The sequence below is a fragment of the Chroicocephalus ridibundus genome, chromosome 9 (assembly GCF_963924245.1).
Source record: "Chroicocephalus ridibundus chromosome 9, bChrRid1.1, whole genome shotgun sequence".
Taxonomy (NCBI): domain Eukaryota; kingdom Metazoa; phylum Chordata; class Aves; order Charadriiformes; family Laridae; genus Chroicocephalus; species Chroicocephalus ridibundus.
In genome coordinates, this window is record NC_086292.1 from 37,025,512 (window position 1) to 37,313,869 (window position 288,358).

Consider the following 288,358-nt stretch of genomic DNA (forward strand, 5'->3'; position numbering starts at 1 on the left):
AAGGATTTGGTTTAAGACCTGACGATTTTCTACTAAAAGAAAAAAACTCAATTTAGACAGCGACAACATATAATTTAGACAAAGTTAATTACAGCAACTCAGATCAAAGCAGCCCCAGAAGGCACACTTCCCACTCAAAAACAAAATAAAAACCATTTCTGTAATCTTCTACTTACATGGTTTGAAGAAAAATGCTAGAAAATGAATTAAGAATTTACCTGTGTCGTCTTGTTACTTCTTGATTTTTACCAGTGAAGAGTGCTATCGTCGTTACTGATGTGCTCCCTTCAAAGATCTGAATAGGTTTTCTGGTGATCACTCTCTGTGGCATCTTTTATGCAGGTGCTTCTTGTTGCTAAGAGATCAGTTGCTTAGAGATGGAAGTTTGTTTTTTGTAATAGATCAGGGGCCATTGCTATTGAAAAGAAAATTTTGTAATTTTACCTCTGCTGCGAAATAGCCAATGATAGAGATACACATGCCTAATGCTGATTAGAACTGTAACTGGAGAGTAAAAGAGAAAAGTAAACAAAGTTTGTAATTATGTTTGATGGCCCTGAATATCAAGGAAATAGATTTGTCATTTAACAGGTGCAACCAGCAGAAATTATATTAACGCTTTGCCTAGCATATCTAAATGTATTTTTAATTTCTGACAGAAAGGAAGAAAAGTCCGAAAGTTTTATTCTAAAATTGTGATGCACAAAGTTGTTGATAACCTTTTGTAAGATACAATCCTGCACTGCATTGGAAAGGCTTACTGACTATCCTGTATATTTTTGTATATACTGTTTCCTTTATATTCCCACTTGGTTTGCTAACTCTTTAGAAAAACTATGCAAACTAGAGGCTGGTTTCTCTGCTTTGTGATGCTTCTCTTTTTTGCTGTAGCCTTGGGCAACTTGAAGAAACTTAACTTAGGAAATTCCAAATGTTTTCAAGAACTGCATTAAGCAATTACAGGAAACATTAAAATAATGACCAAAGATTTATAGGAAAAGGTGGTGATGTATGAATAAGGTAGTTGTGCCTGTTACTTACTCTTTTGACACACCAACAGAAGTCTGAATTTTCTTGTTTTCTGCTATGAAAAATCCTTAGCTGACTCAGCTGCCTCTTCTATGAACTTATCCCTAAGAGTCCAAATAGACTGTGTTGTGAAATAGGTCAAAATCATCTTTTTTGGCTTAGTGCTCTCACATTTAGGAAATCCAGTCACTCGAGTCTGTTTTCAGCAAGGCTGTGTTACGTCCTCTGGCAGTGAGACACTATGCATCCTTGTCTTTCGCTATCAGCCCACAAGTGTAAAAGATTCCCGTAAAATGTTTTCATTCTTCCTTTTCTGAATTCACTTAAGGCTTTAGCATTAGCATTTAAAAGGAATAAATAAAAACAAAATAAAACACTTTTAATAAGAAAACCCATCTAATGGGTAAAAGGGTCTTATATCTAAAGGACTATGATCTCACTTGGAACAAAAGGTATTTAAGAGTTACGCACAGTAGTTCTAGTGATTGGAATATTTTTAACGTGGGGAAGGATGGAAGAGGCCTAGAATTTTATTGAATGTGAAATCTCTTTTGAGAAGCCTTTCTTAAAGTAAGTAAAGAAATAAATAATGCAGACAGTTTGGGGAGAATAAGGACTGAATTCATGCGGAAATGCTTCCGGCATTACTGCAGCCTCATTGAAGATACACAGCTTGCACAAGCAGAAGCCAACATAATTTCAGTCTGAGAACTGAACTCTTGTTCTTTTTGCATGTGCACACACTCTTCCCTATCTATTTATTATGCAGAGAATTCTTTTTCAGAATAATTTCTCTGTATAATTTTCCTGGAATTGAAAGTACAAGCAGAAATGGGCGGAACTTTAGTGAACAATTCTATTGTGTCCTGTATTTAGAGCTGGTCACAATAATGATTAAAACCTGTTGTATAGTATCTGATGTTCTGAAAGGGATAAAATTACTTTGTTTTATTTCAAAAAGAGATGATAGCTAGTTTTAATCTTTATGCCTACCTAAAAATTTTGGGGGAAGTCATGCATGAATATTTTTTGTTTTAACAAGCCAACTGTATGATTTACTGCTTGTAAACAAAATATATTAACATTCTGGAGGAGCTAGATTTGGAGGCTGGTTTTGGTCCATTTCATGTTATTTTTCTTCCAGATTGTTAATGTGGACAAAGTAGTATGAGTGATCAGTAACTGTTCCATGGACACTGAATCAAGAAAGCCTTATGTAGCCGCATAAGAAAGTTACCGTAGAAAGGTTTTAGCTCTTTCCCATAGTTTGAAACTAGTTTACTGCATTTAGTGTTGCTTTGGTTTCAGCTGCTGAGAAGAACAGCTTGTGTTGAACTTTGCTTGTGAGTTTTCTTGTTGTGTTTGCCACTGCAAGCACATCTAATGCTTTGTGTGTTTTGTCTAGGTTATAAAAGGAAGTTATGATACCTCAAATCCTTGTGTGCTTGCAGCTGTCGCTCACTGACTGTGGAGATGGTATATTGTTTTATCAGCGTTGGGTCAGGCTACACTGTATTACTGTATAGCCTGTACTACTGACAGCCTAATACTGTACTGTACAGCCTAATACTACTGTATTAGACCGTATCATGGCTATTGGAAAAAGAGCTCTGGGAGGAATTACTTTAATTATTGCTGAATTACAATTAAAACAAATATTAGCTTAATTTGGAAACACCTATATCCTTAGATACTCTTTATTATGCGTGCAAATGGTAAGCAAAAACTAATTAATTAGTCATGTTCTTTTAAGAAACTTCAGCACGAGGAGTTTGTGATCATTTATTTAATCAAAAGTCTTGATTTTTAAAAGGAAAAATCTGGTAAAGTGTTTGTTGGGGCTCCTTCTTCTGTTAGTGCTTTGTATCTACTCACTGATATAAAGAATTTGTGCATGAATCGTAATTCAGGGCCAAGAAGCCGGTTGAATTGGTGATGAAGAAGTCACAAGAGTTAAATAATGTGAAAATACTTGTTGTAGTTAAACTAGGTTTTGTCAACACTGACTTCTGTGGGATATATCTTTAAATCAAATATTATTTCCATATACCAGATAAAATGTATTTAAGTTCTTTCATGCCAAAGAATTCCTGGAACTTTGTATAATGCAACTGGAATGATTGGACTTGTTGTTCACTACAAAGATCTATGGTTGAATACTACAAATTCTTCAGAGCCTGAGTAGGCATTCACTGAATTAACAAAGTTCTTTTTTATGCTATTAAAAATAAGCCAGGGTTTTTTTCCCTAAATATTTTACAATAGACTTTTGAGGAAAAAAAAACAAATGCTCTTCACAGTTGAGCAGAAGGGCATGAAACCCTGTAGAGACCATGTGGCTCATATGATAAAATTGATTAAAGTTGTGCTTTAGTAACAAGGGCTTGAATTTGATCTACTAACTAGCTGCGTAGAAAGAAATTAACTTCAGTTAAATCAGTAGAAATGAAAATCACTAATACAAGAATCCTTATTGTGAAACTAGTAGGATGGGATCAGGGTCAGATCTTAATTCTTTTTATGTCCTGATGGTTTCACTGCAGTCATTAGGGTATGAGATAAATGCTCGCCTTACCCCAAGGATGGATAGCCAGTGGTAAATCTGTCCCTAATATACTCCGTGTTGGTTTAGGATAAAAGGAAACAAAGACATGTGTATGAACGTAGACTCTCCGCACAAGGTCACGCTAAAGATCCGTCTAGCGTGGTGCTGCATCACAGAGCCAAAACCAGATGCCAAGTGGCCAAAACCAGATGCCAATTGGTGAGTATAAGTATCAGGCAAATATATATACTTTCCTCTCCCTGACTTCCCTCCACTATTTAAGGATAAAGGAATTTAAAGTGACAGTCTTAGTCATCCCTGTGATTGCAGTAATGGTTACCTGTCTTTTCTAGGAACTTCAAGAAAGTCATTGTAGTAATTTAACCAGGCATTTTACTCCTACCTTTTCTCTTAACTTTTACCATATGTACTATTTTCTTGTTCTCCTAAACAAGTCAGTTGTCAAGTACTGAGAGAGCTGAGACTACTGCAAGTATCTGTATTCAAATACTTCCTGTAACTACTTTATAATTTAGAAGTGTGTATCAGCCGTGGAACAACTAATAGTAAAACTGTCCTGACAAGCAAAATTGTTCAACAAAACATACACTGGATATGTCAAAGCTTTATAATTCCCTTAAAATTGTATCAGGTGAACTGCTTGCAATTTTTGTTTGTTTTGATTCTGTTTCAGTCCACTGTTAAAGTAATTATTACTGGTAAAGTGCAAAGTCCAGCAGAATGTTTGCAGGCAATCTGCTTTTAGCCATTGTCTTCCATTTCCAGTCACAACTTGCAGCGCTGCCTTGGCAGGTGCCTGAGTGCTTCTTCTAAGCAGCTCCTTCATTTGGCCGGCATCCACTGCACTCTGGAACTTGCTTGTATCTTTTCCGTTAGCATTTCTGCAAGTTACTCTTTCATCCTTTTACAATAACATATCTATTCATTGTCATAAATTCACCCTTTCAAAGAACAGTGCGTACACATGCAGGTGAATTTTGAAGGAGTTAGTAGCACACAATATTGGAAATCACTCATTTCACATTTTGTGCATAAATTTTTCTTATTCAGTGTCTCAGAAGGAGCTGGCCTATTTGTCTGTTCTAACATTATGCTCTCAGAGATGATCCCCTTTTTTGCCACCCCAGCAAGTTTTTCTTAGTGCAAATTAAGAGTTTGGCTTCTCTAGCTAACACCATTTTAAAAAGATCACCTAAGGACTCTTGTATCATGGGCTTGACTGAATCCATTTATACTGCCCACAGTTTTTCTTCAACGCCTAGCTTTAGAAGATCTCTATTGCTTGCGGTTCTAACACCAGACTGATTTGGCAATTCTGTTTCTCAGATCTTCACAACTCGCTTTCTCAAGTATCTTCCAAACCCCCCAAACTTTAGAGGGTGTTGGAAAGTGTTCTATGTGATGCTCAACATCTGGAGTGTCATGGTGGCCCGTCTGTTTCAGTAAAGTACATTAGCTGTTACTCTGGTTGTTTAATGCTAGGAAATGAATTTTATTTATTTGGGGGGTTTTGTTTGTTTTTTTAGTGCTGGGTGAACAGAGTAATAATGGCAGAAAATACACCTGCTTTAAAGCAAAATGTAGTTGGGTAGGGAATTCCATTTCTGGAGAAAGCGAACTTTTTCTAGAATTCAATTAAGAAAATAATCATTGGTGGGTAACTTTGACTTGTTATTTGGTCTATCTCAACTAGACACAATGGATTTGTTGTATGTGGTGATTGCTAGCCAGGTTTATACAATCTGCCAATTGTATTAAAATAAAAGTAATCTACCTTGTAAATTAGATTAACAAAGAATGGGCTAGATGTGTGCCGTAAGCCCCTTGTTTCTGCTCTTTCCACAGCCGTCTAGTTATTTCCATAACATCTAAGCCGTAAGTGCTTTCTGCCTTTTATGTTTCTATTTTGCATTTAAATTGGTTAGAAAAAAGCCCAGATCAGCCAAATAGAAGTCAGATAATATGCATCTTTGTGTCTCCCCTTGAAGAATAATAAATAATAGAAGAAAAAAACCCTACTTCTCTCTGCAACCCCCCAGGTAGTCTGCATCTACTGTGGCATGGAAAGACCACTGTATTGGAACAAGAAGGCAATCCAGAATGTGTTCTATTTTGCTCCCTCATCTGATGAAGCCGCTCTATACAGCATTGAGTTCTGTGAAGCGAACACTTCTCCATGTAAAATCATCCTAAAGCTGCCCCTGCATTAGGCAGGAGGCTCGGCTACACAACCTCCTGAGGTCCACTTCAACCTTAATTTTTCTGTGTTCCTATTATTCTGACATCTTTCTGGCAGCATATCTGCTTCTCTGGTCCCAATCCAACCTGTCTCAACCTTACACCTGCGGCTTGGAAATGGAGGGGGTTTCAGATCCCATTCTTCTGTCATCCGTAATTCAGGATTCTACTTAGTCAAAAATTTTGACTACTATCTCCTACTCCTTCCTCTTTAACCGACGAAGAGAAAATTTCTGGGTAAGTTTGCTGTAACACTGCTTCGCGTAGCAGCTGAATATTTGTGGTGGCTTCTACTCTGTTAATATATCAAATCAAAATGTCTTTGTGTTCGGTGCAGTGGTCTTAAGTAGACATTCCACATGCTTCCACGAGTTACAGGATGCTTCCACAGAATCTTTGCTTGCTGAAAATTCTTTAGAAATGTTTAAAGAGTACAAAAAAGAAAGAAAAGCTTTGGGAGAAGCTCATTATACTGTCAGGTACGAAACAGTTGATAAGTGCCTCTTGAAATCCTTTCTGCCTATACTGCCTTGAGATAGGCACAAGTCTTCAGAGATTATCAACTTTGTGGATTTGGAGTTTATGTTTTTGTTGGGGCTTTTTGGTTGCTTCTGTTGTTGATGAAAAGAAAGTTCTATGTGGGCTTGAGCACTCAGAAGGATCTCTTCAGTAATTGTATCTGTCTGGAACAGATGCAGGAAAAACTGTAAGTGGTATGGCTGAATGCAGCTTCTTTAGGAGACACTTGTGTACATGTGGTTTTATTCTCTTAAAACTAGGTCTCACTTGGTGTTTGGGTGCTCTGTGCTTCATTACGGCCGTTCTTTCCTGAATAATACATTTGTGTGTAGCTGCACAGGAGCCAGTGGGCTAGTTCAGCTTTTCTTTTGAGGGTCGTTTTCACCCCAAACCTGTATCACTTAGCTTAAAGGAGAAGCTGCACACACCACATTGCAGTTTTGATGACTAGCTATTTTACTTACTGATAAAAAATATGTAATTCACTGTGGCATTGTATTACTATCAGAATGTTAACTGTTACTTGATAATTGCCTACCTCAACCGTTACTGCATGAACTGATTACTATTTTGGATGGTACTTTGGAATATTTTGACTGGATTTTGAAAAACATTTGAATATCTAACAGCCCTTCTGCGAAGGGACTAGTGATGATGTTCATTGATAAGTCTTTTAGAAACACTTGTAGAGAAAAACTGCCTCTTTTCTTGGCAGTATTGTCTGTAGGAGGTGGTGAGAAACCCATTGTCAGGCCTCCAAAAACATAAAAACTTTTCTGAAGCTACAGTATAACGATAAGGAGGTGGCGGGCTGCTTCCCCAGTATTTAATCAGGAAAGATGGTAGTCCATATCAAAATACCCGATTCTGACCTCTGAAGGTTGTATCGGTGTACTACTTGAATATCAGATTGGTGGATTCTTTTGTTTGATGAATAAGGAAATAATTTTGACATTTCTTCTAACTTTTGAGAGTTTGACTTATTGGTAACTTTCACTAGTATTTTGTTATACTCCTCGCGCTTATGGCAGTTAACAACAAAATAGCTTTTTCTTAACACTAAATATATGTTGTAATTTAGAAAAGGCCAAAAAATTAATGGAAAGCTTTTGAGAAGAAATGGTAGGGTATGAAAGAGGGAGGGAATGGATAATGGAAAGATTATGTATTTGTATGTGGTTACACTACTATGTGGTGCCCATCTACCAATTTGAAAGCATTTTGCTTCAGCGCTCACACAAAACATGATTGAAGGGTGTGGTAAAAAGTCTCTCTGTGCTAAGGCATACGTAAGGCATAATGCTGTTGGCTCCGTACTTATAGTTTTCCTGATATAAAATATAAAAGTCTATATACTTAGAGGAGCACTAAGAAGACAGTAAAGTTCAATGGTGTTTCCACTTGAAATGATGGACCTTTTGTCCTAACTTCAGTAAGAATAGGATAGGTGTCCTTTAAAATATAGGCACCGATGATAAGGTAAGGTTTCAGGAAAAGGTTTTTGATTGAAGCTTGATTGCTAAGGCTTTACTTATCTCTGCCTATTTTTACCTCATAATCTTCTCTCAGAAATCAATCATATGCTAGTGGGGTGCATTAGTAACTTATCCTTCAGCCTAATTCACGGTTTTCTAGAAAACAATTTCACTTACCTGCCGTGTTTTCCAAATATATCTAATAAGGTTATTATTCATTTTTTAATGATCAAAGGGGTCCTAGGGCTGAAGGGATGTACTGGGCTTTGAGATCCTTGAAGAAGAAAAAAAAAAAAAAAAGAAAAAAGAGTATTTTGTATTTCTGTTGCTATTGCCTTTTGAAATAGGCATTGGGTAGCTGTTGTTCATCAATTTTCTTGCCTATTCAGAGGATTCAAACCTTATAATAAAATTAAGCTGTGTTTTTCTTGGTGACTGCGCCCCCCAAAATCACTCTTCTCATTCTGTCCACATCAGGTTGCTAGAACAGCATTAAAAAAACTCCTAATGAAAGTCAAAATGCAAAGAGTTAACAATATGGATATTTTTCTCCTATTAGTCTGCCTGCATAAGTTCAGATCTTCAGACTATGGTAGACTACACTTGTTAATTCAAGAAGTACTACTTATTTTGAAGATGGGGACAGTGTGTTCTTGTCACAGGCTGAAGCAGCTGTAATGAAGTATTATAGGAACAGGTCACAGATGTGCTGTGTAAAACTAACTCTGTATTAAGTATCTGAGCATCTACAGTTTCAGCTTGTTACCTGTTCAACTTGTTTTCATTTTTTTTTATTCTCCTGAACTTGTATTGCAGCGGGCAAGAAAAAAGGAAGAGGTATATGAAGACTTCGTCCCTGATGGGCAGGAACTAGTGAGGACTGTCTCAGATTTTTCTCTCTTTGTCCATCTATATAAGACTAATTAGAGAGCAGCTCTTTGGCGTATGGGGAAAGGTGCTTTGAGAGACAACCTGTTCTCTTGTCAGGGAAAAATGTGCAGGCTATTCAGATAGTTTAGGATGAGTCTTCAGATTCGTCCAGGTTTCTTTGACAGCTAAGTACTTTTTTTTTCCACCTCTGGTTTTTGTGGTTTTTTTGGTTGGTTGGTTGGTTGGTTTTTTTTGGTTTTTTTTGTTTTGGTGAGTAAGCTCTGCTGCCACAGTGGAGTGACTATCTCTGCAAGTCTTGTGCAGCATTCTCTTATGTGATGCTGACAATAAAAGTGATACAGAACTTGTACTTGGACGTGCAGCCATAGGCAGAGTAGGTTCTGCTGAACTCTTAAACCACTTCCCCCATTTTTTTCCCATTTTAATTTCTTTGAAGTAATATGCATGCTATACAAGTATTTCTTATTATTGTTTATAAGAACTTGGTTTACTCAGGATTTTATCACATTGATTCAATGTTAATATTGTCTACTCCACATTGTAACTGCTTGAATGACTGAGCACTTCATGCCGGTAAATTAATTTATTTTTTTGCACAACACGAGGTTTAAAATAGTTCTTCATCACAGTTAGAAAATGCAAGAGTCGACTTGTTCTTTACAAAATGACAAAAATGATGTGCATGTATGTGAGAACACGTATGAATAAAAGCTTGTCCCGGGTTACATTAATATAACTAAGCACATATATACGTGGGCCCACTGCAATGGTTGCAGCCTCCTCTTCTGCAGTACATAGTTTGAAAGCATTTTTCTCAGCCTGTTAGCAGGATTCAGTTTCTTCTGTCTGTCTTTGAGGGAAGTTCCCAAAGAGATAATACACCGTGCTGCTAGGTATCTCTTTCTTCCATTGTTAAGATTTTCCCTTACTTTTGGAGCTTGTCTGTTGCTACTTACCTCTTCAAAAGTTTAAATTGCTAAGCACTGTTTCTGTTGCTTTAATTACTCATACTTGATGGACTTGTGAACAAACCTCCTCCCTTCCCTAACTCCTATCGGTTCATCCTATAGAGAACTAGGGAAGGCTGGGGATATTTGTCTCTCTCAGCTCTCTTTGCACTATAATTCCAGTTCCTTGGCCTGTTTTTAAAGGAGATGTAGATGTTTCAAGCAGTTTTTTAACAAATAGGGATACTTTCTACCAAAAGTTCAAAACAAAAATGTTAAACTTTTGCTAAAAGGGAAGTATAGTCAAGCCTCTAGTGCATGTAATCCCAACCAGTCAAAGCAGTCATTTTAAGAGTGCTTACAGAACAGAACATCTTCAATGCTGAAGGTGCTGCAGGCATTTCCTCAGTAGAATTAAAATGCTCAGTACAATACTCGAGTTTAGCTTGGAAAGAAGATACGCAATAATCAAATGAAAATGCTATTGACCGCTTTGGGTTGTTCTGAATCCTCTAAACTGCTTTTTCAAGTGCTGATGGTTCTTTTGCTAATGGTACCAATTTCTCTGTCAAGACAGCCTTGGCTGCACAAGCTCTGAAATGGACAGGGTTCAGAGAAGTCTCTCCACACCTGCTTCCTAACCACCGTACTGCTTGGAGGCATAGCAGGGCTGCGAAAGCATTTTCTGTGCACGGTTCTTGTTGCTTAACTAAAAAGGTTTTTCAGTAAGTGGTTTTTTACTGTTATATAAATTTGCCTGTACATCAGTCCAAGTTATGAAGTATTTTGTGACTGATCAGCTTCTCATAAAAGGCTGGAGTTTTTCCATTTGTGCTGTTTTGGCAAATACAAGAAGCAAATATTTTGAAGCGGGCTATGGATAGAAAAAATACCATGAATCCAACTTAAAGCTCTGTAGAATTTCAGGTTGAAAATGCTCCTTTAAAATAATTCCCTCTGTGATGAAATATATTGTTCTAAGCTTCTGTATTACCTTCACCTTGTAAAGACTGAAAGTCAGTTTTGTAGAAACACACCTGTTGTATGTTTAGGCCCTCTCATGTAAGTATTAGATGGAATATTACAACTTCATGCTGTACAACAGTGTGATAGTTGTAGTTTTCTGCAGAAGCAGCTGCTGGTAAAACCAAAATAGTTACGTATGGTTATGTACCAAAACAACCAAAATTGCCCTTTGGTTATGAGCTCAGAATTCACAAGCTCTGAGGGAATCTCTTATGTGACCCAGAATGTATCCCAAGTGCTGGGATCTATAAAATATTATTTTTTACTTTGAAGTTATATGAGGTAAGTATGCTTAATCTGGGTCTTTTCTTATAGGCTGTGAAATGCAAACAAAGCAGAATTTATCATAGCCTGCACTGGTAAGACTTCTGAATTGTCAAGATTCACCAAGTCACAGAAGGCAAAGGCAGGGACTGGGAGAATGAGGGACTGCCCATTGTAGAAGACCAGGTTCAAGGCCACCAGAGGAACCTGAAGGTGCACAAATCCATGGGACCTGATCTGCAGGTCTTGAGGGAACCGGCAAATGAAGTTGCTAAGCCACTCTCCATCACATTTGAGAAGTTGTGGCAGTCTGGTGAAGTTCCCACTGAATGAAAAATAACTGTAATTTTTAAAAAGGGTGGAAAAAAGGAAGACCCAGGGAACTACAGGCAAGTCAGTCTCACTTCTGTGCCCAGCAGGATCACAGAGCAGATCCTCCTGGAAACTACACCAAGGCACATGGAAAATAAGCAGGTTATTGGTGACAGACAACATGGCTTCACTAAAGGCAAATCACGCCTGGACAAATTTGTTGGCCTTCTACGACGGCGTTACAGTGTTGTTAAGAGAAGAGCAACTGACATCATCTACCTGTACTAAGCATTTGACACTGTCCTGCACAACATCCTTGTCTCTAAATTGGAGAGACATGGATTTGACGGATGGACCACTCAATGGACAAGGAATTGACTGGATGGCAGCACTCAAAGTGTTGCAGTCAACAGCTTGGTGTCCATGTGGCAACCAGTGATGAGTGGCATTCCTCAAGGAACTGGGACCGGTGCTGTTTAACATCTTTGTCGGCGACATGGATAGTGGGATTGAGCACGCCCTCAGCAAGTTTGCTGACAACATCAAGCTGTGTGGAGCAGTCAACACACTGGAGGGATGGGGAAGCCATCCAAAGGGATTTGGACAGGCTTGAGAGGTGGGCCCGTGCAAACCTCATGAAGTTCAACAAGGCCAAGTTGCAGGGTCCTGCACGTGGATCGGGGCAACCCCAAGCACAAATACAGGCTGGGCTGCTCTCAGGTTTCCTAACGGCCCTTCTCATTGTCACAGATGAACTCTTAAGCTCTTCTCTTAGTATAGCCAACAATTAACTGCAGGGTTCTAAAAAGAAACTTTCTGTCTGAATAGGCAGTGCTGATTGCTTTCTTTATAAAGCGCAGGATACAAATACAAGGCCCTGGGTCAGTCTCAGTACTGTTCTTCTGGATTCTTGGTAATGCTGCTTCGATAAGACAAATATCCGGTAGACATATTTTGTTTAAACAAACAAGAAAAAAAGAAAAAAAAAAAAGCAGAGCTCATACTAAGGCAGATTTTATTGAAATGTATCCATAAACTAGCTTCTGCAGGAACAATGCAAAATTTTCAAAGCGACAGTGAAAAATAACCGTACAATAAGAAAACTGGGGGAACAGAGGAAACAAACAGCGGGGCTGAATGTCCTGGGCAACTGTCCTTAGCTCTCTGGTTCCTCTTTTAGGGAAACGCTGACTAGCATAGAATAGGTTACAGAGCAAAAAAATGTTAGCTTAAGGCTAAAAGACTATAGAGTAAATAAGGCTGGATAGCAGAAAAGTTTGAGCTCAGCTGCCCAAATATCCTGTTGCTGTTGTCTGTAATATAAAATGTGCCTGCCAATACAACCTCTTACCGTTACCGAGAATATTGTTAGATCTGGTTATTACTCCCAACCTCTTCCTTATAAGAGGACCTCTGCACCCACAGAAGGTATAGATTCTCAGCGCCTTTGAGACTGCAGTCCTATCGCATCGCATCTCATCCAAAAGTCTGATAAAATTACTCTTTTCTTAAAAGTCTTTCTGACTTGATCTACTTGTTTAGAAAATTCCTATTTTTTAAGTCACGATTTGTGGCATTTCTTATCCTTTTGTGGTATCTTCAGATCTTTTAATGAGGAGACAAGAAACATAAATTCAGAGAGTGCAATCTGAGGAGGTTCTTCCCAGACACGGAATGTGCCAAATTGCTTGCTTGTTGCCGTGGGCTGTAGCTACAATGCCTGTAAAGGAACTGAGCATTCTGCCAGAGTGCCCCCTCCATCCTGTATTCCCAGAACAATTGGAATGTTGTGTCATAGCCATGTGCCATTTTGAGATCTGCACAGACTTGCACATTTTCTACTTTGCAAATTAAGACATACGCAGCTCTGAAACAAGAGCGTTTGGGGAAGGGGAGGGAATGAGCCCCTTCTTCCCCCTGGAAAAACCTCAGTCCCTTCCATGCTTTCTCCCTAAATAAGGCAAAATATTCAAAATGCAGTTTTATGTGTGTATATTCTGTTATTGAGCTGTGTGCACGGCTTTCCTGAAAATTGTGCATCTAGATAATTTATATAAAAAACCCGACTTAAATTTAAAGTCTAATCTAATAATAAAAAAATCTAATATATGAGGACTCCATCTCTTGCTTCTTTGCTTGGATGCTGTTCCTGTTCTGTGATGACTTGAGATGAGGTAATGAAAATCTTTGAAATTGAGACTATCTTCTAAGAAATGTGTCTGAATAAGGTCTATCCTTAGTATCCCCATTTCCCTGAGTGGTAATGCTGCTATGAATACAATTAATCTTCCTTAACTTTAGAACTGTAAGTCTAAATCTGTCTTCTGGACTTGCTTTGTTAGCCATAGAGGAGTAGAAGTCATCTCTAGGACGTGATTCCTCTTGTTCTGAGGTAGAAGTCTGGGTGGTTGCTCAGTTTCCAAACCTGTCTGTAAGAGGCATTGAGGTATCATGGAGAAGTTCATATAAGGTTCCTTGTTAGTTAATCCAGCATATGTGATTTTTATTCTGATTATGGGTAAATATTTGGTTACTAATGGAAACTCTAACTCTTCAGACTGAAGAAGATCCAATTCTAGATTATTAGTAGACTTTAAAGATGAAAATGGCAGGTTAATTTAAATTGCTTTAATATAGTTGTTTTTAACGTCACTCTAACGCATGATTTCACTGCTATTTTTAATAGAGTCTTTCAGTTACCTTTCCATCATTCTTCTGGATCTTTAACATTACAATATGTTTTACTATCAGGACCTCAACGAATATGTTCTGTGGTTTTGACTCGAGTTGATATATAATGTTGATAATAATAATCTACCCAATATGGCTAGCAGTTCTCTTTTTCTTGGGCACATTCTGAGATCACGTTGCCATCTTCTCCATTTTTATAAATTATCCCAGTGCAGTTGGAGCATTTCTTTTGCAGCTGTCTTTGCTGCTAATATTGTGTTTAGTTTTCTGAAAGTTGTAGATACCTGTAACAAATTCATTATTTGAAATTTCTTCTGTATGAGTTGTTAAACAGATTATATAGTGCTATTTCTTTCTCTTGGCTTTATATAGTCTTAGGATGTATATTTATGTGTGATTAGTAATATATCAAAGTAATATGTTACAAGTGCTCAAATAGACAAAAACCAGTTTTAATTCCCTGTGAATCGTGGTAATTAAAACGAATGACAGAAAGGCGAGGGGGAAAGAAGCTGGAATGCTGTTTGTATTCAATATGGTCTGATTGAAAATTACCAAGAGATACAGACAGTGCAATCTAACAGAGAGCTGATTAAAGCCATGTGCAATACTAGCTGTAAGAGGATGGACGCAATGTACGCGTGATATAACGTGGAGAGGAGGAGACATTTCTGAAGTAGAGAGGCAACCTGAATGCTGCTCTACTTTATATCCAGATATTTTTCTTCTTCCAGTCTGGTATCCTTGGGCCACAGAGATATCCACGCTTTCTCCTTGGACAGATTCCTGGAAAGTGGATGACGTAAGAGGGCTCCCATTGTATACAAACTCCAAATTTTTCCTTTGCTGTTGGAATGCCTTTACCCAAAATATTTTTTGTTATTTTCTCTCAATATAGAGACAATTTAGGTTTGATAATTTGTTTGATAATGATTATTCAGTATTTCATTCCTGATTGGGTTTTGGGGTGGTTGAGGAGCATCCTCTTCTTCCTTTGATTCCTTACTGAACTGCAGGACCCTCTGCAAAAAGCAAGGCCTATTTTTCAAGGGTAGCTATCCATGGATTTCTCCAGTTCTATTACTCGTTTTCAGATTCCGGTGGTGTTATGAAGATGTGCTAGATCTGTTGAGCTGCTTATCATTTGTCATGTGTTTTGATCAGTTGCTTTTGTTCCCATAGTTTAAATTATGAATGGGAGGTTGTAGCCATGGTGTTTGAATCATTCTGTTTGACTTTGCTCCTTAAGTCATCTTTTTCTATGATTCAGCTTTGATTTTTTTCAATAACATACGTATGTGTGTTGGAGGAATTCTGAGCAGTTTTCTGGGAAAATAGTCTTTAACTGCCAGTGCCCCAGTGATGCATCTCTAAGGCATCTTCCTCCAAGATTATTGAATGTTCACTCAAAGACAATGAAATATTCTGCTGATGCCATTGAGTAGTACTCTTTGTGCTGTACTACTTGCAGATATTTATAGGTTTTATTTTGAATTTTAAACACTGGCTTGGCTTACCTAGGAAGAAATTGTTTTTCATTCACTCTTAACTTATGATTTATCATTAAGACCAGATATTCCAAAATAACACCTGGTACATCTTTGCTCTGCATAAATTTATTTATTCTTGCAACTCTGTATTATGTAGGAATTTCCTGAAATCAGAGCCGGTACTTAAGGTATATGTTGCTGATTCCTTAAGGAGCTTTACGTCCTTGTGCCACTGATACACCCAATGGAAGCTTAAAGGGGTTGGGGTATAGCTCCAGCTTTTTCAGATAGTAATTTGTTTAGCAATCTTTTCTTGCAATTATCTAGCTTATCTAGCAATTCCAACTCTTTCCATGCTATTGCTTGAAAGGATGTTACCCTATCTAATTAAATAGTCATATCACCAATTTCACTTATTCCAGTACTGTTCAATCTGTAATTGGCTGCTGTTTTGGTAATAATATATATTTGTTTAGGGCCTGTCCATTTTCTGGAACTGAATTAATGATTAAGTCTTCCTGACTAAGTATTGCAATGAAAAAATAAAACTACTTGCGTTAACCTTTCTGCAGTACTATATAGGAGCATCCAAGGCTGCTTCCAAGAAAAAAACCACCTGCCTCCTCTGATATAAAATGGTCAAAATTATACTATTTTCTGTATATTTTATTTCCTCTAATTCTTAAAAAAACCTTTTCTTTCTTCTTTTTTTTTTTAATCTCCTTTCTTGAAATGCAAGGCTGTGTATCCAATATGCTATAATCTGTGTGGAATGCATGTGCAGAAATGGAGTGGGTTGCGTTCTGGTGTCTGTCTGATACAAGCCTGGAGTAATTCTGTGGGGTGAGGTTAATCACGGAGCTTAGTGTAGTCTGAATGACAAGTCTGCCATTGTAGTTGACCTATGGTCACTGCAAAGACATTTCAAACCTACGTATTCCATTTTTTCCAAACATGAATAGACTAGGACCTAATATGAATTTCAAAATCAAGCCTTTCCTTTTGCATGTGGTCAGAAGCCCTTTAACATTTTAAAGCTAAGCCTTTGCTATAGGCACAATGTTGGTTTCAGTGCCAATATTGGATTGCAACTGTGATTGGGATGGAGGAACTCTGCAGCTGCTCGGCTGCCAACGTGTCACATAGTTGGAGCAGTGGTAACAGAGATGAAGAGAAAGGGCATGTCTAGCTCTTACTGGGGCTTGCCTTCCTGAGTATGTCCAGGCTGAACATGGAGTTGCAACATGTACCAGTATCAACTGTTGCAAAGGAAAGCACAAGAAACTGGAAAGCATTAACTGATCATCAGTTTGAGAGTCCAAAGAATGGTCTTTCCCCTTCTACTTTGTCAGTTTGGAGATTAGAGAAGATTTGGAATACATTGAACCACTATGATGTTTCCTGAGAAGGAGGGGATTCAATAAAATCTGGCCATTATAGGAGGTTATGAAAGCTTTGTAAGACCTTTTTTCACTTTAAGTAGTTCAGGAAAAGAGAATACCTCCTTCCTAATGGCACTCTCAAAGATTATAATCTGTATAATCTTTAAATGGCATCATTAGAGGAAGTTTGGTTCTCTAATAAGAGCTTCATCCTCAGCAACTCAGCCCATCTTTCAGCATTAGTTATCCAACTGAAAACAACATGCTGGTCTCCAGTGTGCTGTTATCACTGGGACAGCTGCCTAAATAGATGAGATTTTCAGTAATAACCGTTTTTGCAAAGTAAAACATCAGTGGGAGCATTAGTTAAGCGTGACATGATGTGAATACATTCGCAGCCTCAGAATAATCAAGTGATATTCTTCATTATACTCAAAGTGTGTAATTTGGTTACAGAAATACCTCTTGTGGTGAAGCTATGTTTTATCTCCTAACAATTTATTTCAACTGTACAGCTAAGCTGGAATCGTGAAAAGCATAAATGTGATGTCAGATCTGTAGTTTGCATATTTATATTGATAGTTTCTTTCTAGTTCCTGTATAACACTGGCAGATTTGCATCATCTTTATATACCATACTTCACTGCATGTCAGTGATGATGCACATTTGTGTTAGGACGTGCTTTAGAGAAACAAATGCTGAAATGCCAGGAAATAATTGAAGTGCGGCTTGCTGGCATTCTGCCTACCTGAAAAAGAAAGACTGATGGGTATATGGGATAACAGTTTTCTCACATTGGTTGAGATTGCTACTGAGCATATTTTTTCTGTCCTTTTGGTAAGGAAATAGTAAGGTCTCCAGAACATATCAGCAGCATTCCCAAGCTTCCTCTCTGCTTTGCTAATCCCCAGTCTACCAATGGGACCTTTGATTTTCTTCATGGAGAAGGAATGGAGACATCAAGCACGAAGCTGCATTGCAGCTGATGACAAGTGTTGTATGGATGGACCAAAATTTCAGGTGTGTTATACAGGGATAGGAGATCTAGAAGGAGACATTGGATTATAGGGCAGCAGCAGAGGGTGAGAGGATATGGATACATTTGGTTATATGGTATGGGGAGAGAGACTCAGTAGAAAGCTGGGAAAGGCGTGTCCACAGCCCAGTAGGGCACCTGCTTCTGCCACTGGAGGAGCTGATAGGACTTTCTAAGCAGTCTGAGCTTGGGAACCCCTTTACCGCAAAATTGTGCTGTCAACTGATTCCTGACTTTCAAAAATCGGGCAATTCCTTGACAGAGGTGAAGCTCCTTGTGTCCTAGCAAACGAAGCGCCGTACTGCCCAGACTGCCATATAACCACGTAACCTGTGGTAGAGCAATTAACAGCCTGGGGAAGAATCCCACAACTCTGCCAACTGAGCAGGTTCCGTACCGCAGCCTTGGTCAGGGTCTACACAGTGATCCAATGGCTCCTTTTTTTAATGAGCAATGTTCAATTTCTTTTTGACTGTGATGCAGAGAAAATCCTGCAAGATTAGACAGATGGGGAAACAAGAGTGCTGTATTGCTTCTGTTATTCTCCAAATGGTAGCTCATGATTATTATAATCTTTTTACTCAATCATTATGCTCTGAAATGGACAATAAAGATGAAGAATTGCTGTTTGTTATGCTATATGGTCTCTGGAGTGCCGTTCTATTTATGTTCTCAGAGAGAAAGCTTTATTTTCCTGTTATGATAGATACTTACTTGTTTTATTATATCTATGAAATTATACACTAAGGTTGCTTAAGACATAATGTCTTCTGGGAATTCTATGCAAGGTTGTATTTCTTTTTTTTTCCTTCACAGGATTAATACTATAAGTAAAACTGAAATATGCACTTCTGTGCTAAGCTAGGATATCAACTGCAGAGTAAACAATTATTCTTGTAATCTTTGGCGTCAGAAAGACTCTCCGCATATAAGTAGAACTTCGTGATAACTTCAGAATAAGGTGTCAAGGCCCAAGGCTTCAGACGTGATTTTTCAGGAGGTTTTTACATCTTTGGTTTTGTTATTATTCCTTAGAATGTCAATGCTTTACTGGTGGAACACATTCTAAGAGTGTTCATCCTGCAAAAAGATATACACATGTGTATGATGCCAGTCCTCTTACGTAAAATAGATTATCTGCAACAAAGTATGGTAAAGAGCTCAAGCAGTAATTTAAACTTCAGTGAGATTCTTCTTTTGGTGAACATCTCATAGGAGGCTAGTAGTGGGAATACAAATAGAATCAGATAATGAAGTTGCAATTTTGTCAAGATGTTTGGGTTTTTTTTTTTTAAATAGTCAAATTAAGTTTTAAATAGCGTACTCTTTTCTGGAAATAGTGATGGAGCCAGTAAATTCCTGATTTTGTAAAACATACAAGCTGAAAAGCTTACTGTGATGTAGGAAAAGTTGAGCAGAACAGATCTAAGACAGGGAAACTGGTGAAACTTTTTTTTTTTTTTCCCCCCACAAATCTGTCTGCCGTACAGGGTGAAATGAAAAAGGCATTTTGTATATATTTGCAATGTGTATGTGCTACCAAAGAGATCCCCGTGATCCTGTGTTACAGCACACGCAAGAGTAGACATTTAAGATTGTGCAGTGATGTTACAGGACATCTGTTCAGAATTTTGAGAAAGAGATTAGCATTGTTGGAGTGGGCCCAGAGGAGGCCACAAAGATGATCACAGGGAGATTCCTGTGAGGACAGGCTTGAGAGAGTTGGGGTTGTTCAGCCTGGAGAAGAGAAGGCTCCGCTTATTGTGGCCATTCAGTACTGAAAGGGGGCCTACCAGAAAGACAGGGACAAACCTTTTGGCAGGGCCTGTTGAGTTAGGACAAGGGGTAATGGCTTTAAACTAAAAGAGGGAAGATTCAGACTACGTAGAAGAAAGATGTTTTTTATGATGAAGGTGGTGACACACTGGCACGGGTTGCCCAGAGAGGTGGTCGATGCCCCATCCCTGGAAACATTCAAGGTCAGGTTGGACGGGGCTCTGAGCAACCTGATCTAGTTGAAGATGTCCCTGCGTACGGCAGGGGGGTTGGACTAGATGGCTTTTAAAGGACCCTTCCCACCCAAACTATTCTGTGATTCTGTGCTGGTGAGCCTTACATCTTTGGATGTATGATGATTTTCTTCTGTCTCATCTGTTATTACGGGAGGAGATGGAATGATGTTTGTCCCCTCTACTTTCACCCTGCTCTACCTAAACCTATCATGGCTGTTCCAGAAGGAAAGTCTCCAATGCAATGCCTGAGGACATCAATGCTTTTTGCAGTAATTTTTTATTTCAGAGAGATGAGACCTTTAATATGATGGAGTTGTTTCTCCTCTGTTGGCTTCTCTACTGTGTTTAACCAACTGCAGCAGAACTGCATGTATTCAATTCAAATTTGACTTGACTTCGGTGCACCGTGGGATTAGTGTGATTGCAGGTTGGTGGCATGGTTTGAATGAAGACAAAATGTACCTGATCAGCTGCAGAGATCTGCAGAAAACTGTCACTTTGACAAAGTTGGGATCAAGAACTCGCTCTTGTAGGAAACTTGGTGTTCAAAAAGCTGTGAATTTCTTGAGATCGATTTGAAGTAGTAACAATGTAAGAAAGCGCATCTGCTTTGTCTTTGAAATTAAAATGTCAGCATTTTAAATAACTCTTCTAAAAACTATTCTGAGTTTAGTAACTTTTGTATTCTTCATGAAGTCTTCACTCAAATTCTGCTGTTCTTTACAACAGTGAAATTCTGGATAATTCATTTCCTTTTCTTTACTATGAATTAATTGGGAGCAAAGCCTATTATATTAGACATCCCATGTCACAGAAGGGTTGGCAGGAATAATTTGGGAAAAGCTTGTGCTTGAGCATGCAAAGCCAACAGGTAAAGTGTTATTAGTGACTGACATGCGATGTTCTTAAAGCAGGAAAGTGCCTGTGTGAGCTGCAGAACGAGGGTCTGCGTACCCGGGGGGGTTCTGACCCTGCGCCGCCATCCACCGCCTGCATCGCAGCTTCGGGGAACGAAGCGGCCGAGAACCTTCGTACCCGCGCCAAGCCATGCGCCATTCCAGTCGTTTAAAAGCCTGCCCTGACTCCAGGCAGGGGCAGCTAAAGGCCGTCCCGGCCGTTCCCCTCTGGAAACGACTGACCGCAGCCCCCCGCCTCCCGCCGGCGCCCCCGCCGCGGCTGGGGGGTGCCCGGGCCGCGCTCCCTGCCCTCGCCCCCGGCCCGGTCCCGCCGCCACTCCCCTCCGCCCCGCCGGCGTCCCACGGCCCCCGGAGGGGGGGACATAAATCCCTCCCCGCTCGCCGCTGGGCTGCCGGCGGCGATGGCGGGCGGGCGGGCGCTGCCGTGCCTGCTGGCCGCCCTGGGGCTGCTCTCGGCGCTCAGCGCCGCCGGCACCCTCTTCCTCCTGGCGCAGTGGCGGCAGCTGGGGGCGGCGCTGCGGCAGCTGGAGGTGGCCAACGGCGACCTGCGGGACCCGCCGGGCCACCCCGCTCCCCTCGGGCCCGGCCCGGCTCCCCCCGCCCGCAGCAAGCGGAGCCGGCGCGGGGAGCGCGGCCGCGGAGAGGTGCGCGCCGAGAACGAGGAGATGCTGATGCTGCTGACCTACTCCATGGTGCCGGTAGGGCGGCGCTGCCCTCTGCGGGCACTGCCCGCGAAAGGCTCCCGCTGGGGCCGGGGCAGCGGCGGGGGTGTCCCGGAGGGGGCCTGCGCAGAGCCGGGGCGCGGGTGGGAGGGAGGGGACCCGGCAACGACACCCTTCGGTGCCACCGGGGCTGGGGGCTTTGGGGACAGCGGAGCTGAGGCTGGTCCCAGCTTCGGCCTGAAGAGTCTGCTGGACGTGGCATGCTGGCAGCTGCGGTGCCAGGTCTGGCCCATTCCTGCTGCTGCAGGGTTTGTGTTGAGCAAAAATACCTACAGGATGCTTTCAGTAGGTGCCTACTGAATATGGTACCTAAGAAACAGCAGTTGCCTGCTGTTCATAGAATCATAGGGTTGGAAGGGACCTCTGGAGATCATCTAGTCCAACCCCCTGCCAGAGCAGGGTCACCCAGAGCAGGTGGCACAGGAACGCGTCCAGGCGGGTTTTGAATGTCTCCAGAGACGGAGACTCCACCACCTCTCTGGGCAGCCTGTGCCAGGGCTCTGACACCCTCACAGGAAAGAAGTTCCTCCTCATGTTTAGGTGGAACTTCCTATGTTCAAGTTTGTGCCCATTGCCTCTTGTCCTGTCCCCGGGCACCACTGAAAAGAGCCTGTCCCCATCCTCCTGACACCCACCCTTTAAGTATTTATAAGTGTTGATAAGATCCCCCCTCAGTCGTCTTTTTTCCAGATTGAAGAGAGGAGGTTATCTGAGGTCTTGAGAGTCCATGGGCCACGTAGCCTACAGGTTATGATTAAACTGTTAAAATGATAGTCACATAGGCAAATGGAGTCATTTGTAGTAGCATGGATTTAATGAAACTTCAAAAACTTAGTTACAGTAAAAAGTCAGCCTTCCAGTTTCCAAGATTTCAGATTATTAAATCTCTGCACCACTAATGGGCATCCCCCCAACCATGTTTTCTGCTCCTCAGCACCCCAGCATGAGGTGCTGGTTGTTACTTTACCATCATATTTCTTTGGAATTGATCCGTGGCCTTTCATTAAGTGTTAAATGTAAGGCAGTTTCTGACGGGTCAGAAGAGGAGAGCTGTATGTCCTTTCTCTGGCAAAACTGCGTAGTTTTTTGCACTTCAGTGAGAAGATTAGCCTTGCTCGGGAGGAACTAGGTCATGCGGTTGAAAAACTATACAGGTCATACAGTCGAAAAACTTCGAATAGATTGAAAAGCTTTTAAGTTCTCAGTCAGAAGAAACGCAAGAAAAATATTACCCATTGAGGGAAACGTAGCGCAAGTTCTGTCCCAGTAAGGATTGTGAGCCTAGGCCCCCCAAAAAGCAGGAAAGGCTGACTCAAGCTGTTACTGATGTAACTGATATTACTGGTATAAAAAATTACTTACAGAAAATACCTTTTCAGCGATGTTCTGCTGGCATTTTTGTTAATATACCATTGCAGTGATGATTTAACAGTGCTAACATCTCCAGTAATATTAGAGCTAATGAGATTGTAGAGCACAGGTGTTTGTAGCATAGAGATTTGATAATGCAGGTTTTTGGGGTTTTAGAATAAATAATTATTACTTTTACCTAAGGCTATTTAAGTCCTTGTGCTTTGAGTTTAGAATTTGCAGAACAAGAAATCTGCAATCCGAAGAATGTCTTTTTTATTGAGAGGCAAAACTGAAAGGTACTGGATATTTGGTTCTAGTTTCTAATTACACTTACCAAACTAGCAACATTTTTCACTGGACTATGTGCATCTTATGGGAGCATTTAATTTCCTGAAGTCTTAAAATCATCTGGTTTTGTACTCAAAATGGTCTTAAAAATAATATCAGTAATACACATTTCAGCTCTTTGTCAATTCAGAAAAGAAATGATACATCATTTTAGGTCAAAGTGGAATGTAAACGATTATTTTTTGAACCATAATGCTCAAGTTACTGTTACTGAAGAGGACTATTTCAAATGTGAAAACTTAAATGACTTTCTAGAAACATATACCAAAAAAATTTGTAAAGAACCAGTATGTTTTCTTTAGATCTTTTTGGATCAGGCAATGTTGAAAAATTTGCTGCCCCAGTGAAATACTTCTGTGCGCGGTACCTAAGCTTTTCATCAAAACGTTTAGTCAAAGCTTCGTCCTGTTTCTTTTAAGAAATCATCTTTGCGTTTGGCAGCATAGCCCATTGTGTTCCATCCACTATGAATCCTTTCTTTGAGTCAAAGGGATCCACAAATAAAATTATCCAGAGGAAAGATTCAGATCCTGACAGGGGCTGAGCGCTGTTAATGCCACTTACTGCTGGGTGCTCAGGCTTCAATGGCAGTTGGCTGCGTGGGTCATGTCGACAGCGGCAGTTCAATATGCTTCTCTGCTGTCGTGGGGTAGCATGTATGGATTAAATGAATTTTATTGCCCTCTCCAAATAGCACCGAGTGACACGGTGTGTATTGTAACAGCGTGGGGAAAGACTGTTCACTTGTGCTGCTCCTCCGTCTAAATCATGGCCGTGAGTATTGCCGTGTGCCGCGTGCTTCATTTAAATCTGTGTATCCTGCAGGGAGTTGCTTGAGGCTTTTTTTGTGCCTTTTTGTTCTTGCAGCGTGCCCGTCAAATGGTTTTTCATTCTGGCTGCTGCTCAGAAGCATGTGTCGCTGTGCGCAGACCCGCTTGCTCAAGGGGAAAAAGTCCGTAGAAAAATTTTCAAGCGTCCCCCTCCCACCCCTTCAGTTCTGTATTTTGTGTCGAACTCCCACTAATGCGAAGCCCTGAACACTTCTGTAGGGTGAGACAAAGCTCCTTACGGGTGGGAAGACGATCCCTGCGGCATTGGTGGGCCTTAGAGCCATGTCCCAGCCGCTGTTGAAGGTGGGCTCTCAATGGAGGCTTTGCCTGAGCAGGGTCTCTCCTGTGGTGGAGGCACAGATTTCTTTGAAATAACTTTGGGCATCAAAAATCATATTTTACCTTTAATAGCGTGAGTATATTTTTGGTTCCGTGCCTTTTGTTTATTTATTTCTATATTTATATACATATATATATTTATCTTATAAGAGAATAAATATAGGAAATTGGCAAATCCGCTGCTGTAGAAAGGCTGGCGAGGCTAACGCTCCAATAAGTTTGTCAGCAGTAAGTTTGAAAGTGCGATGTAAAACAGCGCAAGAAGTGGTGGTTTATGGACATCTAATTATCTGAGTAGTGGCCCCATAGTTTAAGTTGTCTTTTTTTTTTTTTTTCTTTTTTCACCCTCTCTTCATGAGAAAACTAAGCTTTTAGCCTTTAAATAAGATACTTTTATCTGTAGCTTTTCTCCGTGGCAGAGGTGATGCTGGCTGGTTGGATGACTGACGTACCCATCTTCCGTAGCTAAGCTGGAGGTTCTGCTGTAGGCTGGGTGCCCCCTGCTTGAGGGCCGTGTTTTTTAATTGTCACCTGAATTGCAGGGATCGGTAAAAATAATGCTGCTGAGCTAATTAGAGGGCCCCAAAGCAGGTTGTAATCACTTCAGCAACCTCAACAAAACCATTTAGTTTAAAATGCAGTTTGAATTAGAGCACACACGGATAATGTGTATTTTACAAATTACAAGGTAGAAGCCAAGTGTTTTTGAGAGGTGCGAGGGGAAAGAGAACAAGCAAATTCTGGTATTCAAAACCAGTTAGTTCTTCTCAGCCAATTTAAATTGAGTCTAAAACTTCTAAATAGAAGAGCTGTTCCAGTACAGTCTGCAATCCAGTAAATTCTCGGTATGTATCTGGCAGAATTGAAATCCATAGTCAAATATAGTTTGATTTTGCAGCAAAGGAATACTTGCCATCAAAATAATTGTCCTTTATTTGAGTCTGTAAGATTTGTCACTTGAAGCTAGTGATGCATTAATTTTAAAAATAAAGATTGATGGCGGCAAATAACCTTGCTAGGATTAAACATCGGTCTGCCTTTCAGATTAACTTGCACTTCTTCTGTCTTTTGGGACTAGTGCATTCCGGTATTTGTAAGTAGAGTAACTGTACAAATGTGCAAATACATGTGCAACTCTGGGTAAATGTGGTCATAAATTATCATATATTGCACAGCCCTGAAATAATAATCTTTTTCTTTTCTGACTATAAACATTAGATTTTCCCATAAAGAGTTGAGGCACTTCCAGTGCTCATGTTCATAATATTCTTATTTCTGCTGGATGTTTTGATGAGTTGCGAAACATTTTAGTGTGGACTCTTGGCATGCAGGACATGTGACATGAATGTTTGCCCAGCCAAACCCCATGTATTTTGTAAAGATGACTTTTTAATTCATAAATTTTAGTCTACTCTAGATTAAAAGCATCTGTATGAATGTCTCTTCCAGCTTGATTTTTATGAAGTCAGGATTTGGGATTGGTATGTTGGGATGAAGTATTTTGAATGGACAAAGGTCCATTCTAGATTTGCAGATCTTGGTTATTCTAAGAAAAGAAATCGCTTACTTGGAACACAGGTCATCTTTCTCAGTGGATATGCTATGTTTGAAAAGTTTCTGTCACTTGATAAGAATATAAAATAGAATTGAATGTAGTTTTTATTAGCTGATGTTGCCTCTTAATACCTTCTACTGACGGAGTCAATGCATGGACAACCACACGTGTTTTACAGTAACGTGTGAACTTTAATGTCTAGATGATGTGTGGAGTTGGCTGCCCGATATTTTCTTATTTTCAGTAAGGTTTAAAATGAGGTATATTGGACAGATTCCTGTGAGAGAATCACTGCCGTGAAAAGATGGATGTTGTCACAGTGTTAAAGGAGTTCTAAATAGTTTATTCGTATAAGCACAGAGTGGACAGTTGTATCCTTATTTTTGGAATAATTTCTGTAGGCAAAGTAAACTAGATACTTTTATGGCACGTGTTGTTTTCAACTTTACTTTCTTTGCAACATTAGGTGCGAGTGATGGTGGATTTATGTAACAGCACAAAAGGGGTATGCTTAACAGGTATGTTCATTGCCTTACGCGTTACACCTACGTTACCTTCAGGAATAGAGAATTACAATGTTTTAAAAGAAGTTGAGGTCAATGACTTCGTCAAAGAACTATGCTGTTTATCAGAATTACATATCAATTGAGTTATTTATTTAAAAAAGATAATAGGTGTTGCTCTGGGACTTACCTATACCTACTTACTATAAATGCTGGAGCTCAGTTGATGTTACTTTCTTTTCTGAGCTATTTCTTTCCCATTTTCATAAGGAAATCTTGTAGACTTGGGCGTTTCAAATACTAGTTGAGGTTTAGTCTTGCTATTTCTCTGTGTGTCCCCACACTTCAAGGCTAACATGATGAACTTAGAGGGTGTAGAACCTTGCTTCCGCTGTTGTAACCGCTGTGGAGCAGCGGGACTTCGATGAGCAGCGTGTTTGTCCCCCCTGCCTTGGATCACGGTAACAGGACGGTGGGTTTCACGTGTTACCGGTGGGGAGCTGGAACAGCTGGTGCCTGGGACAAGAGATGATGTGAGACATTTCTATTTGATTTGCTGAAGAAAATGTCAGGTCGTAGCAAATTTAACGGCTACGGTCCAGCTTTGAAGTCTATGACACAGAGTCACGTGTTCTTTTTGGAAATGAGAAAATAAGAAATAAGCCACTTTTTATGAGTTTAAGAAAATGCTTCACTTGCTGTCAGTCTTGTATTTTCAAATGGCTGTAAGGTCCATTTGGCTCAACTGACTTCAACACCAATGAGAATTACCCTGGTGCACACAGATTTTAGGCACTACTTCTGAAACTGTAGATTGGCTCTGATTGCAGCTGGGGCTGAACCACAGACAACCTGAAAGTGTTTCTTTGGGCTCCAGACTTCTGAATTCGTGCTATTTGGTGTCTTCTGCACCTTTTTGCTCTCTTGACGCTATCAAATTTTGTCTCTATTACTGCCTTTCTCTGCTATGTGACATTTGCTACTTTTCAAGCACCTTTCTTATTTATCTTGTGCTTATGCAAGGAGAACCCAGATCCTCAGGTTTTGAGATGAGGAAGTAATTGAATGCACTAATGGAAGTAACATTGTAGTGTGGAAAAAAAAAGGTCATTTACTGGAAAACTGGCAGGAAGATGTTAACTGATGTCACTGCCTGTACTGATTAAAAGGGATAATTGCTGTAATGGTATTATAAAATGGTTTTCACTTTACTCATAATGCTTTCTAATTAATGCTGAAAATTGTCATCTTTAGGGAAATCTGGTAATTACTGTTATTTTCTATTGTAGAGAGTTTTGTTGAAACAAGACAGTACTTTGTTGGCTGGATAAAAACGTTCACAGAACTAATTTGATTCTTTAATTGCAACTACCACCTATCTTTGTGTTCTCCTAACCTGCTTCTCCTGTTTGGTTTTTGTGGTGTTTTGGTTTTGTGGTTTGGTTTTTTTTTTGTTTGTTTGTTGGTTTTTTTTGTTTTATAAAATGTGTATTGGGGATCACATAAGATAAATCTTATTAGAGAAACATTTTCTGGCTTACTCTTGCTTTACTCTTGCCTGCTATGCTCTCTTCTCGTTACGGCCCTACACTTGACCTAAGTCAGAGAGAGCGAGACAGACTTTATTGTGTTACGTGTAGCTGAATAACTGAAGCAAATGCCATTTCTGTTACACCAGCCGCGTTCTGTGGGGAGCTGGGTCCAGTCTGGAGAACAATTACACGTGAAAAGCCCGATTGTGATTTAGGTGTAGTTAATAGGAATGACAAGACTTTTCTTCTTTTCCTATTTTAAATAGTCTGAACCCTGAACTGCAATGAAATATCCATAAAGCCCAGAGAAGTGTAGCATGTGTTTTTGTGTGTACTTTCAACAGGATTTTTAATTGTGACTTCATCAGTATTGCAAGGCTAGTCTTCTACTATAACAGGATCTTGGAGAGTGCTTACATAAAAGAAATGTAGTGATTCTTACGTGCCTTGTTATGTATAATACAAAGCAGTTAAATCTGTAGGTGTTAATTTTAAATTTTAGGGGCTTTCCTCCCCTGTTACTGTTCTGATCTAGTGTTAATCAATTCAATTTGGAATTGCTTTTTGTCTTCTTGCCAGGTTTAACTCATCATTTCTTCTTTCTTTTGCTTGTTCTTGTAGGCCCCCCAGGTCCCCCAGGTAAGATGCTTGGACAATTGCCGTAACGTTTTTGGGTAATTGAAACAGCTGCCGGTACAAAATGTTGAAATGTAGAAATGTGTCTTTTATGGAATAGTCTTCCTTTGCTAATTGGAATGAGGGAGGGTTGAATGACTGCCTGCCTTCATAATTTTTGTATTTAGGTCAACTTGTGCCCCTTCTGAGGGGGGAGGTTTTAGACATCATACTTTTCTAGTGGAGGGAATAGAATAGTTTCGCATTTGCTAAAATCTAGTTGATCAAAACCAAATGGAATTAAGAGTGTTTAAGTAGCATTTAGCTGAAGAGATGAGTATATATATAAAAAACCTCCCAAGTAACCTGATATTATAATTTTAACACTTAAAACATCTCTTTAAAAATGTTGGTTACTGATTCCCCCCTCCCACCTCCCCCATCAACTTTCCTCCTTTCTTATTTAATTCTCTCTCTCGGTTCTCACTCGTGTGGTTGCTAGGCTATACGAACGGTCACTTCCTTTCTCTTCCAGTGCTTTAGCTGTGGGTCTGCTTAGAATAATTCTCTGTATCAGAAAAGTATCGGGTACTTTTTGTTTGTGGGGTTTCAAATAGCGACAAAGAGGGAGCCATACCTTCTCTATCAACCAAACGTGGTTTGGCACTGCAGTGCTCTGGACAAGTAGGTAAATGCTTTTCCTGTTAGATGAGTCTGGCCACATTATACGCAGCATTAAAGCTTTTGTGGCTTGTGGAAGGTGTTATAGCCCCTGTCAAATTCAGAAACAGGATGGGTTCTGCAGTGTTTGTCCTTCAGCTGGAACCCAAAAGGCTGGTCTGCGCTGGCCTTGATGCAAAATGCATGCAGTATTCATTTCGTCCGGTTTTCTTACGCTAAGGCCAGGGCAAACCGGCACCGTACCTAGTGCACCCTACTTAGTGTACCCTATCAAAACCCATACTTTTTTGTTTGTTTGTTGTGGGTGGGTATTTTTTGTTTGTATTGTTTGGTTTGGTTTGGTGGTGGGTTTTTTGTTGGTGTTTTGGTTGTAGCAGTGGGGTGTTTTTTTTTTTGTTGTGTTGTTTTGTTTTAAGGAAGATATTCTATTCACATGGAGAACATAATGGCCAATTAGAGGACTTGGTATGTCTAAGGAATATACATATATATATATATAAAACACACTATATGTAAGTATGGTAGATTTAAGGATAAATTGTGTTTAACAGTGAAAATTCAGTTACGCTGTTTGGTTTGTTCAGGGCCTCCTGGACTTGATGGACTGCCTGGCTACAATGGATCAGATGGAGTCCCAGGTATACCAGGACAAAAGGGAGAACCAGGAATAAATGGAAAAAGAGGAAAAATAGGTAATTTTTCTTTTTGGGTGTGGGGGTGTGTTTAAAGAAGAAATCCTTTCTTACTGTTTATTCAGATGTAGCTACTTCTAGGTCTTTGTACAGGGAGAAGGGTTTCAGTATTTACAAAGTTGCATGTTACAGAATTCTACACAAGATGGTATATATACGCTACAGAATATTGCAAATATCAGAAATAAATTATAGCTACCCAGTTAAATACAGGTGAACAAAACAAGTAGAGTGAATACATTTTGTATTAAAAAAAAATGTGTTGATTGCTACTTAATACTGCAACAGTTGTTCTTGGTACGAAAATGCTTTTTATTTCTAGGTGTTCCAGGACCAAAAGGTGATCAAGGACAGAAAGGAGAACCTGGAGAAATGGGTTTACCTGGCAAGGATGGGATGCCAGGAGGAAAAGGTGCGAGAGGAGCCAAGGGTGAAAAGGGGGATGCAAGCAACGATGTGATATTAGAAGGTAGGAAGAAGTGCTCTCAGGAGCTCTTTCGCAACAGTGACCTTGACAAAGAAATATATACTCTGCTTCTGAGGCATGAATGGGATCTGCAGGAGCAGGACCAACCAGCATAACCATGTCATCCACAGTGAAGTTTGAGTATCGCTCTGCCCAGGAGATTATGTTCTCTTTTTAATGCAAGTCTTCACAAAATCTTCTCTGCTTGGGCTTTGGGTTGAGGTGTACGTGAATTCCACTCTGTCCAGTACACTTCCAGACAGTTGACCTCCTCCTGCACTTTCTTGCAGTGTAGTTTTATTTTTCTGTTAGAAAATGAGGGGCAGATTTCCACTCAGGAATACATGAAGCAGCCACAAATATAAGCCGTGTACAATTATGGCACTGTAGCATCTGAAGTTGAGGTCTTAGAATACAGTAAGTAAAAGACAACAGTGCTTTATAACTCTCTAATGTGCCTATAATCCAGACAGATAAATTGCATTGATGTCCTTCAACTTGTGAAGTTCCGTCTTGTTCACCTTCTGACAAACAGCATCCCACTGAGTTTATTGCACCGTATTTCTGTAGGCAGAAACCTCTTCAGAAGAGAGAGGCTGTTTTAGAGATCTGTCAAAGTCCATCCCGTGGGCACGTGCAGTTCTCTGCAGGTTGCCTGCAGGGCCTGCGACGTCGTACTCTGTTTTGTACATAGGTGCAAAAGGTGAACCTGGACCGCCAGGGCCCCCTGGACCACCTGGACCCCCGGGGCCCCCAGGAAAACGTAAAGTTAAAGCAAAGCTTCAGGAGAAGATATACAGCAGCAAATGCACAGGTTAGTTCTTTCTAGAATTATGAACAGGTTGAAGATTAAAGCCATGGCTCCAAGTCTCACAAAACCATAAGCATGTGTTTCATTTTGCTGGCATCAGTAAAACTGCACAAACTTAAAGGTGAGCATGTGCTAAGGTGTTTTGCTGAAATATGATCTGGGAAAGGCAGCAAGCTATCTGCAGTATATCGTTAGCCTTTTAATTGTGCTATGCTAATGCTCAGGCAAAGTATTTACACACGTTATTTTCTGCTAGGTGGGGTATATTTGGAAAGTAAGAGAAATGTAATTGAAAGTTTTAGATTTTAAATGCTGAACTTTAATTTTACATGTAAATAGAACACCTGTTAATCAGGCAACATTTCACTGTATTCTACAAAACAAAATTACCTGGTCATTGGCAGAACTGAAGCAAGCTTGAACTAGCAAAGACTTTTAAAAGCTGGAGGAATACAAAAGGATTCTCTGAGACTTTGAGTCCATTGGAATATGTAAGTTTGGGAGCAAGGTGATCTTGAGTTCTTTTTCCATTGTTGCTGTTTGTCATTATTGTATCCTGAATGACAGCTGGATCACAAGTCCCTTTTATTTCCTTTACTGTAGCTGTGTTGGTGAGATATATGGCTAATATTAAGAAAGGAAAAATTAAAGACAGAGTAGATTCTCTTCAAACTGGGGCTGCAGATTTCACATCAGCTACTGTTAGAACCAAAATATGAGTATCCAGACTGCCAGGTCATAGGCTGTATGCTGAAGTGTAGCAGCTGCTACGCGCTTTTTTTTTTTTTTTTTTAATAAAATCACTGATTAGAGTGCTGACATAATTAAGAGTTTGTCATGAGATATCTCTGGTGTGATTTTCAGGCGTGCTGGATACCAGTAAATACTCATGGATTGCACTTGATACTGTGTGTTGTTGGAAAAATAACGTCAGTGTTTCACATCACAACTTCTATCCGTGTTTTAGAAAATCTTTTTCTCAAATAGATTAAAACTGTGCCTCAGATAAAATCTGCGTTTGTGTGTGCATGTGCCTGTGCGTGTGTTTTAGTGAGTAAAATGCTGTCTCCGCTGTGTGGAGCCCATCTGGAGAAGGTTAGTTGGCACGTACCTCCTCCTCCCGCAGGTGACTGGTTGGAAGTAGTCTGCTGTCTTGAACAGTATGTTGTAAATACATTGGCAGATATAGTGTACTGAGCATATTCTTCCATGCCTGAAGTTTATATGGATTTAAATATATTAATAGTAGCTAAATACTTTGTGGAAGAAAGTGTTGGTGTCAATGTGATAGCAAAGACTATATTAATGTTCTAAAACCCTTCTATAGTACGCACAGTTCTTACTGTGTTTTTACAGATGTTAGTATTTATCATAGAAAAATTTCATTTTAAACTGGATTTTTCAGATAGGCTTGAATTTCTTTTTGCATGTTTGAGTGGGAATAGCTTCTGAGAGGTTAACAGGGACATTGAGACTCTCTGAAAGCATTTGCAACTTTTGTAATCAACTTTATTTTCAGCAACATTGAAAAGAAAATGTAATTTCTGTAATCTTTGATCTCTCTAACGCTGTGAACAATTCTGTTTTGAATTAGAAGTATAAAATGAGGGTTTGATTTTTCTAATGCTTCTAAATGCCACTTTGGGCACATTGAGGGGGAAGAATGGTTGCAGTTGGGAAGGCTGGTGCTTGGAAATCAAGGATGTTCTTACTCATCTTGTCGTGAAAACCAGCAGACGTGTTTTAAAACAATTTCAAGATGAAAAGTCTGAAGTTGCTGGACTTTTGAAACTTCTGGCCAAAAATGTTATCATACATTCCTGAAAGCTCTCCCTCCAAAAACATACTGGTTTTGAGGCTTGCATTTCAAATCATCTCTACATACTGGAAGAGGAGAGCCTTTTTTTTTTTTTTTTTTTTTTTGGCCAGTGAAGAATTAGCGGTAGAAGACGAGAGGAGCTGGTGGTTTGGCTGCTCAGGCCATGGGGTTCTACAAACATTGTGGAATAGTGATAAGTCGAAAACTTTGGTTCAAGCTATTAACTGATTATGGAAAGCAAAGAGAAGCTACATCGTATTTCTGGCTTACTCCAGCTTGAGAAAGGAAGCAAACTTTTGGGTTTGGATCTACATACTGGATCTGTCTGTCCTTGCCCTTTACCCCTGGATGGTGTTGCATTCCGGATGGTTGTGGCTTTCAGTGGCTGTTGCTACCCCTGCAGATCTGGGACGAATTAATGGGGTGATAAGTTTTTATGTCACCGCCATTCTGCACAGTTTGCTGAGATGAAAAACACTTTTTTATTATTATTATAAATGCTGTTAGCCAGAGGATATTTAATACCGAGTGGAACATATATCAATTACTTCTGCCTCTTATTTTTAATATAGCATGTAATTGTAATTGTGGTAGCATGTAAGAACCTCAATCAGGAGATGCTGAGTATTGAAGTGTTAGAACAGAGCCCAAAGAGCCTCCTTAGAATGGAAAGTAGGCAGCTGGGGCAGAAATCTCATCCTGTTTGAAATTCAGAAATGCATCGACTGTTATCCAAGATAGAATTGGACCGTTTACTCAGGTAGCCTCTTCTCAAGTGTTGAAACAGACTGAAGTGCTTTGGAGGGTAAGCTGTCTGATGGATTTCTGAGGGGTTTTAAATCCCAGAGTGCAAATGGGAGTTATACGCAAATAACTCTGCAAAGAGAGGAGATCTTCCTCAATGAGCATTTATGTTTTATGAGTCAGTGGGCTGTGAGATCTTATCACCAAAATGCAAAGTATAAAGCAGCTTTTGTAATTAAATATTCATATTCCTTTGAAGAAGAGAGAATACGCATGCTGATTTACAACTGTAATTAACTTATTACATAAGAATACAAGCATGGTTTCTCTAAACTCAATTTTGAATGGGGTAAGACTTTATTTCTGGAAGAGAAGAGAATAATTAGTTGGAATCTCAGGTGTATTTTTCCTCAGTGGTAGTTAGCTGATCCTGAAGGAAACAAAACATCCCTGCTCCACAGTCCCTCGCTCCATCCTTCCCACCCTCTCCAGACAAACCGGATCAATGGTTTTAATGTCTTGTAAACTCCACGAACTCTCAGCCAGAATATTTTATGATCAGAATAGTAGGTTACTTATCTTTTTTTGATGGAAAGAAAGCAGTGAAAATTCCACGTGAGAGTCTCTGTATTTTTAATGTTAGTTGCTTTCTGTTTCAGGCACCTGCAAGTTCTCAGAAAACATTGCAAATATTCTCAAATCCAAATAGCGCACTCGGCTTCATTACAAACACTGACCCAGTCCTTGACTATTCTATAGTCTTAGATAAACTACTGTATGGGGAACTGCTCATTCAGTTAACTCTATCTATTGGACTCAGCACAAGAAAATGAACTTGTGCATTGTGCAGCTTATAACTTCTGCGTGTGGATTCCTTTTTTGAGATATTTTGAGATCAGAAGCTGGAAAGGGATCTAGACGGATTGCTATCGGCTTTCACCTTCCTGTGGTTGTGCTGACTGTTTGTGCCTTATTTTGGAGATCCGCTGTGACACTTACAAACTTTTAAAGTCATATCACCAAATGTCCTGGATAAATGGGTGGGAGGAACACGTGGTGTTCTTCCTCTATCTGGGACTAGTTTTCTTCTGCGTGAACAGAGAGAGGATATAACCTGAAGGAGAAAACAACAACGCAGTATAATCTGCCCTTTTTTTCCTGAACGTCACACTACCCTTTCAGCGTTACTTTATAGTTATTTCATAGTTTTACTGTCTGTCTCATTTAAACTACATCACAAGCCTGTAAATCCTAGAAATATATTGGAAGGCAACAATTAAAATGCATGTGCAAAAGAATTTGCAGCCTGCATGTCAAGCAGCGTGAAATGCGTAAGGAGATGAAAGTTAAGAATGGAATGAGAAAACAAGGCTACAATGAAATCAGGATGCCTTCAGCAAAGAGCTGAGAACTGTTCTCTCTCACTATTCATTCTAAGCAAAATGAAACGTGTCACATTATTTTAAAGGCAGAAGAGGCATCTGGGTTTATAGAAAAAGGTCCATAAGTATTTTCATTCAGGCATTGTTTTAACAGTAAATGCTAAGAGAAAACCCAACCAGTTACTCTTTGATAGTTGAGGGGTGGGGAAAAATGTTTCTGGAAAAATGTTTCTAGAAAGATGTTTCCACATTTGTTTCTGATGTGAACCATTTCTCTGTGTGTAAGGAATACAGTGGGATTTCCCTTAGTCTTTCGTATTCCTTCTTTAATGCCATGGGTGACTGACCCGCATTCTTACGCGTTATGTGCTCAGTGCATGCGCCAGTGCTTTGTTACTGTCTCGGGCATTAACAGTTTAAGCAAAAGTTGCAGTGTTGCCTGCAGGATGCACCCCCGCTGCTGGGGTACGGGGATTTGGGCATGAAGCTTTTGAGTGTAGCCATCACTCATTCCCAAGAAACCATTTTTGGTATTACTGCTAAGTCAGCCAGCTGCCAGCTATCTCAGCTGTCTGACGTTATCTAAGGAAAGGGACAACCCTGTCTTTCTAAGCAGCTACTCCGAAATTCACGGCTAAGGAATTGAATCTGTTGAGCAAAATTAGTTACTCCTCAACGTTGACTGTCAGCCTGACAATTTTAAGGAGACAAACCAGCCCAAACACTTCATTTCCTGGGTAGAAGTGAGAGCAAGTTTTTTTAATCTCAATTTTTGACCAGACCAACCTAAGCTTTTTTCCCCCAGATGAAACAAAATCCCAGTTGTCATTCCTTTATTTTAGTGGTGTCACTGATGTGCACATCTGTCACATCAAATATGGAAAAATGACACGTGTTACCCTTTCTCTCTGAACTCTAGGTGACACGTGTGCTGTACCGAATGATGATACCCTGGCTGGAAAAGCTGAAGACAGAACCTCTGTTCCTTCAAAAAAAGCCGGTAACCTGCTACAGAGCGTGACTAACTGCGACTTACTGTTTTAATGTCACAGATGATGGACATGTGCTTTTTCTCTATTAGAATGTGTCATAACATCTGTAGGAAGTCCTGTTCACTTTGTCAGTGTACAGCAAACGTTTGGAACTTGGATGCGGGAACCTGCAAATATAAGCGATGAAAGGATTTGGCTTACCATGCACTTTTCAGGTACGCTAGTCCTAGTCACTGATCAAAAATGAGTTGTTACGCTAACAGCGCTTTCTTAATTCCTTCAACATAAACTAGGATTTCTAATCACGTATGATGGGTGTTTTACCCACATCTGTTTCAGAATATTTTCCATATTACCTGTATAACACTTGACTGTACATATGGTTATAGATATTTGTAGTATCTTTAGACATTTTCAGAGACAACATCCGATTTTGAAAATAGTTTGAGGATTTTAGGTTTTTTAACTAATCCAGGTTTAAATGGCTGTTGTTCATGCCTTTTTATTCTTTTCTTTCAGCAGTTTCCTATGGCTTTACTTCCCTCAATTGTAGCTAGAATTTTTGCCTTTTCATTTAGCCAGGCATGAAAACGAATCAGATGCTCCATGAACTACATTTAGTGCAGGAAAATTTCCAGGATCTATGTGGAAAAAGGAAATAGTTTCTGTATATTTACCAATTATGTTCAGAATTAGGGCCCGTCAGGTCAGTGGGAAGCAGGCCCTTGAACACCTCTATAGATTTTTTGGGGTGTTTGTGGATTATTTTATCATGTTCTAGCAAGTTGAATCACTATTGAAAACGCAAATACAATTGTTGTCTGTCAGATATTTGATTGAGATTGACTTTTATTAGAGATTGAATTTTAGGGTAGAGATTTCAAAATTAGATGAGCCAAATGATAGTCCTTTTTTCATGTTTTCCCCTTCGTTTAGGAAACTCTATAAAAGAATATGAGAATTCCAATGCCTTGCTGAATGACAGCTACAGGATCATTAACATCACAGGATTCTTTTATGGATGTGGTCATGCAGTACAAAACAACTACCTGTACTATCAAAAGGGAGGAACCAATGTCATTCTGAAGTAAGTCAAACACAGCTGGCTTAAGGCAAGTGATGTTGTGGAAGAAGGAGCAATGGGTTAGAGTGACAGAGGTCAACCTGGGAAAAGCAGAGCACTTTCCTTGTACCATTTTATATATCTTTTTGGTCCTACCTAGAATAGGAAGAATGGAGGAATGGTTCAGAATTTGTAGAACAACTAATTTTTTCCAATCTGTAACTGGAATGTGGGCCACCGGCCTTCCATCAGCGTGTGCAGATGCTGTGGGAGGAGAGGAGCGGGGAGGGTAGTCCAGGTCCATTACTCTGCCGTGTCCGTCAGTTCTTTGAGCATTGCTCAGCTCTGTGTCCAAGCGGCGAACGTGAGCAGTTTAGTACGTGATAGGACAACTGGGCCTCCAGATTAACAAGACACCAAGTGCAGAGGTGACAAGAGATTTTTCTTTTGTTGATCCTGGGGTCCAGCAGGTTTCTGTTATACGTTACATTGCTGTGGGTGTTGTTGCGCTTGGATTCTTTGCTGTGTTCGTAATTGTGAGAAAGAAAAGGGAACTGACTAAGGAATCTGGAGGTCAGAAAAAAGTATTTGATTAAAAAAAAAAAAAAAGCTGTGTATCCACCTGCATCAGAGTAAGAATTGGTTCAGCTGCATTTTGGGGGACCCAGATGAGTGGTTAAATGATTGTAGCCTACATGTGGAACTTGGCTTTCTACAGCTTCTTGCTGGGCTGGTGCAGGTGCCTTGCACTGGTCTGAGCCGGCAGGGGTTGAGTTAATGCTGCTGGTGCAGAGGAGTGCACTCGGGCACCAGCTGAGGACATGGCGACCTGGTGGATTGCACATTCCGTTGTGGAGGGGTGGCTCTGCTGTCTGATTTCCTTGTAATAAGAAGCTCCTACAGTTCCCCCAGTGTATCTCCCTGAATTGGACCTGGGAATTACATCTCTATTTCTTCAGCTTCTACCGAGGACAGAGACAGACAATACAAATCAAAAACAAAATCTCATCTTGTGGGAAGAGCCAAAGAAAGACAGGCCAAGGGCAAGTGCAAGACTGCATCTGCTTTCAAGTCCTCTTACACGACTCTGATGTTAGAGCCAAGAACGTTACTGTACCGTACTTTGATGTCTAGTCCCAAGCAGGTGTGAGTGCTGCCTTCCTATATTCATTTGGATGCCAAGGAATGTGAGCAAGCTGCTTGGATTCTATAATGTTTATTCTGTCAAAGACAAGCCCACTTTTTGGCAACCTCCTTTAAATATCTTTGGGGCTTTTTGTTTATACATCTGTAAAAAACCATCTTCTGTGTAAGCAATACAGTGTGATAGGACAGAGGTTCCATGCCTTTGCTTGGGCGCCGTTAGTTGGGAAACGCCTTCACGTACAGATGAACGCAAACTATTCGTTGAATTTTCAAAACCTCTCTAAAGCTGCTGAGAGATGGCCTTTCTGTTCAGTTATTCACTCCAGGATTATTTACCTTCAGCACAGATAGGATGAGGCACTATGAATTCCGTGGCAGTCCTTGGTTTTGGGCTGCAGAAGAGCTTCTGGGAGTTTTGTATGGATTTAATAGAAAGAACAGATGAGCACCTGGTTGGTTTGTTTTGCAAATGTTGAAAAAAATATTTAAAAGGAGTTTCCAGTCATATTTAAAAGCTGGTAAAACTAGGTTTGTCTGACATTTGGCAGGTTTTCTCATGATGGTCAGATCCCTGACATTGATTGCTTCATCCTTCCTTTTTTTTGTAACAAAGGATGTTTTGTTCTGATGGGTGTTTTGTTCTCACCTGTTATTTTTGGTTAACTTTGTTCATCTGCATGATCAGAGAAGTGTTTGTAGCTTGAGTCCCCTGCAGTTGATGAAAATATTACACTATATCTCCTCATTTACCCCAAGGTGCCAAAAGATTAAGGAATCTCTGAACCAACGGGAGTTTGAGGCTAGACTGCCCTTGACTGGAGGAGTGGAAGAGAACCTTCATGAGTGAAACCTCACTTTTCTGCTCCCTTCAGAGCAGGATTTTCAAATAAAAGAGGAAAAGACAGGGTGTTCTGTGTTGCAGATCTGTCATGTTTCTAATGAATCTTGAGATGCTTTTTATCTTGTTGTCTCTTTATAGAAAATAAATCCAGAAGAAAATCTGCATTTCTCTGTGACTGTTCCTGCTAAGGGCTGTCCTTCTAGCCCTTGCATGAGGTTATTTACAAATGTGAAGCAGCTAACCAGATTAACTGGGTTGATACATGTTTCTCAGAAACCTCCAGCCTTGAAGCCTTTTTCTATTGCACATACGTGCTGCTGGAATAGGGAGTTGCTGCAGACATGAGTTTTACAAAAGCCGAGGGGAACCATCTAGTTAGTCATTCTTGACTTTTCTTAGGATGATTTTTCCACTATAGGCTGTCAACGCCGCTTCCACAGAAAAATTATTCTTCCAGTATTTTTTCTTCTATTGTTCCTCGATCTGAAAAGTTCCTGTCATTAAGCCTGTTTTTTTCAGAAATCTTTTGTAACTGTATTGAGTAATGTTTTTGCTTTATTTGAGGAACGTGGAGCTCTACAGGTAGATGAAAGTCAGACAATGCAATGTGCTTCATTACAGAAGGCATTACTTAAAAGGATAAAGCATCCTCTCTCTGCCTTTGCTAAAGCACTGCATTTTTCAGTGATTAAATGCTCACTGCAAATGTGTCTTGATAGTAGCTGATTACCCTCTTAAACTACTAGAGGAACTCAGTGTAGCTGCTCAATGCCGCTGTCCTCAGATTATCTTCCTATTAAGGAATTTCAAGGAATAAAAACAATTTTATACATCAGAGATGAGACATTCAGGCTGTCCTGTTGGAGGCCAGCATGAGGTCAGCGTTTTGGCTCTGCAGAAGTACAATTTTTATTCCTTTGATGTTTGCTTGAGCAAATCACTGCATTATCTGAACTGTTTTCAAAAGAGGAACTCTAAGACTAGGTGAACCTGCCCAGAATTCACGCTGGTTTGGTGAATCACATTTTCTGCCTTTAGTTCCCACCTAGTAGAAAGCAAACTTCTGTACAGATTTTATTTCCCAAGTTTGGGCCTTCACCTGGTATCGAATTCTTTTTCATACCCATTCTTTTTAGTTGCCTCTTTCATCCTAGTGATAATAAAGCTCATAGACTAAATAAAGTGAAACCTACCAAAGGGAGTTCATGCTCTTGGGCATCTTTTAGGCTGGTTATTACCTTGGAATTTTCTCCTGGTGTTTTGGAAGGTGCTTTGAGTGTAATACTTCATTTTAAAAGACATTAGAATGCTCCTTGAACTCGAGTATTTTCAACAATGATTTATCAGTAACGCGCTCTGAATTGATTCAACCAACCGGTGTGTACACAAATGAATTTTTAACGCAGCATACTGAATACTTACTTTATCTCATTTCAGACTCGGGCTCGATAAAGCATCGTTGGGCACACTGCTAATTGAAAATGCCTTATATCATGGTCGTAACTACCTCTTTTCTAACTCGAAGACATATTTCAACGTAGCAGTGGATGAGAAAGGTCTTTGGATTATATATGCCTCAAGCACTGATGAAAATATAATAGTAGCACGTGTTGATGAAGAGACATTTTCAGTCATTCGGCATATCAATACTACGTATCCGAAGTCCAAGGCTGGTAATGCGTTCATAGCGTGTGGCATTATGTATGTCACCGATACTAAGGATATGACAGTAAGTTTTGCTTTTGATTTATTGAAAGAGAAGCAGATTGATGCAAGGTTTGAGTTACGGTCTTCACAGTCTGTTCTTGCTATGCTTTCATACAGCCTAAGAGATAAGAATTTGTATACGTGGGAGAACGGGAGCTTAATGGTATACCCTGTACGTTTTGGCAGATGAATGTATTTTAAAATGTCATGTATGGCAGCCACGTTTGACTAAATAGATTATTTAAAGCTATACGCTATACACACGGGGGTCTCCTCACTTGGTATAACTTTCTGTTCACCGATGGTGGTTTGTGAGCGTGCATAAAAGGGAGATCAGGGGCCTTTGTACAAACACACTTCAATTATATAGGCCATTCTCGTCTTTTAAAAGAATAGCTGTTGAATATTGCAGCTGGCACACAGTTAGCACAGACTTGCTTTTGTTTTTCCCCTGATATTCAGCCAATAATTATATCTAATGTACGTTGATTATTCCATGGTTATATGCTCAGCAGAGACTATTTATAACTTTCAGTTGCAATCATCTTATCTGCAGTCATTTTCTAGTCAGTGATTATGGTCTAGTATAAATGTCTAAATAATGAACTTTTGTGTACAAATACCTTTGTCATTTTCACTTAATACTTTCCACTGATTTTCTGTGAACATTTTTCTGGACAAAGATACACAGCTGTTAAAAATAAATGGGATGGAAATAGTTGTTTAAATAGAAAAAAAAAAAAGGCATAAAGCTTCAAATTTGACAAGTCCAGTGAAATAAAAAGGAAAATCCAGCCGAAGTACTTGGAAAATGGGAATAATGGCATTATTAAATATTGAATAGATACGAAATTGTGTTTAGTGAATGGAGTGTGGGAAGAAAAGTAACAAGGTATAAAATTGAAGATGTAAAATTTATGATTAAAATTCCCTTTTTAACAGTTTGAGTTGCTTGTGTTGCTACAGATGCTTCCTTGCCCCCCACCGCCATGTAAACTATACCACTACAACTTGCTTCTAACTATACTTAATTATAGTAAGGTATATGTCTAAAAAAAATTTTTCCCACGTTCATCCATACAAATGGAATCCTAAAATGAAGGGTATACTTTTTTGCTGCTATTCTTAGAAAAATGAAATCTGGAGCAGGAATGCATGTATTCATCATAGTGCTTGGTGACTTCATTTGTTGTTAATTCAGAGATTGCCCACTCACATTCCAATTTTTGAGAGAAATAATAGGAGTTTTTTGATTTTAATTTTGTTCTGATTTTTATTTCAGATTTCTAAATTCAACATTGAAACATAAATCCCTACTGCTGCTTTGTGTATCTGTATTCAAAAATCACACTCTCAGAAAACCCCTACCTGAATTTCTAAGTGATATTGTTAAAGTTCATGGAACTCATCCAAACGTTTAGAAGCAAAGTATCACTTAAACCCTGAACTGCACTGAGCTGTTTAATACCCGTGTGACATCCAGGCACCATCACGGGGATTAGTGAGTTTGGGCATGTCTGTGCTGCAGAACCTTGTCTAGCAGATGTGCTGGAAAAATCCCTGTGTTGCAGCTAAAGCTTCTGTGTGTGACACGGTGACGGCTGGGCCTGGGCTGCATCCTCTCTTCTCAGCATATACTTGCTGCTTTCGCTACGGCCAGGGTTCAGGCCTTGCGTGCTATGGAGAGAGATGCAGAGGGAAACAAAAATGTGTAATTAATACTTTGAACCAGTATATACATGAAAACTCGTATACCAAGAATTCTGTCTATACCTGTAAAGTGCAAAACTTCACAGTCCAGAGCTCCAGTTTGTGTACGTGGGCTTCTTTTGACTTTTGTGGGGTTTCTTTTGGTTGGTGGGCTTTTTCATGGGGTTTTTGGTTGTTGCTTTCTTTTTTAAATTGAATTATGGTACTAAAATAGACTTTTTGGCTAAAAAAAAAAAAAGCTCGGCTATATACTTGGGCAAATACAGTTCATACCAGATGTGACAGGTTCTAGATCACATGCCTTCCTTAAATTATGTTAAATTTCTGAACGTCATTGTTGAGCCACTCAGCTCAACCTCTTGGAGAAGGCAGGCCACCAAATTCTGCCTCTTGTCTCAGTGACAGAACCAGGCTGCGTTTCTTGCAGGTGCCTTTGTTGGAGAAGAACTAAGTTCTGTTAACCTTATGCTTTTCTAGGACAGCTGAAAATAAAGTGCAAACAGCTAATCCTTTTTATCTCAGTACAGTCTGAGGTCAAGTTAAAGCTAGCTCAGATACCATCCAGTCACTCTACTGGAGGTTTAGTTAAATCTTTAAATGTAAAGGAGAGTTCTGGAATGGACTGTTCCACGAAATAAAAGTAATTTATTTAACTTACAAAGGGAAAACTAAACAATGACATTTACTCGTCTTTCTTTTCATACTTCCCATACTTCACAGCCTGCAATTTAAAATCACCTTTGGAGAAAGGTGCTTTTTGTTCTAGTATATTTTACAATACAGCACAGACATCAAAATTTTCATTGGAGGAATAAGACAGTTTGTTAACATTTAAATACGCAGACATCCGTTCCAGTCTCTTAAGAACATGGTTTTTGTTTACAACAGAAAAATACATCTGACAACAGTAGCTAGTTATATTACAAGCAAACAATATTGAACTCTGCATAGTTTATACAATATACTGTGGTAATAATTTAATTACCAGTTTTATCCACTATTTACTAGCTGGCCACATAAAGCCTGACATTCATCTGAAATGTGGCATTATACGTTCCATTGGTATTCTCTTAACAGCTTCATTTAATGAAGTATTTCCTGGACAAATGAATTTCAAAACTAAAAGCTGACTAGAATCATGGATGTCTTCACTACAAACATTTAGTGCTTACGATACATTCCTAAAGTAAAGGCAGGTTTCCAGTAGAAAACATAGCTGTCAGAAAGAAAGGAAAATAGTGTGCAAATTAAAAAACATCGCATTTAAAAATGTGTTGATGTGCAAGTTACAGTATCAACTGTGTATTAATACTAACTGGGAAAAATAATATCTCAGCATAAAACGATACATGTCTCAGTACGTTCTTGATTGCACATGTTCCACGGCATTTGCATCCATTACACTTTCTTGCGAAAATCAAATACACTGAGTACCCTTAATTAAAACTAAACTATTTTACAATGAGAAGTTGTACACATGCTTCAATTAGTGGGAAAAGTGGAATAAAAATAATCAGAATCACATCAGAAATGCTTACTGACTTGTAGAGCCACAGTGCTTGTTAAGTGACTGACAATCGTCAGAATCTTTACAATACACCTACTAAATGCAGCTCGGGGGTTACTGAGCAGTAACCCCACCTGCGACTGACTGCACTGGGTTTAAGTCTTTGCTTTTACAATACCCTACATGCATTTCCACCCCAGTGATCCCTAGGGGCATACTCAAAATACACCTGTTGTAAAAGTATTTTTTTTTTTAATCTTTTTTCCCCATAATACTTAATGCTGCAGTAACTGCTCTGAAAGGAAACAGAATGTCTCCTTCCCACAGTTGCGTATCACCGTGATTTTAGCTACTTAAAGGGACATTTATAGAAACCCAGGCTTAGCTCACATAACACTACAGAATGTCAAAAATGCCCGAAGGTACATTGAAAGCATTGGGAAGAACCCTCATTTTCAGTGTGCCATCTGCTCCACAGGAGAAGATACGATTCCCTTGCACAGTTTCAATCTGGGTGACACCAGCACCGATGTTTCTGAAAATGGACTGCTTAGCATGTTCATTTTTAAATGAGTGAATTAAATTATAGCCAGTCAGCCTCCACACCTGTATCAAAAGAATGACAAATAACAAAAGGAGATTAAAATTAGGATTTGTATTTTTTCCTAATGTTTCAGATTCCTGCCTGTTTTAAACCTTATTCAGCAAAGATAAAGGGTATTTTTTGTTGTCTATTAACAACAATTACAACAAGTCCAAGAATCTTGAGAGGCTCCTGATGAAGCATAAGGCTACCTTAACGCGGGCCAGCTGGTTACCCAGCAGGCTGAAGCTAGTGCCTCTCCCAGCTTCCCCCCAGCAACCTGCAGAAATGGCCAGGGTGCATTTTTATCCAAGCTGGTATTGTCAGCTTTCCAGCAGGTGGAAATGCTTTTCTGCTAAGAAACGCTGCAGAGAATAAGCTGCATAATTAGAAAGCCTGCAGAGTGGTGGTACGGCTGGCTGAGCTCCCTGCTCTGTCCTCATCAAGACCAGGCCACGAAGCGTGTGGAGGCACAGAAAGCACCTATTAAACAGTTGCAGCCCAGGTAAAAGGAAAGAAACTGTATTCTCCTTCTCTTTACCATATTCTTGTATTTCCTTCCTTTCGTATTCAGGAAATGCACCCTTTAAAACTGTATTTATGGGGGTTTTTTTTGTTCGTTTTTGTTGGGTTGGTTTTTTTGGGGTTTTTTGGTTTGGTTTGGTTTTTTTTGTTTCTTAATACTATGACATCTCAGTATCTGTCTGGGGCTACAGCACCAAGAGAAAAACCACTCTGGTGCTACAGAAACTTTACACAATGTGTAAGTTACTGAGCGCCCGCTGTATTACAAAGAGAAACATCCAAAGGCAAAACCAGAACATTTTAAGAGAAAAAAAAAAAAAGTTAAGGTTTTGGAGTCATGCACTTTGCTTTATGCACTTAAAATTCAGTCACACAACTTTAAAAAGACTGTTTAGTCTTCTTTAGCGGAGAACAAAACCTACTTGTTTTAGGAAGGATATTAGGATATTGAAGTTTATGTTATACATGTAAGGCAAGCATCCTGCATATCAAGTGTAGGTTTGGGCTTTTGGGTTTTTGTTTTGTTACTGCGTTCATCTGGCTATTTACAGCATGCTGATCAACATATGTCAATGCATTACTTCAGCTAAATACTCCCCTCTACAACTCGGCTCCTCCGATACCTTACCTTCATGTTACCTTCCGCTGAGCCTGTAACAAAATAGTCCTCAGAAGGATCCAGTGCAAGGGCCTTAACGGCTGATTCATGTGCTTGGAAGGTGTAAAGGATTTGCCTCTGTCTGATGTCAAAGACGCAGATATATCCCTTCCTGCCTCCAGAAATGAGCAGCTGATGTTTAGGTGCGTACTGAAGTACTGTGGCACCGTGATCGTGACAAGTGAAGGCTGAAGAAGGAGGATGCCAGAATTTAATAGACTTGAAACTGTAAGTACCTTTTGATCTTAAAATGCATTTCTTCTAGAAATTGTTATCTGAATATTTTCTAACTTGACAGATACATTCATTTGTATGGGCAACGTCATATCAGCGGACAGCTTTTTGCTCTGTAAGAGCTACATAGATCTAATGCACAAGAAAGCATGATGTGCAGTCTAATTTATTTTAGAATACAGGCACATAACTGAATTTAAAAAATTGAGAAGATATAAAGTTCACCATATTAAGTTCAATTAAATTCCTGAGTTAGAAAGAAAATAATATAGCTGAACTAGAAAAATCAAAGTAAATAATAATTACCTTATAGTTATGTAGTAGTATTTTCTAATTTCCTAACCTATTTTTCATAGGAGCCATAACACGATTTCTTTACAATAAGGGTGAACTTCTGTGCAATGTGCTAGTTTTAAAATAGGGATCTCAGAATGTACCTGTTGCTTATTCAAGTACTGCAGTTGTTTGTAGATGTTTACAATCTTTTAAAAGCCCAGGTTATTATATGTGGATTTGTACGTATTTTTCTTTCATAGTGCAACAAGATAGACTTTTGCTTTAGTTTGTTACATAAAGATTAAATTATTGACCTTGGTCAAATAGACACAAACATCTTTTTAAGTAATCCAGTCCAAGTGCTGAAAAGACAAGGGCAGGAGACAGAAGGAGCTGCTTCTGCTACCTACGGTTGTCCTTCCCTCTGTGCTTCAGCAGAGTACTGGATATATTAAGTCAGTGCTAGTTTAAGTGAAAGCCTGCATTCACATAAGAGTTCCATAATGCAGCCTTCATTAGTCAACTGTTAATTATTTTTTTTAAGGACCGTATTGAAATATTTCAGACTTTATTAATACTCACAAACCTAGCTTTGTATATGACGTTCATTCTTCATACTTTCCTCTATCGAGAGCAGATTAACATCATGCCAGAGACTCTATAGTCTCGGCTCTGGTGCATGCATTAGTGTGCAACACGTATTTACACCAGTCCCCCACTGCAAATTCTTCCCCTTGCCCCAAATGCACACACATGCTGTATTGCCTTAGTCAATAAGAAGTAGAAGTTTAATTTTCACTGCGATACTTACCATGTATAAGACTGTTACCAGATGAAACCAAAGTGTCCCAGAGGCACACATTTCTGAGGGGGGAAAAAAAAGTCATTATGGCCTGTTGCTAAGTGATTCCTGGGGTGATGTGACTCAGAAAGCGTTCACATTTTATGTCAAAGCCTGGCAGGTAGAACTGAACAAGGAGTTCTTGACTCTCTGCAGTCATTGGAGAGCATGTGCAAAGAGTTAAAAGCTTTAATTCTTTCTATGCTTTTTTATGCTTCTTAGTGAAACTAAATCCTAGGTTGTATCAAGAAATTACAGAAGTTGTTCTTTCCAGAGAAAAAGAATTATCTTGCCTTTGCTGAACATATTTCTCCTCCCAGCAACAGTGTTATGTAAAACTAGTTGCGTTTCGAATACACCTTGAAAAAAAACCTGTTTAACTGTTGACCACTCCTCACAAAAACTAAATTTGGGAAACAAGTGGCTGAAGGAATGATGGTCAAAGAAATCATCTGGCAAGTTCAAGCTGTAACAAAGCCTTAAAACATCAGCCACACATGTAAGCACAAGAGCCAGCAAGTTAATGGAGATGAATAGGTAGCTTTGGTGAAATTCCTTGTTGTTTCTTTAAACACACCTGTTATCATTGGACTGTCCCGACGTTGCAACTAGACTTGAAGAGGTAATAAATGCAAAGTCACTTGTGGTTTTACTGTGGCACTGCCAACTCTATTAAAAACAAAACAAACAAAAAAGATGCAATCTTACCAGTTGTAGTCTGCATCAAAAGTTACTATCAGCCTGATGTCACTGATAGCAGTGACAAGCAGTCAAACACAAGCAGTCTTTTAAACAAAGTTTAAAAACTGACAGGCAATGCAGTTTGAAACCTCAGAGAATGGAGCAATGGATTAACCAGTATAAAATAAAAAGATACTGAAATAAATCAACTATAACAAATCCATAATATAGTGTATCACAATAGCCTGAATTTCAAATTTAGCACGGTCTTTGCGTACTGTTAAGAAGCAGTGAAAAGAACTGAAGCGTGTATTTTTACTAACTTTTTGGGTTGTAAAGTCATTACTGTCAGCTCTGATTTTTAATTTATTCAAGGGCAATGCTGAAGTAGTATTTGTAATTACAGTACAGCGTATGATTATTGTACAATTAGTTTTCCAAAGACGTATCATTGAAACACTCCAGTTGTTTTGATAAAGTACGCCAATTAAAAAGCAGAAAAACGCAAAATGTCTCATTGAAACTCTTATGCTCTTGGCCTGTCTGAAGTCTCAGAGACTTAACTTTCCTCTATAAAAAGAAAAAAAAAATAAATTTGTGTTTACTTACCAGATAGGGCTTAGGATTTGAGGTGGTTTGGTTTACTTGCCAAATACTTAGAAATCCTTCACCATCAGCAACACCACACTGCAAGGGATGAACTGCATTTATTAGCATAACGTACTCGGTTACCAGATGCTTACTTCATGGCAGTAAACACCCAACTGCAGGAAAAAACCCACCTAACCCACCAGACCATTGCTGGCACATTAAACATCAACAACAATGACTGTCAGGTACAAAAAAAAAAAATAACTTAGAAGAACTTAGAAGCCAAGTGAGTTCAGTGCTGATTATTTAATGATTGTTGCTCTCCTACGTACCTAACTCTTTTCTGGAAATGCAGGCTTTTTAAGTGCAGAGGCTTACCTTTCAAATCCTCATTTTAAATACTCAAACTTACAGAGGCATCATTATTCTAGGACTCTACTTGAAAATGCTAGTAAGATGCATGCCATAAAAGCATGATCAAAACAATTATGGAACAAGTATGCTATATCATGAATGCATACAATTAATGCTGTACGTTCTATACAGCGTATTCTATACCTATAAGCATTTTCCAAAATGTTTTTAGAAATCTTTATAATTATTTTTTGTATTTTCTCCTTTTAGTCAGGTTTTATGAGTCCTGCCTGAGTGACCTGCATGTGAAGCAGCAGGAACTACTAGTACATCTTAATTTCTTACTTAAAATTGATTCCCATGTGACGTTAAGATTGCAGTATCTCAAAACATAATCAAAACACTAATTTTTAATAGAAGTTCAAATGAGATTTTATGCTACCTGAAAATAGGTATGCTAGAAGATACATTATATTTCCAGCTATTTCTAAATGTTGAGCTTTTGCTGTTTTATAGCTGTCTTACAGTCATGCACCAATCAATTTAATCCACTTTTAATGGCTTTTAAGTATAATGAAGTTAAATAGTTTGTCAGTAAAATGCAGACAAGACCTGCTGAAGTAACAGAATGGACAATTATGAAAAACTGGAGAGGTGGGTATTCCTCCCAATTTCTTTCTTTGACCACTCGGTATCTCGTATACCTCACAGAATCATTTCCGGCCAAAGCGTATGGCTCTTTTGTACTCTCTGCTCTTCACTGTACTGGAGTATACTTAATTCTTCAACTAATAGGCTGCATTACAGGTATCTTCTCGGTAATGCATTCCGTCAAAACTTTATCTTGGCCAGAATGAGAAGCGTGAAGCACTTCTTGAAGACCTGTGCCCAGATTGTACAAGTTTGCTTCTACAAAATAAGTAAGCTCAATATTTTTTCTTAAATGTTTCATTTAAAAAGGTCACCACATGGGAACACAGATTTCAGAACAGGGAGAACAAAAAGTCTGAAAATGCAGCAAATGGGATATAGGTTAGCAGCGTGAAGTTCACAGAAGAGAAAGGAGAATAAGGGTCAGCGTTTATTACAAAGCTTCCATATGCAGCCAAAATGAATGATATGATACTGCTTATGCCATCATTCTAGGATATCTTAACAGTTTTGCGTGTCACCGGTTAAAACTGTTTTAGAGGTCACAGCACAACCAAATGTTTCCTTAGGAATGAAAAAAGGAAAAATCCTAGATGTCGTACTTGCCTTATTGCCCTGGGAATTGAAATACATTCTTGTAACCCTGGCATTCCCAGCCTGCCGGAAGCATACCAACTGCTGCGGCCTTGTCCACTCAAACATTCGAACACTACCATCTTGTGCTCCTGTAAGATCTAAGATTCAAAGATAGATCTTCATTAATACTACGTACTACCGTATTTTATAGAAAATTATCTACTCTGTACTAGTAAGTGTGATTCACTTACAATACTGATGGACTGGATGTGAAGCCATTCTCTTGACGTTATTCAGATTCCTTTTAATAAGCTTCATATAAAAAAAATTAAAATAATTTTTAAAAAAAGACACACACAGTCTTCAATTTTGTTTATACCACTACATAGTGAGCGTTCCCCAGTTAAAAAAAACCTGTTAAGCTAACATTATTTGCATCTAATTATGTTTAGTTGCAGTATGGTAATTAAAGCCTGTTTATGACAGCTTTTATAAACGTGAAAGTTCAAACAGTATGAATATTATCTTCTATTATACAAAGAACTTAAGCAGATGCTGATGTGTATGCTTTTGATATTAGTCCAATGCAAGAATTTAAAGTTTGGGATTGTTCTGGTTTTGTTTGGCTTTGTTTTGTTTTGTCCCCAGAAACTCCAGGTCCTGCCTGAAATTCCCCACAAGAAAGAGAAAAAACCTGATTGCCCTGTTATTTTCTATGTCACAGTAACTCTGTGCCACAATATGCAAGAAAATGCTTAGTTTGGCTGCCTTTTTGGAGAGGTCTAGGCCTTTTATGTCACCATTGAATTAACAGTATAATGACTAATGCACACCAGGTCTCTCTACTAAATAGTACACTGAAAAAAGCAGCAGTGTCCTGAGCTGCACGCAACAAAAGCACTTACCACACCAGCTCCAGTGCTGGTTTGGCCACTGCCCAGCCACGGCATGGATGGGGATGGTTGTATCTGATTCACTCCAAAAGATGGTGCAGTTGACTGAGTTAGTGTTGTGGTAGAACCACGGAAGTCAATATCATCAGAACTGTGAAAGAACAGCAGTGTTCTGCTTTAAGCAAATGTTGCTTTGCTACCAATTCTGTTTGCTTATGTCATTGTCAAGAGCCTACTGGCAGTGGGTAGAGGAAGTGATTATAACGAGACTATAAATTGATAACTCCTGCACTTACATTGTACAAACACTTCCCACGTGCTCCAAAGCTATCGGTGTTCAGCCTCAACAGATGATCCTAACTGTGGTAGGTAGACGTTGAGAAGATAAGCTCTCTTGAGAAGAATATTGTTGGAATATTCCTGACCTGCGTGTGTATACGTGTATCTGATCTGTGCAACGGAGTGTGGTACAGATGAGTGCTTGCTGCAGCTGATACAGTCACAGTTCTCAGCACAATAATGGAGGAGACAGCAATTCAGGCTGCTGCATTATACAATTAGCATCAGCTACCACAACTCGCCTCAGCACTGCAATGATGCAACTGATGTGTTTATAAAGTAGCACTTCCTTTATCAGCTTATGCACCACGGGATTTTACTGCACTGTGCCGTGCACACATACCCCAAATACTCAACCCCCTCAAAACCTTAGTTTCTCCATGTGTAAAACAACAAAGACAGTAATTGTAATTATTCCTTTGCCTTCCCTCACTCCTTTGTAAAGCAATCTGAAACCTACTGAAGAAGAGTAATTGACTTTTTTTGTATGATCCACTTGTGCTTACACAGGTATTGTATAAGCAGCCTCACAGAAAACCAATACTTTTAATGTAATCACAAAGAAACAATCCTACCTTTTAGACTCTCTGTCATATTCTTCCCCAATCCATATAAATGACTGAGCAGCCAGTAGAGCTGAAATATCAAGTTCTTGAACATCGTGTGTAGATGCCAAAACAATCTCATTGCTGTTTGCCTATGCAGCACAAATAGAAAATTAATACTAACTATAATTAAAATATTTTTCTTACACTTACAGTATTTGAGGCTTACCTTATTAACTGCGAACGCCATTATCATATCCGATTCTTTGTGAATTACTTTTGCTTTTCCTCCAGGGTAGCCGAGATCTGCTTCAACCTACAAAACATTTGTAAGAAATTTCAATTAGCATGAAAATCCATTTTGTAGTGGTATATTCAGACTGCAAAAATCTATACAAAATTCATGCAAGAAAAGTTCAGTGGCCTCAGCATCGTTTAGGAAGCTAAACTTTAGACTTCTCATACTCTTTGGTGTTCTGGAAGCCAAAAGTTATATTTGAGTGTAAGAAACACAAAGTTGTGTGTGCAACACTATTTACAAGGTGTTCACTCATCCCAATTATCAGGACATCCAAAGTTAATTCACTGATTAAAAGCCTGCCACACAGACTACACAGAACATAGAGCTTCTGTTAGTCACATTAGAGAAAGAAAAGCCAGTTCCACAGAACTTTTAAGAATGTGCTCGAGGTTTGGGAGAAGGGATACTACCTTGTTTTTGTGATCTTCTGCTACGCAGTTTTGTTTGACCTGCTCCACACGATCTTCTACAGACTACATAACATCACACAGTCACAAACACAAAACACATGCACAAACAAATATAAAAAAAGAATGAAACATTCCAAACTAGATTTTAAAGGCCACTCTGTCAGTAAATGATGACAAATGTATTTTTAACTTTTTATAAAAGGCACAGAAACTAAGACAGGAATCTAAACAAACTCACTTAAAATGTAATGCCTCCTAGATGAACACAAAATGTATGATATAGTAAATAAATGGAGGGGTAATACACACACAAACTCCATACTTACAGGAATTCCTAAAGATATTAAGTAGTATACTTATTTCCCATGGTTTTTATGTGTTGGTTTAAATTTTCAGTTCGAACTCATTACAGTTGTAACTGGTACAATTCATAAAGCCCCATATTATATATTACTATATAATATTACTTTTATATGTATATATTACTCATGCATATATACATATACACAAAGTAATAGCTCATTTAAATTTCTTTTTCGATATGACACACACAAAAAATATTATGTGAATACTCAAATTTCTTTACTTATTACCATTATTGCAAACGTTCTGTTTCTTTATTAGGACAGTATTCAAATACATAAAGGTAAGTTGAGATATGTCTCGTCTAAAAATATTTGGTTCAGTTGGTATTTCAATAAACAACATGACAGTCATGTTGATTTAAAAAAAATCCACACACTGTTAAATGAAAGAAAGGAAATGCCAACGAAAAGATGGGAAGAAAAATTAAAAGAAAAAATGAAGAGACTGAGGAACAGTTATAACTGAGCTGTCCTTTAAAAAGTAAGTTACATCCTTTGTTTACCTCACTTTGCTTTCTTTTTTTTGTGAATATATATCTTATGAAAGTCTCCTGAAGAAGTTCTTGCTTCACAAGAAAATGCCAGAGCCTTTTTGCTGGAAGAGCTGAATAATCCTTTGATCTGGATAAAACAGAAGGGGGGCGGCGGGGAAGAGGGAAAAAGCGTCAATGTAATTAAAGGTGGACAAAAAAAATTAATCTAAAGAAAGACTCTGAACGAAATTACAAATTTGAAGAATAAAAAAAAAAACAACCAAAGTTTAATCTCCAATTTGTTCAAGGCAAATACTGAGATGCTTTTTTCTTGCAATTTTTTTAAAATCCACATTATGTCACTAACTTACAAGTACTACAGTTTAATCTGCTGACTTGCGTTTATGTTTGTATTTGCACTCCGCTAAAACTGCTTTTATGTTGGAATTATGCTGGCTGTACAGAATTTCCTTATGTATTTCTTTCAGTATTCAAAAGAATTCAGAAGTAGTTAGCTCAGATATGAGCCAAATAAAATTCATTGCCTCAGCTTTGAGGCCAAATAAATATTTCTAAAGAAACAGTGCATGTTTGTAAGAATATTTTAATAAAATCCTATAGCAGTATCAACCATGCAAATCCAAAGTCATATATAATGAGCAAACCTAAAGTTGTATTTTAGTATATTGAGAAAAGCAAGCTATTTTTGAGTTGAAAACATGGTTCCCTATCTGCATTTAAAGATACCTGCAAGCATGACATCGGTCTGAACACAGGAGGATTGGCTTTACATGGACTGTACTACAACTTTTTTCTCTCCTCCTCCTGACATCTGCCTTATTGTATAACTCCTTGCTTTTGTTGCTGAGGTAGCCTGGGAGACAGCTGCTACTGGAGGAATAGTAAAAGAGGTTGAATAAGGTCTTCCCAGCAGCAGCCATTACCCTTGATTTGTAGTCCTCCAAGCTCCGCTCTTTCCTTCTTATTTTCCTTTCTTGCTGCAGTTGTGAATGGTGCAGCAGAATAGGTGCAGGCTGCTGCAGGAGACAGCTGCATAAGAAGGAACAAAGGGACATGGGAAAGTGGTCCCTGTAACGCGTTGTCTAGAACTAAGATCTAACCAACCTTCCTTTGGCTGTTTAACTTTCGCTGGAAATACTCCTTAGTACTTCTGTGATCAGAGACTGTGTTTTTGTTAGGAAAAATACTTACTTGAATGGTGTGTTTTCAGGTTCAATCATTGCTTTATTGCGGAGAATGGCTGGTCCTGCACCTACGCCAAGGTCAGTAGGATAAGTATTGATGTAGTTTGGTGGTGGGCCTTCAAACTGGTCCATTCTGTCTTGAAGAATCTGTTCCCAGTGTTCCAAATTTTTTATTACAGCAATGCCCAGTGGTGATGTTACAGGCAGATCTACACAGAAACATTAATAAAGTAAGGCTTAGAGGAAAAAAAAAATTGTGTATAAAAAACCAGAATAATGCAACCATCCAAAAAAATTCTTGAAAGGAAATGTACTTGTTGGCAATTGTAAAAAATAATGTACTAAATTATTTAAATTTAAAAATTAAAATTAAAAAGCAAAGTCTGACAGAAAGCCACTTATACAGAAAACTAAAATGTAAAGCATAATTTAACGTACCAGTGAATTCCAGACCAGCAATGGGAAAGAAGTTCTTAACATTGTGCAGAACTAATTTGACCATTGTCAGATGCAGAAGAGCCCAACTGTATAAAAAGAATAGGTTTAGTTGTGTTAAAAGAACATTAACACAGTTACCTGCAAATTATTTTTCTCCTTGTACCAAATGCATAGATTAGAAAAACAGTGTAGGTGGTTCACTGAGGCTTACCAGAGAACTAGAGAAAGCTACTTATATATTAACTATGCAGCGTAAGGATGCCTATGAGGGCGCCTCGCTGTAACAGCTTGTATCCCCTTCTCTTTTACAAAATCCATATTATTGTACTCTTCCCCCAGATAAAAGAGTGCGCGTGCGTGAGCCTCTGCAAGGCTGAGAATTAAGCCCCCTGAAACATCTCCATGAAATTCTCCGTGAAATCACATTGAATACAGACATTACTTGAGTTTGGCATTCATGGCAGAAACTTTCACACTGAAAGAGTCCCATAGATATTAAAGATACAAATCCTATACAGTAGAGGTGTAAGAACTAATGAGAGACTTGAAGAACACATAAAGGAGCCATCGTTTTTTATATCATTATTATAAAGCTGAGGTCATATACTTTATTTCATTTTATCTTGCAGCGTTTTCTCTTTTGAGTGTTCTATTTAATCTGCCCCTCATTCAAAAACTAAAGGTCATGCTTGAATCAGTAGTCTAAAACATCATTCTAGAGCTGGCACTGTGGCACCTCATGGTCGTTGTGTCTTAAAAATTAAGATAGGTGGGTTTTATTCCCCCCCCGCCCCCCCCCCCCAAATGCAAATCACGCAGCTTTGACTTCCTAATCCCATTTTTACTGTGATAAGAATTTGTCACTTCTGTAATTCCGTTGCCACAGAGAAGGCTATTCACAGTACTAAAATCATTTGACTTAAACTGGATAGTGCAGAAGACCTGTATTTTCTTTAATTTGGAAGCAAAAGTAAGTGCACAATATGATTATTCTAAAACAGTGGCAATTTCTGCTAACCTGTAAGAATTGGCATCTTTGTGTTCCTGGATCTGTACATCAGAGAGGAAAGCATCATCCTCTTCCTCATCACTGTGAATGCTTTCATCGGAATCATATATAACACCACTGTCTGATAAAGGAAGAAATGGCTGCAATGCAAAATAAAAGTCTGCTATAAAAGCAATTTTCTGATCTCTTAATATTCAGTTCTTACTTTAGTATAAACAAGTAGCAAGGGGAAAAGTGTTAATCTCTATTATTGGCAAGAGACGTGTTTTGAAGCTTAAGTAACAGACTTGTAGACTCTTCATCTTTTACCACAAGGATAATATTCTGCAGCTTACTATGAAGAGCACTCAAAATTTTCACATTATTTTTGTCCTTTAAAACTTAGCACAGAAAAAATAATGCTTTTATGAACTGTGACTTATATTTTCCATTTAAAATACCTTTGCCATAAAATAGTCCCACATGCTGAGTTCTGGAGGGATAAACTTTTCTTTGTAAGAGGGTCTCTCTGCAGGTACAGGTGGTGGTACAGTGCTATCTTTTACTGGTCTTCCTGGCACTAGCATTCTCATATTAAACCGACGGCGATGTTTATCCATTTCTTCTGATGGAAGAGGTGGCGCTAAATTCAGGTAATTTGAAAAGCTGATATTAATACTGCATCTTTAGAAATGGCTGTATTTTATAATTGAAGCAACTAAACCCCCTGTTATTAGTACTAATTTCTACTGTTTCAGAAATCAAAGCCAGCCTAAATAAAGTAAGTGTAATCATACAAAAAGTTCACTTATGATAAATTGAGTAACTGTGGGCATTGGATATATCATTAGAAATTCATTTTATTCTCTGGATTAAGTTCTTGGGAGATATAGCTTTTAAATAAAAAGTTTTTAGCTGTAAAATTTCCCAAGAAAGAAATTAAGAAATTTTGTTGAGAAATAAAAGTAATACATAAACTTTCACTAAACTGTGAACTGCACAAGTAGCAGTAGGCATTTGAAATATAAGCCAAGGAACTCTTAAGACAGCAAAGAAAATTTGAATAGAGGGACAGGCTTTTTGACAACTGAGGTCTATTTTAAAGTGTTACAATTTAAAATATCGTAATAGTTACCAAAATATTAACGTGGAATTTGTTTTTTGAAGTGTTATTGGCCAGGCAATACTGAAGATCACGCTTACTTTATTACAAAGGAGCTACATATTTAAAGACTTTTTTTTTGTTAAAAAGCCACTACTAACATTCATCTACACTGCAAGTTTTTACAAACCTTCATTACCATCCTCTGAAACATCAGAAGCTGTAGCAGCTTGTAGGTTAAAGGAAAACAGAATACATCTCAAATGAAGACATGACTTTATATAAGTTATTCAAATTAACATCTTGTGAAAATAACTGCCCTAGATGAGTTTAAGTTATTCCATGAATGACAAATATCTGTTGTGCGTACTTAAAATGGTGCATGGCCTTATTACTGTTTTGTATTTCAGATATGGAACATCTAATTTTTGCATAATTTTCAAGCCTGTTTCTGTTTTGAAGGTCTATGTGACATGATTTGCAGTCTTGTTGCAGTGTGAAGTCTATGACAAATGGTTGTATTTGCTTTTGTCTCCAGAGCCTGAAATCAATCTCCACTTTTGCTTTTCCCCACACAGCATATTAAGACATGCTCATCTGTCTTTGCGAAATTCCTGTTTTTAGTTGGAGCTTACATATGCATCAACTATTTTTCTGACAGATGAAGCTGATATTTCTTCTCTGTGGTCTTGTGCAAGGTGAAATCATATCTTGCAATAGAAATTGGTTTCAGAAATACTGTTTCCAAGTTACTGCAGTTGTTAAACAGTAACACTCATCTCTCACATACAGAAAACCATAGGTATAGCATTCATTTATACCATCTATTTTTTTTCATGAAAAAATAATGATCGAAAGTCCCGAGTGGTATTATAAGTAAGCATCTAATAGCAATATTAGCAATATAATAGGTGTACAGGTTTTATGATAAATTCAAAATGTGCTGGGTGCCATTACAAATGACAACTGCATGATTAATATTTTTTCTGCTTTTAATATAAAATTTTTCTTGCTAGTAGATACTTAAATTCTGCTTGCTTGGTTTTTGTCTTCAAAAGGAAGGGAACCTCTCCTACTAGGTAACTAAAAGGTATAAAATGCAAATCATTAGTATGACCTTGGAGAGAACAAAAGTACCTGGAATATTTTCTGACTGCCTTCGAGGTTTTACAAGAAGTTTCACTCCTCCGCCAAAAACAGCAGCCCACATTCGACTGTTCAAGGGGTGGGCTGCCAGTCGAAATAATTCATTACATGAATTGGTTGCAAGGGCGTGTATAAGGAGACTCAGGTAGACAGCTACAACAGCTTCACAAAGGAGGATGTTCAACTTTGGTTGATCTTCATCCTGAGCTGAACTTAAGAGATTTATAAGTGAACTCACACCTGCAAAAAGAAAAGAGGAAGAGTTCTACATTAAAAAAAAAAAAGGAAAATGTTTCACCTCTACATTTTATGTTAAACGTATATGAATAGCCACATGATGCTTTTATTCAGATGAAACATACTATTAATACTTTTCTTAAAAATTTTAAAAAGCCTTCTTGGGCGTGGGATTTCTGGATTGTACCTTTCTGCAAATACTATGGGCAGTTCAGCTTGCCTACGACATTCCTGCACTGTTTCCACAGTTGACCTCAAATTACTAAATTTATGCTCATACATTAGAGTAGTTGTTTTGATAGCTACACCAAGTAAAGCATAGATGTAAGACAGTACTGCAGAAATAGCTTTGCTAGGGGGTGAGGCGTACGGGAGGAAAACATTCTAGGATGACAAATTATCAGCTTATTAAGCTTATCCTAAAGGTTGTGGTTTCTTCTTCAAGCAAGATGTTTGCCATATAGAAAGTTTGTTTTGATACATAAAAACATTAAAAGCTGTTATTAATTTGAGAACTAAGTCAGACTTAAGAACACTTATCCATCATTGATCATCCATCATATTACAGAACAGTGAAATCATTTTGAAATATGAAGCTGGTCCAGTGATGCTAAAAATAACCTTATTTTTGTCTCACCAGGCCACTGAGCAGGGGATGAGTTTGGAGTTGCATGCTCTTCAATGCTTTCTGTCCTCAGTCTGCGTCGATCACTCAAAAGCAGCCCTTGATAAACCATCCCTGTAAACTGATTCGCTTCTGTTTGACTGCTAAATAGAAATTAATTTTTTTCTGATGAGAAAGGATTTTAGAATATTTTTGTAATAAAGTATAGTATATATACATGCTGCTTATTTTAATCAGAAAATGCAACATTTAGAATTCTATAGGACTAAGTCAAGAATTTCATAATTTTATTGTATACAAAATAAATTTTTAATTAAAATTTGAGGTGTTTCCATGTGGCATTATCAATTTTAATATGTTATTATTAACATATTATTATGTGCATTGCTACAGATATGAAAAAGGCTTTTTCAAAAATGTTAATAATATATTTGTTCCGAATAACTTTTTTTAATGTTTTTACCACATTGTCTTTCAGCTCCAGTTTGGAGTATAAACTGCCTGAAACCTTACTTCCGTCAGTGTCAAATGTTTCCCCTGCACCCCTATTCAGCAACGAATGTGCTGTGGAAAACAGCATTCAAATATTTTTCATAAGCATCCCAAGTGAGAGTGACACCAGATTTTCCTATTATTTATTGGAAAAAACCTGAATGATTGGTGTTATTTTCTCCATGTAAAACTAATCTAGCATATCAAAGCTAGCAATGTGTAAACTGCGTAAGTATCTATACCCATACACAGACATTTAATCTTTTTTTTAGACACATGCATGAATAATTTCCATGTTGGATACAGAAAGCGTATACTCCAAATAAGAAAACTTCTGGTTTTACCTGTAGCTGTGGCTGTCACATAGTGCTTGATAAATGGATGCAGAAAGTGAAGCTGCTAAAGAATGAAGCGTGTACACCTAAAATAAAAAGAGCCAATAAGCTATACAGAAGCTTATATAAAGGTGAGCAAACTACAATTCTTTCTAAACAGCACTGAAAAGGTGTTATGCAGGAATGTCCTAGTTTTAAACTCAGTGCAGGAAATAGTAACTGAATGTTACTTTCGGTTTACAATACAGTACTTTGAAAAATCGCAACTGCTCGGTCATTTGATTGCAGTCAAAACCTTCCAATATTATGTCAAGATAATTAACTTTATTCCAATACAGAAGTGCCACACTGAATAAGTATACTGAAGCAGTGATTAAGTATGTCCTGTTATGATAATGAATTTGACAGAATGGTTCCTGGAAGCCTTATTATATAGTATCACAGTTCAATGTAGTAGTAGTGTAATCACTGTATGATTGTTTTGTCTATGATCTCATTTTTACCTCAGTTACGTGCTTATAAATTTCCCAAAGTCTCTAGGACTAACAAGAATAATACTCTGTGACTGCCTCACAATGCAACAGAACCATTACAGTTCTTTAACAGAAGAAATGCAAGGATTTCTTGGAAAGTCCGCTGAAATCCACGGTGTGAAGAAAATGGTACTGTCAAACTGTTAAAAATGTAAACTTTTTAAAACGCATCCTGTGTTCGTTTCCATCTTTTCCTACCATCTATCCATTTAATCAAATACTAGACCTTAGATTAAAGCTATGAATTATCTAAGTAGTTGTTTTGCAGTTAGAAAATGTCAGCGCTTCTTTCTGAATTCTCTTTTAAAAGAAAATGCATGTGAGTGTTTAGAGTAAGAAAAATATGCTTGCTGTAGCATAGATGGAAATGTATGTAGCAAGATGCAAAAGGAGTCAACTGATAGAAGACAAAAAATGAGCCTGGGTTACAGTTTTAGAAACTTAACTGCCTTGCAGCGGGACAGTCCATTTTGTTTCCTAGTTTTTCCCTACTTTCATTTAGTCAATAGAAATTCAAGTTAATTTAATGCATACGTATACTGATCTAAACATATGAAATAATGATTTAGCTTCTTACTAATTAACTGTGTCATAGTCTTTTTGGCTTTTTCTCCCCCTCTATTTACTGAATCTGAACAGAATTTATTCACCCCTGAGTATGGAGTCAGATAAAGTAATTCACCACAATTCCTTAAAAATGAGTACACTTGAGGAAATCTGCGCTAGAGTAAGGTTTATAGTATCTGTACTAATAGAAGGTTATAACCTAACTTACAGACTCCCATGTCTACTTTCATTAGCCTCCCCTACAGGATTTGACCAGAATGATAACAATTACTTAACGTATATGATTATGTTTTAAGAGGCAAGAATTCACTGTTTCAGTAAACATTCACATTTGGAATAGTTTCCTGAGCGTGACCAGCATCTGGATGAAAGGGAACTAACCATATTCAAAAAGACATCAGAAAGCAAGTGGTAAACTAGCATTTTCAGTTTGCCAGACTTATGGGAGAAGTCAGTATTGTGAAAGGGTAAGTGTTGAAAAGTTAACTCAAACACCACATTTTATTTTTCACATGCTCGCTCCTCATTTTATACAAAAATCATTTAGCATTTCCTGAAAGCTTTTCATTACCTTGACATCTTCAACGTTAGGATGCGGTGGTGATTTCATCTGCACAATAGTGTAAAGAATATCATGGATGTGGTTGTTTAAATACAACACAGGATTAGCTATCACAGTTTTTGTGGATGCTATGCTTGCAGAAAGTAACGGTAGTGTTGTTGGTAATGGAAGTGGAGACTGAAGTTGTTTTACAGTAGTTTCCTGTTTAAAAGAAAAGACTGTATTTAAAATTACTGCTTTGAGAAAAAAGGTTTTAAAGAAATGATAATTTTACATCTTGAATGTTTTTACGGGGTTATTTATCCTCTTCCACTGCTGTCTACTCGGTGCAGACAAGATTTTACTGTGAATGATGTCAAAAGTAAGTTCTCATTTACTATAATAACATGGATCAGACCTGATAGCCAAGGTTGCTGGAACGCTTTTTGAATTAGTGCAGAAAGAGTATTTTTATGTAGTTCATTAGGAAGTGTTGGGATTGTTTACTAAGAAACACTAACTAAAAATGTACTTGCAGTAGCATAAGTTGACATAATACTCATTGTTCTAAGTTTAACAGCAAAAGTCAAATTTGCACTAATCTGAGTTTCTCAAGTGGAAACAAACAGAGGGTTTTTTTATTCTTTTCTTTTATTCTTGAAAGTATGTGCTAAGCCTAGTACCACCAAAATAGCTGTCTACTGCTCCTATTTGAAATGTGAGAAATCTAGGACTAGAGCAAGTTAAATGACTTGCCCAGTATCAGATTATCTGCTGCAGCTCAGGTTAGTCTTAACATTTGCTGGAAAATATCTCTTTCTGTATGAAATGAATGTAGAAAATGCCATAATATAGTAAAAGGGAGCACTACCCTGTCTGACTTGGTATTATTTGTTGAGCCTTGCAGCTAAGATCCTATTCCTTGTAGCTCCCTTGCATGACCTGCAGAGGTGTAATGAATGATATTTTGTTGTATTTCTGCAACTGTGAATTCAATTTAATATATACATACCCAGAATGTTGTGATCAAAATTACCATTTCATTGGAACAGTCATATAATGCTACAGCTATAATAGAAACAGCAACATTTATATTCCATAGTTATGGGTAGCCTAATTCTCAATGTCATATAACAAATTCTTAAGAACCAAGTAATCGGGATGTGGAAATGCAGCACACCTAAATACCAGGTTCCTTCTCTAAGAGCATTAAAATGATCTTGACCATTAGACTTGCAGAACATAAGAAGCATCTATCTAGACACAAACTTAAGTATTTGACAAAACTGACGGTCCAGAACTGTTCACACTTGTAAATAGAAGTTAGTTGAATTTGCTTTACCTGCTGTGACTCTTGCAGCAAGAACTTGAGCTCCATTCTTACAGATGCTAAACCACCACCTTGGGCCCCATGAAGACTACAATAACTTAGAAAAACTCTTAGAAGAGCTTGATTCTTCTGCAGCCACCACTTCCGTCTTTCAGCATGTTCTCGTTTTGCTTGTAACCTACGTCTTTCTATCTGGTGCCGTTCATACGAACCAATGTCTGGCTTATCCATAATATCATCGTGATCAAGTAGATCCCCATTTACTTTGGTATAAGTTTTACAATAATCTTTGCCCCCTGCGTCATGGTTGCATATTTCATGCATGGCAGCAATCTCTTTTTCAAGCCAGTTGTACAGCTGAAATCTGAGCTTTCCTCCATCTACTTCATAACCTGTAGCCAAAGTCCTCAGTTCAGTCATAAGGATCTTCAAACAGGCTCTGAACTTCAGTTGTTCAGCAATAACATCAACTTCAGTGTCTCCTGCATCAGAAATGTCCCCAAGTGGTGTTTGTGGGATGTTGGTGTCTGAGGTTCTCTCATCATCTTCTCCATTCTTAAAATCAGATTTCGAGGTTTTCATCGTTATACCAACATCCTTGTCCTCTTCATCTGACCCGTTTTTGTCTTCACCCCAGTCAAGAGTAAGGGGCTCATCATCAAATTTTACTGCTGGTTGACTCCAGTCAAATTGTGCTGAAGACTCAACAGTATTCTCCAAAGCAAAGGAAGTTGAAACTGGCTTTGACCAGTCTATGTCACCACTTCCAGGACCATCCCTTAAAGCTTTGGAATCTGAAACACCAGCCTGTACTGGGGGACTAGATGAATCTTTCTCTGCAGCTACAGTACTCTTTTTTCTTACTTTTGGAATTTTGGAAAGGACTTCAAGAGCTAGTACAGGGCAGCCCACTTTAAAATGTGCATTTGCAGTAGTGAAGAATAACTTTCTTTCTATAAGATTAATTTTATCAACAAAGCTTTTCTCCGTTTTTAGACCTAAGGTGGCCAAAGTCCCTTCTGGTGAACTGAAGTATCTTCGGATGAGCAAAGGGTGGGTCCGAAGATAATTGTAGAAACTGAATACCACAGGATTGCATGACTTGACGATAACTAAGGAATGAAACAGATATGACATCTATTGAAAACGGCTTTAAGAGGGTATTATTCTGTTTTGCAGTATTTCCTACATTACAGAGATTTGTCAAAACACAAAACCAAAGACAGTTTTGGGTCTGGTTGCCAAAACAAAATGAAAGAATTACTTATTCCCCACAAAAAGATTAAAGGTATGAGCTGGATGAGTAGAAAGATACTTTCTCATTTGCCTCACTGTTATATTCCACTCAGCTAAGCCTAAAAAAAAAAAAAAAAAAAAAAAAAAGCCGAGATGATCAGCCAGATAGAAGTTTCCAAGGGAGGGAATATGCCACAGAAACTTATGTAGCCACAGCATCACATAACATTAATCTCAAAAGAGACAGCCAGCATTCACTAGTAGAGAGGTATTGTAGGGAAGTACCAAACAAAGAAGGCCTTCCTGAGCTTATTTAACAGTAGAACTAAGTCAGGTATTGGGGGTTCGGAGACAAGTCCTTGGAAGAAACTGGAAAAAGATTTTATATTTTCTTTTTTTTAATAAGAAGTAGAAATTGAGCCGGCCAGTACATAAGCCAATTAATGATTTCAGCGTAATGGCATCTCAGAAGAAGGGACTGCATGCATACACAGAAAGTATTCTCTTTCTCTACTTTGTCTTAATAAGTTTGTCCCATCAGACTAATGTTTTTCCCTTACCTGGGTTTTCGTCATCATCTTTCGGTGTTTGTTCCAATAACGTGTCCAGTGCTCTTGTGTAATCTTTCATTATCCAGTACGCAATGCTTCTCAGAAATGGATCAGGATGCAATTTAGTACAGCTGAACCCACTCCCATCCTTACAGCAACCCAGAATCTTTTCATAAAGAATGGAGGTGTATGTGACAGAGGTTTCAAACTCTGATTCATATAAACGAGCAATAACCATAGCTAACTGGATGTCTTCCATTTTCTCAAGGCACACCTATGATAAGAAGTGGGGAAAAGGTTGTTTTATGAGGGAAAGGTAGTTCTTTAAAATAACAAAGTGAATAGCAATATATGTTTACAGAACAGATAATTTTTTTCTCATCATATCTGTTCTTTAAAGTATACATTCATCTGTGGGTCAAAAATGTGGTGATATATACCTAATTAACATATTTTCTTCTGAGGTAAGAGGTATACTTTCTTCTATTTCAGGAATTATGCATAGAAGTACATCAGCATGTCAAAAATTATTACGGCAGAAGAAAAGATAAAGATGCTTATTCTACCTAGTAGAATAAACAAAACTTCCAACTTTAATGTTAATACATCACTGGTAAGATATTCTTCACACTGTCTCATCTGCAGAATTACATCTCTCATGAAAATTCTTCACATTCATACATTTCTTTTACATTCTCAGGTAAAGACAAATGTACTGCATATAAATAGGCAGGATAACTAAATGTTCTCTCATTCCCGTTCTCTCCTGAGAGGTAGTGTTTAGGTTATGATCCTGCTTACAGCTCTCACTTCCCTTGTTGCAGGCAACATCACAGCTCCACTAAAGAGGGATTCTAGGGCTGCTTTAGAAGAGAACTCTGACTTCTTTTTTAAACTAGTGTTGTAACAATAGGTCATGCAGAATAGCTGGAGGTTGAACAGCATGCTACAACTTGACTGTGCTGATCAAACAGAAAGTTTTGACAGAAGGATCATGACTGGTATTCCCAAGAGTGCTTTCACTCAGGACTGATGTATCTGAACAATTATTCTGGCCTTCTTCCAGGCTGGCAGCTTCCAAGCTGCTTTTTGCAGTAGTGTGGAGGTAAATGGTATGTCTGCAGGGCACAAGGGGGTCATGTGTGGGCATACCATACCATTTGTGCTGCCACAATTTGTGAGAACATGAGCAGTGAACAGCTTGTAAGGATGCAGTTACACAGGTCAAATAAGAAACTGAAATTTAATTTCTCAAAAGTGGATACCTCTATAGCATCTTTCAGTGAACCTGCCAGCAAGAAAAATGCAGCTGATTGTTCAAAGCGTTGTTTTCCCAACAAAGCAAAAGCATTTTTTAAAGCAGCTTTGCGCCATCTATCTTCACTGAAGTTGTGGCTGAAAAAGGCGGTCATTTTTTCGTCATGCTGGGACCTGCATAAAGAAATGCAATGTACACAACTACTTATATAACCTTAGCAGGCAGTCACTTGAACAACATCACTTTAAATTCAACTCTAATCTTGAATGAGTTCTGCTTTGCATTCCTGGTTCAATTAAGATTTAAACAAACTTACAGTTAGCAGAACTCACCTAAACAGACCCCACACCACTGCCTTTTTCTTCATAGCAAGGTAAAAAAGTGCAGCATCTAAGGCATCATTGTTCCTCTGGAATGAAGCTTTTGCAACCTGTAGTATACAAAGCCTACTATTATTACTGAGAATATAAAGGCTGCTTTTAGCTAAATAACATATGTTCTCTGTCAGGGAGGATGGTCTAGGTGACTGTATTATTACTACAAAGCAACAGTAATTTCTGTCAGAATGTTTTATTCATATGTGACAGCTCTCATTACGCTGTAAATGTTCTTAAGAGTCAGAAAAGCAGCACTATTGCAGACGTTAATCCTTCTCAACCAGTGGGACATTACAAAGGTGGAAATAAAAATCTTTTCTTTAAAACTGTTACAGTAACTCATATTATTAGGTGAAATTCCTCTTGCAACCCCTTATTTACATATACTTAAGCTAATTTAAGTATTTCTTTAGTGAATACTGTTTAGTTTTCATATAGGACTCAAAGATGTAATTGCATTTGATTTGGAGTATTAGGATAATAAGTTTTGCTCCTGGATTCTTTGAGTATCCTATAACTTTTTAAAATGTGTTTTTACAGCAGGTGACTTGGAAGTTTAGTAAACTAGTAAGTACTTCTGTTCCACAGACATTTCAGAGATTGCATTATTTGTTGTAATTCAAAGCAAAAGCTAGTAATTATTCAAATCCATTAAACTTCAAGTTATAAGAAAGCTGAAATTCTTATTAAAGCAAGAATTTAAATCTCCTTTGTAGCTACAGGAAAGTTTTAGATATTATCTCAAAAATATACTGCATTTTATCCATTATTAGACCTCCCATAAGAAAACTCTGCATACAAATGAGATTTGGTGTTATTTTGGTTTTACATAATATAGGTGCATATTTCTATAAAACAGTAATTTTGTGATTCTTCAGAAGAGTAAAACCTGTATTTATTTGCAGTTCAGACCTTTTATGTTCTATAGTACTCCATTATAAAAAATACAAAATTTGAAAAAACACCATTTATATAGTTTTTATTGACTAATATTTTTAGATATATTGATTTCTTAAATAAAACCCACTGCTGAAGTCAAAGCACTTGTGTTTAATCTGCAGATGTCTCATATCTGAAAACAAGATTCTTCTTAAAATAGAGTACTTAATACGATCTTTAACATACTGTAAAATATGAGAGGGGGAGGAATTACATGCTTCAGAAATAGCTCTTCCCTACATCAACTGTATTATATTTTACTATTGAATAACAACATATATAAGCCAGGACACCAACATCAGTTGGCATAGAAAAAACTAGTTACGCAGTCTCTTGGCTGGGCTGGAGTACAAAGGAATCTGATACATACAAGTCACTGAGCGCATCTGTTAAGGCACACCTAAGAGCATGTAAGTATAATTTGTAAGCAACAGAAAGTACCTTCTCAATGCACCTTCGGAGTGTGTTGATATTCCTGACCCACCAACCAATACCCATAGCTCTTAATTCAGACCACTGTGGGTCTCCCTTCTGGATAGCAGGAATCATATTGATCAACTCCTCCTCAGCCTCAGAGTGAAAAGCCCATGCAAAATGGCAAGTTGATAGGCCTAAACAATAACATAATAAAATTCAGAAGATAAAGACTTGCTAATAAGCAAATGGAATATGGTACAGATGCAAAGTGGGATCTCCAGGTAGATCTGAGAGAGACCGTTTCCCTCTACAGGAAGTAGATCTGCTGAAGGAACAGCTGAGATATCTTTTTCTCACTAGGGAACTTATTCGTGCATGAAACTGAACATTTCTTATTCTTTCTTCTTCCTTTCTTCTGTTTTACAGCTATACTTTTTTTGCTATTCACAATATATGTAGGGAAGCCTATACTAAGCCTTTGCACGATAAAGGCCTTAATGGAATAGATATAATCTAAAATGAATATGCAGATAATAAAAATATCATATTATAAATCAAACATAACCAGATCCTGTCAGCTCAAGTGGATCAAATGAAAGCAGTACTTTGCTCTAAGAATTACCTTGGTGAAGCAGCTGAACTCGATACAGAGGTGGGAGTGATGTCAGAAGGCAGGTGTGCAAGCGCATAGCCAACAAATATCGTAAGCCACATTCATCCAAGGTATCTCTTCCTGTGAAATATAAAATGCTGACTTTTGAACATGCAGGTGCCTACAAGAGGCATATATACAAGTTATCATATGCAGTGTGGGAGGAACATACTTTTCTAAACTTGCTGAAAACCTGAACTACGAGTTATTTATTATGTATGAAATATAATTAGAAATTTATATTTAAGTGTTTTTCTTTCTTACTGTATCTAATCCGAGTAACTGATGCTAGCTTTCAGCTTTGTTATCCCAAAATACCCCAGGACTAAGTTTACCTTTGCTGAGAACAAGAATGTTAATTCAATAATATGTGATCTACTAACCTGAGTAATTCTTATCTCTGTTCTCATCTAGTTCAGTGCTTGTTGTGGCCACAGTGTCTGCCAAAGCTACAAGGAACATCTGCTCCAGTCGAGTGAGGCCTGGCAGACTTGAGTGCATCAGGTGGCTTGAAAGGACACTAGCATGTTCTCGGCCAAAGTAAGTCGGACCATACTGTGACAGATTAATAACTTTGGATTTACTCTCCCTCTTTTCAGGCTCAAAATCAATAAAGTCTTCAGTTGTAACAGGCTGAATCTGGAATAGATCTGAGTACTGATCCTCTGCTTTTCTCTTAGCATGATCTTCAGAGCCCTGAGGTATTTTAGAAGTTTCTTCAGAAACATAAGTGGCATCTTGATCTGCAGCAAGCAGCGCATACAGTGGCAGTGGAGGAATTGAGTCTATCTCTGTGTAGTCTCGAGTACCATCTTTTCCAGCTGTGATGGTATCCTTTGCAGTACTACCACTTACACTAATGGTGCGAGAAAGGTGGCGTTTAGGACCGGTTCCTTCTCCAGCTTCTGTGTCTTTAACTATTGCAACTTCTCCTGCAATACATTTAACTAAATGTGATAGAATGGCTTTGGCTCGGCGAACTTTACCCAGATCCATAAGTTCTAATAACTGGGTTGGATGATACTGGGGTAGAGTAGGTGAAAGAACATGAGCAGCTTCAAAAAGGCCACCATCCTGAATTACAGTTGGAGTGCCAAAAACATCATCCACAATACCCGCCCCATCAATTACACTGGTCTTCTTTGCTATCAAGCTTGTTTTGAGTGGATCTTGTGTTGTTGAGTCTTCAGTAGTAAAAACATCACTTTCTCCATCACCAAACTTGACAGCATGTTTCCACTGGGCATAAACATGCATTTCACAGTCCATTCCAACTACCAGTATACCATCTCTCACCCAGGACAGAGAAACAGGCAGTGAAGGAGTGCCATCCACAGATGATACCAAATCAATTGATCTAAGCAGCACCCACTTTGACTTTATACCTTGTTTTATGCTACCACCTAGTGGTAAAGTAATGACAGCTACTCCCTCTTTGCTGCTAGTTTGATCCGTTACAATTCCTGAAAGTCTTCCGTACATGAAGATGTTGGCACCAACTCCAACTGTTAATATATGTGAGCCATCTTCTTTTGATACCCAGTCCAAATGCACCAAATGCTTGATACTGGGCACCAGGTATTTGTCTTTATTCAAGCAAGCATCTGATTTACTGTAAACAAATAAATTACTATCTACACTGACCCTTGAATCAAGTACACTTCCAACCTTAACTAAATCATCCAGATGAATTGTCTGTTCCAAAACCCATTCTGATCCTCCTGTAGACTCACATTCAAGTATACAAACATGCATGGAAAATTCTTTGGAAACAAAACCATTATGCTGTATGGGTTGTTTATATGCTACTGCAAGGCGCCCTGTGTAAGAACAGCTAACGGCAACTGGCCTTCCTACTATGCTCACTGTACTGCTGTTGTCTTCTCCTTCATCGTTCATTAGAGGCCATTTTCTCCAATGATATGTTTCCCTTTCTTCATTTTTGCTGTTTAGTTCTGTCTCTACAGTACATCTCCAGAACCGCACTTTGTTGTCTGAACATGATGTCACTATCAAATAAGGTGCAAGGCAGACTGGGTATATTGATGAAGAACTCAGGTGACCTGAAGTTAGAACAAACATATTTACTTTTAGTAATACGAAGTAGAATGCCTATGTGCATAAAGCAGACGTAACACTGTCTAACTACTGACAGAGAACTTTACAGCCTGGTATTATTTTTCTAATCTGGAGTTGGGTAAGGGCAAATGTGCTAAGACTGATAACAGTCTTGCAACTTGAACATTACTAATCATCTGCATTTCTGGTTACTTTTCAAAGGTGATAAACTGGAACTGAAATAATTCAAAGAAGGGTTGTTGGAATAATGAGAGGAATATAAAGCCTTAATCAGATGAGATTAAAGAAGTTAAGAGATTAGATTCATATAGCCTACCAAAATGAAACCTAAGAGGGAAGGGAAACGAAACAAAAAAAACCAAAAACAAACAGAAGGCGGCGTAAATGCATCAGGTAAAAAAAGCACCCAACGCATTAATGCTGGCAGATGAACAAGCAGGTGTAAATTGTTCATTAACAGATTAAGACTAGAAGTTAGGTTTCCAACTATTAGAGCAGTAAGTTTCAAGAACAGTTTTCCTGTGGGGACTTGACACGTTTATGAAAGGGCAACATGACATGGACACTATGATTTGAGAGAGCCTTTTTAGTCCCGTGTTCCCTGTATCAGTAAATCAGAATACGATAGGCTGAGGAGATACAATCCTAGAAACTAGGAGGTAAATTAGTGGACCAACTGGATAGAAAAAAAAAAATGTGTTAAATTTACCTGCTGAAGGAGTTGCTCGTACTACTTCTACACCAACAGGAAGATCCAGAGGTTGGCTATACACAAGTCTGGAGCTCAGAATGAGTTTACTAGCAGTCTGAAGATTAGCAATTGATGAAGATCGTGGAATGGGACTTATGCCAGGTGATATATCTGGAGAAGAATCCACAGTCTTTTGCTCAGGTACACTAAGCTTATTCTCTGATGAAGCAGCCTCAGTTGTTTTTGCTATATATAATAAAATTGCAAATAGTGTTAAAACAATTGTTTATAAGTAAAGACAAGGTACGAATATCCTATAATCAGATTTATTTTTCTTAGCAGTGCTTAAGTTACACAGAAAATAATTATATAACATGTGCAGGCTGCGTTAGTTTTATCATATGCTTTGACTATTCATTTTAAGATACCCATAACATTATGAAATACTGATAGTTTAAAATAAAGAATCCAATGCTTAAGTAAATTACTCACCCTATCAACAAATTTTTATATTACTATTGGTATAGAATGCAACCAATGTTTGTAAGGAATCTTACTGCTTGTATTGCACTGATAAATTATCCCGAAGATTCCTGACTTTGAGGCTTCTGCTTGACAAACGTGACACAATTTATTTTAAAATAAACCACAAAGCTTCAAGTTGTATTTTAAATAAAAGAAATGTCACAGTTACAGTCCCTCACTCACCTAAACAAGCTTGCACAGATTTGAGATGAAGATGCCACATCTGAAGAACAGAGCAGCCATTACTACCTTTTTCAATTACTACTAGGTAGAACTTTTCTGAGAAAGGTGGTGGACGATACCCTGCAATTTAAACATATTATCACTATCATGAAGGTTACGTTCAACATAAATAGTTTTCAGTAACAGAAGAATCTCTAAAAATTATTGATATTAAAAAAACTGTTTTCCTCTTTCAAAGAAATTGCTTGTTTATAAAACAATATAGTCAAATAGTACCATTAATATAATTTTTAATGGACATTTTGTTTGCTCATGGCTACAGAAGAATTATGAAAATAAAGAGACAGACTGACTTACAGACAACCTGAGTATTAGTGGCCAATCTAATTTATTAGATATATTTCTCTTCACAGTCAGTTTGAACTCTTCTGCTAGATCGTAAAGACTCTTTTCCACCTGCCTGCTTTCTTCCTTTTTCTTTTAAAGTTTTAAGTCTACTACAGAATTCCAGTTACATTCTATTGTATTAACTTGTGAGATATAGTCACCTTATCACCTAGAACTACATGTTGACACAGAAAATACACCTCGTTTCTATTTTGTACACATTTTTATATATAACATACAGCGTTTTGAAAAATTGGCTTTGTCATATAAGTTAAAATGTTTCACTAAGCAAATTAGAATGCCTTTGTTTAATACTGTTACCATGTAAATAACAATTCATATGAGCAACAGGAAAGAGACATTTTACTGGATTCTATAGATTCCCATTAAAAAGGAAACTAGCATATGCGGCTAGATTTCAGTATTCTTTAAGAACGCTTTTGGTACCTACTTCATTCATATTAGTTATCTTTATGCTATACCTTGTGATGGCTGGAAAAATATCTCAGTTTCCTTCCCTTCCACATCTTCCTTATGTGGTTTGTATCCCAAAATAAAGTCTTCTTGAAAGACATGAAGCAATTGTGTGTTTGAGCCACACTGAAACATTAAGCAACAGTTACGCTTCAAGAACAGTAGAGCAACATTTTGTACTGATGCAAATCAGTTCTTCTGTGCGATCTAGCTACAGATGAGGATCGCTTTCTTTTATAATGTTGAAAATTATTTTAATGCATCAGAAAAACTAAACCCTTCCCTCTTATATTAAGAGCAGCATATTCTAGAACCAATGTTTGTATGTTCAAATAATTTCACTGAGATCTACCATGCTAGATCTATTCTGTAATTACATTTTTGCTGCAGTTATTGACAGATGAATTAGAACCTGATTGGGTTTTATTTCTTTAGGTGTCTAATGAATGACAGCGGCAAAAACTCTTAGACTTTTATCCCTCCTCAGTAGGAAGACACGTCTGCAGTGAATTGCTTGGGAAATCTAAGGGAATAAAGTGCAGATTTTCCTGCTCTCTGATATCTCAGCAGCTGTCCTTCCTGACAGCAACAAATCTCTTTGCAGTACTTCTACCTGTCCACAAAGGAAGCTACTGGCAGTGAGATCCTTTCCTGCAGGCAAGGGAAAAATACGTCCCCCAAAGACAGTGATGGCAAAGTTTTCATGTTGCAAAACACCCTCTTTTTCCAGAGAAACATGGAAAGAGAGTATTCCCTGTAATCATCTATAAAAATTATAGAAAAATATTTTGTAAATTTGAACTTAAGTTGAAGATCCTATGTGATTAATACTTAAAAGACATGGAAATGTATTGACAAATAGATAAATACTTCCTTATATATGTCAAAACCATCCAGATGTCTAATTAAGAAAGGGTAAAACACACTGTTTTCACAGGCTGCTTCCTAACAGAAAACAGCACTGGAACATGTATGATCAAAATAACTGTGAGTAAGAACAAGGTGTAATAATACCTACCTTATAGTTATTTGAAATGTATAGCTGTTTTGGTTAACAGATAAAAAAAAACCCAGTAGTCATACATGGCTATGATTCCTACATTTTGGAATAGTTAGGTCTATTTTTTAGGTTTGTGTTTTGTTTACATGTTGTTCATCTTTTTGTTTGTTTGGGTTTGAGGGGGAATTTTTTGGTTTTTTTCCTTTAAATTATGATGGTTTGTAAACTAGACTTTTAGTTAAATTTTGTTTTTATCAAGATTTATGCTCAGAAAATATTGTTTACACTCTAACAACATGCTTTGAGCTCCCAGCAGCTAAAAGAAACGTTCAAGGTATCTCAACATTCACAAAAATTCAAGTCAGTCATTATCACCATAAGGAAATGTCATCTCTTTTACCTCTTTTCAACAGATTACATTAATTAACAAACAAAGCAATTAAACACCCTTATGTGATACCCTTAAAGAGTTAACTGTTAACTTACTTTGTTGGTTATTACATCAAGTTCAATAATGCATCCTGGTCGAGCAGTAGATTGTTGGCTCACAATGTTAAACACTTCCCCAATAAGTTTCTGAAACAGAGCAAAATGAGAAGAGTTAGTGTATTTTTCCTTCAGACAGAAGGAAATTGCAGTCATTTACACCAAACTGATGCTTTAATTTTCCTTGCTGGCATAAACTGTAACAGATTCCCTTCCTGTTGTCATTTTGGCACTTACGAATAATGCATTTATCAAGACATTTGTACTGTTGTGAGCCTGCAGCTATTCATGGGGATAGCACACCAGCTTTTATGAAAACTAAAGGTTTTTCATTTAAAGGTTTATCTTTTCATAACATAACTTAGTATCTGTGCTATGAGAAACTCAAGTATAGTGTTTCACTTTTGTTTAAAGCCCCAGGTTTTGTCACAACATGTTAAAAAAAAAAAAAATCACTACAGCTTTTATATAAATGGAAGGCTCTATTGATTTTTGCTGGAACATTCACAATCATTGCTCCTGGAACAGATTCCTCAGACTGATCTGAATAATGACAGGCTCTATCTTGCAGGATAGCTTATAAAATAACAGAAGAATGGGAAAAAAGGAAAGATGTGCTTCTTTATACAGTAGCAGCGGAAGTTCAGGCTTTACTGTCCTTAGTCACACAAACGAAAGATTAAAAGGATGAAAAAATTGTTTATTACAGAAAAAATAAGATCTAACATTACTCTTAGCAATAACCCACCGATTCCCTCCTATCCCAGCATCTCTGCCCTTCCTCATACATCAATGTAACTTAGGTAGATACACCCAAGTCTTCCTCTTCTGTCTTCACCTTCCAACTTGCTCTTGACTCCCCTCTTTTGAGACTATTTTTCCTAGACAGACTTTTTTTCCCCACCTGCTACAAGTCAGGGAAATTTTGTTTCCATCCAGCCACCTTTAGTAGTAATAGCTGCATTTCTGTCTGCTAATGTTTACAGACAGATGCAAAACATTAATTATGCAAGGTATAATGCATAAGATCCTATACATGGACCGGCACAAAAATTATACAGAACTAAGCGAAGACGAAGCACTGGAGGGAGGGGAAAAAAAGTTACTTTCAAACCATTGCTGCATAAAACTTACAGATGATTCAGGGTCAGATAATTCATCTAGAAGTTTTCGTGCATCTACAACAGCTTGATAAAGTCTCAGGTTTTTGCCATCAGATGCAACAAAGCAAGCGCTAGCAGAGTTGCAGTATGTACCTAATAGAAAACACAAAATTTTCATAGTTAAAGAAAAAAATGGCAGTCAAATGGCATCAGGTAGTCTGTTACAATCCAATTCACAATATCTGAGTGTTCCTAACATAATTTTCATACAGTACTGAGGAAAAAAACTAAGCAAATGTGTGCATTAAAACACTATTTGAAATAACTCCCTTTCTCCTCATTTATGTAACTGAAATTCCTCATAGAAGTTGAATAATCTAAGCAGAATTCATTTATCTTCACAAATGTCGTTCATGTATGCAAAAACCGAAACCCCAGTATGTAGTCCACCTAATGGAATGCTGCCATTCCTTAAAATGGTTATGTTTTCTTCACTGTCACCTCTAAGGAGGTGCTCGGAAGGGCTAATTCTAGCTTCCCTAGGTTGTCAGAGATGATTTAGAGTAGGAGTCTAAGGTAACCAGTTCAGAAAAGCTGTACTAGCTATGGCTTTTTTCCTTGTTTACTGTCTCTAGGCTCTTTGGATAATATTAACCTCTATGAATATTCCCTTCTATCCTCCAGTTAAAAGTGCAGATATAAAAGTGAGAGAAAGGAGAAATATCTTTAGTAGCGAATAATACATGAAAAACTGTAACAGTGTCTTTTTTGCTTCTCTACCGTATAAAGAACAGGCTTGACCCGAGGTTTTGTATTCTGCTATACATTTTCCTCTTATTTTATAAGAGGGAAACAGATAGTTATTTGTGTTTAGAAGATATTGTGGGATTCGGACAGCACAGAATGTTACTATATGAGCACAGAAAATGGATTTATCTTAAATCAAATATATGTTATGCATTTATTAAGCATATTTAAGATTTTTGAGATTGTAGAACATCTTTGACACCCATTTAATAATTGCAAAGGTCAGACTGGCCTTAGCATAATAAAATAACGTAGCATTATTAGTATAAAATTAAATGTTACATCCATGGCACAAATTACATTTGTAGTACTGTATACAAAGATGACAACTACTACAACACCATAATCCAGAAGTAAGTATCTGAGTGGCTGAACAGAGTAACATTTGTAGAGAAAATTTTCCTAACTGCAATAGAAAGCCCTAAAATTAAATACAAAAACTGAAGAATTGTCCTAGGGCATTACACATGAGATGTTGTACTGCCTGACCTCTGAAAAAGTATTGTTTGCAGTTCTGTAAAGTTAATGTACTCTCTTTCTTTAAAAATATTCTGTGTCTAACTGGGCTTTTGTAAACCACTGATGGCCTGAAGAATCTGGTATTGTTTCAGGATCTTCTAAGCAGAGTTCTTAGCCAGCATATTAAAAGATTTTGATACTGTAAATTTTGGCTGAAAGTCTTTCCCAATAATTCAGATGTTCAAGTGGTCCAAATACTAGTTCTCCCTAGTTCTGTTCAACCCACTGCCTCCCTGCAATTTTATGTGGCCAACAACCCAGATACTCAAGTCATCAGAACACCTGCATTATTAATACCACGTCAATGCAGGGAACGCTCAGTGAAGCTGCCTAAAACATTGAGGAAAGGGATAATCTTGTTCTTTGTGATAGTAATGATTGCTTACTCATGCAGAGAAGTTGCTGAATGTCCGCTGAGCCACAGTAACTACAGACACATTCAGACCAGCTGAAATGTTTTGAAGTAGCTTAGCCTCAAATGAAATAAAAATGCTTAATTTGTGTAATACAAAGAAATTGCTGAAAAGTTAATATAAATATCCTCCAAATACACTAGTAACTTATTTAAAAAACTTAATTCTATGACTCACGGCGTTAACTCTAGATAGAAACGTAATAAGTATACTCACCAAGGCAATAACTGGGAATAAGTGTTGGAAGCCAGGCTACGTTAGAGAAAGCGGAGGTATGAAGAGAGTTAATTCGAGCCAATTCAGATACTCCTCCAGTGTACGATAAAGGTCCTATAGGGTCTACACGCCACAGAATCAGCTCACTATAGATTGCATTTGGGTCATGGAATGTACGGGTTGCTGCATTTTTAAGTTGCTGCCTAGAAGAACCTTTCACATGTTTAATAGGATCCATTATTCTGTTTATCCTCTCAGAGTCCCAGGAACTGTCTGATTCAGGAGTTAATAGAGCATTATGATGAGAAGATGTTAGCAGTAATGGTAAAACAGAATGACAAGCTAGATCATTGAGATGAAAACGGTGACCACAGTACCTAAATTTATGTGATACTGTTAGGACAGTAGTGAAAGCTGATTTATCAGCAAAAGTAACTGCCCACTGATTTAGAGAGCCATCTATATGTTTGGAAATCATCATTACGATGGGAGAAATTATATTCACATTTGCACTGTCCTGGGCACAGCTTGGTCCTTTATTTCCTAGGGTCTTATCTGGAAAGTCCATTGTATTCTGATGTACAGCATTACTGTTATCTTTTAAAAAGACAGGGCAAGCATACATCATAATATTTTTGCTAAGGGAACTAGCATCTCCTGATGGAAATGCAACAGGAATCCTAGAAGAAAATGAAACCTAAAAAAAAACACACAAAAAAGAAAAGAATTAGAATATAACAACTCATCTTAAGTCTGAATAAATGTTAGCTGTTGCACAGGAAGTACTTAAAATTAAATTCATACTGATGTTCAGGTATTAAAGAAACGACACAATGATTGTTGATTAAGATCATAAATAATAATACAATTTCAAATATATGATACCTGAACTTGTCGAAAGATGCCTGGAGTGTATTCATCTAAGTATTTCACATGCCACACCAAAAAGGTACCATCAATAGGATGGATAGTAAAAAGCATATCTGGATTTCTGTTCCATTCAGTTAGGAGCAACTCAATTTTCCGATCTAACAAAACCGTTGGAAGAGGCATGCATGGGCCTGCTAGTAGAGATGTTTTGGGGCTTCCCTCTCTTTCTCCGTCTTCATGTTCTGAAGAGCCTGTACCAGTCCCTGTCTCCGATTCTCTGTCTATAGACAAGTCTGCAACAGAAATGTGCCATTTTATCCATTGCAAAGACTTCCCTGTAAGTTTCTATTCAAAACCACAGAGCATTTTAAAATCTGCTAACAGTGCTATCTGATAAGAACATTCATGCATATTAAGGGTAGAAACATCTTTCTTTCGTCTGTCTGTACAAAAATATGAGTCTGGGCCTTCGACTATTGCTCCTAACTATGTAATACAAATAGTAATAAATATAACCACAAAAATCTAGATACTTAGAGCAATGCCCTGCCTAAGATTATTCTGGTCAACTACATAAACCCACACATTATTTATATGAATGCTGGTTCCAAATTAACATGGGTATTTCTTGCATTTAGAAAGGTAATCATCAAATACGTGGTATGTGATCATTGATGAAGTACTATGTATTGCATATTCAGTAAGAATTATCACACACTTAACTACTGCATTAGTAATCTAAATTTTAAGAACCTAAGCATTATAAATGACACAATGTATCATCTGTTTACTGTCGCTAATTGGTCTTACTGGTTTCTGTGGATAGTTTTTTATTTTTATACACTCTTACTGGCCAAGTGACCTTCCCACAGCAATGTAAAGTATTTCTGGTAGGGTAGGTGTTCCATCATTAATTTCAAAATATGTCCCTCTGGTCCTTTGTGAACAGCTACAGTTAGGATCATCAGGTCATCTAAGGCTTAAGGTGTAAATCTCACCAGTACTGGAAACAGCCCAGCTGCATTAAAATGGAGCTGTGACCAATCCTTCTTAAAGCTTGCCATAAATTGCTATGTCATTACTGACAATCTGATTGTAAGGTAAAGAGAGCAGGTCTTAGTCATAATTTCATAGCTCAGTGGAATATATCCAAAATGGAAATGAAAGACAAAAGCTAACTTTCTTTTTCACTGTGTGTATTACTATTGCATTCCAACAGAGAGTACACCATTGAATTTTTCATGCCTACAATTACAGCAGGCAAGATTTCAGCTGTAAATGTCTATTTATTTTACATTAGTGATAAAATGTTAGCACTTGCAATTCTTGTGCTAAATAATTGCATTAATTATTGCATTAAAGCGCTTCAAAATAATTCCTGTGCTACATGTCTCAATATTACTAACCATGATCTAATTTCATATGTAAACCTCTCTCTTTTTCTTCCATTTCTTCTTCCTCTTCAATCTCAACATCGAACTCTTGTTCTAGTTGTTGTTCAGAAATTTTTCTTAGATGCTGCATAAATACCTCAATAGAGGATGTAAAATTAAATTCTTTATTATTCAACCAGTGAACAACAAAGCCTCCATTTCCTTCATCTGTATTAAAAGCTGTTCCAGCCAAGACCGATGGAATATCTGTGGACAATTTTAAACAAATAAAAAAAATATATTTAACTGCCCATCTTTTTGGTTTTTTTTTTTTTTTTTATATATATGTACACACACACACATATATACAGATTTCTTAATTAAGACATTTAACTTGTTTTAGGTAGAACATAATTTGCACCTGTGAGATTAGAAAAGGTAAGATGCAGATCAAGTTTCTACGTGCAATTTTAATAAAAAAAGTAATGATATTTTAACATCAATAAATTTGCATGAAAATTGATTCTTACGTGAATGGCAAATAATACTCAATAGTTCTAATTGCTCAGTTTCATATGTTGCAGTGTTGTCATTTCATGGTCAGATTTCAGGTAAGGCACGTGATTGCTCTTTAATCTTTCCTTGTCTAAAATATTTTGAACTATTCTATAAAAAGCAGCTGGTTTCCTGCCAAAACATCTGGCACAGCTTTTCTTCGTGCACTATATATTCTGTAGGATGCAAATATTTTATTCATCATATACTATTGCCTCCCAAACCCCAACAATCAAATGCTAAGCAGGCTTGAAATTTAGGTTTCTTTTGCTTTCTGATGTGCAAAGATGAATTTAATTGGCTTTTTAAAATGCTGAAGGTATTCAGAATAAATTCAGCCTCATTTGTCTTACAAAACTCTATGCTAAGAAACAGACTCATGAAATAACAGTCTTCCTACAAATTCCTTGTATTCAATTAGGCAAAGAACACGCATCTCATTCTCATTTTGTGCAAATATATTATTACAGTTTAATAAATGGCTGTATTTCACCTGTAGTAGGGTTGATGCTTGCTGCTATATGGAAGTGACCGAGTGCATTTGCGTGATGTGAAATGTGACGCTGAACTTCATGAGTACCCTGTTGATCTGGCAATGCATCTGTGTGGGTAACAAGAACCGAAGATCTCCTTTGTCCTTTTCTCATATTTTTCAAATGGTGAATTGTCTGGCATAGTTATAAAAAAAAAATTAAGAAACACTAAAAAACTGTAAGGTAAGCATTCACACTTATATAAAGCCTAAAGCTTTTTAATTTCCTTCTAAGAAGTGATGACTAATTTCAAAAGGATTGTTATAAATAGATTTCAACAGAGATTAGTAACACTTATGCACATCAGTTCTGGTCAAAGGCAAAGCTATTCTAACGTCTTCTGAAAGGCCCCTTAATATCTGCTCCAACAACAACACAAAAATACATGCTATTTTGTGTAACATTCATAAACAGGATTACAACAATCTAAAACCAGTGACCTTCGCAACATCATTTTATAATGAATTCTTATTACGTAACTGAAAATTGCTGAAAGCACATGGAAAGCACAGCTGATTCAACAGCCCAAAGCATACTTGGTTCCACCCTCTCTATTTGTTGATAGTCACGATATGTAAGAAGTAAAAACTTGGTCTGATTACAGTAGTCTACAAATAAGCGTTGAGGTGGTTGGGTTTTTTTTCCTCTTGTTTTTATATTGATAGATTTTCTGTTACTGTAAACTTAGACTTGATATGACTGACATTGAAATTTGCAGCCTTATATTACCACTTTTGAAAATGCAATTACCAAATCAGAAAGATAAAGATTAAAAGAGTTTATTTACTGCTTCCACTGTTTTTATAATTACTGACTTTCAGACCCAATCAGAATTGAAACTATCACTTACTATTCCATGTGAAACATTGTATTTTCCCAGCACTACAGAAAAAGTAGATTGAGTTTTAAGAACATGGAGCTTGGGTGCAGAGATGCAAAGTCTCTGACTTCCTCAGTGTTTAGTAATAAACTTCAAAAACTGGTAAGAAATAATTCAGACTATTCTATTATGCTTGTAAGAACTACATAATACACATTCCTAGAGTTCTACATCCTTTAAATATTTAAAGTTTTAAGAATCTTGAAATAAAAAACTGACAAAATAAGTAACTACTTGTACCTCTAGTGCGTGCTGTATTTTGTCCTTTTGCTTTCCAGATTGAGAGATGGTGCTGCTAATGCTGGAAGTGCTGGTTTCACAGATCTGCTCACCAAGAAGAGTATCTTCTGGTAATAACGTCTCTGCCCACAGCCGACAGATGCCATCAAGACATGATGTGAGTAACACATTACAGACCAAACCCCTAACGACAGACATGTCAAGGTTACTACTCAAGGTAATTAAATTAGCTATACGGACACAGCAGAAATTAAGGGAATACACAAGTATTTACTAGTTACCATTTCATCCAAATTTATGCCTCTCTCCTAACTAAAGGTTTTATAACAGTAGTGATTTTTGGCATGCTAATAAACCCATAGATGATTGGGAAAAGTGCATGTGAATGGTTATTATTTGATAAATGCAACAGTTATTATAAAACTGCAGTTATGAAACTGCCTAAATTATCTGACTTGCTGGACTATGTGAAGAATGCATAGGTTTTACTAAATAATGAAATGTGAAATTGAACAACTAATTAAACACTAGTATATCCAACAAGGCAGAGAAGATAGCTTACTAAATGCTGATTATTTAAACAAATATTTTATTTCCAATGTCATAGCACCATTTGGTAAAGACAAAGCCTTACATACATGCTTCCTGGCATAACTTGAGAAGGCACTGAAGTTTAGACCATATTTTAGAATAAATCTCACCTATTAACATGACTATCACTATTGTACTAGGTAATACAGAAGCTTATGGGAAGATGTTGATATGCTTTATTTCTTGGAAGTATAAGCAGAGAAATCTAATCACGTTTTTGATGCCCAAACTTTGAGCAGTGTTAAAAAATACTTGGTCAAAGGCTTGCTTGTTTTTTTAAAAAAGAAAATTTTCAAACCTGGGCATGTACTTGCTAATGTTACGCCATGAAAATCCTGTCACTGCTCGAGGATGTGCCAAATAAACAAATGAGAAGTGAACAACCCCTGAGCATTTTTTCTTCTCTTCATTCTCTTGGGGCAGAAGGGATGACTTCCAACCAGTCATAGGATACCAAACCTTTAAGAGGCAGTCATCCTAGGTAAAGCAATAAAAAAATCATGGGGTTAGCTAGCTATTATTAAAAATGTCACAAAAAGAAAAATCTCAAACTGCTGTTCTGGAATTTTTCATGAAAACTTGATCTGTGGCCTGAAGTACTGGCAACTCATTTCCGAGACCACTTATTTCATTGATGGTCATGCTGGAATGAGTTACAGGACTGAAGAAATATTCTGCTGGCAACACTCCACTCCCATAAGGAATATTTCTTCTAGTCCAGTTGGCCCCCTACTTTCCTCTTGGTTCTCTATGCATTTTCTGCATAGCACGTATGCATGGTTAAATCCCATGTCCATTTCCCTGTGAAGACAGAAGCCAGAAATAGGCTGCCACTCACACTACAATATTAAGCTCATTAACAGTTAAGTTTCTCCACTGAGACAACTCATGCTGTAGACATGAGACAACCAACCCTGTTGGTTCCCATGCACAGGAAACCTGATTTTCGTGGAAAGCACTGTACCTCCTGAGCATAGGCACACAACAGAGGAGCAGATGCACGTTGCAACCTTCCCCTCCATCAGCACAACCTATGCCACCTTTCTGGTTTGAATGGTTGGGCACCACTGATGTGATTAATTGAAACAAAACTGAAATGCTGACACAGCAATACTACATATGCTGATAAGCGATACCAGAGTATGACTATACTGATGTTATCTAAGGACAACATCCCTAGTATGACAACAGTACATTGTACACAGCAGGATGCCACATCCCTGGATTTCAGGACTTGCTGCTGGAGTGGAGATACCAAGTACAGTAAATAAAGGAATAAATCACAAACCTCCAAGAATGTAGATAAAAGATGGTATTTCCTGACAAGCATCAAAAACTATACTACCTGACCAGAGATTCTGCAAGAGGAAAGTCTGACAGGCAGCCCTGTAAGAATTATGATCAAAGCTGTGTATCTCAAGAAAAAACTAATATAGAGCTGTCCTACAGACAGAAAATGACTTCTGGAAACACCTGCCGCATCTACTTAGTCAAATTCTTAGCTATATAAAAGTATATTCATGGGAAATAGAAATATGGAATGAAGCAAATCTTTTGATAATTTACTAACCACAAAGATTCTAAATGTAATATTTATTAAGGTGCTGTAAGTACATTTGTAGCCATAAAACAATACAGCTCATGATTCAGTTGTCCTCTTTAGTAAGTGTAAGAAAACAAAGGTTCATCTCATCGTTCAACCGATATGAAGTGCAAGCAATAAATGCTTACCTAAGCAAACTCGAAAACCAAAGGGAATCACTCATATGAGAAGTTGACATTAAAGAGTTATTAATTGAAAATTTAGCTTGAATAGCAATTTGATAAAAAATATGTCAAACTGAAACAGAAGTTAAGAACTGATAATTGAACCCAGAATTCACTAAATAGAAAATCTTTCCAAATTTATCCACTGAGGTGTATATATTATACCAGTTTAAATGTGTACGTGTTCTATCATAATGATCTAATATTTACCCTCATGATTTCCAACCGAAGTAGAAAAATATATTTAAGCATGTCTGAAAGTTCATCTAAGTATACTTTATCTAAAATATATATATGCAAGTCTGTATCACTGTCACTGTATTCCAGGTTGATTCTGAAGTATTCAGTAAGAGTACGCAGCTAAATCCAATTTCTTGCTGTCGAAATTCATGGAATTACAAGAAAATACAGCATTACACATGAAATGATAATTTAACCTAGCTCAGACTACAACAGAGTGTATGGTCCAAGACTATTCCATATTACTCATTTACTTTTGTCAAACAAATGCAAAACATTGCAAACACTTATTTAATTACTCTTTTTTTGTCCTTACCTTCCCAGCTGTTGCAAAGTATTCACCATCAGGAGACCATGCCATCAAATGTACTGATATTGCAGTCCTAAATAACACGAGAGTAAAGTTTTAAGTTGTAAGTAAAGTCTATTTATTCTATAGTATTATTCCATATGTATTCACTTGATTAAGTATTACTGTTCATTATTTAATGTATTAGTATTTTATAGTTGTTGCTTTAAGCATACTTTAGAAATATCAGAAGCATAAAAAGTATTTGTTACAATGAATCAAAATATTTAGTATTTTCACAGTTTTACAGAAAAACAGCACATAAAACAAATTGTTTTATGTAGGGCAAGCCTAGGCTAGATCCGATGAGATTGCGGAAGTGAAGTTTGTCTCAACTGCTCTTCTACTCCCAGTGTGGCCAGGACAAGTAGTAGGAAGAAGTGAAAGTAATGATCTTTTAGATAATTTGTGATACTATTTGTCTGTGACTACAGCTTATGGGTCTGCTGTCCAAAAGAGGAAAGCAGCCTATACAGTGCTTTGTCGGCACAAAATCTAAAACAGCTTCAAAAAAGTTAAGAGTAAACAGGTTCGTAGGCAGCTGCTTCCCAAGTCTGCATATATATATAGAAATGGCTGATCATGAAGCACTTCCATAACATGGATCTCAAACAGAACTAGGTAGAAAGAGTTTCAGGACCCTCTTCCTAAGATTCAGGAAGCAGCTCACCTTTATCAGTGTAGCATACCTGCCTGCTACTGCTCTTCTATTCAGTCCCCTCCAGTACCTCAGCATTACTTTCAAAGATGAGAAAAGGGGGACAATTTTGATACGTTAACAGTGCTACAGTGTGGGTAAGCCTTTGACTAGTTTGACAACATTATCTGGTAATAGGTCATTTGAAAAAGTGAGGAATTTTTATTTGGAGTAACTGACATTGTTTGAATTTTATAGTATTTTAAGATCATTTAAAAGCAGGTTTTAAAATATGGTTTTGGAGAGAAGACAGGGTTGATATATAAGGTGGCATTGCAATTTCTTTTAAAATAAAAATTATCTCACTCACTTGCACTGCCAGACACATTTCCAGTCATTTAGAACGGGGAGAACTTTATCATCTTTGATCTGATTGTCAGGATCATAATCTTCATTTTCTTCTAGAATGTCACTAGAGGGAGGGGCCCACAATTGCAAAAAGTCAGTTGCTGTCAGCAGCCTGTTACCTGAAAGTGAGAAGCATCAAAGCTGTGAAACCAAGATGATGCATATGTTGAAAGATTAGGCCTGTCATCATATTTTGTTGAGAATTATTCAAAACAGTTTGAAAACTCAATTTATAGAGTCCATTTGAAATATGATAGGGTATTCAATCATATCTGGTTTTTATTAAAACATTTAGAATTTATAATACCTTTTAAGAAAGAACATCAAGTTTTTTTGGTGACTTCAAATGATAAATCATATTTAATAACGAATCTGGCAGATGCTAAATAGTCATTCACATCCAAATAAATACACATTGTTAGACGTCTTATAAATATCTGTGTTTGCGTACACTGCTGACTTTAATTGTGATAAAATTCAATTTAAATGATTATTAGTGGTAATTTAAGTCAATTAGCAACTTAACACTGTGATTCCCAAACTAAGATCTTGCACAAGAGACTCAAACACTTGGCACAGCAGCTTCACAAACATCAACTGTAGCCTCACATTTTATGCAACACTGCTTGAGAACAGATAATCTAAAATTCCCAGATTCATGCTCTCACTTTATTACAATAAAAATAATTTGTGTTCAAGTTCCCTTAACTACAAACATTGAACAAATACTTCACAAGCTTCTCGTTACCTTGAGGATCCCATGCCAGGTTGTATGTCATAGAACTGAGGAAGAATTGCCCAGTTTTAAGCCACTGACACTTTAGTTGCTGTAGTTTAAAAACAGTAAAGGATTAGTTCTCACATCAACAGCAAAATACAAAAGTATCATTATTTCTTTCTTTCTCTATGAAATTGCTATTAAGCCTGTTGCAAAAACATTCAGGACTCAGTGGCAGATTGCTGAACCCAGTTTTAATAATTTCCTTAGTTGTTTTATAAAAATTAAATGTATCACAGAGTGCCCTGTGAACCAGATCTGGACCCGTCACATGCAAATATATAGTAGATTACTTTAAAGTAGTTAGGTCATACATTTATAACAACATGAGAGTATAGATGCAACAAAGATTGTGAAACCTGCCTGAGACCGTACTTAATGCTCGAGTGCTCAGCCATGGCTGTGCTGTTAAAACAAGCCTGGGTAGACGTACACAAGCCTAAGTCCTATTTCTGTACCACAGATCTGACGACCTCTTCAAGTTAAAGAAAGACCAACTTGTCACCATGTCATTCTAGTAGGAGATTCAAGAACAGCATGTTGTGAACTTAGGAGTGCAGTCCCCAGTTCGATTCATGCAGTGAAAGATCCTATCCATCCAATTTTATTATGGATGGTGGAAAATGTTTATCCGTTAGTCTTTTGTGTGCCAATGTAATATAATAATAACAACTGGCAGACAGACTTTTGCCTCTTCTAAGAATGTAAACCGAATTACAATCATGAAATACATACTTACACAATTTCTTTTATGAGAATTTATACCAAGTGGTTCAAAAATACAAACAGCATTTCCATATGATGCTGCAATCTGGAAAAAAAAATTATATTGAAGACTCAAAATGTAAGGTTAGGAGATGAGTGTAACTGTTCCTTAGTATTCCAAAATAGCTGAAGAATTTCCTGTACCTCTTCTATGTGCCATTGTTCAAGAAAAGTGAAATGAATACACATCATTAATTGTGTTACAGGTATACTTTCCTAAGGAAGTGGAGAAATACATACTTCTGAACAAGCCTATCCTTAAGATTTTAACTCTAAGTAGGGAAGACATGCTCTTCAGTGGGATAAACACTGTCAATCAGATCTAATATATTCTTCTAGGGTAACTACTATTAATGCATAAGGGAAAGCTGATGCCTTCACTACTACTTCTCACGTTCTGTCTACTTCACAGCTAACTAATAAATTAATTATTAGTGTCTGGGTCTCACTGTGTTCCCAGATTCCATTTTGTACCACTAAATAACAATTATGAGAAACAGGAGGAAATGTAATCCTATTTTGAACAGTTAAATATATTTTGAAGGCAAATGGTAAACAGAAAAAACGAAGTACTTATACCGCTGAACTCCTCAATTTCTTTCACCCGCTGATTTCACAGAAACCTCCATACACAAAATGGTCTTTATTAGGAATTTATCTGGTCATGTTTCTAATACGCATATGCTTATGAATGCGTTTGACTATCTTTGTCTTCCTTAAAAGATTTTTAAAAGAAAAAGCTGTTTTAAGTTCTTCCCACTCAGGATCTTGCTTCCTCAATACAGAAATGATGTAAAGTTCCACAACATTTATTATGAAATCTTATTTCCTCTTTGGGGGGTGGGGAGATTGCAACAACACACTCCCAAAGAAAAGAACAGATCCACAGTTCAGAGTTCTGAATGCAGAACCACCTAGGGGTTCATGGAGATCTTGCAGGGGCCGCCTGTGCAGCTGGAATCTCTCTTCCAGTCCTACTGGGACTACACTGCTGCAGTGTAGGGGCCTTGCCAACTAAATCTGCCTGACTCTTAACTAGGGCTTTCTCAATACTGCAACCGATTTTTAACTAGCTAGTATTAGTGGGCAGTGACAACTGACAAACAAAATTTGCTCAGCGCACTACCATAACTCATAGAAAGCATTTTTTTCTCAGCAATCTAAATTGTCTCTTTAGCATTGTTTAGGGATTAAAAATAAAACCACATAGCCAGTCAAGGGGCCATGTAGTTATGACAAGTCATACTGTAGCACTTCCAAACATGTTAAACGTGCCTAAACTTTTCTGAAAAATAAAGTATTTCTCATTTATTACTTTGCAGGACACACAAACACACATATGTGTGTATATATATGTATACATGACTGATTTTTCCATGTCTTCTTTAGCTAGATGAAAGTATACAATAATGGAGACAATAACAATGATTTTAGTAGCATTCCGGTTCTGGTACTATACTGTAACTAATACATATTTCCACATTTTTTGAGACCTGTTATTGAGGGTTCTGCAAAGGAGCAAAAATCATTGCTAAAAGATACGTCCTGCTCCCCCCCGCCTTAAAAAATAAATTACTGTTAAATTAAAACAATTATCTGAGTAACACAAAAAATGTTACTTAGAAAGTTACAGATCAGTAAAACCTGATCTTGGCCTTAAATTAACTCATTATTACCATTAATCTATTATGTTGCTGTTTAATTATTTAGAGTATTTGAGTTTAAAAAAAAAAATCTATACAAATTTATTAAAATCCTTACCCTGCCTTGTCGTTGGGAGCACTCCACACAACTGACCTGGATGTTTCCATGTTTAGCACCAGGAATAATTTGCACACATTCAAAGTCATTCGCCAGAATAACAATGTCACAGCCAGAGCCATATGCCTGAAATATTTTTTTAAAAGAGATACAATTAAAACTGTATTAAAATCTAACTGACTACCTATCAGATGACTTATGTTTTTGAGATCTGTGAAAATTGCCATTGAAATAAGATGTTTCTATGTAGCGGGTTTATTCCTGGCCAATTCAACAGCACCAGCTGAATAAACAAATAAAACTAAAGTAACAAAGTAGCAAAGAGACCTTAAATCTTCCAGGGTTTAAATCAGGGCAAACAGAAAGAGCAGCAAAAAAAAGCCAAAAAACAGAAAACAAACCCCAAACTTATTCTAGAACCGAAGCTCTGTTTTTTAAGATTTTAGATGGGCTTTTTTTCCTCCCCTCCAATTCTTGCTGCCTACTAGAGCAAGAGTTTACTATTCAGGTGCACTTATTATTGAATTTGCACATACATTTCTTAAGTATCATCCCCCTCCCCCCGGCTTTTTTTTTGTTGTTGTTGCTGTTAAGAATATTAAGTGATTCTTTCCTATAAAAATCCAATTTCTAGGCTTTTCTGAATTTTAAGAAGTGGGCATTACTATAAGACTGTAAAACAACAAAGATTTGTCTTGGATATATTGTATCTTGTGCAATATACACTACAGTTGAAATAATTTCTTTAAGAATACATTATAGAACAATGATAGCTTGCAGCACTTTTTATTGGCAGGATAAACATACATATCTATCTGCCAAACTTTCACCTGTCCTAATGTGACAGAATATTCTCAAAAGTTTAATCACTCCAGATGTGGCACCACAGGTGCCGGAACTCCCACATTCAGGCACAGAAATCCCTCCCTAGCATAAAGTAAACAGTTATAGATAGAAGTCACTTTCCTTAAAGTAAGTTTTCCACTGATTCCAATAGGTAGGCAGAAATCTTATGACAGCTGAATTAATCAGAGTGTGCAAGTCCTTAACAAGTCAATTCCACATGGCACAAAATTACTTTTGTCATTTTAACTTGTCCCCTGCTTCTTTCACAATAATTTCCAAATTATTAAGTCCTACCCCTCTTTTTTGAGGTCAATCAGTTTAAAGGCTACCTGTATTATTTTTGAGAAGTATATGAGCAGTTGTGAGTATTTCTACAGATTTACAGGATCAAAACCCACTGATGGGCACACTAAGATAATGGTGCAAGACAGCCACTGGAACTAGAATGGACAATCTAGGTCTCATGACCTTCTATGTCTACTTCCGCTCCCTCCCAGGAGGGAGCAACAAGTAAGAAAGTCTAAAGAAAAAGGCTTAATTTAGTGAAAGTACAGTCACTGCTAAAAACAAGAAAGGAACAGCAATATAAGCAGCAAAGCAGAAACTCAGGCCTCAGAAATTAACACACCATATAATTGCACAGGCAAAAACGAAAACAAAACATAGATTGTCTAAAAGATTTCCAAGGTCATCTCACAAAAATAAAGCAACACAGTGCTGCCTGAGTCCTCAAGCCCACAACCGTTGTTCTGAGAAGCTCTGAGGAACTGATACTGGAGTTACTCACAATGCAAGGAGGAGAGGGGAAAAAAAGCAACTGCTAGAAGGTTGTTAGAAGGAGATTATCTATGTAACAGAATATCCTAGTTCCTTGATGACTAGGCTATGCAATTATTAGACCCAATCTGGAAGGGAATAAATTATTATTAAAATGGAATAGGATTATTTCCAGAAAGTAAGAGAAAGAAATATGAGATTCTGAGAGAAGTTCTGGCATTGAACAGAGGCCTTTTTGTTTTGTTGTTTTCCTATTTTTCATATTGGAATTTGTTACAAAACAAACTCCACCAGCAGTGTGGAATGCTGGACAGGCCAGCAAACGTTCACAAGTGGGCAGGAAGAAGATGGAGACCAGGATGCGATTGCCCGAAAGTTGACAGGAAAATAAAGGCAAGTCCTCTTGTCCACTAATTTATTCAGAATTCTAATGTTCACAAGCAATTGATTCTCCTACTATTTATTTCAAAGGCTGAGCAATTAAAACAGCAAAGAATTGAAAGATGTTCTTTTCAACAGTCTGCCTCATAACTACTAATACAAACCTAGTGAGAGACATGATTTAAATTGCTATCTAATACAGTAAAAAATGGAACTAATCCACTTCAAATGAGGACTTAAACCTTTTGGATACACCTTTTTTTCATTGTCGGTATTGATAACTTGACTTGCAAATTTCAAACTAAATTTAACATAATTTATCACTAGTTGCAATCCTGTTAGCAGGAGATACAGACGTGTGCCTCAGAAATGATACAGGGAAAGGAAAAGACTTCTCAATTTTAATTTTCTTAAGCTTGCAGTTCTCAAACATGCACATTTGTGTGTGTGTGTGTGTGTGTATAATTGATAATGCAAGAAACAGAAAATATTTTATACTGGAGGACGTCTGTTGACTCTGTGACGCAAAATAATTTACTGTCTTCCTTTTTAAATGTTTTAGTTTCTCTTCTCTCCTGTTCCCTATCTGCACTTCTTATTATAGAAAAAAAGGAGTATTTTCTGGCTAATTATACTATTTAGCATATTTCTATAGAGTTAAGTTAAAAGGTGGTTGTGAATTAAAAGGGTGCTTTACAGTAGAAATTCTTTTTTTGTTAAAGAATCATCAAGATGTAGAGACCTCTTTCCAAAGTGAAATCTTATTACTGTCACTCACATCCCTCCTACTCTTTGCCTGTGTTTGGCACTGCACCAACAAGTGACTCAGCACACCTAAGTGTCCTATGCCAACAGAGAGGATTTAATCCCTTGGAGACCTTAGTCGGAACACATTCCAAACAGCAGGGTATCAGCCTTGAGCTCTAGGTTCTTTGAGCAAGTGCTGTCTCTTGGTTCTGGGGTCATTTTCTCAATGTAGATATTTATTCTGAGAGTATCTCTCATTTCTTGAAAGTATATTAAAGTATATTTACCTTAAATCTAAAATTTACTTTAAGGAGTACATTTATTATAACCCTGACTTTGAGAAAATGTGTCCCCTCATTTTAAAACAAGTGTTCACTTTTTCACATTTATAGTCTCCAAATTTCTTAAAACAGAAAAGGTCAATATACTTTTCTGTACTGAAGGACATTCCACAATCCACATTATACATTTAAATACAAGTTTTCAATTTGATTACTTTTACGAGGCTTTTCTAATATATTCAATATATTAACACGTTTATACTTGAACAGAATACATTTCTACTAAATCCTCTTTTTATTTTGTCCTTCACTCCTTAAGCTGGTAATGAAGTAGAAGCATCCTCCGTTGGCAAAGAATAGGGAAGTGTCATAATATGCATCATCAGTGGTTCCTTCTTAAGGATTCAGCTGACAACGTCTTCAGGGAGATCATTCTTGCCACCACAGGTCCCTCCCACCAGAATAACAGTGGCCACAATATTTGTGGTAACAGACTAACAATCTGCATAGCCTGATAAAGGAATGGCAAATCGGTAAGCCATACAAAAAGGAAAGATGGAAAATAAGATGCTGAGATACCGTAATGGATGAGAGCAGCCCTGAGGTCTCTGATAAACAGAATTATATGCAGTCACTGAATGAAGCAAGTGCAGTAAAAACCACCCACATGGAGTATCTGCCAACCTCCATTTCTAATGTCACTGATAACTTCAAAGAGAAAATTAAATGGAGTTGCAAAACTGCCAGAACGCAAGGATGACTTGCAGGATCCATAAGCAACTAATAAGCTGTAGTTTGCCAATGTCTACTCTAACTGTCAAGATCTGAGACCACTGAAATGAACAATGACAAAGCTCTAATTGAATGCAGAAGCACCAGACAGAAGTAGGACATTCTGTCCTACTGCAAGAGTTTATGCTATATCCTCAATTTTCAGATAATATGAAAGCAGCATGTGCATCTTCAGCTGCCCATTTTTTCCAGTTTGGTTCTCTAACTTTAATGTTGAAGACCGGAACTACTAGACAGGGAAACAACATTCCTTCACATTTTCAACTTGGTTTTCTTTATAAAAATATTTTTCTCTGTGTAAAAAAAATAACAAAATTCTTCTCTTTCTATAACCTGCAACTCTTTACAAATTTGGCATAAGTGAAACAGACCAGAAGTCCTCAAGCTCCAGTGTGTACTATTAAAGGTACAGAGGCATTTCAAGATGTTAAATGATGTGGAAGAAACAGAATCAGCTCACAGCGGTATTTAAAAAAAAAGTTCATAAACATCTAAAATGACATAAATTAATTAAAATCTGTATTAAAAACTGAATTAAAGCCTGTAATGGCCTTATGGTACTTCTCCAGTATAACAAAATTATCCTTAAGTTTTTAGTAAACATGCAAGATGCAAGAATTCCTCCACCTTCCTGTTAATGATGAAGACACCTGAATTCCGAAACACTTCCAAACTCTCAAAGGGCACAACACTTACACTTCCCCCCTCCTCCAGCTAAGTACTAGTAGAATTACATACACTTAAAGCAAACTAGCAAAGTAACTGAAAAAAGAATGCCAACCCACTACTAGCCTGTACAACAGGCTTTCCTAAACTGACGTTTGAGATGAATTCATGATTAAATACTTTACAATATGCTTACACACAGAACTTAAGAGAAAAAAGAATGTGGCAAGGATTCAGATGTTAAGCATTTGTAATCCAGTTCACATAAACATGACACAGCAGGGAACATATAGATATATGCAAGTATTAATAAATAACTGAGAAGGATTTGCAAATCAGGGGTTTCATAAGTAATTTTTCAAAAAGGATGAGGCAGAGGAGAACCCTACACAGCAGAGATAATCTATTCTCAGTTGCTGTATCTTGTGGACAAAATGGTGTGGATGAAGACTTTTCTGCTTTCAATGAGGTAAAAAAGTTTACATGGGTGTGGGAGACTCTTCTGCAACAGCTTCTGAAATTCATTACACACAGTTCCAGGCCAAGTGTCAGTACTGGCAAGGAAGATGCCAAGAAGCTTGTCCTTTTCAAAAATGATAAATAATAATTTTTTTTTTTCACTTTTTTCACTATCAGAAAAGTTCTTATGTACAGATACACCTGAAATCTGATATTCTGGGTTTTTTCAATAATAATATTTAGAGCTCTGTGTTTTGTGCATTTTGTAGCCCCTCTTACAAGAAGTAAACATTCTTTATCTTCTCTTTGTGGGACGCTAGCCAGAACTTGGAATTTTTATACTTGTAGAATCTAGCCTTTAGGTAACTGATATACCCATGGGTTTTTTTATTTATTTTTTTTTTTAAACCTAGACTGATCTTATAAACGGCTACATTCTGTTCAGAGTTTCACGGGAAAAAAACAACCCCGAGCTTGGACAAAGGGCAGAATTTATAGAAACAGAATCAGAACAGCTTATCATCTTTATTTCAAATCACCTTAGGCCACATCATGAAAATTCAGGTTGGTAACATACACCCCACTCAGAGTTAGGGTCAGTGACTGAAATTGTCTCAATGTAAAACAGCTGCTTAACAACAAAAGCTAAGTGAAATCAATGATGGTTTGAAAAATGCAGTTTGCTACCTTTAAAAACTTATTAGCCTCTGGTTAGACTGTGAGGTTCAAGTAATATACCCCTCTTCTGTCAAGGCAGGGTGTGTGCTGTAAGGACCTTCTGTATAAAGCTCAACCCTGACCTTCTGTAAACTCACTTGTGAAACATGGTTAACAATATTTGCTGAAATAAGAACATGAAGCAACAGCAAGTTGAATAGTGCACAGAATTACTACCAGAAATGAGAAAACCAGAACTTCTGTCATTTAGTACTTAAACCCTCTACTTATGCAGTGTCCTGTCTGGAGCTCAAACGAAGGGAAGCTGAAGAGACTGCCTGGTAGAAAACAGCATTACAAAGCTATTTTGTATCTAATCACCCTTCAAACATTTTTTCCTGTGTATTACCCACTCTATTAGACTGGGTGCAATACATCCACAAGCCAGTTTGTTAACCAAACATCTCTGTGTTTTGTCCCTTACTTAGGAAATGCTAGGTACACGTTAGGATTGCTGCAGGCAGATGTGGGAGCATAGGGAGGAAGGAACACCATGTGCATTTCAGATAAAGGATGCACAAAACGTTTGTTGCCAGCCTACAGCAACTGTCTGATCCTAGCTCTTTCTTTGGATTTGTTTTGCTTGATGCAGTCACTAATACTTGGTTTTTAATAGGTAAAGAAAAATTAATGGCAAAATTACGTCTTTTCCCTTTCTTATTCTCAGAAAAACTAGATGAATTTCACTAAAGCTTTAAAAAAGTACTGTTGAGGCAGAATATGTTATCATCCTATCTCTGGTGACACTGATCTGGAAACTAAAAGCCTACCTTTATCCTCAACCATGTAAACAGGCCAACAGCAAACCATAGAGGAAAGGAAGGATGAAGAACCTGAGCATTGCAATGTCTCTAATCAGGTCAGAAGAAAATGTGTTCCTTCTCCAGAATCCTAAGATTACTGGAGTTATGCATCTAAATCAAGTTCATTTTAGGAGGAGATTTCTCCTCCTCCTTCAAAAAAGGAAAATAGCTCCCAAACTATTAACTAGTGAATATATATAACACACATTCTATTGTTTAGTGGAGTAACTTTAACATGAGTGATTCATTTCTACACAGAAAAAAGACGTATTTTTAAGTCGCTATGATGAATCAGTGGTAGCAATTTTGAATTAGTTCTTACATATTTTAAACAAATATCCTAACATCAAAACTACTACAAGAACTAGCATAAAGTTGTCTTTTATAATACCGTTTGATTGACTCTTCAAATTGTCACAGTAAAAAGAAACACATTAGAATATGAATATGAGTAAACCACTTCTTATATAAATATCAAAAGTAACAGAGGTCCCTTTAATAGCAGTATGGCTGCATAGCAGCAGAACAAGGAAAATACAGACAGACATGGCACCTTTTATTTCTTAAGACTTTCAAGCATTCATTACTGAAATTAGACATCTGTGATAATCTAAAGTAAGGCTTTAAAATGTCTGACAAGTGTGCTGACAGTTATCTTAGACTAAAAATGATGCTCTGTATCATTTAGCTTGGAATTGGTTTGTGGTTGGGATATAATCTTGTAAATCTTAATACAAAATCTAATGAGACAATTTATTCCCAAATAATAACATACTGATTAGATGATAGTATGCAAAACACTGCAGAAGCTGATCGTTCATTAAAATCAGAGAGCATATCGTAAGCTAAAAAGTAGAAATTGACATTAGAATTGACAAAAATAGTCTGTGGATGATAAACAGATTTTATTATATAAATTACTGGACTCTTGATATTTAGTTAGTGTATCTCTTTCCATTTCTTTTCTCTTCTAGTTTAAGAGATGCATTTGACAAATTTGTGTTTTATTAACCACAGAAACCGAAGCCACACGCTCATCAATAGTGGATAGGCTTCTTAAGGAGCCTAGGGCAACAGACTATTTTCTCTTTGCAGGAGGACCATACAAAAAAAAAAAAAAAGGCACCCAGAAAAATCAGGGGACGCATCACTGGTGGGGTGTTCCCTACTGGAATTCCGTGGATCCACGGAGCACTCGCCCGAGGGGGCGGACACATCCACGGACCCAGCCTGCACCTGCAGCTGCGCCCTGGGAAGGGCAAGCGGCGAGACCCCTCCGGGGGCTGCAGCAGACGGCGGGGCCGCGCCGCCTCCTCCGGGCCGGGAGCCCCCACTGCCCCCACTGGAGCAGCGCTCCTACGGCCCCAGCTGCAGACGTGCCGGCTCTCAACCCTCCGCCCGCTCGCCCACCCGCCTTCCCCCCACCTTGTAGTGGGGGGGAAGTGTAGAGGCCTCGCTTGTAATCCCTGCCTTAACGACCCCGCTGCAAGGGCCCGCCAACCGCTCCCGCAGGTTAATCCCCTCCAGCCCCTCCCACCGCTCACCTCGGGCCTACAAAACACCCCCCACCCCGCCTCAGGCCGGGCGCCTCTGCCTCGCCGCCATTACCGTGAAGGGGATGTCCTCAACGCTGCCCACCGAGTAGCAGTTGTCCCCCGGGTTGACGGCGCCGGTGAGCACCTGGTGAAGATGCATGGTGGCCCTGCTTCCCTCCTCCCCCGGCTCTCCTGGGGACGGCCGCAGCCGCCGCCGAGGAGGAGCGGAGGAGACCCGGATGGAGCCGCGCTCCCGCCCGCCCCGGCCCCGCTTGATGGCGCCGCGAGCGCGCGCCGCGGAGGGAGGGAGGGAGGGAGGGAGGGAGGGAGGCAGCGCACGCGCCTCAGGCAGGTGAGGCGCGCGCGGGCACCGCCTCTGTGCGAGCAGCAGCCGTTGTGCGCGCGCCCGCGAGGCAGTTAAAAGCGGGGGGGCAGCCCTGAGGTGGGCAGGGCTGCAGGGGAAGAGCAGAGCGCTAGGTTTAAACGAGAGAAGGGAGGGACGGCCAAGGAGGTGGGGGATGCGCTGCGCTGGGCTGATGCCCCGAGGTGAGAGGGTGTCAGGACGCCTCACAGGGGCGGGAGGGAGGAGAAGGAGGAGGGGTGTGTGTGGTGGTGGGGATTTATCTGCTTGCTGCGGCGTTCTGGCCGTGAGGCGGGCCGGGGAGGCGTGTCCCCCGAATGAGGAGCGGTGAGTACGCTAAGGGGGAAGCGCCGGCCGCCGGAGAGGCCAGGCAGTGCCTCGCTGGCTGGAAGGTGGCAGCACGGCGGGCTCTGAGGGGGTGTCCCTCAGGTGTTCGGCATTCCATAGTGGGGCCGACATTACGAGTCAGAACTGCTTTGTGTCAGTGAGAAAGAGACCGTGTTTCAGGGTCGTTGTAAATAGCCATTTAAAGGAGGTTAGAGAGAAAATTACCAGTACGTGGAGGTGAGGAGTTGCCTTGTTTCATTAAGGTGTTTGTTTGCATTTTATGCACGTTATGTGACCTTACAGGAAACATGGTGAAGCTTTTGCCGCTTTATTTTTAATAACTGCCTAACAGTGTTTGGAAAAAAAAAAAAAAAAGCCTTTAAATGTGCCTATCCTTTTTTGTCTCAGAGGTGTGAAGAAGGCTGGATCCAGAAAATTGTTTGGACTCTGAAGGGGGGGAAAGAAGCGCTCTGTATGCTGTATGTCATGATATAAGGAAAACTCTCCAATTTCTTGTACTAGGTTGATAGTCTTGCAGTTGTACCCCTGGTGCTAATGATTGAAGCTGTAAAGCTCCATCTCCTTTAAAGTCTGTGGCAGTTTTGCCTGAGTCAGGACTGCAAGATTCATCCTGCCTTATGCTGCTTCTTGAAAGTGTATGTCTTTTACTAAATAAGTGAGTTTACTCAGAATGTAGAGGTAAATCCAGATATACTCAAGTTATATTTGAATGGAAAAAACCATTGTAATCATAACACTTAAGACTTTATCTACTCTTATGCTTGTTAAAGGCTTTTTAAAGGGAACAGTATCTCCAGCTGGGGTGAAAGGGGAAAAAATGTTTTGATCTTCAGTTGACCTGGTTACATACAACCTGGTTCTATTCGACAACTATTGAATGTTCATGTGCTTCCACTGATGCTTACTATTCCATAACTTTTCCACAACTATTCCATAACTTTTCTGATTTTTAACTTGCAACTGATTTTTATTTTGGATAATGCATGCAACAGGACTTGGAGGCAAAAGCAACGTGGTGGGGTTTTCTTCATGTTGTTTAGTGGAATAAAGTCCAACTAATGCATGAAAAGAGATGACTTTTGAATTGGCATAGGCAGTCGTAATATTAAGTAGGATAATAGGAGAATGGTGTGATCTAAAGGAAAGTATTTTCCTTTTTTATGTGTAGTAAAGCTATCTGGTTTTGATGGCAAAAAGTCTTAAGTAAAAGCAGGGTACGTGCAGGATTGGTTCAATCTTCCTGGGTAACAGACATGAAGCCCAGTCTTCTTTACCTAATCAGAGTAAGACTGCCAGTAACTCTTGGGCATGCCAACTGTGAGAAAGACTTCCATCTTATTGCTTGGGTTGGTGAGAAAACTTTCACCGTGTTTGAGTTGTGTAGTACTCTAATTCCTCTGAGACTTTGCTGGGGGAGAGAGAATGTGTCTTATCCTGAAGCACGTAAAGTAAAAGTAATGTCAATGGGTTTAATAGTAAAATACTCTATTTGTGGCTGTGGAAACCTGTAGACATAGCTAGCTCTGTGCACAGAGCTTTGAGCAAGAATCATTCTGCAAGCATCTGCAGATAAGGCCCTCACATTCTTCCTGAAAAGAAGTATTTTCACCTGAGTTTTGCTTTCAGATTTGTTTTATTTACCTTATCTGATTCTTCCTTATTAGTGACTTAAATACGTCACGTTAAAGTAATTTTCAGTGCATGTAACAGTGATTTATTTCTATGCCCAAGAACATGAAGCAATCCCTCTTATATATAAATAAAAAAATTATAAAATAATAATAATTAGAAAATCGAAGGGGCCTTCATTCTCTTAACTTTTCCTTTCATTCCTGGCTATCTTGTTGCTTTGTTCAATTACTTTCCTTTCTTCTTAACCCTAAGAAAAAGCACCTGCAGTACCTCTGCTAGAATCTGTTTGCCTAGGAATTCCCTGCTTTGGCTTGAAGTTAACTGCAGTTATGGGAGGGGAAGCTCTGCTACCTCAGGAGAGTGGTTGCTGTATAGAATCAAAAGGTCTATTTAATTTATACTAATAAGCTGAAGTTGGAGCTGCCTTAGGTGGAGTTTTAAGAAGGTGTTAGGAATGCAAAGGGCACTTTACTCTTGGCTCCGTCTAGCAGGATGGATTAGATGACCTCTCAAGACCATCTGCATCATGTATGAGGATGACTGTACTGGTTTGCCTTCTGCTTCTCCAACTACAGGGAAAGGAGAGAAAAATAATAAATCTATAGGTATTCAAAGGTTGAGACTTTCATCTTCTTTTCTTTTGCTTCCAAAAAGAGAGGGAGGCGAAGGAAAGAGGTCCAAACTTAGACACTAAACTACACCGATGCTATAGAGATGCTTGGTTCATTTGCTGGAGTAAGAAGTATTTTCACTTGGTAAAAGAAGGTGATATTAGACAAAATAATCATAAGGAAATATGGTGTTTTGATATAGAAACCATGATTATACATTAAAAAAATCTAACTATTTTTTCCCAGTTTTTCTGAGAGCTAAAAGATATAAGAATTTTTTGCTTTTGGCAAAAGGTAGAGTGTTTTATGGCAAGGGAGAAAATTTAAAAGACGTTACTGTGAAATTTGCATAGGGAAGAAATTCTAAAGCACATGCAAAAGAAACGTGTTGCACGCATTTCTAGGGAAAGGGACACCTAGGGAAAGAAAGCAAGACTCCTAAGAGGCATCATGCAAGATAAATACCTATGCTGGACTACCTTTTATTTCAAAGGTTAAATGTGCGCTCCAGCCTTGGTACCTTGAGCTTGGAGAAAATGGATTGAAGAACACAATAAGGTGCAACACCTGTTCTATCCTATTAATTTATGAACTGTAATGTGGTGGTTTTTTGCTCTAGCTTTCTCATTACTGGTAGAACAAGACTGCCCCCATGAAGACCTTTATTTTTAAACTGTAGTTCATGGTGTATTTCTGTAGATGACCTTAAAGGCATTCACCTGTGAAGGATAGTCACTTCTTCTGTACTCCTGAAAAGACTTTGCTACAGCATAATTTTTGCTTGGATATTTTTAAAAGATCATGTTAATGGAAACTGACAGTCTTTCTTCCCCAGGGGTATCTAAATGCTGAACACTTTTGTCAGTGCATAGATGTCTAAACATTTCCCCCTGTCTGGACCCTTACTGTCCTGTAGAGTAATCACCCACACTTCCAATTTTAAAGAATTAAAAAATAAAAACCAATAGCATTAAAAATTGCAGCAAAAATGAAACTTTTCAATAGTTCTTTTAAACCACAATCAGGTATTTGTGGATGAAAGAACTAATGATTTAAAATTCTAATTCATTAAATGGGGGAGTAGGGAAAAGGACAGATAGTTTAAACAGCACAGAGAATTTAAGGCTCTTACTTGAAGGTGCTGACTTTTTCAATGGCTAAGGAGAAGGCTGTGTCTGGAGTCCTGTCTCTTAATTCTCTTCAGAAACTTCAAGGCTTTTGTTTTCTTGCCAGTCTGTCTAATCGTGATAGCAGTTCCAGACTGGTAGCATTTTTTGGGGGAGCAGGATAGGATTTTTCTGAGAAATAATTGAGTTGTTTGGTGATTGTTCAGTTGTAAGTACTTAGATGCTGAGAAAGCAGAGACAGAATAAACAAAGATCATGCCCAAGAGTGATATGTGTCATGACGTTGGACTTTGTCAACATAGGATAAAGTATTAACTAGTTCCATTGGCTGAGTTTATTCTGTGTGCTTTTTGCTAAATGCTTATGCTATACAGAAATTTAGTGAAACTTATAGTGAACAAATGCGTTTAGAATAATTTCCGGAGTGTCTGAATCCTAATATATGGTAGGAAGCACTGTTGTTTTAAATAAATAATTTTCTTCAGATGGAAGAATTAATACTTTGTACTCTTGCAGTTCTGATCATCTGTGTATCTTGCCTTTATAGATATATTTCAAGCACCTGGAAAATAGAATCGCTCCAGTAAAGTCACAAATGACCATGTGCAATTAATTCCAAGTACATGTTCTTTAAATTCACCTCCAAATAAAGATTTAGTAGAATGATAAATGACTTTATTGTCGATTGCACACAAATAACTTTCCTGACATCTGAACAAGCATTCTGTATGAGACTGAGTGTTCTGATGGCACTAGATGCGTACATGAAAGATGTTCTGGGAATTTCTCCTGGTCATCTTTTATTGAGGGGAAAAAAAACCAAAACAAACCACAGGTGCATACTGAATCATACAGTACTGCAGCAAAGATTACAATTCTGCATCTCTCAAAGGCAGATATTTCTTTCCTTAAGGAGGTCATGAAAGGTGTTGCATGGGGTTATTTATAGTACAGACTCATATCCAGGAACCAGAGGACCCCAGAAGAAGATTCCTACTATGAACTTCTGATAATAGTGTTTTCAGGCACAGACCAGATCTTCAACACCAACTGTTTTATAAGTACCACAGAACCAATTGGGCAGTGAAGCCTGAGGAAGACTTGAATTAAAAGCCCTTCTGGGAACTTAAGCCAAAACATTTTGGACTGACTTTTGAAAATCTTGTCATCAGTTTAGGTTTGTGTTGCTTTCTTAGTAGCTCTTGTACTGTATATTTCTTCAACTTCAAGGTGCCTTGTCACTAATACATCCTAACTTTGAGATAGCTATTATTCTTCTAATAAGAAAAAGAATCTGTAAGGGAATAACTTTTCTTGTGTTATTTTCATTTTGCTTTCCACGTGGTACCCTTCTTGAATTTTACTGGTGCTTATATAGACTATTTTTAAAACAATGTGCATCTGCATGTTACATGCTCTGTCATTTTGCCTAACTAATTTTCTACAGGTACCTGAATGTATCCTGAACCAACATATTCTTAAGACTCACTGGCTTTTGGTGAGACCTTAACTACCTTAAGCCTATTGTAATATTATCTATGCTTCAAAAGACTGTAGTATGGGTTTTTAAGTTGTAAGTAAAACCAACCAAACTTGTAACATTATAGCTGTCACTTTTGCTTCCTTTGAATTGCAGATGCAAATAAAATATGCAATCTTTTATGGATTTAGCTGTTCAAAGTCACTATGGACCTCTTATTCTCTTCTGTTTGCAATATTAAAAACTAATAAATACTATTTTTCAATCTAAAGGTACGTTTGCATTGGGCGAAGAAGAGTATGCACAGTATTTAATTTTTGTTCTTTACATGCTTAGTAGAGTCTCTGCAGAGTGTATGTGTGCAACAGTTTATGTAGAGTACCTAGCTAGGTCTTTCAGACTGCCCACTGGAACATCTTACTAGTTTCTTGACTATACAGGGAATACATTATGAAAAGATGTGAGTAAAAGAAGATTGTGAATTGCTCCTATTGCAACATGTCACTGCTCAGTGTAATTGAGGTACTGTGTGCCAATTGCTGGGGTTTCATTTGGTTTGGTAATTCTTTGAGGATCTAATTATTAACTCTTAAATACTCATGTGTATAGCATAAACTTCGTGACCTTGTTGACACTCGAGCTGAACGGTTGCTAATTCCTGTGTTGAGAACAACAGTGCAATGTAGCTGTATGGACTGTAGCTTAGGCAGTATGAATGTGTTTACTGTGGGTAACTTTGGGACCACAAGTGTTTAACTTGCTGTATGCGTTTCCAGCGAGCCTGTCTGAATCATTTGAAGTGAAGTAAAATGGTTATTAGTATTCCTTCTTACTAACATAACTCCGAGGCATCTCTCAGCAACTCAGCTTAGTGCTAAAATTTATTTTTAAGACTTGAGGGAGGTTCTTGTGTCTAATTGACTTTTAAAAAGCTGGGGATATAGAACAGAGCACATATTTAGTAATAACTAGGACTATGAGAGTCTGATATTCCCCCCCCCCCGCCCCCCCGTCCATGGTCAATCAGGGTAAAAAAAAAAAATAATTAAAAAAGTTATTTTCAAGGTTTTTTTAATATTTTTTTTCCCCAAATACCTCCACTTTGGCTGTCTTGCAGCCCTAAGAAGCAAAGAACTGATATACTTCTCCAGTACAAAACTAAATTCATTGAAATCGGTTCAACTGAATATTATTCAGCTGTTTTTTATCCATTCTGAAACAGTCTTAGTGAAGTAAACATTAGGAGAGAGTAAGCAACAGTAACACCAATGAGCAGTCTTGCAGGTTGGAGTTATTGGCATTTTATTAATGAAAGAAATGTCAAACTATATTTTTAGTATTTTTTAGATGAAAACCCAAAATTTAGAGGCATAGAGTGCTGTGCTCAGTGTAAATTGTGAATTGCCTGGTTAGGAGGAGGGCTGACATATATTTGCTTGACATTTGACTCTGTGACTTCTGATGAATGGGACTTCTAGATGCTACTTCTGTATGAGTGCTAGTAGCTGAAGTGGCAGGTTGGGCAGTTTACTCAGAGCACTTAGAGACTTAGAAAAATTGACCGGGACTTTACTTTTCTCTGCTGTTTTGACAGTGAACATGTAAGATCTTTAAGATATGTCCAGGGAAGCTTGCAATTGAAGTTGGTATCTTGATTTATATTGTTCCTGTGGTTTATTTTTTTTTTTAAAGTACTAAAAAGCCCTGCAGCTGAGACCTCCAAGTACCCTTTTGCACTGAGCCCATTTAGTCACAGAATATTTTATCTAGAACTGTTGCTATCCTAATTTCTTTTCAGGAAGGCAGAGGTTTGCCATCTTTGCTTGGGGAAGTTAGTGAGCCATAGCCATGGAATTCATTGAACTTCAGCAGAGGTTTCTTGGTTTAACACCTACTCATAATTTGTGTCCACAGAAGAGCCTATGAAAATCTATTGCAGTAATACATGAAGAGCATTAATATTTAAAGTATATGCACTATATATATTTGTCATTCCAGAGGTGGCATCTAAGGAGCACATCTCAAGAGCAAAGTGTTACCTATGTATTCAGTTGCTAGAATAAATCATGCATCGTGTAAGGTTTTTCAGAGGTAGTGCTAAGTTTAAAGATGAGACATGTGATCTGCAAAGCTCTATGGACTTCATAGTTTTGAACTGGTAACTGACTTATTTTGTGGGATTTGTATTACTCGTAATAAATAATAAAAAGCAAGTTATTGGTGACAATAAACTAAATATATTTCCCAGAAGCTTATATATGGAACAACTCAGTTCTTTGTACCTTCTTTCCCAAGAACGTGAGAGGTCTGTACAGGTTTCTAACTGTGGAGGTTCTCAATGCAGAGACAGTTAAGGATTGTTGATTCCTGTATCAACATATTGGTAAGGAACACATGGATTTTACTTTAGTCTTCAAACTGATCTGCAGAATGCTGCAGTGTGTGTTAAAGTGAAATTTGCTTGACTCCTTATATTATATAACATTGAGAATCTAGGATTATTTTGGGATGTGAACTGTGTGTTCTGATGTTGCAGACAATTCTGAGATGGTAATAAAGATGTATGCTTATGAAAAACATCTTCTTGGTTCCTGCAACTGCAGACAGGATATGAGAAATGAACTGAATGCTAGCTGTGATTAATTATGCTGTGCAACCAATTTTCTGAAAGCATACTCTGGCTATCCAGTCATATACCTTCAATTAAGTCAAGATAAAAGGTGAAATTTGGGCCTAAATAAACAAATAGTTTTTGCCAGTGACTTGGTTGCTGGGAAGAGTGTTTCAAGTTTTCTGTAATCTGTGTCTTTGGGGTTTTGTTGTGCTCTCTTAGCTCGCGTGTGTATCTATCCTGTCTCCCCCCACCTGCCCTGTTTCCCCTTTCCTGTTATTTTTTTTTTTTCCCCCCTCTCTCTATCTCCCAAAACTCTTAAATTCCCTAACTCAGTTCAATCAAATGCTGAAATCCCTTGTATATATTATGGAAATTCTTGACAGGGTAGAGAAGAGAGACTTTGATTAAGCCCCCACTGATGGAAGAGCTGCAGTGAGAGGCCGACAGTTCTGTCGTGTTTGGCACAGGAGGAAAATGGATGTCAGTACCTGGAAGGAAGTGATGGAGTTAAAGAGAAGGTTGATGTCCCAAGGGACATGGCAGTCCCTTGACCTGTCTCAGCTTCAGTTGCTTTTGGCTGAATTAGAATGGGTGAATTGGGGTTATCTGCTTTTGCCTGAAAAACAGAGGGAAATGCCAATTTTGTAGTTGTTGGAGTGATGAAAAAGCTAGCTGTTCATTGTGTACAATGTAAGGAGAAGCTAGTATTGAGCACTCGTTATCACTGAGTTGAGTGGTATGTGCCGAGCACCTCTGACAGATCATCAATGCATATGTGTCTTCTAAGGGTGTGCACAGGAGTAAATGAGTTAAATGATGGTGATATTTGCCAGCAGCATGATATGGAAATGCTGCCCACTGCATCACACAGATCTGCTACCATCTGTTCACAAAGGCTTGCTGCATTGAGAGGAGCAGAAAATTGTATAATATTCCTTATGTTAAAGCTTGTGGAAAAACTTGCTTTTGTTTTTGCTCTGAATATTTATTTTCTTTGAATTCAGGTCAAGTCTCTTTATTCTTAATATTTTGAAATTTCCATGGATGTTATAAATTTAAGTAAAGGAGCTTTAGTTATGTAAATAATATTTTCTTCTGTATCTGATCAACACTGATTTCTTTTTTTTTTTTGTTTTGCTTTGCTATTCCAGCAAGTATGTAAACCCAGTAATTAAGGTAGCAGGACAAGCAGTCTGTTGTGTGGATCATATGGTATTTTCTATATCGTGTTGATAAGGCACCCAAAAAGGATCATTTCACAATGACCTTGTAGTCATAGTTATCAGACTGGTTTTTAGAGTTAAGCAGATCAAATAAAATAATCACAATCACTGCCACATTTGTTACTGATGGGTGTTTGCCATTGTTCTTGGCCAAATAACCTATTTAAAACAGTTTTATTTTTAGTACTCACTGTGCAGCCCAGCTAAGGCTGTGGGGTCATCTGTTTGTATGAGGTTTTAGACTACCAGCCTTTAGTATCAGATACTATGTTGTAAAGGTAAGATCAGCTGGTTTAATATACAAGTTTTTATTAAGACGACCATCTGTGTAATAGCAAGTATGAGTAGGACCATTCAGCATCTTTGACTATTTTAGCATCTGCAAATAGCTGTTTGGACACTAGCTGGGCTGTATTACTGAACCGTACTAGAAGATCTGATGTACAGCATATGGGATCTGTAAGCAGTATATTCTGATGTTCAAATGGTCTCCAGTTTTCTCTATCCTAACACCTCTTTGTGCCTCATTAACCTGTTCTGGAGTCATCAGCTTTCACTGAGCTAAAGAATCTGTCAGTGTTCTGCTGGTGATGAGAACAGTAGTTGCTGCCTCTTACCTTCTGCCTTTCTTCTCCGGGGATCCCTGGAGCAGGAGGCATCCAGACTGAACTTCTGTGTATTCCAACTGCATTTTACCAGTAGTACCCCGGTATGCCTCAGCTGTTGCTGCAAGTAGTGGGTTAGGTCAACCTTGAGTTTGGCCTGCTTTGTGTCAAAGAGCCAAAGCAATGTTGGCAGGCTCAAGAATAGCCAAGTGCTCTCCATTCGGTTCTTGAACTGGGCCCAGTGCCAGCACAAAGATTAATTACTCCCATTATGTCTTGGTTATAAATAAATAAATAAAATGTGTAAAATGAGAGATGCCTAGGAGAGATGGTTCAGTATTGCAAATGACTGGATTATTTGGTCCTGCAATGACCAAGAAATGCAGTAGATATAAATCAGCTACTTAGCAATCTAGTTATATAGCAATTTATTATGGTTTATACAGCTTAATTTGATGCTTGGGTGCTTAGACCTCTAGCACCAGTGTCAATTCTCCATCTGTGCAGTTGTACTAATGAAGTAAAGAACTCAGATTAATTTATAGAGATGGCTGTTGACTGGAATCCCTGTTCTGAAGAAAACGCTGAAATGTTTTATTGAAAAAATATAAACTAGAACAACTATGAAGCAGGAATTAAAACATTGAAAGAAATTTAGCAGTAATAGTTCATTTAAATGTTTGGGAGTATCAGACACTGAGCTGCCTGCAATGGGATTTCCCCAACACCAAATGTGGGTAACTTGGGAAACCTGGGAGCTGTTGCTGCAAAAGCACCAGGAATACTTTCCAGTTCCAACTCCAGAGACTGAGAGTGACTCTAATATTTTTTTTTTTTTAATGGGGAAAAGAGGTGAGAGGGTTTATGTATTTTGCTATGTAGAGCCCAAAGACCTAAGGGAATTATCCTGTTACCTGCACAGATAACATTCACATTCCTTTAGGAATTACCCTGTTATTATGTTATTGTTGTTATATCAACGTTAACGTATCAACAATAATTGTTATTATATCAACGTTATTATGTTCAGTCATTTTGCAGTCATGTTGACCTGGCTGTACAATTTGTATTTTTTTGATGGTAAAAGACATAGGCAATATATATAAATTGCCAGGGTATTTAAAAAACCGTATCTACATTATGGGTCCATTTCTAAACTTTGGTCTCTTGACTGCTCCAGCATCCAGGGAACAGTGTGGTTGAATATTGCTGGCTTTTTCTCTTGTTTCCAGCTGACAGAAACTGAACATATGGGAGTGGGAGAAAAAAATGACAAGCCAGTGCAGACAGTGGGATTAATTTGTTGGGGTTTTTTGTTGTTGTTGTTTTGTTTTTTAATTTGGGAGGACAGTGCACTTATTGCAGAAAAGGCAGCAAAAATACACAAGTATGTTTTGAGTATTGTTTGTCTATGCCTCAAAAATTTCTTTGGTAGCTACTTGGATGTATTGGGAAGGGAAATAGTCTATACTACTATATTTAGAAAGGATTGCATCCATAAGATAATACAGCCAGCAGCGTTTCAGAACTCTGCCAGATGGTGTTAGCTGTGAGAAAGTTCTGTGATTCATTTGGTAAAATGTTTGTCATGGCAACTGAGGAACTTCATACCTGCTGGTCCAGTCAATGGTAAAAACCACCATTGGTCTCGCCAGATGTGATGCTGGACATAAAGGAAACTTCTCATAATGCTACTTTTCAGCCTGGTTACTTTACCCAGTGAGATGCAGTTGTAAATTTTTTTTGCTTGTAGTTCCATCTCTGGGTTCAGCAGACCTTAAATTTACTATTTCAAAAACCTGAAATACCTACTTAAAAATGTCAAAATTTTTCACTAAATTTTCCTTTACCTTGTGTTTACAGTAACTGATCGAAGGAGAAATGAGTTTTCACTTTCATTAAATTCTCTCCTTCCCATTTTGTAACAAGCAGTAGGAAGATTAGCCCAGGAATGGAGCATATAGTAAAAGAACCACAAAGAAGGGGTGGGGGAAAGGCTGGAACAATGCTGGATTCTTTTCTTCAAATAACTCTTTGAGGACAAGATCTGCAAAGTGGTATTCCGATGATCTATGCTAGCTAAAAAAATATACCTCTGTATAGCTTTGTTCTCAGTTATGCTGTTCTCAGACATTTACTACTCAGTTTCTAGTTTAGTGTCCCAAAGTTTAAATCTGTCCCTCCTTGCTAGTAATTAGTAAGCGGCAATACTGTGAAATAGGATAATTTCCCAAGGAATACTCTGGTAGCTGCCTTGGAAAAATGACTAAGCATCCTCAGAGGCAACATCCCATAACAAGTTATGTTCCATGAAGGATATATACTGACGGAATGGATGTCTAGAGAGACACAACAGAAGCCTTTCAGACTTATTATAATCTTTTATAAGTTAAAGAAAATATCTCTAGGGACATAGATGGTTGCAAATGAACTTCCCTCCCACCTGTAAAACTGAATGAGTACAAAACCCACAAATATCCAAGGCTATTGCAATTTACGTAGTCAGAATCACCTTTTTAGGTGCAGGGCTTCCTATGTCAATAAGTAATTATGGAAGAATTCTCTCTTCCTCAGTCTCAAGAGAGACAAGATCTTCAGCTTTCTCTATTAGTGCAAGTCAGGCTTTTAGCTGTCTTCCTCCCTGTCCTGCCCCCTCCCCCCCCGAAGTGTGTGAATTTTGCTGTTGTGCAATTGACGGATGCCAGAGAACCTTCAGTTATGAAGTAATTTTTTTGATCCCAGTATATCTTTCTTGATACTGTGATCAAGAAAAGTGTATTTAGAAAGAGCCTGTGCCAAAGAGATGCTTTGGGCCTTAGTTAATGTACGCCAGTGCTGCTTTGCTGTGTTTAACAGCCAATATATCTGCTTACATCATTTCAGGGTCATTCTCAATCTCATTAAAATGTCATGCTAATATATATCTATATATCTGTATTTTCTTTGTGTATACATATGTATCTCTTCCTTTTAATAAAACCATAAAATACATATTTTAATATCTAATGAAAAATACAAGTATGGAGAAAAACTGCAAGGTAACCTTGCTAGCTTGTCTGTGCTTTATTTTGACCAGACTGTTTCTGTTCATGTCATCTCTCCAGGTTTCTTGGAGTGAGTGATAAAAGCTGAATGTTAAAGTTGTGTAGCACTGGGGAAAGGGAAGCAGTAACATATATGTATTGTCTACATATGACCCTATAGAGTTGCATGCTAGTTAATGTTGTTAAAATTGATGTTAAAATTAAATCACAGAATAGTAGAGGAAGGGGAAACAAACAAATTTCTGTCAGTCAGCATACAGTTTTCACAAAGGGAAGCCTTTATGAAGTAGATCTTGATGAGGTTGGAATGATGTATGAAAGAAATGGAACCATCGTTGATGGCATAAAACCATACACTGAGGTGTACTGTTATTAGCACAACATTTTTGTATTCCTTACACTTAATGTATTCTAGCAAAATTGTGAAGAAGAAGTAGAAAATTTATTCTTTTTGAATAATTATCAGTTTTCAAGAATTGAGGGAATGGGTAATGCTCTACTTCTTACTGACTAAAATATCAAAGACAATAAAAATTAGAATTAGTAATGAGAAAAGAAAGTGCTCAAACTGCAAGGATAAACTTAATCTCAGTAGTTTTAGATTTGGAGCAGTGTTTTCATGGCTGATCCTTGCTATGCAAAATCAAAAGAACTATTTAGGTATTGCACTTAGAAAACTGAATATTGAATATTGTTGGACTCTGGCAGAAACCATATCTTATTTTATAGTGAAAACACTTTAAAAAGGTTGATTTCATCCTGAATCATTTATTGTTCGTACATCTTTAAGTGATTAGAAGGCTCACAACCTGACACTTGACAAACCCCTTTCCCTAAACCTGATGAAAGAAAATCCTTTTAATTCATGTACTTTATTCAGGCTAAAATAAAGCATTGCTTGTGGAAAGTTAATTTACTGACAGCAGAAAAAGACCTAGTTTATAGAATCTCACCTCTAAACTTCACTTACAGATCAACCACACAGACATACAAAGCACACTGAAAAGTTCTTGTCAGTGTTGGATTTTAGTGTCAGTTGATTAAAAAACGATAACAAAGGATCTGTTGATTTTTACTGTAGGAGCACATTGGCTTTTTTGTTCTATTTGACACCAACTAATTACGTTGGTCTATTCTCAGAACAACTGCGTAGAAACAGTTGCTTTCATGTATTGTTATTCTAGGGCAGGATTTTGTTCCTTGCTAAATTGAATCCTATTCAGTTAGAGTTGAGGCAGAGATGGTATTGATTCTTGGGAAAACACACAGAGCTCCTGAGATTCTGTACTCCCATTTATTCATCTGGTTAAATTTAATGCTTATCCTAAATACGTGGGTATTTTGTGAAGGCTTGGAGATTGCCAAAGCATGCTGAAATATTTCCACCAGAAAATACATGTAAAATGCTATAACTTGCTGCCTTCTTTATAGAACATTGGTGACACCCAGTGGTTATATTTGGTTATGGACTAATATACATTATAAAATTTATTCTAAGCCTTTTTTCCTTATAAAAACTGGTGCTCAGAGAACCCATGGAAAACCTGCTGAGGTCCATGTGCCTTTGTCAGGTATATATTCTGCCTGTACTTTAGACTCACAAATTTGAATAAGCTTAAGTAAAAGGAATGAAGAAAAAAAAGCACTTCAAACTTGTTTTGAAATGGTTCTCACTTTATCACAGACTTAATGACCATGGGGAAAGTGTTCTTGTGCTGTTAGGAATGCACTCCTTTTCCTTCTTTTTCTCTCTTCCCTATGTCCCATCTTTATTTCACATTTTAAAATAGTACACTGTATTAATATATGATTTATTCTTTTCTTCAGCTACGGCTTAGGTAACTCTGTATAGAAAGCTGGGTTTACTATTTTACGCTGTACCTTTGTACTTCTGTACCTTGCTTGTTTTGCTAGGACTTGATTTGTTGTTTTGAAAATACATTTAATAATTGATTGTTTTCAAGGTGTTTTGAAATTATGGGTCATAAACTATTTACCTTTTTACTATATCAATGGTTGCCTTATTCACAAGCAAAACCTGCTGCTGAAGTCATTGAGAGTTTTGTTGAAGTTCCTTAGGATTAATTTTTTTGATTCAGTCTGTAGCAAGAGATCTGAGCATTTGTCTAAAAACACAGATTTGCAAATAAATCTCCTAAATATGAATTGTCCCAAGGGTAGTGATTCCAGCAGAGGATATGAAAGGGCCAGATAGCAAGGCTTTATGCCCCAGCGAATCAAAGGTGATACACTCTTACTAGTACCCTTCGGGGCTTTAGAAAGTTGGAGGAAGACAGGAAAAGATTAGTTGAGAGGGAGGTGGAAGGGAAAATAAAAGGTAATCTAATGCATATAGAAACTTAGCATATGAACCTATCTCTGCATAGCTAGGGGATGATGTAAACTTTAAGCCTCATGAGTAATATCTGGGTTCTATTCCTTACTCTTGCATGTACTTGGGGAAGTTGTATAGTTCTAAATATGTCTGGTCCACATCTGTAAAATGGTGACGTCAGTGTTTCCCTGTTTTTGAGAATAAATACACTAAAGCCTAGTGAGAGTATTTTTTTTTTTATGGGAGCCAGGCCAGAGCATACTGCAGGTGCTTGATTTGGTGGACCAAAACCATGCATTCTCTCTCACTGAGAAAGGAAAATGAATCCTTCACTCACAGGAAGGAAAAAAAAAAGAAGGTTTTGTGGAGGAGAAAGCATTGTTGGCATTGATTTTTAATTGGGGTAAAATCTACTACTGTTAGGGAAGACTGTAAGACTTCAAGACTTCCTTCAAAGTCAGGCATCATTTACCAAGCATGGTAAACCCTGCTGTTTCTTTATCTCCTTTTTAGAAGGAAAGCTTAGGTAAGATGACTTATGACCTTATTGCAGTGTCATTGCATTTGTATGAATTTGTTCAAAACTTTTATTACCTTTGTTTCTTGAAATGAAACATCTGTATGTTTCTTGCCTGGCACTGTGCTTGTCCCTTTTCACAAGGGTGATCTGAGAGAGCATGGCTGCACTTTTTCAGCATCTGTTTCACAAGAAATGCTGCTGTTGTGAAGGGGGTGATTTTGAGTCTTGCAAATCTTGAGATCTGCAAAATGAACTGACCATAAACCTGAAAATAGTCACTCAGCCCTCAAACTTTGTTTCTTGAACACGTAGTATCTATAGCCCTTGCTGTCCGTTTCTGTGTAATATTGATCAATTTAGAACAGGTAGTACTTCCATTCAGATTGGCCAGTACTCTGCTGTATGATTGCAGAGGAGAATCCATGAAATCAAAATGAGACCAGTGTGGGATTGATTTTCTTATATCTGTCTTACTTTATCAAGACTTGAGCTGAAATATTCCAAAATCGTGTATTTTTCAGATGCATGCCTTTAACTACAGAATATATTTATCGTATCTCCCAGAAAAATGAATAATACCATGAGGAGCTATTTAATCATGAGCATGGAGATTGCTGTGCTCTGACAGTGCCAGTCAAGATGGAAAAAGAAAAATAATTCTGGGAAACAAGGTTTCAAATTCATAGTTACTTACAAAGCACTAAACATAGCCTGTACTTTCTAAACAACACGAAGAGAAATACGTACAGAGGGAAGAAACAGCATCTGTTTTTATTAACTAAATTTAGTAATGCAACATTAAAATAGAACTTGGAGTTCTTTGTGATGTCTGATGCGCCTCATCATGTTATCAATACTGGGAGGCAGCCTTGTTGAGGAAACTGGAATTAAGAATATTCCGAAGGACACTTAAATAACTAACCCTCTTCTACGTTTAAAGTACTGAGCATATATTCAGTTAGGCTATGAAGCTTGATACAGTCACAGGCAGCTCCAAAGATCTAAAAACTCATTATCTTAAGCCTATTCTGTGTTTTAGCGCTTCTTCCTGGTATAGTTGCACAGTGTATTTTGTTTTGCTGCCAGATAAAGTCAAGCTGGTATCAGCTGAACTTGTGAAGGTGCAGTATGTGTATGGTGTATGTGTCTTCCAGTGTGACAACGTTAACATAGTTGTGATGAGGCATATTTCTTTCACACAGATGTGGCCTTAGGCTACTAGCCTTTAGAGTCCTGCTTAAAGATGAGAGATAAGTGAATGGAAGAAGATCAATGAAAGATCAAGTGTAACAATATGCCTGCACACCTCAGCAAGATGAGGCAGCGATGCTTCACAGTGACAGCTATAGGACTTTTGTTTCTCAGTGTGACATTTCTTAATGTTACAAAGACAGTCTGTGTTCTGGTTGTCTACAGAACCCATCTGCTTTAGTTGACAGATCTTTCAAGGAAGGACTTCCTAAGTGAAATATCTGACTCCTCTTGTTCACTTGACATCACCAGAAGAGTGTATGGATATGTGGAGGCCCACCAGTTTTGTGAGCATAAATGTTTTTGCCTTATGCAGTGCTTGAGTACAAGTTTGTACCAAGAGAGTATAGATGCAAGGCAGAGTTTGAACTGGAGGACAGCTATCAGTTCATGTAGCATAGAGTTATAGCCATGAATTGCTCTGGCCGATTGCATGTGCACTTTGGAAGTTTAAGTCAGATTTTAATCTCTCTAAATAAGAGCCTTTCTCCTGTCAAATCATGACAGTTAAGAAAAAAAATCAATAAAGCGACAGGGGAATTTCTTCTGCTTTTGTATGAAAAACCTACAGCTGAAGAGATGTATTTAAAATTCTTGGCTAGGTTCAGCTATTTGGAACAATGGAATGTGGATAAGAGAGACTTTAGGAGTCTGAATCCACACCCACAGAAGCCAATGGTAAGAAATACAGGAACATCAGTGTGAAGAGGCACAACTGCTAGGAGTCGGCATCTTCAACAGCACCTCTGAAACAGCCTCTCTCTCTTTAAAATAAACACATCAGAGTGTCATGATCTGAATAACTTTTTTGTAAGGAGTTTGTGGGTTATTTAAGAATCTGTTAGACCCTACCAAAATTTTAAGTTTTAACTAATGAACACTCAACGTAGTTTTTAAGTCTTGTTATTTTTTTTTTTTTGATGTACAAATCAGACATAGGCACCAACCAGCAGAGATGATGAGGTTGGTACCAAAGATCCAATTTTCAAGCAGTTGTATCTTTTTGGTGACAAGTGTTTACAGTTTCTTGGCACTAGCAGGGGGATAAGAGAAATGGCTGAGGCAGCGTGATGTGTTGTGTTTGTTTTGGTTTTTTGTTGTTTTTTTTTTTTTTTTCCCAAACTGTTAATTTTTGGATAGAGAGAACGTCTGAAAAATTTCAGTCTCAGAGTATATGTTTCAAAAAATTATGTGTATGAGGAATGCAGTACGTAAGTAGAATGGGTGCAGTTGTTCTGCTGGGTTGGAGCCAATACAACACAGCCATTTCACATTCACTTGAACTCTAAACAGCTGTTTGGTTTGGTCTTAAACAGGACATTTACATTTGTTATTCCTACCTTTGGACAAGGAGTTTGCAGTCCTTGTTGTACGAAGAAACCCATATGTGCATGGAACGTGGATTGGTTACCTTTTATTTGAAACTATTTTTCTTATTAGCCTTCTGAATTTAGGAGAATAAGTCATACTATCAAGGGGCAAGTTAAATAACAATTACACCATAGTAAAAAGGGAAGAATGAAAGGCACACAACTATTGATCAACCTGTTGGCTTGTGTATTCATGCAACTATACATTCATTAGTCACAGTTCATAGTTGCTCAAATTAATAATATTCAATATGAACAATTCAGGAAAAGAAGAATGGGCCAAATTTAGCAACGTATTTATATATTAAAAATAGTAGTAGCTCTAATTTCAGATTAATAGAAACTGCTTCCAAGAATAACAGTCACTGCCAAAGACTACTGAAGTATTTCTTTACATTTAATATATATTTCTCAAAATGAATCAGCATTGTAAGTTGCAGAATTACAGGCTTATATATATTTTAAGAAATATTAGTGTTTATGAAACGCAACATTAAATTCAAACTAAATATCCCTGTGATAAAACTAAAAATAAAAATCAACCTCAGGATTTAGAGGCAAGGTAGTCCTTCAAAAAAAAAAAAAAGGGGTGGATCTGTGCAAAAAAAAAAACCAAAACCCCAACAAACCAAACCAAAAAATTTCCAAAACTGTTTATGCAAACACAGTCTCCTACTGGAGCTCGTAATTATGCAATGAGCCCTGCTGCTGGTTCTGAGTTTCTTCTGTGCATGATAAGAAAAAAAAATAAATATGAGATTTAGACAGGTGCATAGTCAGAGATTTACCCAGCATGGGAGTAGGAGCTGAGTGCACAGGTACTTTTATGGAGAAAAATATTTCCAGATTTAAAATGTAGCATAGGAAGCAAAATGATGCACTTACAATTAAGGTAACACTTATAAATATTCTGGTATTAAATAACATAGATTAAGCAAATAATCTGTTTTATTTGTATTGTGTTTTAAAATATTTACCGAAACTGTAAAATCCTTTAATGTGACATTTTATGGCACATTCTAACACTTTTTACAATGGTATCAGGAAAAAGCTCAGCAACTTTTTTTATATTGGAGCTTGATCCAAAGCCTATTTAAATAAAAAGGATTGATTAGTCATTTGATAGGACTGTGGCTTTTATATTTTAATTTCTGGCATTGCCCCAGAAATTAAAAGCTCTAAAAATATTGTTTTACGAAAGCTGTAACTGAAATAGTGTTTGAATTGAATATTACTTATTTGAATGGAAGGGGTGCCACTATAACTTTCCCTTGAAAAGAATCATACTTGTAATAAATAGAGTGCTTATATGGGTTTGCTAAATGGATTAAACTGCTAATAACTGATGGCTCTTTTATGTCCTCCAAAAAAGACCCCAAGTCAAAGGAGACTTACCTGTTTTCATTTGATGGTCCCCTGGCCTTGCTCAACGTAAAACCCTTTAAGAAGAGGTCATCTATAGAAAATGTTCAGATTACTTGGGAGTTGATCTGTAGTAAAGTGACACGGCCATGAAAAGGGTCTTAATGTTTTTGACAATCTCAAGTGGAGCTTGTGACACAAGATAGGACAAATATGAAAGCTGCTGGATTGCTACTTCCAGTCCAGCATAACCCATAAGATCTAGATGGTACAGAATCCCAGTCATTCTTGATGCTTGTTTTTGATTCCCCACCTCACCAATGCTTATACTCTGGCTTCGCACATTTAAGTGATCATTCCCTTGCTGAGGAATGACAAAGACATTAGTCATCAGTGCTGTTCATTTGAAGAGGGTTTCTTGGTGTGTATGTTTTTTTCTGTGGTTTGTTTGTTTGTTTTTTTTGGTGAAAATTGTTAGGTCAGTGTAGCTGACAGACATAGTCAGCATAGTGACTTACTGGGAAACATAGGCAATGATGAGACCGGTTGCATTTCCCAGGTACTATTGTAAGTATTCTTTTTGTTCTTGGGTTTATTTGCATTTTGGTCAAAGATGCATGGCAGTTTAACACATGCTGCCAAAGCACTTAAAATGTTTAATGAGTTTTGATTCCTAGTCCAATATCTTACTTAACAAAACTGTGGTCATTTCATTGGAAAAAGGAGACTGCCCTGAAGAGCAGCTATAGCAACATCTTTTGTGATCACATTTTAAAAGTGGCAGAAAATACTGGATTCTCTTATATTCTTTAAATTGAAACTGAAAAATTCTAACCCCCAAAGCGCTGTGGAGAGATCAGCCAGCTGGGATTTGCTCAGGAACAGCTCTGCACAAGTATCCCCTATTCAGAGGTTTCTCTTCTTATCATTGATTGTGCAGCTGTTTGTGAAACTTGCAGGGTGATATGTTTCCTGTTCCTCACTGGTTTGGTTTCCTTTGCTTATTTCTGGTGATGCCATCTCAATTTTCAGATCTTCATTATTTTTTATGTTCCCTACCTGTTTCTTCTGAGTTGAATGAATCTGTGACTACATTTTCATTTGTTGTTGTTTCTTGTTTCCAGTCACTTGTCATATGTCCAAAATTCATAGAATCATAGAATCATTTAGGTTGGAAAAGACCTTTAAGATCATCAAGTCCAACCATTAACCTAGCACTGCCACATCCACCACTAAACCATGTCCATCAGCACCACACCTACATGTCTTCTAAATACCTCCAGAGATGGTGACTCAATGACTTCCCTGGGCAGCCTGTTGCAAAGTTTGACAACTCTTTCTGTGAAGAAATTTTTCCTAATATTCAATCTAAACCTCCCCTGGTGCAACTTGAGGCCATTTCCTCTTGTCCTATTGCCTGTTACTTGGGAGAAGAGACTGACCCCCACCTGGCTACAACCTCCTTTCAGGTAGTTGTAGGGTGCGAGAAGGTCTCCCCTCAGCCTCCTTTTCTCCAGGCTAAATCGTCCCAGTTCCCTCAGCTGCTCCTCATAAGACTTTTTTTCCAGACTCCTCACCAGCTCCGTTGCCCTTCTCTGGACACGCTCCAGCACCTCAACGCCTTTCTTGTAGTGAGGGGCCCAAAAGTGGACACAGCGCTCAAGATGTGGTCTCACCAGGGCTGAATACACTGTGACAGTGATTTCCTAGTCCTGTTGGCCGTTCTATTTCTGATACAAGCCAGAATGGTATTGGTGGTCTTGTCCACCTGGGCACACTGCTGGCTCAAAATTCATCAGTTTGGAACTCATTCTTCAGAGGCCTTCCCTGGATTGAAAAAGTAATAATTGCAAAGATGCTAACATTCTTCAATATTCACAGGGACTTATGCTTACATGTGCTGGGTGAAACTTGTATGTCAGAAGGCAGTCTCCAGCACTGCTTACAATGTGTGCTGTGTGTGGATCAGCCACTTGCAAGGGAGAACTAGTGATTTAGACAGGCTTTTAAAATGTAATTTTGTAGTGTTTAATGGTTATTACTAGACTACAAGCTTTTTCCTTTTAAGGCTTCTGGTGTAGAGTTGAGGTATTTTAGCTGGTTTCAGTTGAACAGGATTGCTATGCTAAATACTAGTTGGCATTCAACTGAAGGGTCATAGTAGTCCAACAGAAAACTGTCAATGTGTCAACATGGCCTGACACATTGACATGAGGTAGTCCATACTGTTTAGCTGTTAGCGTGCTTGCTGCCATGGTTCCTGCAGGCTGGTGCTCACCCAGAGTCCGTGGGCCTAGAACAGGTAGGTGCTGTTCCCAATAGACAGCACTGATAAAGCTTGTCAATATGAACCCAGGCAGTGCCATGCTGAAGAGTACAGGCATTTTTGTGTGCTAGAATCTTATAGAGTGAATAATAGTTTGGGAACACAAATAGATTTGGGTTCCCAAAATATGACAGTTTTGTTGATATTATAAATAGTTGCATTACAATAATATTGCCTATAGATGAAACATTATCTTAAATAGACCACTGTGCAAAATCCTTTTGCATTCTAATTTTACTAATGGATGAGCTGGTTTTGATGTCAACAGACATGGGACAACTTTGCATCTGGCTATTCAAATGCACTTGATTTGAGTAAGCTTTTTGGGTTTATCCTCAGGCCAGAGACTTGGGATTGTCGCAAGAGTTGTGTTGATCCAACTTGAATTTGTGTCCAGCATTTTTTTTTTTGTGGTGAGAAGTAGACAATATTCATAGAATCATAGAATTGTCAGGGTTGGAAGCGACCTTAAAGATCATCTAGTTCCAACCCCCCTGCCATGGGCAGGGACATCTCCCACTAGATCAGGTTGCTCAGAGCCCCGTCCAGCCTGGCCATAAAAACTTCCAGGGACAGGGCTTCCACCACCTCTCTGGGCAACCTGTTCCAGTGTTTCACCACCCTCATGGTGAAGAACTTCTTCCTAATGTCCAGTCTGAAATGTCCCATCTCTAGTTTTAATCCATTCCCTCTAGTCCTACCATTACCTGACATCCTAAAAAGTCCCTCACCAGCTTTCCTGTAGGCCCCCTTAAGATACTGGTAGGCCACTATAAGGTCTCCTCAGAGCCGCCTTTTCTCCAGACTGAACAACCTCAACTCTCTCAGTCTGTCTTCATAAGAGAGGTGCTCCAGCCCTCTGATCATCCTCGTGGCTCTTCTCTGGACACATTCCAGCACGTCCATATCTCTCTTGTAGTAGGGGCTCCAGAACTGGATGCAGTACTCCACCTGGAGTCTCACGAGGGTGGAGCAGAGGGGGAGAATCACATCCCTTGACCTTCTGGCCACGCTTCTCTTGATGCAGCCCGGGATATGATTGGTTTTCTGGGCTGCAAGTGCGCACTGGCGGCTCATGTTGAGCCTGTTTGTCCACGAGTACCCCCAAGTCCTTTTCTTCAGGGCTGCTCTCAAGCCAGTCACTGCCCAGCCTATATCGGTGCTTGGGATTGCCCTGACCCAGATGGAGGACCTTGCACTTGTTGAACTTCATGAGGTTGGCATGGGCCCACCTCTCCAGCCTGTCAAGGTCCCTCTGGATGGCATCCAGCATGTCAGCCGCCCCACACAGCTTGGTGTTGTCGACAAACTTGATGAGGGTGCACTCAATGCCACTGTCCGTGTCGCTGACGAAGATGTTAAACAAGAACGGTCCCAGTTCTTGGGATCCTTGAGGTATTCCACTTGTCACTGGCCTCCACTTGGACATGGACCCATTGACAGCCACTCTTTGGGTGCGGCCGTCAAGCCAGTTCTTTATCCACTGAATTGTTCATCCATCAAACCCATATTTTATCAGCTTGGAGACCAGGATGTCATGCGGGACAGTGTCAAAGGCTTTGCTCAGGTCCAGGTAAATGATGTCAGTTGCTCTCCCCTTGTCTATTGATGTTGTGACCTTCTCATAGAAGGCCACCAGGTTTGTCAGGCATGATTTGCCCTTGGTGAAGCTGTGTTGATTGTACCCAGTCACCTCTTTGTTATTCTTCTGCCTCAGCAGTGCCTCCAGGAGGATCTGCTCCATAATCTTACCAGACACGGAGGTGAGACTGACTGGCCTACAGTTCCCTGCTTCATCCTTCTTTCCCTTTTTGAAAATGGGGATTATGTTTCCCCTTTTCCAGTCAGTGTGGACTTCACCATACTGCCGTGACTTTTGGAATATAATAGAGAGCGGCTTAGCAACCTCATCTGCCAGTTCCCTCAGTACCCATGGCTGTATCCCATCAGGTCCCATGGACTTGTTTGCTTTCAGGTTCATCAGACGGTCACGAACCTGATCTTCACTTATGATGGGCAGTTCTTTCCAAGCCCTGCCATTATCTTCTGTGACTCTGGGAGTGTGGCTGGAGCCCTTGCCAGTGAAGACTGAGGAAAAGAAGTCGTTGAGAACCTCAGCCTTCTCCATATCACTTGTCACCAGTTCTCCCATTTTCTTTCTGAGGGGGCCAACACCTTCCCTAGGCTGCTTCTTGCCATTAATATACCTATAGAAATTTTTGCTGTTTCCCTTGATGTCCCTGGCTAGATTTAATTCTAACTGAGCTTTAGCTTTTCTAACCAGGTCTCTTGCTGCTCGGACAGCTTCCTTATATGCCCCCCATTCTAGCTGTCCTTTCTTCCACTCCTTGTAAAGATTCTTTTTTGTGTGACAGTGTGTCCAGGAGCTCCTTGTTCATCCAGGCGGGTCTCCTAGCATTCTTTCCTGCCTTCCTCTTTGTTGGTATACTTTGCTCCTGGACACGGAGAAGGTGATCCTTGAATACTGACCAGCTGTCCTGGGCCCCACTTCCCTCTAGGGCTTATTTTGAGATTAGAGAAAGATGAAAATTTTTGCATCATACTTGAAAGTGTTTGTCTCTTAGGGCCATAGGAACAAAAGAGTTTTAGCAAAGTCCTTCTGCCCTTTTAACCTCCCAGCAACAAACCTGACAGATGGTACCCTTTATCTCAGCTGTCTGCATACCAGCTACACATGGGTGCAAACCGAAGAACTTAAAGTACTGTAAAGCTGGAAGGATAATACATAATTTTTTTTCACAAGAGGATACAACACAGGAGGGTGTCTGAATCAGGCCTTGCTGATTGAAAGCATTTCTCAGGATTTCATGGGGTACTACTTTTCCATTTAATAAGATTTTTTTTTTTTTGACTTGTAAGTATGCTCCTGTTTTGCAAAACTCATTACAGTTTGTTCTTTTCGGAAAATGGGTTCAATCATGATGCAATTCAGATAACTAAGTTGAAGACTGTCATCCTAAAGTGTATGATGTAGCTATTAAACAAAATAAATGCCACATTTAAGAAATTGCTTTTTGATGTGTTGTTCGTTCCTTTTCTGATTGTTCTTCTGATGACTTGAGTGGAATTTTGGTAATTGGTTCTTGGAAATATTGGAGTGGTTTGAACCTGAATAGTTATCCAACCCAAATTCATCACTGTGTGAGTTGTGTTTTGGCAACAGATACTTCCAGCAGCATGGATGTGTCTCGAACTAATGTCTGCATGTGTATTTCCTCTCTATAGAAGGTTTGCTTGCATGGGCTTACCCTAGAACCCTTGTACTCCAATACGTTAGGGAAACCTCTTTGCAGTGTTAAACAGTGGCATGGGTTATGCAAGTTGTGAAATATCTCTACAGAGCAACTAATTCCACCGGTTCTTCATAGCGGACAGCTTTCTCCAAATTAGCTTGGTTACTTGCTACACTGTTACTTGTTCCAACCATCAGCTTGCACCTAAGCATTAATTTCAGCATCTCTAGAAGCTAAAATTAGGAGTCTGTCTTGTATATATCTATGTGTGGAAGTTCTTGTAAAGTAATTGCATACAGACTCATTTTTTTGTCCACTTTGAGAAACAATGGACTTCTAGAATTTTCTTCAAATACAGCATTCTTCGCTTCTTTCTGGGGGAAAAAAAAGAAAGCCTGGAAGGAGACAATGTATACATTAATCATGGAAATTCAAGCATGATCATTTTTAAAGTTGTCATCAACTATGAGTTTAAGTAACGGTTAGAATCCCTTGACTTCAGATTGCAAGTCACTTATAAAAATGAAGTCCCTACCCAAACCGAAATTTAATAAATTATTGAGGCAATCCAGCATTCATTATAAAAGCACTGAGCTATGTTTAGGTTAAAGTCATGACCTCTCCCAGCAGGAGGAGTAAGAGAAGTGTGTTATAATCATACTTCATCTTTATGTACTTTTGGATTGTGTAGTAGGATGGATTTTCCAGCAGAGGGAGAAGTATACTGAATTACTGGGAACTGAGCTATAATTTTGCAACCCCTAGTTTAGCAAAGCTGTATGCAAAGCTGAAAATTCCTATTACTTTGCTTAGAAGATATACTTATTTTTTCTGACTGATGTTCTTTTGAAATGTCAATATATCTTTCTGCCAAATTCGTTACCACTAATTTTTATATAATTGTTGTTTTGGTATTTTTTTTAAACGCAATCAAATAGCTAAGTGCCTGTTTTATAGGGTTTGGGTTGGGTTTTTTTTTTCTGCATCCATAATAGTCTGGTCTAATGAGTTGCACTTTTCACTGATTGCAGTGATGGCTGTTCCTTAATTCTTAATTAAACTATGTTAAAATATACTTTAAGGGACGTATGTGTGATAACATTGTTTGTCTGGTCATTAAAAAGAAAAAAAAGAGTAGTCTATTAGAACAGCATGTTATTTGAAGAGAAATGTGAATGAAGCAGTACAGCATGCTCTGGATAAAGAGCAAATCCCTTGATGTGACAAAATTGGTATATATGTTTTGTCATCACTGTTCTTCCTTTACTGGCCCCAAATGTGTTCTCTTCCTTGCCCCTTGCTCAGTGAAGCACTTCAGCCATGTGCCGAGTGTTGCTGATGGTTAGTGATTTGTTGGCAGTGCCTGGTTTGAAGTATGTATTTTAGTCTGTGGAGCTACTGTACAAAATCTTGGAGGTGATTTTCTGAAAGAGTAGTGTCATCTACAAAGACTTTTAAGCAATAGAACGTTTTGTTGCAGAACATGATAAATTTTGATCACTGCTGCCTCAGCAGTTTCAGCTTTGTTTTAAGAGACTGTCAGAGAGAGAGAGAGAGAGGGGGTGGTGGAGGTTGCTTAAGCTTTAGTGAGGCCACTTTTACTCTCTGTAACAAAAATTAACCAATATGGAAATAATTATTCTGCAATTACAAAATCCTCTGTCCTTCTTGTGAAAGTGGCCGTGTTCAGCAGTGAAACTAACGGCACTGGGAATATTACTGGATAACTTGTCCGCAGAGACCAATTCATGTAACACTGTCAAATTACACAATGTCAGTGCAAGGTATTGAAGAACACATTACAATGACAAATTAGAAGTGCAAGGTCCTTTGAATAATGTAGTTCCTGTGAAGGTGGAAATTCATTTCAGAGTAGCTCTTGGGACTTCACAGGCTATCTGGGATTTATGAATATGGCAAGTATTTTGCTTTTAGGGTCTGGGGCAGGGAGGACTGTAGCTCTATAGTAAGGCTCTTGTTTAGAAGATGAACTTGCTTGTTCATATGAGATGGCAATATATCCCGCTGCCTCCCTTCTACAGGGAATTTGCATATAGCAACTGTGTAGGTAATTCTTAAACTCACAAAGCAAGAATCGAAAATTTAATTTATTGCAATAAGGAATTACTGCAGCTCTCTTAGAATCAATGATGTATAGGAAAACACAGTTATAATTCTAAGCCTTTGCAGGGATATAGACTGCTTTATCTGACACTGAGTGCATAGTAGCACTGAGCAAGTATAGGATCTCTGTGAAAGGACAGACTGAAAACTTCCATAATCAAATGGTATTGGGGACTGGGGCTGAGCAAAATAAAATAAAAAGCTGGATACATAAAAGGATTTAGGAGCTCAGTCCAAAATTGTGGTCCTCAAAAAAACCCCTCATTTTCTTTGCAAGCTTGAAACAGCCTGCCAGAAGTCCAGAGGAATTCCATTTTTCTCAGTAATCTTTGCTGGGCACCCTTGGTCGTGTTTTTGTTTCACTGTTCTTGATAAAGCAAAGCAGCCTGGGGCCTAACTTCTGAGCCTAGTGGCATTCCACCATTGGGGCCCTCTGAGGCTTATCTCAAGATATATTCTCAGAATATACCTAGCAGATATGCTTCTCAGTATCTCAGAAACATTTTCCTGGATAATAGTTTTCCTAGTGAGTTGGAATTTGCTACACAAAAACAAACTAGGAAGAAACTATAGTGTGAGACTTCAATAATCCTGATTTTCAGAAGGTGGAAGCTTAGGCTGTTAGTATCTGCAATATGGTGAAACTTTGAACAGTACAAAGACTGAGATGTCTATGTATGCTTAGGCAGCTTTTTAATTTGGGGAAGTACTCTTTGTCTGTTCCTTTCTCAAAGAACATGCATCATTGAATTGAATTGAAGTCTTTATTAGCAAGTTTCAGGATTCTTTCTGAAATGTTTGAGCAGTGTTTATGAAGGCTTCTTTCCTTAGAAGTCTAGTGGAGTTTGGGATGGAATAGCTTTCTTAGTGATTTAGACATGTGTAAAGTGATGTGCTTGCTTTTTAGAGACCAAGTGTCTTTTTTTTTTTTTCTTTTAAAGTCTGTGTGCCACAGTAATGAGCACAGATTTCCTTTAGCAACATTTAGTTTAACTGATTTTTACTTGCTCACACATCTACTTCTGTCTCCAGAACTGAGTGCTCTTCACCTGTGTTCCACTGAAATAATGTGAAATGGCCTCTTGCTTGTGATGGTACTAGAAAGCTATAATTCTGCTGTGGTTCACTTCACAACAGACCTGGAGCATCAGAAGGTTTAGTCTGTCATGGCCAGAGTTCTAAGCTTATTGTAAAACCTAAAAATGGGCCAACTTGTATGATTTCTTGCTTTATTATGAACATTTCATGAAGAGCTGATTTGGTTCAGTGGTTAGCAAATGGGTTGACAAACAGTGTGTTTTTTACATTGGTGAGTTCATCACTGTGACATCTGCAGTGGTACTTAAAAATGTGAGATTATTTGCTGAAAGCTGTCTGTGAATGTTTAGAGTGCTTGTGTTTTAGCAGTCTAAGGATACTGAGGTAAAGTGTTTCTCCACTTTCATTTCGTGGTAGTCTTATGAGCAATAATGCAAGAGCATCTACTAGCCAAGTGTCTCTGCTGAATTGTGTGGTTCACAGTGATCCTGGTGATTCTATGATCCTAACTCAGCAGCAATCAGATTGACAGTTTACTCCTTTGGAGAGCTGTCAGCAGTGCTGATGAGGCAGCAGTAGGACGCATTGGCTAAACCATGTATCTCAGTGGGGAGTCTGCAAAGGACTCTCCCCATGGGAAAAGGCACACTTAAACAACATGATACTATTAACCTCTATTTATTAAGTGGACCAAGTGAGGGATAGACTATGTCAGAGAAGCTTTAAACCAGAAACACATAAGCACAGAGTTAATGGAGACTTGCCTCAATTATCACACCAGCAAGTAGGCGCAGTCAAGCTTCGGGGACTGGACACTTGCTCTGACTCATCTCAGTGTAAAGTTGTGGTGGCAGCTCAGTGCCAATTCATAACCGCTTTCCCTTGCGCACTCTGCTTCTACGTGGTGACAGATGTATGCATACCAGCTCTGTACCCTTCCTCCTGTTTTTTCTAATATCTAGGCATCAGCACTAGGCTACTGATCGAATTAGTCCATGCTGATACCAATGGTACAACATTCCAGCAATTTCAGGTATTCTCCTGTCACTTGTTAACCTAGAAATCCTACCAAGGCTCGCCATTCTTAGTGTTAGCTTGTGTTGTCCTGTTGGCCTTGGCTTGTTATGCTCAAGGCCTCTTTGCATTGTCCTGTCATTCATGGATCACTCAGTAGCTCAACTCTTCATGCAGACAAAGCTGCTGTGACATCCTTTGTCAAACAGAAGCATAGTTAAGACTATGTTTAGGTATAAGTAGAGGTATCTATTTGTTTGGGCTGCATTTGTTTTCACTGGAACTAGTTATATACTAGCTTGTAGATTCTGTTGGCCAGACCCAGATCTTCAACCCTTAAAGTAATGTGTCTGTATAGACATTACTGAGGTAATTGTAGGAAATATTGGTTAGTAGTCTCAACGATAGAAACTATATTTAGGTAGAAATGACATGTAAATCAAACTTGTAATAAGATGAGGAAAAGACGGGAAAACATAAGAATTTAATTTTAGTGTAGCACCGGTCCAGCAACATGTAGAGGTCCACTGGAGGACGTGTACAATAGTAAAATCCCTTTGTCTTTGAATTCTTGGTAGTATTTACCAACTTATTTCAGAAAGAACTGTATTATTTTATGCAGTGAACCGACTGACTGAATGCTAAATGATAATATCCTCCTCAGTGTGTGGGCAGTTCATATTATTAATAAAAAAAGTTGTATAGCTATTTGGGTTCTGGGTTCTGTGCTGCAACATTGGTTTGCAATGCTCGCTTGTGAAAAGTGGGGGTTTTGTTAGTGGACAAGTATAAAAATGAAAGATACAAAATTGCTTTAGTCAACAACAATGTTTTGTTTCATTTAATTATAACCATTGGAAATCTGCTTAAAATTCTAGATCAATTTAAATATTTGACATAGTATTTTAATTCTTAGGCTGTGCAGAATGGGTTTTTTCCTCCTTTGGTAAAAATATTTGCTCCATTCGTGAATAGTTTTGATTGACTTGAAACTGGGTTTATCAGTGACTCTTCTGCAGTGAGGTTTTTTTGCCGATTTCACTCAGCTGGCTCAGCAAGAGGGTAAACTCATGTGCAGTCAGGCTTGGCCTAAATGCATCTTTGGTGAGGCAGTTCCCTTTAGGACCAGTCTGCACTACTGTAAATTGAAAGGGAAAGTGAAACAAAAGGAGAAAAGAGTGTAATACAATCATTCTTGGAAAAAACAGGAGGAAAGGAAGCAAGTAAAGGGGAGATGCTATGTGAATTCAGCACTCTTTAGCACACTTAGTGCAGCCCTAAATATTTGGTGGGCATTGCCAGGAAGTAGAAGTGGCCTGAATGCCTTGGTAATACTAAAAGAAGATAGATAGGCCGTCTCTCTGACTCCTTCTCCTTTCTTCTCTGACCTCTAAGCTTTTATTTAAGCCCAGTTACTCCTGCCAGGGCTTGCTGAGCTCATCATTTGATCTTGCATTCTCTCTCCCTCTCTTCCATTACAGCACAGCTTACTAAACCTAGAATAAAATCCTGCTTTATCTGCCTGTATTGAATATGGTGGCATGCTTGACAGGAACTAGTTGTGTGTAAAGGGGTGATGGCATTGTCACTTTATTACCTTAGAGTGATGTTGGAGTGAAGAATACTGAGGTCCTGGTAAGGTTTTGATATTGTTTGTCAGGCATTACCTTGTTTCTTCTGAACTTCCAGTCCATTGTCATAACTGCTGTTATTACAATAATTATAATTTATATAATTTCTTACTAATAAATTACTGTATCCAGATTTACAGTTGTGGCTGGAAATGTTGCTGTGCTTTAATTTTGCAAGTCTGCTTTTACATGTATGGTTTTGGTCCTTTTATTTCTTGCACAATATAATATAATTTGCAGATATTTCTGCCCAGAGTCATACTGACTGTTGATCAATTTAAACTCTGGCAGTTTTATTCTAGTTAGCTTCTATATATGATGTCATATTTTGTGTACTTCATCTGTATATTGAAATCTGTATTGTAGTTTGACCTAGAATATTTGTAGGTTATTTGACTGTTTAATACATGGAGAGATATACTTTCCACCTCGATGTGCTGTGAGTTATAGTACCTGACATTTGCATTTTGAAGTCTTGGCTAAAAAGGCATAATGAGCACTTAACCAAATGTCCACCAGTCACATCAGATACTGCTCCAGAGAGGTTTCATTCAGACCTTGCTTTCTCTCTTATCAGGAGACACAAAGACCTCTGACATTGCCAGATTGTCTGGCTGCCAATTGGCAGTGCAATCCTATCACTGCAATTCAAGTGAACTTCAATGTGCTTTATTAATGCTTTGTGCCTTCCCTTCTTTTTGAATAACTGTTATGTAACTGATTTCACACATATGCATTTCACAGCAATGAAATGCACCCACAGCTCCTCCTTTTAAAAATGCACATCATATACTAATTCTGTAAATAATCCCAGCAATAGCTTTCCCCTTTACTAATCTCCCATTCCTGCTCTCCCAGTGGGAAAGTGAAGGGGGAGTGCTGCAGAATGGGGAAATGTGAATGGTTCCTGTGGCCAATGTGGCTGGACAGAAAGGGCTGTCACACCAGCACACTGCGCTGGCAGTTTGGTGTTAGAGAAGGCATTTTGTGGACTGTCCTTGGCTAGAACAGATGCTCCCCTGCTCCCTCTGGGGTGTGGCATGGCCTGGATAAAAGCAGGAAAGTCATGCTGGGCTAGAGGACCTAGCAAAGTCCATGTTATTTTATTCAGACCTCATCTGCTGCTCTTGTGTGCTAAGTGATTCTAGGCAGGACTGCATGTGCGTTGGAAAGGGCTTATGCCATGTGCTAATCCGGGTCTATTATAAACAGCTTTGGGTCTGATTTTATGCATTTGTGGGTACTTGGAATTAAAAGAATCTGTTTTGTTATACATACAGCTGTGGTGACTGCTGTTATTAACGTACCTGAATTATCTTGGATTACAGCTATGCGGCAGCACAGAGCTCAAGGCAGGCTACATAGTATTTAACGTTTATTAGTCTATTTTCTTGCACTAATTCTGCACTTGCACTCAGGCACTTGGCTGTTGCAGAAACTGAGATCTAGATATCTACCAGGTTATTGCATGTGCTGGCTGTAGAATTAGCTCTATGTCAGCCAGGGATTTCCTTTATGCTCAGGCTTGAGCACATTTCTAGCTGCTTTTTGCCTTCTTGTGTAGAGTAAAAGTCCTGGAACCAAACTGGAGTCTTGTGCTCATGGGCTTTTGCTGCTGTGAGAAGAGCAACTTTCCTTAGCTTAAATTCAAACTAGACAATGATTTTACAGTAGGGGAAACATAAGTTTTTTTCAATAGAATTTCTTGGTCAAAATTTTAATGGCATATTTCACTCTTGCATATAACTGAATAGATATTAAAAGCTGGGAGGTATTAAAGTATGAACAAAGTAATTTTGACTGTAAGAGCCATGACAGCCTATCAAGTTGTATTCCTCAAGAAAAGAATTAAGTTAATGAGGAGAAAAGCTAGACGTGATCTCAGTGATAAAAATGTGTTTGCTGGTGCAAAACTTTCTGTATCAGTTACTCTTGCAAGTTTTCTCGTGTGTGCTGGATTACCTCTGCACATAGTCTGTTTATGCAGTTTCTTCATACTAAGATTGGAAGCTGTGAGTATATTATACATGGGATAGAAGGAAGGAGATTTCGGATAAGTTTAACATAAGAGAAACTGGGTTTTTTTTAGTGTTTCCATCACTGACCGAACACTTTTGACTAGTGAGCAAATTGGATCTAATCAGTTGCCTAATGAGCTAATTACCATGTGAAATTGTCCACACCTTGCATATGACAAGACAAAGATAGACTAATCTAATGTACCTTAGAAGTAGCCAGCTATCGTGATTTAGGTAGAATCGTCTCTGGAGTTATAACTTACTCTCTGGTACTTGTTGCAAAATAAACTTTTATAGTTTCCTAATTTTGAGGGTGCCCGCTCCTTGTTCAGATGGGTGGGGGGAATATCTCTGAATCGAATTGGATTGTTCTTTCTCATGTTCCTCAGTTAGCTCTTAAAGAATAGAGGGAAGAATGTGTGAGAGAGATGAATAAAGAAGATGAAAAATGAAAAGTTTGCTCATGACAAATGCATGGACTAGTTATGTCGGTGCCTCAGATCATTTCTCACTGGCACCGCAGAAAGAACAGGTCTCTTGTGGCCTTGATTTTTCTCTTGTGCTTATGTAGAGTTCATAGGCTGGATGCTTAACTAGTGTAAATCAGTATAGTGCTGCTGAATACAGGAGACACAGATGAGGAACTGCTCCAGGAGGAATTATTCTGGTGCGAATGTGGTGTAAGCAAGACGAAAAGGATAATGTGTGCCTTTATTTAGCTCAGGTCCTTGAGCAAAGGGATGGCAGACAGACAAATAACGCTGTTAGTAGTGCCTTCGGCACTCCTTGGCCTGAAGGACAATCAAAGTGATTAAAAAAGCAGAAATGTGGAAGAAGCAGACAATGAATGGGATTGAATTACTAAGCAAGAAACACTTTGTTGAAGGCAATCAATACCTTAAGGTAAATTACAGTTAACGTAAAGGAGCTGGACCTTGGGAAAGTGGGAAATACCTGGCAGTTTACTGTGGTTTTAGTCCAATGGTATTGTCTCTGTGAAGCAGCTGGTCTCTTGCCTATGCCAGAGTTTGTAACATGACCTGCTATTGTTTAAAAATGTTCCCCATACAATTATGTACCACAAACTAATTTTCATATAACAAGATCTACATTTCAAGTGCATCTGAAGGGCTAGCTGTGCTGTTTGAATGTATTTAAATGATCCTTCATCTGTAATTTATGTATATCACTTTTGTCAGCTATGTATTGATTACTATTCTATTGTATGTCAGTTCAGTCTCTCCAGAGATGCATGGGGCAAAGCGGAGAGCTGGTCCTTCTGTTAGAGCTCTATTAAGCTGTAATGATTTGCAGCCTTGCATACCACAGAAGCTGTGTAAGGTCATGGGTCTTGGGACTAGAGCAGGCTGACCTCTGCAACACAGAGTTTGGCCTCTCTGTGGAAATACTTTGCTGTTTCTTTTCACATGTCATAGCCACACAGATCTGTAGGGGAATATTGCTCCAGAAACTCAGTTGTGATACACTACTGGAAGATTTTTCAATGTGGGAAGCAACTCCTTGGAGTTATCAGAATACAGTATATCGCCATATCTGCCTAGGCAGGTTTACGACCTAAATCAAATCTATGACTTTGTTTTTATTCTTTCCACTACTATTCCCTTGTTAGTCACAAGATGTGAGAGTGATAGTCTTAGGTTGGGTTTTTTCTTCTTTCATCAAAGGCAGTAAAGGTTAAACATCCTCAAGACAGCATTTGTTTAAAAACTTTTTTAAAGCTGATATGCCTTTAACTGTTGTTACTGGTCCGTATTACAGTAGCACTGCAAGGCTTAAATGAGTATCAGGGATCCAGTGTGTGGGATTTTGTATAAACCCAAAGCAAAACTGAGCTGATTAGCTTTAAAGAGTTTACTGTTTAGATAGAATTACAGGTTGACGTTGTAAGTGTTGTTCCCCTAAATGACATAACCCAGTCTGACAGCTGCGGGTAACCAATGTGCCCGCTATATAGCTATGGCAGGCTACCGCAGCTATAGTGTTCTCTGCACCATTCTGAGGATACATCTAAGGAACCAAGCTAAGCCCTGTGTGGCCACGTGTGCCAGAAGGTACAGGAGGTATTGTGATATAAATTCTGGATGGTGCAGTATTTTACCATGTCCCATTATGCCAAGGGCCAATAATTTTGTCTGGCTTTTTTATACTGTTTAAGCTAGATATCCCTAGATATCTATAGATATTCATAGATATCCCTAGACTATGTCAAGCAGTCTCCTTTTACAGTGGGAAGTTACGGAAGTGATGCAAGCTTGCAGAGCTCAGCAGGAACAGTTAGCTTAGGTGCAGTACTGCACTAATGTTCTCTTGCAGAGTGTTATTGTGCTATGCTATGTAAGTACTGCTTGTATCAGCTCAAGACTGGCTGTCCAATCCATAAAAACGTATCCTTAGCTTCTTGTTCCTCAGTGCTACTATACCATTAAGAAATTTCTCAGATTCAGCTTGGCAAGTAAGAAAAGCAGGCCTTGTTAGGTATTTGTGAGCACTTTGTGCCTTTTCACAGCTGAATTTTCAGTATCTGTAGTGCTGAGTCATGCAACTTGGTAGCTTGGTACTATCAGAGTTAATTTTGTTTTGCTTCTAGTCTTGAATGCCATCCTGAAAAGAAAGGTTGGATTAAAAGAATTTTTCAAAAACATATCCAGAGGGAACAAATACCACTGATTAACTTAGTAGGTGAATGAGCATTATTGCACTACAGAAATATACCTCTAAATTGGATTCTCAGTGCAAGAAATCCAAGGGAAGGAGCTTGACAATGACAGATATTTCTGTGTGTGGTTTATTTGTAGACAATGAAACAGTTGGTTGGGGTTTTCTGTCGTTGGGTTTTTGTTTTGGGGGTGGTGGTATTTGTGTTTTTTTTGTTTGGTTGGTTTGGTTTTTGTTAAATACCTAAGGAAAGCCTGGGTATTTTTATTCATTTTTTTATTCATGTATTTATGCTTTAGATATTCGAAGTTAGGAAGACTTATTAAAGATGGAACAGAATTGGTGTAAGGAGCTACATGTAAGGAAAGTGGGGAAAATACCTGTGTTCCTTTGGTGCCATTTTGATGTTTCTGAGATGAATTTTTGATGTTTTCTGAGATCATCATTCCCTGCAGCGTGCTGGCTAGGAGCGGGTTTGTGTTGAAGTTACTGGTCCTCTTCTGTCTGTTGGTTCTGTCTTTTACACCAGGCAGCAGAGATCATGATCTGTCTTTCTTGGGTCTATTTGACAACCAATAATGCAACATTTAAGTTTTCCCGTGCTATATGTACAGCTAGATAACACGTACATGATCATGCTTCTATCAAAAAATACATCATTAAACCTTCATAGAAACAGAGCCCTACCTTTTTAAATTCGCTCATTTGGTGGCTTCCTAAGACAAAGGGAAACTTCTTTCTATGTTTCAGAAGGATTCTAGGCAGGAGGCAAGCATCTAGTTGTCCTGCATGTCCTGATGTTGGCATAGAAGACATTAAGTAAAACAGGAAGGCTGTTAAGGCTATTAGAGTCAAGGCTCTAAGCTTGACTTAGGCTACTAACTCAAAATCTGGCTTCTGAGCTTATGTCCTTTACTGCATCTAGTCCTCCATCTCCTATAAACAGTAAATTTATATGCACTGGGACATGTTACAATTTCTTAAACTTCAGTACCTTTTACTGTAGCTTAAAGACTACTGAATTATTTCACAGTAGGTCATCTTTACATCAAATATCTTTTTCTTTTTTCCCAGATATGACTGTAAATATCTGTGTCAATTGATCAATGATATAAAAATTTTTGTTTCTGGTACACTGTACTGAAGTATCACTGCTTGTTACTGTGGTCAACAAAACGTTTTTTTCATGCCTGAACAACGACTGAGACAACTCACATGAGAAATGCTAACATAGTTCCTATTTGTTCAAGATTTGCCCTTGACTTTTTGTTGTACATCTACAGTTTTCTCTGCTTTGGGGAACTCAAGGAAGTGGCTTGTAGAAATGAAAGTTAGTATTTTTTTCTCTTTCACACTAAGCTTTTGAGATAATATACTTTGTACTTGTGGAAATACAGTGAAGAATTTCCCTTTTTGCCACATAAGTTTTATCTGTAGCCTACCTGAGCAAAGATATATGTTGATAATTTCTGGTATTTCTGCATCAGTAAACATTCTACTTAATGTTGCAAACAGACTTTCATTATAGGCCCCCCCCTCTTTTTTTATCCCCACCAACTACATTTTTGAAAAATTCTGCTGTCTCAAAATTACCATCGTTAGTCTCAGCTCAAAAGTTTTGAGGAAGGTTTCAGTTAAATGCAGTCAGCTATTATGCAAATGAGAGGAGAATACAAAATTTCCATTACTTCTGTTTTGCACATAATAGCTTGAAATAGTTACATGTGTACTTAAACTGTGGTGAAACGTGATTTGCACATGGAGAGCTGTTCATCCTTTCAAAGCTTAAAGTTGGATTTTCTTTCTTCCTATCATAATAATTAAAAACTATACTAACCTAAAATCCTATCAACTTGGTTTTCCCACATCTTAGAAGGATTGTTATAGAATGGCAAATGGTTTGTTCTTTCTTTTGTATGGTTGGATTAGAAAGGCATTCAGCTGTTTATGCAACAGACTGTATCTATTTATAATTTTAACACTTGAGTATACTTTATCAGTAGACTCAGAAAAGCACTGTTTGTATTTCATTTGAAAGCAGTATGTCATTGCCAATGAAATGTATTTTTTGTCATGAAATCACATCAGCTTCAAAGAAAATATCTTAATTCCCTCTCCCTTCAATACTTTAATTTAAAAATTAGATTTTGTTCCTTTATATTTTGAAAAATATTTATGTCACTTTATTTTTTCATAGTATCCTATTAAGTCAGTAGTATTGGCACAGGAGATCATATACCTTATTATGTCTTCCATGATTTCCTAACATTTAGGTAATATTGGCATAGGAGTTATATATGTTGTTATACTGTACTGGGATACTGGGAAACTATGTCCTGTTTACTGACAGAGAAACAGACAAGCTGGTGTATTTTTTAATTTTATTTAAAAAAAATAATTCTTATTGATAGCTAAATTTTAGCAGTCCCTGAAACATCCTGTAATTAAAACAAAGATTTTGCATTTGTATTTGCAATGACAAAATCTGATATTTTGACACTTGATGGAAAAACTGAGCACTCCAGGAACTTCAAAACCTTTGTGTTAGCTCATAATATTCTAAAATTTTGAGACAAGTATTTTTCAGAAAGAACTATGTTTCATATTAAACTTTGAGTTTATTTCTGAAGTGGCATTTATTTTCCAGATTTACTCTAGTTTTGGAAATTTTTCAGTTCTGACTTCTTGTGGTGAGGAAGCAGAAATGGCAAGTTTTGACCGACTCCTTTTGTAGTACTAAGGTGGAGAAAATAAGTATTCTGTAGTTTGTTGGAGTTATTTTACCCATAATATAGCTACAGAATTCATAATCCTTGGACTTTGCAAAGGTCTGATCCGCGACACTAGTATTAAGCTCTTTCGGTGGTACATTGGGAAGAGTACAAGTGAAGGGATGATTAACTTTATGATTTTTAACATACTCTCCCTTCATTTTTAATCTGAGGTCAGTGTCGATAGTAGTGGAGTATTCCACTTATGTGCTTTAAAGTTAATGCTATTTAAATTGTGGACTTTTTTTTTGTGAGAAAGTGGGTTTGCAGTAACTATTAAAACTTTCATTCATCTTGAACATTTTTTTAATGTTTTTAATTTATATTGTATACCTATATAAAAAATACATCTGTTTTTAAATCTGGTAATGTGTTCTATAATGCCCAACCTCTGCTGCAAGAATAACATGGTAGTAAAATGAGGGAAGGAACCTGTGTGAATCTCTGCAACATATGACACACACCTTGTTCAGTATAGTAATAAGCTGAGAGCACCTTCTTTAGATACTGAATGCTAAACCTATTAACAGAGCAGATCTTTCCCTGTTTCAGCAACTGTCTGCCTTTTTCTTTGCTTTACTTGGGGCTCAGTCCCTGTCTTCTGTGATGGCAAAATGTTTTTACTAATCTGACTATAGTCTTATGTTGAATTGTCAGTGCCCTAGACTAAGTATCAAAACTCTTCTAATCAGTTGCTATCCTTGGGGTGTTAAGTGACAGGAAATATTACCTATCTGTCCTTTAATCAGTGCTAGCAATGCTTTTTCCCAAGACTTGCTGAAGAAATCTGCCAAGTGGCGAAAGCAGTTGGTATTAACCATGTGTAGATTCATAGCTGGGAGTCGAGAGGTAGCAGAGTTTTTCCCTCCTTGGTGCTGCTGCAGTCCTGAGTGAGCCAAAGGCTCCTGGGCTGGTGACTGGCCAGGCAAACTTTCTCCATATGTCCATCAACCTGTCAAATGTTTCTCTGCCTGTTACAGACAAGCACTGAGCCATGTCCAGAAAACAAATGCATAGAGTTGGCCTGCTTTTTGTTTAAAAGAGAGCTAATACCTTCTCACTGCTAGGCTCTGAGCTTCAGCTCATATAAATAATAATTACTTCTCTTGGCTCGGAGTGTTTCCATGTGTTTCTTCTTTTGCTTTAGGGCTATGAGAAGCACTGCAGTTGGTAGTTTCATATGTAACATCTGCTCTATACAGCTTTTAGAGTTTCCTAATGACATTTGACTCACAAAAATAAAATTGTACTTCATTTATACATTTAAAAATATGTCTTAATGATCTATGACCTTCAAATGAGTTTCTGCATTTCAAGTAGAGCTAAAGAGAAAGTGTTTTCCAGATGCAGTATATTTCTGTAGATCAGACGGTCCACAGCGTCACTGCTGAAATAGCTCCCACATGCTGGGACTGGAGCAGGTGTTTCTCTCTTCACTCAAAACTACTCAGTTGACATCTGATTTCCAGATGCTTTAAAATACTACCTTATAACAGTGTGTTTTGAGCCGTCCTGCTCATGTTCTTATCTTATTAGCTGTTTTCAGGACATATATTAGTTTCCCTGACAAAAAAAGAAAAAGTGCTGTATTTGAAATGAGCTCATGCACCTTTGTAAAGTTATAGGATGTATGTGACCAAGTTTACATCAGGCTGCAAATTTGGAAACTTATTTCTGTGGTTACAAATATTATACTCATGGGGTGGGCATCTCAGCAGTGCTTATCGACAAGCTTTTAATTTCATCTGTGTGATTAGTACTGTTTAATTTTTCTCCTGACACCCTGTTACTTTTCTAGCTTTCACCTGTGTTTGTCCTCTCGTATGTCCCTAATTTCTTCAATATTCTTGACATCTACAGCAGGTGTCTTTTGGCCTGAACGCTCCTCAACATCTGCTGCATTCTTCCAGATTCCCTTTCAATAGGGATCTCAACTGCTACATATTGAGGGGGAGAAAGGTAATTGTTTGCATATTATACAAAAAGATGTTGTGGTATTTGGTCTCTTTTTTTTTTTTTTTTTTGACAAGCTAATCTTCCAGTGAAAAAAGAATATACTCCATTTTTCCCCCCTCATTTTCATTGTGTTTTTTTTTTTCTGTGTGTATGTGGAAAAAACCAATACTTTCTATTTTTATCCTACTAAATAAATGGGCAAAGACCAATGAGAAATGAGATAAGATGCGGAGAAAGACTCTTACTTTCTTTTACAGGAATGGAATGTCAGTATTACTTTCATGCTTTTTTCTTAAGAGAAAAGATGTAAAACATACACGGCTTTGAAATGCCTTTTTCCTTGTATTGCAGTAGGTGAAGAAACAAAAACTTGAGACAGTGGTATTCTTCCATGCTTCACAAAAAAAAATCTCATTACAATTGTGTAACATTGGGAGGGTTATACTACCCTGTGATTCTGAATATATAGTTGGTTCTCTGTGGAACTAGAAGATATCAAAAGGAAGTTACTGCAGATTCTAGACATGGTGGTAATGTTTTGTCAGTGATGGCCTAGGATTTAAGAAATGCAGTGTTCATAGGGATAGATAAAGTCTTTTATGAGTCCAGCTAGAATATTTTCCTTTTGTGTTTGCCTCTCATAACTCATCTAATAAAAGATAGCTTGTTATCACAAGACTTAGGCCTTTTTCCAGTTTTCTTTTTTCCACCACCCTCCTTTATCACTGGATTCAACACGTGTCATGAACCCTTTCTCTCACACTAGTGTTTTTCAGAGAAAGAGCATTGATTTCAGTGAAGCTGTGTATGTCCATCACCTCTGAAAATCAGTTCTATCCCATGCTGATCGCTTAGGAGTCCAGACCTGATTCTCCTCAGTTCGAGAAGAATTATGACATTCCTCTTTATTGGAAAGCTTCCATCTTAGAGGAATTCTGTCCCCGTCCTTCAACCTGTGGTACCCTCAAGCTATGAATCTGGCTTTCTCAAATAGAGAATGGGGACAGTCAATTCCAAGGTAAACTTGATCTGAAATTAATTGTAATGATAGATTTATACAAATAATTGCATCTCTTTTCTTCATTTCAGGAGTTATGACTTCTGGGTACTTGGGCTTTGAGGGCCATATGTTTTTTGAAACTGGGGTACATAAAAACAACTGGGATCACAAAAAAATATTTTATTTTTTTTTTACTTTAAAAAAAGTGTTTATGTTCCAGTGACTCTTTTTTGTTTGTTTACTGAAGTCTGCAAAAGTGCTTTGAATAGTAAATCTGGGCACAATCCCTTTTCATTCGAAGCTAGCAGACAAGTGAGACGTTAAGTAGTTTCAACAATCAATGATGAGGGAGAAGCTCAAAATAAAAAAAAAAGAGAGAGAGAGAAAAGCAACAGTTTTAGAAAAAGCTAGCCTCTCCTCCTTAAACCAAAGCACAAGTTTCAGCATGCAAGTTGGCAAGGTGGAGATGGGCACCTTTTATTTTTATCTGACTCAGCCAGCTCTACAGAAACCTTGTTATGGAGTTTTTGGAGTTCCTTATTTTCTCACAGGGAATATTTCCATTCAGAACAATATGAATTGCATCAGGATTGGTATACGTATCATTGCATATGTTGCCTTTTATCTGTTAATAAACAAAGTTCCTGTTTGCTCTGGGGGAAAGAAAGACTATGAATTTCATACATTTGCTGAAAAAGGTCAGTGTAATATTTTAGATAAGAGAAGTGCAGGAGTACAGTTGTAGGGAGAAAAGAAATGGGAAAAGCATGGGAAATATCTGCTTTATATCTGCTGTGGTTTGAGCAACGCATCTGATTGGTATCCATATGCTAAATAAGCAATTTTGCTCTTCAGAATGTCTGTGAAGAAGCAACATGGCTGATTTATTTTGTGGTTGCTCTACCTTGTCATCAGAATCCACATGGACATGTAATACTAGGTCATGAATGAAGAGTGATTTTTTGACCGGCCTTGAAGGAAAACAAAACAAACAAAAAAAACCCAACAGTGTTTGATTTGCACCCTTGGAAGGTCTAAGCTCTGTGAGATGTCATTTTAAAATATTTCCTATGTTTTCTTTTACTTAGTCTCAATACGCCGGGCTCAGCTAAACGAAGAACTAAATTAAAACTGTCATTTCAGCTCATAAATAACAGATGTCTCGCCCATTTAATTATTTATAGTCTTGAATCTTTCAAAAATGAAAATGGCTATACACATTTTTAATGTAGTTCTTGGTAATTTGCTGCATGAATGATAAGATTCCAGATAATCCCAGCACACAAACATGAAAAATAAAACTTTGACTGACTCGCTTATCTTATGTGACTGCTTCTTCGATCCCCTGTGACTTTTTTTAAATTAAAATTTAAGTGAAATCTAATCACAACAAAATGATGTTCATACACTTGCATTAATAATTTATCTGCTAGAGATCACAGTGCAGGTAGTATGGACATCAGAGATTCATTTGCTGCCTGAAAATCAATGCTTTCTCTTTTTGGTAAGATTCATCTTTTCATCTGTGTGAACTGTGTTTGGATGGATCACAAGTCTGAAATATTAATGTTGAAAGAAATTGAGACTGTGCCAACATTAAAAAACAACAGTCCACCCCACAAAAAAAACCCACCAAAACCTACTCTTCCCTATTCCTTACCTAATGATAAAATTATGTCACTTGGCTTAATGACTTATTCTCTCATTATGAACATAGGTAATCTAGTGAAAGATGTACTCGTTGGGTTAACAAAGATTCACTGGTACAGCACACAAACTAAACAGGCAGTGTGTGAGCTGAAAGAGGAAATACATGGGTATGAATGGTACAATGCAATGTGTTTTGGAGAAAGCAATGTCCCTCAAGAAAACACATCTATTCCTCTCACCTCCTAAGCAACACAGTTTAAGTTCCTTTATGAGAAATAAAAGGGTATTGCTGACAGTCCTCACATAAGGAGAAGTGTTTGCGTTGTCTGGAACCTATGCTATGTGGCTATGATATGAGCTGAAGAGGTCAAATATTATTCCTTGGGTGGAAGAAGGGCTCTTTTGGGGGTGGGTAAACTGAGGGAGGCAAAAATGCCAAAATGTGATTATGAAGGTATGGTTAGAAAAGCATTTGCAGAACAACTATAGAAGAAAAACGAATGGGATGTTAGCATCTTGGCAAGTTGCAGGCTGCTAAAAGGCTTAGAACGATGACTAAAGAAATTGTATTGCCGTTTTGTTCACAGTGTGTTCAAGTTTTACGCTCTTTTAGTAAACAGTAGCAATATCCAACTCATATAGAGTTGGATAGATAGATCATATAATTGTAGTTGAAGCAGTCTTTGAGACTCAAATCTTTCCAAAATGCTTGAAGATCAAAAGGGTTGTATACAGGCAGCTTTGGCAGTTAAGGCAAAACGTTTATACAAATAAAAAGATGGAAATCTGACTCACTCTACCACATTTCTTCCAAAAAGGAATGATTTTGCTACTTCTAATCAGGTACAGCAGCTTTTATTAGCTAGGCATTTGTTAACAACCTTTGAAGGCATATATCAGCGTAGATCCTTTGAATTAATGGTATTGCTGTAAATTGTACTTGCTGAAGTTCAAGTCCAGTGTTTTCAATCAGGAACCGCTTCTTTGAGGAGGGAGAGACTTCAGCACTTAAAATGGAGAGACGGTACCTGTACTTGGCCTTGAAGGGCTGACTAAGAGTAATAATTTGTACCTGCAGCATATTAAAGGCAGGCATAATTACTTGCCAACTGTTGGATTCCTCTGAAGAGAACTAGAGAGGCGCTGTAGCACTGTCTGCCTTTTTGGTGGTTGTTCAGGCTAAACACTTTCATATTTGTCAGAAAGAGCTGTGTGTTTGCAGCCTCTCATCATGGTGCATCTAGGGGGAGTATCCTGAGAAGCTCTGCTTCCGAGAGGAAGGTAGACAGACTGTAATCTGGGTTTGTGGAAAGTGGCAGATAAGAAATCCAGGGCAGAGTTGGGTGGACTTAAGCACTAATGTTCCTGTTGTAGGGAGATGGGGATGGGCAGTTTGGGGAGAGAGAAGTAGAGGATGGGAAAAGAGAACAGCTGTGGCCTGAGAGAGATTGGCAAGAACTGTTTCTGGCATGTTCAGTACAGACGTGGGCATATAGGATAGCCAAACTGTGGCCTCCTTGACCATCGGAAGCTGCTCGCCATGTGAGAAAGAAGCAAAGCAACAGAAGCAGGCTGTTGAGTGTCTACAAAAAATGCAACCTGAGTGCTATGAGGAAGGTAGGATTGCCAAGGACGGGAGAGAGATGTCAAGTCAAGGAGCTGAGGAGAGCTGCTGGGGCTGGCTTGTTAATGTAAAAGGCAGCTTATGTTTTGAATATGAGTGACTGGAGTACCCACATAAACTGATTAAGACTTCCTTGGTGCTTAATAAGCTGAACCAATGCTGGTGAATAAATGTATAAAAGCACTTTTATACATGCCAGGTGACAGAGCCAGGAAAATCAATCTTCTGCAAACACCATCCATCCAAACTTGGCTTCTAGCTCAGTGTGTTTTGTAAATATTATGTCAACATGTTACTGCATAACAAAGGAAAAAGAATATAGTGGCATCCATTTTCTCAGCTGCAGGGAAATCTCACTGGCTATTGTAATTGGAGAATGACAAATCAGGATTACAAACAGATTTCTGTTCGCAGTTTATACTGTGCGAGGATTGACAAAGGTAAGTAAAATAATGATTTTAAAAATCTGATTTAAGCTGTGGCAGTGTTCCTTTAATGATGTTTTGCACCAGTGCAGGATTACATATTGCAGCTTTTTACTAGACACTGCCCTTTGCAAACTTTCTGGAAAGTATTTTCCATCATTTTGACATTTCATTTAAAATGAAATATAGAAGATATTAGAAATTCATGTTCATGACAGGTATTATTTGTTTGACTTTGAAATATACAGAGAGCACACATTAATGCACAGTGACTGAAGTGTTGCAGGGGTGTGCGTCTGCATATTCATGGGACACTTCTTTACTCCACAAGAAAGCGTTGCAGAATCAGAAGAGGAGTGACCTTTTATAGTACTAAAAATCTGTGTGTGCAACAATGAATAATTTAAAAAGGGGCCAGCTGAAGTGACCTTCTTCCCCATATATGTACATACGTGTGTGTAACCAAGAAAGAATGTTATTTTTCTTTGCCGAGGTGCGCAATTCCACAATATTTTCGAAGTTGCTTTTGTTTACACATTCAGCACAGAAATTCTTATCCAAACTTTTATATTCGTATACGTAGGTCTATATTTTAGCTATAAGTCCAGGATACACGTTTAGGGACTTGTACAAACGTGCCTGCTGCCCCAAACAGGGAGAGCCAGGACCAGAACACTGTCACTGTATTTGATCTGCAGATCAACTGAAGAGATGCCTCCTTTCCAGTCATCTTTGTGGAGTTCCGCTTGAAGAATATGAAGATATTACATCTCAGGGCTGGAGAAGAGGTTACTGTAAGATTATACTAAAGTATAAACTGAGAGCTAATAAGGTGGAAATTCCTATTGAATTTTATACTTTTCCTTTTTTTTTTTTTTTTTTAATTCTTTGAGAATGATTATTTGGTTAGGAGCCCTTTTAACATAAGGGAAGTTATATTTCTTTTATACTAGACACTGAATGGGATTTTATTAAAATGTACAAATACACATGTATGATCAGAGCAGTGAATAAGTTGTACAGTGGTTCAAGCTGTTATGAGTGCAACAGAGTATTGCTTGACAATTCCTGTTTGTTGACCAGATAAAGATAAAATCCATTTGAATCGGAATTGACAGTTGCATGCCTTTACGGTTTAACTGCTAGGTAAAGAACTACTCTTCACAGTTTTTGATGACCTGATTAACTGTTTTACAAACCCAAAAGACATTGCAGCTATGGTGGAAGGCGTTTTAATCTTTTATTTTTTCATATCAAACATTTCCTAAGGAATATATTGTTACTGAGGAACGTTATTTTGATATATACAACTTCTTCTGAGGTAGGATTTATCAACAATTTGTATTGTTGGAACCTTGGGGTCAGATGGCTTTTATATTTAACGTAGTCACAGACTTTAGTGTATAATTGTAAAGTTTTCATGTTTCTGATCCTGAACTTGCACTTGTAGGAGTTGAAGTGTGTGGCATAGCATCTGTGGTCTTCATAAAACTGAGAGCTCCTAAGTTGGAAGTTTGTTTATACGACTGGAAGAACCACAGGCTTTCTTCCTTTGTGGAGCAAAGTGCTAAAAAATCCCTTTAAATTCTGTTTCCCTTTAACTGACAATGTTGGAACTTTGTTAGTTCCCAGAAAAGGTACAAGACATTGTTGTTTGTAGTGGGAATTAACTCAACCTGGCGTCACTTCTTGTTTTTTGGTCTTAAAACTTCTATCTAATTGTAGTGATTGCCCTATTTTTAATGAGGCCCAGGTTTCAGTCTACTTTGTGTACCTGTGTTTGCCTGTGCAGTCATTGCAAGTGCACACAAATATCAGAAAATTACCTGCTCTAAGTCAATTATTAACTGCTTATGTGCAGTCACTGAATTTACATGTGCAGTTGTACAGTTAGGCAATACCCATGTTTTGGTAATGTAGATAACTTTTGTTGGTGATGTGCATCATAGCAAAGAATACATGCATCTAATGTATTATTGTATCATTACAAGGATGTAAAATCCTTTGCAGACAGGGTTAGTAAGTAGATATCTTTTTAATTGGGATATACTTTTTTAAATGGCTAATATAGAAGGAACTGTACTGGTCTGCTTTCCAGTCTGACTTGTACCATCTGAAACTGATGTCTGTCTGTAGCTCTTATATTTGTAGCGTTCCCAATTACTGCTGAATAAAACAAAGAGAGTCAGTAGGGAAGAGGCAACCTTATATGTATGCATCTGTCTGAGATGTTGGTAGAAGTCAAAGATTAAAAAAAAAAAATTAAATCTGTGAATTTACAACTAACGTCCATAGACCAAACCATCTGATTAAGTCATTAATTCCTTCTCAGTCTGAAGTGTATAAAACTTGTGTAATTATATTATTTTTTTCAAATTCAAATAAAATAATTTTCCAATTTTCCTTTAGTATTTTCCCCGTAACTTTAGTTTCCAGTTACAATTGTCACAGGCCTTACTCTTTTGAATGCCAATGCTGGATTTTTTTTTTCGTGCAAAGTGGTCTCTGATCAAGAGCAACTGATTATGTACTCTCCCCACATGCATCAGCATGTTGATTATGTGAAATCTCATGAAGAATTACGGTCAATGCCAATCACTGTCTAGCTGAAGGTCAAATTTTACATTCCTCTACCGATGTCATTGTTTTTTTCTATACTAATCTATAAACCATGTAAGGAATCCTTGGATACGTGTTCTTAACAAAATGTATTTATGCCTCCAACTAGTGTTTTAGCATGCAAAAACAGAGCTCTGTTCTTGTTCAGCATGCTATTTCTATAATGTTTATTGATACTGGAGAAAGGAAACACTAAACAGAGCCTTGGGGTAAGGAGTGTTTAAAGCTGAAGAGTGATGCTTAGCTATTATGCATGTTTTGTGCAAGGTCTGCATGTGGGTACTATGGAAGGGCGTTCCTATGCTCAGTGCAATTCCCATATTTTTAGTCACATCCTTTGAGTCTGCTTCTGCTATTTTAGCATCTGGATGGTGTCAGTGCTGCAGATGATGCTTTTGGGGTTCATGTCATGCTTGTGCCCTAACAGTCCGAGGAGCACAGCCCACTGGCTCAAAATAGATTGGTTAAGAAAAATATTCTATTCAAATGTTCGTAATCAGTGCTGTATCTTTTCTGATTTACTTCATTTACATTTAACATGTCCGATTAATCGCTACCTAGTGATTGCTTTGTATTAGGATCCCATATGAGGCAGTCATATATCTGGCAGATCTAGGCAATGAACAAATACTTTAATAAGTTTGATCAATAGGAGGGTATCTTTGAGATCAGATGCCAGCTATGGAAATAGCTATGCAGTGTAGTAAGCCACTGTTAACTCATGAAATGTTTGCCCAGCTAAGCTCATAGTAAATATAAATCGTCAAGTCCAAAAAATACAGAATACAACGCCTCCCCTGCCAAATGGAAAGATACTAACAGTATTCATTTCATGTCAGTTCCGCGCATTTGACGTGTTAAGGCCAGAGATTTTGAGAAGGCAGTTAAGCTATATCATATATGCGACATCTGCATGTTATTTGCAGACAGCTTGTCTTACATTAATACTGCTCAAATATGGAGACCAGGGTTATATATGTAGGATACACTAGAAGAGGGGAGTCTTTGTATTTGTGGTCATTTGAAATAAAAGGCTGCTCTACCCCCCACGCCCTATTCCTAGTTATCATCTGTGTAACAGAAATAGTGTAAGACATTGTGATTAAGAACTAAACTCGCATTTCCAAATTCTAGTATTTTGGTAGAATGCAAAATAAGTAGGAAATTAATTCTGTGCTTTTTTTCATAATGCTTTACTAAGTCCACTGTGTCTATATGGTAGAAATGCAATATTTTCCCTGGCAAAATAGGTGTGTTTCTATTTTGCTTTCTGTCTTCAAGTAGAGCTGTGTAAAACAAGAAGTTCACTTAAAGGGCTAGCTGAAAACCTTTTCCTAACAAGATTACATACGGCTAAAAACTTAGTACTCTAAATCATGTCTTTGAATGTATAGGAACATTCACATTGAAGGAAGTGGATGCAAAAGGTAACAATCAATTTTTGCAGTGGGGTATGATGAGTTCAGCAGCCCAGAAAGGAGAGGTGTATAAAGATTGTTATGCGTGGTACTGCCACGGTAGCCACACATCTCAGTCAGAAATGGAATTTTATTTCAGCCTTTATGTAGTGGTTTGGGCTGAGCTGGCCACTAAAACCAACAGGTGCTTTCCCCAACCTCTCCCACCAGGGAGAGAAGGATGAGAGAGAGACTTACGAGTTGAAAAGAAACTAAACTACTTTAATGAAATATTAATAATAAAAAGAAAATAATGAAATATATACAATATATACAGCCTGTATTGTGCTCTCAGGATGATGATCACATCACCGGCAGGCACTGGGAAAGTCCCAGACTGGACTCAGCGACGGACGGCAGCTGAACAAATGGATTGGGATCAAAGGCGGATGAACAAATGAGGTCTTCCTCAGATGCCAGACATTGAAAAAAGAGGGGTGACCCTTTGATCCTTCAGCTTTTATACTGAGCATGATGCAGATGGGATGGAATACCCTATTGGTCAGTTTTTGGTCACCTGTCCTGTCCAATCCTCTCTGCAGGTGTGTCCCCTCTACGCTTTTCCACTTCCAACCCTCCAACAAAGTTAGCTGACCTTGCTTAGAGCAATAAGTATAAGCAAGAGCCTCTCTGCATACCATTCCTTGGTATTAATTACAAACGTCAGGCCTTATCTCTGCTGGAAGCCAAAACTGTCTGAAAAATATGCCGTTAATTTCAGAGATTTTGATTAGGTAGAAGAGGCTTAGCTGAAAAGTAAAATTACTGAGAAGAAAATTGGTTCAGTTTCACCTCAAAGCAGGGCGCTTTATCTTACCTTAGATGAGGTATATGAAAGACATTGGAAAGACTTGACTAGTATTTCACTAGCAGATCACTGTCATATATTTTTGTGTTAGATGCTTCAATGTTGCTAATAAGGAAGAAGTTTGGTGTTTGAAAGTTTGGTGTTTGGAAGTTTGAAAGATTTCCTTTGAAATTGCTCTTAATGGAAGAATGGGGTTTTATTGTTTTGTATTTTTAGATAATTTTCACTATGTGCTGGAAGTAAACTTTCAAAAAAATCAAAGTATAGAGGCTTTTAAAATTTTGCTTATAATGAAACCTGAAATCCATTTGAATTCTGGCTGACTGCTGCTGTAATATGTTGAAATTGTAAGTTGGATTTTGGAATCTTAGGATTCAGTATGATCAGAGACCCAGTTGTCGATTCCCTTTATTAGAAAGTGGTGTATTGTGGGAGGTAGAATCTATCTGGAGGTACCCATTCATATCTGGTTATGCGTGCTCACAGTACCTGTAATACACCAGTGGTGATGCTCTAATAAATATTTTTCCAATGCTCAGTAATGGAGATGAATAGATATTTTGCTGAAAAGTCAAAATTTCATGAGGAAGGGACATTTCCTTAGAAATTCTAGATATTGTGGTGTTACTTCAAGGAGGACACAGTGAGAGAAATAGTTAGGTATTTTTTTGTGGCATTAAAGTCTTCAGATATACAGGCTCTGTTCTGCTTCATCAGCCTTGTCCAGATTAATCCCAAAACATTTTTCCTGCAGTTTTATAAGTAAACTACTACAGTAGCATTTTGCCAATGCAAAACACTTATACATTTATAGAGGTTTTTCCTGATGTGATTTATGCCAGTGTGATTCTTAGCATTGAACTGATTTTCAGTGAAGAATCCCTTTTCTTGTTAATATTTAATGCTGGTATGAAAGGAAGGCAGAAATAGTATTTCTCATTTATTAACTTGCATAGTCAAATTGATGCCATTCTGAGAAAGATGGCATTTCTCATTTGATTTTTTTGATTTGCATAATTTCGATATAACAAGTCAGTGTGGTAAAGAGTGTGGTTACCCTAGTGTGGTCTCTTTCGGGACTGCTCTGTCCAGTGTCAGTCAGTAGGACAATAGATATGTCTGTTCAGTACAGATCTGGGAATTCAGGGTTATATATTTCTTTCACATTAGCCATTCCCAGGATTACACAGCACCGAACCCCAGTATCATAGCTTCATGGTTTAAAAAATTGCATTTGAATTCTTAATCTTTGTATGGAGCCAGTACTATTGAAATATTTTCTTTTTTTTTTTAACTTGGGGGAAATATCCAAAGTCACAGCTGGAGGAATTCATATCTTTAACAAAAACATCAAGAAGAAGAAGAAAATCCCTAAGACACAAAGCTTTTAAAAAAAGGAAAGAAAAAAGCTTTAGCAGGATATATGAAAATATTCATTGTATATTTCCATTTAACTTGAATTGCATGTACAATATTTTTATTGTATTATATTGCATTCACTACAAAATCTAGTGCTCTTCCTTGGCCAGAAAATACAAATATATTTTGCTAGATGTCCAGTGTTTTTCACTTTTTAATTCATGTAATAAAGTTTGTGGGGAAACTCATGCGCACTCAACTCTCACTATTTTCTTTGAGAGTTGAGAATATTCCTTAACTTTTGTAAGTGAGCCTGCCTGGCTAATGAAGTTGACCTGTGCCAGCCAGACTCATGATACCTCTGCATCCAGGTTTGTGAAAACTCCTCAGCAAGAATCTGCGGTCTCACCCCGAATTAATCTTTTCTGAGTCCCCGCCCAAAGAAAATATATAAAATTTTTGAGTAGCTCTGCCTTATCCACTTAAATCCATGTCTAGCAAGTTCGTTGTGTAGGACAGCATTCACTTTTGTATCCTCACACAGTTAGTTTTGTTATTAAGCAATAACATGTGCAAACATGTTTCAGAACAATGTGCCAGACTTTGTCTATAGTTAATTTCTGAATGTCATTCAACAGCATTTTTTATTTCTAGACATATTTGGGAGCAGATTAACTCTCATACTATCCAATTTGATCATGTAAGTTTTCTTTGGACCCCTATGATGTTTGTTTGTACTTTTCTACAGGATTAAGCAAGTCACAATAAAAATATCATTTGACTGTTAGGAAAAAAAAAAAATCAAAATATAGAAGTAAGAAGAGTCTAGGCATAATATGTAAGTAATTACATAATATGTAAAATGTAAGTAATTCAGTAAAACAATTGCATTGTTCAGTAAGTTATTTCATCAAAAGTTGTTTATTTATTGGAATTTAAAACTGCTGCTTCTGTACTGTAAATGAGCATGCATACACCTTGTGACTTCATAAGTGCACTTATCACTTACACTGGAAAGTTATTGCTTAAGGCATATCAAAGACTTCCAGTGACATTCTAGTATTACCCACAGAAGAAGGGTTAGATGAGAAAAACTTCACTACGTCAGATGGAAGATCTGTCTAGTCCAGCAGCAGATTTTTACAGGAAAAAGTATAGAAAGACCTTTTTGAGGAAAGGGTCATTTTATATTCTTGCAACTTGTGCCAATCAATAGTTTAAGGACTTCTAAGTAAAAAGTTATATCCTAACCATCACATCAAATGGCCAATGCTAGACCTATCATTCAGGAATTTCTCTAAACCTTTTTGAAGCCATTTATAGTTTAGCCTTTGCAACACCCGTGGCACAGATGCAGTATTTCACAGTGCAATTACGTGTTGTGTGAAGAAAGATTTCTTTTGGTATGTTCTATGCTTGCTACCTGATAATACAGCTACATAGTCCTGTTGTGCTGTCTGTGCTCGTTTTCTTGCACTGCTTCACTGTTAACCAGCCTGTCACTTGGAGCAGAATACTTGTGGGTTTAGGTGCCGACCGAAAGGTGGCTTCTACTTAAGCTTGGTTTTAACAAGGGAGAAGTCTCACTGAGAAGCATTTCTCATTCTTAGTGGATGTACCTATTGCTGCTGGATTATGGCATTAGTCGTGATCATAAAGGATGAAGGTCTGAAAATTCCGAGAGACTGTGAAAACAATGCCTGTGATTTGCATATTGATCATTATGTATAACTACATCACATTAAAATAACCAAGCTGCATACTTGCACAGTAAATGTTCTGTGATGACTATCCCCTGGGTCACTTCATTCCCACAGCCTATCAGATCATTTTGACTGGACAGGCATTCCCCTTAGGCATTTTTTCTTGCAGATATGCGAGCTTTGCCTCCTGAGGCATTATTTCCCTTGAGGTTGCTTTCCCTCACAGAGGAACTCATGGTTACAGTAGTTTTAATGAGTGTTAATGGTATATTCTGCTTTTCTTTTTTTACTCCACAAAACATTTCAGGATAAATTGTTCATAGCTCCAAAGCTTCCTACCTTTCTCCCTGTGCCAGGAAGACTGGGAGATGAGTCAGTATTTATCAATAGCTGAGGATGAGAGAGAGAGATGATAATGTGTCTGATTCTAGTTCAGCTATTCTGGGCCACTGTATAGATTTAAGCAGCTGCACAAAATTATAATTCAAGCCACCTTGGGTTTGACTCAAATCTTTCTAGAGAATGATTTCACAATTTGGGGTACATTTAAAGTCATCTTTGCTCTTCCTTAGTCTAACCTCTACCTATTCCATCATGCAACATTCAGTTTAGCCCAGTGTTTCTGCATCCAGTCAGTCAGGCTGATTCTAGGAAAATGCTGTTTTGCAAGGGAAAGCACTCAATGTGTGCCAAGAATATTGATATTAAGAGGAATTGCTATCTCAGTATTTAGCAAGAGGAAGATTAACCATCAAAACAGAAGTGTATATTGGTTTTTACAGGCTCATTGCTGGCTTTAGCATGAATGCCTGCTTCTATACTTTTAGGAGAAAAGACCTCTGAGCGTTCTAATCCCATTGTAGAGCATTAAAAGTGATCTGTAAGTGGGGGATTATCAAAATAATGCCTTACCAGGAATATGTAGCAAATGCCCTCGTTGACAAAACAGTGTTCGTTGTAATAATTTAAAACTTTCAAAAAATTTTTTTCCCATTTTTACTGTCATAAGATATGCCCCTGCTTCTCATTGAAAAATGCTTCATTTCTAGCATTATGTCGATAATATCTAATCTGAGATGTATACAGCCACTGACTTTTGGTATATATTTTTTGAAATTTCAGTTTCAATTTCATGAAATATATCTGTGGGTATTGTTTGGGGTTTTTTGTTGTTGGATTTTTTTGGTTGTGTGTTTTTTGTTGTGTGTGGTTTTTTTTTTGTTTGGTTGTTTTTTTTTTAATTCTATAAATTACTTCGTAATCCAGGCAATTTCAGACATAGTTAAAGTTAACATAAATTTTACATTTTGGAAAATAGAAGATAGGAACTGTATAGTACTATCGTGGCAGCATGGAACAAGGAGTGAATGAAAAAGTCTGAATTTAAAATAAGTTAATCACTCAGTAACTATGCTTTGCTAGTGGGTTATTTGAAACATTACTTATTTATTGCCATAATAATTTATTAATAAAAATATTATTTATTTATGACGTATCCATGCACATGCTAGGCAACTCATAAAATAAGGCTGATATTTACCAGGAAGAGCTTACACACTTAGATGGGATAAAATCTCATGGTTGTAAATGGCAATATATCACCTGTACGTCCTGGTGACAGAAGACTGTTGGAAAATGTAGGAGAAATTTTTTTTTTTTTCCCTCGAAACAACATAATGGAATTATGTTAATTTATTCTTGGGTTTCTGCTTCATCACTCTCTTTGTCTATTTGTTCATATTTCATCTTTTATGACATTTTTCATAATATAATACTTGACTGTCATCTTTACAGTATACATTGTGGGAACGATATGAAAGAAGAGCAGTCATTATTTGAAGCTAGAAGTGCCTCAAAAAATTGCTACATATTTTGATGAAAAGTGAGGTCAAATGATATTATATCCAATATTTTGAAATCTTACAACTTTGGGCAAAAATTTAAGACCTAATGTATTGATATTCCTTTCTGTTCAAAACAAAAAGTATTTCAAATGCTGTCAAGTTTTTCCTTATTGTGTGTGTGCTATTGTTTATTTTGGGCAAAGGACTAAAAAAGTGGAAGTAAATGCATGTGATGTTGATTCTTTTGTATTTCAGTAACTACAGTTTTATTTTTTTAAGATGGCTTTGGTTCAGTGAAATGAATGCTGTGAGGATACAGTTGAACTTTGCATATGTGTTGTTTTGAACTGATAAGAACACTGGGACTGCTAAAATCAAACTTCCCTTCCTGTGGCTCAAGAAATATCCTGTAACATCAGATCTCTACTTTGACTTTTAGATGATTAATTTTTTATGTTTCAAAAATCCCTTTTGGAAATGCTGTTTATTTCAAATTTAGGCTCTTAGTAATAATGTAAGTTATTTCAGAAAGGTTTCTTAAATCCATAGGGTGGCTTTTGGTGAAAAGCAGAGGGAAATGGTAGACCACAGGGCAGACCAGTCAGTAGCTTTCCAGTTAGGACACTAATATACAGGCTCTGGGATTAAACCATATTATTTCTGCCTTGTTCAAAACTCTTTAACCCAGGTCTCCACATTCCAGGTAAATCCTACAACTCTGGGGCTATGAGGTCAGTTTTTGTGTTTGTAGATGCACTGAAGGAATGATTCATCTGATCTACTCTAAGTGTTTACTTTAGGATAAAATGAATTACTAGGCTCCATTGACTAGATTTCTATTGATTATGAAGGGAGCCTGGGGTGAATAAGTCTATAGCCTGTAACAGAATATTAAAGGTATTCTTAGATAGCTTTAATGTGTGACCTGTAAGTCACAAACTGTGAGTTTTATTGTGCAAGAAACATGATGTATTTTAAATCATATAAATCTCCCATTGCCTTCAGGTAGACAACCATGTAAGTATCCAGGGATTTATTGTATGTATTGAAATATTTTTAATTCAGGAGTGGCCACCTGATGACATATTGATTGAAGTAAACCTTACTGTTTCATCCGTCCCATGACCTGCTTCCCAGTTCCTCTAGTCCTGCAGTCCTCTTCCATAAGGTATCTGAAATTAAGGTTTCTGTGGCATGGACATGCCTGTATGTTGGTAATGTACCTGGAAAGCTTGTGTTCCTTCATCTATGGAGTGACACAGTGCTTGCTCATATTCTGAGAATGTGAGCTACCACATTTGGTCACATAAAGCACGGTCAATTGATGTGGTACCTTCACTTTATTCAGGACAGTTTATAGGAGACTTTGTGACTAGGCCTGGTAGGGAAATGGTAGATGTTGTTTTGATTTCAGATGAGACTGGAGGATGTAGGTTGCTGAATCAGCATCAAACTGTCCTTTAGTAGATATATGTTTGTGATATTGCAATTGTTTGCCCTGTTTTTCATCTGTCACTATGAACTATAGGTTTTAATTTTGTATTTTATTCAAACTACATGATAAAACAAATTTAAGTCAACAGAATTTGTCCTTGCTTCTTTTCTTTCCTAAAGTTAAATTGATCAAGAACCAAAAAGATACACAGTTAAATGCAATCTTATTCTAAATGCTTTTGCAAATAGGTATTTGTTTCTGTGACCAAAGCGGTTGCCTGAAGCCCGAGCTAATAATTATCTGAAATAAAAGAGTAGTTAGTTCCTTTCTTGCTGAGATGGGAATTCATTAACACTATTAATAGACTGTGCTGCCTACTAACCTCACTCTAAAATTATAAACTCTTTTAAATGCTTTCCTTAACCCATGAATGCATGACCGAATCTGACTTTAAAGGCATTCTAGTGAAAGAAACTTCTTGTTCACTAGATTATATCTTGTGAACAAGTGACTATAATAAATTGATGTATTTTGTATTGTATGGCTTTAAACATCTGTATCTTTATGAAATAAGTTAGAACCCAAATGGAGGAGAAAACAGGGTTAGCGGATAGAAAAGAATAGAATCAGCAATGTCAGAGAGTGAAGGAATATGCATTCTGTGTCACTTTCTTAATATTTGACATAGATTTTCATTGTTTTCCGACACTTATGAAGCTTCCAGCCACCTCACATTATTTACAATGTAACACTTGATAGAGAATTTATATAATAAATGCAATTCATTTAATCATTGACTATGCTAATACCAAAACAAATCCACCTTACAACTCTGAATCACAAACCCACTGGGATATATCAATCTATAGCTGCCACAAATTCTCACAGAAAAGACGGACTTTGCGAAGTGCCTTGAATATTAATGAATCAAGCCCTGAATTATACAAAGCTAGAGCAATTGGAAACGAACATCATCCTTGACTGACATAAATCTCTTCAGCCTTAGAAGTCCATTTTCACCAAATGAAAATTTGACTCCCTGAACACAGATTGTGACCTAACATCTCATCTGCTGCATGAAAAGATGAGTGTCTTGCCCTCCTGATGCTAGGATCTACCTGTGCATCTTCCTGATATAATCCCAGTCTCCAAATATTTATAGGCAGTTCCAAATCGTCTTATTTGGTCTACAGACATTGTGGAATCCTTGCCTGGCAGTTGCCAAAACCAGTACTTGTTCTGGTCTTAAATAACACTGGAGAAATTAAATAGAAAGAATGGGATTCGCTGGTCTTGTGTGCTGGGTCTGGTGTGCTGCTACAGTGTGCTTCTGGGGAGAGTTTGATGTAGAAGGAAAAGAGAGGACAAACTGCACCTGCATAGGTCTTTAACGTAGCAAAGAATAGTAAATGGAAAAGCACATAAGAGATTTTTATCCCATCTGCATAAGATGTAAATGTCATTAAATGGCAGCATGATTCAGAATTCTATGTTATCGAAACATTCTTCACTTTCATGTTGCTTCTGTGACAGAAGTGTTCATTACTGCCAAAATGACAATGTTACTTTAGGCATAGCAGGGCTATGTGATGAGCTTGACCAAAGTATGCACAGGGTGAAGGAAACTGCATTCCTCATTACAAACTGAATTTCACATTGCAGAGTTGCTTCCTGATGCTTTCTGTCTTCCTTCTTACCATCAGCATAGGGTCATAAGGTTGTTTTTAGAGGTGGTAGTTTGTAAGGAGAATTCATCCTAGTCTGAGAAGAATTTATCTGTATTTAAAAACAGTTATCTTAATAATAGTATATAGTTTTTTGCTGGTGGTGTTGCAGCCATTCATTTTCCTTGGTTGTTCATTTTTGTGTTAGAATGACAGCCCTGCCTGAGATGTAAATTAGATGCAAAGGAAGTAAAGCATAATTTCTGAATTCCTGACTGGCAAGAAGAGTGATAATGCAGTAGGTAAAGAAGTTTCGAGGGCCATGACATTGAGAGTCTTCTGGGGCCTCTGTCGGTACTTCGCAGTGTTAGCTGACAAGAATGCAAATCTGATTGTCTTAGCCTTTGGTCCTGAATCTGGACAGAACTGAGTGGTACAGGAGAATAAAAACATCCAGCGTCTCTGTGTTTGAGTCATGATAGGATTAAATAATCTTTGATCCTCCTGCTCTATTAGGGTTTTATATTGCATTCATCCTCAGTCAAAGTACATAGAAGATATGTACTCACGTAGAACATAGACTCTGATTGTGGATGACAACAGTGTCTGAGAGAACATCTGTACTACTAAAATGTAAGATGTAATAAAAATAAATTTTACATTGTTCATTCGTGACCACAGGCTCGCTGTAGCAGACCCAGAGATAAGGGCCAGGATACAGGCGGATGGGATGTTAACAAACATAGTGAAAAAACCTTTCCGCCCCCACCCCTCCTTCATCTTTGCACGGTGAAATTGCACATCTGGGCTTTGTATTGTTTTTAGGCAGGTAGGAAGATATTTTGTCAGTGGAGCATGGAAGTCTTCAGTTTCCCAGTTACCATAAAATTGCCAAGTTGTTCTTTCTGGAAATCCTCTGCTTGTTTTTGTCTGCAAGACATACATTTTGGACATTTCTGTCAGTGGTCACAAAATCCTGTGAAACATGCTGTGGTAACAAGATCCTTCTGCATCAAGGCACTCGGAGTTCACAATACCAAATAGCAGCATAACCCCCCACCACCACCACCACTGAAGGAAGCTCTAAAGTGTCTCCTTTTAGGCCCTATACAAGGACAGAAAGATGCACTATAAAGCACTGCTTATCTTTCCTTTCTCACATGAATGAATGACGTCTCTAATGTGAGCAGCAAAGGCAATGCTAGAATTATTACAATTAATCAATCAGTGCTGAAGGAGAGAAGGCAATTCAGAGGAAAAGGGACGAAACGGGATGTGAGGGTGCCTAGAATGAGGACACAGGTTCATTGAATGATCTTATCTAAGAATCATATGTGTAGTGGAAATGCACCTCACTACATGAGAGACAGTATCTGAAATTTTCCTGATCAGCAGTTCACCACATAAGGAAGGTGCATCTGTTACTGAGTTTTGTATAATCCCTTCAGCTTTCCTGCTTTATTATTTATCATTAATCTATTGTATTATTACAAAGTGAGTTGGTTGGCAAATAAGATGTATGGCAGCCTTAACTTTTTTATTTTCTGTGATGTTCTTTTCCCTCGCTAATCGGGTATTACTGTTAGGTTCACTGTGCTACTGTTACAGGGCAGCTTGGAGCCCACAAGTAAAAATCTCTTGTGGAAATGCAAAGTTACAATTCCAGAGTACTATCACATCTCCTCTTAAGCTGAGTGGAGGTTTTGTGGGTTGGTTTGTTTGTTTTGTGGGGTTTTGTTTGTTTGTTTGTTTTGTTTACATTTAAAAATAATTGGTTTGATTTAATATATTATTTGTTTTTATCACTTTGGTGTTTTCAGTTTGTGTGGTTCCCCTTGAGATCTGGCTGTGCAGTTTTCTAGAAGATTACTGGTTTTATTTGAATTCCTTTGTACTTGGCATATCCTAAGGGTGCTTTCTCTCTGTAGGAAAGGAACACCCTACAGCATCACAAATGAGATTGCCATTTGACACCAATTTTTGGATGAATTCCAACATCACTTACTTATCTGAATAGATAGAGTAACTAGGCTCTGAATCCCCAAACTGGAGTGCCCAGGTAACGCTTTCTTTCAGGATACTGAAATAATAGCTCATTTAGGAATTGAAAATCTGAATTAAGCAGTAATAATGTGCATATAGATAAATGTCACATGCATATTTTTTTTCAGCAGGAGCCTGAATTCCGCTGAGGTTATAGTTGTATTGGCAGTTTCCCTTACTACAGCCACACATCCTGTTAATATGCCTGCCCATGTCATGTCTTCCACATCTGAAGTTTTGTCCACTTTTAAGCACATTCTGTAGAAGAAGTCTCCTTTGAAAAGAAGGGGGGGTGGGGTGGGGTGTATTCCAGGAGGTCACAGAGTTTTTGAACATGCAGAGCATTATGCCTCCAGCTAACTGTCTTGTGATGGAATTGCTTGGTCAAGCTTGAGGGCTCACTGAAGTCAGTGGACTGGATGATCAACATCAGCTGGAGATGTAACTGAATGGAATGTTTTACAATGCTCTCCTCTTCTGCAAAAATGAGAATGCAGCACATGGGTGTAGCTGTGCAGAAATCCTCTCTTCATTTCTGCATTGACTCTATTTTGTCCGTTTGGCTTCCTGAGCTAACTTATCCATTGCCTTTGTAACGTACGTTCTCTCTGCTTTTAAGCCAGATAGCACGTGCTGATGGTATTCCCCTTGCACCTCTGTAACAAGTCAGACTGTTAAGTGGTGACGTCAACTTTTTATGCTCATACCCCTTCTCCTTTCCACCCCCTTTATCCACTGGAGTGGATAAAATATTCTGAATATTCAAAAATATTCCAACAGATGGCTAAGGACAAAAAAGTTAGAAGCTCTATGTATCTAGAGAGTCATCCAATTTATGAAGCTAGTTCCTGCTTTCCACATTCTCGGTTTCTTCCCCCAGCTCCTTGGGGGCTGGATGACCTGCGTCATGAACTTTATTACACACTGCTGGTCTTATTGGTAATCATTAACCTTAGTCTTTTCTGGTAGTAAGACGTCTTCTATGCAATACTTCATAATGTGAGGTTAGTTCAGAGCTGTTTTGCAGAGACCACTCTATTGATATATCTTTATTTCACAAACTAGGTGTTATTTTTATAAACACAATTTAGGGCGAGCTTTAGTAATGCTTGCTGTATATTTTGGAGCACAGTTCTCTGGCCATGTGGGTGGATTTCCTAGATAATTCTGTAATCAGGGTTTGGGAACGACTGCAAAAAGCTGTGTCAACATATATAAAGGAAAAATGCTAGCTTATTTAAATTTCACCAGAATCCTAGTTGTAGTTACAGGCAGAGGAAGAGTCTTAGGTATTATCTGAAATTGCTTACGGCCTTGTTGGAGGGAAGGGGGAGAAGACAAAGGAAAATTATTGTATTTATTTTATTTTATTTACCAAGAACAGCCTGATGTCTACCAAAATAATAATGTACTTTCCAGACATCTATAAAATATAATATAACAAAATTTTAAAAAATTTCGAGACCTCTCATTTTTTGAAATTTTTTTTCCAATGTGTCAATGTCGCCTTCAGTCCCTGATTGCAGGAAAAATGCCAGATGCCCAGCAAGTAAATAATGTAGCTCAGGCTGTGATTGTTAATTACAATCAGTACTAAAGAATTTGGTGGAGATGATGATCTCTTCAACCCATGAGGAGAAAAAAAATAAATCAAAAGGATTAGAGAAAGAATGTTCAGATAAGGAGAATAAAAGAAAAAAATCCAAAAACTTTCATCTGTGAAAAATCATTGCAATGAACTTTTTATTATAAAGCACTGAGCGACAAGTGTTAAGGGGTAATTTCCTGAAGGACTGTTCCCGAACTCTAAATTCTTTATGCAGAAGATAGTGCTAAAAGGTAATAATTAATCACTTCCATTTAAATCTTCCAGGCATTGCACGAACAAGGTTTAGCTGCACAACTCCTGTGGCTAAATCCCATACAATGTTGAAAATGTAGATGATAATATCTCCATCAAAAAACTCAGTGCCATGGCAGAAATATTGGAGCCAGTCCCTGTGGGAAAATGGTATGATCTAATGGCTGTCAACTGCTGTGAGATATCGCTCTCATTTCTGTGTCCTTGCATTACTCTGACGTTTTGGCTACTGCACAATGTGGTTCATACTTTCTGTTTACTTCAGTAGCATTTGATCACACAGGAAAAGGAAAATACACGAGTAAGGATATGATGGACCTTTGCTTGAGTAGGCCCTTAATTATAGGGTAGAGTAATCACATTAAAAATGATTGGTTCGTCCTGTGACTATCTATAAGATTCATGTCATGTGGCCTCAGAAATGCCTCCAATTCTGTAACTGGGGACTTGCTATTATGAACTGGATTTTTCTTTTTAAAGTTTCATTTTGTTTTTTACATTCTAAAACAAACATGCAATTTAATATCATGATTAAAATGTCTATAAGTAATGTTCCTGACATGTTACTGGCTGTCATCTGTAAAATGAGTGTAGTAGAATAATATAATGCTGCTTTTGTTTGTTGAAATATCTTATTCTATTAGCAAATGATAAACCCATTCTTTCCTGTTGCTGAAACTTTACTAGCCCATGTACACATGAGGAAGGTGGTAGTGTCTCCAGACAGAAAACCTAGAGGTATGGACTTATTCTCACAAAAATGTCTTTGGATATTTTACTTTGTTTTTTGAATTAAGGTGGAGGAGAAGTAATTGCAACTTGCTACCTCTCATACAGACATTTTTCCTGATATGAATGCATACTTGGCTAGCACTGACAAGACAGTGCCTAATCTGGTTTTATTACGAAGGATCATTTGAAAAACATGCTTTTTGTAAGGACTTTGAGTGGTTAAGCTCAACGTTATTGGTAAGCAGTCTAGGAGCTTCTGAGCTTCAATATGGTACGAATACGTGTTTCAGAGGTGACTAAGGCAAAACAGATTAGAGCAGAGGTGCAGGTCTAGAAGAGCCTAGAAACTTTCTATTGTCTAGTGGAGATCTGTCATGCAACAAAGATTAAAATAGAAGTGTCAATTCTAAGAGGAGACTTTGTTTTAAACAGATTTCGTAAAAAATGATGGCTGTTTTTTCTGAACATATCATCCAGCTTTTTAGTATCACGGGCCACACCAGGGTTTAAGGAATAAAGGGGAATTACTCTTGCCAACAACTGGCCATCCTTTTACAAGTCGAACTCCCATCTCTGTAGTCTCTAGAGCTAAGTCACAGAACTGGGAAGCACTGTGTACAAAGATCAGAAAGCTGGAAGAGATAAAAGAGATACTTAAATTTGGGGCTTCTGTTTCCTTTACAGGAACAAAACTGGAGATTTTTTTGAACTTGAATTCAGGTCTCCATCCCAGCAACAAAGTCATAGTAAATCTGAGGTGTAGTGCCCTCTCATGAAATATGAACAGTCCTCTGCAAATAATACATTTAGTCTTTTAAAATTGTAGTATTACATCACCAAATGAGCTGGTAAAGATTGTCCTACTTAAAAAATAGCGCACACAGTTAATGGATATACAAGCTGAACTTTGGGTCCAGATCTTAGTGTCTGACTGTTAATTGCTTATTTAGTATTGAAGTATAACCTTCATTGTAGATTTCAGTATTTAAAATGACATAAATGCAGGAGAAATAATAATGGGGCTAGTAATGGTGAATAGACTAGGTAGCACCTTATCTTGGTGTAGCAGTTAAAATGAGAACAAATTTCCTCACCACACCTCCCAAACCCTTCCTTCCTCTTTGAAACAGTTACTTTGTTTCCAGTTGTCTTTATGTTTGTAGACGTGTATTGCTTTGTCTCTTATTTGACATAATATAATTCGTTCTTATGAAGGAAATACATTTGCATGGTCTTCAAGTATGCAAATGTGTTTGACCTTAGTGTATTCTTCTGTGTAGGTATTCACTTCACCTGTAGTAGGTTTGAGCTTGGAGTGACAGAGGGGCCTAGTTTGAACTGAAATTAATTGTAGTGCGCGGCAATGATTTGAGTCTCTGTTGCTCACCTTAGTGTGCATGGACAGGTAAAAGAGAACATAGTAAGAAATTACTGCACATGTAGTGTTTGTGTGGTTCTTTAGCTGCCTTCAAACAAAGCTTCTCATCCCATGAAGACTGACTGGCTTCATAGTTGTGTGTCCTTTTCTGCTTGGGATGCTGATAACAGGTTTTTTTACTTTGCTGCTTAAGAGCTGGTGGCCGGAAAGAATTGGTCTATTTGCCATTGTGTGCTCTTGGAGCTAGCACAGAGCTGACATTGCTTCATAAATTGTACTTTGTGTTTAACAGCCACCCAGGGGTCTGCTGAGATTCTGGAAGGTTTTGAAATGAAAGACTGAAGGGAAGCTGTTCCAGAGGCTGTTACCAAAGTGATGACTGAGTAGGGCACAGTACTAATGGGGCTGAGAATCTTGCACAGGAAAGAAAGGCAGTCTCTAGCAGTCAGAGCACTGAGGTAATTGGTGACACTCCATCCTATCCCTCATCTGCTTCTGCCAGAGTGCAGCCCCATGCTGCCCTTTACAGGAAGCAGATTGCAGGGTACCAAAGTTGGATCAAGCTTCAAAGCTTTGACTATCACAGTGGAAAGCATTGCCCTGAGCAGACATCCATTTGCTTCTTAAGTGAACATGCAATCTGAAAAGTTGCGTTTGTTCTTTTTTCAGAGTTCTGGTCTGCAGACATGTTCTCTAATGAAGTGCCATGCAGTATGATGATAGCTGCTGGCACAGCAAGAGAAGAGAGAGATCAGATTGAAGTCATCAAGTAAAAGAAAACAATTTAGTAGAAAATCTTTAATGGTGCTTTTTAATTCATTAGAAGGAAAACACTGTGTCAGCGCTCTTTAGAATCATATTTTCAAAAGGATGGCAGGAAACAGTCTAGTGTTATTTCTGTAGGTTCTTTCAGAGTAAGTTGTGGACTTCTTTAAGCAGATAAAATAAATGTATCTCTGTTGTCTAAAAGTTGTAAAATTATGGGGTTTAAATTTTGTAATCAATTTCACATGCAGTGTTTTGAACAGATAAGAAAGCATGCTAAAGTAAATGTAGCATGATTGGTTATGACTCCAAACCTTGAGAACCTGAGAGGCTGGCTAAAATACTCCTCATGGAATTTAGTGCTAAGATATTGTCTGTCCTTTTGGTGCCTCCTACTGTCTTCTCCCTTTAGGCTCTGGTAGGACATCCGCTAAATCTAAAATATCCTGTATTTGTGAATGACTTAAAAATGTAAAGAAAAGAATTCAGTCTGAATGTTCATATCAAAGTTCTGTCAGGTCTCCTGTTTCACACTTTTTCATACTCAGTTTCAGAGAATATGTATGGGAAGGGATCCAGCTAAGCTCCTGCTCTGGTGAGATGCTGCTCCAGGAAGGAGAATCTTGATTTTAGAGACCTTATGACTTCTCAAGCTCTGTAGGGTTCAGCTTCTGTTGCTATGCTTGAGGACCAGGTTGTATTTAGAGCCAAGAAAATGCTATAGAGCCATGAGGGTTATTGTTCAGTCCTGGCAGAACCGAAAGCCAGAAGTTATTGCCTGCATCAGCCATACCATATTTGTCTCTTCTTGTCACCTTCACCAGCTTTATCAATCTAACAAAATGAGAAACATCTCACGCTATCGGTCAACCATAGCAAGTTGAGGCTTTCTGAAAATTCAAAAGTCGTGGTTTTCCATTGCTAGATAGGTAGCTAGTTCTCATTTATGCCTCTGAAAACCTCCTAAAAAGACCTTAGAGCATTTTTAGTTAGACTTTTCCAATATGTTACTTCTGTTTAAAGCAGAAGATTCCGGTAATAAGGGCTGTAAACCTGTGCGGAGATGTATGGTGGTAATTTCAACATACCCTCCGTCGGTTTGAAATTGCTTCTGTCTTTACCTGTGTACCAAGCGTCATTTCTTTCAAAAAAGCCAAAACCTGCAAATTCCCAATTTGTAGTAATTAAAATAACCGGCTTATGTAAAGTAAAATAACAAACAAGGATTTAATTGGTAATCACTTAACTGAAGATTATTAATTGTCAATTGGTTTAGGGCAAAGTTTGTCAGTGCCTAAAAGAATAATGGAATATAGTTCAGACTTTAGAAACACAGGTTCTTTTGAAAATTTGAGCTAAAAATAAGGCTATGGATTTGCAAAAACTTCTTAGTTACTCAGAAAATCCTGGCATAGCTAGCATTAAGATTGCAAAAGTACTCAGGACCTTATTGATTAAAAGCTCATATCCAATAGAATGGTACCTGTGACAGACTGATCTGTATTACACAGGGGTTTTCTAAGCATATCTCTTTTGTAGACAGGTACCCCAATAAAATGGATGATAGCAGTAAGGCAAACATTAGAAAGTTTCCATACTTGAAGACACGTGATTTCTGTTCTAAAAGGCTAAGACCTTTTCCATTGTGTACAGTTTATTTTTACTTCTGAATTTTTGTTCTACATCAAGAATGCTTGAAATCGCAGAGATAGAGGCATTTAAATAAAAGCTCTTAAAGCACTTTCTGAGCTTTTGGTAAACTGATTTACATGCAGCAGCTGTGGGGTAAACTGAAACAGTAATTGACCCCATTGCCCTCTTCTGGTTATTCAAGGTGGAGTAATCTCAGGGGGACCTGTTCATCTCTGTACCATAGTGCTAGATGACTGCGGAGTAATTACAAGGAATTCAGATTTAGACTTATGAAGATTTGTCACTAGTCACTGGATATCATTGGGCTCAATAAAATCAACAAGCTTATAACTAATCTCAACTATCTAACAGTAACCTAATTTAAAAATGCAAATAATAAAAACATCTACCATAACTTTAAAAAAAGTCTTAAAATATTACAGATTCCAGTCACAGAAGAGAGTGCTGATCTTGAAAAGCTTGATGCCAATTATGTGCTTCACTGAATTAAAATGAACTCATATTATTAATAAAGACTCAAATGATCTAGTCTGCTAGTCCAACCTTTTACCACCTCACACTTTCATTAGAAATGAACTTTTCAATTAAGAACTGTCTTCCAAAACTTAGCACTGAGTTCCAAAATTAAGTTTTCCAGACCGTGATTCAGTCACATCAACTTAAGTAATACAGAACAATCTTGTGAAATTTGACACTGTGACATGTCATTCTCTCATAGTGCTTCTTGGGTCCTTTCACATTAAGTGATCATCTCTTCAGGCCATTGACAGTGAAAACTAGATCCAGTGGAGCAGTGAATTTTAGAAGAATAAGGCTCAGAAATAAGCCAGATGTATACAAAGCATAACACTTATCAAAAGCAATATTGAAATCTTAAAATTGAAATGCAGCTGTCAGAGCTCTTCTGATGAGTGCCAGAAGCAAAGGAAGGAATGAAAAATATTAAAGAAAGCTTTGTGCTGTGTGGGTTTTCTTTTTTTTTTTTTTTTTTTTTTTTTTTTTTTTTTAGTTCAAAGAACATTTTCTCATTGGAACCTTTTTTTCTAATAATCCTTAAAGAAATTCCATTAATTATCTTGTGAACACTTGACACATGAGATATTTTTGGACTTAGAGGGATGCTTGTGTTGTGATTATCAAGGCCAGGAGTTGGGAGATGAGGGTTCTGTGGCTAATTTTGTACCGGAGTTTTTGTTCAAAGTTGAACAAAATCTCTGGAGGTTTAAATAGATATTCAGGCTACATGCTATGCTGCTCACTACTCATTACTAATGCTTTGTTATTACATTCCCAAGTTGCTGGGGTTTGGCTTAAATCTGTTGGTTACTATTGATCCGGAAGTTGTTTCAGTTATAACCAATCTATAGAAAGAATAAAAATTAAAAAAGAAAAAGGTGGTTAACTAGTTACACATATGGTTATACCCATATCTGCTATGATGCTTAAGGAATTGTAAAAATACAATGGAAATGCTGTAGCATTTTGAAAAGAACTCTGTATAGAGAACTTCTTTGTATAGAATGGCTCTGCAGAAGCAGCTGAATTTGCTCTCCCAAAGCAAGTCAGACTTAGTATTTGGGCTAAGTAGAGAGAATAAGGCTTGATTTTTCTCCTTCTTCCCTGAATTTTGATCAAGGACAAGAATGTAAACAACTATCCTTACAAAAAGTGTCCTGATGGCCAAATCTCTCATGGAGTGCTTAAGACAAGAGCCTTCTACAACATCTCAGCATAAATAGTGTAGCAGATTGCTTTGGATTTGTTATTGTCCAGTAGTAGACTGGAGACTGGAGGAGTCCCTCCAGTAACTTCCAGTTGCGGTATTGAAAATCCCTGATAATATTATGACACTACTTGTAATATGTTTTGGAGTGGATATTGTCCTTAAGTTTTCTTGATGTGCACAGGATATTTAAAACATAATTGGTTTGTTTGAATGTTTTATTCTGCTGCTGCACCTGTGATGAACTTGAAAAATTTTGTGAACCACAGAGTCTTTCTCCCACCCCTCCTTTTGCAGGTGTAATTAAATTCTCAGCCTCCAATACACTTGCACGGTCTGATGAACCATTACACAGAATCACAGAATATAGGGATTGGAAGGGACCTCTGGAGATCATCTAGTCCAACCCCCTGCCAGAGCAGAGTCACCTAGAGTAGGTTGCACAGGAATGTGTCCAGGCGGGTTTTAAGTGTCTCCAGAGACAGACACTCCACTACCTTCTCTATCCCTTACAACTCAATATTTGGGTCCTGAAAATATCTCCAGCTGCTGTAGCAACATAGGCATTTGTCATCAGCAAAGAGAGATGAGATCTGGAAATCTTTGGTTCCATTCTAGCCTCTTGGAGTAACTGCATCCCCTCCAACCTGCCCAGGCTTGGCTTTTCCCTCCATTGGCTTGTTTTTTGCTGATAAAAAAGTCTTAGTCTTCCTGAAGCAGATTTTTTTTTTTTTTTAATGTGTATTGCCTTGTCCATATGTTTGTCCATAGACCTAGTTTTTTTTACCTGGCTACAGTGTCTGACTTCCATATCCTCACTTTTGTCTCTCTCACTACTCCAGTCTCACTCCCAGACATCTCCTGATTCAGGAGCTGTTCTTCGACTGCACCTTGCCTCCCCTTCTTCTGGGTACTTTCTCTGCTCAGCAGCTTACTTGCTTCTGAGTAGACCTGTTTCCCTTTGCTCTCCATCTTCTTTCTCCTCACCCAAATGTTCTGGGCCTCCAGGCCTCCATCTGTCTCCTCCCACCTTTCTCCAGTCTCCTTTTCATTCCTCAGGCTCCCCTTCCCAGTCTGTTCCCCTGAAAAATTGGTCCTCTCCTTTTATATTTGAGATTGAGAGCTCCCTCTTCTGTATTGCTTGGACTTAGTAATGAGAGTATTGGAACAGCAGAAAAGACCTCTGGCCTTATTTCAGATTGTTAGACTCAGATTTGGCACTAAGCTGCAATTGCAGAGAAAGACCTTCTCAGGCCCCTGGAGCATGTCCAGCACAGACAGAAAGGTTGGGAAGTACAGCAGCTGAAGTCTAGGAAGCACTCGCTGTGCACAAACCACAAGGCTTGCAAGTTGGACATTTTTGAGAGGCTTTTAATTGAGAGTGCAAAAGGCACAAGATCTCTGCCAACTTGCAAGTCCTTATTCTAAATCATGGGTTTTCTTAAAGAAAGGTCTTCAGAATCTTTTAACATTCTGAAAGAATGCTATTTCCGCTAGCCTTTTTCTCGGGAGCGGCTGCAGTATTTGGCCTGAGATTTTCTGGGAAAATTCAGGTCAAGGCAGACATGTGATACAGATGATCAGAGCCTTTTCACTTTGAAAACAGCATCTTTAGTTGAGGCACTACTTCAACCTTAATTGAATAATATTCTGTTCAGGGAAAGTTTTTTCTGTCTTTTTATGCAGGTGCATATTTCTTAATTCTTCTACTTTTAATACCTGTTCCTTAAAGCTTGTTATTCTATTAATCTTTGTCATTATTGTTTTGGTACTTCAGCAAGCAAGCAGTGACACGAGAACACTTGGCATTTGCAGTGAAGACTGACCATAGATACATTACTCCCCTATAAGTGTATAATTTGTGTTCTTGCTAGTGTTTCATGCTATTCTTATGTAAAAGAACTAAAAATTCAAATATAAGTGAATACATCCTTTGAATTTGAATAAATTTAATAAAAGAGAAGAATAACATTTTGATTTCTTTGCATTGGAAGTGGATCGAACAAAGATTTAAATAACTTAATCTTTCCTAGCATCAGATAAGGGAAGTGAGATATAAGGCGTACTGAACCTCTTTTTTTCCCCTCTTGACTTTTCACAGACATTTTAGCTCTAAGCTGTAGTTGTCAAATTCATGTCCTCCAAAGACACTAAATCAACCTCAGAACGTTTGTAAGAACTCCATAACTGTAGACACCAGATGAGAGTCTCGTAACCAAGAACATGGGTCTAAGTACTTACATTCAAAGGTGTTTTTTAAAAGTTATGCTGATCTGATTCATACTCCTCATTGTGTCACAAATTACATTCCTCTCACAGTTCCATTTGAAACCCAGCAGAGGAAACTTAGTTATCAGAATCCTTTTGAGTAAAAATTATTATTATGTGGGAAGACTCAACTTGATTCTTAGATTGCCAAGCTTTGTAGAAAAATTGTTCATGTTTGCTAAGCAGCAAAAATTGATGTGGAACTTTGATATTTATCTGTGAAGTGCCTTTTTCCCAGTCTCTTTCAACACAGAATTTTCCTGTTGTCTATTTTTCATTAAAAACTAAATGTCTGCCGCTATTTTGCAGTTCTTTCGGACAATTTGAAAGCTTATATTGGAGAAGATATTTTGATCTGAATTTTAGGTGTGTTTATAGCACCCTTCTTCAGAATTGCCATTTTCATGCTTAGCAAGCTAATTTTTCTAAAACTACATTAGAAATATTTCTAATGTAATTTTTTAATCCACTAAATATACTAGGAGCCATGGAATTTTTTTTAGAGAGGTTCTGGATATCTGTTAGGAATTTAGAACACACTGTGCGATACTGTCCATTGTTTCTGAAATGTTGTGAACACTTGAAATCACTCCTAGATACAGTTGCAATGAAAATATTCATGTATACATGTACTTGTATACATTAATAGATCTTGCCTTTATGAATGGAGTGCTATCTTTTAAACTCAGTTGTATCCAATGATGTATTTACCTTTACCATTCTGTAGGCTAACCTCTGCTCTGCTTAAAACACGTTAACATGGACAATAAAGTTTAGTGCAAGTGACTGAGCATTTCTTCAACCTATTATCTGCTAAGTCATTGAAGTGTAGGAGGGAATGTATGGATTCTGTAATAGTTCAGTATTCTTGTAGCAATAAAGAAATTGTTCTCCTAATTTCATTCCCTTCTTAGAACGCAGGCATGACTATTATAAGCTATTAAGTATTTAATCTATAACTGTGGGGTTTTTTTAATCTTTATACCTATACAGCAATGCAAATCTTTTGAATTGAACCATGCCTGGGAAAAAACGTATACATATAGCTTATACTTCTTTCCTTCCTTCTCTCCTCCTCCCTTTTTTTTTTTTCTGGTGAAAAGAAGAAAATCATTGTAAACTCCTGGAAATGGTTTTGTCCTCTAACTTTGCAAAGTGTTCGTTGAGCCTTTAGAAAGCTAGCATGTTTGTTTCTACTGTGATAAACACAGCAGAGTATAGCAAGCTGGTGTGGCATGTGTTGTTCCATGTGTGGCTGTGCAAAACATTCAGTGCTCTTCTACTAGTGTGAAATATGTGAAACACTTTTAGGGAAAGATACTAAACTCAACAAGTTTCTAATTCCCAGTTATAAAATTTTGATGGGTTTTTTTTCTATATAACCTTATTTGTTTTTCCCTGGACTTGGAATAAGAAGAAGGACTGAGTAGGCACAAGGACTATAATATCCTCCCTTTTAAAAGTACAGATTGAAGATTTGGCAGTGGAGTATCGTCCTCTGTTCCTAGACACAGCATTGAGTTTAGGCAGGGCTGACAGTGATTAAGATCGTTTAAACATCTTGTCCTCATTTTGTGTAGAGCCATCTAATGAAGACCAGATCACCTGGCATTGAACTGAGAAGTCTAGGAATGAATGAGTGTGGAGACTGACTGGCCTCCCCATAGGGCTCATATAGCTGAGCTTTTTGATTGGGTTGTATATTGAAGGCAAGACATATACCTTGTCTATTCTAAACTTCCTAAGTGGCTAAACGAAATATCCTGTCCTCCAGACCTCATGATGGCATCAATTAAAATAAAAGAATTTTCACTCTTTGTCCAATTATTAGTAAAACCTTGTTCCTCTGCTTTATTAGTTGTTTCATTATGATGAACATTCCAGAAAATGAGTGACCCTGCTCTGGCAGGGGGATTGGATTAGATGATCTCCAGAGGTCCCTTCCAACCCTATGATTCTATGAAAAGGGGATCTGTTTTATCATGTATACATACTGGGCTTTCCTGTTATGAAAGCGTACCCTAACACCATTTTAAATGGAAGATAAAGACTGAAATTATTTTTTTCCAGCATTTTAGTGTGGTTTTGTAAATGTCTGAACACATTTGGTGTTATTTACTAGATGTGGAAGAAGTTGTTTGACCTGGGGAAGCATGTTAACAGAGGATGGAGAGCACATATGCATCATTAACTATTTCATAACTTAATGTTTGTCATTTAGGGGAGTCCATCATATAATTTGATGTAATGCAGACTGCAACAGTGAAAATGTTGCAGTTTTCTTCATTAAAGTGTTCAAGCTTTAATAGCAAGTGGCTGTGTTGACAGGTTCTAGATCTTCTAGGAAACTATAGTACGATTCAGTAAAGTCTGTCACTAAGTTCAGTCTTGCTTATGGTCTGTTTTTTTTTTCTGTAGGAAAAACACTTGTCTGGGAAGGCTATGTGAATAAAACCCCTCAAGAAAGGACACAGAATGTGTTCTATCATTTATTTGCAGTTACTTGTAATAAAAAATTTATTACGGTATTTACTATGTCAAAGGCACTAGGTGGAATTATCTGGCAAAAAGTTCATTATTCACAAAAACTATTTTTGGAGAAGTTTATGGTCAACCATCCTTTTTTTCTATAGCATTTACATTAGAAATGAAGTTTGGATGTAGAAATTCTAGGGCTGTCTGTTTTTTCTATCTATGGCCTTTGATGACTGTTTAATCCTAAAATGACATATTCATTTCTTCTTCTCAGTACATGCCTGAAAGATACAATGCCATGTAAATTGATGACTTCCCATAGCTGGCAGTGTAAACAGGAGCATGTAAAGTTTGTAGCATCCCCCCAGCCACCACAGGGAACTGCTTCTGCATACTTAGTTTTGCATTCTTGACTCATAACTCTGAACTGCCAGACTGATTATTTAAATTGTAACTGCCAGTTGATGGGCAGAAGGAAGGAAGTAAGTTTATGTGTCCATATGAATTATTAAATAGCATACCAAGATGTCACCTCATAACATTTTGTGAAAATGCCATGGTATTCTAAACGCTTGCCTGGAAAACATGTTGAAAATTGATCCATTTGCAAATTTGTAGACATCTATTAATGGTTTTGCTGATAAATTACAACGACCAATTTACTTGATGAATTGCACCTTTTTCTTAGTTAAATAAATAAAAAAATCTGAATCTGAATTACAGGTCTTAGAAGATATTTAACAGGTGTTTGTGTGATTTGAGCTCAGCACGGGTAGTTCCTTACTGCTGTTTCTATTCTGAGATTGGATATTTTAAGAGAAGTGTACATATTGCTGTGTAAGTGCAGGACAGGAAGGCCTGCCTTTTATCATAGTGTATGAGCACCCAGGCAAGTCACTGAGATAATTTTCAGTTGTTTTGCTATATAGGAAACAACCTTGTGCGTGTTCCTACCCTGATATAGCCAATGGAAAATATAAGATAGATTGTATTTTTTTTTCACTGAGGTATAAGCAACCTCATCCTTTTATGAGCTAAAAACATGCTTACCATGGAATAACTGATGAAACTTAGCTTTCTCTGCAGTGAAGTGTGCATGTATCTGTTGTCTCTGATAAATTTGCTTCAGAATATAGTACTATCAAGCAATTATGAAACAAATATGGCAAGGAAAAGTTTATCCTTAATTTCAATCAGATGTTATTTATAGAGCTAAGGGGTATCAGTTCTGGATTTATTTTTGTAATGCCTTGAGGCATGAGGATGCATGCTTTTTATCCAGTTCTCACTAATAAACTTGTATTTTTCCTCATTATCTGTAGATGTCTAACCTGTCTAGTTTCTGGTATGAATGCTTGAAAGAAGCAAATTAAAAAATCACTTTCTGTGTTCATTCATGCTGATGAAACTCAATTAAATGAATACTCATGTAACAAGACAAATGTATTTAAAATTTCAAAACTTTTTTTTCTTTTTCCTTTTGCAGTATTTGCTGTCTCTTTAAAAATCCCAACAGAGCATATGAGTTATCAGAAAATGGATGAATGAGTACCCTCTAGAGGTAGAGTTCAGTTGGGAAAAATTCCAAGATACAGAGAAGAGGTATCAGTGAACATAAACAATACTGCTGTGCGGAGAAGAGAGTTGGGATTACTCAAGGCTCATGTAAATACATACAGTAAGTACAGTTTCAAAGTTAAAGGGGATAGTTTGGGCAGAAAATCTTTGAATACTGTAGCTTTAAACAGTCATTTTCATCTGTATTGAGTCTGAATCTCAAAGCAAACTTGGATCTGCATAAAATTCAGACAGAGGATCTCCTAATAAGTTCAAAGTAAAGCTTGATGGAATTGTAACTTGATGCAGAAACCTTTGGCATTTTTGTGGCCAACGGTATTTTAGGAGCTATATGGAATTTAAATACAGTCATTGCCAAGGAACTGAACAGTGTGAGTTGTAGAATTCTTTTTTATTTGGCATCACTGAAAAGCAGGTGTGAAAAACATGGCTGAGTTAAGCTAAGACAGGCATTACCCAGTGTTTTGGTAAGAAATTAAACTGTTTTGTGGAGGCAAACTGAAAATCAACTCAGATCAGTTCTGAAAGAAATACAAATATGAGATGTTTTGTTTGGAACAAGTAATACATTTAAAAATAAAAGAGTCTATTTTTAAATTTTAGAAATCAATGTTCAACATTGTTTTGAAATTTCATGCTTTTTAATTTTTTGGGTTGACACACACTTTTTCAGTCAAGTCAGTGTCCAGTGCGTGGGTTTTTTTCCAAATTGGTTGAAGTCTGAACCAGGTCGAACTTTACAGCTAAACCTGTAAATCTTTATGATATGAGCTCAGTTTTCTGTAGCTAAAGACATATGCGTTTTTTGTTGGTTGGCATATGAGGTGGCAGGTATATTGCTAATAAAAGCTGTACAAAAACGTTACTACTTTTCTAGAGCTGTTATTCATACTCAACAGTACAGCCTTTCAGTTTGAAAAGCAGTGGCCTATAATCTTATACTCAGTCGATGATCTAAAACAACTTTGTAGTCTGTGGTCTTTAAAAGTTGTATTTATTTTAAAACTCCAGTGGGATAAAACATCTGTTTTCAGCCTCTTGAACACACTCTCTGTTCTCTTTGACTGTTTTTCATCAGGCTGTTGTGATATCAAACCAGTGAGAGCTCAATGAGATGTGGTAATATACCGATGATAAAGTCGGTGAGAGTAGAAAGTGCCAGATTATTTGATTTCTTGCAGTATTTTATATCAGAACTGTCATTTGAAGGTCTAAGGAATATTTGTTTTCCATTAGATGCTCATGTTCTATTTGTTTCCTATGGGATACCTATTTGGTTTTTTATAATCTATTTGCACCTGTTATAAGGTTATTATGTATTTAGGGCCTGATTCATGCCAGAGTAAATCAGTAATTATTCTAAAGGTGTCATTGAAACTCTGCCAGTGTTAAACTGGCATGTGGGAAGAGTACCAAAAAACCCGTTCTGATAGGTACAGTGGATGATCTGCTGCTTTTTGTTACTGAAGAACCTCAAGCTTTTGTGCATACTTTGTAACAACAGTCATATGTGTTTGGGAAACCTTTTTTGCCTTATGGTTAACTATTATAATTAAAACATAGAGATAACAATGCAGAATATATCTCCTGTGTTATGCCGTCCTGTGCAAGTGCAGCACTTTTACAGGTTTAGATCCCTCTCATGTACAAGTATAGGGAGCCGCTCTTCTAAGGCAGGTTTACCTTAGGGTGTCCATTAGCATTTCCCAAAGCAGTTTGTGTCCTGTCTTGTGTGATAGGAGACATAGCAATCAAATGGTCGCAGCTTAATCACGTAAACTTACACTTTCTCTGCAGATTGTGTGTTATACTGCTGGGAGTCAACGCTGCACTATTTCTCTACTCCTGACAGAGAAATCAGCATCCTGATTTCTGCCAGTCTTACAGTTGATTTTTCTAAGTTCTGTACTATAGAGCAGTATACAATTATGGAATTCTTAAGATATTTTATTGCTGCATTTTTGTCTTGCTGCTGTAACTTCTGTAGCCTATAAAGGCTTGTCCTTAACCTATTTTATGTTAGCTGTTCTGAGAAGAGAGAGAACCTTCCTACTGTTAAGCATGTTATCTGCACAGATGATCTATCTGTAGATTTCTGAGGAAAAGTCAAATGACAACATGTCAGCTTCTCAGTTCCAGAGAAATTATCCCACGTTACCTTGGCAGCGCTAATAGTTTACAACGTTCATGGTCTGTAATGGGCTGTTTGCCTTAAAGGGCTTTGACAGTTTTGCTGAACTTAACACGTACTCAGCTAAGAAATTATCTTTCTTCACTGCATCACTTGCCATTGGAATAGGTCACATTTTGATGAGATTTGTTTGATTTTCTGACTGTGAAATTGCTGTATAAATCTTCCCTTATGCTTACATATTTCTCAAAAGATCCACTGTATTATTCTGAGAGCAAATACCTAATTATTTGCTGCTGAAAGCCATGTAAGAACACCTCTCTATTTCTGAAATCCTTTGGTAACATCTGACATGGTAAGTTTACATCCAAAATGAATAATGCAATGGGAAGGGATTTCATTCCATGGTCTGGAGCCTGGCTTTGTGATAAGACAAAAGAGTGAAGGCAGAGTACCTGGGGGACGTCTTCAGTGGCTTTTTTAAGGTTATGCTCTCATGGCTGAGAAAGTGAGGACCTAACTGATCAATTGGCTTGTTTGACTGCTTTATATCTAGGTCTGGAACTGAGCACTTGTTGATGTCATCAATATCAGGTCAAGCTGTACAGGTACTTCTACACCTCTCAAACACAGACTTCCTGAGAGATTGCCTCTGAAACTGATTCTTTGTACAATGTTATGTCTTCCAATAACATATTGAAGGAAATAATATTTAGAAGAAAAGACACTGCTCACATGATGGATGGAGCTTGCTTATGCTTTGCTGACTAGTATCATCACGATAGTATTTGTAGGGATGCAAGGAAGAAATGTTCTTGGTAAGTCTTGCATTGCAGAATGATGTGATTTTTTTCTGCAGGATTTGGATGTCTCTTCAGCTGCCTTCAGGTAGTAGGTGTTGGTTATGACAGTGCAGAGCAGGGCAATTAGGTGATGAATCATCAGCATCATAATGTCTGTTATTTTAAAACCTGTGCATCTGTACTAGGATCCCTGTGTAGAGTGCAAGGCCTGTAAAAGCTTGTGCAAAGTGCTAAAAAAACAAAATGAAGAAAATATGTTTAAGAACAACTACTGTCAAGTAAAAGCTCTCTAATGGTGGATAGAAGGTTAATGTGAGTGTTTGAAGCCTCCCTTGGAGCTGCAGCACAGTTGTCTGGAAGATGTTATGATGACACTAAGCTCCAGAGTGGTTCACTTTCTGTTTGCCATTTTTGAAGATTATCTTACCTGGACCCCAACATCCTGTGAATGCGTATGATCAAAAATAATGGGTAATAAGTATCTTAATGCTCAAGGAAAGGTTAATGAACATGTTAATGAAAAAGGTCTACAACAGAGAGGAAACTCTTTCCCTTAGTTGGTATCTGAATTCCATGAATTCCACAGCCCTTTGGCTGTGTCTTCGGCTGTCCTCCAACTGGCAAATCTACTTGTGAATCGTACTTTTTTGTTTTTGAAATGCATATAAAGTCCATATTGAAACGATTGTATAGGCAAGCAGAGCAGCTGAGTGTATCAGCCCCATTGTCTGAGCATCTGACAATGCCCATAAAGTATCTTATGAATATGATGCTAATTCTATTCCACCTCCTGTTTGGATCTGTGAAGGGGAGTTTTCTTAAATTGAGCCTTCAGCCATCAGTGCTCATGTTGGAAAAATGGTAACAGACATTCTGTTTATCACTTGTAATACTTGCCCATATGCCATGTGTTAGGTGTCAGGTGTAAGCATCCTTACTTCTCTGTATCATAGGAAGAAATACTGTGGATTTCAACCTGGCTATATTCAGAACCCACTGAGTGTATTCATTTGGCCAGAGGGCATCCCATTAAGCGGCATAAGGAAAGTCTCTTGCTATCACTAAAGACTTCTCTTGCTGTAATCCCTGCTGATCCTGGGAATCTGAGGTGGGAACTGAAACCAGATCTTTTTCTGGCTTTTCACGGTTCTGTGACAATGCCTCCAGGGCTTTTAATGTATTAGGGAAAAATTCTGCCAAGCTTTTCACAAAGTAACATTTTCTTTCATAAATATACCATCTGGTTTTAATGACAATTGTGAGATACTGTTGCAGAAAGTGAGGGTGGCAGAATCTTACTTTTTTGATGAGTGGCAGCTGAATAGCTTTAATTCCAGCTGCTTAGAAAGGAACCAGAAATGTCCAAAGCTAGAAAAGAATCAGAAAGTTTTTGCAGATAAATAAAGTATCTGACCTTCCCTTCCACTTTCTTCCATGACACCCCTAATGATCTGATATTTGCTATACCAGGCAGATCATCCCTGCAAGCTGATGGGTGACTTATTTATCCATATGTCCGTTCACAGTTCTGCACCTGTGTCAACTTTGGTACATACCTAGTCTTCATAGTGTCAGGTTATATGCTCCCTCTTGTTGGGATGTTTTATTCCATATTTGTCTGGTACTTCTGTAGTCATCAGGAGTATTTGTAAACTTGGTGAGAGGCCACTTAGCTGTTCCTTGATAAATAATTAGTAAATAATACATCAACTGCTGGCCTCTCACTTTAGCCTGTTGAATTATATAGGGAAAACTTTAAATATAGCAAACATTAATTTGTGGATGAATCTCTTGGGTTTATTAGGCGTTTCAATTTCCATGATTATCCTGCATCTGAGTGAACGGAATATTTCCATTCTGAAAATAACTAGTGACGTTCTTGTGTTTATTTTCATTTCTTCTGTGTTTCTGCCACTGCTCACCATTCTTTCATAACAAAACTGTCCCCCAGCTTGCTTTTTCATGTTTCAGATCACATAAAGGTGGTGACATTCAACAGACAGATAATATATTTGTTTATTTTTCAGTTTACTGAATGCATCTACCAACATCTCAAGGTGCATAAATTTCAGTAAGTGAAAAAGATAACAGAATATCGAGCATATCAGGAACGGTTTTACAGCAACAGAGATCACAAAATTACTTGTACCATAGCTAATGGGGTGTCCATGCAAATGTCCTGACAAAAGGGCTGTTTTAAGTTCTGCGCTATTATGCTCCCAGAAGCCATGCTGGCGGCCTCCGTGTGTGTGACGGCCTCTGCAAACTCTACAGGCAAATGCTCAAAGTGCAAGGGCAAGCTTATAGTTACCTACTGTAGTGACTTGCAGCTGCATCCATTGATTTCCTAGTGCACAAATGAGAGATGACATCAGTTGAGCTTTGTGCTAGCGACTTGATTAAATTGGGTGTTGCAACAGACAGAAAGGATTACAATGATGTTACAGGTTCTAAGAAAACATGAAGCACAAAAGACTACGCTGTACCTCTGTCAGCTGAACCTGACAGCATTGCTCTGTGAGAAAAACCTTTGAAGGTAAAGGCTCTACTCTCATGTACTTTGTTTACATCAAGCTTATGGTTGTTTAAAATCTGGTTTTGGTGCTGCATGTGTTTGGATAGAGCAATACGACCGACTTCTGGTATTTCAGATCTTATACTGATTTAGCTTCTTATTACATATTCACAATACACCAAGTGCACATTCCTTTCATTTCTAGGTACTGTAAATTAGCTACAGTATATGAATCTCAGCGTGTAATATGATAGCATTTTTTTCATGTTGGAAGTAATGGTTGTATTATGTATTTCATGTCCAAAGAGAAATAGCATGACTTCAGGCTACAGAAATAAACAGTATGAAACATTATTGTTTGTGATGTTGTTGATGTTTTAATTGCTGATCATTAATCTGTGTTCTTCAACTCCAGCGTTGGTGGAATTATAATTAGTCCAGTGTGTTTTGCTGAAATGTAGAAAACAATCAGTCTGCCACTAATGATAGGGCATGTGGGACTCCAAAACTGAGTATCAAGTCAGTATTTCTGTTCCACAGTGCATATTTTTTTTATACTGATATTTCTGGAGGAAATTATACTTATCAGGAGAATAACTTAAACTAAAGAAAACTTACAGAACTTGAAAAATAATTTCAAAGAACACCTTTCATGTTTTATTTATTACCATTTAAATGCTAATTACATAACAATGTAATTACCGTATCATGGTACAGTGGAAGAATACTTCAGATATACATGTTTCCGTAAATGTAAATAACGTCATTATAGTTGATACTAAGCGCGGCCTTCATCTCTGGTATGTATGCTTGCCTAGTCACTTAGAAGTATGTATACTCCGTTTATTGTGTTACTTTTTTATTCAGGCAAAGATCAGTTTCATCATAAATTGATACTCACATGATAATGTATGTACGCTTGTGCATTCATGAAATTTAAAAGCTGTGCATGTGTTTCATGATTACTTATGTTGTAGATCTAAACTTAGCTCTGTTTTTGGACCAAGCTCACTTTAAGTTTAAGAATAATTTCTGTTCCTTTTACAGCCTCTTGTCTCAGAAAAAAGATGACTGATAATGCCCATCAAAGAAAACCCCAAAACAACACCATATCAATTCTGTTACATCAATGCAAAAAGAGTTGAAGAATTGCAAATTAATTCTATGCTTGTACAACTTGTTCAACGTGACAGATGAGCACTAGAGTAAATATCTAAGGGTTATAAAGCAGCAAAATCTTGCATTGTCTGCAGTGGCAGGGTTTTGCCTGTGTGGGAAAGACGTTCCAGCAAACCAAGGTATGACTGTAAACTTCCAAAATTGAGTTGATGTAAATCCAAGTATGGAAGATCCTTATTTCATTTTCTCTCAGTTTAGCTGAAATCAACTGAAAACAAGTTTTAGTTAAACAAAAAGAAGAGTCCTTCAGAAATGACCGATAAGTGTCCCGCTGAGGGTTTTGCACACTATAACTGCATTGGCTTTGAACGCATTTAGGTCACACTGATACATTCAACTTTTAAAGCATCTATAATCTGATCTGGCTCTAGATGAAGTCGGTGAGATACTGCCACTTACTACAAGAGAGAGGATTGAATCATTCTTTTAATGAGGCAGGGGCCAGTTCTCATTTGGCGTAAATCAGTGTATAAATAATTTATCCTGGATAAGAATCCATCCCCTTCTGTTTAAAGAATAAATTTATTTCCTAGTTAGCACTGATTCTGTAAAATTACATTAACCTACTTTCTCCACTAAAAAAAAAAAGAAAGATAAATTTGTATTCAGGATTAGCACAGAAGCAAAGTGTTTATTCAGAAATTATTTGGTATAATTCTAAAACCAGATGTTGTTTCCACACTAATCTCTATAATCAATGATGACATTCCTATTGCCAACAGACAGCTGAATGTCAAGCTCTTAATGACCGAATTTTCAACAAGACTCCATTTCAACTCAGTTTCAGATGCAGTGGTACAGCAAAATTACAAAACGTTCATGATTGAATGAAGTATGTATCTCATAACTGTAATGGTGGACAAAATTTTGCATTTAATGTCAATTCACTTTGACCATCAGTTTAACTGTGCAAAAATTACTGTATGATGAATAACCTGCATGTGTATAAGATTAAGAAATAGATCGTTTAAATTCTGGAATCTACTTTTATAACATAGTTAAACTAACACACCTTAAATCTTGGTGGTTAATGATTAGCACCTGATTCTAAATGAGTTTGTGGTAACATATTCTAAATGGGGGCACATGCTATACCCAACTTTTAAACCTGAACTAAACCAAAGACAGGCTTATACATCTATCCACAAAGAGACATTAATAATAACTATTATCATTATTATCATTATTATTATTATTATTCATGGTGATTTAAAACACTCCCAGAATACAGTAAATTTTAGAAATAACGCTTAGCTTGGCTTTTCTCTGTTACCAAGCAATGAAAGGTTTATAGCTGAAGTAAGATGTGATGAATGAATCCAGTGAATGCTTTACAAATCCTTCAAAAGAAAGGAGAATTCCTACCACTTCAGAACCAGCTGTGTAATGAGTTTGTGTAATACTGACAAGCCAGAGAAACTCCCAGAAGCGATTTTGTTACAGACAAATAATTTTACGTGGGAATTTCTTCAGACAAATTCTGATATGTTCTGGTTTGAAGTTTCAAGAGGGGGGAATAAATAGCATTGGTTACCCTGTGACATAGGAGTTGTTAAAAGTTGGCCACTGTTGGTGTTAATCCTTCCCAACTGCAAAGCAAATTGAGACTGGGTAGCTCTTAAAATGAAAATTGGTGTTGGAACAAACCTTGACAGCTGTATGACTTTTGTTGGTATTGTTAAGACAACACTCGTTTCATTGATTCATTCAGTATTATCATGCTGATTATAGGTCCTGCAGAACATCTACACAACCTAATCAGTCTTTCCTTTGTTGTTGAGCACATTTGTCGTGTTTTGTGAGATTACTCAGCTCCCTGACCACTGAGCAGTGGCATTTCTTGGCAGAATGTGCTATTGCTTTCAGTAAGATACACTTCAAAGCATTGTGCCATACTGCACCAAACTGCACTCTAAAACAGTATAAATCCTTTCACTTTCATTTCTTTGCTTTTCATTCTTTACACCTTATCTTGGAAGCATTAAAGGCAACCAGCTTTTTGGCTTTCATGCCTGCCTGAAGGTGTAAGTACAACAATGCTGGTGCCAAAATGACTAAAGAATCAGAATGAGCAACTCCCTGAATGGAGAAAGGGTGGGAGGGAAGCAGGAAAATGAGCAAAGAAGAGCACTGAGGAGAAAAACTATTTCTTAATTATACTACGAACTTTCTCTTGCAAGGCTTGGATCTCACCCTAATTAAAGTAATTGGCACGTAGCAGTGTGATACAGATGGAATTCAGACACATTCTGTACTGGGCAAAGAGGGTTTAAATTTGCATTTGCTAGCTAGCTTGCAAAAGAGATGTGGTTTTTTTTTTCTTTCATTGTGTGCAAAAGGAAGAGTGGGATTACATGGCTGTTAAGAAAGAGAAGGCACGTGAATGCAAATATCCATGTTTCTCTTTAGGCTCAACTGCCTGAACAATTACGCACACCTTGCATTCAAAAGGAGTTTGAGCTCCTGCAGGATTGTCCCTATGATAAATCCTCGTAATATCTTAGAGACTATTTAGTTGTTTGGGGAAGATTTTGTCTAGTCTGGAAGCAGAACTAGAGCCACCAGGGGCTAATCTAAATCCTTTTAAAATGACTGGAGTGACACTGGATGAAAATCTGGCCTCTTATTCTACTCTGCTTCTTTCTACTCAGTGAAGTCTCACCAGGTTTGAGGTCTAAAAGTTGAAGGCGTGGTAAAGGATAATGGGTTTGCAAGACAGAATTTGGCTTCTGCTGGTGAAGAAAAAGGAACGTGTGCTAATCAAATGGATCATGACGGCAAACTACTTGCTTGCTGCTTCCCTACAGATCACAGCTCTTGAAGTGTGATCTTCTTGGTCTGGAGGCTCACTTCACACATCCCTTGATCTTTGAGAAAACCCAAGATTGATTCAGTTCAGTTAAAAACAAGATACTGCCAATGGCACTGGAGAAGCCATAAAAACCTGAATGGTTTAACCGATGTTAATCAGAATGTCAATTACAGCTGTTATGCAGAACAGCTGTGTAAGTTCTAGTTGTCTGGAAATATCGGGTGAATGGGCAGAAAAATGAAATCACAAACCGCTACTAGGACACCAATTCTTACTGTGGTCTTTGAGACAAAAATTCAAGTTTTCCAATGCAGGTTCCAGCTCAAGAAGTACGAAGCTTGCACAAATCTCATTGATTTCAAAATAGACTGTGGGTTCTCAGCACAGCTGTGCATCAGGACATGCCTGCATAGATGGGTTTGAAAGAAAGATTAGCTGCTTTTGTACTCTATTTCCAGATCTGTAAATCTAGAATGGTAAAAGGTCCTGTCTTTCTGTGAGGAAAAAATACTGTCTTTCAAGGGACAGAGAAAAGACTGAAGAATTATAAACATAAATGGAATTCTTATTCAGAACGTGATCTCTCAGGCCTTATTGTTCCTTATTTCTCTTCACCGTCTGAGAATCACAGTGATTGAGAGACCTGGTGACCATTAGGGAGGATGGAAAACCTTGACTTCCCCTTCAGCAGTTATCCTGATTGCTTGAGGTGTCACTGTGTTCCAATCACAAGTAAATAACGTGTCGGTGCTGGAATGTGCTAAGATTACTCTGCAGTATTAGATTTAATGTCTTTCTGGTATTCATATGGATCTCGTTGAAATGCCACTGATTAGCAGTCTGCTGTGGCTTTGAGTCTAAGTTTTGTAACATGCTCTTGAGTTTTAAGATTTTAATTTTCTGTAGGTACCAATGGAAGAGTTCAGAGAACAGATGATGAATGTCTTGAATGCTGTTATTCAGGGGAGTCTGTGTTCTAGTAACAAGTGCCTGTCTTCTGCAAATCGGTATGTCTGTCTGTGCTTGCATGGCACTTCAGTCCCATAAGGTTTCTCTCTGTGATTGATGCACTCTGCCTAAATAGGTCAAAGAAGGACATTACGCTGTTAACTGACGAAAAAGGTGTTTGAAGGCCTTCGTCTGCCCTCAGTGTTTTTTGATTTATCTTCAGTTCCTATGGGGAAATTAATATTCCAGGGGCAAACATATACTGAGGTAATCTCTGCCCATGGGTTAAACACAAAAATTGTGATCAAAACAACCGGGGAATTCCCTGGTAATAGAGGATCTTTCTCATAGGTGACAGTATCCTTTTTCTTCACCTTTCTTAGAGTTAACAACAGTTGTAACACCACAGTAAATCCTTTGAAATGATAAGGAGTTCAAATATGAGTATGGTACTTAATTTCATCCTACCACCCAAACAAGGGGTGAAATGCTAGGAAATGCATGGTTGTCTCCTTCCTTTGTCAGTTCTTGTGTCTCTGCAAGCAAAGAAAAACTTAGCTGTCTTAACTTCCAGTGAGTTAGTATCAGTTTTTCTTTCTCTGAACTTGAAGGGGTCATTGGATGGGAGAGCTGCTACAGTGCAAGCTCAGCAATGGAGAAAAAGCACATTAGCATGGCTTCCCCTGCACAGTGACCCATCTGCCAGAGGTCTGAAAGCAGAGCTTGTTTTGGAGTGCCTGAAAGGATGTTCAGTTCTCACCCCTACTTTTTGGGAGCACTAGCTCTGCTGGAACCTAGTGCAACTAACCAGATGCTTTAATTAAAATTATGCTAATTTAGCAAGCTACAAATTCTGATTAAGAGTCAGAAAACTACATGTAAATCATTATAAAGCTTATTTTCTCAGACACTATTCCTTATTAAATGTTTTCTAGACTTTGGTGGTGGAACAGAACGAATGGTGATTACTGGTGGAGATCATTCATGCTCTGCATAAGTTTAGCATACTTCATAGGTCTAACTATTTATTAGAACTGCAGATAGGCCTAAACTTAATTTGAGTCAGTGAGACGCAGACTCAGGCGTACTTTTAAATGTTTGTCTGGCCTGGAGCTATATATACAATTGAGGTTTTACTTCTGGTCATGCTGCCCAGATTTTTGAAGTTGCCTTAAAGGCATCCTGAAGACGCTGAAAATTGTTTGATTTTAAAAAGCTTGAACTGTGTTGAATAGTTGTTACTAGAACGCTCCATGATACTTACAGGAGATAGTTGCTGACTCATTCCTGATGTGGTGTTGCTGTATGCCTTTGCTTGGGCATCTACAGGTGTAAGCAAAGTCATGCTATTTAAAAGACAACATCTCTTATTATGTGCAAAGTGAGCGTATAACATTTGTGTAGGGTGGGTTTGTTATGTTTTTGGTGTTTTTTTGTTCTGTTTTGTTGTTTTTTAAATATATTGTGTTTATGGCATTTGGAGTTACGAATGTAAGTAGGAAGCTGTGAGATGAATAGATGGTGCTCTGTGCTTAGAGCTGCAGTTCCTGTCATCCTTTTGTGTGTCTGACAGATCTGGTATTTTATGGGGGAAAAAGTTATAATTTTTTTTAAAGTTAGGAAAATAAGTTCAATGAATGCTTCTAAAAGGCAGTCTCATGCTGTTGTCATTAATGGCTTCCCCTGAGAAACTGGCAAATTGATAAATTAAGCTTTCCCTCTGTGACAGCCTTTCACATACTCAAGATGTGGTCCTGCTTTAGTCTTCAGCAGCGTTAAATCAATCTGCTATAGAAGTACTTTGCCTTGCTAGCTAGATACAAAATAGATCTAGAGACTTGATGCATCCGATCACTATGTTTAGCTCGAAGTCAACCTTTTGGCAATCACAAGAGGCTTAAATTTTGTATTTATGTTGAAATGCATCCCTAATTGAGATGTCTATACTGCTTCAAGCCTCTCTTCTTGAAAACCAATTAATACATATCATGCTATAACACAGTCTTTTTATTAAGATTCAATTAAGGAAGATATAATGAGGCCAAACTAGGTGAAGCTTTTAGTGTGTATTATACACAGTAGATCTTGAAAGATAGATGCAAAGTCAAATCTCACTTTGAACCTGCTTTCATCTAGTAGTAGTAGTGAAAAATCCTATATGGTTCCTGTACTAACAAGAAACTCATAAATAAAAAAACTAAGCAAACTAAAACACTCTTCCACAAGTAAGAGATGGATTTTAGCTATGTCCCTGGTGAACATGGGAAACTGGTATTTTTGTTTCGAATTTGTTATGAAGGCTGACAGCTTATTTCCTTTACTATTGCAGATGCTACTAAATTGTTACTGTATCCCTGCATCTCCTTTTGTGAGGACAGCAGTAACAGCTGGTACTGGCTGGTTTTAGTAGTCTCTTGGCCAGACTGATAGAAAACATGGTAAATTTCCCTAAGCATTTGTCAAAAATCTGAACTTAGGCTACAGTATTTAAGAAAGTTGAAACTAGTACAGTTGATTATGATGTCATTAATGTTTTGAGGCAGAATGCGGCTGAATTAAACAAAGGTTTATCTATTATAATCTGGTTTTCAGTATATGTATTATCAATGCAGGCTATAATTAAGTAGAATAACAAAGATGAAAAACAAAAAAAAAAAAAAAAAGAAGATAGGGTGGAAGAAAAATTGCATAGGTCATCCTTACAAAAAAGAATCTTGAATTATAGAATTGTTGTAGACTCAATGAATCTGACAGCATCTTTCTTGTTAAATGAAGGTCTCAGTTGTTCAGCTCGTGACTACTCTTGTTCTGTCATATCTATACAGGAAACTAACTTTTTTGTGTCACTTTATAAAGATAAATATGATCTTAGGAATTTGAGTGAGATGACTTTTTGTTCCCCATTACTGTTGCCAAGTACTATTATTCTCAAAACACAAAATCTAAAGCAATTGGCAGAATGCCTTCATCTTTATTGATAAATACAATGCATAAAACCAGTAACTCATAACCAGAAGAACACTGTTTGTGACAAGTGGTAATGCCGGGAAAATCTGAGTACTGAGATGAATCTTTTTATTTGACGATGTATGTGGCTCTCGGATTCTGTCTTGGCACAAGTTTGATCAGCCTGGCCCTCTTTGCTCATATAGTATGTCAATTTAGTCATATATTGAAATATTTGCAGCATCCAGATGCAAACAGGGAAAGCATGAGAAAGCAAAGTCACATTCTTACCCCTCAGTCTTCATAGATGAACTACTGGCTTGTTTCAATAAGGGAAAGCATATGAGTAACAACTGACAGATGTCTCTTCCCCTCCATCTTTGCCATCACTCATTGCTGCTTCTAGCAAGTTCATTAACTTCTTCCTTTAGTTCATCATCATCTTCCTTTCCTATGAATCCTTTATCACTTTAGAAGCCATTAACACAGAAAAGGTTGCTTTTCTATTTGGTACCGTGATCTCTGTGCCAATCACAGGTGGCAATAACTGGCCATTAGTTTTCTTTGTTTAGTAACCAAACTTCACATCACATCCTATTCCTGGTATGCACCCATCTTTTAGGACTGTGTACTGATACATTCATGCTGATACATACATACACACGTATCCATGCAAAAGTGGACTCTCTCCCTTTATAGAAATTTTGGTTTTGGAAGGCTCCAACTTCAAATCACATGCAGTTAGTCCACTGATCCAACCCTCAACCCCTATGAAGTCTGCTGAATTTTGGAAAAATGGGAAGAGTGTTTTGATTTTAGAGGAATAGACTGTTAAAGGTAAAGTTGCTCTCAGAGAGATGTGAAATTGTCCAGTCATTTTAATGTCATACTCCCAGTTGAATGGAGCCTACACTAGTAGATCTAGTCTGAAGCAGGTCAGAAAAGCGTGAACTATTATATTAAATGTACTAGTTATTTTCATATCGCTCCATACACATGCAGTGCCAATACTTAAAAGACCTGTACATCAAACATATCTGTCCTCAACTCCTTGAGAGCTTGGTGTATGATTCTAGTTGGCCTGTTCTCAGGTTCAAATGCAGAGGAATTCAGATGCTGTCCTATCCCAGACTAAAGGACAGGGAAACTGTATTGTTATGTTTTCCTTCACTTTTCTCTGTCACCTAAGAGTTTCCTTCTCTCCTAAAGGAAGAGGTATTGTTCTTAGCTGTCTAACAAAGAATGTGAACTGTATTTCCTTGAAGAAACTAGAGGAAAGATGGACTTACCTTTGATGTAAGTATTTGAAATCAAACTTGTGATAGGATTTTCAATAAATTTTTCAGTGTTATTACAAATTGAATAGAGTAACACTCAATGGAAGTTGGGATATGTTTACACACAGATATTTATCAGAATAATGAAACCATTCTGAATTACAGTTTATGAAGATGACTTTGTTCACCAGCATCTGGAAATAAGAGCCTCAAGAACTATTTGACCAGCAAGTCCTATCTGTGAACAGCCAAATATAAAGCGAGAGCACAGACTCAGAGAGAAAAATGATAATGCAGGTTTTTTTATGCTGAAAATTACTGCATGAAACTGAAGTAAAAATGAAAAACTTATATTGCTTTCTTTTCGTCTTTGAAGAAGTTCGGGGTTCACAGGTTCGCATCCTAAAACATTATCTGATTATATTACATTTTATGGAACTGAGTGAGGATAATTTTACATCATTAATGGTGAGGGGTTAGTGCCTCCCATGACAAGTACTGAATCTGCTTTAAGTTAGTCAGGTAAGGGAGGGTTAATTTCTCTGTATTTTACTGCCAACATCCAACAGAACTGGTAACGCAAGTATGAGTTCAACACTATGTAAGACAGCAAATGATCACTTAAAAGCTGCCTATTTTATTGCTCTAGGTTTACTGGGAGTTGAAGATCCAGACCTATTAAGTTATTTGCTGGTTCTGAACATCACAATATACATCCAGAGTGTTGTGGTGCTGGAACTGCGATTTTGGAGATCTTGGAAACATTTATTAAATTTTATTTAAAAGAATATTTCTTTTTCTGACGCCTTAGTAGCAAGTTTCATTGCAGTTGGTAACAACATTTCTTACTGCAAGATGGATTCCTTTCTATTTCCGACAATATCCACTAATCTAGTGAGCAAGATTTGAAAGAGCACTTTGGCCAGGTTCCTGTTTTATTTTTTATTAAAGATTTTAGAAAATGTAATTAATTTACTCAGGCCCCAATTTGATATTGACTTATTGTTAGAACTCTTGATGACATATCTCCCAGTATCACAAGGTTTTGGTTCATCTTTAGACAGGTGAACCTGGGCTGTCTGTCTTCTGAAGAGGTTACTCCAAATATTATGGAAGAGAAACACTTTCCAGGAGACACTTCGTGTGTGGCTGCAAAGAAAGAGCAAATCAGGATTTTGGTGTTTATCATTAAATAAACTTTCAGTTCTCAAGTGTAACTCCATTTATTTGTTGGACTTAGCTAGCCTATAGTCCAAGAAAGAGGTCATTGGGCCTTCATCCAACAAGGCACTTAAACACATTCATAACATGCATGAGTGACTGGATTCAAATCATGACCTTAAGTGTTTTGTTTGACTGAGGATCCATTGATTGCTTTTTGGCACCAATTTCATTCTTTCTTTAAATAAGGTTGGTCAAGAAATTAGAAACCTTAGTTCACTGCCTTGTTCAGAGAACAATACTACAGATAAGGCGCTGCTGATGGAGCTTTGGAAGGCTGAGCAAGACCTTTTTTATATTGAAGAAAACAGTATTGTACATGACTTCTGTTAATTAGTGCTTGGTCTGAAGGTCCTTATGGTTCTCTCAGCTTGGCCTGGCCCCAAACATCTTCCCATCAAGAAGAATATAGTCATTTAAGGTTCCTGTTTTCAAATTCAGTACAGCAGTTAGTCCTTATCCTTTAAGACTGTGGATGGCAATCAGTTCTTGTAAGTGTTTCTGGCTGCAGGTGTTTATACTTTGTTTTTGATAACTGGGGCCAGGAAGTAATTTTGAGGCAGTGAGTGGCTCTTTACAGTTGTAAAAATAATAGTAAAAATGGGCTCTTCGGTACAAGAGTGTGCCATGCTGGGTCAGCCATGTTCTACACTGTTTAGGGGGCTGTGGTGGTGAGTTACCTGAGCTCATACACAGCAGATTTTCAGGAAAGTGAGGAGCTATCTCCTATGTTACAGGAAAGGTCGTGTAGCCTTCTCTCTGTTCCAGAGCTCACCATAATGTCAAAATAGCAGGTTTCTTTCAGCCCCTGAGCTCCACCCAGCTTCTACCCTGATCATCATTCCCATAATGTCTCCTTTGGTGATTGTAGGAAGCGTGCTGTAGCTGCTATATTTGTGAAGATCTGCTTGGCTTCCTTTTCTGATATTCCCTCTTTACCTTCCTTTGAACAGCTTTAGTTAATTACCTAAATAGCCCATGTGAATCAGATTAGAGAATTTGAGAATCTTTCCATATGGCAGAATGTCTGGATTTGTTTTCCAGTAAGATTAGGCAGTTTTGCTCTGAATTCTTCGTTTTCTGAAAAAAAACAAACCCATATTTAAAAAAATCCTGGCCCACGTCAGGACTGTTATTTTCAAGAATCCAACTAAATACAGGAAATTCAACTGAGTTTACATGACTTTCTTTCTTTACTTTCTTTCCTTTTAAGGTAGAGTGCTAGGATTCCTCAGCTGCTGTGAGTATATACTGGTTTGTATCTCTCTGCTACCTCCTCAGCAGCCCAGCATTGCCTTCTGCACAGGTGCGTAGGTGGGAGCTGTTGGTAGTGGTGATTGCACCCCGCACCAGACAGGGTGCAAGGCCCTGTGCTATAGAGGCAGTCACTTTGAAGGATTCATTTTTCCCTGCAGTACGCATTGCTGAAAAAGACAGAAAAGTTTTTTAGATCTCTTTCTATTTTGGGATAGATATAGAAAAAGCATTACAGGATGAGTAAAGAACATTTTGCATTGACAGGACATTAGCATGCTTTTTGTGTGACTTTATAAATCTTTGCTATTTTTACCGTTTCTGAAGCTGAGAATCAAAAACAGCAGTGTCCTCAAGTTTCATTACAGGAACCTAACTTAATGACCACATATATTTCTTGTGATTATTCAAATTTTTCTGATAGAAGTGCATCTCTTGACAGAAACTACTCCTGGCTGTCTCAAGGTTGAGCAGGAAATGGAACGAAGACACAATGTTTGGTCTCAGACACCAAGATGTCAATTAAAAGGCAGGAACCCTTGTGGGAAACGTATCCCAGAGGAAACTTGGGAATTCTGTAATAGCCAATTGCTGTTGCAGATTTTCTGATGAGAATATTTTCTGTTTAGATAGGAAAGATGGTTTCATTAGATTGCTGAAGAATGATTGCAAAGAAAGTTTCCCCTGAGAAGGTCACATTTACCTGTTTAAAATTAAACACATCATTAAAAGGTCTTGGCTGAATCAAGTTGAAGGGAACCCAGATCAGTGACTCCACTTTCACACCTGAATACTTACGAAGCAAAATGTGTGAGGCTTTGGAAGCTTTATTCCTAACTTCTCCATTCAGTGGACTGGATTGCAGATAACTAAATTCTCATCTCTCTCAAGATTATTATTTTTTTAAATTCAGTAACGTCCTAACTGGAAAAAGATCCCGTGCTTATTAGTGCATTGTTTTTGTGTTTAAATTTATTTTTTATAGGTCCAGAAGTGTTTGCCAAAAATGTTTTCTTAAACAGACAAAATGGGAGGATACAGGCAAATATCGAATGTATTTGCCAAATGAGCCATTTGGAAGGCAAGATGGACAGCAATCAGTGCATTATGTGCCTGACTGGGGACTTATGCAGACAATAACTACAACCTGTAAAGAATGGGAGGTAGAGGGCAATGGAACTTTATTATAATCTTTGATAAGTTGTGTAAGATCATGGCTACAGCCCTCTGTATTTTGGTCAGCACGTCAGTCATGCTGCACTATCTGGATACTTATCTGCTTCATCAGCCTGTTTTCAGATGTATCGTACACATCTGCCTAAGTTGAAAGTTGAAAGAGATTGATTTTGACTGGATGCAAGGAAAAACCTTTTCACTTTGAGGACAGTCAAGCATTGCAACAGGTTGCCGAATATTGTATAATCCCGCATTGTGTGGCTTCCTGGAGTTTTTCAAAACCTGACTGGAAAAAGGCCTGAGCAACCTGGTCTGAGCTCATAGTCGACCCTGCTTTCAGCAGGAGATTGGACTATGGCCCTTCTAATGAGGTCCTTTCCAGACTGAATAAACCCATGATCCTTATGTTTTGCCTATAGTCATAGTGCAGAAGATTGTCGGCCATGGGTACTTTTCATGAAAAATTTAAGGAGAGAAAAAATTTAAGAGAAGGAACTCTAAAATCTTGACAACTAAAATTGGATCATCTGATTCTGTATGTAGAGAGCTTAACAAGTGTGTTTTCTTGAAATGTGTTCTGTGTGTTGTGATCTGTTGAAAGGTAGCCTATAAAATAATTGCTGAAACTACCCGAGCACTAAGCCAGAAGACTCACGTTAGGTTCTGGTATTTACTCAGAGGTGGGAAACATTTAAACTGAAGAGAATACTGAAGCTAAGATAATTATCTTTGGGTAGTGAGGTCTTAAGATGCTCACAGAGGACTCCACTAGGTAAGCTAAATTTCCCTGAAATTGTTTGCTTCCATTTAAACACAGACAGAATCCCTGCTCTGTGTGGGAAACTGGCTTGAGGGAAAAGAAAAAAGAAATAAAAAAGAAAAAAAAATGAGCTAAAAAAGCATCTTTGGAGAAGTTTGATATTTATGAAAAATTGACTTTCATTTATTTATTTTTTGGTTGGTTGTGGGGGTGGAATGTAATTGCAGACATTTCAACAATAAGTTGCCATTTAGATTCTGGATACTAGACCAGCTGTTCAGTCCCACTTCTGCACATCAAATTGGGTGTTAGAAGGGGGCAGTCAATGTCATAAGCCACTCCGGGCTCTTGTGTAGAAGAAACGACAATGGAAAATATTTTTCCTTTTACCCCCTACTCCTCTTCCCTTCACGCTGACTGCTGAGAGGTTTTTAAAAGCCTATTGCCATCATCAGCACATGGTTGGGTTTTACCCTTTATCAGGCACAGAGGAGGCAGGGCAGCCTTTTGAAATTTCTCAGCAGTCAGCAAGAATAAAGTGGGCATCCTAGTGGTAGGAGTAATTTTCAGCTTCCTGACAACAATTGGCAGAATGCTGGGAAAAGCTATTAAAAATGAGGTTCGATCACCAAAGTCTATTTTGGCCTATATTTAATGAGATGTGTCAGCTAGAATTTACAATAAGTGGCTAATTGTTAATAATAGGCCTGTCTAAGACACTCTGTGACTTCAGCAGATCTGCACAATACAACTCCATGTGCTTGCTAGGTTTTTCTTTATTGGGTATCACAGGTCAACTTATCACTGCAGTGAAGGAACAGGATGTGACAGGAACAAAAGCATTGTTAACTTTACAAAAGTCTATTTATTATATATTATTGAACATATTCTATGGGTAAATTACAACAAATAAGTTAAAAATGAAAAATGAAGGTGTGACCTCAATATAGCAGTGGCATTTCATCTCCCTTCCTAATTGTGTTCAGGAGCAAGGCAACAGGTCTCTGGAGAAGGATGTTTGTGTTGAAGGCACCGTGCAGCTTGGATGCAAAGTTTTTTGTTTCTCTGGGCAAGTTACTACATCTTTTTGTGCTTCGGTTTTACATCTGTAGAAGGGAATGACACTTCTTTCCCTAACAAAAGTGGAGGGTAAATGCACACTGAAGGGACTGAGGGATAGTCATAAGATCCTTTAAGAAGGATTTATGATGTAATGACTTCATACGGACAAATCTAAACCTCTCTTTCTTAATCTTTTAAATACTAAGGTTTTGAAGTCTGCTATGTCCATTAAATTAAACCATGCTTGAATTCTAGAAAAAAAATATTTAAGAACATTTTGTGCCAATATGTTTGTAGCTTGCTTGAAACTTTAGTTTCAAAGTATATCTCAGGCCCTCTGGACACATTAGGCCAGTGCTCAATGCTCTGTCACCCCACTGTAATGTATGGCTGTACAGGTAGCCAGGACGACTGTACTAAGGCCGTCTCCTGACTGTGCCATGTTCTCAGGGAAGTTGCTGCCTTAGATATTTAGTGCTTCAAATTTGCTTCTAGAAGGTATCCAGAGCTTTGCCTTCCTTTCTTTCTGCCCTTGTCTAGTTCATTGAAGTTTTCAGGAAGGCGTGATATCTTTCATTAAACTAAGTGATGTAGCTGAAGAAAGCAGAAAAACTTTAAGACATAAAAATCTTTTTTTTGGATTTGAAACAAACCAGGCCTTGCTTAAATCCCTTCACCATCATATAAAAAATGGCTATTGTTTCTGGCTTTGCTTCTTCACAATAATTTTCCTCACGTGAAAACAGAAACCATATATAAAGATTATGTGCTTCCCAATTTTCTTTATCAGACTTTTGCGGTTTCTGACAATGAACAAAACCTGGGGGACTACTTTTCTCATGTTTCCAAAATGCATTCTGGGGGTCTAGTGTAGTTTCTATAATCCCGTACATTGTAAGGAATCTTAGAAAATATAGCGTAATTGATCAAACACAAGTAACAAGAATTGACAAGAATGATGCACTTTATTTCCCATCTTAAAAAAAAAAAATCAGAACTGTTTGTTGAAATGGTTGGAAAAGTGATAGAAACTGTAGACACTTTTTTAATGGTACCTGGTGGAAACAAGGTTACTGGTAGGCACTAGTCTAGCACTGCTTATGTTGAATAGGCACCCGGACATTAAGGATGCTAGAAAATCACCAACTGTGTGAATGGGCTTATGGTGGGTGTGCATGCTAAATAAATTGCTTGAATTGGAAAGTGAGCTTGGGAGATAGATGGCACATCCTAACGGAGAGCTGCACATTGGAATAGATCTTGTTAGTTGAGCATGAGGTCCAATATTTCAGTTTTGTTTGTGTAGCTGGTAGCTTGAGTAATTTCTGAGCAAGAAACTTTTATCCCTTCTTTCACCTTCTCTAGCTACCAGTTTCCTCTTAAAGAATAAGAGTTTATAAATCTACAAAGTGCAGAAGGAAGGGGAAAAAACACGACTTAAAAACCGAAAGTGAAGGGAAGGTGTCCAGCCTTGGAGCCGGCCTCCCTGAGTTTCATTTGTCAGCCGCTTTCACTGAGTCTAAATAACGGCTCCCTTTCTGTTGATTTCTCAAAGGATAATGAGATCGGGCTCAGATGCCTTATTGTGGTCTATAGGATAAAGTAAGAGACATGGTAGCAGAGCTGCGTCTGTATCTGTTACTCTCCTTGCATGTCATACATTCTGAGGACTTCTTAATACTTTATTTGCTTTGTTAATTGTAATTCTTTATTTTCTTATCACAGACACCACTTTTCCTCTCTTTTCCCCTCCTTTTCTCTAAGAAAAAAAAAAAAAGGACAGTTTTGAAAACATCTGAGTTAAAATACTCAACCATCTTCCAGGGTTAAAATGATAAAATTAAATTTGGTTTCTTGAACTATATTATCTTCAGCTTGTATATTGAGCATTTTATTTCTTACTGTAGAAACAAATGTTTAGCTATTTATTCATGCACCACCTGTCTTTACAAAGTATTATGTTACTTCATTAATATCATTTGAGGAAATATCCAGGACTACCTTACCATCTTTCTGAAAGCATCATTCTCAGCTTCACAATTAATATGTTTTTGTAAAGCAGTCTAGATCTCATCCAAGATCACCTTAATTCTTCAATTCCTATGGCATATCATATTTAGTTGCTCTCGGTTATCATGCTGTGTTCCTTCAAAAAATGTCTGGACCTTCTGAAAGGTGGGAAGATATCTCTCCTTTTTTGGGAGAACAGGTTTGAGGGATGACAGTTTGTGGCAGGTAGAGTCAGAGCAGGGAGCTGTATGCCTGCAACTGAAGTAGAGAGGTGGCAGTGAGGAGGAGCCAGCGATCCCAGAGGAGACTGAGAGAACCTCCTGTGAATCAGAAGGGACCAGGCAACTTAATCACTGAGTTAACTGCAACCATGGCTAGAGGAAAGGATCCAATGGGAAAGAAAGTTTTATGTTACCTTCTCTAGTTGCTTTAATATTTTGACACTTAAAATATTAAATCAATTAAGTTGCAATTAACTTAATAAACTCTTTTTTTTCTTTTTTTTCTTTTAAGGTTTAAAAGCATTGTAGGATTCTTTGTATGCTTGCTGTGTGAGAAGGGTCTACATGAAGGCTCTGGCTGACTTAATGCCTTCCCATCATAAATATCTCCTTGGGAATCTAATGTGCCGCTTACCTCCAAGAGTAGCCAAATGAAACAATTCTTGCAAAGATAATGGTAGTCCTAAAGAGTTATGTTTTGTAACACAGAAACTTTTAATGCAGACAGTGCAGATAGGCAGATATTCCACAGGGATCTCAGTAATTTTAGACCCTAATAAATAGATCTATTTTTCAGAAGTTCCTCTGTTGTAATAGACTAGGTTATTCACTGGCTTAGCAGTCAGTACGGCATCACATCACATGCTGATGAACTAAGCAAATGCATTTGAAATTCATTTAAATGATGTTGCCAGAACAAAGGTTATATTGTCAGTATTTTGGTAAATTGTAATTTCTCTGATGAATTTTTTAAAAAGTTTGTTTCCTGGCAACTATTAGTGTTGTAGCATGCCCCTGCATTGGTGACTGAGCTCAGATTGTTTTTTATCTAATTGGAAAAATGTTCTAATGATGCATATAGAGGACATATCCATGGTGTCATTATGGCATAGGGATGAGTCATGAATCATTAGTACTAGGTGATGATAGTCATCTGAGTTTTCGTTGTCAATTTCTGTCTTGAAGGAGGCAATAACATGTACTATTCATATAGAAAAATTATTAAATAGAGAGTTTAGATGATCTTTCTTTTTAATTAGGACCATTTTAGCGTGGAGGATAATGTTAGCGTCGTCTACTTAAAGGAAAAGATAGTGATTGTCCTTGATAGCTATTGGAAAATGTGTAATCCTTGTATTGCTATCCAGTCATGTGAAATTGGGGCACACTTTAATTCTAAACTGCTGTGAAGTTGTGGAGGATATCTGGCTAATTTCCAAGTCAAGCATGATTACAATGCTGCGCCTTCAACAAATTTCACAGAACTAATTTAGCCTTCAGAGGCACGAGAGGTTAAAGCTAGGTCAACTGTCATCCTTCTTGCACAACTGCGTGTCTTCGGTTAATTATGTTGCATCTAAATGTGTGTTCTGTGTTGTCATACTGACTAAACTAAACCTAAAAATACTATAAAAGAAAAAAATGTAATTGATGAAGATGAATGCACAGACTGCCAACATGGCTTATTTAATAGCTTCTTCAAATGCATTAGTGAGGAGTTTCAGCTCAGAGCCCGTTGTCCAATGCTGCAGCAGATCTGTCCTACAAGCAAAATCTTAGCAAGTGTTAATAAAGATAATAATGTTTTTCAAGCTAAGCTCTACTGACACGTGTATGAAACCATTAGAACGTATCAATTCAGCTTGAGTTAGACTTCTAACAATAAGAAGTGTCTGCAGAATTACGTATTCATTATTTTGCTACATCAAATAGATTATAGTGGGAATCATAGAGCTATTTGTTAGTAATTAATCTGGTACTTAGACAGTTCTAAACTATAACAATGCCACATCATTTAAATGATGCTGTTGAGCCCTCTAGAAGTAGAAGGTAAAGTAATAAATTACATCTAGGTGACATAAGGAAGGATGTAGGGAAATAACAATATAGGTAATACTATACAGATGTATACTGGGTATGTATAAAAACTTGTACTCTAGACAAGTCTTGTGACACTATTGGCTTCTTTGTATGATTCCTGTTCATGCTCACACTAGTCTGAAGGTGCATAAACACAGCAGTATCTGCTCAAGAGCATCAGACTGACTGATCTCTACTCCTGGTTGTTCTTTAGGAAATAAGCTTACAGCATTCATTAAGTACTTGTTCAGGTTTGTACATGATATCCTTTCATACCAATAAGGCCCACAGCATGGGCCTATAAGCCCTGCACAATTTCTGGTTGTGTAATTGTGTCACTCATCATCTGCTTTTCTACCTCGTTGCAGTTTGCAGCCTCATTGCAGCATAGCTGTAGGTTGTGGGACGTGACTCCAGAACTCCTGCACAGCTGATCCTATAATTCCACCTTTCTGTGTTTGCCATCTTGCCTGTAGTCTATCCTACCTGTTTCACTGCCAGCAGTGGTCCTGCTAAGGATTGTTATCCATCTTTGCTTTTCAGTTCTGCACTATCATCCCAATGTCAGCCAGACGGGCACAGCTGCATCCTGGAGAAGTACTTCGAGCAAGCACTGCAAGGCATGTGATTCAGCAACTGCAGTTTTCTCACCTGCAGACACACTGGAATATATTGCATTGATAAGATGAGATGAATATGATCCAGAGGTCTGGGAATTTTCTACCTATATTTTTCTGCTGTGAAGAGCTAGACATTTCTTGTCGGGGCTTCAGATACTCTTGGTTAGAGCCCCACGTACAGAGTTGCCTGCCTGCCGCAATCCTGTTTACAAAGAAGGCGAATTTTAGGTACAAGGAAATGGAAAAAAACCCCAAAGTTGAGAAGCCCTAGAATATGACTTTGGTGATGACCCTTGCAAAAACTGGGTTGTTAGACAAATCTGCACAGGATGCTGTTCCTCTGGATATTCTGGGAATGAAATTCAAAAGACCTGTTTAGCAGTGGGTCCAGGGTTGTCCTCACAACAGACGACTTCAAGTAGCTGGAACATCAGTTCAGTAAGTACTGCTTAATGTTTCTATTGTTTTATGGACATTTCTATATTCAGAACTCTTCTGGTGAGTGACTGTAATTCAAAGAGAAATTCTGTCTTCTCAGGGAAAAATTAGGTCTGATTTAGGGCAGAAGGCATATGAGGGGCTTGTTCAGAGGCTTCTTCTAGCTATGCCCCTGCCATGTGCTTGTCAAGACAGCTACCAGCTGTGGGGACTTAGGGCAAAGAGCAGCTTATTTGGAAATACTGTATTTGTATTTCTGATTGATCCTTGGTGGATCAATCACTGTAGGAAAATACCAAGGGCTCTTTAAGAATCTTATCTTACTAAAATGTTTTCTTTCTTCTGCTTCCCACACCTTTATGGGAAGGTATCTAGGACACCGAAAGGCTAAGTGAAGTTTTTTGCAAGTAAAACACTTTTAAAAAAAAATCCAGGAAGAAAATTAAATCCCCAAATCTACATGAATCTGATACTGATGCTGCAGTAAATGTTCTTCTGCTCTCTGTGGCCTACTGATTGTGCAGAGGAGCAAGGATGGCACACCTGAGTGACAGCAATGAGAACTAGAGGCCTTGTAACACAGGCAGTAGGTGTGGAGGGAAATGAGTTCTAACACTTTGAAAGTGAGAGATGAGGAAACCTAAAGGCAAATGTAAACGTAATAATAATAGTAGTTCTACTTTAAAAAAAACAACACTGTAGGCCTCTTGCAAACTTCATAATTTTTTTTCAAACTTTGAGAAACATCTTTTGTAGGTGTAAAAGTTTCCATGGCTAATTTTAATGTACAAGAGCAACTTAATGTGCAGATATTTCAAGGTAAGTTAATGTCAGGCTGTAGTCTCTAAAACGTCAATGTGAGTGCATTTTATTGAATATAGGTGCAGCCACTGCAAATGAGGGGGACTTTATGTTGCCTCTTCTGTGTGCCATTTGTCTGTGTTTTGGCATATTATTCAATGAGACAATTATGATACCCTGACAGAAACAAATGCCTATTTCGGCAAGTGCCTAATCTGTAAACAACAGCTTTTGCAAGTTATTCCCATACAATTTGAATAACCGAGCAGTTTCCTAGCCACATAACTGCAATATGAGGAATTCTGGAATTAGTTTCATACTAAACACTTCACTGTGATGGATGTATTTTATTTTAAAGATAACTGACAATAGGTAGCTTTATCTTAGTGATATAAAATAAATGATCTTTTATTCTTTTAGATTTGAGGATTTGTCTGATTTAAAGGTTGCATTAATACTTTACTTTCTTTTAAAATCCTGGAGCATCTCCTGCATATTACCAGGGACAACTATCTCCAGGACAAACTGAAATATAATAATGTCTTCTTTCCTTTCAGAAAAAGGATTTAATTTAAGTTTCTAGAAGGGACACATAGGGATTGTTGTGGAATAATTATCCCAAGTGGTGTAACACTACTAAGTCAGTTATTTTAAGGTTGTGTTTGGACCCTACCTTTATCTGTTGGGTTGTTCAGGTGTGTTAAAGTTGTCTGTTAGGGTAGGAAGTTATAGGATTGACAAAGCCACACATAAAAAGCAAGAAGTGTCAGAGGCTACTGCATAATTGTCCCTACTCTCACAGAAACTGAACAAATTAGACAATGAAATATATCAAACAGTTGTTAATTTGATTTGGCAAGTGTTCTGTGGAAATGCATCCTGCAAAATAGGTATTTTCTGGGTCTCCCCAGTTTTCCAGCTAATGAAGAACATAGATATAACTAAAAGTTTAGAAAATGGGATGTTTCTGAAAAAAACACAATTTAAAATTATATCCCTGCCATAGTTCATACATGTATAAATATATATTATATCTGTATAGAATTCTCTAGGTCTTGAGGACCTCTGGATACACTTTTATTTTACTTCTATTTCATACCATTGGTTTACACTTATTAACTTCTACTCCCAAAAAGTACTGTGCATTTTTCCCTTTATTTTCATATAACTGTGAAAATACTTATAGATTCATATAATAATACTTATGAAAATTCATGCATATAAAAAGAATCAGTGTATAAAATTAATAACAGGGATTTTGGGCTGTTTTTTTAAAACCTGAGGTGTTTAATTTAAAAATTCTGTAGAGTGTATAAGTTTGAAATAGGAGCTGTTCTCTTAATAATTGTTCTGAGTGAGTGACATTGCCCTTCGTAGAGCAGGACAGCATGAGATTGCTTATGTCCGACTTAATTCTTTGCACCCTAAGTATCACATGCAGAAACTGGTCCCCCTCAAAGGGTGGATATTCCAAATGTCATGTTATTAAGCTCTCAGTTACTCTCAGGCATATCTACTTTTTTAGAGGTCAACCTTTTTTTTTTTTTTCTTAGGCCTGCAGTCTACACCATGTTTTAACACTTTCAGAACAAAGCTGTTATTTTGTTCACGAGTTGTTTATCCTCAAAATGTATTTTAATATTAATTACTATTTTAATTTTATTATTTAAATTTATTAAAATAACTGTTTTAAGTTTATGCAGCTGTTCTAAGTTTGTGCAACAGCTTGGTTCACTGAAAAACATCTGCTTGGATAAACACACACTTTTTTATTAAGAAAACCCACGTCATAAAAGAGTTGTTTGGGTTTTTTTCGTTTTCTCAAGCCATAAACAGTATAATAAGAGTAGAACATTGTACCAATCTGATTTGTATTTTCGAAGAGATTCCTGAAATGTTGTAGATCAGTTGCTTTAGTTAAGTGACACCATGGAATTTTCTACATCTGCTGATATTTCTTCTGCCTGAATCATTGGCTTGAGCCAATGATTGAATGAGCGAGAAAGTTAAAATCTTGGGTAGTTCAGAGTGAGAACCTGCTTTGTCGTTGTAGCAGGAGCTGTGTTAACAAGCTACAGACGCTGAGTTAATGAGTGTGTTTAATCAGCAGATGGGTGGTGGGAGTGGTTCTGCCTCTGTGTAGGAAGTAAAGAGAGCCCTAGGAAAGACAGATAGCAAGGGCTATCTGTCTGTCCTGTCTGATTGTGTCTCTGGTGTGTGGGACTGCTTAGGATGGGGTAATTTACCAGCATGTAAGCTTTTTTTTTGTTATGTTTTGTTAAAATCTTCTCCTTATTTGGTTTTCATGTTGTAATGAGTGTAGTTTGGGGATGTATTTAGGAAACTATGATAAAATAATTTGAAAACTCTAAAAAGATTCTTGGTGGAAAGACTAAGGGCTTAATTGAGCCTAGAGATTGAACAAGCCTTAAAATTGAAGCAATACATCTAAACTTAATTGAACTTTGTTATCTAGGGAGCTCTGATAGAATGGATTTTAAGAGGAAATCTTGCTGAAGAGAGTCGGGATGACGAATTTCCTGCTGAAAGAAAAGATCTTGAAAAAAGTTTTAGGTGCTGTACCTTGTAAAAGCTCTCCTGCTAATCTCCAGAAGGTCTTCAGCTAGGCGACGAGTCTGAACATGTGACTTGTTGCCTGAAACGAAAATACAGGACTTGAGACCTGTAAGAAAGCATCTCTTTTCCTATGACCAATAGTGTCTACCGTAAATTGATGTATGATCATTTCAGGTATCTGCCTATATAACTAAGAAATGAGTAAATAAGCGTGGTTTTGGAATCTAAGTCATATTTCTGTTTCACGTTGGACAGTAAAAGCTTTTTATTTTTTTGTCTTTGTGTCAGAATTCAGAAATATGATAGCACAAATCCAGGAAGTCATTTAATGGAGATGGTCTCCTGTTCAAATACAAACATCTCTCACTATAAACTATTTTTCCTTTGTAGGGAGGCTCGATAATTTATTTTTTTTTTTTCCCCAAGGGAAAAAAGGTCACTGTGTCAGTTAGTACATTTGGCAGGGGTCTGTAACAGTTCGTAGAAGCTGTTAAGAAAATTGCCTAAAAAAAATGGCAGAAAACATACTAAAAGGTACTAAAGGTACTTACTGAAGTGTTACTCTCCGTGAGGCACTGCAAGCAGCTCAATCCAGAATCTTGATGAGGTGGGAGGAAGCTGGCTATCTCTAACCCATGACATTTGAGAGTGAGTATGTGCCTCAAGAAAGGCACATACGGAAAAGTTTCTGAATTTTATTTTGATTTGTCTTGTTACATAAAGGTTTTTTGGAGGTTTCAGGGTTTTCTTTTTGTTTTGTGTTGTTTTTTTTTTGTTTTGTTTGTTTTTGGTTTTTTTTGTTTGTTTCTGGTTTGTTTGGTTTTGTTTTTTTTTTAATGGGGGAAAAGAGGGATCAATGCAGAGGCAGAATAAATGGTAGAAGGAAGACACAACCACATCTTTTAGTAGTAGCATTGCTTTATGGTTAGGAGAAAATGCAATATCTGTAATCATGGTAATTACTTAAAATGAGAAGCAAGAAAGAAATTTTGCCTTAAGAGACAAAGAATTTCTAGCAAAGCATTCATTTTTTGCAAGCTCTTTGGATTGATGTCACTTTGTAATTTATTTGGCTACCACAAGTGATGAGTGAAGCATGGAATATTTAGTCTGTATTTCCTGATAAAAGTCTTTCCAGGCAGGGAAAGGGCTCTCATCCACCCAAAGAAGGGATGGGATTTTAAAAAGAAACACACAAAAAAAGTAACTATCAGAACTCAGAAAGTGTTTGCTTTGATTTCTACATTCTAGTTTCAAATGAAAGACAAGGGTTTTCTTCTTAATACTGCTGCCTTGTCTCTTTGTAGAGCAAATAGATTTGTAGAAGAATGATATTTGTATCAACAGCATGCATTAAATAACCTTAGAACAGTACTGTATTTCATATTTTGAATAAGGAAATACAGGCTGGATTCCTTAGCTGTGTTTTTAACATTCCTTGACTGTGGTTTTTGATGTGGCCAAATGCACAGTTAGTCACCTCTTTGCTAGTTTCTTCTTAATTCATAATTGGACAATACTGTTATTAAATTTACGCTGTTGCAAGGCACCAAATATTTTTGTGTGATACTTACTTATTAGATTGCAGGATACTTATTAGATTCATGAGATTCACCTGACTAAATCAAAGATAGTAGAACAGTATATGGCTCGGAAAGACTGAAACTGGCTGAGGCTCCCATAGAGAGTGATCTACCCTAAGAATGTGCCTTTTAATGAAAAATAATTTTCTGTTTACTTAAAGGCTATAGTACAGCTTCTCTCAGATTATAAAAAAACAGTACAGCAAAATTCATATTCTACTGTGGAGGGAGAAGTCATATGAATGGATGTTTAGAAAGAAGCACGGAGATTAAAAGATTCAGGATACCATCTCTGTAAACTGTAATTTAGAGAGCTGCAAGCTGTGTTCTGTAATCAGTGAAATTATAGGCACACAATTACTGTTTTCTTTATTAAAGCTTATATTTCAATGTACTGTCGCAAATCCATCTTTTTCTCCAAAGAATATCGACAGCTCATCAGGAGACTATTCAAATTCAGTACTGTCAAGGTCCTACGGTAGGTTGCTCTGGAAAGATGTGAGGACAGGAGCTTTGCAGCATGAGGGTATGTGCTGTAAGGCAGCAGGGAGGGAGTCTATACTCTTCTAGCATGGCAAGTGCCCAGGACCAGCGGAGAAGCCACAGAAATCACATTACAGTGTCCAGTAGGTATAAATTCCAACCATCATGGCAGGATGTGCAGATACAGTTATTCTTCAATAAGGCTGCAGGCACACATCTTTGTCCAGGTCTGCCTGGAGTAGTTGAATATATTTGTTTTCATGGCACAGGTGGGGAAAGTGCCTTAATCAGCTGTAATCAGTGCCAACTTCATTAGCTCAAACCACCTTCAGTGGTGCACTCAAAGAACAAGGTGGAGAAGAAAGTTATTGCAACCCTCTGCTTCTGCTGTCTCTTCAAAATTGCCTGTAAATCTTTGTATGGTTGTTACTCCATAATGTTCCCACGAGAGTAAACTTAGCAGATGCGGGGACTTTAACCTCTTTGATAAACTGGCTGGCCTAACCTGAACTAAATCAGAAAGTTGTTCTGCTGCAAGCTGGAAGGAAGTTCTTTTGCTCCAGATACACCTGAAAGAGCAGTTCTGTTCACAAGCTGAGGAACTGCATTCTTAAGAAAACTTCTTGGAGGACAAAATCTGTGAGGATCAAGCCTTAATATCCAGCACAAAGTCTCCCTCAGACTTCTCACAGAAGAGTGTCACTCTGGGTGACACTGGATAGCATAGGATCTTTGAGGGAACTTAGCAAGATCGGAGAGGTTTTGTAATCAGTGTCACAGGCAATTCTTTACTATTGGTGAAGAGAGAAGGTCTGAGGCACTTCAGGAAATTAGTTACAAGATATCCTGACTTGAGCAACCAATAAACAAGACACTTAAGGTTAATGAATGCTTCTAAATACTTGGTGGTTTGTATCCTCCGGAAAGACGGCAAGGCCTGCCAAAGGCTGAGGCTGCTCCAGGATGCCTGGCGTACACAGCACATGTAGCATTTCCTAAGAATGATGCACACCGGCAACTTGGACTAATGTTGCTTTTACCAAATGCCTGGGTAGTTGGATTTTGTTAGCTGCAGTCTTCTAAAAATGCTTTTGAAATCCTGATCTACAGGAGTCAGTTAGTGCTTTCAATTTCTTCCGCATACATTAGTCACTAGATTGTTACTTTAAATTTCCAAACAGGCGACTTGCATTCATATGCAAACTAAATTAGGGGTTGAGGCATGAGAACATACCACTTCTTTTTGCATTGAACTTTCAGGCCTGAGAAATCCTAATGTGCACAAGAATATCTCGGAAGTGCTCCTAACTGCACCCGCTGGGAGAATGGTTAATCGGAGATTCAATCAGCAGTAAGTTCTTCTGCCATCACCTTTTGCTTTAGAAGACTCATTTTAACGGATGGTGGCAGAGTTCCAAGTGAGTTAAAATCTAAGATAAAGCCATATAGACATATATAGAAATTATGCTATAGGTTTAAGGAATCCTAGAAAAGATCCCAATAAGTTTACCAATTTTATAGTCATTCTGCCCTCCAAATCCAAATAACCATTTTCTCTTTAGAAAAATATGCTTCTGTTGTGATGCAAATGAATGTAGATGTTCGCAGCCTTAGTATTTATCAGTCGGTGTACAGTGGGAAGCTTCTAGCTTTTGAATGGCAGAGTAACAATACTTGGTGTTGCATCAAACTGCTCACTGAAGGACTGTTATGACATAAATGCAGAATTCGAAATAAAGGGAAGAAAGAAATGCAGATGTAAGTTAAAAAATGGATAGGTTTGCTGCCCTATCGAGTTTTGCATTGCTGAGTAGGAATGGCTTGTTTTTCCATAATATTCACTTGAAAAATATCCATTTAGGCAAGTTTTGAAATTTTGGATGTATTGGTGAAGTACTAAGGTCTGTTAACTTGTTCCTGGTTTGTAATAACATATTTATTTCTTTGGAAAATATGTTTTATGTTTTGTTGTCATGTTCCATCTAATGTTGTCTGTTACTCTTATTCATACTTAAATTAATTTTACTTGCAGTTTGCAGGGTGCAGGTTTCTAAATAGGCTGGAGGATGATCTAAATGAGGCTCCCAGAAGCAATTAATTCAGACTGTTTACTTTAGCTGTGGCAACAACCTGGTCCCAACTGTCCTGTATCCGAAAATTTAAGTCTGTTTCTCTAGAATGCCACTTGACTTTTTAAGGCTTTCCAAGCTTATCCTATGTGAATGAAACCTGGTTGATATTTCGTAACAGTGCATTTATCATTTATTTGATTTTCTGCTTTGAAATAAGTTTCCATTGTTTCTCATCTTCTTTCACGAAAAATTTCAGATGATACTATTTATAAAAGTACAATCTGGACCTGTTAAATTATATTTTTGATTGGCATCAGACGCATTTTAAAATATTAGTATGTCACTCATGGTAGTTGCTTTGTGGTCAAGGTAAACATCTGTGCATTCATTGTGTGCCTGCAGATTGTTGTTTGTTTGATCTTGAGTCTTGAGGACATTCCTAAGAGCAAGCAGAACTGTTGAATACTAATGAGATTATGGCCTTAATTTACTGTCCTTCTTAAGCCCTGTCCTTAAAAATGGTTCTCGGGCTTTTTTGTTTTGTTCCTTGGCTTGGTTGTTCCCTTCTCTCTAGAATTTCCTTTGCTCCTCTGTGGGTTTCTTTCTTAGCTGTAGCTTGTTTTCTACTTTTCTTGTTCCTAATCAAGTACCATTTTTCTTATTTGACTTCATGAAACTGGTTTCAGCTAGTCTGTAGCATCTGAGGAACATGTACGTTCCTATTCACTACATGTAAAATTACATTCACAGGTTGATGTAATCAAAGTCTCAAATAACTAAATCTCTTGTTTAGCGCATATGTAACAATTCAGAAGCATATGTATATAATATGATCTTTGGCTGCACGCTTTTGTCATAATTCAAGCTTGTTCCACTGTGACCATTTTTAGGTAGAGAGGCAAATAGAACGACTTATTCTACAAATAGTATTAGAAAATGTGCTCCATTCTGGTCATAGTAAAAGGTTATGGTAACGTTAAAACAGTTAAAACAATTTGAGGAATGGAGAAAATGCTACACTGTTAGAGATTTAATCTTGAGATACCTTAGTTACACTATGTAATTTCTCCATGAGTGAAAAATTGTTATTATCTGGTAGAAAATGATGAAACAATGAGTGATTGAGAGCTGAAACTAGACAGATTCAGGTTGGATGCTAAATATAATATATATAAGAGGGAGGACGCTATTAACCTTTGGAACAGGCTGTAGAAGCTCTGGGGTGTGGTGGATTCTCCATTGATATTTCCAAAGCGAGACTGGAAATCTTGCTTTAATCACAAGTTATTTGGCTCAGTGCAGGAATCACTGGGTGAGATTTAATGGTCTGTGATACACACGAGGTCAGCATGTATGATCTAATGGTTTCATCTGGCTTTAAATTCCGTGAATGGGAGTTGTAAAAATGTATTGCTTCAAGTTCCTGTGTATCCAAAGAAGGTAACTTTTTATTCTGTGTTTGGTTCAAGTTTGAAATGTCTTTGCCTTTTTTTCATCCCTCCCCTCCAGGAGCAGAACTGCTCTCAGATTCATATATCTGTAAGATGTGTATTAAACACAGAAGTAGCCTGAGGTCAGTAGCTTTTGATATTTCTTTTGGGCCCTGGTGGTCCATACAGGAGGCACCTGAGGCCTTAATAGACTTAACAGGCTTGACCCAAGCATGAAATGTAACTTCTGGCACCAAAGGCTTTACTAGCCAGTGGATCATATAGTTATAAAACTTTTGGTTCACTGCTTATGAACCCATCTGTGGTATAAGAAGAGTTAGGGGTTTTTTACCCCCAATACAGTCCCTGTATTATTAGAAGGCCTGAATTAGTAAGGATATTTACATATATGGAAGAAGCCTTGGTAAATTAAATTAAAATCATGCAGCTTGTAAGGGTGGCTGATCCTTCTTCATTCCTTGCATCTAGGAAGCAATTGGGAAAGTTACAATGTAAATATACCCCATCTTGCCAACCATAGCATGTTGTTTGTCACTGAAAGGAAAAACAGAGTGACTCAAACGTGTCATCACTTGGGTTAAAAGGGCTGTGAACTGCTTTTAAATTTCTCCTCTTGTCTTACCTTTCTTTGAGGTAAGAAAAGGCAGGGTATAAAATAACATTTGAATTGCTACATTTTAGTTGTACTTTCTCACCCATTAACACAGCTTACTTGTTAGCTAACTAGGTAAGGAAAGGTTGACCTTATTCTATTGTTATGGCTGTATTGCTATAGTTATGCTAATATAGCTTATGTGAATACACTCTTCTGAATTGTGAAGATTAATTCTGAGCCCTTCTCAAAGGGAAACTCTGTCAGTATTAGTAATTTGGTATGTATGATTATGCCCATTTCATTATGAAAGTAAGTTTTGCTGTGCGATAAGTGTACAATATCTTTAGTTTTGCTGGACATCCTCATCATTTCTGCACAGATGTTTTGTCCAAGCAAAACATAAGGAACTACTCTAATTTGTCTAGGGTTTCCAAGCATTTATTCAGAATTCAATGTACCATGATTTGTTGGAGCTAATACATGGAGGCAGTACAGCACCAGTGCAATTGTCTAATGCATCCTAGGTAGTTTAATTTTGATATGCATATGCTACATCATTAAATATTAGGATCAGACATACCAGCCTGGGAAGTCCGGTAAGAAACTGAATTGTGAGATTAATTCTTCTGCAGAGTGTAGAAGAGTGGTTATTGTATATGTGTACTGGACAAGGGAGGGAGATATTAGGAGGTTAATGATGCTCTAAAGATGCTCATCACATTCATTCTGCAGAGAAGCTTGGATTTTCTGCACCACTTTGATCTGAGGATCTCTGACTAAAAGGTGAGAGTTCTGCATGCAGGTGTAAACTGACTTAGGGTTATGTTCAATTTGACTTTATAGTGAAGACACATTGTAAATCCCTTTATATGACTTCTAATAAAAAGAAAAAAAAAACTAATTACATATACAGTCTGATTGGGAGAATGAGCTTCTACCTTATTACACACAGTTTCCCAAAGGATTACTTTTTGGCTTGGGAAGTAGATAGTATAATCTGCTGTAAAGTAACGATTATAACGATGCTTTTTTGATAGGGACATCTGACCAATAGAGAATCTGGCCTATGAACTAATGTCATACAAGCTATCATAAAATACTGTATTTAATATTTAATTTAATTCTGTGATTAGTATCGTGTATGGGTTTGAACAAGTAATTTGGAGAGAAAATTATTGCTACATCCTTATGAAATTCTTGAGCAATCAAGTGACCCCTAGTAAAATAGTCTTTAGCTACTTCTAGGTTTTAGGTATGTTTTTTTGCTACTAACTTTCTTGCTTTGAATTGGAATAGGCACTCTGACAAAATAATTGGTAGTAATTGTTGTACCAGTGTCAGTTTTAATAAGCCATTCAAGTAGAAAATATTTTACAGATCCAGCCGTTTCCTATGTGTCACCAGATAAAACTTTCACATCCTTCAGCACCTGGATTTTAAAGCTAGTACTTGTATTTTTCTTTCATGCTATTTTTTTTTCTTGTTAATAATAGAGCTGTCATTTCTAATAAAATATGAAACAACCATCCAGGGAAATAACACCGGTGATAGATAGAGCAGGCTGAAACACTAGACTGAGTGAACACAAATGCTCAATAGCTTGGAATATAATTCTGTCATTAAACTGAACCTGTAGAGGGACTAGGACTGAATGCACTGGGGTGAAAATGCTTTGCGCTTAGGAAACTAATTCAGCTTCTGTGGGGACTGTTGAGGTCATTGGAGTCAGATCAGGCTTCTGAGATTTGAAGGAGGCCCTACAGTGAAGGAAGAAGTGCTGACAAAAATCAGGCAGCATTAGACTGAGCGGAAGGAGAACCCATGGAAACATGCACCAAAGATGGAGTTCCTTTTTCAGCCTCTCTGCCAGAAGATTCCCTTTATTTGTCACCCACCTTATTGAAGAAAAGAATGTCCAGTCCAATCAGAAAATTTACACACAAAGGGATCACGGGGAGCTAGAGATGCTACTTTTTCTTTGATATTAGCAACAGATCTGAGGCAGAAGGAACAGTGCAACCCCCATTTCCCTATTCTGCTTGAAATTAGACATGACCTATGTAGGAAACGTTTCTTTTGCATTTGGATCTGGGGAGTGTGTTTTCTCTCATTCAGTGAGGTTTGTTCAGTAACTCAAGGTATATACTGTCAGCCACCTGGCAGATTGTTTCTCCTCTCTGTGTTTGTTTCCTCCTTTGCAAAAATGGAAATGAATATATTTCTTTTCTATCTTTGCAAAACGCTAAGACAGTTCTGGATGGACAGTGCATTAGGAGACTTCAGTATCACTGTTGTTGTAAACAATGTTGTTTCTCTGTCCCCAAATGTTGAAGACGAGGATTTTTGGGGGGGATTCCAAGTGGATAAGAAAGGTAAAACTGCCTATTTAAATGATAATTATGCTCTTCTCATCCCCCAAATAACAGCTAAAATGTCTGTGTTTTTCTCATTGAGCAGTCTGGTTGGCTAATGGACGATGTCTATTTGCAGTTAAAGCTATTGCAATGTTGACAATTAAGCATATACGCGGAACAGGGTAATCAGTATGAATGCAGTTTTATCACCAATGTTAATTATCTAATATTTTCAAGCTTACAATAATGTGAAAATTCCTTAGGCATAAATGAAAATGAACCCATCAATTACAATTTTTCTCAAGATAATGGCTGACAGAGCATTTGTTGCCCTACAAAAATGGAAGCAAGAGAAAAACTAACAAAATTAACAACTTAGTTGTTCAGCCTCTATAGTGTATAAATGTAGTCATATATTACATGATGTGCATTCTCATTTCCTCATAGGGGGAAATTTCCAAGTCTGCGACTAGAATTACTCATACAAATCTTTCTTTTCGAGAGGTTTGTATGTGCAGCCACTTTAACATTTCTAAAGAAAACAACTTTAAAAGCAGCAGAACAAACCCTGGTCTTGAATGTAGGTTGTGAATGAGAGCAGAATTGATCTAAAAGCTATTGTTTACTATAATAATTCTTAGAGATTCGCTACATGGTTGCTTAGGAGAGTATGTGCTGCTTTATGTAGAAACAAGGCAAATCTCTGGTGTGTCTCCTTTATATTCCTGAACAACTTGCTCTTTTAATTTTATTTCTCATCAGCTGAGGACTAATCTCAGTTACAATCATTCCAATTGGACATTCACAAATGACCTTTAAATGCTGAGGAGAGCCACTGATGATTATTTGTTAACCTCCATCCTCCAAAGTAGAATAAGCATCCTAAGTTAACAGGGAGTGAGAGAAACCATGAATAAGCAATAACTTTCAGGAAAACTAACCTTGGCAGTCTTACAAGCCCTGTGATCAATTTTCATTTTGAAGTTTATCTTCAAATGAAAACTGGAAGACACTAAATTACTCTCTTTTTTAGAAAAATAAAGTTTTAAAAAAAAAAAAAATCAATGACTTTTAAAAAGCATTCCAGAACTGGGGCACACATAGCTATGAGCTTGCTGAGCTCCAAAGGTGAGTGTAGGACTATATGCACTATGTTGCATGATATAAATGTTTGGATTTTAATTTTCTGTCCGTAGCTAATCTTCCCTAAGTATTTAGGTTTCTTGAGCAAACTGGAGGAAATGGGCTCACTCTCAACAAAAGCCCCAGGCAGTGAGCTCTTCCTGCTCCTGACACTGATTTTTTTTTTTTTTTTTTTTTTTTTTAGGTACCTTACCACAGGTATAGTTCTTGCATTCACTGTGTGATGCAAGTTGAAATATCTTCAATATCTGAAATATGTTCCTTCAATTTCAGAAGAGGAGGTTAAGATTACACAAAGCTTGTCACACAAGGAAAGTAAGGCTGCCCTTTCTCTCAGTCTTCTGTGATAATCCACATCAGGTTTAACTGCATTGATGACTGATGTAGAAATTCCAGGGCTCTTCTGTGTATTTTTAGAACAAAGAGATAGTTATTAGATCCTGTAACAAAGCAAGTTAAAGCCACTACCAGCTATTGACCAGCAATGCAAACTATTGATGTACGTCTTTATATTGCTATTTTGCATGTGACCAAACTAAGGATTTATATTTGCTGTGTTTACTTTATGAGGTACTTAATGATTCTGAATATGATCTTAGCTGACAGAGCAGGCTGAACATACAGTGTTTCTTCAGTAGGTATCATGTACATCTGTACATTTTCAGCGTAGTAGCAAAATAAAAATGGAGGTGGGGTTGAAGGAATAATTATTTCATTCATGTCTCTTAAGTTGTGGAATTTACTGTGTTATACTCACTAGAGGAATACCAGCATGTGCTAAAGCTCACCAAGGAAATCTCATTTCCTTGCCATGGAAATGGATGCTGCTGCTTAACACAGTTTGAAGATCCTAATTTTAGTGGAGATGCTGTCAGTGTGTCATAGAACTGCATGGCCTTGGCAGAGCTCTGGTGCTAAGGCTGCCAGACATGTGGAAATGGAGATTTGATGGAGGCATTCCTTGCAGTGTCTCTCACCGTAAAGCTTGATTGTTTTAACTCCTTTAATCAAAGTTTTAATCAAGTTATCGTGTGGCCACACTGTGGCTGTAATTGCATATATGGATTTATGTGCGATGCATTAAAAATCTTGCAACAAACCCAACAATTTTAAATGTTTCTTTCTGTAGAGGAATAGTCTTCTAGCTTTTTGCTATTACACAATTGGATGTAATTGCTTGTCAGTGGAAAACTGCTTAGGAAACATGATTCTAGGGAAAGAAAGAGCAAAAAATTACAGCTTGCATTAAGCATAGAAAACCATCAAGTCAGACAGAACTGTGACTTAAAAACGTTACAAACTTCCAAGCGAGTATGCTGATTGCTTACATGGGGTAAGTTGAAGCTTTAATTACATTGTGTGATAAAAGAACAGTATATTGTGTTTATGTTTTGTTTATCCTAAAAACAGTCTTTCTCATAAGTTCTAAATCTTAATAGGCAGGCGTTTCTGTAACGTAGCATCATTATGCCTGCATGTTTCACAAGATTGTGTTCCATTTTCTCTCACGTGGAATACAATTGTGTTTATATATACATATATATGTGATCATTAGGTTTGTTAGACACTTTTAAGTATCTGCCAAAGCTAAATATTGCCTTCCAAGAATGGGATGTTTTGGCCCACAAACTTCAGTGTAGTCTCTCTAATATTTCTTCCATTTTCTGTTTAAAAAAAAAAAGAAAAACAACACCAACAAAACTTGCAAACTTGTTTCTGCTGTAAACCAGTATTGATGGTTCAGCAGAAAGAAAAAATTCTTAAGATAAAGAAAACTTCTCATTTTTAACTTTCATGTAAATTGACTCATCTACTGGACGTGAGACAGCTTTAGCCAATAATCTAGTTGATGTTCCTATAAATATAGCCTTATTCCCCACAGAACATTTTCTTGTGGTTTATGCATCCTGCCTTTAAATATCTCAAACAGTGCACCACATTTCCCTCAGAGACTAATTTACAGGCTTAAAAATTTAGTAAACAAGTCAGTTGTGATTATTAATTATTCTTAGTATTATTTGCACTGTGCTAGGCAGTAGGGCTTGTTGTGCTAGTAAATGTGAAAAAAAATATAACAAAGAGATAGTCCTTTGTTTCCCTGAGACAAGTGACGTCTTGTAAATCATTAACTTTTTTTCAGTGGTATGACTGATGCGTGGGAACAAAAGTGCTATACTGGAAAGACCATAGCAAACTTGGCATAGATCTGTCTTGCTATTGTGAGGGAAGAAGCTCTGCCTTCTCTATTGTATCAGGTGCTGTCTGCAGATATCGCTTCAGTTTGCCACACCGTCTTTGCGTAGGATAAAAATACGGCTGGGTAGCTCTCTGCAACAGTATGCAAGCCTTTCAGCTTTCTGCCATGCTTTTGAATTGTTTTTTTCCCCAGTATATTAAATTGTCTCATTCCAGTCTCTCTCATTTCTTTTCTGAAATATTGCTAGGTAACATGCCCGTGGCTACTAAGTCAAAAACCTTCAAACTAAGTCAAAGAGATATTTCCAGCTAATTTCTCGGCTCTATTGCTTTGGAAGCTACATGGGTAATACCACAGGTATTAGTGATCAAAAAGATTCCTTGAATCTTTAAAAAAAAAAAAAAAAAAAAAAAAAAAAAACCAAACCCACAAAAAACACAACAAAAAACCCCCATAACTGTCTCTACATTTGAGTAGTGCCAGGTATGTTATAGTGCCGTTTCTGGTTGTGGCCTCTGGGCAATGATATTATATAAATTTACTTTGCCTAGTACTAACCAAAATTATTAAGCTTGGAGAGGTTCTGATTTCCATCAAACAGTGTCACTTGGTTAATTCTAGGATGTGATAGCCAAATGAAGGTAAATAAATATGATTTGGATTGATACGTTAATATGATTTTATGAAGAGAAATAATAAATCATTAGTGCGATAAAGTGAGTTGCAGTTTTTAACAGAAACCACAAAGTTCAAAGGAATTTAATCCATGTTGATTTGTTTGTAGGCAGACTGATATTTCTTCTATATAGAGATTGGTCCCTTAAAGTGCAGAACTTTTCATTACATCAGGGTAAAAAAGCGCTGAACAAAATAGTTTGGACTGTATTCTTTGAAAACCAGCTCCTTAATCCCTTTTTGAGTTTTCAGCTCATGTTTTAGTCAGCAAAACAAATACACCGCTCAATGTTGTAGGCAATGATAACACCAGGGTAAACACAGGAAATGCTTTTATTAATATGATCTGAGCATTTAATTGCCTTCCTTGTAGTTTAATCTTATCTTTACACATTGAAGCAGTGCATATTGTACATTTCTGATCCTCAAAGGACAGCTTTTCATGTGGCATTGTAGAATAAGACATTATCACCAGAAACCTGACAGGCCTGTAATGTTGCTTGTCAGCCGAGGGGCTAGAAAGTTGGTTATAATTATGAAGGAGATGTACAAAAGATCATGGTTTGCAAAAGGCAATGCGGAATACTATTTTATAATTAAAGAGAAGGGGTAAAGTCAAGATGTGCTATGAGTGCTGGGTTCCTATGAGAAATGAAGTGTCAGAATTCAATAAGCCCCAAAGCAGAGAGTTCAGTCTCCAGATGATACATTTACAATCAGGTTAAAATTAAAGAAACAAAGCTTTAAATTCTGAGTGATAAAAGGAGTCTAATTAAGAAGCTTAACTCCACATTTTAGGAGCTATGTTTATGATAAACCAATTATCTAGAGCAACAGTTCTTGTGTTGTTGAATTTAAACTTACTTTTTCAGATTACAGCCACGTCTCAATATGTACTTGTATATGTAAAGAAACATAAACTGAACTAAGAAGGGATGCGGGGATATTTTACCACCTATATTAGTTTCCTCTCTATAAGGCAGTTGATAACACCTGGAGCCCATTCTCTGTTCCAGTTCTAGACTAGGTTTTTCTTAAATGTGTGTAGCTAGGATTGCAGGCAGTCTAGGTTTCTGATCTAATGTTACCCATGCTTAATATGTTAATCTCAATCTTTTTCTGTCTATATTGGGAATATGTCTCCTAATATATTTTAGAACTACACTTGCATTTTTTTGTGGTAGCACCATACTAATGGCTGAATTTCAAATATCTTTGTGAGATCCTTGAGTGAGAGTCTCCCATAATTACAGAATCCATTCCCTTAATGCAGAAGCTGTTGGGGCTTCCTGTCATCCATGTGATCTATTTCCATAAACACGGCCAGTGTTTTACCCCATTCTTCCTTTATTTATGTTTACTACTTCTATCCTTTATTTTAAAATGTGCTATAAAACACTGTATACTGTAGAGAACCCAGAAAAAAGACATGAAAGTATGAGCAGGTGTAAACTATGACTCTGCCATAGTACAGCTCTGTACAGCTTGCCTTGGGATGTGCTGCTATTCCGGCTGCTAAAGCCAGAGAAGCCGGGCTACGTCGTTACAGCCCTGTATAAACTCTCTCAAAAGACTGTTCTGTTCCAGTCCGCGTGGCAAATGGTGATATAGTAGGTAACATGAATACAGTTACATACATAAGTTGTGAATTAATATGCCATTATGCAGAAAAAGAAATAACTAAATAAAATTTCTCTCTCTCCTTCAAACTTTGTTGAAACAAAATATAAATATTCCTTTAAAATATTGTGGGCATATTTCTTTCAGAACACAGTGCCTTTCCCAATCCTCTAAGCACCGTTTTGTAGTCTGTCTTAAAAATACTACACTAGGCAGCCAAAAAAAAGAATCTTTTAATAGAATGTGAATTATGTATGTCCTGGCCTTTTCATCCATAATTTTCTTGCAAAGGCGGAATTGTATAGCACATTTGTTTTAACTAAAATCTGCTACAGGCCAATATCCTAAATTTAGACCACTGACATAGTATATTTTGACCGTGTGTAACTAATTCATTTGACGTAACAATAAACTTACACTGTCTCAGTACAGGAGCGTGTCAGAGAAATTTCTACAAGGCTTCTGACGAGTGACACTAAATTAACGGGGGGAGTCTTGTTTTATCCTTTTGCTATTTTTAGCAAATAGTTGAGAATTGGGATCTCCTTTTCCATCTTGAACTTTCTAGGGATTATAGGCTTTAAAAGTAAATGTAATCAAGTGCATAGATATCCTTTAAATATTACTGTTTCGTTGTAGCTGTTGAAACTGGCATTTGTAAGACCAACAATTTATAAGTGTACTTTGGACTATTATCTAAATGATGTTCTACATTAATTTTTTGCCAGTGGATCTGCCAGTAGGCTCTCATTAACTTTTGTAAAAGCAAACTATATGAAAGAATGCAATTTTAGTACCATATAGAAATATTCCACTTTAACTTTCTCAAGGCCAGGAGCCCTATTTCTCCTTTCTCAGTTTCACGTGACCGTGGCACTGTTGCTTTTAGTGGAATCAGTTCTGATTTACAGTGGTTGAAACCAGGCTTTAGGGTAGAATAATTGACTTGGTAACAATGTAAAACAATAAGCATCTGCTCCAGACCCTTCTGTGTAGATCTATATATGATAAGGGTGAGCGCTTGGGAAAGGTGAAGACGGTATTAATATTATTGTGTGTGTTTTTCTATATGCCTTCTGCTTGGGTTTTGAACTTGAGGGGTCTATTGGGAAATTTAAGAACTCTTATCAATTACTCTAATAATAAATTCGTCAAGACACAGCTCTTGTAATACTTTGCTCTGTGTTTTGATTCAATTATTTTGACGTTACTGAAATGAACCTAGAAATGTCTCTCCACGGGGGAATACAAAGGCAAAAAGAACAACATAATAAAGAAGTCATGAAGAAAGCTTTGTGAAGAGCCAAGTGATTCAAGAAACAGACAGGTGGAATGTTTCTCATTTCCTGCTGTCCCATCTCGATATACTTCAACAAGTGAACCGCATTTTACCATCAGTGTCTTCCATACAACTACAGCAGTTTTGCCATGATCAGTGATCCTTGGCCTTTTACTGAGCCGAGTATAAAGGATTTTGAAAAGCGAGTGGGGGAAAAAAGCTAAGGATTTCTTCAGGGACAAATAATCTTAAAGAAACTGTAGCTTAGAGGATTACTGGAAAGGTCTGTCTGCTTTTCTCTGCTTTTCATGCCATTTGATGGAATGTAAAGAAATTATACTGGAATGAAATAGGGGATGATAAAAATCTTAAGAAAAGATGTCGATGTTTGGTCACTTCTGAATGTGGGACTGAAAAGCTTTGTAACCTTTTACAGTATTAATACAATTGAATTGTATTAATACAATTGTTGTTAAGTATCAGTTCCTTGAATTCTGTCTTCCACTTTACATCACAGCCTTAGTTCAAATCCCCTACACCTTAATATAACAGACAGATGAGGCTTATATGGGAACTAGTCTGCGTAACAAAATAATTATCTGTACTTGTTCTATCTCGGTGGAGAACTCTGAAGCTTTTGCTGATGATTGTAATGACTCCATGGATGTTTAGATCACATTCTAGTCTTATTGTGCATGGTCCATTACAACTTGGCCTCTTGAGGAAGGAAAGTCTCTGCTTCTAGCTCATCTGCATTTCCCATCTTTATATTGCTGCATGATAACAGGGTATGACGGGACTCAATTATGATATGATGGCACTGTAATTGTGCCATGGGCTTTTGTTATGTTAGTGGCAGAATGGCATGCAGTAGTTTGGGGTTTTTTTGATTATTTGTCCTGTCTTTTTTCTAAAGTTGACATTTCTTATGTCAACTTTATTTGTTAGTCTTGACAAATAGTCCTGGACTGCTTAGGGCAAGGCTACTGTGCTGCTGGCTTTCCTGGACACGTCTTCGTTCTTGGCGTGAGAAATTCTGCTAGCATGGGGTTTTCAGGTTGGCAATATTCGACCAGGATTTCTGAGAATCTTGCAGCATGGTCCATGCTATTTTTCTGTGGCTGTAAATTAGGGGAGGTCTGGAAATCTTGGAGTTGTCTAGTTTCTTCTCAGTTGCCTTCTATTGATCATGGACAGTAGCTGATCTGCTCTGAGCATACCCACAGACCTGTCATCCGCTTTGGTGCGAGTCCACATGGCAAAGCCGTTACTGTCGTGGTGGAGCAAGCTAACCCTGTGCGTGGTACCTCTGTCATGTCCTACATTCACAGGTTTCACTGAACCTGTACTGCATAGTGCATGAGCATGAATTTATGTCTAGGGCGTCTTGAGTTACTTTATAAACAATAATTTCAGGTTCTAATGTGCTTTGAAGTGCACAATCTTAGGTGTTATATAAAGCTAGTGACTTGCTGGATCCTGTAAAGTGTTAATCTGTATGGGAGAAAAGACAACTTGTATCAGGTTTGCTGTTATACTTAGATTAGGGTATCTGATATAGTTATTTTATCTCTGCAGATAAATGATTTTTTTTATCAGAATAATTTTAATTTTAGTTTTGCGAATTAAATAAGAATATATTGGCAAAAACTTAAGATTTCCCACTAGCCTGACTGTACCTTTACAGGAAAGTTGGCCATGGGAGGAATACATTTGAAAAAACAACAACCTTAATTGAAACGATGATACTGTTAGGAGTCTCAAGCATAGTGAAAATCACAAAATTAAGCACAAATCTATGTCCATAGTGAAAAATGCTTCTAATCACAAACTTACTATGTGTAGCTTAGTGTAGTTTGGCACTGCTGTCAGGCTGTTTTGTTGTTGCTTGGCTGTTTTTAAACAGAGTTCAAGCGCTGAGCTCTCGGAGAGATAAATCTTTCTCTTTTCTATGCCTGTCATTTCCATATCAGGCTAAGGTCACTTCAAAGACAGCCCAGGGGACCTTGCATTGTGGCTCTGTGTACATAGAGCTGACCTATTGATAAACAGGAGATTCTGGTTCTTAGACACACCAGTCTGTGGTGGTACAAATATTTACTCAGAAGTGGAAGTCAAAACAATAAATGAAGACTGAGCTTCCATTTCTTTTGGGATTTGCTTATTGTTTTCTTTTGGAAAACTCCATTAAAAGCTTTTCTTCCATGGAGTATACTGATGATGCAGTGGATAAGTCAGATCTGAGCGTGCATCTAACAACTGGAAAAAAATTATTCTGGCTGACAGCTGAGAATTGTTAGAGTGATAGTGAGATATGGTTAGTGTCATAGCAAACCTGCAGATCATGTGCAGCAAATGTAAATAAATACACTTAGGGAGCTGTTATTTCCTCACATATCCATTGTGAGAGGTGCACTTCTATTCACCAGTGTGTAAGTGTATGAAGATAACAGATATCGCTGCCGATAGATAAGGGTGATCTGTTTTTCAGAAGGGCAAAGACATTCGCGTTTCCTACTCGATATAAAGAGTAGGTACCCAGTGGCCCTGCAGCTGAGACCATTAATACTTCATTCTAGTCATGTTCTGCAGTATTACTCAGTGACTTTGAGTGAATCTAGTTATATATTTTAGACTTGGCCAATTTCTGGCAAAGTGGTTTAATTCAGTATCATTTTGTACTTGTTCCTGTTATTAACTTAACAGTGGTTTTTATTATATTTCAGATTAAATACAAATAAAGATTTTCACATATTGGAGCTGTTGGATTTTTTTAAATTCCCTTGAGCCATACACTTTCCCCAAACCAAATCCTGAGGTAGTCGTTAGCTAATAAGCACTAGTGGTTCTAAACATATCCATGCAACAGTTCTTAATTTTCCCTCAAGATACGTAGAGCTCCTTTCTTCAAGTAGGACACACTGGAAATAAATGACACATCTCTGTTGTGCTTTGTGGGACATCTATGAAGCTGGTTCTATAGGATCAGTCTAATTTCATAGATCATGTCTGACCCACAGATGTGTAAAAGCTATATAGAAAAATTGGAGACTCGTTTTTTTTCATATCTCTCTGATTTGCACTTTCAATCACTTTATTCCTCACAGTTATACTTGAACAAATTAGGACATTATAGAATCAGAAAGATAAGGTCAATTTCCTGACGGATACATAATTATTTTATGCAGGGTGGTTGTGTGTCTGTGTGTGGTGTGACTTTTTTCTCACTGTCTTGCTGCTCACAATGATTTTGACAAAGAAAGTAATTGCAGACAACACTAAAGAGTCTATAAATTGTTCCAAAGCCAAACCTTGTTGTAAACGAGCTTGTAAGAAGTCAGGAGCTTTGTAGATTATTTCTGTCTTTAGATGTTTGGCTTAATGACTTGTTTCCAATGAACCATTACTTGTGCCTCTGGAGTTCCCATAGAGGAAATTAAGCATTAAATTTTAAGTGCTAATTTTTTTTCATTTTCCACCTGCAATCCTAATTACAATTTTCAAAGTTTGCTGCCAGTGAGAATGGAAATATAGTTTAAAATAGAAAAAGAGTTAAAATTAATACAACTAAGGGTCATAACTCAGCACTAAGAAGGAGTGGTTGGAACTGAAGCAGAGACTTATGTTAGGAGCAAAATGTGCTGCCTAAAAATAAAAAATTCTTTGAGAAGAATTTTTCTGCAAAGGTAAGATCTAAAACTCCTTCAGTCCAGCGCAGAGACCCCCTTGCAGCACGCTGACCTAAGGATTAATCTTAAAAGTAATCAGTGAGGAGGAATTGATAGAGTCAGGCTAGAAATCGGGTGCTTTGCTGTGCTCCACTGTGTATCTTTGACTTGGACCTTGGCATTTGCTTTCTGTCTGCTCTCAGGTTACCTCAGGACCAAGAGGGCAGCAGGGCTGGGCTGCATGAACCGATCGAGGAGCAGCAGCCTTCTCCGGGCTGTTTGGTTTCCTGGGAGGGGACAGGGACTTGGTCTTGTGTTATGTCCTGAACTTACCAAACAGGTGGGCTTCTAGAAGTGTTAAACCTGCTGCGTGTGTGTGGGATTGCTTCAGTGGAAGAATGTCAGGAGCAGGTGTAACTGAGTGGCAGAGCAGGGCTATGGTTTATGGCTGAGCCTGCTGCTGGAAAGTGCATTATGCTTTTGTTGATATATAAGTAGATTTACCAGAGTAATAACTTTAGGATCTGGCTTATTATCTTTCACACCTGAGATTTCCATTGTTATCACTCAACCAGTTATTCTTGCAGTAACACAGTTCTGTATAAATTATTTTAGCGGGTTTTTTTTGTTTGTTTCTTATCATTCTTTTGAGCCTTAAGTGCTATATCAATAAGATATTTTACTGTCTCCGTGCCAAAAAAAGTTGTATCTTAATAAGCTTCTTGAAGACCCGTGTACTATTGCAGGTCTGTAGTGGTTAATGGTCGAGTTTGTTAGTTTTCGTGAACTGTTTCAAAGAGAATCTGTTTCTTTGTTCCTTGAAATGGAGATAAACGTGTTCCTGCTTCACAGTGGTGTGCCGTCACAATGAAATTATATGCTGGATATTTTAAGCAAGACACTGAGATTTGTTGGGTTAGTTTGTTTTGGTTGGGTCTAGAGGATGGGCAAGATGAAGTGGAGATAAGGAGTTCTAAATTCTACTGTCTGCTGTTAGATTCTGTCCTGCAAGAATGCAGGTAGCAAGCACACCGTAATCTGTCATTCCACGTGCACTGAACAGAAGACTGGCAATTTTCCTGTGTATCTCACTTCAGGTTCACAGAGTGCTTTGTAGATGATGGGTGATCCTCACAGCAGCTCTGTGAAACAGGAAATCAGAGGTACCATCAGTCAGATGTCAAGTGGGGAAGCGATGCTGCAACTGTGAGTTCCATCTAAAGCAGCCTGGCTGAGGTTGTACTTGTTGAGTTTTCCTGTGTATAAAGTTAAGTGTCTTATTTTCTCTTCAAGGAAGTAGTGGTTTTCCATTAAACTTTGGTTTCTTTCTTGAGAGTCGGAGGCATTGGAAGAAGGACAAAAATTAAAACTTAATTGAAATAAAAGGAAACAAATGATCCAGGTTTTCTTCTGTGACTCTTCTGAGGATGAAATATGTTTGAGGCGGCTCAGCGGTGTAGGGAAAGGAAGGATCCTTTAAAATCCAAATCCAGTTTTGAAGTAATCTCTGTGTGTGTTTGTTTTGTGTTTTTTTTTTTTTTTTTTCTTTCAATAAATCAGCGTTATTCCAGCAAACTGTCTGCTCCAAGCAGTAGGATGCAATCTGCTTTTCCAGAGACATCCAGCAGTTCCCATCCAAGCGTGCACTGGTGGGGCTGCAAGCCCAGGCAGCGAGCTTTGCTGAAGACTGGGCTAAATGGTTCTGTAAATGGAGATTGCTCAAGTGAAAGAAATGGAGATTCTTCCTGTGTGCCCAGTGCACTGCGAGACCACTAGAGACACTGGTCTATCTTAATACTGGCTCCGGGCTCTCTTCTGATTCTTCGTTTCTTCCTGTGTTAGGGTACTGGAGAGGTAATTCAACAAGAGCAAATCTGTCTGAATATGTTATGCAATTAGATGGCCTGTTTATAAAAAGATTTTGCCTGTTCCCTTTCTTGTCGGCCAAAGTTCTGAGAGATTTGGGAAATCTGCAGTTAAAGTGAACTATGTTCACGTTTTAGGTGTTAATTTTAATATGCATGTCATGTTTGAAAATGTCAGCAGAAAAGACTGAATAATACTTGTTGCGTATAAATCTGAAGTACATAATTGCTCCAGCTGACATGTATGAATGCACTTTCATTATCGTGTCAAGAGGACACTTTGTGCTTGCAAATGAACAATGTTTGGGGTTGGCAATAAAACGGGAAGCACTTGCTTAAATAAAGTTTATTACAGCTTTTTAGAAAAATGTAATTATGAAGTGTTCATACTGAATGAGAACACTGTTTTTGAAGTGTTAACTTTAATATGAAAATGGAGTTATGGTTTAAAGGGGAAGACTGTGTGGTGTACAGGGCTTACTAAAGTGAGCACGATACAAATGTGAAATAAAGCTATTTGATTTGCCTGCCCACACAATATTCAGTGGGTATGTGAGCTGGTTCCACAAACTAGACAAGGACATACACTACTTTATCTTACTGCCAGGGAAACTAGGGAAGGGATGGTATGGCAAGTACTATTACACTTGGATGTTCACTAAAAGTTATTTGGAAACTTCTAATATTCACTGGTGCTAATGGACCTCTGGCCTGTTGTGTGGCTGTCTGCAGATATGACACATTACAGAGAACTACACAGGGATTTATATGTCTAACATAATCCAACAAATAAAATTATTTGAGCTCTAAACGTAGTTTTCCAACTTTCATGGGGAAAACGCATCCAAAACTCCTGTAAATTCCAAGGCATCAGAGGTGGTACTCAAATTTATGAGCTGCTGGCTACCAGCCTTCTGCCTGGTCTATTTGTTATGTGGAAGACATGAGTTAGGCTATGATTCTGACTCGTGTGTTGCTCTCGGTTTAAATCAAGGACTGCTGAATTATGGGTTGTAATCTCTGGAGAAGCACTGGATGAGTCTCCTGTGTAATCTGTTAATGTCACCTTTGCTGTAGAGTTAGGCAGTGTAGGGAAAAGTGGGATATGAAGCACCAGCTGGATGAAGCAAGTAGGAGAGATGCCGGAGGGTGTACTCTCAGCTGGTGGTGGACATAGCAGTCAGCAGCAGCTGGCGGGACCTGGAGATACACCCATAGGGGGGCTGGGGACAGTTTAGCCTGGGAAACTGGGAAATGTATTGATTTATCACTTCCACACGACACCCTCTGCCAGCAAGGCTGTGATGGAGCCTCTGGCATCAAATGAAAGCTGAAGCCCTGAGGGAGCACAGATGGCAGTATTATTTTTCACTGTGATGAATTCCCTCTTGTAGGTACTTTTTGCACACCTCCATGCTAGCAGGAGTGAATCTCATCCACACTGCCTTCAGGAGTTAAGAGGAACTTGTTTAATGTCTTTTGTGATTATTTAGTATTTCTATTGCTATGTAAAGATAAGCAACTACGCTTAAAAGAATGCTCTCTGAGTAAGTTTCCCAATTCCATATTTTCCTTTGTTCTTTAGAAGATTTTTCAGAAACTCCAGCCACGCTGCTGTGTTTAAAAGAATCGTGATTGTCCCAGCAGTGAGGGAGACTTTGCACAAAAGAACAATTCAAGTCATATGAAAGCTTCACTGTCCATTTAAAGAGAGAGTTTAGACGTGTTTCCTGTAGCTCCTGTATTTTTGTTTGCATTTAAAAAACTGTATAACTTTAGTGTGTCTCCTACTTGTCTACAGATGCATTTCTGCTGTTGGTTGTGTTTTGTTGTGTTGGGTTTTTTTGTTTGTTGTATTATTTTTAGGAAATAACAAAAATAAAATTAAGCCAGTTTAAAAGTCTTTCCTTCTCTTTTGGACAGGAACTTCTCAATAAAATCTTGTCTGCTCTGCAGCTTCCCTCTAACGTGCTTTCTCTGGTTTTGATAACCTCTTGGAGGTTTGGAGATGCTCATATAAGTCTTTTCCTGTAGAGTGGCACTTGTAATATGAGTGCTGCCATTCAGTGAAAATTCTCATAAGAAAAGATATCTTGTGATGTCCATAGAATCGCATATCTTCCAATAGCCTCAAACATGTAGGGTATTGAGGAGCTCTAAAAAGGTGAGATGCTGCGTATAGTTGAATGGCATCACCCTTTTATTTTCAAGCTGTTAAACTAACAACTATCTGTGTTTCTGTGTGTCTGCTGTTTCTTTCTGGCATGCCAAAATGTCACTCTCTAGTGAGAGCTGATGGTAGCAAATCAGGAAAAAGTGTTTAAAATAACTTAAAAATTATTATACTTTTTTTTTTCCTTTCATACTTAATTACCTGTGCAAGTAAAGAAAGACAATCCTCTCCGAGAGCTAATTTTATTTCCCTTGCTGAATCAAGCAGTAGACACAGAGGCAGAAAATACAATAATCCCCTTAATGAAAGTTGGGGTTTATTACTAAGCATAATATTTTCCAAGATTATGCATTAAATATCAAACTTAAACTGGTTGAAGCAAAGCTACGTAGCACTGGAGCTCTCTCTGCATCCTTGACTTGCATTGTATATGTGTAGTACCTTGTCCCTGAGATCACAAATAGTATTTGTACTATCAGTTCTAAACATAGTAGTGAGAATAAAGACAGAGCGCTCAGTATTATTGGTATTTTTAGATTACATAGCACTTCTGTAACCTCCTGGGTTTTGTGTGCATTGCAAACTATTGCATGTTAATTTAAATCAAAATAAAAGAGATAGTAGGATGGGCCCTTGTTGATGCAGCAATACCAGGTGTGCTATTGTAAGGCCAAGGAAATGTCAAAAAAAAATTCTGTTGACCTCATAATGTTCCTACATTCTGAAAGGAAAGCTGCCCCCCACCCCCAAAGTCTGATTTTAAACTGCTGGACCACTTCTGTTGGGTTTTTTGTTTTGTTTTGTTTGCTTTTTTTAATGGATGCTGCGGATAAATGTTTAGAAATAAAAAAAGATCTTTCATACGTATATGGGCATACCTTCACATACTAATGATTGACTGGGATTTGCTATGGTGCTGCTGTGAATGCTAGAGAAGGCACTCTCATCTCTCAAAAAAAGGGGAAAACTCTGCTGGCTTTACATAGTGGCTCAGTGGATGTGACGTCTTACTGCTCATGGTCTAATGTCATTGGAAGTCAAATGCTTCCAATGGAACAGGCAGTGACACGATGCAAACTAATCATTACAGTTCCAAGGGTATGACAGCGGACTTGTGTTAGCAGTCTGATGCTAAAGAGTGCTTGTATTTGCTTTTAAAATCAGATGATAGGCAACTGACTTTTATTTTTAATTCAAGTAAGAAGTTTAGCGTAGGCTGAATGTGTCCTAGATTATATTTTAAAGTTTTGTTTTGTTTTTTGTCAGGAGCATGTCAAACACATGTATTCATGGATTTAATGAGATGAGTAGTACCAATTTTATCGATTTCACTGAACTACAGATTTATTTATAATGTGTGGAGAATTCCGACAGTGGCAGAGAAAATGTTATTTTTTCAATAGCTACAAAATGCCTTTGTGTTATTACATTTTTGGGCACACCACAGCACTGGAAAGAATGTGGTGCATCACTTATTCATGTGAGCTGGTTAAAATATGCTGTTGAAAACATATGGTTGAAACATACTGTTAGGTTTCTTACCATAAAATAGCAGTATAGACTTGGAGATGAGAAGTTCAGGTTCACTTTACAGAGAAGTTGTTTGTTGAAACAAATACCACTATAGTTGTGATTTTTGTCTGCAACAGTAACACGAGTCCCCAGACTTTTAAGACCACGAGGGACCTTTATGTCTAGGCCAACGCTCTCCACAGCCCTATAAATAGACTTTACCCACAGGTACTTGTGGCTAGCTCAGTGGTTTGACTCGAGCATACCTATTAGACAGGGCTGAGTTATACCTTGAGGTAAAGGCTCTAAATGATAAAGAACTCATCTTGTTCTTGGGTGAGGTAAGCTAATGTCTTATCTTCCTGTGAGAATTTTGCCTTTTTTTTTTTTTTTTAACTTGGCTGATTTCATTTTCCTTGCATGTGATTTTATTATGCTGTTGCCTGTAACTTTAAAAAGTGTCACTGCAGACCCAAGAATTCAGTGTTTCTGATGTTTACATTTCTAATTCTCACTTTTTGAGATTCTGACAGCAAAATTACAATGTCACTTTAGCACCAGACAAATGGCAGACTCATCGGCAAGTGTCTGGACTGAAGCCTTCATAGAAAACCTACAGTACCTTTAGGTGGTGCCGTTATTTGTTTCTTAACAGTCTGAGGGGAAAAAAAAAAAACAAACCCAAATCTTTCTATAAAAAGATGATTGTACTGTGTGTATTTGTACCAAAAGGCATAAAAGAACCTGAACATATAGTCTCACGCAAGATATTGCTCTGCTGTTTACAGGAAAGATTCAAGACTACCCTGTTGGAAATAAAATAGTCATAAAGAATGGCTGCAACACTTTATTAGCTTAATGATTGTTTGTGTATTTAATTATTTCATTATTAGCTCCTGCTGTGCACTCTGCGTTTGTGAGAAGACTGAGAGATTCATGGGAACTTTCACTTCTCGGTAACGAAGAAAGATTTCACTTGCTCAAAATTTAGTTAGTTTTCTTCATATGGAAAAGAAAAGGTATCATACAATTCTCCATTGGCCGAAAAGGGAGAAGGGAATGACTATTTCGCTTTGGGACGGAAGAAACTGGAAGCACACAATCTCTATAGACACATAAATAATCTGTTTATTTCACCTGCAAGAACACATAGGAAAGCATAACTAAATTATAGGTAGTACGCTGTGTGGATTTAATTACAAATTGATTAGGGGTTTGCAAAAGAGTTGTTCAATTCTTTATTCTTTTAAAGTGTTATTTTAGGTTGTTTCAGTAAGTTCTGTCATGACAAAAGCAGATTTGAAAATGTCAGTCACAGCTCAGCATTTTGCAAAGTCAAATGTGTTTTCAGGTGTTCTAAATGTGAATTCAGCACATTTCTGTGGTTAATCTCATCACTGGGTAATGTTTTAGATAAACCTAAGGAAAGGATGGTAAAAAATGGTTAAAATTAAATTACAACACGTCATATCGAAACAAGAATGTCTTCAGAAGGGAGCCAGGTAATTGCTATAGTGTCTTCTTAATTCTGTCTTGCATCCAAATTCCAGAGAGAATGAGAAAGAAACCACCGTCATTTCATAGTCATAGTGTCAGCCCTGGTCATTTGATCCCCGAGTAGTTTGTGTCCAGTACCAATGCAGAGTTTGTGCAAAAGGGGATCTCTTTAAGATGGATTGCAAATGTGGAATAAATATTTTCCTGTGGGGTTTGTTTGGGGGTTTTTTTGTTGGTGATGGTTTTGGTGGGTGATTTTTTTTGTGTTATTCAGGATTAGTTTTCAGGATAGTTCATGATTACTTTTTATTTGGCTGAAAATTAAAGAAATGGAACGTGCCAGAGTTCTGTTCCATCAAGAATATGAAACCATGTAGTTATCAGTTCAACTTCTCACCACCAAACCCCCGCAGGAACCTACTGGTTTTAAAGGTGTCAAATCTTAACAGGATGATAAATTCTGAACTGACCAAGCAAACTGAAGAAATACTTTAATTTCATATATCGGGTCAGATCTTTCATAGTTTATCTGTAACCCCAGTTAACCTTGAATATCAATTCTGATATTGCACTACTGGAAGATGTCAGCAGGCATGAAAGATGGTGATAGCAGTAAGTGAGAACTGAGCTACGAATTTGGGCAGAGTGGAGGAGTAATGTGGGATGCACAATGGTTATTGAGATGATCAGAGGTAAAGAAGTTAGGTAAAAGGCATTACAGTGTGATTGAACCATAAAAAGAGAAGTGGAGAGAAATGTTTTCCAGATTTCAGTGCTGCGGGAAAAGGAAAGCCAAGAGGAAGCACGTCTATGTGACTGGGAGGACAGGTCTCAATAGGGAGCTTTCAGCATCAGGTTTGGTGTGTATAAGAAGGTTGCCAACCACTAGGCTGATGTGGTAAGCAGGTGATGTTTGAGACATACAAGACAGTAAGAGGACTGGTGCAACGTAGAATGATATATTATTAACGTAGAACACTCACTGTACTTTAAAACGACTCCCTGTGACTACTGTGCAGATCCCTTTGTCCTGTGCTACCTCTCTAAAGCTGATGTACCTTATTTTCAGAGTATACTTGCCTCATTTGACTGTTATCACCAAACTGATATAGTGTATGTCATAAAGTGACGCCAGTGACAGCCCTGCCAAAGTAGAGGGAATCTGCTTTTACTGTGCCTTAGTGTCATCTGCCTAGAGGTTTGCATGGTGAACTCATGGTGCTTCTGGCTCCCTGACCATAATTTTCAGTGGTAATAATTATCAGTGACAATACAATAATTCTTGATGCTAAAGCTTTTGTACAGGAAACTAAAATTACACACTGGAGTTTCGAAGTCAAAGGAAATAAAAATTTTCTCATTCCCCCCACCCCTGCCCCCACTTTCTCCATTATCTTGCTAGTTTCTGTCACTGTCTGTGCATGGTACTTGTTAGAGAGGCCACCTGGCACACTGAGGAGAATGTAAAGGAACTTGGGACATGTCTAAAAATGTGAGTGTCCTCTATTCATGAAGATGATTATGATGTCTAGTGCAACTTATTCCCACCGTGCCTTACCTTTTGGAAGATATGATGACAGTACAAATCTGAGTTAAGGATTATGAATTAGTAATTTATAGAGCGTTTGTGGGTACTGACTAATAGCAAGCAGAAATTTGCTTTTCTAGCAAGCTAATTAAGAGAAACATCAGAGGGCTGGGAAGACAAGGAAGAAAACATAAGGAGAAAACTGAGGTGAATCTGAACGCTCCTTTGTGAGCGCTACGTTTTGTTACAGTAAGATTTATGGGAAATCCTATGTTATCAAGGTGAAATGTTAGATTCCATGGTAATCGCAGACAAATTTTGAAGACTTTATTGTAAGGCCATGTTCTGTTTTAAAACATGCAACATCTTATACATGAAGATGCTCAGTCCCTTTCTGATTTGGAATTTTGGGACAAAATATTCTTTTATTAACAAACACTGATTGATCAAAGTAAAACAAGTTTGTGAAAATGTATCAGAGGTGTTGAACTTCTGTCTCAATGCAGACTGCTTTCTGTCAGAAATCTGCATGGTTTTCTTAAGATTTTATGTAGGACCAAATTGTCTGGGAATGTTCCTTGCTGATGGGGTGGAAATCATTAACAGCGGAAAAATAAAAATTCAAGCAACCTCAGTCTTTCTGAAATTAAAAGAATTACAGTTTATGGAAAATGTCAGAAAAGTCCATTTTATATTCAACTAGCATAGGATCAAATTCCACGTGTTGAATAATGTTGTGAATCAGGAAATCATAGGTCAGGCTTTTGATCTTTTGTTTATTTATATGCAGAGAAGATCCCCTCTGACTTCTAAACTCCATATAATTTTACTAACATTGTCTCAAGTGATAATTTCTGTGGCATTTGGGCTGCTCACCTGTTCTCTGCTGACCTAGTTAGAATGGTGATTTAAATTTGGTATATTGTGTTTGTTATTTCTGATTAGCTGGGATGTAATCACTCCTTGAACAAATCTCATCAAGAGACTCGAGACTGTGTTGTATTTAGCTTGAACAAACAGAGAATAAATTTCTCTGATTTCATTCATTCATTTTAATCATCCCGTACACCTGAATTCAGTGCTAGTTTGCCATATTGAAGTATTCTTTCATTTTTGAGTCAAAGGCTGCTCAGCTCACACGTGATGGAATAAAAAAAACAGTAGACATGCGTAGGAGTTCTATCCTTGTTCACCCCTGAAGTCCCTGGGGTTAGAAAAACACTTAAACTTAGCCATTTTTCCCCCCCCTATATGTGTAGAGATCCAAACTTGTTATTTCAGTTTCCCCTCAACACAGGAACGAGGCCTCTGACACTTTATATGTGATTCAGCCTGATGCTTCACAGTACATAGGGAGCTTTATTCAAGAATGTAAAGAAAATACTTTAATTTCTAATGTCCCATGCCCAGTCAACAATATTTCCTTGTTGTGTAGTCATTGCCAAGCACTTATTAGTAATAATACTGGTAGCTATAACTGAGTACAAAAAACAACTGAACAATGACAGGTAAATTTGGCTTACTTAGTACCTTATATTAATGATAGTGCACAATGGCACAAACCTGTTAATGTTTGACTTGCATTGTTAGCACTTTTCAGCACTGTGAAAATACTGTCCCATGTTGCATGCGTTTTGTTTTAAAAGCATTTGGAAGTTCTAACTGTACAATGATGTGTATCTGTACTAAGGCTTTTGCGTATGAGCCTGATTTGTTCTCACAAAATGAATGAACAATTATGTTCTCAAAAGAGGATTTAGAAAGAGATACAGTATTAGACAAGATTGGAAATAAAACATGGGTAGTGAAAGATATTGTATTACACAAGTTAACTCCCAGAGTGTATTCCTACATAATGATTTTGGCCATTACAGTGAAATAGTATATTAAGGGAATAAAAGATTGTCAATAAGGTATTTAAGCCTCCACTGCTGAACCTAGAATACTTATATTTTACCTTTTAATAGCAAATAAGATACTTCACCTTATCAAACTGCAATATGTTAGGAGAGAAACTCTGTTCCTTCAGTGTTGTATATCAGCCTCAGGGTGAAGGTGGGGTTAAATTCCTCTGCCTAATGCACATTTGTTCTCATCGTAAAGCTAATTTTGTAATTTCTCACAAGACTGGCAATCTTGGGAGAAATGAGCTAGTACAGAGGTTAAATTACCTCTCACCCTAAAGGAGGCAAAGGATATTCTTGGGTGAATGGCTCAGCATGATACACATTACAGATAACTAAAGTGTTGCATAATACAAGTCTTGGCTTTTGGCTATGGAAAGAGCTTTAGTCCTGCTCTTAGTAGCATAACTGTCTGGAAAATAATTAAAGATTTTTTTGGAATAATTCAGTTTTACTGCAAGTCTTTAAAATCAGACTGTCCCATTTTATGTTGTCTGTTGACTACCCATCTCAGAATTTTCAGTAATGGCTGGAGCCATTAATGCAGTGACTTTATAGCTGAAGAATGTACAGTGCTGACTCTTTTGATGAAAGGTGCATTATAATGGAATCTAAGTACTATTTTTTGATTTATACAACAATAGGTGATAAAATCCCCTTTTTCAACAGAGCAATCAATCTAAAATTTTTGAAGCCCTCACATGGATGCTAATAGATTTAAAGACAAGAAACTGTGTAATGCCTTCAGTGATTACTTAAAATAAAGTTATTGAAATTAATTAATCTAAGAAAAGGTAGATGAAACCCACAAATCTGTTTAAACATATTTTGCAAACTGTTTCTTGGTTATTGTTTCTTGAAAGCACTAATTCTTCTTTCCAAAACAGACTAAATTGTAATAAAGTATAGAGCCATAGAAAGGGTTCAATAATAATCCTTTAATAACTTATTTAATGCCTGTTACACAACTACTTTTATGTAGTAGTAGATTAATTTTCATTTTTTTTCACGCAGTCCATTTGAGAATTTCAAGAAATTGCTAGTTCAGCAGAAAGTAGGGGTATTAAAATATATGAGTGGTTATTAGGAGCCTTAAGAAAGGGAAGTATTTCAAGGAAAAGTGTGGATTGAAAGAAATTAGAGTGCCTATTAAAATTGAGATAACACAACTGTGGCTCAAAAAGTCGAGTGTTTCTTGACTGTGCAACATCCATTCATTAGCCAGTTGTGCAGAATTAAGGGGAGAGATCCAATTTACTTGGTGTTCTTTGATGTATCTGTGGAAAAACTGGATGAATTGATCAGGTTTTTTGGAGATGTTTTGGTTGGAAATGGAAGACATGGTGCTCAAATTGGCAGAGAATTTAATAGAGAAGAAAGATGAATGGGAAGTGAAATGATAACTTTGTAAAGTGGGCTGTGGACTAGTAAGAAGGCAGTTGGCAAGCACAGATATCGATAACTTTTGTATAAATGTATAGAAACAATAATTAAAAATAATGGTTTGAAGGATCAGGTAAATTAAGGAGCTGTAATATATTGATGTTGATTTTAATCTCTTGATTAGTTCTGAATCACTTTTGGAAAATCTTTAATTCTAGATACATATTTAAGTTGACAGTATACAGTTTTATGTTGATGTGTGACTTTGATACTTATTAAAAAGTTGTAGAAAAAGCAAATCCATTGTAGAATGTAGTATTGCGATGAAGTTTGGGGGCCGGTAAGGGCTCATTTAAAAATAAGAGTAATACGGAACCAAATTTCTGTTAAGAACCAGGTAATAATAATTGTATTCAACTGGCAGCAAATGCAATGAACCAGATAGAAGACACTTATTTGTGAGTGTGAACCTTACAGTTGCCCAGAAAAAAGAATAACTTATATTAGGCAAGAGAAGAGCTCTCAGTATGAATTTTCAGCAGTAGGAAAGAAATGACTTTAACAGAAAAAATGGCCATTCAGTGTACAAGGAAAGAATGTTGTAGGTGAAAGACAAACAGAGAGGAAGGGGAGAAAGAATGCTTTTCTGTCCCCTATCCCTTGGTGATCCTTCATTCCCACCGAGGACAGAAGGGGGGAAAAAGGAGCGGGGGCGGGCAGGGCCAGAGACATGAAGGTAAAGATCAACAACAAATGCATGGTTTCTTTCTTTTTATGTATCGAATGACTGTGACTGGCTTTTTTCCATGATTTATTTTCTGAGAATGTGCTTCATAATAATAAATACTGCAACAGTAAATGCTAGAGTAAGGTCCAGTGCAAGTTACAAAATATCCTTTACATTTCTGAAATAGCATCAGTAGCAGATAATTTTCCAATAGTGCTCTGAGATTGAAGTGTGCTGAGCTTGAAACTTTTCAGTTTTTATTCTTTTTAATGTTTTATTTTAATCAGTGCCCTTTCTTCCTGCATAGGGAAAAGCTGGCTTCCGTGACATCTGTTATATGACTGAAACTATGAATTTCATCCATTACTTCCAACATCTTGGCTTTGTGTAGATGGCGTGGTTTTGGCCAAATCAGCCAATGGCCGGTGACAGATGCTCCCCCCCAGCCTCTCGTGCACGGAGAGGAGGAGGAGAGATAAAGAGTTTTATGAGTTTAGAAGAAACTACTTTAATGAAATATTAATAATAAGACAAAAAGGAAAAATAATGAAAAAGATACAGTATATGCAAAACTGTATTAAGCTCCCAGGATGACATCACCGGGGGGCACGGGGGAAGTCCCAGGTTGGACTCAGCGATGGGTGGGAACTGGGTTCCAGAGTTGGAGTCAGGAACACATGGATCGGGATCAAAGGCAGATGAATAGATAACGTCCTCCTTGGACATCAGCCATTGAAGGAAGAGAGTTGACCCTTTGATCCCTCAGCTTTTATACTGAGCATGGGGCAGATGGGATGGAATACCCTGTTGGTCAATTTTGGGTCACCTGTCCTGTCCGATCCTCCCTACAGGTGGGACCCCTCTATGCCCCTCTGCTTCCAACCCTCCAACAGGGCAAATAACGAAATTAGCTGACCTTGGTTGCTATAGCAATAAGCATAAGCAAGAGCCTCTCTGCATACTGTTCCTTGGCACAAACTGTCTTATCACTCTGAACGAACCGTTTTAGACACAACACGCTGTTAATTTCAGAGAGTTAGAAGAGGCCGAGCTAAGAAATAAAATTACTGAACAGAAAGTTGGTTCTGTTTTACCTCAAACCAGGCAGTAGACATCTCAGATGCAGAATACATTTAACTGAGTTTCTTAAATCCTTTATCTACATGATCAGAGCTATTGGTAGAAATGGCTGAAGGAGAAATTTTTGATAATATGTGGACAAAGCTAAACGGTCATAGTAGGACAGTCTTAAAAGTTAATAGCAATGATCGTAAATCTGAGAAGGTCAAGAAATTATTACCATCAACAAAAATAGGTCCTATGGAGTTGTTGGCATCATTTTTCTTGTTCTGACTGTTGTTTCTACCATTATGTACTGTTAATCATAGAATCTTCATGGTTGGAAAGGACCTTTATAAGGAAGTAAAAGCTCCTTCAGTAGAGTCTCTACCTGTTGTGTGTCTCTTACCTGCCAGAAGTAGGTCATGTGAATAAGCTGCCCACGTTCTACGTTATCAAACTAATAGTCAGTTTTATACCCCTCAATAAGGATCTTTACTGTTTGCTGGCCTTGTCATGGCATCCAAACACTTTCTTTCTCCTCCAGCTTTTGATAGTTTGAGTGATGTTTCTGATTTCTTTTCTGACATCTGCGGAAGCAGCCCTAGCAGCACAGGGAAATGACAGGGAACTCCCCTGACAATGTTAACATCTTCACACACAAGAAGGACCATTAAAGTCAAAACTGCTCCATACCTGCTTTCGATCTGTCACCCCATTAATGTCCCGATATGCTGATTGTGTGGGAAATCCAAATAGCTGCCTCACCCTGAGAGAGCCGCTGACACCATTTCCAGAAGAACCGTATTTTCAGAACAGTTTCGCTTACTCTGTGCAAATCTCTCTCTTACTCTCTCTAATTTTTAAATGAGGTTCTTTGTGTCTGTCACCTCCCTGCTACATGTAGATTGTGTGTCAGGGGGCTGACACACAAAAGACCTCAATCTCTTAAGAAGCTGCCACCAGAACACCTAATAGACTGTCAGTTTGAATGTTTAAATGAGACACAGCAAGGGAGAGAATAATGCTTTTAACAAAAGGGTGGTGGGTAGACTAGAAAAAACTCAGCTCCACTGACAAGGTAGCTGGAAATGCAGTACTTGCAGTAGAAGGGAGGTACTGATGAAGGCATCAGTGCTCAGATTTGGGCTCCTAACAGGAAATAGAGAAAGCGTTTACGGCTGTAGAGAGAAGCAGTTAAGGAATCAGGTTAGTGTTAGAATTACATCAAGCAGATTGTCTCCTTCGTAGGATGCAGTGTTGTCTCCCCTTGCGATCATCATTGTTAGAGTGGTATTTTGAAGCTACATCTGTGTATATAGTACACGTTGCTGCATGACTGAGCCCTACAAATTAGTGTTTGTACATCTTGCAGGTGTTTATGCCGCTACAGGTAGGTGCATCTTCAAAACTACACATGGCATTATTTGGGTTAGGGATTCAGAACTTAATTCCTGTATGTCAGCAGCATCTCAGATTGCCTTGCTCACGAATGAAACAGGGAAGGTAAGAAATTGCAGGAAAACTTTTGTTTTACTTTGTGCAAGTGATCTATTTGAACATTGCCACTATCAAAGCACATTCACTTTGGTACACGTTTCTTTTTCAGTAAGGCCTATTTCTTTAAAGCTGTGGAATCATAATTTGGTCCTCATTTTTTTCACTTGCCACATGTGCCACTTCTTCCTGCCCAAAAATTAAAAGCAAATACATTTTGATTTTAGGTTTTCTTTTAATGAATGTAACTGTAATTAATTAACTCATACTCTGTGCAAATCCAGTTTCACAGAATGGTGTATTTCTCTTGAACTGTATGTTTGACAGTTGTTCACTGAAACTAAGAGATTGGTTACATAAATTGCATGTTATCATTTCAGCTCTGCTGGCTGACAGACAGCAGTCAACAGTTACAAGCGGTGGAACAGTGTTTCTACCATGAGTAGAAAAGCATTGTTTAATAACAAATGAAAAATCTGTGGGAGGAAAAGTTATCCCCCATGATCTATAGGCACAAACGTTTCTTCATATGTTTATAGAAATAAAGTGTGTGGAAAAGAGCATATACAGGTCAGAACTACTTGTCTCTGTCATAATGTTGAGAAAGTACTGCAATTAAATCATATATTGCTGCTTCTTTTTACTTGTCTTACCTATCTGATGTGGTGTTAACATTGGGAAGGTATTCAGCGAGCTGCAATCTCTCCCATGTGATCTCTGCATCATAATTTGGTATCCAGTTCATTTATAGTGTAGGACAGTTAAAAAAACATTTCCAAATTTCATTTTACAGAGATGAGTGCTCTATAGACAATTGCGTAGAAATTGCAATACTTAATTGTATAGAAAATGCAATATTTAATCTGCATTTAAAAAAGAACATGTTAATATAGAAGGTTTTTAGAGGGTGGCAGTTCCAGAGTTGCAGCCTTATGACAGTCTTCAGGTATTTGTGGCATATTTCAAAGCCTGGTGGGTTTGAAAAATCTGTGTGGGCTCCCTTTACAAAACTGTTTTGTGTCATATTACTGGAAATTATCTGTCTGAATATTACCTTCTTTCTTTGCTGTCTTTTTCACGTGTATTTGTGATAGGGAGAGAGCTCTAAAATAATTGATTCTTTAGTCTCAGAGTAAGGATTGGTGAACAGTTCACGTCTTGAAGAGTCAATTTGATGGTACCCAGTAGTTCCCAGTAGCCAGAGACTTGTGTGAATTAGCTTTATATTATTTTTATGATTTTTTTTTTTTTTTGGTGAGATTTCTCTTATGTCTTTGCTTTACACTATGCATGTAGTCATGAGTAAGTCTTTACTTTTAAAAAATACGGGTATGCACTTAATGTTGCAATCCAAGATGTTTTCTAGTATGTATGAAATAATAATAAGGGAAATATTAGAAGTTTTTTAGGTTTGCATGAGAAAGGGCATATAAAGCAAACATTAATGCTGCTGTAATAGAACATGATTTTTCATTTATTTATTTCAGTGTCTGATTTCTGTCTCATTATTGGGAAGTCATTAAGATAACAAGAATTTCAACACACTAAAAAAATCCTGTAGGATAACAACCGAAACTTACTTCTATGCACACTACCTTATTACAGCAGCTTTTTCTGATTCCATCTTGAACCTGTTCACTTGTGGACAGTATTACCACCTTTAACTCAGTTGAAATGTGCTAGGTATATATCCAATATATCAAAAATATAAATATATTCAAACCGATCACTTTTTATTTTAACTATCTACTTTCCCATTCTGTGTTCAGAACAAAAAAATCTAATAAATTTGAGCATTTATGTTTCAGTGTATTAGAGGGAAAATAATATGGAATTTACATATATATATATATATATATAAATAAATAAAATTTTTATATAGAACTCTACCAGAAAAATGCAAGTCGTCATCTGTACCTGTGCTGCTTCCGTAATGCGAAGCATCAGTGGTGACCAAGCTTACTTTGCAGTATCTTGACGTGCCACTATCTGACCTAAGACAGGAGCTAGATGCTGTGGCAGTAAAGTAACTGCACTTGGTCTGTTCTTGCACTGCTTGTTACCAGCATCAGAGGGGTTTGCATAGGCTCTAGAGAAAGTTTTAGTCTTCAAGGGTAGGTGTATTTCCTCAGCTAGAGCAGTCTTTGCTGTGTCCAAGCAGCTAGAGGACTGTAGGAAAGGTACTTTTGTTGTAGTGAGGGTTTTTTTTGTTGGGAGACAAGACAGACAAGTCTGAATACAATGATGGTTCCCTGTTTACTGCTGTTTCCTGTTTATACAATTGGGTTTTAGAGCTTAAAGACTGAAGTGGTACAATGGGAATGCAGACAGAAGCTGTTGGTTGGTGTGTTCTTTAATGACTTAAACCCCACTTACAAATGTAACCTAAAATCCTGGCGGAGTTTCCTTCCTCTAACTTGGTTGCAGACAGATTTTCTGTACAGACGCAATATATGTTACAACCTAAATATGTATTTATCAAAAGGAAAATCCAGCTCATGCTCTCTCCTGTGCTATATTCTTTTTTCTGACCATCTAGTTCTGTAAAAAAACTTCTGTGCTTGGAAAGCTGTTCGGGCTCTGAGCACAGAACATGATTCACGCACTTGAAAGGATCGTTTTCAGATGTGTTTACTACAAGAAGGCCATTTCAGAAAATGTTTGGCCTCAGGGGAAAAATTTCTAGAAAGTTAATTAGCATTCACATGCCACCTCATGGAGTTGCTCTAAATTGTCAAGCTTGTTTGAGTGTCTTTATACAGCTATAGATTGATGTGTGCTGGAGAGGAAGAGCCATCCATGTTCTCAATAAATGGCATGGCTGGTAGGTCTGCAGATCTTGGAGATTTAGGCTTTTGTCATGCATTCCTTTTGGAAACTCTAACCAAAGACCCTTCTGCTTTCTTCAAGAAAGAAGGAAAGAAGAGGTCTGCTTCTCACTGAGAAAATAAAATACCTTTCCAGTGCTTGGATTTATTCCATGATGATTTTCTGTGGAAATTGGACTTTTTTTAAAAAAATGAGTGGCCCAAAAAAGAAGCCATTTTAAGTCGGCCACTGTCTCTTTCTTCCTCCCTAGCCCTGAATGCTGGATCTGCTCATGCCTTTGGCTACCTGTTTTGCTGATAACTTGCCAATTAACAGGTGGCAAGTCCCATGTTGCTGAATGTTATTAAATAAACAGTTTTCCAGATGGCTATAATATTACATCTTTAAATAAAAGTACACAAGCTTAGTGTCAGCATCTTATTTATGGAGTGCTTTTGGCTCCTGAACTGCTTGTTGAAATTGTTGTAAGCCATTTGGTCACTGAGAAGTAATTGTGTATTACTGTAGACAACAAGCTGTTTGCATTAATTAGCAATCAAAGCATATTGCCAAATGGGGAATAACGTGTCTTTGACATCTCTGCAGATCCTGGTAACTGAAGCAGTGCAAAACCATGGATTCTCCTTTGCTGCATGTTTATAGTATGAACTTCCAGTCCATCTGCCAAATCACTAGGGCAACAGCTGGTAGAAATAAAATCTAAGGTTGGAGAAAAAGCATATAAAGGTACAAGGGAGTTTGAAAAAAGACATTGCCTTTTGCAGTAGAAGAAGCTTTTGTGAACATTTCATGCAGTTTCCAAAAAGGGAAAACTCTGAATGTTGTCTTGTTCATAAGCCTGCTCTTTTCACTTGATAAGGAAGAGATGTAGTAAGTGTGATCATAAGTAACTTGAACCAGCTTTAGGGAAACACAATAAAGCTTGATAGAAGGGCAAACCTTCTGAATGTAACGCAGTAAGCTACCTTAGACGAGACAACGGACGGTACTGATCACATGGAATTAACACCAGAAAGGATTAAAATCTTGCCATTCTCTGTCTCTCCCACTGTATTTCATAGAATCATAGGGTTCAAGGGACCTCTGGAGATCATCTAGTCCAACCCCCTGCCAGAGCAGGGTCACCTAGAGCAGGTTGCACAGGAACACGTTCAGGCAGGTTTTGAATGTCTCCAGAGACGGAGACTCCACCACCTCTCTGGGCAGCCTGTGCCAGGGCTCTGCCACCCTCACAGGAAAGAAGTTCCTCCTCATGTTTAGGTGGAACTTCCTATGCTCGAGTTTGTGCCCATTACCTCTTGTCCTGTCCCCAGGCACCACTGAAAAGAGCCTGGCCCCATCCTCCTGACACCCACCCTTTAAGTATTTATAAGTGTTGATAAGATCCCCCCTCAGTCGTCTTTTTTTCCAGACTGAAAGGCATTGGAGTTAAATCCGTTTATCTCCAGACATCAGTGCCTCCACCGACGTACATTTGCATGCAGAAGGTGCCCTTAGCTTGAACAGTTACTTGTGATATCCTTTTTTCATTAAAAATAGTTGAAAGAGCATTAAAAGACTGGGTAAAAACTTTGCAAGAAATCAGGAACTTTGTTCCATGTGGACAAAGAAGAGTAAAGATTAAAAAAAATCATCTAGAATTGACACTGCAAATAATGCTATGGGTTTTTTTCCCCATTAGCCAGTTAACTTTTCCCTTCCCTTGTAAAATATTAATATTATGTGATATCAAATGGATTCTGAACAGCAATACTATATGATACGCGCTTAGAAAATACTGCGATTCTTAGTATTTCCTGTGTTTTTCTTCCTCAACAGAGCTTTTTGAAAATGTTCTTATTAGTAGGAAAGTTTCCTGTGAAAAATGAGGGCTGAAGAGCCCAGAGGAGTCTGGATCTAGTGGCAAAAACATTCATACGGAGGCTGGGAGCTGTGGGTTTAAAAGTTTAGAACCCCGGGGCCTCGCATGCCTTCCTTGCTTGGTAGTCCCAGCTGCAATTTTTGGTCACGTGTTCCTGTTTGCCTTTTTTTGTCTGATGACCAGAGAAATCTTTGTTGACAAAGTTTGTCAGGATTTGTATGTTTCTAGGAAAAACTAAGTATTAACTACATGCCTTTGTCCTTTAAAATCAAACTAATTGTATAAGTTTAAGGTGGCTTTAAGAATTATCTCCCTGGACCTGTGCAGAGTAACTGCATGTGTCACTGGGAACAGTTGTGCTGCTGTGGTGGATTGGAATCATTTTCTGTATGTGTTTTGTAGTGTAAGTGATAAGACCAGTTCTGACTCCAGTGCTTTGAAATGTGGCATTTTAAATTATTGAATGAATGGGAGTTGAGTGCTAAAGTAGTTTGGGGGCCTTTTAAATAGTTTGAGAGTCATGTTTTGTTGCAGTAGCTACCAGACGCCAGCCAGAACAGCAGTACACATATGAACCTAGGCATGCACATTTGTACCTAGCTAGTAAACATGGTTATTTGAAATCCAGCTTCTGCCTATTCTTTTGTGTTTTGTAGAGAGCATAGATAAAATGGGAGAGAGGAAGGAAAAATACATTCAAATGCAGATCAGTGCTTTGCATTTCGACTTTTTTGAAGGAATGCATGTATTGGGAAATGCATGTATTCATTTATGCTATGCTTAAGAATTAAAAATATTTGCTACCAAAATAGCCAGGTTCTCTGAGTTATTAAGCACAGTATAATGAACCCTTTGCAGAAAATAACTAGAATGTGATCTATGTCTGCAGAGGAAGCAAAGGAGCAAAACACATTAAAAAATAAATTAATGTAATGCAAAATAACCTTAGTTCCACTGCACAGAAATCTATAATTGCACTGATCTTGTTAAGCTGCTCTTCCAGAAGATGCTGCACATCCTATGCAGAAGTATAGTATGGTGATGAGCATCATTCAAAATTAGGATCTTTCGTATTCAAAGTGTTTCAGACATCCATTTAGTGTATGCAGGTAGTGATATTTCAGTGAAGCAAGATATTGTTTAGGCTGGAACTCTTAACAAACAAGTCCCACCAGGATTTATCTATATCAACAATCTGGACGAGGGGATCGAGTGCACCCTCAGTAAGTTTGCAGATTGACACCAAGTTGGGCGGGAGTGTTGGTCTGCTGGAGGGTAGGAAGGCTCTACAGAGGGATCTGGACAGGCTGGATCGATGGGCTGAGGCCAGTGGTTATGAGGTTCAACAAGGCCAAGCGCCCGGTCCTGCACTTGGGTCACAAAAACCCCACACAGTGCTCCAGGCTTGGGGAAGAGTGGCTGGAAACATGCCCAGCGGAAAAGGGTTGGGGGTATTGGTTAACAGCTGGCTGAATATGAGCCAGCAGTGTGCCCAGGTGGCCGAGAAGGCCAACAGCATCCTGGCTTGTATCAGAAACAGTGTGGCCAGCAGGACTAGGGCAGTGATTGTCCCCCTGTATTCAGCATTGGTGAGGCCGCACCTCGAGCGCCATGTTCAGTTTTGGGCCCCTCACTACAAGAAAGTCATTGAGGTGCTGGAGAGTGTCCAAAGATGAGCAGCAACAAAGACGTTGAAGGGCCTGGAGCACAAGTCTTATGAGGAGCAGCTGAGGGAACTGGGGTTGTTCAGCCTGGAGAGAAGGAGGCTGAGGGGAGACCTTCTCGCTCTCTACAACTACCTGAAAGGAGGGTGTACAGAAGTGGGGGTCAGTCTCTTCTCCCAAGTAACACAAGCAATAGGACAAGAGGAAATGGCCTAAACTTGCACCAGGGGAGGTTTGGATTGGATATTAGGAAAATTTCTTCACCAAAAGTGTGGTCAAGCATTGAAACAGGCTGCCCAGGGAAGCAGTTGGTCACCATCCCTGGAGGTATTTAAAACATGCGTAGATGTAGTGCTGGGGGATGTGGTTTAGTAGTAACCTGGCAGTGCTAGGTTAATGGTTGGACTTGATCTTAAAGTTCTTTTGCATCCTAAGCAATTCTATGATTCTATAAATTAAAAGTGTGTGTGTGTGGGTGAGTGAAATAAATGGATTTTAAAATGTTCCCAAAGTAAGCAAACAGAACTTTTAACTTTGGTCAAAGCAAAAGTTTTAGGCTTTGTTTCACTAAATGTATGACTGTGCTCTTTTTTTTTTTTTTTTTTTTTTCAGATGCATGTTTATTTGCATGAAGGCTGAGTTGTAAAGGGGGAAGGTGTGCCTAAGAATGAAGTTGAGCAAGATGCTTTTGGCTTGCCTAGCTTTGATTACTTGTCAGGAGCAAGTGTTGCTCTGTTACTGGACCTGTTAATTTCATTGTTGTGCAGTTCTGCTTTTCCACAAAAAACTCCATCGGCTGCATTTAGATGTCCTCTTGGATGAAAAGCCGCAGAACTAGACAGGAGTGCCCCTCCCAACTCTTGCACTATGGAGCGGGTGCAGTTTTGCTTTTGAACCTGGTATGATATTTTAATCTTACATCAGTGTAATGTTTTGATCTTATACTAATCTTCTTGGCATTGTTGCTCAAACATGAAGGTTTTAGCCTTAATTCTTTCAGTAGTTGAGATATTTCATAAAACCAATGCCTGTATACTTTTGTTCCTCTTTAGTGTTTTTTTTCTTGTCACACTTCGTTGCAGTGAAAACAATTTATGTGCTGCTCTTACTAGGATATGTTGGTCTGGCAGTGAAAATAAGATGTCATTTTTAGTGTCTCATTTGATCATCAACATAGACAGCCATCAACAAAGTATTTACATTTTTCAGTGATGATTATGGATGAGGATGCATAAATCAAGGATGCTTTACATTTTATAAGCTAAATTGACAGAGGAATTGAATCTGTTATGTTAGGACTAGAAAGTGCCAAAATGACTCTGTGACGTCTAATCATGGCATATACGTTGAAAACAGTCAAAATCGAGGCTTTGTCCCCTTATATTAATTTATTTTCACTGCTTTTCAGGTAGTTCTTGCCAATACCTTCCATTGAAGTTAGGTGTAAAAGAAGGTAAAATGAACCAGTTATCTTTATATCTCGACCAACAAAAATTCTCCATGCTCTATTAATTTTATAAAATGAGTTTAAAATAGTGGTGGTCTGCACCACTTGAACCCTGCCGTGTGTTTGGGCGTGGTTCTAACTTTTTTTTTCTTATAATCTAAGTTTCTGGACTGGGCATATTAGCAAAGACTTGCTCATGGGCAAAGTTAAATCTGTTTTTAGTTTTCCACATTGTTAAAAAACAAGTTAGCCAATTTATATACTGGCTACAGTTTGGCGTATTGCTGTAATTTCCAGTAAGATAGGTCGCATTTTTAATTCTTTTATGAGATGTCTTCTTCCCTCCTAACTACTTTGAAAATGTTGATTTAAGACCAAATGCCTGTTTAGATGTATGCACTACCAGACATTGAGTTCCTAGACATTTGTGAGAACTTTGGTGATTGCAATGGTATCCACTGCCTTTAAATTCTTATATATGATTTTATAATTATTTCATGTGTTCTCACAGGTGTTCTAATAGCATCCTTAAAATGTTGGGCTCCTTTTTTAATGAGCTATAAAGACATAATTGTAGAATGGTCAAAAAGTACATACATAAAAGAAACTGAAATACCATATAGGTTAGTCTTAAAAACTCTTTAAGAATTATTCACTCACTGTCTCCCATTCAGCCATCCTGTATGTGTAGAAACAACCCAGCTACCTCTCATAAGCCAGCTCAGTTTTTCATTTTGGTTATGGCAGTGCTTTCCCACAATAGAAAAGTGAAGTTTGTAAGCACAGATGTTTGTGTAATTGTGATACAGTACAGTAAACACAGACACTGTGGAGTGGCCATCCATCATTTGTCACACTAATCTGTTGGTCTTGCGAGAAAAACAAACCAAGCTGGGTGAAAGTAACTAATTCTTTTTACACATTAGAAATGCCATTTTTTTAAGATTTTACTTCTCTTGTTTTTTTAACCCGTATTTTGATGCCCAAGTTGACGGTGTTGTCAACTAAAAACTAAACAAACTTGTTCTGCTGATGGGAAAGCCCAATTAATATAGTTATGCTGGTGTTGAATCCATAAGCAATATGTGACATCGATGCAAGACAGGTCTTACTCCAGTGCAATTTATTCTAGTAATTCTGGTCAAGTGCTCTGCCAACTTTACTTATACAGCGGGCTGAGACTTGTATGGCTTTGGAACAGCTCCATGGATGCAGATGTCCTTCTGGCTAAATGGGTCCCAGCTCTATTTCCTTAAATCATTTTAGAGTTTCTCAGGAAAGGACACAGGTTGTATGCTCCCAGATGCTCTAAAACTTATGCTTTAAGTCAGTATTGTTTTAACACCTCTTCTGAACAGAAAACCTTTCCTAAACTAGAAACTTAAAAAAAAAGTACGTGGGATCTGAATCTGGAATTTCCTGGATCCAACTAAATGGTAGCACAGAGTGAGCAGAAAATGGCAAGTTTCTGAGGGTGACAGGCTTGTATACTACGTGAGATGAAGTACTGAGCTCTTTTCAGGCTACTGACCTTTCTCACTGGGGGGATGGTGTAAAACCTGACATTTTTCCTCTGATCACCTTTCACAAGAATAAAAAACCCCCTTCAATCGGATGAGGAGAAATGCTCTTTTTTGGTTTTGAAATGTTCTACGTTTGGTCGCACATACTAACTTGGAAAAACCGCCATGGAGCCAGAATGCCAGGGTTTATGTGAAACTATGTAGAGTTGGTTTCAATATGTTTTTAAAAATAAGAGATTATTTAAAGGTTTCACTATCTTTAGGTAGGAGCGAGTTACTTCCACTGCTGGTAATTGTATCTGGTAATTATTGTCAGGGAAATAAAAAGTGCCTCCTGTGTCTTTTGGTCACAGTTATGTCCCCTTAATGCTTCCTTTTTTTCAGTCAGGAGATGTGTTCAGCATGGAAACACTATATGCACAGTATCAGTATGCCCAGCATGCACCCGTTTTATAAAGTGTATCATTCACAAGCCACACTGAAACCCAAATTGTTGAAGGGTCTAAACACAGAGAGCGCTAATATTCTTTAAGTAAAGATAAAATTATTTTGATATAAGACAACTTCTGGCAGGCTACCTTCTGTCCTTCCTGCAGTAAAATAATGGCTTTTGTCACTTATTTGTGATTTCAAACTGGCATGCTGGAAGTATCTATTTCAAAGATGAAGGAAAAGTAAGACAAAAAGAGATTGTTACTTTCCCCAAATCAGTTTGATTTCTGTCATTACAAAACAATACCTTTACAGAAGATGTCTTTCAAAACCAGCCAGCACTATGACAGATAAGTTATAGCTGATCTGATTATTCATGCAGATATCAGCAGGTTATTCCAAGAGGGCTTTATTTCATATTGTTAAAGCTATTCTCTAAAAGACACAGTAATCTTTTTGATGAGCATGGGGAACAATTTCTTCAATACCAATCCAATTTATTTGGACTCTCCGATTGGTGCTTTCAGCTGGATCTCTAAGCACAATATTAATTATTCATTAAGGTACTTGAAGGGAGAATATTTGCATAGCCATACTGTCAAAATTGATGAGGCTTTGCGTATGCACCATAGGAATAGTTTTCAACCTAGTGCTAAAGCTAGAGATGGTACTAATAAAATAAAAAAAAAAATTATCTAAAAAGCCAACAATAATTTGAACTTTCTTGTAACCGCAGCACATTTATTTTTATAGCACCCACATGTCCTATTGAGAGATCATGAAAATATTCTTCCTACAGCTAGCCATGTGGGTATAGAATAAAAAAAACCCACCAACTCAAGAACACTTGTATAATAAAAGATCGTAATGAGGATAATAGATAGTAAAAAGGAAAAAAGAGGTTTTGTGTGGGTGGGAGGAAAGAGTAAGCCTGGCATTTAATATGCTTATATCCACTTAGAAACACACAGACTAGTTTTATGGGAAATTGTAGTGTTCTGTCAATATATGCATAGGTGGGCAGAGGGCCATCTGGCTACTAAAAGATTGGGATACTTCTCTTTGTGTGAGCATGTTAAGGTGCAGTTTCTTCTAAAAGGTAAATTTAAAAAAATTAGGACTCAAACATTTAAAAAAAATAGTAAAAAGATCTAAAAAGATCTTTCTGATCAGGAAAGCTGCAAAGTGGCTACACTATCACTCGGCTGCACTTCCCACAGCTCTTTTTCAGATGAGGGGGCCAGGCTGGAAGATGCTTGAGCTTTTAATCTTATCTCATTCCTTTCTCCCAGCCCTTGAGCTGTGCGGGGGCTGGGCGGGCGGGGGGGGGGAGCTCTTCACACCACATAGAAACAGAAAGGAGTAACTTCAGGAGCTGTTGCATGAGGCTTAAAGTATTTTCATTCACTTTCTCAGTATCCAGTCACAGCTGCGATGCTCAGTTACTCTGTGGGAAACACTGGCTGGTTCATACTTTCTAATATGGCATCCTTGCTAGCAGAGGAGGAAACAATGTTCCAAGTTCTTGAGTTTTGGGGAACGGCGTTGTACGTTTTGGCAAACATTGAACTAAATTGGTTGGTTTGCCAAAAAGCAGGCTTATCAGCCCCTGAAGCAGATAGCTAAAATTGATACGAGAGGTGAATTTTTACTCACAAGGATGTAATAACATTTGTAGGATCATCTTTCAGAAGGTGCTGAGGGACACATAGGAAAAAACCTGACCCCTTACTAACTACCACTCAAGTTATACTCAAGATTTTAATCTTGTTGCTGAAGTTCTGCTTTTGCAGTTACTCTAAAGGGGTTGTACTGCATGTACCTTCCTGGCATCCCGCAGCAAATAGTGTTCTGGGCTGTGATGTCAAGAAACATCCTGTAACCAGAGGGAGCGACGTAATGGAGATGTGTCCCTTACGTGGCTGACTTCTGCATAAAGCTTTGTCTTTGAGAAACCCTCTTTCCATACTGATATGAACGGAAATGGAGGTGATGCATGCACGGCATGTTGGAGCACCAAAGGTTATATAGCTTTCCTTGTTCAGAATTAAAATGCCGGAAATCTCAACAGGGGATCGAGAACAGCATAGACCCTTTGTGATATGTTACCTATCCGCAGTAACTGATATCTGCAGTTTTATGGAGACTCTCAAGATATTGTGCTTTGATTTAAAACTAAAGGTCTGTGAGTCACGTGAATACGTGACTTTCTTGTTTATTTTTAAACAAGCTGAACTTCAGGCCTTCATGATAAACTTCAGCCATAATTATTAAAGGTAGAGGGCAGATTGTTTTAAAGCTTATTATTTTTAAGCCAATGCAGATAGATGCAGATGGCTGTACTGTATTACATAGGAAAATACTCTTTTATGTGCTTATGTATGAAATCATATGCACCTCTATGAAGGGTGAACTTTTTTTACTGAAAACACAAATTTATACCAGAAGTCTTTTACTACATAATAAGGGATGAAAAGTGAGGAAATATTTGCACAGTAACTTCCGTGTTTATGCACTATGAACTTATTTGTAATTCTATTTTTAATCTTACTCCAAAATCTTTTGAAAAAATAGTGAATTTGCAATATTAAAACCATTTGAAAACTAGAATATAGTACCACAGCAACCTCAGGTCAGTTTTAGTACAATTCTATTGAATCTTAAAGTGTGCAATTGCACCGGAAAACCAATTTTAGTGCAGATCTATGGAGAAACCATTACAATGTAAACTGAAATATTGCCAAATCAGTTATGGTTTTCTTATTAAAAACGAAATAAATTAAACAGAAAATAGTATGCTTAGGTAATGTTGTAGTTTAGAAGCAAACCCAGAAATTTTAAGTAATTCCTAATTGAGTGCCCCAGGGTTTTTAAACTCAGCTTTGTCACGTCTCAGGAATTGCGGAACAAATACATCTGATGATGCGTTGATGATGCAAGGTTTGGAAATTTCTTAATATGGCAAGACACAAAAGATCAAAGGCCAGATACTGCAGCAGGTCAACTTTTAATTAAATGTTCTTGCTTTTGTACGTTATTCTAAAGTTTTCAGTCTCACAGAAGAAATTTGGATGTTTGATTTGCATGGTAACTAAGGGCGATGCAGCATCCCAGTCCCTTGAGAGTCTTTGAAAATATGATAATCTTATCTAAAATCTCATTTACTTTGTTTTTACCTTTAACGGTTCTATACACAACCTGAGTATTATTAAAATGCCCTTTAAAGTGAGCCTGACAATATTGGGATTCCATTTCGAAACAAGGGCTGAATATAATTGAAGACATTAGGGGAGAGAGAGACTGACTGTAATGAATGTTAGAAAAGGCACATACAAGTCCTGTGCTAGAATTGGAAGGCATCTAACAATGGAACTGGAAAAAATGCAATGCTACATTATAAGAGAATATGAATTTCATCAGTATTCATAACATATGCTGATATTCTATCAGTGAAACGCTGCTGTAAGCATCAGCCCATTTGCATGCAGAGCAATGCTCTCTTAAATAGGAAAATAAATGAGGAGTTAGTCCTGATATGGGAAATGTTTCAGACTATTTCCTTACATTCAAAATTCAGCAGCCTTGGTATGATTGCTGATTTCCAAATTTTTAAAGAAATGAGATGAAGTAAGTAACCACAAATGAAAGAAAAATAAATATTTCAAGGAAGTTTTGATAATCATGTGAGTTTTCATCTCAATGCAGTATTAGACCTCGAAGTTGTTACACTGCATGTCCTCTCCTTTTCTTTTCCCCTTTCCTTTCTCTCGACATAAAGTTAGAAAACATGCCTCACAAGGTTTCCATCTTTCAAACAACCCAAAATATCAAAAATGTCTTTTATTGCCTCTACTTGGGCTGGACAACTTAAGCTGAATTTACCCTCTGATCCGCATTGATTAAAACCTCCAAACCAGCTGTTTTTCTGTGGCTTGTACAGATCCTACTGACTACGTAGGATCTATGCTTCTCTAAAAAGAAACAATTTTCTTAGCCGTTTCTTAATCCTTCATTTGTTTTTCTGTGGATTATTTTGTGGCTGAAATTTACAGATATCTTGGACTGTGTGCAGATATATTAGGGTAGAGTCATCCTTAGCTTTTACTCAGCCAACGCTTCAAGATTAACTACCCATAGTTCAAGGCTGTGCTGATTAGGCTATGGTTGCTAACACCTTCTAATAGCGTACTTCAAAATTCAAGCTGAGTTTAGACTGTGCATGGTTGATTTCACTTTCACCTATTGAAAGAGCAACAACTGCTACAATTGAAATTGAATCGGACATCAAAAGTCACCCGGATGCCCATTAGGTAATAGAAAACTGTGAACCAAGTTTAACAGTGAGCGAAAGGCATATGCCTACATACAGATGCTACAGACCTATCCCTTAGCTTTAATAATGCGGTGTCTTAGGACAAAATCCACCACAAGTCTCTAAAGACATGTGTCTGTTATAGTAGTGAGCAGTAATTTCAATGTTCCCTGTTGACTGTGTGATAGAAACATTTATAAAACTGGTATAATTTAACAGAGAAAAGGAATCAGAACACTTCTGCATATTGTTCATTCCACTTAATAGAGTGCACCTAAAGGGTAGTAAATGAACTGAGGACATGAATATTATCCATTAGCAAGATAGTTTGTTGGAAATAATTCAGATTCTGTTGAGATTGTGTCTATTTGCTTTAGTATGCTTTTTCCTTAGGAAGACTAAGTAGATAACTTTTTTCTTTTAACTGATTAGTTTAATGCTTGTGTATATAGAATTAAAGAGTTTTAAATTCTGTTATCAATCTAGGCAAAATTAGTATGATTTGACATGAAATCAGTTGGTTATTTCTGCACAATTCAGTACTGTATCTTCAAAGCCTATACTCAAAACTGGAACCTGAGAAGTGGAAACCTCTACACTTAGGGAAATAATGTGAATGTTGGAACATCCCCATATTTTGTAATTGTGGTTTGGTGAAACATCAGTGTCCAGAGCATAAACATCCTGGATGAAGAGCTTGATCAGGATATTATTACTTGCTTTAATTTGTAATTAATTTTACTGCTGCCAAATGTTAATATGAACCTTAGGCTCAGGTATGCTTCCAATCTGAACTCTCATTGAAATCTAACTTTCTCTGGATCTGTTCTGCCTCCGTGACTGATCTGACATAACTACCAAATGCAACTCACATATTTAATGTTTAAAAGTACTTTGATTTGAGAAAAAACCATGTGAAACTTTAGGAGGAAATACCTGCACTGAGCAGATTTCCTCTTTAAACAATAAGATTTTCATTTAAATAAACCTGGAAGAAAGCGTGTCTGGGCAGCATGTACTTTGCCATTTCCACTAAGGATATAGTAGTAGTTACAATTAACAAATATTTAGTGACCAAAGATGGAGGAGTTAACCTCTGCAAATAGCATGGCACATTTTCAGATAAGTGCTTGGGACTTGCTGGAAAAAAAGGAAAGGTTAAAATAGTCTAGTCTGCAGCTAGAACAGTCAGTCTTTCCTTACAGGTGACCTACGCTTTCAAACTACCCCATTTTTCCTTTCCCTTGGCAGAAGCTGAAGAAATCCACCCTTTATTTAACTGGATGTTCAAGAGAGCTTGTTTGTGATCTTTTTAAATGAGTTTTTCCATCAGAGGAATCTGACTGAGTTACATACTGCAAACATGTTCCCCCATAACTTTGCATAATGGTGCTGGTATGATACTCTCTGCTGCTGCCTGAATCTATCTTGATGCTGTTTCCAAAACCAGCATTGCTTTGGAAGTTTCAGGTAACGTTTCCATGGCCAATTGACTTTATGCCATGATGCAGTGTCAAGTTAAATAGGTTACTTGTTTTTGCTTTACAGTAAGTACTTATCAGTATTTGAACTGAAGGAACTTAACAGACACAAATACAGCTAGGAGCCAAAATATGGGTGGGAAGGAGAGGATCTTCAGGCAGGGTTCTCTTGGTACTCTGACTAGTACTCCAAATAGAATTTAAAAGTTACCTCTTAATTAATGCTGCTGATTTGACGACTGTCTATTCTGTTTGGTAGACATGCAGCACGATGGTGTTTCAAGGGACTATTTTACTGGTTCTCTCTGCAATGGTTAAGACGGTGTCAGCACTTCTGTTGCATATTCTTCTCTCCATGCTCCCCTTACAAGTATGCTGCTAGGTAATACTGCAGCCTTTCTCTGTCAGGATCACTGTGGCCTCCACCACAAGATTAGGGTTGTGTACTTCCCGAGGTTACAGGACTCTCAGAGTGTATAGATCTCTCAAGTCACTAATGCTGACATAGATTAATTTTTTAGCTGCCATAGGAGATTATTTCCTGTTCCTTAAGTCCTTTTTATTCAAGCAAAATGGCCACGATTATGACCTTACTGAGCTGCTGGAAATTAGAAGGCATTATGGAGAAACAGGTAGGAATTAGGAACGGTTTTATGAGATTAACAATATCGGTTTACTGCTGAAATAGTAAAATCGGAATCAGAATCATGCATGCTATGTATTTTGCGACACATACATATTGTCTCTTAAAATTATATGTGAGGTGAAATTAATGAATAATTAGAAAAAAGAGATTAATTTTTTTATATGCATAGTAGCTCATTGGCATTTAGTTTATTGTCGTTTATCATTAAAAGTCTCCCTATAAAATATTTTGAGGTTTATCTCTTCCAGTCTTTTCTGATGAGCTGTTTGATGTTCTCTGAATAATGATCTCTGGAATCAGGTCTCCACTCACCTGCAACGTAGTTGAACTCCCTAAAAGCCTGCACTTCTCTCTGTGGTCCAATAAATATCTTATTAACGTAATCCTCTGAGAGATGAGAGGTCTGGGTTTGGTTTCTCTCTCCAGCATCAGAAGAAAGGAACCTTTATTCTGTGGGGGTTGGAAATAAGGAAAATTGTGTTGCAAAAGGCCTGCCCGCCTAATGGATTTAGCCCTACAGGGAAGCTGGACGGTGGACAACCTAACCTATGCATGCTGTTCTCATCCTTGGCATGGGAGAAACAATAAACAGCTTAGTACTGAGTAGCCTCAGGCACTTCTTGTTCAGTGGCTGAAATTTAAAGGACTTTATTGGCAGAAATTGAAGGTGAGGTAAGTGTGCCTCCAGGGTCTAACAAGGGTGTCAAGGAATTAAGTTCTGCTTTTGCACCTAAGCACTGTCACTGATGGTACAGAATGTCTGTCCTGTAATGTAATGTGATTAGCTGGTAGTGGGAAATTTTTCTAGGTTTATAGTGCTTTGTGAGGACGTGGTGGGCACGACACTTTCTGGGTTTTTTTCCTGCAACTTGTCCTAATGCTTCACATCTGACCATGGTATCTGAAAATGCTCTTGTGGTGCCAGGAGACATTTTATTTCCAGATTCTGTGTTAACATTTCTGGAAATATACTCTGCCAAAGGCAGTAATTAACATACTCGGGCAATCTACTGCATGGATCAGCGAGCCGAAATAGTTTGCTGTATTCATTTCCCTGATTTAATGGGTCTGCTCAAAACCCCCTGGAGGATGGTTAAAATAGCTGCCTTTTGATTCTGGGTCGCGGTGCTAGTCCTTAGCAGAATGACTGTGTGTGTATCGGTACTGCCTCCTCCTGGAGGAATTTAATCTGAGGTAGAGGAAAGGCACATGCACAAACAAGTAACCTTCAGAGAAGCCATATTGATTCCTGATGGTCTAAAAATTACCCGGACAAAAGAAGTCATATTGTATTTATAAATACAACCATTTATAGAAAATGTTTTCTCTCTCCTCATGCGGAATACATCCTGCATTGTGAATTCTGAGAAAAATATATGGGATCTGAACTAGATATGGGAAACTTAAACACAAACCTAACCAAGAAACAAAATAGTTAAAGCATAACAATGCTCCTAGCCTGTTTCTGTTCCAAAGGAAAATGTTTTGTCTTTATTTCTGGGTACTTGACTTCGTAGCTTTACTAATGTTCTTCCTTTTGTATAATTTAGTATATTTTCCTTGCCTAGAAAAATCTTATGATAGACTCTCTGATTGTTCATGTATTACAGTGAAAAATGCGGGGGCGCAATGTCATATTTTTTTACAGTAACCACTTGCCTTAATGCTCCCCTCTCTGATCCTGTGTTAGTCAATTTAAGACTGCTGCCAGTGAGACGGGAAATCCTGTCCTGTCCTCTCCACCATCTATCTCTGGCTGCAGATTCCTGTCTACTTCCCTTGAGCTAGCACTAGTTTTGTATGGCTGCTCAGGGTGTCAAATCAGCACTCTGACAGATGGGTTTTTTCTTATTTAATTTTTGGACTGACCGCAGTCAGCTATGATGCTGCATCCTGAATGGTCTGTATTTAAGTAAGAGTTAAAATTTATCTTTAACCCATCTACAGGAAATCTGCAGTTGCTCACACCTCATTCTTAATCTAAAAGACAAAGAGAAACCTCCAAGTACTAGTGACCCGCCTCAGACAGGAATCTTCCTCTCCCTCCTTGGTGGGCAGGTTTTAAAGGAAGCGACTCAAGGAAAGCAATCAGAAGGAGCTGTAGAAATCTAATCCGGGTAAGACAGACGGAGTTTTTAAAATGGAGGATGCCGTCAGGAAGGACAGCCTGGTTCCTGAGTTACAGATGAGGAGTCCAACTCTGAGACTTGACAATTGAGATTGGTGACAAAATTGTGCTGTTGGTTCCTCAAGGCTGTTTGAACAGTAGAAGTGCTGCGATAGCTGGGCCCGGTCGCCTAGTTGGAAAGTGCATGAAGCAGCTCCGCTCTAGAAATATGTCTGTGCCTGGCTAGCTGAGGCGGGGAGTCATCATGGTTCGGGAGGCAGACGGACTTCATGAGCGAGAAGATCCTTGTGGTGCAGTAACCTGTGACAGCCTCAAAGTGTCACTCATTCTAAAAGAAGCAAGAAGAGATACCTTCTTTGCACTTCACCTTGAAATCCTTCTCCTTTAAATGCAAACCAATGTCAGGTGTGCATAACCTCAGGTGTGATCTGAGCTTGGAGAACTTTGTGTGACTGTGCTGAAACAGCGTTCTGAACACATTATCAGTAATAAATATATTTGGCAGTATACAAGCCCTGAACTGCAACTGACAGTTGAATTTGTATCTTAAATATGCGTTGCTGGGCTCTTTAATGACACATGCTTATTCGTCAAGAGGTTCCACTGTCTTGTGAGCCTGTGATGCATCAACTGAGATCATGGCCAGCTCTGTCTCTAAGTCAGCTGTGCTGAGCTTGCTGAAATTATGTTGGTATAAATGAGGAGGGCAGTCACTTAGTATTCTCTCTTCCAGTTTGGTCAGTATATGAAATTTTTCACTCTCGCAGGAAAACTATGCTTAATAAATTTTCACAATAAATGAAAAAATGAAGTTTTATCCTCTATTTCTTACTAAAAAAGGTGCAATGAAGGGATGATCTGTGTAATTAACTAATAGTGTGTGATACCAGGGGTAACACAAATTAAATTGTTTGTATTGCTTTTAATTCTGCACAGAAGGAAGCCCTGATACAGAAAACAAAATTTGGAAAAACAGGTCCTTTGCTGTTAAATTGCAACTTTTCATAAATCTGTTCTTCCAAAAGAAATGCAAAAGTAAAAATTGAAAGCAGAAAGAATTTTGTGACTGAAAAGATAATCTTGTAGATTGGTCAATCAATCAATCTCTGACAAGACACTACATTGTGATAAAAGTCAGAGACTAACTATATGAAAGAAACCAGCATCACCTTTTGTTAGAGAAATTAAAAGACAGCAGGAAAAGACAGACAGATGTGTCCAGAGCATTCACCAAGAGGATCTAAAATACTAGAGAAGAGAGTGGGATAAGCAGAGTTCATGTTCAAACTGCCCTAACCTTTTCAGGACAATTTCAGGAGATAAGGAAGCTTCCACAAGAATATAGGAGCGATCTAGATGAGCCCATTCCACACTTTATTCTTTTAGCAAGAAGATCTTGCTAGAAGTGAAAAGATCTTGAAAAGCTCATCTATTGAGAATCGAAAGAGGAATAAAAGAAAAGTCTAGCTTCCTGGGAAGATTGTCGTGGAAAGTATACCCCATCAGTTATCTGAGTGCTGGTTAATTAATGAACATCACAATTGTCGCTTTTGCCTCTGAACTGTGTTCTCTTGGTTAAATGAAAAAGTAAAGGATGATCTTCAGCCTTTTAAGCAAAGATGTCATGGGCTTTTTGAGCAGAAAAATGTTATGTATGCCTTAGCATCCAGTCTTTTTGGAAAGCAATCATCAGTCCTGTAAAATCCCTATTAGCAACAAAGCACTGGAGAAAGTCCTCTTAATTACCTCTGTCTCCACAAGATACTATCATGATACTAGTTCCTTTTCAAATGAGCTGTGGGACAGAAGATGTGAAGCTGGAAGATGAAGTATTTATATCTACTTGTTTTTAGAAAAGGACAAAGAAGCTATAGACATTTTGTTACCTATCTCCGCACCATTTCATAGAGACAGCCATGGATTCCTATCTCAGATGTGTGACAAGAAAATGTCTTTCTCATTGTGTTGAATAACCTTATAATAGACACTTTCATTGCCAGTATATCTTAATGCTTGCTCTCTTATATTTTTTCTTTTTTTTTTCTTTTTTTTTTTTTTTTCAGTCAATAGGGTTTTCTATCCCTTTGTCCTGCAGATGATACTATGGCTTTTCATTACATTGGAAATTTCCCTGCAGTAGGAGCAAATGGTATTACTGATGGGACTGCTAATGTCTTTGGCCCCATGGATGTGGGCAATACACAGAAACATAAACGTTTTCTTAACAACGTGATCATAACTTTGAAGAATGCTCTTTCTATTAAGACATAGAAACCTAATGTTTCACTGTAAATAATCGAAAAAATGATTTTATCTATATTTCTGTATAATCTTTTTTGGCAATATTTGCATACAGACAATGTTCTATGATTTATGTGTAGTTAGGAGATACGGTATCTGCATGAAATCTGTATTTATGATAAATTTTAAGATGTGCATCTTTAAACACTTATTTCTGTGCATCAGTTGGTATGTTTTCTTCATATTAAGGGAGGTATTTCAGTTGTGTGATCAAAATTTGCTGAACTGTGGTTTATAGCAGACAATTAACAGCTGTTAAATAGGATTATTGCAGGCTGTTATCTTCACGTAGCATCGATTGAAATGCTAATTTCACTCAATTTACTGCTCATAAGGCCACCCTACTGCCAGGTACACTGTACTCATGATGAATGACAAAATGTATCTGAAAAGAATATAACCTATTTAAAATACATATCAGTAGATTTTATGGCCTGGTTTGCAGGTCCTTGACACAGGTCAGAATTCAAGAGTGGAGTATTAAGCATATGAGGAAGAGTTAGAGTCAGGCCTAGCCCAATGGAATAGTGAGAAAATGTCATTTCCTAGTGTTTTTTGGCTGTGATTCTAAATACAATTTTATAATGAAAACAAATCATGCTTTTCACCTTTTGATTGTTTCACCTCTTGAAGAATGCCTTTTTTTTTATGCTGGGCATTAGGGTAGAATGAGAGTCATCTTTGAGTGATGTGCTGTGTCTAAACAATGCACATCTGAAGAACTGCAGTTTAAAATTCAAAATACACCTTATTAATGCAAAGTTACCTATCATTTCCTTCTCTCTATCAAGCTTTTCCTCCTCTTGTATTTCAGATATGGCCAACGGTAGATGCTTCACTCTTTCCAGGTTAACTTCAGGATGCAATAATTGTCTAAGCTTTTGCTGTTGGGACAATGTTGTCATGGGAAAGCAGTATTCCGCTTCCTGCCCTTTTACTGTGTATTTCCACCGTCAGCTTTTGGCCACCAGTAGCACTCGTGCATATTGATCCAATCTGACAGGAAAGTAATGCTTCAGAAAGGCACTTCTGGTGAAATAGGTCCCTGCCTTAGGTCTCTATGCAGCCACCAGATGGTCAACAAGAATGTATAGTGGTTGGACACTGGGATTGCTGTTTTGGAACTGTACTGGCCCCTCAGAATCAGCTGGAAAGCTATGCCCTTAAGCCGTGATTTCTCATTAAATTTTGTTTCATCTTTACAGACCGTATGCATGGTCCCTTGGTACCCGCACTAAGATCTTGGCAATTGTTGTTTGAATACTTGTGCACAAAGGAATACTGAGTATTTTAAAGGAGAGTTTGCTAAGTTTATGCAGAAATATTATATATAAACAGTTCTTATTCTTACCTTTAATGCTTACGAAGGCAGCAAGATACTTTTAAAAAGTATTTTTCTTAGGTTTGACTTTTGTGCTGTTGTTCCTGTTGTTTGGTAAATTTCTACCTTTACAGGTTAGTTAATAGTGTCAAATGTTGCATGAAAAGAATTTGAACTACTCTCTGATTAGGAATGAAAGGAAGATTGCCTTGCACTTTCAGTTTTACTGTTGTCTAACAATGTCTATGGGGAAAATTATCTTTCCTATTTAAACAAACAAACAAAAAAAGTATGTATAAAGTATTAAGCTTACTGCTACTGCAGTGAAAGACCATGTAATAAAATAGGATATATTATATGTTTTATTCAGTCTAATTATTCTTCTGATTAGCAACTTCTAGGGTATGTATTAGATGTTCTATAGTTAAAGATTAGACTTGGCTTTCGAAGTAAATTCTTGACAATAGTTATAGTAAGTGAAAATATTAAACCTAATTTCATTTTCAATAGTCTCATATAGCCCGGAGACCCACAAAACTGCAGCAATATTCTTTCACGTAATGCTTCTCATATTCTTCCTAAGTTTTATTTAAGTGAGTCACAACAGGGGAAATTAAAAGCTTATCTCAATGCATAAAATAATAATAAAAATTGAATGAAGTATCAATGGAAAGTGTCAGAAATCTCCACTTTAAATAAACGTAATCAATCACATCAGCATGACATTTTCTTCACCACATAGGCAGCAATGCGTTGTTCTTAATTACATCCAGATTTGTAACAGGAAAATTAATGACTAAGAGATTAGAGTTGCTATTTAATGCTCAGAAAGTCTTATTAGGATAAAGGGTTTAAGATCTTCTTGTTTTCATATGGATCAAGATTTATTGTGGTCTTGTGCCAGTGTTTCTTAGACTTGCATTACAAACAGTGTCGATCCACTTTCAGTACAATGGTAAAGTAAAACATATACTGTTTTGTGGGCTTTCAACAGTTAAGAACCAAATCATAACAAGGAATGATGAATGTATGGCTGTCTGATTATGATTACTAGAAAAGGAATATATTCAATGTATAATTTTGCAGAAATAAATTTTATTTCTCATTTGCTCTGCAGAGTAAAAACCAGTTATGTTAAATAGAAAATATTTTTAAGTAGTCTGTGGTTTAGAGGACATAAATAATCATATGTTTTAGGATTGTGCCACTTGTTAGGCACAAGAGGTAGGTAAATTGTTATTAAAACACCAATTTTCTGATAAATTACGTCTGTTTTCTATTCATGAAATATCCAAAAGTAGACTTTGGTTTTGATTGTTTGTAATCATTTGAAAAACACTTTCTTCCCTCTTTGGATTGATTGTTAAGTATTTGCTTTATTTAGAAGCTACTTTTTATTTATAGAAGTGACCAGTTATAGTAAGGCTGACTTATTTTACTCTGCTTGTGGAAGACAGAAGCTTTTTACACTAAAGAGGAGCAAAATTATTACTAATGATAGATAACCATATTCCTCTCTAAGCCTCCCTTTCATATCTGAAATATGAAACGAAGAACAGCTGCTCTCCAATATGTTTTGAACAAAAACTCACTCATATCTGCACTCCCGATGAAACAAACAAATCAGAGTTCAGGTACAGCTGAATAAAAAAATATTTGGGAACTGACCAGAAGGCTTGCAGATAATAATTCCCTGTATTTATCTCAGTCTTGCTGTTAGCTCCCCAGGGCTTATTAACGTTCCCATTGAAGTCATCTGAACTTTCATTTAAGAGAAACCCTTGAGAAGAGAGCCTCCATGGGAGCGGCTCATAGCCTGATCCGAGTGTCTCTTGGAGATGATGGAAGTTCTGCGGAGACCTTTGGCAAAGGCTGTGTGTAGAGGAGTAGCATGTGGCACTTAACCCATCTTGACACAGGCTAAAGTAGCTGTCTTGGAATACAGTTTATATTCTTGTGTCCTTTTGAGAAAAATCTTGCCCACAGTTGTTTTTGGAGCTCAGTGCAAAATTGTAGTGAAAACTTTGAGGGCCTAGAGCCTGCCTTTGGATGTTTGTGTGTGGGTCCCATTGCCTTAGCAGTCTTTGAAATTCTAGGCTTTCTTAATGTGCAAGTCAGACTTCAGATAAGCTCTAGCAACAAAGACTTGTAGAGAAAATACTGTATGCTTTAGCACTGTAAAAAGCTCTAAAACCTTTTTGAACCAATGGAGAAAGCAATAAATACTGCTCCACAAAACTTTAGCTGCCTCTTCAATCTGCAAGCAAAGACGCCTTTCACTCAAACAAGTCGTATAGGTACAGTGCAAATAAGCTTGTACCCAGTACCAGATTCCATGATTGCCAAGAGCTACGCCATAGGCAAAACAGGTGGGGTGCGAGGGAGTCATCTTGTGACCTCAGCACTAATCTGAACTGCAGCAATACGATTCTGCCAGCACTAAGCGTAATTAGAAATGTTACACTGTATGCGTTTGCATTAGGTGGTGTATGTGTACTGGTTTTGGCTGGGGTAGAGTTAATTTTCTTAATGGTAGCTAGTATGGGGCTGTGTTTTGGATTTGTGCTGGAAACAGCGTAGGTAATACAGGATGCTGTGAAAATAACAACTGAAAATACTGTAAGAGTGGAGGAACAATCCTGGCAGCGAGGGCATGAGACAAAGCTACTAGAAGTCTGGATTCAAGCTTTTTCTTTAACCTGTCTAATTAAAAAAAATAATCTAATTTTTTAGTATGTAATCACTTGGAAACATTTATTTGAAATGTCGGAACAGTGATTATTTTCATTACGTTTGTACACATCTGAAAAAATACAGGGTCGTGCTACTGTAATTTCAAAATTAGAAGACGTTCTTTGTTAGAGACACTTAACAGAATCCTTGAAAGAATGCATATTGCATGTTACAGTGATAGCTGGCAGAGATTAAGGATGGAATTCCAGCTCAGTTGACTTTATTGTCAAAGCTCCCGAAGATTTCACGGCATATTTCAGACGTGTCCTGCAGAACACCTCAGACTGTTATTGCAAAATTAATAATGGTGTTCATATGTCCTATTGGTGAAGGAAGGCCACAGACACCATCACTTTTATTTGTATTTATGTGATAAAAGTGCATATTGTATAGATGAGTAATTACTATGATTTATCAATTTATCTTTGTTTATTATACAAATGGTTCTTTTTCTGTCCATGGGAGGGAGTGCAGAATTCAAAATAGAAGTGAAATTAAATAAAAAGGGACATGGGATGACTGCAATCGCAGAAAAAGCACATTGTAATTTATGAGGAAAGCATCTCTATGCCAAGTTCTGAGTCATTTGTATTGATATTCATGAATAAAGTGGAATTGATATGGCAGTATAACAGTCATGTAATATACACATTCAGGCTCATGGTTGTTTTAGAAACAGCTGATAAAAAATAATGGAGTAGTAGAAAAGTATATTTTAGAATAAGAATAGTGGATTTGTCTGGTTTTGCAGTGTCTAGGGATGTTGGAGAAGGTGGAGAGATTTTGTTTAGGAAGAGTTTCCACTTTACCAGAAATGATTCTAAAGAGCAAAACAACAGGCATCTGCCACCAACACATCCAGAAAGTCTTATCAACGTTCTTTATTTATGGTATCTATGGCTCTTGTTACACCATGCACAGGCATGTAGGCAGAGAAGTCTGTGGTCATGTTCGATAACCACACGTTGCATATCCAGACTGTGGCCCTAGTTGCACTGTGCATCAGTAGACAGTCAAAAATGCAGTGTTCTTTCCCAGTGCTTTGGACATTGTGTTCAGGATTGTTGCATGCTGAAACCACATAGTGTCTGCAGTCACTCAAGTGATTTTGCTTGTAAGGAAAGGAAGATATAACCATAGAACATAAAGCGCCAGAAGCTACTTAATGTAAAGCAACAAGGCTTTTTAATCACAATAATTTTTTAAAATTATTTTTTAAATTCCGACACATTTTTTAAATTGTGTCTGAATGACCTCTGACTAACCCTTTAACTGGTTTTTTAAAGATTAAGCAGAAACCACGTTCAGATTTGAACTACTAGTTATCATCCCATCAGCATAGCACGGAGAAAGAGAAAGACTAGAAAACCAAGAACTGAAAATAAAAAGAATGCACAGAAACAAGGGAAACATAATTTGTCAGTAGCATTGCAGATTTTTCTCTCTTCTTTCTGGAACCATTCATACTCAATAAAGGAAATGGCATATGAAAGGATCAGCAGTGATTCATACGGCATCGTACGTAGCTGGTTTGAGAGTGCCGGATGATGTATTTTTTATTTATGTAGTCAAGAGACAGAGCTCTAGGAAGCTTCTAAAGTGGTTAAGAGACAAAGAATGATTTGCATTTTCAGTAATGAAAATCAGCATCTTCTGTAGCAGCTTCAGAGCTCAGGCAAATGGACTAATCTCATTCATTCCTTTCAGAATCTTAATTTTAGGTTGTCTGGAAAGTATAAATTATTCTTTTGCAGTAAGACCCTGGAAAAAATAAACTGAAAGAAGTATTAAAATAACTTAGTGTTAGAAATAGGCAAAAAATTAAAATCTGGAGAGGCTGGCAGTTCTGATGTCAGCACCAAAGGACTGAACAAAAATCCCAGCTCCAAATTTTTTCAAACTTTACAAAAATGTGGATCCAAATGTTATGATTTGAACCAATCTTCAGCCAGCTGCATAATTGCTCAAATAACCAAGACCAGTCTAGAAATAAATATCTGTTTAAAAAAAAAACAACCAAACAACAAAAAACAAAAACCCCAAACTAAAGAAACCGAAAGCTTTAATTTATCAGTGAAGTAGAAGTATTTGGTTATGATGTCTGTAAATTTTTTAAATTTCAACTTTCAGTGTTTTTCTATGAACTTAAAATTTTCTGGATTTCAGTGTATCAAGTGATGCTACATGTGGTAATTTTTTCCTATTTTGTCTAATTTGCATCTTTGTAACATTTGAAAGCTAATTCACTGCTTTTAGAGAAAGAGTTGACAGGCAGGCAAATTATAGGCTGATTTTTCGAAGATGAAGAAGTTTTGAAAAATTGCACAGTAAGAAAAAAGCAGAAAAAAGAGGTAAGTTAATTTTTGGTATGTTCAATGAAACCTTTTGGTCAGATAATTAGTCTTTGTTAGTTGTTGCTTTTCAGCACTAGAAATGAAGAAGTTGTTCTTGTGTCTTGGGAGAAAAATCACCCTGAAGTTTTTTTGTATGTCAGTCTCGTTCTGGTATGTGAAAATAGCTTCTTTTTGTGCTTTCATACGCTTGTGTTTCAGTCTTCTCAGAGGAGTTTATGAGATGCAAAAATGTGTAATAGGTAGTTGGCTGGTGAAAAACAAGAAAGGAAAGGCCTAAACCTTGCTTTAAATCTTGAAAACTTAGAAATTTCTCTGTCCCAAAACAGTCCATGCCAAGGCATCAATACTTTGCTTTGCAAGTAATGTTGTGCTACAGATCTCTTCTGAAATTAAAAGTTGTCTGAGGAAGATCAGTGTACGTATTGGGGGAGGGGAAATAACTGAAACCTCAAAATTGCTTATTAAGATTCAGGTTCAAATTGATAGTTTATTAAAAAATAAATATATTTAGTAAATGATGGAATGTCCTCTTATCTAAATTAAATGTTTTATTTTTGAAAAGTTGAAAGACTTTACAAATCTTTTTGTAATGGAAGTGGTTTAAATTTCCCCAAAAGTGGCAATTATGGCTTTTATTATCCTAAACCTCATCAGAAGTTCTTCCCAAGTATAAAAACCCACAACTGCAGTCCACCTCAAATTGTTTTTCTTCTAAAAGCCTGAAAGTTTCCTTGCTATTTTAGGGTGACCTGATTTTTTTTCTACTTGTGTTTGTAAAAGACGGGGATTCACCCCTGAAACTGAAAACTCATAATTGTGAAGTTCTCTCTTTTGTGAGAACTTTGTGCCCTTGCCCTTCATTAGGCCACTTGTTTGTCTGTCTGTGGGTCACAGGTGAGCTCCTCAAGAGCACATGAAACCTTACCGTGATGGTTTTTCCTTTGAGAAATTAATTATCCTCAAAGCTTCTTGGGATGTTGCCCTGTTCTCTCCAACTGGGAAAACACAGAACATAATCTGACAGCTAATTTCCACAGCAAATTATGTGTCTGCTGATCTGCATTACATATTGGAAGGAGACTGCATGAGATTCTGCCCTTTAGGTGGATTGAACTTGTCTTTAATTTGTTGTTGTTTTTTTTTTTTCTTTTGCTGCAGTGTAATGATAGACCTTGCCTAAAATGATGAAATGCTGGTTCCTGGCCAAAAATTTAAAGTGACATATGTGTATTTTCCGCTAGGAAAGTTGATATTAGCTCATTAGCATCTTTCACAGCTGAAATAACACAGAGAGCCAATGTGAATCAAATGTTCCCAGGGGGCTAATTTCCTCCCACTGATTGGAGAGTGATGAAAACAAAGAATAAGAGGTCAGCCTGCATCTAATTTCAAAAAGTGCCCTATTGATGGGGAAAACATCTGAGATCAAAAGACCATCATCTAAGTGTAATCCGTACTGACCTGGATTGTGATAAACAGTGGAATCAACCATAATAATAATAGCACCATTCATTATTGTAACTCATCTAATTTTTCCCATGTGGCCTTTTTTTGCACTCTACACAAAAATCCATATTTGTATTGTTATACTTCTATTGATAATTGAGTTGATGACCATCTCACTTGGCAGTTGCTTTGCAGCTGAACTGACAATATCCACTGTCACCAGAGTCACAACTGTTGGGTTACCCGGCTGACAAACACAGAGAGTGTCTTGACGTTTCAGGTTTTCAGATAGATTTCTTCCTCCTAAAGCCCAGACCCTCTCTCCCATACTGCATTTTTGGTACAGTTCCTCAGCTGCTCCTGTGCCTCTGAAATCAGAAAAAAATAAAATGAAATTAAAGACTAAAATTCAGCACAACAGATGTACAAATGAGTGTTGAGATGAATATAGCGTGGGCTCAGAAGTTAACTGTCATCACTCCCCATTGCATTTTTGTCTGTTCCATGTGCTGTGCACCTGTGGCTTGCAGACAATGGATTTGATTGCACCATAGAAAACTGGCAGTCAAGTTAAAGCTGCTGCTGCCTGTTGTTGTGTCTTTGTTCTCTCCTGTGAGCTCTTTACATGCTTTTCTCCCTTTTTTTTTTTAATTTTTATTTTTATGTTACCTCTGTGCAGTCTTTTAATCATTATATTAGTACCCCTTGCTGCTGCTTTTGAGATACTGTAAATGTAGTGAAGAAAAAAAATGTGGTTAAGTGAAGGCATTGTAGATCGTAGACAAAAGAAAATAGATATTCAGCAATCTTTGAAGTCCTCAGAAATAGGACCAGTGTTGTGACTTGGACCACAAGGCAGTAGAAATGAATTAACAGCAGACTATCCCCTCCCCCCAGATCCTATCATCAAAACTAAGTGAACACCTGCACTAAATAAAATTGAGCTGAACCACCATGAATATTAAATTCGGAGCTTGATTTACTGCTACGTTACTCCGGTTTTATGCTGGTATAAATTCCCTTTGAAGTGATAGAGTTACACGGTTATGAATTGGGAGTAATGTGCTTGTGAATCAAGTTGTTCAGGTTCTCTCCTGTGACGTCAGGTCTTGTTTTGCTTTGGAGTATCAATACAGATGCCACTTTATGTCCTTTCTGTTAGAGCACAGTGCTAGAGATGCACTGAGGGCTATATGAAAAATATGGGGGTTTTGTGAAATTTTTTATTGCTTTATTTCACAGGATTGCACAGTCCTTTGTTTCACAAAAAATTTTCAGTTTTGTAGTGGATTGTCAAGTCTAGGAGAAGCACAGTTTCTCTAACAGCTTATTACCAATGGACTTGCTCAATCCACTTATATCAGAAAATACCGTATATGTGACGTTTCCCATGGCCTGGTCCTTGTTGGGCCCTGTGTCCTTATAAAACCACTTGTGTACAGTTCTTTTGTGGACCATGCTACAGGATTGCAAAGGAACTTGCATAGAATTCAGTGGAAAATTAAAACCATAGAGCATGGAGAGTATATGGAGAACTGTACCTGTAACTCTCATTTTTTATTACATTATTTTCACAGATCCACTGGGTGCAGATGTGCTCAGCGTCAAGTCCATGTGCAAAATGGACAGCACGATCAGTGATAAATGCTGCCTAATGGAAGCACTGAAGTGTAAACAGGTGCCAGATAGTTCTGTGTTGTTGGACTAGAGCAAAAAATTGCCTCTTGCTCGGCAAAGGCTCTTACTCAGCTTGAGTAGACTTGGTGTGCCTGAGAACCCAAGATGCTCGGTGAGAGGGAGAAATGCCCATCTTGGACTCGTGTGGTTTGAGTTTCTAGCGGAGGTTTTGGGTTAATTATTTTATAAGAACTATTTTGTCTATCCTAATGGCGAATTGTGTAATTTTGCAAGTTGTCATATCCAGCCTAGCCACCTGATCTGTAGTACACATTCTGTTTTCCTACATTTTCTTCTCTATGATAGAGATAGGTGTTTTTAAGGAGACAAGTGGTAAAAAAATAGGGCTGTGTGAAAGATGCAAGCAGATACAGAAGAAAGTATGCAGCTACAAGTGAAAATGCTACAAGATAAATAAGCTGAGACCCTAACCTCAGTTCCCCATCTCCTAGGGCTCTATCTAAGACCTTTTAAATATTTCCATGGACTTTTGTAGGCATTGGATTAAGCCTTTAATCCTTTATTTTAAACTTGCATTGACCCAGGTGGTTATTTGGTTTTTCAGGAAATCTGTGTGATTTATTTTTTTCTTCCAGATGCTGGGTAAATGATTTCATCTTTTCAGGACTATCAAGACTGCCTTATCCTCTCATTGAACTATATATTGATGATTTCTCTATTTATTATGTGTTTCTTACTATCCTGGGTAATTTATAACAAGATAATACTTTCTTAGTTCTGAGAAAGTATTTTCAATTCATATTCATCCTGAAAGAAATCCCTGTTTCCTTTTATAGTTTACTTTTCTGCTATGGTTTGCATGTCAAATTTATTTTTTTCTGTAGAATTTCCATATATTTTACTTTTTAGATCATTGAGCTAACTGTTCTATTATTAATTCAAAAGTTCTGCAGCAAATTTTTGCTGTACTAGTCTAGGGAAAATTGTACTAAACTATCCTGTCAGTAGCGTTGAGCTTTCTATTGGTATTTCAGGTGATAGCAGGCAGAATGTTGCCATGTGTCAGTAATCTTCTCTTCAGTATTGCTCTTTTTCACACATACTACTGACTCTATGTTAAGGTCTTTTGTCAGTGCCTGTTGTTGTATGAGATGCAATCAATTTATAGGGTAAAAGATACCTTGCCCATAGAGGTTATCCTTGTCCTTACGTACCCAAATGTGTGTCCCTTGTTTCAAAGTTCTTACTTTGACTTCTTTTTTGAAATGCAGATATCTTAGTAAGATACAGGAATAAGGGACTGCAGTTTTTAATGTGGAAAATGCAGTGTGAGATTGGCAAAAGTAAATTGACAATTCAAACTGAAAGTGGGAATAGCATCAGCTGAATAGAAAGTGACAGAAAGTAAAAGAAAATAATTATTTGATGACATTTTATTTTGAATATTTTGAAACAACTTAAGGTTTTGCTTGAAACAGATTTTGTTTCAAAACTAGGCTTCAAAAAAATCTAAGTGAGTGAAAATAAAATGTTACTTTCATATTTATTTTATATCATTGTATGCACACCCACACACAAACTTAATGTATTCCAAAACTTGTAATCATTATTCAGACTTGGTCCTGAGCTTTTCAGACACTTTCTCCAAGAGGAACATTCAGTCGGTGGCCCAGGTAGATCACCCCTAGCTATTCCTGCTATTGATTATTTAAGCAGTATAAAAAGAGATTAAGGCGTATAAGTATTGCATCTGGATTTGTGCAAAGCAGCCAGCAGAAGTGTGGCGGAGTCACTGACCAAGGTGTTAAGCCAGAAAATTGTTTATTTTCTAAATACCAATATGCTACTAAGGTGATAAATGTGAGCAGCAAACAATATGAAGACAATCTATCCTCTAATGAACTAGTTTAATGTGGTACATAAACAAATAAATAAATAAATAAAAAATCTAAGAGGTGATACGTAGTCCCTGCCCACAAGCTCTTACTAGTCGGTTAGACAGATATCTTGGGAGCTGTAGAGGCTGCATGGTTTCAAAGAGAGCTTTTATTTTTTCTGGGTGTCCACCAGTTCTTTTTTCTGGTTGCCTTCTATATTTTTTCTTTATTTGAGCCTAGTAGCTCTTGCGTTTACTTCAGTACTTGCTTCTCATCCTCTGGCTGTTACAGTCCTTGCTTTAGTTCTCTTAAGTTAGGCAGCAGCAGCTGCTCAGCTCATCGTTGGGATTGTTTTGGGATCAGCGATAGATTGCTTATATTCATAGAATCATAGAACGTGTTGGGTTGGAAGGGACCTTTAAAGCTTATCTAGTCCAACCTCCCTGTAGTGAGCAGGGACATCAACATCAGGTTGCTCAGAGCCTCATCCAGCCTGGCCTTGAATGTCTCCAGGGATGGGGCCTCCACCACCTCTCTGGGCAACCTGTGCCAGTGTCTCACCACCCTCATTGGAAAGAACTTCTTCCTAATGTCTAATCTAAACCTGCCCTGCTCTAGTTTAAAACCATGGCCCCTCATCCTATCACTATGTGCCCTTGCAAACAGCCCCTCCCCAGCTTTCCTGTAGGTACTGAAAGGCTGCTCTAAGGTCTCCCTGGAGCCTTCTCTTCTCCAGGCTGAACAACCCCAACTCTCTCAGCCTGTCTTCATAGGAGAGGGGCTCCAGCCCTTTGATCATCTTCGTGGCCACCTCTGGACCCCCTCCAACAGATCCATGTCCTTCTGGTGCTGAGGGTTCCAGAGCTGGGCACAGTACTCCCGGTGGGGTCTCATGACAGCAGAGTAGAGGGGGAGAATCACCTCTCTGGATCTGCTGGCCACAGTTCTTTTGATGCAGCCCAGGGTGCGATTGGCCTGTTGTCTATACAGTTACGGGTTTCTTGTCACACATTAGGCCTCCATCTTCTGGTCTCTTTGACTCATGTGGCTATACCAGGGAGGAGCACAGGGAAGAGGATCTCCATAGCTGAGCTGGGAACTGTAGCAGAAATGGGTGTACATGTGTGCCCAGATCACTCATTAAATTTCCACATTCACGCCAGTATAGGATAATTCTGAGTGTGTGTCCAGATATTTTGTTTGTCTCTGAGATTGGGGTTTGGAATTAGCATTGGATTGTGTGGTTTTGTAATTTTAATAGCCAAGCAAAGGATGCAGAGTATAATGCTCACATAATCAAACTTCTGATCTTGCCAAAATCAGTGCTTGTCTGAGCACAGAATAGTAGGAAGTAGTTATAGAGTTCCTTTATGCATTAACAGAAATACAATTGGGGTCATCTGTGTATCAGCAGTATTCTTTCATCGAGTGAATAATTATCTCAAAGTGAATTTGAAATGACCTAATTCTTTAACAAATACTTACTTTTCACATAGGCAGTTATCTGCACTGGTCTGCAGTGGAAGTTTATCCTGGTTCTGGAACTCATCAACTAGCTGCTGATAGGGACTGCAGCCATCTGCCACAAAGATGGGCATTTGTGCTTGAAATGGTACCCAAATCCAAGGTATGATCAGGCTTAGAGCAGTGGCTGAGAGTAGGAAAGGCGCCAGCAGGTGGGATTTTCATTGAGAAGTTGTAGTGGAGCAGCTTTTGTTGCTACTCTTCATATGTTATCTTTCTTGTCCGTAAATAAAGGGCCTTGCTTTCAGGAGCTGTCAATCCTGAACATTTTCTAAGCACCAGTTTACACGTAAACACTTTTTTTTTCTCCTAAAGAAAGAGCAGAAGTGAACATAATGGGAATGTCATCGTTGTATAGCAAGTATTTAGCACTTTAATTTCAGCAATGCTGGTTTAATGAAAATCAGCTCATGCTGCTGGGAACTTTCTGAGTCTCTCCTTCTTGACTGCAGGTGGGTTTCAACTTGCTAGTCTCAAAGCAGACGCTAATACAGACTGTCAGTTTCTAGTTAAAAGGAAATTGTTATCAGACCCCTTGATACTTGCTGCCTGACAACGAAACTTGTTCCTCAAAGAGGTTAGATATACATAACTAAGCAGTAAATACCCTAACGACACATCACAATGGTTTACAAAAACTAGTAAAGAGATGGAAAAGCATAACCCACAATACATTGAAAATTGTCTATTAATTTAGATATTATGAATTTCAACCAATTTTCTGCAGCTTAAATTCATCTTACAGATTAAAAATGCTACAACCTGCTACTGCCAGTTAATTGAATGGGAGCCTCCCTCCCACTCCCCCTTCCATTTTAGAAGGACTTGGTTGTAATTTACGTTGCACTCTACAGGTGATTTTTGCCTTGGAGAGCCATACAAGACTTCCTTATGCTATTTAATTTCACCAGATGTGCGATGCCAGGCATTAAAGGCTGAGCAGATGAGCCGGAATGCTCTTTGCCTGGGGGCTGCTGCACATCCGACATACAAGGCTTCTCTCTGTCGGGCTGGTAATGCAGGCTGCTGGGGAGGGAGCAAACCAGCACTGGAGGGACGGCTGACGGTGCAGCTGGTATGATGCTGACCCAGCAAGCATTAAGAATACTCTGGGAGAGCTGCAGGCAGAGCGCTAGCAGGAAGACACTAACTCGTTGGTACTCTCATACTGTCCAGCTGACTTGGATGAACTGGTGTTGCTCTTAGGTCAAATTTAAGAATCCCAGCTTCTCATGCTATGGGTGGGTAAAATAGGCTTTCACCTTACTAGAGGATATACTGGAGGTGGGTGATTTACTTCTTTGTGGCTTCCTTTTCAAAACTAAAGACGAGAAGGTAAATTAACTTGCAGTCCAACCCCGGTGACAGTATACTACCATTGAACTTGGTTGTGTGGCTTACTGTAGATTTTCAGAAGAATGCAACTGTAAAACATGGTCACTGTGAAACAGATATGTGCATATGGACAAATCTTAGACGTGGACTTGCACGAGCAAATTTGATTTAGAGTTTTTACCTGATTTTTAAAAAGCCAGTGGTAAGTATATTTTATAAGGATTATATAGACCCAAGGCTTTCCTAAAGTGTATATCAGATACCAAAACTAAAGTCTTCATAGCTACTCTAGACAGAGACGCATCGCTTTTGATAATTAGACAGCATTTTTCAAGCAGTGTTCATGTATTCTATATTTATATAAATAGATTGCACAGCTTCCAGAAACCCATAGCAATTCGGAGGCAATGGCAAAGATTTCTGGATCTGTAGTAGGTTCTGTAGTTCAGCCATGGCAGCGAAGGCTTACAGCTGGGATTATCCTCTGCTCAAAGAGTGAATAGCTAGTTCAGAAATGCAATGAACATCAGAAATGTCATGATTTGACCGTAAGCCATTCCCTATCCCGTTTCCGTTGCTATAGTTGATTAGAAAAAGCAGGAAAGCCCCATTGCTATAGTGTTTCCACTAAAGCACTAGAAAGGTTGGCATTAGTCCCCAGAACGCCAGACACAGTTGCTTTTACAAACACAAGTGATGGTTTAATTGAGTCTCATCCATTCAGATGATAACTGATAACCCACAGTCACATTCAGGCTCCAGCACGAAACAGACCAAATACCAGGATACTTCTGACAGGGAAAGGCAAAAAATCTGGAGGAAGCATGTCTGTTAAACGGGTTCTTCAGTGCAACTGCTACGTGGTTTTGGTCCATCTCCTTGACAATGAAAGTAAAAGTTAGAAAGCAGTGATTTCTTGACACTTGAAGGACCTTTAAAGACATATTAAAAATGTTACCAGAATTAAATCTCATAGCTGATCAATGACATGCAGCTGTAAGAAAGTATATTGAAAGGCACCGAAGGGACTGTTTAGTCCGAACAGAAACATTGGGTTATTTGTAAAATCTGTAACATGAAGTTGCACTTTTATGGATAAAATGTTTTTAAATAGTTCAAGTATGGAACAAATCTTTCCTCTAAATGGTCAGATTGCAATCTTCTAGTGATGGAGAGCTGTCAGTAGTGTATGGGAGCACACCGTGTGTTCCAGGGAGTGATTAGACTTACATCATTAAGCATTTGGTGTAATTGGAATAGAAAGCAGACACATGATAAATGTCTTCTGCTCTGAAAAGAAGTGTCTCAGCTTCTCATTAATGTTTATTGAAACTGATACTTCTAATGACAAAATGACTGAATGGATTTTTTTAAAACATTTTAAATGTTTTTCTACAGATCAGAAAAAGAAACTTTTACATGAAGGCAGGATCTACTATGCCAAAGTCAGTTTGGGTATAAATATTATTCAGCCCTTGAATAAATGGGTGAATGATGGAAAAACCTGTTTGGCTGTAACTAATTACAGTGGTACAATTGGGTGCTTGCTTTTTAATCACAAAATGCTTTCGCAGGAGTAAAACCATGAACAGCAGGGAGTTTGCAGAAGTGAGCAAAGGAGCATCATTCAGTTAGAGAATTTAGAAATGCAGTGATTCACTGACAGTCAATGGCTACCTTCTGTGACAAAAAAGCCAAAGAAATAATTCTGACCATGCTAATTTGAAACCAAAAAGGATTATCCCTGTTAGATTGTCTGCCACACTCACTAGGCAACTGTGCAGGGAGTCTGTGCTGAGTTCTGCATAAGTCAAACAAAGGACAAAACTCTTGTGATATTTTTGAGCAAGTTCTTCCATTTTCCATCCACTTTATATCTGAGGAGTCTTTGATGTCAACGTGAATTGCTGAGAAGAATGAAAACATACAGGAAAGCTCATCTCATGGGTAATCCTCTTAGTGAAGTTGAGGTGGTCTCAAACGCTGAAAATTCCACACACAAGGCAACAAACAAACAAACCAACCCAGGATCCCATTTAGTCCTTCTAGTCCCAACTTGTTCTTTTCTTTGCTGGCAGGAAACTTTGAGAAGTACACAGTCTCTCTGAGATTGTGTGTGCAACTGGTATTTCAGTTCTGTCCTATTCTAAATGCATTTTAGGCTGTCCAAAGTATTTTATTTACCTGGAATGCAGTAGGGAGCTTTTTTGTTATCCCTTAACATTTTAAAATCAAATGTTGCTTTGTAGTTAAAAAACCCCAAAACTAAACCCGGAACCTGTTTAGATATTTCAAATCTAGTGTTTTCACATCTTCTGAAACGGTTTTAGTTTCTTTGCTCAAAAATTGACTATAACGGATTTGAGATCATTGTAGTCAAACTACTTAGGACTAGAGACATGGCTAAAGTTAGTCACGCATGCTGCACGGGATGAAACTGAAGCATACACCTCCTGCTTCCCTGGGCTGTGTGTTCCTGTTCCAGGCAGAACATCTGCTGACGTGAACTGGAGAAATGTCACATAACTTAAGGCAGTAGGTTACAATCTGCAGAAGGCAGTACCGTGGTTTGACATACCTGGAAAAATGTATCTGTCAGCCTTGGAAATGTTGGTTTTACCTGACTAACACACGAGCAAGATTGCAAGATGGGCCTCCATTAACAAAACTGCTTTGTTTATTTTTGTTAAAAAAAGTGTAGAGAGATGTACGTGAACAATATGAGACTATTCAAAGGTAAACTAAATAGGGAGAGGAAGCTATGTTCATTTATAGGGAGCTCCGGGTTCATTTCCTACCACTTTGAGAATTTAACTGGGTGACTTGAGGCAGTTTGCTAATCCAGTCCCAGTGGAAATGAAAGAGATATCCTGTGTTGCTTTAGACCTCTAAGTTATCTGACTCACACACTATATTGTCAGTGGAAAGAGACAGGTTTCTGACATAGTTCTTCTGTTGGTAGAATAGTATTGATAGGTTTTTTCCTTCCACCCTTTGCTAATTATAATGGTAAGCTTTATGATAAATATTTCATTCCTTGCCCTCTGGATCCTTAATGTTTGCTATGAATTTTAGGTACCGTAATACCAGCAGTGAAAATAGTTATTGGCTGGTAGAGTTTTTACTGTATTTATGTAGTTCTGTAGGATCAGCTATGATCAGATCAGAAATCTCTCTCAGGATCCAGTTCTTAACGTGTCTTCAGCTGGGGATGTTGGTCATACTCAGTTCTGCGCTTAGCTGAGTATACATAGCATGATCTGCAGAGAGCACAGCAAGAAAACATGGATTTTCTTGCCTAGGACACTAGCAAGAGCTGAATCTTGGTATTCACGTGTTAACTTTTCATTTTTCCCTCCACCTTACTCAGTTTCAAGGTACAGGTTATTAGGTAATTTAAGATTATGTGGAGCCTTTGAAGAATTACTTTTAACCTGCCTATTGTTAGAATCTAATTTTGTCTAAAATGCTGTTTCACAATGTTATAGTATTCCTGAGGGATTCACATTTTGCCTGTAATGTTTTACATTAATACCTATGTTTTTCATTAACGTAATTTTAGTTCAAAGCAGTGTGAACTATACTCATTGTCATCTGTGGAAGACGGTTGCCTATGAGGTGCTCATGCACCTTACCCATGTAACTGCTATTTAGTGTCACCTATAGTTTTCTGACATCCTGTAGTATTAGAAAGAACTTGTAGTAGAATATAATTTGAGGAATATACCCCTCTACTAGTGCAAGGAAAAACAGTGTCTAATATTATTGGAAGAAGGGACATAGTCAGAAATATCAAAGGCAGAAACGTCTTTAAAACAATCCTCTCAGACTCTTGCTTGGCATTCTCAAAAAATTCTGCTTTCAGATGTTCTGTGGACTCCACAGACAGAGTCCTGCACTTCATTGTTATTCAGCATTAGAAAGTTTTCTAAAGTCTAAATATGACATGCAACATAAATGGATTACTTTTTGTTCTTGTCCCAGTGGACACGGGAACAGTATTAGCTTCCTGCATGTAATAGGCTGTAATTATATTTGAAGATTACTATCGCCTCCCGTAATCTTCTCTTCTCCGGACTAAGTTATACAGTTCTTTCAGTCTTTCTCTGTGACTTGTTTTCTAGATCTCTTGTCATCTTTTTAAGTCTGTCTTTTGTTCCATGTCTTCCTGCAGAATTATGGAAAAAACAACTAAGATCTTAAAAGAAACCTTACCATTGCTACCTATATATATCAGTGGTATTGTGCAAGAGAACAGCAAGATTTTAAAGTATATCATTAGAAATTTCTAGCAATGCGTGCTTAACATTCATGAGACAGACTTTAGAGAACGAATCATGCACATGAAATTAAAGATTTGTCTAAGAATTTGTACAACTAGGGTAAAATGCTTCATCTGCTCTGTAATATGAAGTACCCTCTGAAAATGCACTTTATATTCAAAAGAAATTATTTTTACAGAAAAAGTAGACAATTTTTAAGCAGAAGGTTATCTTTTCTGAGTTAGTTTTTTATATCAAATGCAAGTTATCTAACTTTTGCATCTATTTCAAATGTTAAAGTAGCGTTGTATTCGTATTTCAATTGAGGTGCAATTTGAAGGTGCAAAGTTTCATGAGACCAAATATGTAAAAGTGTTTCTGAGACATTTGGTGATCTGTGCGCTGTGAATTTTACATTACCTGGTTGCTGTCACTCACTGTTTGTTTGCCCTGTGGAAAATGAGTTTGTGGTTTCAGTTCAATTCCCAGTAGACAGATCTGTATTTCTGAAACCGTTACTCCAGTTGCTGAGGTGTCCGTGAGTAGATGGGCCATGCAAACTCAACTACTGTGTGGCTCCCAGGAGCAGTGCTTCCTGGTAAGTGTAGATATGGATCAGCAGGGGACAGGGATAAAGAGAGTAAGTGTTCTTTGGATAAACACTCTCTCTTCACCACAACCTGTAATTTGAGAGCATTCAAATATAGGAGATGGTACCAGTACAGCAACATCATCAGAGCCACATGAATGATTAGAGCGTTACAGAAGGGCTTACGTTCTTTGTGAGGTTGAAATTGTACTGGTAATATACGTATGTTTCTGAAGACTGCTTTTAAGAAATAATTGTGTGAACCTCTCTGAACAGAAATTGTACATGTCATGGTGACAGCTGATCATGACCATGGGACCTCTTGAAGCAAGGCAGCATACACAGTCTAGCAAGAACCAGTCTCATCTCAAAATGTAAACAGTCTAAACACCTTGAAAGCTGAAAGGGGAAATGATTTAGAGTATAATGACAGGCTAAATCCACACAGGGACTTGTACGCTCTTTTGCATGAAACCCTCAAGTAAGGAGTAGGAGTAGGATTCATACCTGCAAGGGAGGCTGAACATCAAGCTTTAGGGAATGTTAAAAGGGGAGCAGCGCTGTACTGCTTGGCAATAGAGCAAAGCTTGGCTCTGGGCAAGACAGCAGGGGCTATCTCTTTTTAGGTCTCAAACATGTTTTTCTAGAGTTAGGTGGATAAAGTCAGCTCTCTCTCATTAAAAAAGAAACACCACACATACCAAGAAGGATATTTCTTATATTCACCTGGAAAGGAATATTAGGCCAGGGACTTGAATCCCAGACTCCTCCAGTATGGGAGAGTGCCTTAGTTGTGAAGTATTTTGGGGTGGTGTCCTTCAGTATCTTCCTTTGAAACCAAGATTGTTAATAATTTGATGTTGTCTGGATTGGGGGGAAGAAGAATGGGAAGAGAGGGAGTCTGAATTCATTAATTAGAACTCTCATCTGGATGGCAGGAGACGCATATTTATGTTCCTACTCCTATTTATGTATATATCTATGTGTTATACGTTTATAATATATGAAATTATGTATAATGAATATATAATTAATGTATACACACAGCAACATGGAATTCAAAGAAACCCATGCAAAAGCTAATTGCCTGGTGGTTTTGGCATTTTTGTTAGCCGAGAAAAAATGTAGGTGTTGTAGTTGCCTGCTCTTCTCTTGGGGCTATTGTCTCTGTGATCTGTAAAAGGCAGCCTGGATGGCATCAGTTGGGAAGCAGGTGATTAATCGCGGTGTGACTGGACCCCTCTATGCCAGCTTGCTTTTAAAATCTGTTTGGCTATAGAAGATATTCTAGGGTAGAATGATTTGACACTATCCTGCAATGTGGACACTCCTTGGGCAGTGCTTGTGCTTGGCCTGCAGGGAGATAGGTAGCCAGCTGGACATTAAGTCCTGAGGGCACCTGAAATGGTTTGTGTCAGATGGCATTATTAGGAGGTGGGATAAAATTGCCTAAATGAGTTCTGAGGCACTTCAGAGGTAGCCCTTAAAAACTCTGTAAGGTGACTTCACTGTTTAGTGATTATGACACTGCTGTTGGGGGAAGGTTTATATTTTTGGATAGGTATGAAATTGTCCACCTTCTGAGAAGCTTTAGTAAGGCATGTGGGCTATTTTTCACAGGCAGTCCAACATTTTTTATGTTCCAAATAACCAAAAGGAGACATTGATACTTCTACACTAAATCACTTCTGAGCCCATGACAGTCATTGTCTAGTTTTGAAACAGTATGGCTAAGAACATGCCATTGCTCACATACCATCTAATCGTTCCATCTAATCTAATACCATCCTTTATTCCTTTTGAACCATTTTTAACTCTGCAGGCTTTCACTTAATTTGAAAATGTGTAGATGGCTTTAAAATATTGCAAACTCATGTTCATCTAATCCCAGGACAAACAAGTTTGAAAAATTCATCTGCCTGCACTAATAGAATATAATCCAGAGAATATAAATGTTGTTCTGCTTAGAAAATAGAATGGGCATGTAACATCTCTAAACTAGGTTAGCTATTCAGTAAAAAAGCTGTGCAATCTTGTAAACTGCATGAAAATGAGAAATGCTGAACCAAGAAGCAATCTGTGTTCACACATCATGTTGTTCTTAATCACATTAGTCTCAAATATGCATTGATGATTTTTGTACTTAAAGCTGCTGCTGTTGTTTATTTTTCAATTTCTTCATTAATGCCAGATTCATGCGGCATTAGGCAATAATTTGCCGAGGTACTGGCGTATATTTTATTGCAAAAATGTAATCATGCTTGTCAATTATAAAACTGATTGTATTACACGTCCAAGTTACTTTTGCTTCATATCATTTAAAAGAAAAAGAAGGTCTTTAAATCTTCCTGTAGCAGAATAACTTAAAAAAATGTTTAAATTATTCATTAGTCACACTAACATTAATAGCATCCAATGATTGACAAAACTATGTCCTGTAACAATGTGCAATTGTTCGTTACTAAAAGGGAAGCAATTCTGAGACATCAGTCATTTGATAAACAAAACTTTATTTGTGTGTCTTGAATCCATGTTTCCAAGTTTCTGCTTTGTGCATTGAAACTCTTGCGATCTGATAAAAAAGATTTTGCTGCCTATGCTGGGAGAGATGCAGCCACTCCGAAGTGAGGAACGTTGCCCAGGTCATTCCAAATGACGGGTGTGCCCGGCACATCACTGTGCGTTAGGCCATGTTAGACAGAAAATCCAATTTATAAAATGTTTTAGGATATTTTCAGTTCATTTATTTGAGAAGAAGATTTATCCATTTTTCTTGAGCTTTATGAGTTTTACTTTACAGGACTCACGAAGAGGTGAATATTGGAACTTTGAGTTTTATGTGAATTCTCAGGAGCAGCATGAGCATTTCCAATGAAAAACTGGGAATCTTTACTTTGTGAGACTGGATCTCCTGGAAAGCGTTTTCAAGGTTACCTACAGTTCTGAACTCAGGTTTGAATGTTGCTTGTAGGAGGCCTCAGACAATGGCCTTTTTGGTTAGGGAGTGAGTGGGAATGAGGAAAGGGGCAGGTACAGCTAACGAGGGCAGTAGAATTGGAAGGGGAGAAGAGAAGAAAAGAAAATACTACTGGGGGAAGCCAGCAGTAGAAATAGTCCCTGTTTAAATTTGTTCCCCTTATGCAGTAGATTAGTGGGTAAAGTGCAAGAGAACCTATGTGTATGTGGTTTCATGTTTTGAACACGTTGTTGTGGGTTTTTCACTAAAGGGAAAAGGAGGCTGGAAGGAAGTGAGAGAGAGAGAGAGACTGACTGACCACGTCAAAGGGCAGGGCAGAGTAAGTCACCGGGAGGGGGCCAGAATCAGCGAGAAATCCCATGCTCTGAAACTGGAAAGGCAGTTTGCGTTGCAGGTGAGCTGCAGGCCTGGACTTGCAGAGTACAACTTTGAGGAAAGATTCGCAATGCAGAACAGACAAATAATATGTTAATTATAAGAAATAATATATGTTGAATGTGTCCCAAACCTAAATAGTCCTGTAAATGATGGCAGATTAATTTACAGTTAAACCCCTTTGCTATGAGAGACCTTGGTCCGTGCTTCTAGGTATTTTACAGACCTAGAAAAGCAGCTAGAAGTGAAGCATGTGTCACCTTTCTGGGGCACAGCTACAGGTAACTTAGAATTTATAAGCTCTATTTTAAGTTGCAATTCTATCTCTCAGAACACAGGCAGGGAAGAATGGAGGAAGAACTTGACCTTTCTTGTTGACTTACTGTAGAGAACAGAGTATTTGAAGAAAAGGATGTTAATATGTTGATCTCAAAATCTGTCATTAATTCCTTTGTAGCGCTTAACATGTTATACGGTGCTGTACAAAGTGAAAATTCAGACACTCTGGTAGAGAGTTTGAACTGGAGCTGGGATAGATCCTGCTGGTTTGAGAAAATTTCATTATTTATGGCTGTGGTTTTTGTTTTGTAACAGGCTGTTCCTTCCCAACATCACACGGGTTTTCTTAGAAATGATGGGCTATGTATTTACCAGTGGGAAAACACCTAAGATGGCTTATAGTGAATGCGTTCCTTTTCTCAGATCAGTCCACAAGATAAAGAATAAAAAGGAAAACAACAAATACAGCTGTACATTTATTGATGTGAAAGTTTTGCAGAGAAGCATGTGGAGAGGACTTTTGCTCTGCAGCTTGGGTCAGCTGCAGACAAGTAGTTTGGCTACATATTCCTGAAGCCTGAAAAAGGAAGAGACAGTTATGAGTGAGTGGTTATTATACACATGTTTACACAAAGTGTGGAAATTATATGCTACCTGCAGTCTCGTCTTTCCTACTGATAGGTTGCTGCTGGCAAAGCAGATGTTTCTCACAGGGTATTGCTTGGCTGTTTGTAAACAGCTTCTTTCAGAGACATTTCCCAAGAGTGGATGCTTTGCTTGTACACTGGTATCTTTCTCCAGTAGTCCCTGTCACCTTTTGTCACCCTAATGGTCGCAAGCTTTATTTGAAAGTTTCATTTCTTCTGAATGCTTGTCTGGTTTAATTATTATAATTAGCTCTGCAGCATGAGTTTCTCTATTTAAAACTATTTTAAATTATTATCTTGACGTATCTATGGTAGTAACGCTTAGTAACTGGCAGTATCAGTTTCACTACAACACCAACAGAAACACTTTATTCTGGAAAAATATTAAGTATATATTAGGAGGTAGCTGCTTTTGTGGACATAAACCAATAGAAAAATGAGGGCATGCTATGTCATTATACCAAGACCGTGCTATTAAAAGGGGGAAAGTTAAAATTTAAACACAATTTCATGAAACCTATTAAAATCCTTAGGCGTTTGGGAGGTAGAGTAGGCCAGGATTTATTATTATTATTTAAATGAATAAAAATTTGAAGTTTCTCTGTGCAGTGGGAATTCTAGTTTTTAGCTAAGTTTAACGAGGAGATCTGGATTCTCTTCCAGTTTCATCACTTTTACATCCTGTTTAATGTCCCGCTTTCCCTCTGTCTAAGATCAGGATAATATCTCACTGTCTTACTAGCACAGTGAGACACTTACTAGGACAGTGAGATATTTTACTAGGTCAGTGAGCAATTATTTAAGTGTGACAAATTAAGCTCTGTAAGTGCTTTGAACTTCTCATGTGGAAGCTCCTATTGAAATATGGGCATTGTTTTTCTGAGCAGGTGGGACAGTAGAAGACTGGTTGAATTTTGAAGCTCTTTAGCGAGGAAAACTTGTTCTTAACAACACCTTTACTATCGGCTACTAGTTATAAAACTTGGAACAACAGCCGTAATATGGATTTGCTGTAGGACTCATGACTTTAAGGGTGTATCAAGTGATTCCAGCCTTCTGTTCTTGCTGTGTTTATAGTCTCAGAAATAATGGCCTCTGTATTGTTTCCCTAAAGTCTATATTAGAACAAAGTGTAATAACATCAGTGCTCAATTCAGAAGGTGGTAAGGCATCAGTGCCTGCAGCATTATTCACAGCATGAACACTATATCTACTGCTGACTAGATGCTACTATATCACCAAGTGACAGCAAACTTGCCTGACTACAGTTGATCTGAAACAGCTCTCTGAGCAGAGTCCAACAGGAAAGAAGAAAATTGTGGTTTGTGATTAATGTTAATCCAGTTTTGGTTAATGATGATCTATATAACTAGATGCTGTATGTGTTACTTTTAGGAGATCAAATATTTTCTCACCTTTATACGGCTTCAAGTGTTTTGAAGAAGTATAAGAAGATGTGATTACAGAATCTTTTCAACACAGCTCCCAAAAGAGCTTTTTGCATAGATAACTGATATAATCCAAAGGAGATACATGCAGTCAAGGATGCAATAAGATCCTTAGCCAAATACGAAGACTGAGGCCTACTACAGTTAACATAAACACTGTTTTATGATAAGCTGATTCTTGATCTTTCGCAGTTTGTCCCTTTGAAATATCATAAGGCATCTGAGATTTGCTCCCAATGAAATCAGTAGAGTCTGCCATCGATTTGCATGGGATCAGAGCAGGCACACGTCGTAATGCGTGTTTCATTCTGCTTCTGAAAGTAGTTCTTCTAAAGCAAAGAGTATAGTTGCCTTCCCTATCTGTATGTCCCTGCAGCCCCAAAGCCTCAACAATTGTTAGAGGAGGAATTGGAGACTGGGTTTAGCACAACTACCTCGGGAAGTTTACTGGTAACTATTACGTTTTTGGCTTTTTTCAGGGTAATTCATTCTCATTGTTACTGTGAGAACTATCTGTCCCTTTACAGCAATGCAATCTGCTTAAAATCATGTGTGATTCCTCCCTATCATTCCAGCATCTATCAAAACTCCTTTTGAATCCATATATTTAGGTTTTTTTGGCCCATGAACACAGATGCACTATTTTCTAAAACATATTTTTAGGGTTTAGTTTCCAAGGTGACAAGAAGGTATGTGCTCCTGATTCCTAGTTTAGTTCCTCCGTTGATGGGTGCCTTCAGCTAAGCTGATAAGAAACAAGTATTGGACCATGTAGAACCCGGTCTCTTTCCAGCCTTGTTTGTACATTGGGGATATGGTGGAATCAAATCTAAATGATACAGGCCAAACCAATTCATGACTGAAGTCCATCAAAATGACTTAAAACCTTGGACCCACAGGATATGACATGGGATACTCTTTGGCATGCCTGGGGAATTAGGGAGCTGTTACGGAGAATTACAAGAAACAGCTGGAGGAGCTATAGGAATGTCTTCTTTCTTACGTAAGTTAATTGAATGAGGTTGTAGGAACCTTTTTCTTCTGTAGAAAAAACAAATACTCTAAAAAATGACATTTCTAATTTTCTTCAGTAAGAAGCAATTGCTTCTGTGTGTGTGTGTCCCAGTAGTCCCAAAGTCTCTATAGACAGCCAGAAGATTTATATTTGAGTGAAAGCCACTGCATCACACACAGGAGCTTGCGAAAGTACAGTAAACATCCTTCAAACAAATTCTCATGTGCCCTGACTGCAAAGTAAATGAAAAGCAATACACAGGGTTGGAAAGAAACCACATTTCTAGGTTGGTTTCAATAGACTCTTAGTTTTCCCAGTGTATTAGTACTCACTCCGAGTCTGCTGCATCCTGCTTTCTCCCCCACAACGCAGCTGAACTGCACTTTGTCTACCACTGTGACGTTTTATGGAAAACCAACATATCAAGAAGGTTTATCTTTAAAACAGTAAAAATAATAACTGTTGGTACTTGTGTGGGGTCTGGTTAATTTAATCTCTTAAAATGTAGTCAATAGATACATAAAGAATAACAGTTTTTTCCTCATGCTAAAGAAGCAGGAAAGAAAGTAGATTAAAGCAGAGTCCAGGGTTAGTTTAAATACCCTGAGCCATACTGTGCCATTGATTTTTGAACAGAAATCCCCATTGAGCTCAGTGGGGATTTCTGCTTAAAAATCAATGGTGCAAAATGACGCCCTCAGATTAAGATACAAAGATGGAAGATGAGGCATAATTGATGCATTCTTGTTGGGATAGGTTTCCCCTATAGAGGGAGTCACTGCTCTTTTCATTAAAGAATAAATAGTAAAACCTGGAGGAATTTTCATGCAAGAGGATGGTTATGCTAATGTTACTCTTATTGCAAATCTTAACCATATATTAGATTTCACCAGTTTCACTAAAACCAGCATAGAGACATATTAAATATTTTATTTTATTTTATTTTATTTTCAGATTTTAAGTAATGTGAAGAATCTCTATCAGGAACTAGAGCGTACTGCTTGGGCAGAGGGAGGCATAAGACTATGGTACATGCTGTAGTACTCTACACATCTAATAGAGAAACAAAACTAAGACTTTTTCTGTGGTGTTTTCTCCACTATGAGTCATTTCATACCCATTAGTTAATATATATCAGAGTCTGTAAGAAGAAGCAATTACTTGGCCTTATGTCCCAGATGAGGAAATAAAGCACGGCATTGCTGCGTGACTTGGCTGCGTTCATTCAGGAAAGGGACGGCAGTGGTGGTGGCTGAAAACTGCATCCCCTTCTCCGGAGGCAGAGTTACAAAATCTGCTGTCTTCTCCTTGAAGAAATGCATGGCTGTTTTTTAAGAGGGCACATTTCATGTAAGGAATAAAAGCGGCCACAGAATACATTTTAGGAAAAGCTAATTGCAGCTATTATTGTTAAAAATGTGGATTAGATGATGAAAGGCCTTTCTGAAAATTCTACAATGGAAGAGGGAAACGGAGGACGTCTTTGAAGAAAAAAGTTCCTGCAAATGGTTGTCAAGCCATGAGATAAAAGCAGACTGTAGAATTCCAGATAGAATTCTTATGACTTTTGCCTATTCTTATCTGATTGTGATTAAGGTAGCAGGAAGCAATGGTGCTTTGAATTATTGCTGTAATTCATCTTATTGGTCCATAGGGCAAACAAAATTTTGGTGACTTTTATTGCCATTGCAAAAAGCAGTTCTGGGCGTTACTTAGAAAAGAAATCTATTCTGATATTGCAAAGAAAAAAAAAGCTTACAGATGCTGAGACAAATTTTGACTTGAGGCTTGTCCTGAAGAAACAGATAGTGTAATCTAAATACTCTTGACTTAAAAAAAAACCAAACCAAACCATCATTTTCCTGAAAAGAAATTCAGACAAATTTGATGGGAGTCATGCAGTTGTTATAATCTAGTGATGGGCACTTTGAGACCTAACTTCACTGATTCTTGCATAGCCTAATCAGATCCGTTCAGGATTTATTTCCATTAGAAATGTCAATCTTTTTTTCTTAAAAGAAAACATCTCACATAAAAAAGTGGCTTTTTGTCTCTGGCTTCTGCAACTTGAATATAAAAATTTTTGTTTCCTGAAAAAAATAGTGGAAAGAAAACAATCTTCGTTTAAAACAAAAAAGTAGGTATAGGCAAAATGAAGGTTTTGGTTTTTTTCTTTCAGTCTATCCATACTCTAATGCTTCAAAGCATGTGTAGGGTGCATATGTTGTTTAATTTATTAACACTAATAAATGCATATCTAAGATACATTTTTGCTCTGAGGGCATATCGGTGTTTCAAATTAGTAGTTTTGTCTGAGGTATGACTGTACTGCAGGGAGAAGTTTTTCTCTTCTTTGGCTGTATGGTTTTGTTTACGCAGTGTCCTGTGTTTTGTATAAATTGTTTTTAAGTGGCGATTGAAGAGGAACTTATTCAATGGGAAAAAATGGCTTCTTAACTATGCTTTTGGCATTGGCTCTGATGCATCCCAGTCCAGCCTAAGTGAGGCGGCTATTATTTGGCAGGTCTGTGTACAGCTCAGCAGCGCCTGATGCAGCTGTGCCCGTTTGGCACACAGGTTTTTAATTTTGCAATTGGTAGCTGGCCAATAATAACCAGTTCTGTGCGCTTTCTTGCAAATGGGTGGGGAAGGAGTGACCCATGGTTGCTGTATATGCAAGGAAGGAGCAATGAATCTAGAGCTGTAGCCATATTCATCCCACTGATGGCCTTCAGGATTATAGTGGGGGAGGAGATACGTAGTCTGGGAATAGGCAGGTGTAAGGGTTGGAATATATGCCTGATTTTTTTTAATTCTTCAGGTAAAGGGTTGCATTGTTTCTTCAGCTTTTAGCATCTGACTGAAGAAACTGCACGATATGATAGTATGTACGTGGGGTTTTTTAAGCGTCATAGCTTTTTCTAAGGTCCTTCAAAACACTAATAGTTTTTCAGACAGTTTCCTTATGAAATTGGACAAAATTTCAAGAACAGAGGACCTGTGTTCTGTAGGAAGTATTGGAGAAGAATCTGAAGAGTGGCAAGGCTATATTGTGATCTTATCTAAACACCACATTCTGAATCTGGTGATTAGGACTATGTAAGTCTGTGTTGGTGGCCGCTTCTGTCCAGAACAGGTCTCTACCCCTGTGTTATAGCCATTATTGTATTTTTTTTCTGGGCTTCTGCAGGCAACATATTCTCCAGTGGCTGTTCATCCTCTGAATAAAGCTGTCTCTTCATCTTACTGAATATCTCAGCCATTCATCATTAGAATCATAGAATCATAGAATTGCTGAGGCTGGAAGGGACCTTCAAGATCATCAAGTCCAACCTTTAACCTACCCTGACAAAAGCCACTTCTAAACCATGTCCCTAAGTGCCCCATCTACCCTTTTTTTAAACACCTCCAGGGATGGTGAATCCACTACCTCCCTGGGCAGCCTATTCCAATGTTTAATAACCCTTTCAGTGAAAAAATGTTTCCTAATATCCAATCTAAACCTCCCCTGACATAACTTGAACCCGTTTCCCCTCATCCTATCACTTGTCACCAGGGAGAAGAGGTCAGCCCCCATCTCTCTACAGCCTCCTTTCAGGTAGTTGTAGAGGGTGATAAGGTCTCCCCTCAGCCTCCTCTTCTCCAAGCTAAACAACCCCAGCTCCCTCAGTCGTTCTTCATAAGGTTTGTCCTCCAGACCCCTCACCAGCTTTGTAGCCCTTCTCTGGACACGCTCCAACACCTCAATGTCCCGCTTGTAGCGAGGGGCCCAAAACTGAACGCAGTACTCGAGGTGGGGCCTCACCAGTGCCGAGTACAGGGGGATGATCACTTCCCTAGTCCGGCTCACCACACTATTCCTGATACAGGCTAGGATGCTGTTGGCCTTCTTGGCCACCTGGGCACACTGCTGGCTCATATTCAACCAACACTCCCAGGTCCTTTTCTGCCGGGCTGCTTTCGAGCCACTCTGCCCCAATCCTGTAGCGCTGCATGGGGTTGTTGTGACCCAAGTGCAGGACCCGGCACTTGGCCTTGTTGAACCTCATACCATTGGTCTCAGCCCATTGGTCCAGCCTGTCCAGATCCCTCTGCAGAGCCAACCTACCCTCAAGCAGATCAACACGCCCGCCCAGTTTAGTGTCATCTGCGAACTTACTGAGGGTGCATTTGATCCCTTCATCTAGATCATTGATAAGGATATTAAAGAGAACCGGCCCCAGCACCGAGCCCTGGGGGACACCACTTGTGACCGGACGCCAACTGGATTTAACTCCATTTACCACCACTCGCTGGGCACGGCCATCCAGCCAGTTTTTTACGCAGCAAAGAGTACACCTGTCAGGCCATGAGCAGCCAGTTTCTCCAGGACAATGCGGTGGGAAACAGTGTCAAAAGCTTTGCAAAAATCCAAGTAGATAACATCCACAGCTTGTCCCTCATCCACTAAGTGGCTCACCTTATCATAGAAGGATATTAGGTTTGATAGGCATGACCTGCCCTTCACAAACCCATGCTGACTGGGCCTGATCACCCTGTTCTCCTGCATGTGCCGTGTAATGGCACTGAGGAGGATCTGTTCCATGACCTTCCCAGGCACCGAGGTCAGACTGACTGGCCTGTAGTTCCCCGGATCCTCCTTCCGGCCCTTCTTGTGGATGGGTGTCACATTTGCTAACCTCCAGTCAGCTGGGACCTCCCCGGTTGTCCAGGACTGCTCATAAATGATGCAAAGTGGCCTGGCGAGCGCTTCCGCCAGCTCTTTCAATACCCTTGGGTGGATCCCATCCGGCATTACTAACAGAACTATGCACAATGAAAAAGTAAAAAAGTAAAAGCTTACTTATGTAAGGGATAATGAGTGGTTGTTTCCTCTCAGATGAGATGTGATGACTTGAAGCATGTGTCTGAGACTGCCTCCTTCCAAATGTGAGGGTCGACGGCCAGCATGTGCCAGAAGAAGGGGCACAACCATGTTGTGGCACAAAATCTGCATCAAGAAACTTGATGAGTCATCTGTAAGAGGCAAAGAGTCAAAAATCTAGGGATCTGGATACTCCATCTGTCAGCTGCAGTTTGTCTGTTAGAGAAAGACATATATCCTTTATGTTTTGGGCATTGAGCACTGATTAACTTTTTATTGCTGTCCTCAAGCATGGATTAATGTTTGAAGGTGCAGCGTCTTTTCTAAGCCTTTGTTTTATTGGAAAGAAAAGTTCCTCTAGTGACTTCACTCTGCTCATGTTCCTTTTCGTAGCCTTGCTGATGCTCATAAAAAGACCTGAAGCTGTGAAAATGCTGTTTTTAAAGTTAATTCCATTCTGAGCCATCATGTCTTTTCAGGCTCCTTGGCACTTGAGCCCCAGGTCACAGTGCAGAGATAAAAAATATGTATGTTCATAATTAGCTTATAAATAATGCAGTGTTCTCATTCAGACTTCATCCTTTCAACATGCCCATGGATTATTGTTCTCTGTGCAGTTTAAATTTCTGAGCACTCTGTGGCCCAATTTTTCTACAACTTGGTAGGTTAATTCTCTATTACAAAACACTCAAAGCCCAAAGAATGCAGTGGTGGGGAGTCTGGCTAGACATTATGTTTGGTTTTCATTTGTTTTTCTGTCAAGAATGTAACAAATAAATGGTACGGTATTTGTCTTCAGGTACGAGTTTGTATAGCTGGAGTCTGAACTGTTGATGCAATAAGACTTGTGCTTCTCTCTAATCTCAAAGGTTTTATACCATAAATAGAACTAGATTGAGCTTGTTTGAGGCTGAGATGCGCTAATAGGTAGTTTAATAGAATAAAGAGCATGAAAGGGCTACAGAGTTCACATGAAATATTTGGACATAAAAATGAAAGCATCCTTCTTCCCTGCAGTTTCTTGGTAAACAACCTCCAGTGCCTCTTAAAAAACCTGAAAGATTAGTGCATTTGAGGGGAAAAGAAAACAAACCCACAACATTTATTAAAGAAATACCTTTTCTTCAACAGATATTTGCTACTCAGATTTAACAAACCAGAATATTTTTAATGTGTACTGGCAATTTGCACAGGAAAAGAGAGGGTACATGAGAAAATTTGCCCTAATTACCAGTCTGCTAATATTTTTGTTGAATAGGTGCTGCTATTGCTCAGTGAGCATGGATCATGCTGTCATTTTCAGTGGGGATTTCTATGGCAAAAGGGCAGAGGGTCAGAAAAACTCCCTGATGAAACACCTGGAGTTTTTTATTATGCACCCTCCCAAATGCAAAGTGGTTAGAGGAAGAGAGGAAAAAAGAAGAAATGTGCTATCAAAAGCAAGAACTTGAAATCTCTCCCTCTGTCTCCATTCCTCAACACCTCCCACATAACTCAGCAGTGGCCTGGTTCCCCTGGACCCGAGCATCACCCACACGCAGAAGCCATGCTGTAAACACAGGAGCCTTCCTCATGCTCTGGTGTAATTACAGAACTGATAACTACCACTGATAGGAAACTGAAAACTAGCAACACTTAAGTGCCTTTTCTTTTCCTTTTCATAGATAAAAAGGTGTGAGATCTAATCTAGAATAGGAATACCACTGCAGCATCAGACCATTACTGAACTTTGAAGAGTTACAGAGAATGAATGTGGTATTGGAAGACCGGAAAAGAAGAAATGTAAGACTTCTTATTAAAATGAAAGGGAGGGACAGGGAAAGAAGCCCATAACCAATATTCTAGTCCTGTTTTATAAGTATATGAAATAGAACAAATGGTGAAAAACTTTTTGGATAAGATAACCATAGAATAGTTACCAAGGAATAATTCATGATCAAAATTAATACTGGTTGAAATCCCATCTCACACTGCCTTGGTTTGGTTTTACTAAGTAAAATGTAATGAATAATGGTGCTATGAAAGACCTGAGAATGGAATAAGGACTGACTTTGTAAGATTTGCTGGAAGGAAACAAAAGTATGGAAGGAATGTTTTGCTGGACAGGATTAAAATTAAAAATTATCTTATTCCATTGAAGAAAGAATGGTCTGAAAAGAGAGAAAAAGATAGAATGGAATTCAACAGGGGTAAATGGTGCTGTGTTATGCCTTTTACACAGAGGTAATCAGCAACACATATAAAAGGAGAAGCCATTGATTTAGGAGGAAATTTTTTAATTTTTTAAATTTTATTTTATTTTTTACAAAAAAGCAATGGGATTGTGGTGGTTTATAAACTGCTAAGGAACCAGAGGTCTTGTACTT

General features: G+C 37.9%; 3 protein-coding genes and 1 long non-coding RNA gene across 6 annotated transcripts in view; 2 read left to right on the forward strand and 2 right to left on the reverse strand.

Moving 5' to 3' along the window:
- LOC134520604 (aromatase) overlaps window positions 1-296 on the reverse strand; it is a 22,723-nt gene extending 22,427 nt beyond the window's left edge. The window contains exon 1 of the mRNA XM_063346226.1: window positions 219-296. The gene's annotated coding sequence lies outside the window, so the exon portion shown is untranslated. The remainder of the gene's footprint in view (window positions 1-218) is intronic.
- Window positions 297-21,188: 20,892 nt separating this feature from the next.
- GLDN (gliomedin) lies at window positions 21,189-41,928 on the forward strand. 2 transcript variants are annotated; one of them, XM_063347471.1, is made up of 10 exons: window positions 21,189-21,494; window positions 26,410-26,461; window positions 28,600-28,617; window positions 29,859-29,966; window positions 30,289-30,435; window positions 31,127-31,246; window positions 36,108-36,188; window positions 36,270-36,395; window positions 37,117-37,267; window positions 40,668-41,928. In XM_063347471.1, exons 1-10 carry the CDS (start codon window positions 21,198-21,200, stop codon window positions 41,125-41,127), a joined length of 1,560 nt encoding a protein of 519 aa, XP_063203541.1. In that variant the 5' UTR covers window positions 21,189-21,197; the 3' UTR covers window positions 41,128-41,928. The 2 variants fall into 2 exon arrangements, with proteins under 2 accessions (XP_063203541.1, XP_063203542.1); XM_063347472.1 differs by having other exon boundaries at window positions 21,189-21,440.
- A 2,462-nt stretch (window positions 41,929-44,390) lies between these two features.
- On the reverse strand, window positions 44,391-97,317 carry DMXL2 (Dmx like 2). 2 transcript variants are annotated; one of them, XM_063347468.1, is made up of 44 exons: window positions 97,127-97,317; window positions 89,050-89,175; window positions 87,263-87,334; window positions 86,494-86,572; window positions 85,708-85,864; window positions 84,668-84,734; window positions 82,643-82,821; window positions 81,754-81,937; window positions 80,594-80,768; window positions 79,579-79,812; window positions 78,188-78,465; window positions 77,303-77,999; window positions 75,379-75,500; window positions 74,245-74,334; window positions 72,767-72,884; window positions 71,898-72,017; window positions 71,208-71,435; window positions 68,803-70,482; window positions 68,390-68,500; window positions 67,792-67,961; window positions 66,367-66,464; window positions 66,042-66,207; window positions 64,786-65,050; window positions 63,002-64,101; window positions 61,690-61,881; window positions 60,028-60,104; window positions 59,204-59,334; window positions 58,321-58,569; window positions 56,543-56,724; window positions 56,112-56,242; window positions 55,094-55,179; window positions 54,663-54,864; window positions 53,481-53,598; window positions 52,613-52,675; window positions 52,131-52,217; window positions 51,932-52,053; window positions 51,030-51,168; window positions 50,376-50,436; window positions 50,155-50,282; window positions 48,562-48,639; window positions 47,849-47,940; window positions 47,242-47,294; window positions 45,891-46,108; window positions 44,391-44,760 (listed from the first exon to the last, which is right to left on the reverse strand). In XM_063347468.1, exons 1-44 carry the CDS (start codon window positions 97,211-97,213, stop codon window positions 44,551-44,553), a joined length of 9,222 nt encoding a protein of 3,073 aa, XP_063203538.1. In that variant the 5' UTR covers window positions 97,214-97,317; the 3' UTR covers window positions 44,391-44,550. The 2 variants fall into 2 exon arrangements, with proteins under 2 accessions (XP_063203538.1, XP_063203540.1); XM_063347470.1 differs by lacking the exon at window positions 52,613-52,675.
- A 156-nt stretch (window positions 97,318-97,473) lies between these two features.
- LOC134520894 (uncharacterized) lies at window positions 97,474-232,523 on the forward strand. The gene is made up of 4 exons (XR_010072579.1): window positions 97,474-97,599; window positions 171,717-171,908; window positions 196,527-197,041; window positions 232,436-232,523. It is a non-coding gene; the product is annotated as an uncharacterized LOC134520894 (long non-coding RNA).
- The last annotated feature ends 55,835 nt before the right edge of the window (window positions 232,524-288,358 follow it).

What these genes read in the sequence shown, in the direction of transcription:
- GLDN (XM_063347471.1), top strand. Translation starts at nt 21,198, where the DNA reads ATGGCGGGCGGGCGGGCGCTGCCGTGCCTGCTGGCCGCCCTGGGGCTG. An exon ending in CAACGATGTGATATTAGAAG is followed by an intron (nt 30,436 to 31,126) that starts GTAGGAAGAAGT and finishes TTTTGTACATAG; the next exon opens with GTGCAAAAGGTGAACCTGGA. An exon ending in GCTTACCATGCACTTTTCAG is followed by an intron (nt 36,396 to 37,116) that starts GTACGCTAGTCC and finishes CCCTTCGTTTAG; the next exon opens with GAAACTCTATAAAAGAATAT.
- DMXL2 (XM_063347468.1), bottom strand. Translation starts at nt 97,213, where the DNA reads ATGCATCTTCACCAGGTGCTCACCGGCGCCGTCAACCCGGGGGACAAC. An exon ending in CAGAGATAAGAATTACTCAG is followed by an intron (nt 68,501 to 68,802) that starts GTTAGTAGATCA and finishes TATATTTCACAG; the next exon opens with GAAGAGATACCTTGGATGAA. An exon ending in TGTGACAGCCACAGCTACAG is followed by an intron (nt 59,335 to 60,027) that starts GTAAAACCAGAA and finishes ATTTCTATTTAG; the next exon opens with CAGTCAAACAGAAGCGAATC.